We start from the raw sequence: 288,358 nt of genomic DNA, 5'->3' as shown, positions 1-288,358 counted from the left end.
AAAAACCATGCCACGAAAATGATTTGCTAGAGTCTATAAATTTAAAAACAAACGACAAAACTCTAAGTCACCAGAGACCAAATAGGGAACAAGTCAACATTGAGAGAAACCAGAAAATAAAAAGACTTTTAGTTACATTGTAAGTCAAGAAATCAGTTGGGTGCCTGGGTGGTTCAGTCGGTTAAGAGTCTCACTTCAGCTCAGGTCTCCATGTCACGATTTGAGGGTTTGAGCCCCGTTGTCAGGCCCTACGCTGACAGCTCAGAACCTGGAGCCTGCTTCAGATTCTGTGTCTCCCTCTCTCTCTGCTTTTCCCCGCTCACGTTCTGTCTCTCTCTCTCTCTCTCTCTATCAAGAATAAACACTTTAAAAAAATATTAGTCACAAGCAATCATCAAGAAAACGAAAACTATAGCTAAGAACACAAGACCCATAAAAAGAAATGGTATCAATAGACTTTGTGAAAATCAAATACGCTTATCTGCCCACGTGAATACCAAGTTAGATAAGTTACAGAGTAAGAGACAACATTCACAATATGCATAACCACCAAGAGACCTGCATCTTGAATATGCTAAGAACCCTCAACAGTCAATAGGAAGAAAGGAAACAAACCTCCATAAAACAAGCACAGCCTTGTGTAGTAGACATCCTATCCTTGAGGTTATAGACACATTAGGTACGGACTGGAGAAGACTCTTCACACCATCGACTGTCAGGGAAATTCAAATCAAGCATGCAAAAGATGCCCTATACACACACCCCAATGGCTCCGGAATGAAAACAACACTGACAACAACATCCAGGTGAGCATCCAGCATACGTGGGGCCTCAAACAATGCAGGAAGGATTGACAAACAAACACCAGCTCTGGAAAACCGTTGGCGGTTGCTTATGAAATTTTACATGGATGGCATAAAAAAGAACCTGGAAATACCACTCCCGAGTATTTATCCCTGAAAAATGAAATCCCATGCTCAGAAAATAAATGGTATATAAATATTTAGAGCATCTTTCTTAGTGTTAGAAGCTCAGAATAAGGCAAAAGTCTTTCTAAATATAAAGGAATAAACCAACTACGAAACTTCCATCAATGGGATGCTTTGCCAGAAAAATGTGGCACTACTGATGTACACCTGAAACCAGGTGAAACTCAAAGACATGATGTGGAGGGAAGGGCGGTAGTCCCATAATTACAGAGGTGGTGTGACCTGGGACATTCACACAGCCAGACCATGGTGACAGTGGTTTGGTTGGGCATTCCTTATCTCTTTCTTTCCCAAACCATATGATGAGATACTCTGCTTCATTTGAGAGCACTCCTATGTTCAACCACCCTCTGATGTATGGAGTCTCCACAGACTGAACCCTACAACCTCGGACTCCTCTGAATGGAGAGTTGTTGAGACTATAGTCTGATATGTGTTCTGACAGGAGCTGTTCCCTCCACTGTCCCTGGCTCCGGCTCTCTCCTTCAGGTGAGCAGGAGTAGGTTAGGAATCCTCCACTGAAACTATTGGTCTCCTGCACCTGACTCTCCCACAACATGAGGGCCAGACCTTCCTCACACTCAGCTGGAAATGCAGTCAGTTCTATAGGAACAGATTTGCTCCTTGATTTAGAGGATTGCTCCATCTCCCCCTTAGCCTGGGCAATACTCTGGGCAAAGGTCTGCAGCTGCAGGGGGTGTCGGGGACAAACAGGATTCCAAACAGTTTGGAAACTGAGGGCTCTGTTTAGGGGTGGCTGTCAGCTGCACTGCCTTGTGGCTTGCTTGTCCTGGTGGCATGAGACTCCTGACATACAAGTCAGGTCTGGGGTGATCAGGTTCCCAGCACCCCTAGTGGACTGTCCCCAGGGCAGAGATTCCTTCCTGGGAGTGGGGCTGCCAACAATGAGTGAGTCGCACATCTCAGTGGCACCTGCTGGGGCTTGGCCTCAACAGCAAACAGCTTAGGGTCACTGACATCCTGTCCCTCTGGGAAAGAGTCCTCTGAACAGGAGCTGGTCACCGGGAATCCTGTGTATTGGCTGCAACAGTCTGGAAGGGAGGTTGCAGCAAGGCTCAGTGGCACATGCCTATAGTCCCAGTTACTTGCACTGGAGTTTCTACTTGATGATATGGGGTGGGAAAGGAAAAGAACATACCTTGTTCAAATATTCTAGGTAGTCTTTCTGGTAGTATATTTTCTGCAATAAATGCTTCTTCATGGGCTGTATGCCAACATGGCCATTTGCAGGCACTATAAATACATTATTTGAGTTTTTCTTCAAATTCCAGTTAGTTAACATGCAATGTAATATTACTTTCAGGTGTAAAGTATAGTGATTCAACATTGCAATACAGCACCCAGTGTTCATTATGAGCACTGCCTTTAATCCCCATCAACGACCTCCCCATCCCTCCACCCACCCTCCCCAGGGTAACCATCAAGTTTTCCCCTATAGTCAAGTATCTGTTTCGTGGTGCTTACGTGGTTCCATGGGTTAGGCCCATGACTCTTGATCTGGGCTCTTGTCTTGATCTCATCATTCCTGATATCAAGCCCCACTTTGGTTTCTGAACTGACAATACGACGTTTCCCTGGGATTCCCTTCCCATCTGCCTCTGCCCCACCTCCCATTCTCTCTCTAAATAAATAAGTGAACATTGAAAAAATCACCTATTTCTTGGTTTGCCTCTTCTCTCTTATTTGTCCCTTTGCCCATTTGTTGTTTCTTAAATTCTACATATGGATGAAATCGTATATTTGTCTTTCTCTGACTTATTTCAGTAAATATAATACTCTCTAGGCCCATCCCTGTCCTTGCAAATGGCTAATGTCATTCCTTTCACGGCTGAGAAATATTCCAGTGTGCGTGGACGGGGTTATGTAGATATACCATGTATTCTATCCCATTCATCAATCAATGCATACTTGGGCTAGGTTGGTTCCATACTTGGGCTGCTTGTGACATAGCTGCTATAAACATAGAGGTACAATTCCCTTAAATTAGTATTTTTGTATCCTTTGGGTAAATACCTAGTAGTGCATTTGTTCTATCGTAACGTAGTTATATTTTTAGCTTTCTAAGGAACCTCCATGTTGTTTTCCATAGTGGCTGTGCCAGTGTGCATTCCAACCAGCACCTCGAAAAGGATCCTCTTTCTCTGCATCCTCACCAACACCTGTTGTTTCTTGTGCTGTTGAGTTCAGCCTTTCTGACCAGTGTGAGTTGATATTTCATTGTAGTTTGGATTTATATTTCCCTGATGAGGAGTGATGTTGACCATCTTTTCATGTGTTTATTGACAATCTGGTGGTCGCATTTGGAAAAATGCTTATTCATGTCTCCTGGCCATTTTTTAATAGGATTATTCAGTTCTGGAGTTGAATTTTATACCATATATAGAACACCTGAAAGACTCCACCAAAAAAAAAAAAAACCCCGCTAGAACTGGTACAATAAACCTTTATTTGCAGCATACAAAATCAACATATAGAAATCTGTTACATTTCTATACACCAATAATGAAGCAGGAGAAAGAGAAATCAAGGAATCAATCCCATTTAAAATTACACCAAAAACCATAATATACTAGAAATAAACCTAAGTAAAGAGGTAAAAGATCTGTACTCTGAAAGGTCTGGGACATTTATGGAAGAAATTAAAGAAAACACAAAGAAATGGAAAAATACTCCATGCACATGGATTAAAAGAAAAATCATTATTAAATGACAACACTATCCAAAGCAATCTAGACATTCAATGCACATAATTCAAATAACTCTAAACAAATAACTCTAAAATTATCATGGAGCCACAAAAGACCCCAAATAACCAAAGATCTTGAAAAAGAAAAATACGTGGAGGCATCACAATTATGGATATCAAGCTATATTACAATGCTGTAGTCATCAAGACAGGATGATACTGGCAAAAAAAGACACATAGATTAACGGAAAAGATTAGAAAACCCTGAAATGGACACATCACTATATGATAAACTCATCTTTGACAGAGCAGGAAAGACTATCAAATGGAAAAAGTCCCTTCAACAACTGGTGTTGGGAAAACTGGACAGCATCGTGAACTTGTAATTAACCTGGACCACTTTCTTACAGTACACACAAAAATAAATAGAAAACGAATGAAAGACCTAAATGTGAGACAGGAAACCATCAAAATCCTAGAGGAGAACACAGGCACCAACCTCTTTGACCTTGGCCAGACAAGTTCTTACAAGTTCTTACAAGTTCAAACAAGTTCTTACTAGACGTGTCCCCAGAGGCAAGGGAAACAATAGCAAAAATAAACTATTGGGATCTCATCAAGATAAAAAGCTTCTGCACAGCAAAGAACAAATCAACAAAACTAAAAGGCAACTGACAGAAAGGAGGGGAGATATTTGTATGACATCTCAGACAAAGGGTTAGTATCCAAAATCTATAAAGAACTTACCAAACTCAACACTCAAAAAACAAATAATCCAGTGAAGAAATGGGCAGAAGTCATGAATACATATTTTTCCAAAGAAGACATCCAGATGGCAAAAAGACACGAATAAAGATGCTCAACAACACTCTTTATCAGTGAAATATAAATCAAAACCACAATGAGATACCAACTCACACCTGTCACAATGACTAAAATTAACAATTCAGAAAACACAAAATGTCAGAAGAATACAGAGAAAGCGAAACCCTTTCACACTGTTGATGGTAATGCAAACTGGTGCAGCCACTCTGGAAAACAGTGTGGAGATTCCTCAAAAAATGAAAAACGGAACTATCCTGTGATCAAGCAATTGCATTTATCTAAGGATACCAAAGGTATCCAAAGGATACCAAAATGCTGATTCGAAGGGTCACATGCATCCCAATCTTTATGGCAGCCTTATCAACAAAAAACAAATTGTGGAACAGCCCAAATATTCATCAACACATGAATGCATAAAGAAGAGTTGGTAAATATATACAATGGAATATTACTTAGCCATCAAAAAGAATGACATCTTCCCAATTACAATAATATGGATGGAACTACAGTGTATTATGCTAAGTGGAACAAGTCAGTCAGAAAAAGTCAAAATCCTATGATTTCACACATTAGAGGAGTATAAGAAACACAAGATACGGAAAGGAAAAATAAATCAAAACAGAGAGGGAGGAAACCAGAAGAAACTCTTAAATACAGAGAACAAACTGAGGGGAAGTCGGGGAGGTGGGTTAAATGGCATGTGGCCATTAAGGAGGGCACTGGTTGAAATGAGAACTGGGTGTTATATGTATGTGATGGTTCCCTAAATTCTACCCCTAAAAGCAGTACTACACTGTATGTTAACAGAATTGAATTTACATTAATATAATACAAGAAAATTATATATAGAGAGAGACTACCTCAAAATAGCAAGCTTCTGCACAGTGAAGGGAACAATCAACAAAACAAAAAAGCAACCTATGGAATGGAAGAAGATATATGTAAATGGCATATGCTCAGGGTTAGTTTTCAAAACATGTTTTTTTAAATTTTTTTTCAACGTTTATTTATTTTTGGGACAGAGAGAGACAGAGCATGAACAGGGGAGGGGCAGAGAGAGAGGGAGACACAGAATCGGAAACAGGCTCCCGGCTCTGAGCCATCAGCCCAGAGCCTGACGCGGGGCTCGAACTCACGGACCGCGAGATCGTGGCCTGGCTGAAGTTGGACACTTAACCGACTGCGCCACCCAGGCCCACCAAAACATATGTTTTTTTAAATTGTTTTCAAATTATCAGTAGAGAGTGTGTCCATGCAGTTCAGCACACTGTTGTGTGAGAAGCAAAACTCATGTCATCCACTTTTATATTGTGGTAAGATCTCACTGAACATGAGGCCCACACTCTTCACAAAATTTTAACCATACCTTACAGTATTGTTAACTACAGGGGTAATGATGTGGAGTCCCCTCTGGAACTTAATCATCTTGCATAACACAAAATCATAGCCCTTGAGATCTACTCCTCATTGACCCTCCCTGCCAGGCCCTGGAAACTGCCATTTCACTCTCCATTTCATTGTTATCAAAACCCAAATTCAGCTGCCTGTTGCTGGAAAGGTCAATGTTCAAAGTTTTAGTTTTGGTGGGAAAGGAATTTGAGCTATATTCAGAAGGCCAGCAACTGGGGAAAAGGCAAACTCTTGTCCAAATGCCAACTCTGAGGTTTCTCCCTGACCCAGGGCGTTTTAAAGCAGTAGAGGGTAGTTAATCAAGCAAGGGAGTGCCACAGTCAATACCATCTTTTGATCATAGGCAGACTCCATGGTACAAGCTGCCAAAGTAACCTCTACTCCCCTCCATCTCCAGCTGAAGAGGGAACCAAACTACATGGGAGGAGACTGCCAGAGGCCAGGAAACAACCACCATAAGGGATTAGAGAAAACCCCTGGGGCTCACACATGGTCAGCAGTACTTTCTGTTCTCCCCAGCTGGCATAAGAAAATATGAAAATACAACCTTGTAGTTCACCAATCATCATTCAGAATACTGAGAAATATTTTCCTCAGTGAACTCAGAGGAACCTTCAAAGCAAAAACCAAAAGGATCAAATGGCTTGCAAACTAATAGCCAAGGAGAATAAGACACATAAAACTACAAAGTGATTTTCTGCATCACCCATAAAGGTAAAATTGACAATGTTTACCTCCACATCACAAGGAAGCAAAAGAAGTGGTCTCTGTAATGAGGAAAAGGAGTCATCCAAAGAAAGTGACCCAGCAGTACCACAGGACATGGAATTGGTAGAGAAGTTCAGGGTGTTATAACTGCATAGCCCATATGCAAGTAGCTGGAGGAAAGGTTGAGGTGTTGACTAGAGCCAGGTGCCTGGGTCCAAATTCCTACCCATGTCCAAGTGACCACTCTTGACCATGGCCCACCTGCCCCTCCCACATCCACCCCAGCTTAACTCATGTGCAGGTCACCCAATGCCACACCCTGGGACTGTTGCCGAACCCCACAAGTGGCTCCCAGGTGCAGCGTGCTGGCCACCTGGCACAGCCCTCTGCTCTGTCTGATGGTCTAGACCTAGCTTTGCTGAGGATCCTCCATTTATCCATTCTCACTGGCAGATGTCCCTGAGCAGGGGCATGAGGCTGGCAGAGGGCCAGGTCACCCTGAGGGCACCCCTCTTGATGTTTGCACTCTGGGCAGTGCTGGCTCCTGTGCAGGGTTCTCAAGGGCATTCCTCATGGCGCTACATCTCCTCTGAGGTGGTAATTCCCAAGAAGGAGCCGCACCACAGCAAGGGCATTCAGATGCCTGGCTGTCTGTCCTATAGCCTGCATTTTGGGGGCAAGAGACATGTTATGCACATGCGGCAAAAGAAACTCTTTTGGTCCAGACTCTGCTGATGATGACTCAGGATGCTCAGGGAGCCTTGCAGATGGACTACCCCTTCATGCCTCCAGGCTGTTACTACCTCGGCTACCTGGAGGAGATTCCTTTTTCCATGGTCACAATTGACACAGGCTATGGCAGCCTTGAAGATATCATGAAGTTGGATTAACCTGCCTATGAAATGAGACCCCTCGGTGATTTCCAGTGGTTTGAACACTTTGTTTCTCAGAGAGTCGCAGACATCTGTGCAATGGGACCTACTTATAACCTGGGATATAAGGAGGACAGGGGACCCCCTGTTCCTCAAGGAAATGCCAGTGCAACCCCAAGGATCTCTAGTAAGTTCTGTTCATCCCATCACAGAATTTTCAAAGGACTTGCTCTCAGTTCAAAACAATGTATAGTGTGTTAACCACGTGGAAAAAAGTGCCCAATTCCTAATAAGGCTAGTTAGCTTAATTGAGTCAATATTTCATGGTATTGATGTAAGTTATTGGGTTCATGGTCATTTATAGTGAGAGACATCAAGCTCACACGGGCAATTATGTGTTGCATCAGAGTCCTTTTTTCTCTTCAATAGTATGAGTCAAAGTATTTTCGATTTCTTAAAACACATTCACCCTTAATTCTAATTTGAGATGGGCCCCATGAAGTTCATTGCACTCCAGTTGTTTATTCTATATGCCATCCACCAATGGGTTATATGCCATCATTCTGGGTTATTTACACTGACATTATTTACTCTTGTCTGTCATAGCAACACATCAGATGGCAAGAAATTGTGGCTTGTGCATTGACACTGATGAATGCGCTTGCCAAAAACGGTCCAGCTGCCATAGAACCCAATTAACTGGTATAATGGAAGCTTTCAGTAACTGTTCCTTCATTATAATGAATTGTGGAACAGGCAAGTGCAGGTTCAAAACTGAAATGGTGCATGTAAATAAAAGCCTGACCCACTGTCATTATGGAAACTACATAGTGGATCCAGGCAAGCAGTGTGACTGCGGCTCATTCAACCAGTGCTACAGCAATCTAGGCTGTATGCGTGATTGTATCTGAACCCATGGGGGCAAATGTAATACAGGCAGATGCTATAAAGACTGCACCAACTCCGCTGCTAGGACACTCTGCAGACCAATCCAAAATATACGTGATCTTCCAGCGTCCTGCCATAGGGTGACCTTGGCGTACCCTGATGACTTCCATATGCAAGATGGAACCGCGTGCACTGAAGAGGGATACTGCTATCATGGAAACTGCACTGACCACACTATTCACTGCCAAGAAAGCTTTGGCAGAAATTCTGGGAAAGATGAAGATGTCTGCTATACCATCAATCACAAAGGCAGCCAATATAGACACTGCAGAAGACCCCGGGGAATTCAACGCTGAACCCTATTCCCAGACAGACGTGCCATGTGGAAGGCTGCAGTGTAGGAATGTCACACATCTCCCTCAGCTGCAAGAGCATGTTGGATTCCATCTGTCTGAGATCCAGGGTTCTGGTGTTTTGGGCTGGATTCGCATCGTAGCACAGGAACAACCGAGATTGGTTGAGAACTGGTACTTCCTGTGCTCCTGGAAAGTTCTGTCAGGATACCTACTCCAATAGCAGTGTGGCTCAGCTGAATTATGACTGTATCCCAGAGAAATGCAGTCAGTGAGGGATGTGCAACCATAACAGGAACTGCCATTGCCACATAAGCTGGGATCCTCCATGGTGCACGGACAAGGCACTGGTGGGAGCACAGACAGTGGACCCCTCCAAGAAGAATTCAGTCAGTCAGGCAAAGTCATGAATGCATGGTATATCTCAAAGTGGTTTTTGGTCACATTATGCCATAATAGCTGCATTCCTCTTTCTTGTTTACAGAAATGTCAGAACTATAAACACAGAGAAAATTAAGGAAGGGATTTTTGGAGAAGACAATCCATAATTCACCCTCCAGACCCCTGAACAACTATACACAATGCACCTGGTGCATCTGTAAAAATACAGTAATGAGGCGGCACAGCTGACATGCACGTTTGCAAGGGTCCGTGGGAGACACAGGGGTCCTCAGGCACATCATGGCTCTGACACCAGTCTCTCATGGTCACCGACCAGCACTCTGAAATAAAACTTGAAAACTGCATGCTTGTGGCCTTTATGTAGTTTTTAAGCCTGTAAGAGCCCAAACTGAGCCTTAGTTTCTGGGAAGAGGACCTGAGTCACAGCTGTGTCTTGAGCGGAAGTGTCTGGTTCCAGAAATAAGAGAAGTTGACACAAGCTCCTTTATTGGCACTTCATGAGTTTTCTCCAAAACTACGCTGTTGTGGACTGAAAAGTTTCTCATTCTCCAGGTAATCTGTCTTCCCCCAGTCCCAACATGGGTTCAGGATAATAGAGGGCTACCACCCACCCATACTGCCTGTCCCACACGGGGGTGTCTGTGGGCTGTGAAGGAAGGGGACTGGCATTAGCTTCCACCTACTGCACGCCGTGCCTCTCTGCAGAGCAAATTTCCAAATGTGGGAGACTGAGACCATGAGGCTGAAAGGAGCACCCCATAAATCAATCAGAAAGGTAGGCACAAGTGCCTATGGATGACTCTGGCATCCAGAGGGAGACCGGTAAATGTGAATCCCTGCTCTCTTTCTCTTGCCTACTTTTCAGTGAGTTTACCTTAGATAAGAATCTGCCTAGGGTTCCCACTTTGCTTTTCCAAGCACCTTCTAGAATAACACAGAGGTGAGCCTGTGAAAGTTAGCGAATTCAGCCCCATCCACTCCCAAGAAATCCTGTACTTGCCCTCCTGGTTTCTATGTCCTGATCATTGTGGGATGGAGGGATGCCCTTCCCTGGGTCCTTGTGCCCTCTTATTCTGGGCTCTGTAAGTATTAAATCCTGTGCTTCCATTTCCTTTGTTGGGGGTGTACTGAAACCCCACCTTCAGTCACAAGGGGCCTGCACATCTCATGTACCCCAAGCGAGAGCTCAGATGCCTACGGAGCTGCCTGTCACCCACTGTGACTTGCTGTTGCCACTTCCTTCAGCAGGTCACAGTCTACATGTTCTTAATTCAGTCCAGAAGCTGAGGTCCCACAATACATTTATCCCCAAGGATGGGATTGGGAGCCTAGCTGATGCCCCCCTACAATGCCTTAGACCTAAGAATGGCTCACTCATTCCTCACCCTCACGTCTCAGCTGCTGTGGGAAGGAGCTGGTGCTTGCTGGTGGTCTGTAGCTTTGATTTGGGCTTCTGCCACGTGTTTCCAGAAACCCTCACCCTAAATTATCAGTGCCATAAAAGGTCAGACTCCGTGCAGAGACCAATAAGCAGGCACCAGTCGGGGGGTGCAGGGGTGTGTATTTCCTATTCACCTCAAAAGGAGGTGGGTACCGAGGACAGTGTTCCTAGATTAGTGTCGAAGAAGATGCCAGCTGCTTGGTCCACTGTGTTGTGGCCAGCACCATGGTGTTGTGCTTGATTAGCCAGCCCTAGCTAGTGATGGAGGCAAATCTACAAGAAGTATCATGGCACCCAGGGTGGAGGACTTGGCCAAGGCAAGCTCCCCCTAGTGGCTGCAATCCTCGCTGCTGTCACCAATGGCTCCCCACCTGTCAGGTATTGGGTGGGACACCTCAGTGTGGGAGGCCAAGAACACGACTCTGGGAAGAAATAACTTCTATCCCAGATTTTCCCTGTCATGATCCACTACACCTACATGTCCAAGGACCAGCGTGAGAGACAGAAATGGTGACAGGCACCATACCATCATGGAAATTCAAGGCTTCCTGGAATCATTTGTCCAAAGGGAGGGAGACAAGGACATTGATTGGCTTTCGTGGGTCTTCGTCATTGGCTCCGAGCTGTTGCTTACAGCACTTGACATGCTGCAGCTGACTGGATTGGTCCAAGACCGCCAAAGTCACCATTCACTGAAAAACTCAAAGTATCCACAGCCTGTTTACAGAGACACCCTAGAGGAGCCTCCAGACTTTTCACTCTATGAAAAGAACATGACAAGCACACCAAGGCACAGGGCAGGAGACAGACAAAAAAAAGGGGGGAAGGCTCTGAGGAAGACGCTCCCCAAGCCCCCAGAGCCCACAGAGGTAGGAAGAAAGAAGCTCTGATTCCTGGGACTTGGATTTTTATGGCATAGCGGCACAGGCCCACTGGGAGAGACCCAATCCACCTCTAAGAAAGAATGGGGACAATTCAAAGAGTGTGGGGTTTTTGTTTTTTGTTTTTGCCTTGTGTCATGCGCCCAAGATCCCTTGACCATTTCCAACCTGGAGGACAGGCCCTTGACAACACAATCTAAGGAGCTCTTCATGAAGGACCACTCTGACCTTAAGTCTGTGCCATTACATTCATAGTGGGGGAACAGGACGACATGGGTTCCTGTCCACGTGGCAAGAACCTGATCTCAGGACCCACTGTGGAGACTTCCGGCGGAGGAGGGCCCGCGTCCACACCGACCAGAACTGGTTTTGTCAGGACCCGCTGTGAAGGACTCAAGAGGACTAGGGCCCATGTCCAAACCCAGAAGAACCTGGTCTCCACAGGACCCCCTGCGGAGGATTCGGGAGGACTAGGGCCTGTGTACATGCTGACAAGAACCGGCTTCATCAGGACCCGCTGTGGGGGATTCGGGAGGAGGAAGTCCCAGGTCCAAACCGACAAGAACCCAGTCTCTACAGGACCCGCTGTGGAGTCTTGGGGTGGACTAGGGCCACGTCCGAACCAACAAGAACCCGGTCTCCTCAGGATCCGTTGTGGAGACTTCAGGCGGACAAGGTCCCGTATCCACACCAACAAGAATCAGGCTTTTTAGGACCCACTGTGGAGGATTCGGGAGGACCTGGGCCTGCGTCAACACAGACAAGAAACCAGTCTCCTCAGGACCCGCTGTGGAGGATTCAGGGGGACGTGGCCCCGCGTCCACACTGACAAGAACCCGGTCTCCTCAGGACCCTCTGTGGAGGAATCAGGGGGTCGTGGCCCCGCGCCCACACGGACAAGAACCCGGTCTCCTCAGGACCCGCTGTGGAGGATTCAGGGGCACGTGGCCCCGCGTCCACACGGACAAGAACCCGGTGTCCTCACGACCCGCTGTGGAGGATTCAGGGGTACGTGGCCCCGTGTCCACACAGACAAGAACCCGGTCTCCTCAGGACCCGCTGTGGAGGATTCAGGGGGACGTGGCCCCGCGTCCACATGGACAAGAACCCGGTTTTGTCAGGACCCGCTGTGGAGGATTCAGGGGGACGTGGCCCTGCGTCCACACTGACAAGAACCTGGTCTCCTCAGGACCCACTGTGGAGAATTCAGAGGGACATAGCCCCGCGTCCACACGGACAAAAACCCGGTCTCCTCAGGACCCGCTATGGAGGATTCAGGGGCACGTGGCCCCGCGTCCACACGGACAAGAACCCGGTCTCCTCAGGACCCGCTGTGGAGGATTCAGGGGCACGTGGCCCCGCGTCCACACGGACAAGAACCCGGTCTCCTCAGGACCCGCTGTGGAGGATTCAGGGGCACGTGGCCCCGCGTCCACACGGACAAGAACCCGGTCTCCTCAGGACCTGCTGTAGAGGATTCAGGGGGACGTGGCCCTGCGTCCACACGGTCAAGAACCCGGTCCTCTCAGGACCCGCTCTGGAGGATTCAGGGGCACGTGGCCCCGCGTCCACACGGACAAGAACCCGGTCTCCTCACGACCCGCTGTGGAGGATTCGGGGGACGTGGCACCGCGTCCACACGGACAAGAACCCGGTCTCCTCACGTCCCGCCAAGGGAGGAGCAAGTGAGGAGAAAGCCAGGCCCCGGGAGGAGGAGCTTCCGGAACCTGGAGGCTGAGGGCGGCGGTGTTCCCCAGACCCTGGGGGGAAAGGACCCTGCGCGGCGTCGTGCGCGGTGACACTGTGTCCCCCGCGGGGCTTACCTCACCGGCGCCGGGCGGCGGGGCCGCGCGGCCGTGTTCCTGCTCCGCGCCCACTCGGTTCCCGCCGCTTCCTCATGCGGTTCGCGGTCCAGGAGCGGGGTCCCCTGGCGGAGCTTGCACTCCCGCCGCTCTGGCCTCGCGGGTCCCTTCAGCCTCCGCGCGGGGCGGGGTGTCCCTCCCGAGTCTGCGACGGCGCCGTGGGGAGTTCGGTGCGACACCCCGGAGCTGCAGGTCGCTCCGGGCAGGACAGACGTGCTCACGGGGTCGGTTCCTCCGCGGCCAGGAGCACAGAGCCGCTCTCCGCCCCCGTGCGTCTTCCTCCGTTTCTGTCCCCAGCGCCCTGTCCTGGGACAGCAGGCCTGCCACCTCCTTGCTCAGATTTCCTCTGGGGCACGTCGTTCCTTCTGCTGCGGTTGCAAATGGCACCGTCTCTTCCTTGCTCTTTCCGACGGATCCTCAGGAGCGTGCAGACGTGCACGTGGTGTGTGCGTGCTGATCTCCTATCCTGCGAGTGTCCTCCTTTATCCTTCCGTTGCCCTTGGAAACAACGCCGCCAGTTACGTTACCAGCAAAAGGGGGTTTATTCAGGAGTAGCGGCGAATTGCCATCGGGGCCCAGCAAGTTGTGGCAGAACCGCGGCCGGGTGGGGAGCACACGGAGAGGAACGCTGTTTCCGGAGAAGAGGAAGTTGGGAGGGTGGTTTTGAAGCGAGGTCCGCAGGAGGAAAGCAGGGCTGTAGGGCGAGCAGGCGCCTCCCGGCCCGGCTGCAGGCGCGGTGGGTTTCCTGTAGGGGCCGCAGGGCACAGCTCCCCCTGGCGGGGCCTGAGCCTGGGGCTTCTCTCCGCGGAGGGTTCTAATCTTGGGTCTGTAGCGGTGCGTTGTTCCCTAGCCTGACCCTGGGTGCTGGACTCCGCCTTCCAGCCTCCCCTCCCCGCCTCCCGGGTCCACTTCGGTGAGATGTCCCTTCACTGTTTTTCGCAGTTCTAACAGCTTATTCGTGGCGTCTTGTGGACAACCGGAATTCCAAATCCCACTGCTTCCGCTGCACCCAAGACACGTGGCCACCAATTGAACCCTCCCACGTGCCTCTGGCTCACGTGCCGCCTCCTGCAGGGCCCGTGGCCTCTCCGCCTGGGTGAGCTGGGTCTGGGCATGGGCCTACGTCACAGCGTTTGACCCCTCTCTTGCTTCTGTCATGCGGGGCTGACACTGTTGTTTGGAGGAGTACCTTACTCTGTGATTTCAGACGTGCAGTGAACGTGTCACAGCAGCGCAAATACACTTTACCTGGACGCTCATTTCTTTGCCGCGTTTGCCACTTCACATGGGATACTTTGGTGCGTTAACCATTTTCTACAATTTCTTTAGGCTCCGGATGTTTAGATTCCAATGATGTCCAGGTCAGCCAATCCATTTTCATTAATGTGGTTGTTTTAGTGCCATTACCTTCTTACCTCAGATACTGATGGTCTCTGTGCCATATCAGTGAACAGTCCCCCACTTTTCTGTGACATCTGTGCCTCCTCCCTCAGTTAACAGCCCCTTGTGTTGGATGGGGATTTCTCAGGAGATGGAGACACCAGCCATGCATGGGAATCATATCTGCAGGTGACAGAAAGGTGTCCATGTCTTGGTGTCTGTGCACTTAAAGATGTCGGCACTGCTTCCAAGCTTTGCAGATGACTGAGGAAGCAAACCCCATCAGCAGAGAACCATCAAGATCAGAAGTCTCCAGGTGTGCCCATGCTTTGCAGGTAGTTGTCAGGTGAGGTTAATACATCAGTGTGGAAACTAAAAGAAATGTGATCCTGGGAACAAGTGTCCTTTGCTTGTTATATTTACACCAGACTGGACATCAATATAGATTTTTCCTATGCAGTTATGTGAGAAATGACTGTTCAAATTGAATGTATTTAAAGACTTGATTTGGAAAGTTTTCTGGAGAAAATATGGATCCCTTCAAATATCTTTTGGACAGATAGAGGATAGTGAATTGAGATCCACTCATTTGTTCACTATCTGATCAGAAAGGTGAGGCCATCACTTGACCTGCCTCCAACACAATTCATAGACCAAGTGCTGCCTTGACCAAGGACCAACAAGCCTGTGGATCCACAAAGAGATGCCCACAGGTGGACCTGGAAGGACCAGCGGAGCCTGACTCAATTTTTGTCCACTTATAAGGACATGCTCCCTCCCACACAGGCAAACTTCTCAAGATCTAGAGATAACTCCAATCTCAGGGTGTGGGAGCCCACAGCTCTCTCCTTAGAGAGAGCTGAAGTCCCTAAGGAAGGCAGAACTGTATTCAAGACACAGAAGAGACTGTAGGGCCTTCCTTGTGCCTAGTGAGAGGTGCCAAAGGTGAGGGTTTCAGATGTCAGATGTGGGATGATGGGAATGGTTGTGACTGCTGGTGACTGGCCCAGGCTGAGTCTCCTTGTCCCCAGGGGTCCTGTCACAGGTGCAGCTGCAGGGGTTGTGCCCAACTGGTGAATGCCTTGCGCACTCTGCACCTCACTGGCAGCATCTTGGGTTTCTCCATCTCAACCAGTAATTTCTGGTGGAATTGGATCCACCGACACCAGCATAGTGGATGCAATGGATGGTTCACATACTATCATATATTCTATATCGCATACTAGGGTCCAGACCACAAGAGCCACATGTCCATCAATTAGGCAGTTTGTTAGGCAAGAGGGAAGAGGGATAAAGCAGGTGCTGGCCACACCCTTGGAGGTTCCCCCAGGATTAACAGCCACACAATCAGAACCACCTCTAAGGGTGAACAGGACAGGATAGGCCTAGCCACAGAGCCGGCTCAAACACCACAAAGGACTTCTGAGAGCTGAGCATGGGCCCAAAAATTGCAATTTGCCCTTAGGTTACCTAAAAGTCACGAGGGGGCATTCAGGACAGCAGGGGTAACTGAGATCTCCTGGCGTGCTCAGGATACCAGGGGGAGCTGAGGACACCAGGGTCGCTCAGTTCTGCATGGAGCACGCAGACCTCCAGGGGGATGCTCAGGTCTCCATGGGGCATTGAGGTCACTAGTTGCCACTCAGTTCACCTGGGGGCACTCAGGTCATCAGGAACACACAGGACACCAGGAGCCACGTAGGGAACCTGGGGGTTCACAGGTCTCCAGGGGGCACCCAAGGTCTCAGAATTCATATCCAGAACCAGTCTTTCAGAGACAGGTTTCCTGCGAAGCATCTTTCTCATCATGCCCTGCAAGCTTCCTCCTGACCAGTAAACAGTACACACTGTTTCCTAAACCATTTACAAACACAGATGTCTTCTAACATTTAGAGTGAACAGTCATATAGTAGTGCCGACCTTGACAGAGACCAAGCTTGGGGATAAATCAACTCATATACAGACCTGTGCCTCACAAGTACACGGGCCACCATTTAGGATATATATAAGTGATTTTCAAACAGAGGAGACTGACTCATTCAAGTGATCTAAATTTAATATATTTGAGCAGCTCCTCTCTCCTTTTATTTTCCTTAAGGTTTTCCTTTGATGCCATGAAGAGAGACCATGAGTAAAGACCCTTGTGGTTGTTGAAACCGCACAGCGTCTTCATCAACTCTATGACTTTCTCTCAAGGATTCTCAGTATATACACGTTCCTGTGAGAGAAAAGAGTAGTTTCTACCCTTCACTCCCTTTGTTCTCCATCCGGTTCAGGAAGCCAGAGACAACCAGTGGGGAGGCACACTGAGTCAAGTCTTACAAAACGGTCAGCCAGGGGTCCATCCTACTTAAGTAGTTAAGGAATCATCCACTGGATCCACCTGTCTCTGCACCTTGTCTCCACAGAACATGAGGCCCAGACCTTCCTCACACTCAGCTGGACATGAAGTCAACTGTATGGGAGCAGATTAGGAACTCAGTTTAGTGGGTCATTTCACCGCAGTTTTCCATAGTAGCTACACGATGTTGTACACCCATCAAGTGAATTCTACGATTGCCTGTTCTCCACATCCTCAGCAACACTTGAGATGTTGTCGTTGTGTTTGCCTTATTTTATAATAGTCTTGCTATCAGTTGTGAGGTGATATCTCAGTGGATCGGGGGCGGAATTCTCTGATGATTAGTGATGATGAACATCAAGTCATATGCTGGATGGACATTTTTTCAACCTTAATATCAAAATGGATATTTACATGTTTTACCCAAATTTTAATCAGGTGATGTGTTTATTGTTATGATTATAATTGTGATTTTTGCTATTGATGTTAAGGAGTCCCTCCTGTATTTTGCATATTAACACCTTTTCAATATTTTTAGTGTAATGTCTCCCATTTCATAGACTGCCTTCTCACCCTGCTACTGTTTGATTTGCCCCCTTTCTAGTTTGATGCAGTCCCCCTTGTCTGCCATGGTTCTCTGTGATTTTGCTTTTGGATCAAATAAATCATTCTCAAGAGAATGTCATGATGTTTATCCTGTGTGTTTTCTTCGAAGGCATTTTGGGTCAGCTGTTCTGCTTAATCTTTAATCCATTTTGAGATTTGTTTGTGTTGACGTATATGTATGATGCAAGATTACGGCCAAATGTCATTATTTTGCATGTGTATATCAACACCATTTTTTAATGTTTCTTTTATTTTTGACGGAGAGAGACAGATCATGATCAGGGGAGGCACAGGGATAGAGGCAGACACAGAATCCAGGCTCTGAGCTGTCAGCACAGAGCCTGATGTGGGACTCAAACCCACAAATCATGACAACAATACGTGACTGGAAGTTGGATGCTTAGCTGACTGAGCCACCCAGGCACCCCTAGTCAACACCATGTTTAAGAGACACAATCCTTTCCCCACTGTGCATTGTTGGAAATCTCATGGAGGATTTGCTGACTGCATCTGCACAATTCTACATCTTGGCTCCGTAATGAGCTCCACTGGTCTATATGTCTCATTTCATGCCAGCAGTACACTGTGGGAGTTAATGTACCTCTGCAATATATTTAGAAGGAAGAAGTGTTCTCCTTCTCCGGGTTCTCTCCTCTTCATGATTTTGTTTTTTACTTCCATGTGTTTTGTGGTTACATATGAATTAGTATATTTTTCAGATTCCATTAAAAAAAAAGGCATTGGTATTTTCATTGAGATAAAAAGATAAATATAAAATTAACATAAAAAGATACAACAGAGAAAAAAAGACTATCACAAATACAGAAAACAAATCAACTTCATTAAAATTTGAATTTGGAAAGATAAGTGAAATTAAAAAAACATAGGTAGCCTAGGGAAATAGGTAAGATTCAAACAAATGCAGTCGGAACTGAAAAAGGAGACCTAACTGAACTAAACACATGAAAAGGATCATAAAGGAAAAACTTAGATATTTATAAGTCAACAATTAGATCACCAAGAACGAATTACACATTTTCTAGCATTATGTAATCTGCCAAGACTCTTCCATGCAAAATACAAAAGGAACAAAACAAAACTTAGTAAGAAGATATCCTTAATATAAAACCTTCACCCTCCAAAAAGAAACAAGGCGTTATTAAAATTCTACAATATTTAAAGAATAATTAAGCCAATACTTCTCAAACTATTACAAATTGCAGATGAAAAAGACCACTCCCAGATGCACTTTATGAGGACACCTTTACTCTCACAACAAAGCCAGAGAAACACACCACAAGAAGGGAAACTACAGGCCAGTGACTCACATACACATACATGCAAAATTCCTTGATTAAGTCTGAGCCTACTGAATTCAACAGCACACTGAAAGGATCATACATGATACTCCAGTGTGATTCATCCCTGAAATGCAAGTATCCTTCAACATACACAAATGCAAAAATCTGATGTCCTCCATTAACAGAGGGAATGATTGAATCAAAGCCATCGTTAATTTATTCATAAAATCATTAGACACAGTTTTTTCATGAACAAAAAACACATCTTCATCACTTTAAAATAACTCAATTAAAAAGGAGAAGGAAATTACCTCCACATGATCATGACCACTATGAAAGCCCACACCTGACAGCATATTGAACATAAAACACTAAAACCATTACTGCCTCATCAGGAGCCAGGCAATGATGATCACCCCCAACATAAGTATTCCACATGATAACGTGAAGAATAACTATGCCGCCTCCAACCATATCATCGTGTCACAGTCCTTATTTGGATGAAAGTCACGGGAGAAACAGCCAGTCCAAGGACACTCAGACCCTCCTTTGTCCTTTGACAGCAGGATATAAATCTCCCTTGAGAAACTCCCCTTCCCTGTACCAGGAGGGGAGAACCATCCTTAGCACCAGAATAAGGAACTCAGGGACAAGAAGGTTGTGCAAACAAACCTAGTTACTTGACTAATTAATATCCGAAAACCACACCTTTGCCTTTACTCTTGCCGAATGCAATGTTTTTTTTGTCTGAAAGGCACAAGTGCCACCTGCTTTGTTCATTCTCTGGGTGCCATATTATTAGGAAGCCCAGGCACTTGCAAAATGAAATTTATTCTCCCCTTTAGATCAGTCTTATGTCAATTGAATCCTTACACCGGGTGGAAACCCAGAAGAAAAGAAGGGAAAGGCATTCTTCTCCTACAACTGGAAGAAGTACCCACAAACGTTGGCAATAAAAAGAAATAAAAGACATTTAAATCAGTAAGGAGGAAGGAAAATTACTTGTTTGCACATGACATGATCTTAAACATAACAAAACCCTAGAGATACCACAAAAAATATTAGAACCAGTTTTTGAAAATGAGGAAAAGTGCAGGATGCACAATGAGCACAATGAACAAAGAAAATAAATAAAAATAAACCACCTATGATTCTACACACCAGCATGGAAATATATGCAAAACAAATAACAAAATTATACAACTGAAAATGGCACAGAATAAAGTACTTGGGATTAAACTTCATAAAGTATGTAAAATAATTGTAGATTGAAAATGACCTTTGTTGATGAAAGACATGTAAAAATGCACAAGTTCCGCAAATATACCTGTGCTCACTGATAAGAATTATTCATATTGTCACAGCACCATCCACACAAACTAATGTAGAAGTGCATCCCTAAACCTGCCATTCACTTTTAAAGAATCAAATCTAAGTCTGCAGTGTGATATATATGTAAGAGGACATGCAAATAGGGCCCTCTCTGTGCTGATTAAACCAGCCCAGGCCGACCGTGCAGCTGGGAAAGGAGCCCCAGCTCTAGGGGTCCCAGGTGTTCCCATTCTGTGATCAGGACAGAACACAGACACCTCACCATGGAGTATGTGCTTGGCTTGGTTTTCCTTGTTGCTTTTTTAAAAGGTAATTCACGGTGAATGAGAGACACTGAGTATGTGAGTGGATATGAGTGAGAACCAGTGGATGTGTGACAGTTTGCTGACCAAGATGTCTTGCGTCTGCAGGTGTCCAGTGTGACGTGCAGCTGGTGGAGTCTGGGGGAGATCTGGTGAAGCCTGGGGGGTCCCTGAGACTCACCGGTGTAGCCTCTGGATTCACCTTCAGTAGTTCCAGCATGAACTGGGTCCGCCAGGCTCCAGGAAAGGGGCTGCAGTGGGTCGCATATATTAGATATGATGGAAGTAGCACAAGCTACGCAGACTCCGTGAAGGGCCGATTCACCATCTCCAGGGACAACGCCAAGAACACGCTGTATCTGCAGATGAACAACCTGAAGTCTGAGGACACGGCCACATATTACTCTGCAAGAGACAGGGTGAGGGGACCTCGCTGGGAGCCCACACGCAAACCTCCCTGCAGGAGGGGATCAGCACCACCAGGGGGCGCACACTATGCACAATTCTGCTTTGTGTTGCCAGGAGCAGGTGCAGATGGAGGTTACAGGCAGGTTTCCTGTCAGGGTCTGGGGCTTCCTGTCCACACAGCAGTTTCCCCAGGTAGCCTCTCTGGACACAGGATTCTGTGCTTACCTATTAACTCTCTGAATTAGATACCTGTTGTCATAGGAAAACTGCACTAACATGCACAAAAGACACAGTTGTTTGCATTGCTTACTCCTGTCCCTCAACATGAGTGAAGTACAGATTTTCTGAGGCACAACATCTGAGCCATTAGAGTAGTCCCAGATGCATTCCCTGTGCAGCCAGGACCACAGGACCCCAAGCTCGCCATTAACTTCACCCAGCACTTGTCCCATTCAAACAACGTGACACTCCCTCCTGGCACTTGCTACTCAGGATGTTAAATGAGCTACAGATTTATTCAATTCCTCTAAAGAAGAGATAAATCATCTCCATGTATTAGTCTGGATTCTCCTGAGGAACAGAACCCAAAGCACATTGGTTTCCATAACTAAAGAGGTTGGGAAGTCCCATGATCTACTGTCACAAGCTGGAGACCCAGGAAAACCAGTGGTGTAATATGTCTGATTCTGAACGAGGGTCTAGTCTCAGAACGTAGAGATCTGATGTTATAACTCTCATAACAAGGGCCAGAGGGGACCACTGTTCCAGTTCAAACAAGCACATGGGAAGTAAAAATGAGGGAATTCTTCCTCCCTCTGCATCAGATTCTATTCAGAACCTTAATGGAATGGGTGATGCCCAGACAGGAACCATGGAAGGAAATGCCAGTCTCTTCTGGAAACACATCACAGACATCCACAGAAACAGTGGTGAATCTGGGCACCCATGACTCAGTCAAGATAACCCATAAAGTTAATCATGACAAGTCAACTTCCTGTAAACGTGGAGCTCAAAGACTGAAGACTTGAATTTAAATTAAAAATAAAAGAAGAAAATTAAATACATACATATATGAACTCTTGGGACTACCTCAAAATAGCACGCTTCTGCACAGTGAGGGAAACAATCAACAAAACTAAAAGGCAACCTATGGAATGGAAGAATATATTTGTAAATGACATATCCTCAGGGTTACTATTCAAACTATGCAAATGTTTTTAAATTATTTTCACATTATCAGTAGAGAGTGTGTCCATGCCATTCAGCATACTGTCATGTGAGAAGCAAAATTCGTGTCTTCCACTTTTGTTTTGTGTTAGGATCTCACTGAACATGACATCAACACTTTTCACAAAACTTGAACCATACAGTACAGTACTGTTAATTACAGGGGTAATGTTGTGGAGACCCCTCTAGAACTTAATCATCTTGCATAACAGAAAATCATAGCCCTTGAGATCTACTCCTCATTGCCCCACCCTGCCAGCCCCTGACAACTGCCATTCCACTCTCCATTGTATTGTTATCAAATCCCAAATTCAGCTGAGTATTTCTGGAAAGGTCAATGTTCAAAGTTTTAGTTTTGGTGGGAAAAGATGTTGATCTTTATTTAGGAGGCCAGCCACCCAGAGAAAAGGCAGACTCTTCTCCAAAAGCCAACTCTGAGGGTTTATGCCCAACCCAGGGGATTTTAAAGGACTAGACGGTACTTAAACAAGGGAGATCCATGGTTGATACCATTTTCGATCATGTGCAGCCTCCATCGTGCAAGCTGCCAACGTAACCTCAACTCCCCTGCATCTATCTCCCCCTGAGGAGAGAAACTCACAGGCATGGGAGACTGCCAGAGGCCAGGAAAGAACCACAATAAGGGATTAGAGAGGAAATCCCCTGGGGCTCACACATGTTCAGCAGTACTTTCTGTTCTCACCAGATGGCATAAGAAAAAACTAAAATACAACCTTGTACTTCACCAATCATGACACAGAATACTGGGAAATGTTTCCTCAGTAAACTCAGAGGAAGCTTCAAAGCAACAACCAAAAGGATCAAATGGCTTGCAAATAAAAGCCAACCAGAATAAGACATGTAAAATTACAAAGCGATGTTTTTCAATACGTACAAAGGTAAAATTGACAGTCTACCTCCATATCCCATGGAAGTAGGAAGCATTGGTTTCCATAATGAGGAAAGCAGTCATCCAGAGAAAGTGACCCAGCAGTACCACAGGACATGGAATTGGTAGAGAAGTTCAGTGTGTTATAATTGCATATCCCGTATCCAAGTAGAAGGAGAAAAGATGGAATGTGTTGAATAGAGCCGTGTTTCTGGGTCCAAGTCCCTACCCATGTCCATGTGAGCACTGTTGACCATGGCCCATCTGACTCTCCCACATCCACCCCAGCTGAACTAATGAGCAGGGGCACCCAATGCCACACCCTGTGACTGTTACCTAACCCCACAGGTGGCCCCGAGGTGTAGGGTGCTGGCCACCCGGTATAGCCCTCTGTTCTGTCTGTTGGTCTAGACCTGGCTTTGCTGAGGATCCCCCATTTATCCATTCTCACTGGCAGATGTCTCTGAGCAGGGGCATGAGGCTGGCAGAGGGCCAGGTCACCCTGACGGTGTACCTCTTGCTGTTTGCACTCTGGGCATTGCTGGTTCCTGTCCAAGGTTCTCAAGGTCGTCCCTCATGGCGCTACATCTCTTCTGAGGTGGTAATTCCCAAGAAGGAGTTGCACCATGGCAAGGGCGTTCAGATTCCTGGCTGGCTGTCCTACAGCCTGCATTTTGGGGGCAAGAGCCATGTTATCCACATGAGGCACAAGAAACTCTTTTGGTCCAGACATTTGCTGAAGATGACTCAGGATGATCAGGGAGCCTTGCAGATGGACTACCCCTTCATCCCTCCAGACTGTTACTACCTCGGCTACCTGGAGGAGATTCCTCTTTCCACGGTCACCATGGACACGTGCTATGGGGGCCTTGAAGGTATCATGAAGTTGGATGACCTTGCCTATGAAATCAGACCCCTCAGCGATTCCCAACGTTTTGAACACCTTGTTTCTCAGATAGTGGCAGACACCAATGCAACGGGACCTACTTATAACCTGGGATATAAGGGGGATAGGAACCCCCTGTTCTCTCAAGCAAATATCAGTGCAGCCCCCAGGATCTCTAGTAAGTTGTATTCATCCCATCATGGAGTTTTGAAAGGACTTGTTCTCGGTTCCAAAACAATGTATAGTGTGTTCAACAACGTGTCATATGTGCCCGATTCCTCATAAGGCTTGTTAGTTTGACTGACTCAATGCTTCAAGGTATTGATGTAAGGCACTATATTTCCTCCATGGTCATTTATAATCTGGAAGATCCAGTTGTCTTGAACAATTTTCAGGTGCCAGGGAGTCCGATTCATATCTACTTTCAAAGACACTTGTTTGTTGCTTTTAAACCACATACAGCTTTACTTATGAACAAAGATGCACCACATGAACTTCAGTTTCAGCCAGCCACATATGCGGTATGCGGATCAAAATCCATCATCTCGCTTGCTTCTCTAGGCAGACATTTTTTATTGTTGTCTGTGTTAGTAGCCCAAAAAATTGCAAAATCTATTGGTATTTTTTATGACAATAAGTTTTGTGCATGCCAGAGGAGGTCTACCTGCATTAGGAATCAATACCCTATTATGACAGATTCTTTCAGTAACTGTTCCTTCGTTCATATGCAGCATGTAGTGGTGAATAATTTTTGTGAGTGCATATTTGACTCAGGACTTTCCTATTTCAATAAAAGCCTGACTCACGATCGTTGTGGAAACTATGTAGTGGAGCCAGGTGAGCAGTGTGACTGTGGCTCCTTCAAGCAGTGCTACAACAATCCCTGCTGTACGAGTGATTGTATTCTAACCCCTGGCAGCAAATGTAATACAGGCAGATGCTGTACAAACTGCACCTATTCCGATGCTGGGACACTCTGCATGCCAATCCAAAATATATGTGATCTTCCAGAATACTGCCGTGGGGTGTCCGTGGAGTGCCCTGATGACTTCTATATGCAAGATGGAACCCCGTGCACTGAAGAGGGCTACTGCTATCATGGAAACTGCACTGACCGCACTATGCACTGCCAAGAAATCTTTGGCAGAAATGCTGTGAAGGCTGAAAATGTCTGCTATACCATAAATCAAAAAGGCAGCCGATATGGACACTGCAGAAGAGACCCAGGGGTATTCAAATCTAAACCCTGTTCCCCCACAAACATGCAGTGTGGAAGGCTGCAGTGTAGTAACGTCACCCATCTCCCTCAGCTGCAAGAGCATGTTGGATTTCATCAGTCTGAGATCTCAGGGTTCTGGTGTTTTGGGCTGGATTTGCATCGTAGCACAGGAACAACCGATATTGGTCATGTGAGAACCGGTACCCCCTGGGCTCCTGGAAAGTTCTGTCAGGATACCTACTGCAATGGCAGTGTGGCTCAGCTGAACTATGACTGTATCCCGGAGAAATGCAGTCACAGAGGGATATGCAACAATAACAGGAACTGCCATTGTCACGTAGGCTGGGATCCTCCATGGTGCACTGAACGAGGCACTGGTGGGAGCACAGACAGTGGACCCCCTCCAAGAAGAATGCGGTCAGTCAGGCAAAGTCGTGAATCCGTGGTATATCTCAGAGTGATCTTCGCTAGAATCGATGTCTTAATTGTTGCATTCTTCTTTGGTGTTGCCGGAAATGTCAGAACTATCAACAGACAGAAAGTTACAGAAGACACTGTTGATCAAGACAATGCATAATTCAGCCTCCATACCCCTAAACAACTATAGACAAGCCACGTGGCTCATCTGTAAAAATACAGTAATGAGGCGGCACAGCTAACATCCACGTTTCCAGGGGTCTGCGGGAGACACAGGGGTCCACAGGCACATCATGGACCTGACACCAGGTCTCTGATGCGTCACTGAGCAGAACTCTGAAATAAAACTTGAAAACTGCATGCTTGTGGCCTCTATGTATTTGTGTAAGCCTGTAAGAGCCCAAACGGTGCCTAAGACTCTGTGCAGAAGACCTGAGTCAGCAGCTGTGTCTTAGGCTGAGGTTTCTGGTTCCAGAAATAAGAGAAGTTGCCACAAGCTCCTTTAGGGACAAATTCATGAATTTTCCCCAAAACTGTGCTCTTGCACACTGAGCTTTGTCTCATTCTTCAGGTGACCTCTCATTTCCTGGTCCCAATATGGGTTCAGGGTGATGGAGGGCTACCACCCACCCATACTGCCTGTCCCACACTGGGGTGTCTGTGGGCTGTGAGGGAAAGGGACATGGACTCGATCCCAGCCAGTGCAAGCTGTGCCTTCCTGGAGAGCAAATTTCCGAATGTGGGAGACTGAGACTATGAGGCTGAAAGTAGCCCCCAGTGAAATCAATCAGAAAGGTAGGCACAAGTGCCTATGGATGTCTCTGGCATTCCGAGGGAGCCCGATGAATATGAACCCCTTTTCTCCTTCTTTTCTCTATTTTTCAGTGAGTTCATTCTTACATGAGGGTCTGCCTAGGATTTCCACTTTGGTTCTCCCAAGAACCTTCTAGAAATCCTGCAGATTTGAGCCTGTGGAAAGTTAGGGACCCTTTTTCTAAATATTTTTTACTATTTTTACAGTTGTCTAGAATATATTTTAAATAATAGTGATATTAAAGTCTGTTTATTTTCTTCTGAATTGAAAATATACAACTTTTTAATAGTAATTGATCAGGAAATTTTCAGAACTAAATAGTAACTGTTTCAGAAATTACTTTGGAATAAGAATTTATCCCATAATTCACCAATAGATGTAAAACACATGAAGCACATAACAGGATTTTCACTTCAGTTCATACCTAGAATCCTTTTGTTGGTGCAGATAGTCTTCTAAGTTGTACCAATGTGTCCCCATGCATGCACTTTGTCTCAAAGATACATGGTTACACAAAGTATTAGACTGCCATGTGTACACATATTCTCCACGTTCCAGGGCAAACAGGTAATCATATTTTCCCAGCACCTCCTGAAATTCCCGTGCAGCCACACTGCATGTTCCCAGCAAGAATGCGTCCAGGAATGTTTGGGAAGGAGAGCCAAACAGGTGCCCCGGCCACCTGCTCAGTAAACTACAGAAGGATGCTAAGTGAACTGTGGAGTAACATCAGCCCTTCTGTCTGTTTGGACACACGTGTTACAGATGCAGACCTATTCAGTTAACACCATACATGTGCTGGAAACGTGAGTTTACCTTCAGGATGAAGTAAGAATGGGTCCTGTGGAGGATCTAGCACCCACAGGCCACACCCACTAATTGATGGGAGTCTACACACCAGCACACAGCGATGTGGGCTTCAAGTATAGTGCTGGGTCTGAGCTGACAAGCAGAATGTGGCTGAACCTAGAGCCTAGAAAGGTGAAGAGGAGGAAGAAATTCTCCACCAAATGTTCTTGTGGACCAAGAACTAAGTTCACATGACCTGGATGAACAGGGGAAAGAAACCAAAGTTCATTGTGTGTGCACAGAGGTTCCCCTAGATACACAATAACTAGATCAGAGAAGTGACGGCCCCCTAAACTGACATTAATGAGCTAAGCAAAGTGAGTGCTCCCTAGAGTAATATTAACTAGACAAGTGAACTGTAGTGTGCCCCCTATATTTACTAACTAGAAAAAGTGAGTGCCCCCTCAGATATACACAAATCAGAGAAGCTAAGCAGGTGCCCATTAGATTTATATTGACTAAATCAGTAAAGTGTAGCGTGCCCCCTAGATTTACATTAACTAGATAAGCTAAGTGAGTGTCCCCTAAATTTACATTAACTAGATAATCACAGTGAGTTCCCCTAAATGTATTTCGACTAAATCAGCACAGTGCCCCCTAGATTTATATTAACTAGTTGCACGAGATCAATATTAACTAAATAAGTGAACTTTAGTGTTCCCACTAGACTTAGGTTAACTACATAAGGGAACTGAGTGTCCCCTAGATTTACATTAAATTGATAAGCAAAGCGAGTGCCCCCTAGGTCTATATTAACTAGATAAGGGTGATGAGTGCTCCCTAGATATATGTTAACGAGATAAGAGAAGTTAGTGACTCCTAGATACACATTAACCACACAAGCAATGCATTGCCTGCTCTTTTCAGCAAAGCCAGAAAGCAGTGTTCTGCTTTGCAATGTGTTCCCTGTAATGTCCTACACCAGGACATACCTATTTGATTTCCCACATGTCTGACTTACTTCACTTATCCTGATGCCCTCAGCATACACCCATGTTGTCACAAAGGGCAAGTTTTCATTCTTTCTTATGGACGAATCATAGAATTCCACTGTACATACAGGCCACACTTCTTTTTACCCATTCTTCTGTCTGCGGACACATAGGGTGTTTTGGTTCTTGTAAATAATGCTACAATGCACAAGGATGGGGGGAATGAAGATATCATTTAAAGTTAGAGTTTTCACTTTCTTTGGAAAGTTGGACTTCCACAAAGACTCCAGTCCATGTGTGATCAATTAAGACTGTTTCCCAGAACCTCGGAGACCACAGACAAGAAAGGTGGAGCAGGTTCAGGGGTCACTGTAGAGTCCATAGCCACACTCAGGTATGTTCACCTATGCATGTGTAGGGAAGACTCTTCAGGGGTCCATTGGCATATGGAGCTGGATCCCACAGGGCCCAAAAATGCACATTTGTTTGTGGATGGATGCCAAGTTTTGGATGGGTGTGAGAGACAACACAGGGACATCTTAGGCTGCTAGGAGGCTGACATTACCCCTCGACTACACTTCCAATTCTTTTGTGAGATTCAAAAGACAAAAGCATCAAGTGTGACTATAAATCAATGTTCATGGGTACACAATACATACAGATGTGACCTGTGACATCAGTAGAGTGGGGAGTGGTGTGGAGCCATTAAAGTGTACTTGTCAATGGGATTGAATTTAAGTAGTTATCAGTTGACAATAGACTGTTACGGCTTTAGAGTCTTTTGTGTAAGGGCATGGTAAACCCAAAGGATCTATCTAAAGAATGTGCACAAAAGGAACAAAGAAGAAAATGAAAATGTGTCACTGCAAAATATCAACTAAGCACAAAGGAAGCCATTCATATGGGAAATGGGAGTACAAAAGCTGTGAGATGTAGAAAGAAAACACAGATCTTATGTTATGTTCCAATCACAATAAGGAAAAGTGTTCACCGCTTTTGTTTTGTTTTGTTTTGTTTTGTTCTACATCCCAAATTGCTCATGATCTATCCCCTGGCCATAATGCCTTTAATTTTCTTCAAAAATGCCACTATCTCTACTTAGCACCAGTGCCCTAACACCTGATGTTATGGCTGTTGTTTCTATGAGTGTACAGAATCACATGAAATTATTCCCACCAACACAGACACATACACACTTGTATGACATCTTCTCTGTGCATAAACATCTTTAGGGTTAATATCAGATATTGTATGATTTGCAGTCATGTCCATGCATAGTTAAATTATTACTAGCCAAATGTGTATAGGAATGCCTTCTAGGAATACCTTTTTTTTTTTTGGCCCCAGATTTATTGAGATATAATCGACATATAACATTATGTAAGTTTAAGGTGTACAATGTGATGACTTGATACATGTATATAATGTGAAATGTTTACCAAGTTAAAGTTAGTCAGTACATTCTTCAGCTAATTATGGTAAGAACATAAAACAACTTTCTATATACAATATGTATATTAATTATTGTCATCTTACTATACATTAGACCCATGGAAGCTTTTTGTCTATCTTCTAACTGGAAGTTTGGACACACTGAGCAATGCCCCCCCCCCACATTTTCTCTGCCCCTCAGTCCCTGGAAACCACCATTGCACTCTCTGTTTCTGTGAATTTGATGTTTCTAGACTCCACATGTAAGTGTGATCATACAGAATGTGTCTTTGTCTGTCTGACTAATTTAACTTAGCATAATGTCTTCAAGCCTCATCCATGTAGTCACAAATGGCACGATTAACTTTTATATGGATGAAATCTATCATCTATCTATCTATCTATCTATCTATCTATCTATCTCTGTATCCATCCATCTATCTATCTAATCTCACATCTTCTTTATCTATTAATCCCTTCATAAGCAGTTAGGTCTCTTCAGTGTCTCAGCTATGGAGAATAAGACTGCAATGAACATGGGGTGCACATATCTCTGATGTAGTGACTTCATCCTCTGTATATATCACTCAGAAATGGGATCGCTGGGCACAACCATACTTTTGTTTTTAATTTTTTGAGAACTCTCCATACTCTTTTCAGTAGTAACCTCACCAGTTTACATTCCTAGGGACAGTGTACCATGTTTGCTTATTTCCACATGCTCACAAGCATTTGTTATCTCTTGTCTGATGGTAACAGCCATAATAACAGGTGTGAAGTGTTATGGGATTGTGGCTTTGATTTGCATGTCTCTGGTGATGAGTGATGTTGAGCACCTTTTAATGCATTGCTGGGCGTTTGTACATGGACTTTGGAAACATGCCCTTTCAAGTCCTCTACTCCCCCATTTTTTTTAAATTGGGTTGCTTGTTATAATATTCAGCAAAATGAGTTTTTAAATTTTGGATATGAACCTCATATCACACGTTTTACAATGTTTTTTCATCCCTGTAAAATGTCTTTTCCTTTGGTGAATGTTTCTTTTCCTAAGCAGAAGATTTTTAGTTTGATGTGTTCTCACTCACTGATTTTTGTCTTCGTTGACTGTGTATTTGGAGTCATATCAGAAACATCATTTCCAAGACCAAGGTCAAGGAGATTTTTGCCCATGTAGTTTTTAGGTGTGTTATGGTATCCCTATCTGGGTTTTGTGTAAAAGGAAGGTGGGCATTTTAAAACTAGTGGGGACATTCACTCTTCCACTCAACTTGGGCACTAGCAGACAGCCCGTTTGTGTCTCCAGCTGAGGAGGGAAACCCACATGCATAGGAGGAGACTGCGAGAAGACAGGAAAGAATCACAATAAAGGATTAGAGGGAAAAAATCCTGGAGCTCACACATGGTCAGCAGTACTTTCTGTTCTCACCGGCTGGCATAAGAAAATACTAAAATACAACCTTGTACTTCACCAATCATGACACAGAATACTGGGAAATGTTTCCTCAGTAAACTCAGAGGAAGCTTCAAAGTAACAACCAAAAGGATCAAATGACTTGCAAACTAATAGCCAACCAGAATAAGACATGTAAAATTACAAAGCGATGTTTTTCAATACCTACAAAGGTAAAATTGATGTCTACCTCCACATCCCAAGGAAGTAGGAAGAAGTGGTCTCCATAATGAGGAAAAGTAGTCATCCATAGAAAGTGAACCAGCAGTACCACAGGACATGGAAGTGGTAGAGAAGTTCAGGGTGTTAAAACTGTATATTCTGTATTCAAGTAGCTACAGGAAAGATGGAATGTGTTGAATAGAGGCATGTCTCTGGGTCCAAGTCCCTACTATGTCTATGTGAGCATACTTGGACAGGGCCCGCCTGCCTCTGCCACATGTGCCCCAGCTAAACTGATGTGCAGGGTCACCCAATACCGCACCTTGGGACTGTTACCTAGCCCCAAAGGTGGCCCCCAGGTGTGGGTTACCGACTGCCCAGCACAGCCCTTTGTTCTGTCAGATGGTCTAGATCTGGCTTTGCTGAGGATCCTCCATTTATCCATTCTCACTGGCAGATGTCCCTGAGCAGAGGCATGAGGCTGACAGAGGGCCAGGTCACCCTAAGTGCGTCCCTCTTGCTGTTTGCATTCTGGGTAGTGCTGGCTCCTGTCCAAGGTTCTCAAGGTCGTCCCTCATGGTGCTACATCTCCTCTGAGGTGGTATTTCCCAAGAAGGAGCTGAACCACAGCAAGGGCATTCAGATGCCTCGCTGGCTGCCCGATAGCTTGCGTTTGGGGGGCAAGAGACAAAACTTCATTTTTACTTTCAATTTCTATTAAAAATATTCCTATTTGGGGAGAGAGGGGAAGATGGCAGTTTAGGAGAACACCTTATCATGCTGATCGCTTAGATTCCACCCACATCTGCCTAAATAACCCAGAAAACTTCCAGAAGACTAGCAGAACAGACTCTCCAGAGCCAAGCACACACAAGAAGACTATGGAAAATGGTAGGAAGGGCAGAGAGGCGGTGCATGCTATACGGACGGGAGGGAGGGAGCCAGGGCGGTGGAGGGGGAGACAGCCCGGGAAGGCACAGCCTCCAAAGTCTGGCTTGCAAAAGCAGAGGGGCCAGACTCTGTGAGTTCTGACAGCCAGCGGGGCTTAACATCTGGGATGCTAACAGTCAACAGCTCTGCTCTCAGAGAGCGGGGAGAGTAAGAGGACACCTGGTGGCAGAGTTGATGAGTCCCGGAAGACAGAGCTCAGCTCGGCAGGAACAAAGGCAGTGGCCAGCGCCATCTCCCTCTCCCATCCCCCAGCCGAAATCCCAAAGGGAACCAGTTCCTGTCACCAAACTTGCTTGCATCACGCAAACATCCAACACTGTGCTTCTGTGGATCCATCCCTCTGACGGGTCTGCCTCCCTCCTGGTGCTTCAGGGCCCCTACCACAGAGGACCACTGATGGCAAAGCGAGCTAAGCCTACCCCTCCCACCACTGTGCACCTTGCAGATCCACCCTGCTTAATATGCCAGATCCTATCGAAGCAGCACCCCAAGCCTGGAAGTGTGCAAGCAGCACAGACAGGGGCCACACCACTCCACAGTGAATCTTGCCCCTGGCAGAGGGTAAGATAAGGTACACACCAGTGTGACTGTGGCCCCAGCAGTGGGCTGGGGGCAGACATTGGGTCTGACTGCAGCCCCGCCCACCAACACAAGTTACACCAGACAGCACAGGGGAAGTGCCCTGCAGTTTGGAGCCACCACAGGGACTACCAAAAATGGTGAAACAGAAGAACTCGCCTCAAAAGAAACTCCAGGAAGTAGCGACACCCAACGAATTGATCAAAAACGATTTCAGCAATATAACACAACAAGAATTTAGGATAATAGTCATAAAAGTAATCACTGGGATTGAAAAAAGCACAGAAGAAAGCAGAGAATATATTACTATAGAGATGAAGGGACTAAGAAATAGTCATGAGGAGCTAAAAATACTATAAATGAGGTGCAAAATAAAATGGAGGTGACGTAGCATGGACTGAAGAGGCAGGCGAGAGAATAGGTGAAATAGAGGATAAATTATGGAAAAAGAGGAAGCTGCAAAAAAGAGAGGTAAAAAAACCCAGGGGTATGAAGGGGGAATTAGAGAACTAAGTGATGCAATCAAATGGAACAATATCTGTATCATAGGAATTCCAGAAGAGGAACAGAGAGAGAGAGGGGCTGAAGGTGTACTTGAACAAATCATAGCTGAGAACTTCCCTGATCTGGGGAAGGAAAAAGGCATTCAAATCCAAGAGGCACAGAGAACTCCTTTCAGATGTAACTTGAATCGATCTTCCACATGATATATCATAATGAAACTGGCAAAATACAAGGATAAAGAGAAAATTCTGAGCAGCTAGAGATAAACATGCTCTAACTTACAAAGTGAGATCCATAAGAGTAGTGGCAGACCTATCTACTGAAACTTGGCAGGCCAGAGAGAAATGGCAGGAAATCTTCAATGTGATGAACAGAAAAATGCATCCAAGAATCCTTTATCCAGCAAGTCCATCATTCAGAATAAGAAAGATAAAGGTCTTCCCAAACAAACAAAAATGGAAGGAATTCATCACCACTAAACCAGCCCTACAAGAAAACCTAACGGGGATTCTGTAAGTGAAATGTTGCAAGGACCACAAAGTACCAGAGACATCACTACAGGCATGAAACCTACAGATATCACAATGACTCTAAACCCGTAACTTTCCATAATAAGACTGAATGTAAGTGGACTATATGCTCCAACCAAAAGACATAGGGTATCAGAATGGATAAAAAAACAAGACCCATCTATTTTCTGTCTACAAGAGACTCATTTTAGACCTGAGGACACCTTCAGATTGAAAGTGAGGGGATGGATAGCTATCATGCTACTGGAAGTCAAAAGAAAGCTGGAGTAGCCATACATATATCAGACAAACTAGACATTAAATTAAAGGCTGTAACAAGAGGTGAAGAAGGGCATTATATAATAATTACAGGGTCTATCCATCAGGAAAGCTAACAATTATAAACATCTACGCACCGAATATGGTAGCACCCAAATATATAAAATAATTACAAACATAAGCAACCTTATTGATAAGAATGTGATCACTGCAGGGGACTTTAACACCCCACATACAACAATGGATAGATCATCTAGACACAGGATCAATAAAGAAACAAGGGCCCTGAATGATACATTGGATCAGATGGACTTAACAGATATATTTAGAACTCTGCATCCCAAAGCAACAGAATATACTTTCTTCTCGAGTGAACATGGAACATTCTCCAAGATAGATCACATACTGGGTCAGAAAACATCCCTTCCTAAGTACAAAAGAACTCAGATCATACCATGCACAGTTTCAGACCAAAATGCAATGAAAGTTGAAATCAACCACAGGAAAAAGCCTGGAACAATTCCAAAAGCATGGAGGTTAAAGAACACCCTACTAAAGAATGAATGGATCACCCAGGAAACTAGAGAAGAAATTTGAAAATATGTGGAAACAAATGAAAATGAAAACACAACACTCCAAGGGGGCCTAGGTGGCTCAGTCGGTTGAGATTCCAACTTCAGCTCAGGTGACAATTTCCCAGCTTGTGATTCCGAGCCCCACGTGTGGGTCTGTGCTGACAGCTCAGAGTCTGAAGCCTGCTTTAGATTCTGTGCCTCCCTCTCTCTCTGCCCCTAACCCACTCGCATTCTGTCTCTGTCTCTTTCAAAAATAAATAAACATTAACAAAAAAGAAAATACAACAATCCAAATGCTTTGGGATGCAGCAAAGGCAGTCCTGAGAGGAAAATACATTGTAATCCAAGCCTATCCTAAGGAACAAGAAAAAAATCCCAAATACAAAATCTAACAGCACACCTAAAGGAAATAGAAGCAGAACAGCAAAGACACCCTAAACCCAGCAGAAGAAGAGAAATAATAAAGATCAGAGTGGAAATAAACAATATAGAATCTAAAAAACTGAAGAGCAGATCAATTAAACCAAATTTCGTTATTCTGAAAAAATAAATAAAATTGATACACCTCTAGCCAGCCTTCTCAAAAAGAAAAGGGAGATGACCCAAATGATAAAATCATGACTGAAAATGGAATTGTTACAACCAAACCCTTAGAAATACAAGCAATTATCAGGGAATACTATGAAAAATTATATGCCAACAAACTGGACAACTTGGAAGAAATGGACAAATTCCTAAGCACCCACACACGTCCAAAACTCAAACAGGAAGAAATAGAAAATTTGAACAGACCCATAACCAGTGAAGAAATTGAATCAGTCATTAAAAATCTCCCAACAAAGAGTCCAGGACCAGATGGTTTCCCTGGGGAATTCTACCAGACATTTAAAGCAGAGATAATACCTCTAGTTCTCAAGCTGTTCCAAAAAATAGAAAGGGAAGGAAAACTTCCAGACTCATTCTATGAAGCCAGTATTACTTTGATTCCTAAACCCGACAAAGACCCTACAACAAAGACAACTACAGCCCAATATCCCTGATTAATATGGATGCAAATATTCTCAATAAGATACTAGCAAATCGAATTCAACAGCATATAAAAAGAATTATTCACCATGATCAACGGGTTCATTCCTGGGCTGCAGGCCTGGTTCAACATTCGCAAATCAATCAGTGTGATACATCACATTGATAAAAGAAAAGACAAGAACCATATGATCTTGTCAATTGATGCAGAGAAAGCATTTGACAAAATTCAGCATCCTTTCTTAATAAAAACCCTCAAGACACTCGGGATAGAAGGAACACACTTGAACATCATAAAAGCCATTTATGGAAACCCCACAGCTAATATCATCCTCAATGGGGAAAAGTTGAGATATTTCCACCTGAGATCAGGAACACAACAGGAATGTTCACTCTGACTGCTGTTGTTTAACATAGTGTTGGAAGTTCTAGCATCAGCAATCAGACAACAAAAGGAAATCAAAGGTATGAAAATTTGCAAAGATGAAGTCAGCTTTCACTTATTGCAGATGACATGATACTACACATGGAAAACCCAATAGACTCCACCAAAAGTCGGCTAGAACTCATACATGAAATCAGAAAAGTCGCAAGATACAAAAGCAATGTACAGAAATCAGTTACATTCTTATACACTAAAAATGAAGCAACAGAAAGACCAATGAAGAAACTGATCCCATTCACAATGGCACCAAGATTCATAAAATACCTAAGAATAAACCTAACCAAAGATGTAAAAGATCTGTATGCTGAAAACCATAGAAAGCTTATGAAGGAAACTGAAGAAGATGCAAAGAAATGAAAAAACATTCCATGCCCATGGATTGGAAGAAAAATATTGTTAAAATGTCAATACTACCCAAATCAATCTACACAATCGAAATTGCAATCCCAATCAAAATTGCACCAGCATTCTTCTCGAAGCTAGAGCAAGCAATCCTAAAACTTGTATGGAACCACAAAAGACCCAGAATATCCAACTATTGAAGAAGAAGACCAACGTGGGAGGCATCCCAATCCCAGACTTTAGCCTCTACTACAAAGCTGTCATCATCAAGACAGCATAGTATTGTCATAAAAACAGACACATAGACCAATGGAATAGAATAGAGACTCCGGAATTGGACCCACAAATGTATGGCCAACTCATCTTTGACAAAGCAGGAAAGAATATCCAATGGAAAAAAGGCAGTCTGTTTAACAAATGGTGCTGGGAGAACTGGACAGCAACATGCAGAAGAATTAATCTAGACCACTTTATTACACCATTCACAAAAATAAACTCAAAACGGATAAAGGACCTGAATGTAACACAGGAAACCACCAAAACCCTAGAGGAGAGAGCAGGAAATAACCTCTCTGACTTCAGCCACAGCAAATTCTTACTTGACACATCTCCAGAGGCAAGGGAATTAAGAACAAAAATGAACTATTGGGACTTCATGAAGATAAAAAGCTGCACTGCAAAGGAAACAATCAGCGAAACTAAAAGGCAGCCAACGGAATGGGAAAAGATATTTGCAAATGACATATCAGACAAAGGGCTAGTATCCAAAATCTATAAAGAACTCATCAAACTCCACACCCGATAAACAAATAATCCAGTGACAAAATGGGCAGAAGACATGAATAGACACTTCTCTAAAGAAGACATCCAATTGACCAACAGGCACATGAGAAGATGCTCAACGTCGCGCCTCATCAGGGAAATACAAATGAAAACCACACTGAGATACCACCTCACGCCAGTCAGAGTGGCTAAAATGAACAAACCAGGAGACTATACATGCTGGAGAGGATGTGAAGAAACGGGAGCCCTCTTGCACTGTTGGTGGGAATGCAAACTGGTGCAGCCATTCTGGAAAATAGTGTGGATGTTCCTAAAAAATTAAAAATAAGTCTACCCTATGACCCAGCAATAGCACTGCTAGGAATTTACCCAAAAGATACAGGAGTGCTGATGCATAGGGGCACTTGTACCCCAATGTTTATAGCAGCACTTTGAACAATAGCCAAATTATGGAAAGGGTCTAAATGTCCATCAACTAATGAATGGATAAAGAAATTGTAGTATCTATTCAAAATGGAATACTACCTGACATTGATAAAGAATGAAATGTGGCCTTTTGTAGCAATGTGGATGGATCTGCAGAGTGTTGTGCTGAGTGAAATTAGTCATATGGAGAAAGACAGATACCGTATGTTTTCACTCTTATTTGGATCCTGAGAAACTTGACAGAAGACCATGGGGAAGGGGAAGGAAAAAAACGTTAGAGAGGGAGGGAGTCAAACCATCACAGACTCTTAACTGAATAAACTGAGGGTTGATGGGGGTGGGAGGCAGAGGAGGGTGGGTGATGGGCATTGAGGAGGGCACCTGTTGGGATGAGCTTTGGGTGTTGTATAGAAACCTATTTGACAATAAAATTCATATTTACAAAATAGTCTAATTTAATTGTCATTACTATGTTTTTTTAGTTTTATGTAAATTTTTTCAAATTCCATTTTATTTCCATCATTTTACTTTAGTCTACTACAGTATATTCACTTTTTCAAATTATCAAATGATTTCTTTTTTTTCTTTTATCTTTATTCTCTTTTTCATTTCTTTACTTTTTTATGAAATACAGAACAAAAAATTCATATTTATTTTTAATTTTTATTAAAAATATTTTTCTTTAATCTTTTCTACTATATTCTTTACTTTTGTGTATATTATTTTCAAATTCTGTTTTATTCCCATCTACCCATTTTAGTCTACTTCAGTGTATTCATTTTTTCAAATTCTCAAATGATTTAATTTGCCCTCTGTTTCTCCCCTAATCTGTCAAACCACTTTCAACACCCTAAAAAAAGACACCTAGGATGTAGCATTAACTATTAGATTTGTGTGTGTGTATGTTTAATTTTTAATTTTAATATTTTTGTAATTTTATTGTTTTATTTCAATATTTCTACTTCATTAATTCCTTTTCTCTCTTCAAAATGACAAAATGGAGGAATTCACCCCAAAAGAAAGACCAGGAAGAAATGACAGCCAGGGATTTAACCAACACAGGTACAAGCAAGATGTCTGAACCAGAATTTAGAATCACAATAATAAGAATACTAGCTGGAGTCAAAAATAGATTAGAATCCCTTTCTGAAGAGATAAAAGAAGTAAAAAAAATAGCCAGAATGAAATTAAAAATGCTAAACCTGAACTGCAATCACGGATGGAAGCACTGTGGTAAGATTGGATGAGGCAGAACAGAGAATCAGTGATATAAACTTATAGGAAATAATGAAGCAGAAAAAAAGACGGAGATTAAGGCAAAAGGGCATGAATTAAGAATTAGAGAAATCAGTGACTCATTAAAAAGGAACATCAGAATCATAGGGGTCCCAGAGGAGGAAGAAAGAGAAATAGGGGTAGAAGGGTTATGTGACCCGATCATAGCAGAAAACTTTCCTAACCTGGGGAAAGAACAGACATCAAAACCCAGGAAGCACATAGGACCCCCATTAGATTCAACAAAAACTGGCCAGCAACAAGGCATACCATAGTCAAATTCACAAAATACTCAGGCAAGGAGAGAATCATGAAAGCAGCAAGGAAAAAAGTCCCTAACATACAAGGGAAGAGAGATCAGGTTTGCAGCAGACCTATCCACAGAATCTTGGCAGGCCAGAAAGGAGTGGCAGAGTCTATTCAGTGTGCTGAATCAGAAAAGTATGCAGACAAGAATTCTTTGTCCAAGAAGGCTGTCATTCAAAATAGAAGGAGAGATAAAAGTTTCCCAGACAAACAAAAATTAAAAGAGTTTCTGACCACTAAATCAGCCCTGCAAAAAATTTTAAGGGGGACTCTCTGAAGGGACAAAAGATGATATATATATATATATATATATATATATATATATATATATATATATATATATATTTGTGTGTGTGTGTGTCTGTGTGTGTGTATCAAAAGCAAGAAAGATTAGAAAGGACCAGAGAACACCATCAGAAACTCCAGCTCTACAAGCATCATCATGACAATAAACTCATGTCTTTCTGTACTCACTCTAAACGTCTGTGGACTCAATGCCCCAATCAAAAGACATAGGGTAACGGAATGGATAAGAAAACAAGATCCATCTATATGCTGTTCACAAGAGACCCACTTTAGACCTAAAGACACCTTCAGATTGAACATAAGGGGATGGAGAACCATCTATCATGCTAATGGTCAACAAAAGAAAGCCCGAGTACCCATACTTATATCAGACAATGTAGACTTAAAAATACTGTATCAAGAGATGCAGAAGGGCATTATATCATGATCAAGTGGTCTACAGATGAAGAAGACCTAATAATCGTAAACATTTATGCACCAAATGGGACAGCACACAAATATATAAATCAATTAATCACAAACATAAAGAAACTCACCGATGGTAATACCATAATATTAGGAGACTTCAACACCCCACTCACAGCAATGGACAGATCATGTCAACAAAAAATCGACAAGGAAAGAATGGCTTTGAATGACACACTGGACCAGATGGACTTAACAGATATATTCAGAACATTTCATCCTAAAGCAGCAGAATATGCATTCTTCTCCAGTGAACATGGAACGTTCTCCAGAATAGACCATATACTGGGACACAAATCAGCCCTAAGTAAGTACAAAAAGATTGAGATCATACTGTGCATATTTTCAGACCACAATGCTGTGAAACTCAAAATCAACCACAAGAAAAAATTTCGAAAGGTAAAAAAAACTTGGAGACTAAAGAACATCCTACTAAAGAATGAATGGGCTAACCAAGCAGTTAAGAGGAAGTTAAAAAGTATATGGAAGTCAATTAAAATGATAACACTACAACCCAAAACCTCTGGGACACAGCAAAGGTGGTCAGAAGATGAAAGTATATAGCATTCCAGGCCTTCGTAAAGAAGGAAGAAAGATCTGATACACAACCTAACCTTACACCTTAAGGAGCTGGAAAAAGAACAGCAAATAGAACCCCAAACCAGCAGAAGACAGGAAATAATTAAGATTACAAAAGAAATTAATGCTATCGAAACCAAAACAACAGTAGACCAAATCAATGAAACCGGAAGCAGGTTCTTTGAAAGAAGGAACAAAATTGGTAAACCACTAGCCAGTTTGATCAAAAAGAAAAAGGAAAGGATGCAAATAAGTAAAATCAAGAATGACAGAGGAAAGACACAACCAACACAACAGAAATAAAAACAACAGTAAGAGAATATTATGAGCAATTATATGCCAATAAAATGGGCAATGTGGAAGAAATGGGAAAATTCCTAGAAACATACACACTACCAAACTGAAACAGGAAGAACTATAAAAATTTGAACAGACCCATAACTAGTAAGGAAATAGTATTAGTAGTCAAAAAACTGTCACAAACAAGAGTCCAGGGCCAGATGGCTTTCCAGGGGATTCTACCAAACATTTAAGGAAGAGTTAACACCTATTGTCTCGAAGCTGTTCCAAAATATAGAAATGGAAGGAAAACTTCCAGACTCTTTCTGAAGCCAGAATTACCTTGACTCCAAAAGCAGACAGAGACCACACTACAAAGGAGACTATAGACCAATTTCCCTCATGAACATGGATGGGAAAATCCTCAACAAGAATTTAGCCTACCAGATCCTACAATACATTAAAAATTTTTTTCACCACGACCAAGTGGGATTTATACCTGGGATGCAGGGCTGGTTCAATATGTGCAAAACAACGTGATTCATCACATCAATAAAAGAAAGGACAAGAACCGTATGATTCTCTCCATAGATGCAGAGAAAGCATTCGACAAAATACGGCATCCTTTCTTGATAAAAACCCTCAAGAAAGTAGGGATAGAAGGAGCACACCTCGAGATCATAAAAGCCATATATGAATGACCCAACACTAATATCATCCTCAATGGGGAAGAACTGAGAGCTTTAATGTGCTTAGTGTTACTACAATAGTGAAGAACTAAGGTTTCTCTGCACAGCATTCTGGGGCCTAAATTCCTTTTTGTGGTGCTAAGGACAGTTCTCCCCTCCTGGCAAAAAAAGGGTGTATTTCACAGAGGAGATTTATATTCTGTTTAGGGAACAAAGGATGGTCAGTGCGTCTCTGCACTGGCTGTTTCTCAAGCATGTTTCATTCCAGTGGCATATTTGGGGTGGCATATTCTGCTCCCCTCCACCATGTAATGCTGGAGTAGAGACACTGGCATAAATGTCCCGTGAGTCTTGACAGGAACCTCCCCACAGGGCCGGGCCTAGACTGCAGGGAGCTTTCAGTACTACCCAGCACCAGGCTGATACCCCAGGTGAGTAGGTGCACAAGGGGTGAGGAAGGCTTTACTGTCAGAAGCCAGTGTTTCCTTTTCCAGAAAGCAATCTAAAATATCAGTAGGTGAGGGATGCTAAAGGGTATTTAAATATCCTGTTCCATCAGAGCATTTAATGAACTCATGCAGTGAGAAGACACTTGAAGATGCTGCTACTCCAGGGCTTTTAGATATCTTCATCTAAGAGATGGAAACCAGGATGCATTTATTACCCCATTTTGTGCAGCAGTTTGGAGTCACGCTTATCCAGGAATAAGACGTTCAGATATCAGAGCCAACAACAGGTTCAGGTGGTCTCTGCCTCATTCAATACTGGTCCACAATGGGGAGTTTTTCCTGTAAGGTCTTACCACTCAGTGGCAGGAGCTCAGTCTGCACACAGTTCAGGAACCTGGCCAAGGACCCATGCCCTCAAACAAGGATTAGACTGGTGCTCTCTGAGTCCCAATGTACACGGTCTCTGGGACCATCTCCAGATGGTTCTGGTCCTGTGTATGAAATACTCTGTCTCATGACTATGCAAATAGTCCTAAGAGCACTAGGTTAAGTACGGGTGTGTCTGTGCCCTGAGAGCATCACTGTACAACGCCATCCTCTGCCGGAGACCCTGAGACACACCCCCTCACAATGGACTGGAGCTGGAGAATCCTCTACCTGGTGGCAGTGGCTACAGGTAAGGGTCAGCCAAGTCCCTGGACAGAGGAGAGGACCAGGACCAGTCAACATTGATTTCATCCACTCTTGTCCCCTCTCTACAGGTGTGCACTCACAGGTTTTGCTGGTGCAGTCTGGGGCTGAAGTGAGGAAGCCTGGGGCATCAGTGAAGATCTTCTGCAAAGCATCTGGATACAGCTTCACTGATTACTATATGCACTGGGTGCGACAGGCTCCTGCACAAGGGCTTGAGTGGATGGGAAGAATTGACCCTGAAGATGGTTCTACAAGCTATGCACAGAAGTTCCAGGGCAGACTCACCTTGACAGCAGACACATCCACAAACACAGCCTACATGGAGCTGAGCAGCCTGAGGTCTGCAGACACAGCCATGTATTACTGTGCAAGGACACAGTGAGGGGTTGTCAGTGTGAGCCCAGACACAAACCGCCCCGTAGAAGAAGATCAGGACCACTAGGGGGTGCACACTATGCACCATTCTGTTTGTGTTCCCAGGAGCAGGTGCAGGTAGGGGTTGCTGGAAGGTTTTGTGCCATGGCCTGGGGCTTCCTCTCCATACAGCAGTTTTCCCCAGGAAGCCTCTCTGGACACATGATTCTGTGCTTGCCCACTTGGGTCTGGTTTACAAAGTTTGTTTTACCAGGAAAACTATAATTACATGAACAAGAGATAGAGTCTCTTACAATTGCTTACCCTTGTACTAAATATCAATGGTTTACACGTATCCTGATGCACATCAACGGAACATTTACAGGAGTCCCAGGTGCACTCACTTTGCATCTAGGACCACAGGATCCCAAAGCTCCTCATTATCCTCACCCTGCTCTTGTCCCAGTCAAACACCATGACACTTCATTCATGTCACTTTGCTTCTCAGAACTTTATATGTGTTACAGTTTTCTTCAAATACTTGAAACTACAAGAGAAAAAGCATCTACGTGTATTAGTCAGGATAATCCTGAGGAACAGAACACATAGCACATTGGCTTACATGACTAAATAAGCTGAGAAGTCCCATGATATACTATCACATGCTGGATACCCAGTAAAGTCAGTGGTGTAATTCTCATCTGATTCCAAACTAGTGTCAAGTCTGAGAACATGGGGACCTGATGGTTTAACTTTCACTCCAAGGGCAAGAGAAGTCAATGTTACAGCTCAAGCAGGCACACAAGAAGTAAAAATGAGAGAAATTGCTTCACTTTTATTTTTATTCTATTCATAACCTTAATGGATTGGGTGATGCCCACTTCCCAAGACACCAAACGCAAGAACACAATGCACACAGCACTCACCACAAACCCTTCCTGAAGTGCCAGTCTCTGTACAGCATATGAACTCTTCTTAATGTAGCCATTACTCTCAGAAGTTGAAAACATAACAGGTTTTCTAAACACAGAAGAAGACAGAGACCTAGACAATATGAGAATATGGAGGAATCCATCCCCAAAGAAAGAACAAGAAAGGATCATATCCAGGGATCTAATCGAAACAGATATAAGGAATAGGCCTAAAACAGAACTTAAAACAACAATAGTAAGGATAATGGATGGGCTTGAGAACGGCATAGAAGACATCAAGGATATGCATACCACAGAGATAAAAGACATAAAAGCTGGTCAACGGTGAAATTTAAAAATGCTATGAAAGAGACATGATGCTTACTGCACATAATAATGGGTGGAAGCAGCAGAGGAATGACTAAGCAATATAGAAGATAAAATTATGGAACATAAAGAATCAGAAAAGAGAGGGTAAACTAACTTCTTGGGTTATGGATGTAGACTTAGAGAACTCAGCCACTCTGTACAGTGTAGTAAAATTCCTTTCATAGGAGTCCCAAAAGAAGAGAGGGAAAAAGGGACGGAAGGTTTAGTTGTGCAAATTGTAGCTGAAAGTTGCCCTAACCCAAGGAAGGAAATGAACATCCAAATCCAGAAGGCACAGAGAACTCCTATCAAAATCAACAAAAGCAGGCCATTACCAAGATAAATCATAGAAAATTGACATAATATAGAGATAAGGGAAAAATCCTAAAAGCAGCAAGAGAAAAGAAGCCCCTAAGAAGGGAAGGCAAATAAGGTTAGTTCCCTTCACAGAAACTTACCAAGAGAGAAGGGAGTGTCATCACACATTCAATGTGCTGAATGGGAAAAAAAATAGGCAGGCAAGAATACTTTATCCAGGAAGTTTGTCATTGAGAAGAAGGAGAGATAAAGAGCTTCCCAGACAAACAAAATCTAAAAGAGCCTGTGACCCGTAATCCAACCCTGCAAGAAATACTAAAGGGGACTCTTTGAGTGCAAAAGAAAGACCAAAAGCAACAAACACTAGAAAGGAACAGAGAAAATCTCCAGAAAAAAATTACTTTACAGAAACATTGTGATAACAATTACACTAATATCATATCTTTCAGTAATCACTGTGAATGGAAATGAACTAAAAATTCCAGTCAAAAGACACAGGGTATCAGAATGGATTAAAAAAACAAGATCCATGTATATTCTGCCTGTAAAAGACTCCTTTGAGACCTAGAGATACCAAGTGATTGAAAGTGAGGGGTTGCAGAACAATTTATCATGCTACTGGACATAAAAAGAAAGATGTAGTACCATATTCGTATCAGGCAACCCAGATTTAAAATACAAAGACTACAAAAAGAGATGAAGAAGGACATTATATCATAAAGTGATCTATCCAACAAGAAGCACTAACAACTGTAAATATTTATGACCACAAATTGGGGCACGGAAATATGTAAAGCAATTAATGACATAAAAAATCTCATTGATAATAATACACTAGTAGTAGGGGACTTTCACCCCCCACTTACAACAATGAACAGATCATGTGAGAAGAAAATCAAGAAGGAAACAATGGCTTTGAATGACACAGGTGCAGATGGACTTAACAGATATATTCAAAACATTCCATCTTAAAGCAGCAGGATACATTCTTGTTGAGTGCACATGGAACACTCTCCAGAATAGATCACACACTGGGTCATAAATCAGCCCCTACAAGTACAAAGATTGAGACTATGGCATGCATATTTTCAGATCAGAACACTATGAAACTTGGACTCAACCACAGGGAAAAATTTGGAAACACCAGTAATAGTTGGAGTAAAAGACCATCGTACTGAAGAATAAAGCGGTTAACCAGGAAACTAAAGAAGAAATAAAAATACATGGAAGCAAATGAAAATGTTAGCGTTGACGGTCCAAATCCTGTGGGATGCAGCAAAAGCAGATTTAAGATGGACGTATATAGCAGTACAGGCCTAACACAATAAAAATAAAATTTTAAACACACAACCACTTTACACCTAAAGAAGCTAGACAAGGAAGAGCAAAGGAAGCCTAAAGTCAGACGAGGAGGGTAAACAATCATAGAGTACCTATAAATGGCACAGAAAGAAACAAAAACAGTAGAACAGATCAACAAAACTTTTAGGCTGCTTTCTGAAAGAATGAATAAAATTGAACTTCCTGGACCAGATTATTCAAACAGAAAAGAAAAAGGACCCAAAGAGACAAAATCATGAATTTCATGGGACAGATCACAACCAACACCAGAAATACAATCAATTATAAGGGAATATTATGAAAAACTATATACCAACCAATTAGGCCATCTGGAAGAAATGAATAAATTCCCAGAAACATGTAAACTACCAAAATTTCAAGAGGAGGAATTAGAAAAGGAGAATTACAGACCAATTGCCCAGGTGAACACGGATGCAAAAATTATCAACAACATACTTAGAAATTGAATCCAACAGTACATTAAAAGAATCATTTACCAGGATGAAGTCGGATTTATTGCTGGGGTGCAAGGATGGATCAATATTAACAATCAATCAAAGTTATACACCATATCAATAATAGGATAAGACCCAAATGACCCTTTCAATAAATGCAGAGAAGCATTTGATAAACTACACTATCTTTTCTTGATAAAAACCATCAAGCAAGTAAAGATAGATGGAAAATTCTTCAACAACATAAAGGCCATATACAAAACACGCACTGTTAACATCATCCCCAATGGGGAAACACTGAGTGCTCTCCACATATGGTCAGGAACATGACAGGGATATCCACTGTCACTAATTTTGTTCAACGTAGTACTAGAAGGCTTAGCCTCTGCAATCAAACAATGAAAAGAAATAAAACGCATAGACATTTGAAAGGAATAAGTCAAACTTTCACTCTTTGCAGATTACATGATACTCTATGTGGAAAATCCAAAAGGTTCCACCAAAAGACTTCTAGGATGGAGACAAAACTCAGAAAAGTTGTAGGAATCAAAGACAACATCAAGTTATTGGCACTATATACATACACCAAAAATGAAGCAGAAAAGAGAGGCTTTAAGGAATCAGTCCCATTTACAATTGCACCAAAAATCATAACATACCTAGGAATAAACCTAACCAAAGATGTTAGAGATCTGTATGCTAAAAACTATAGAAAGCATATGAAGAAAATTACACAAGACACAAAGGAAGAGCATTCCATGGTCATGGATTGGGAAACAAATATTGTTAAAATATCAATACTACACAAAGCAATCTACACATTCAATGTGATCCTTACCAAAATAACACCAACATTCTTCACAGAAAAAGAACAAAGAATTTTAAAATTTGTATAAAACCAAAAAACACCGAATAGGCAGAGCAATGTTGAAAAAGAAATCCAAAGCTGGAGGCATCACAATTCTAGACTTCAAGCTGTATTACGAAGCTGTAATCATCAAGAAAGCATGGTACTGGCACAAAAATAGACACACACATGAATGGGACAGAATAGAGAACCAGATTTGCTGAACAGTCTGTTCAGCAAATGGTTCTGGGAAAACTGGATAGTAACATGAGGAAGGTTAAACCTGGAACACTTTCCTACAGCAAACACAAAAATATATTGAAAATGGATGAAAAACCTAAATGTAAGACCAAAAAGCATCAACATCTATAAAAGAAAACAGGCAGAAATCTCTTTGACCTCGACCTCAGCAACTTCTTAATAGACATGCCTCTAGAGGCAAGGAAAACAAAAGCAAAAAATGAACTATTGGGACCTCATCCAGATAAAAAGCTTCTGCACAGTGAAGGAAACAATCAACAACATTAAGTGGCAACTGACAGAAGAGTGAAGATATTTGAAAATGACATACGTGGTAAAAGTTAGTCTCCAAAATCTATAAGAACTTAACAAACACAGAAGAACAAATATCCAGTGAATGGTCAAAAACATGAGCAGACACTTTTCCAAAGAAAACATCTGGATGGCTAAGAGACACATGAAAATATGCTCAACATCACTCATCATTGGGGAGAAACAATTCAAACTCATGATAAGATACCACCTCACACCTGTCAGAATGGCTAAAATGAACAATTCAGGAAACAACAGATATTGGCAAGGATGTGGAGACAGAGGAACCTTCCTATACTCTTGGTGGGAATGCAAAGTGGTGTGACCACACTGGAGAAGAGTTTAAAAAGTTAACATAGAATTACCTTATGTCCCACCAATTTCTCTACAAGGTATTTACACAAAGGACACAAAAATTCCGATTCAAATAGCTAAACAGGCGATGGAGATTATGTAGGTCACTTGTTGTGATGAGCACTGGGTGTTAATGTATGTGATGAATCACTAAATTTTATTCCCAAAACTAAAACTACACTACATGTTAACTAACCAAGATCTAAATAAATAAAATCTTCAGACATTAAAAAACAGGGGAAAAAAAGGAAGGGGACAAATTATGTTACAAATGTTCATAACCAATGGGATCTAGGGCAGTGAGTCTAACTACTTGCATTTACCCATTTTATCCCTAACTGGTAGTGGACATTAATTAACAAACATACCCATGATTCCCAATGTTGCTGCCACGTGAGTTGGAGTTCAAACCCCAGCTGCCCTTCCCAGCTCCTCTGTGACCACATCTCATGGGCAGTCTGTCTAGACAGCTGGCATCTATGTATTGCCTGTGTGTAGATGTCCTTGCTCCTGGACCAGGCTCATTCATCCAGGTCTGCTGGGTACTCAGAAAGCACAGACTAGTGTCAGCTGGCATTCCTTGTACTTCCCATTCCTCACTAGGGAACAAGTTCATCCTTGAGGATGCATGTTTACCATGTGCTGTTCCACTGGTCTACACCACCTGACACCATCCATGTATTCCAGTACTTGGTTCTGAAGGGAATTTCCAAACAGATGACAATTTCACTAGTGATTTACACCAAAAAATAATTGGATCCAAGTGAGGGCACAATATTGGATTTTAGCTGCATGTTAAGGGGAACTTTGCTTTCATTCTTAGAAGACAGAGAAGTGGTTTATACCAGAGATAGGGTCACAAGGACGAATCCTCCCAGAACCAGCAGTGGACCATCGCCTTACTGAGAGAGGGTACATTTCACATACAATAGAGGCTGTGAATGTATAACAACTGGAGGGAGTGACCTCAGAGGGTGGAGGGGCCACAGGGATGGCCGGAACTTCTCTTTACCCTCAGGTGAGGGATCTCCCGAGTTATGTCACTTGTCTACAACACACTCAGATTTGAGGGTGGCTGTGGTTCTGGTCTTATATCCCAGAGCCCAGTTTGTAGGGCTGCCCCTGACCTCCACTGGCTAGTTTCCAACATCGTACGATCAAGGCTGCAGAAAACAGGATGCATGTCAGGCCCAGAAGTCCTCTCTCAATGGCAATGACTCCTTTATGTGTCTTTCCTTGCTGTTATCTGTCTTCCTGTTTCTTTCCTTACTGTTTCTCTTCACCTCAGAGCATTTTGGGGACATCCATGTATATCCACCTGGGTTCCGTTAGACACTCAGACCCAGAGGGAGACATGGACTTCATGCAAGAAAGTGTCTGTGCCTGGTGATGAGGGGTTTCATCCCACAATTCTCAAGGTATTCCCTCCCACAGATGTGCTGTCTTCAGGACCCACTCATCTTCAGTTCCGAGATGGACATCTGGTGACTGCCCATCTGTGTCCTGCACTCCATCCCCAGACTCATACACATGGCAGTAATATCAATGTCGCAAAATTAATCTCATGTGACAAGTCCCTTTGGCCACATAAGTTATTCTACACAGGTTCAAGAATGACATAGACGACTACAGTCCACACTGATGTCAGGGAAAGTTCACCTCCGTCCCACATGACACTCACATTACCACACCCCCAAACCCTCCAACATGTCAAATCATTAAATATTAAGTCAAGTCCAAAACGTACCTAAATTTCACTACCTCTAAAACCCCAAATCTAACCATGTAGCTTGGGTAGGGTGAGACTGTGGTACCTTCCATCCGGGGGTGAAAATCTCTCCATCAGCCAACCTGCATTTCTAGAAAACCATTGTTGTTCTTCTGAATGCCTCTGCATGGTAACCATAACATAACAGGTACTGACATTCCTATGCCAGAAGAAATACAGTGTAATTGAGAAGTGCATCACCGACAAGAAACAATTTGATTATCAATCTGGGGAAACCCGTTACGTTCAAAGACAGAATGCTCTGAATCTCAGACTCCAACTTGTCTCTGGGATTGACACTTCCTTTTTTCTTAAAGGTGGTACATGTCTGAAGCTGAGCACATTTATCCCAGTTTCATGAAAGTAGAATGTCTGAGCCCAAAAATCTTTCTTTAGTTCTCTCGATATCAAATGAAAAGTTCTTCTGACTCTTGCCAGCTGATAAGGATAACTATTCAAGATTGTTGCTCACCAATGATTAAAGGAAATATAACTGTATATTTATAGCCAAGAAGCAGAGTGAAGGGTTCAAAGATGGAAAATATGTAGGAGGAGACATCCTGTGAACAGAAGGGTCTGCAGTGCTCATGATGAAAGGGTCTCACCCTTGCATGTTGCATAAATGGGGAGGGGACTAAAGGAGTCACTGTATCTCTGCAGGGGTCTGTGAAACAACTGGAGCACGGGGACCACCGGGGGCAATCACAACCACCAGGGGGAACTCAGAGACCAAGGAGTTCATGATCCAGGACAAGAGATTGGTTGAGGACTGGTCTCCTCTCAAGGGCTTTCAGATCCAGGCTCTGCACACTTATTCTGACACGAACACAGCAAAGAGTTTGTAAAATCTGTGGAAACACACAAGTGTCCTCCCTGTTTAAATAAACCATGATAACGGGAATACACAAATTTTCGCAGGGTCAGACACTGGGATAAATACATCTTTGATCATTCTCACATTAACAAGAGTTTAGAAGAATAATGATCTCCATTTCATAGATGAAGAAATATTTTTAATTAACATCATCCTTCCTGATCTCAAGTGTTTTGCCTTCAACATATTTTAATAAAATCCAACCATTTGAACGTTATTGAGGCTTTCTTTTTTAATATTTATTTTTTTTTATGAGAGAGAGAGGCAGACTACGATCGGGCAAGGGGAAGAGAGAGAGAGGAGACACATATCAGAATATGAAGCAGTCTCCAGGCTCTGAGCTGTCAGCACAGAGCACGACACAAGGCTCAGACTCATAAACTGTGAGACCATGACCTGAGTCAAAATCGGACACTTAACCAACTGAGCCACCCAGAGGCTCCATATTGAGGGTTTCCATTGATGTCCACATAGAGTTCATGTGTAAATGACCCCTTGTGTTTGTAGAAAACCCCTGGCATCTCCATCAGCTCTGAGTCTCTGTCGAGGCTTCTCACTCTCTCCAATTTGTGACACAATAGACCTGGCTTCCACCCATCACTCTCCTGGGACTTCTAGAAGGTCAGGAACTTGCAAACCTCACTGAGATGTCCAGCCTTGTCCTGCATGTGGTTCAGGAGGCCGGTGGGTCCCCTGATGGGGAGCACATGTTCAGATACTGGGACTACTCTCACCTCATACGTGATCTTGGACATTCACACACTCTGTCTCTGCTGCAGTGTATCTGTTAACCTGTACATTGGTGGTATACTGATTCTTACCTCAAGTGTTTGGGTGCCTATATGAAAATAAGGATTATCATGGGTACTTATAATCACTGCAGCAAAATCACAAATTAATAAATCACAATGTCCTGAAAGATATTGTGACACCAAACACTGCCCCATCCCTTACACCTGCCAAGGGCCACTGGCTTCTTGAGGATTCTATTGCAAAATTTGCTATATTGTCAAAGGACATCTGTATGCTGATTAAACCCTCCCATCCCTGAAACTCTAGCTGGGTGAAGAGCCCCAGCTCCTAAGTGTTCACATTCAGTGATCAGAACAGAACACAGACATCTCACCATGGAGTTTGGGTTCACTTTGGTTTTCCTTGGTTCTATTTTAAACAGTAATTCATGATGAACAAGAAACACTGACTATGTTAGTGGATATGAGTGAGAGAAACAGTGGATGTGTGCCAGTTTCCTGACTTGTATCTGTAGATGTCTTGTGTGACATACAGCTGGTAGAGTCTGGGGGAGACCTGAGAAGCCCAGGCAGGGGAGGGGGTACTGAGACTCTCCTGTGCAGTCTCTAGATTCACCTTCAGTAGCTAATTGATGAGGTGGGTATGCCAGACTCCAGGGAAGGGACTGAATGGGGGTCTACATATCTGTATGGTATAAGATAAGCACCAAATGTCATTATTTTACTCACTGGAATTCAAAACCATTTTGAAAGAGGCCATTTTTTCCCTAATTTTAATTCTATGAAATCTCATGGAGGATTTGCTGACTGCATCTAGACACATTTCACTCTGGTCTCTGTAATCTGCTCCACTGGTCTGTGTGTCTGACTCTGTGCCAGCAGCACAGTGTTATAGACAATGTACCTCTGCAATATACTTAGAAAGAAGGATGTGTGCTGTCTCCAGGTCTGTTCTTCTTTCTCAGGATTGTTTTCTCACTTCTGTGTGCTTTGTGGTACCACATAAATAAGAATTTCCCAGATACATTCATTGGCATTTTTATTAACTCAACTAATATTAGAAATTATTAGAATAGATAAAAGGAATAAAAAGTGTAATAATACAAAATATTAACAAATTGAAATGGATATCTGGAAAGCTAAATGCAATTGAAAAAGCATCTCTACTAGGAAAATAGGTAAAACTCAAACAGATACAATCAGAATTAAGGAGGGGACATAACTGATACCAAAGAAGTGAAAAACAATAACAGAAAATGCCTAGATAATTATAGACCCATTATTAGATAACAAAGGGCAACTACGCAATTTCCAGAGACAAACAATCCACAAGCCTGTACATGAAGAAATAGAAAAAAACAGAATGAAAATAAATAAAATTCAATCTATAATCTAATCATACACCACCCCAAAAGAAAAAAGTCAGCTTAGAAATACAGGGTTTTAGGGTATTGAGGAGGGCACCTTTTGGGATGAGCACTGGGTGTTGTATGGAAACCAATTTGTCAATAAATTTCATTAAAAAAATAAAAAAAAAGAAATACAGGGTTTTATCTATGAATTATATCCAAATATAAAAGAGACTTAATGACAATACCTCTCAGACTCTTACCAAAAACTGAAAAGAAAGGAATATTCCCCAATTCATCTACAAGACCAACCTTACTATGCTGCAAAATCGAAAGACACTGTAAGAAGAGAAACTAAAGGCCAATATCTCAGATGGACATACACGCAAAACTCCTAGCATAGTGAATGCAACAGCACAATGAAAGGGTCATATGTGACAATGCAGTCACATCTGTTGATCATCTATATCACCATCTATTGATGCATATAAAACTAGACAAAATTCAACAAATTGTCATTATTAAAAAATCTCAGCAACTGAGGGAAAGAAATAACCTCCACAAAATCGTGGCCATAGATGAAAAGCCCACACCTGACAGCATATTTAACAGTGAAACACTGAAGCTTCTCCTGTCACGTTAGGAGCCGGGCAAGGATGCTCATTCCCTACATAGGTATTCCACATGGTAACATGAAGACCAGTAAAATATGACACCCAATGTATGTCATCTTGTCACATTGCTTATTTGGAGGAAAGTCACTTGAGTAACAGCTAGTCTAAGGAAACTGTGACCCTTCTTTGTCCCCCTGAGAGCAGGAAATCAATCTCTCCTGGGAAACTTCCTTCCCTCTACCAGAATGGAAGAACCATCCTTAGCACCAGAAATGGGAACGTAGCACCAAGAAGGCTGTGCAAACAAGCCTGGTTAGTTCCTCACTAATTGACTTGCCCAAACCCAAATCTCTGTCTTGTTAACTCTTCACAAATCCATTGTTTTTTATTCTAAAAGGCACAAGTGCCACCTCCTTTCTTCATTCTCTGGGTGTCATATTATTAGGCAGCTTGTGCACATGCAAAATGAAATTTATTCTCTTCTGTAGATCTGTCTTATGTCAATTGAATCCTTAGACCAAACAAAGAACACAGAAGCAAAGAAGGAAAAAGCTTGCTGCTCCTACAAGTTGCAGATGTACCCATAAAAATTAGGTAAGAAAATGAAATAAACACATGTAAATCAGTAAGAAGAAAATTATTTGTTTGAGAATCACATTAACTTACACATAGTGAAACCTTAGAAACTCCACAAAAAAAAGTATTAGAACTAATAAACTCAGGAAAAGTTCATGATACAAATCAACATACAAAAGTATGTTTATTTCCACACACCAAAAACATAGTATATGAAAAAAAATAACAAAATCACAGATTGAAAATAGCACAAAATGGAGCACCTGTGTGGCTCAATCCGTTAAGTGCCTACTGTTGATTGTGGCTCAGGTCATGATCTCATGGTTCCTGAGTTTAATTCTGAGGCAGGGTCTGCAATGATTGTGCAGAGCCTGGTTGGGATTCTCTGTCCCCTTCTCTCTCTCTGATCTCTCTCTCCTTCTCTATATCTGTAACAAAAAACTAAACACACATTAAAATTATATGGCACAAAATAAAGTATTTATGATTAAATTTCACTAAAAAGTAAAATAGCACACCAAACATGACCTGCTGGGAGAAAGACATGTAAAATGGCAAACACAGATGAAAACATCACTGTGTTCACAGATTAGAATTATTTATACTGTCACAGCACCTTCTGCAAGAAGTGATCTAGAAGTGCCTCTCAAAAACTGGTTTTAAATTTGAAACAAATCTAAGTCTGGAGCCTGATATGTAGTCAGAGGATATGCAAATAGGGCCCTCCCTGTGCTGATTAAACCAGTCCAGCTACAACCCTGCAGCTGGGAGAGGAGCCCCAGCCCCAGGAGTCCCAGGTGTTCCCATTCTGTGATCAGCACAGAACACACACACCTCACCATGGAGTCTGTGCTGGGCTGGGCTTTCCTTGTTGCTCTCTTAAAAGGTAATTCATGGGGGCGCCTGGGTGGCGCAGTCGGTTAAGCATCCGGCTTCAGCCAGGTCACGATCTTGCGGTCCGTGAGTTCGAGCCCCGCGTCAGGCTCTGGGCTGATGGCTCGGAGCCTGGAGCCTGTTTCCGATTCTGTGTCTCCCTCTCTCTCTGCCCCTCCCCTGTTCATGCTCTGTCTCTCTCTGTCCCAAAAATAAATAAACGTTAAAAAAAAATTTTAAAAAAATAAAAAAAAATAAATAAATAAAAGGTAATTCATGGTGAACGAGAGACACTGAGTATGTGAGTGGACATGACTGAGAAAGAGTGGATGTGTGACAGATTCCTGACCAAGATGTCTTGTGTCTACAGGTGTCCAGTGTGACGTGCAGCTGGTGGAGTCTGGGGGAGACCTGGTGAAGCCTGGCGGGTCCCTGAGACTCACCTGTGTGGCCTCTGTATTCACCTTCAGTAGCTACGACATGAGCTGGGTCCGCCAGGCTCCAGGGAAGGGGCTGCAGTGGGTCGCGTATATTAGTGGTAGTGGATGTAGCACATACTACGCAGACTCCGTGAAGGGCCGATTCACCATCTCCAGAGACAACGCCAAGAACACGCTGTATCTGCAGATGAACAGCCTGAAGACCGAGGACACGGCCACATATTACTGTGCAAGAGACATGGTGAGGGGACCTCACTGGGAGCCCATACACAAAACTCCCTGCAGGAGGGGATCAGCACCACCAGGGGGCGCACACTATGCACAATTCTGGTTTGTGTTCCCAGGAGCAGGTGCAGATGGAGGTTACAAGCAGGTTTCCTGTCAGGGTCTGGGGCTTCCTCTCCACACAGCAGTTTCTCTAGGGAGCCTCTCTGGTCACAGGATTCTGTGTTTATCTATTAACTCTCTGAATTAGCAACTGTATTGTCATAGGAAAACTACCCTAACATGCACAAAGACACAGTTGTTTGCATTCCTTACTCCTGTCCCTCAGTATGAGTGAATTTCAGATTTCCTGACGCACAACAGCTGAACCTTTTTTTTATAAAGTATTTTTTTTAACGTTTATTTATTTTTGAGACAGAGAGAAACAGAGCATGAACGGGGGAGGGTCAGATAGAGGGAGACACAGAATCTGAAACAGGCTCCAGGCTCTGAGCTGTCAGCACAGAGCCCGATGCGGGGCTCGAACTCACGGACCGCGAGATCATGACCTGAGCCAAAGTCGGCTGATTAACAGACTGAGCCACCCAGGCGTCCCAACAGAAGTCCCAGATGCACTCACTGTGCAGCCAGGCCTACAGGAGCCCCCAGACCCCCATTATCTTCACCCAGCACTTGTCCCAAACAACGTGACACTTGCCTCCTGGCACTTGCTACTCAGGAATTTAAATGAGCTACAGCTTTATTCAATTCCTCTAAATAAGAGATAATTCATCTCCATGTATTAGTCAGGATTCTCCCGAGGAACAGAACCCAAAGCACATTGGTTTCCATGACTAAATACATTGATACGCACCACATTCCACTCTCACATGCTGGAGACCCTGGAAAACCAGTGGTGTAATTTTCATCTGATTCTGAACTACTTTCTAGTCTCAGAACGTGAAGAGCTGATGATTTAACTCTCAGAACAAGGGGCAGAGGAGACCAATGTTCCAATTCAAACAGGCACATGGGAAATAAAACTGAGGGAATTCCTCCTCCTTCTGCATCAGTTTCTATACAGAACCTTAATGGAATGGGTGATGCCCAGGCAGACAGAAAACATGGATAGAAATGCCAGTCTCTTCTGGAATACTTCACAGATATCCACAGAAACAGTGGGGAGTCTGGGCACCCATGATGCAGTCAAGATGACACATAAAGGTAATCACGAGAAGTCAACCTCCTGTAAATGTGCAGTTCAAAGACTGAAGATTTAGAAGTCCATGCCATGACTGGCATGGAGCCTGGTGGGCATAGCTGTGCTTCTGTGGAGAAGGAAGGCAGAGTCGCATAGGGGGCATTGTGGTCTGAGAATCCCCTGGGCGACTTGGGGAGAGACAGTTCCCTTCTCGGGGTGCATTTCATAAAGGGTGTATTGCCTCTCGTGGTGCAGGAGAGCTGACAGGCACCATTGCACTGCCATGGTCATTAGCATAGGAGCCTCTGCTGAGAGCAGCTAACTGAATGCTGCCTTCATGTTCTTCCTCACCATGAACTCCAAGCCCCTAGTGTTCATGCAACTGCCCTCCTGGGATAAACAGCTCCAGCCACAGCACAGTGAGACTCTCTCCTAGAGGATCAGTGGGGTCCAAATTATATTGCGTTCATATAATTTGGAGTTTTCAAACCCAGCTAGAGCTCCTGAGATAAAACTTAAGAGCCCTGTGCCACCAGGTGGGCCAATGGTTTGGACACAGACAGGGTGAAAGCAGGGTTCTGATGGAAGCCTGGGACCCAAAGGTACAGATTGTTCTCTCTGTGGGAGGGCTTCATGAACAGGGGAGGCTGGGAACTCCAACTCAAGGGACTAGACAGGGAGCTGATGCCAATAATTCCTCCCACCAATCAGCATGGACAGAATTCAGTGAGCAGCACAGAACCTCCCAGTAGAAGCTGAGCCACTGACACCAAGCTATACTCCCCCCCTCTTGCCTTCCTCAGGTGCTTCCTTACTAGAGAAAGAGGGCCTGGAAACCAGATCAGCACCACGCCCCTCCCTCAAAAGATGACATATACCCCCAAAGGCACCAAGTCTACTGACCATATAGTAAGGCATAGCTTCAGCTCTAGGGGAAATAGGAATTAGCCTCTTTTAACAGGCAGAACAAACTCACCTGGTTAAAACTCACAACATTGTGGACAATGTCTACACTCATCACTGTAGACAAGGAGAAACTGCAGAGGACTTAGCTGAGGGACAGAGCAGTCAATACACGACAGCACAGTGCACACAGAATATGCAACAAATGCTTCCTAAAGTGTCAAGCCCTCAACAGCAATTGAACACTCCTCAATAAAGACACTACTCTAGAAGCAGAAAACAAAACAGGATTTTCTAAAACACTTAAGACAGCAGAGACATAGACATACACCATGATGGAGGAATTCATCCCAAAAGAAAAAACAATAAAAGGTCATTGCCGGGGATATTATTAAAGCACATATAACTAATGAGCCTCAAATAGAATTTCTAAATCTCTCACAAGGAAATAGAATTTTTCAAAACTATCATGAGGATACTTGCTGTGCTTGAGGAAAGCATAGCAGACATGAAGGAAACCCTTACTGCAGATGAAATGACCTAAAACCCAGTCATGTTGAAATTTTAAATGTTGTAACCAAGATGTTTCAACTCTCCACAGACTAAACCCTACAAACTCAGACCCCTCTGAATGGAGAGTTGTTGAGGCCATAATCTCACATGTGTTCTGACAGGAGGTGTTCCCTCAACTGTCCCTGGCTCTGGCTCTCTCCTGCAGGTGAGGGGGAGTATGTTAGGAATACTTCACTGAAACCATCTGTCTCCTGCTCCTGACCCTCCCACAACATGAGGCCCAGAACTTCCTCACACCCATCTGTAAATGAAGTCAGTTGTACCAGAACCGATTTGCACCTTGGTTTACTGGATTGCTCCAGCTCCCCCCTGCCCTGGGCAAAACTCTGCAGCTGCAGATGGGGACAAAATAAGGGCTCCGTTGAGGGGTGAGTGGCAACTGCACTTCTTTGAGGCTTGCTTGTCCTGGTGGCATGAGACCCCTGCCGTACAAGTCAGGTCTGGGGCGACCAGGCTCCCAGCATCCCTAGTGGACTGTGTCCAGGGCAGAGTTTCCATCCTGGGAGTGGGGCTGCAAACAATGAGTGAGTCCCACATCTCAGTGGCACCTGCTGGGGCTTGGCCTCAACAGCAAACAGCTTAGGGTCACTGATATCCCGTCCCTCTGGGAAAGAGTCCTCTGAACAGGAGCTGGTCACCAGGAACCCTGGTATTGGTTGCAACAGTCTGGAGGGGAGGTTGCAGCCAGGCTCAGTGGCACATGCCTATAGTCCCAACTCCTTGCAGTGGAGTTTCCATTTGCTGAGCTGGGGTGGGGAAGGAAAGGCACATACCTTAGCTCAAAATTCTAGCTTTTCCGTCTGTTGGTATATTTTCTGGAATAAATGCTTCTTCATGGGCTGTATGCCAACAAGGCCATTTGCAGACACTGTAAATACATCATTTGAGATTTTATTCATATTCCACATAGTAAACATTCAATGTAGTATTACTTTCAGGTGTAAAATATAGTGATTCAACATTTCCATACAACACCCAGTGCTCATTATGACTGCGGCCCTGCAACCCCATCACCTACTTCCCCACACCTCCTCCCACCTTCCCTCTGGTAACCACAAGTTTGTTTTCTATAGGTAAGAATCTATTTTGTTGGGTTTATATGTTCCATGGGTTAAGCCTAAGACTCTTGATTTGGGTTCATGTCTTGATTTCATGGATCCTGAGATCAAGCCCCATTTTGGTTTCTGCACTGACAGAAAAGAGACAGCTTGAGATTCTCCTTCCCGCTTCCTCTGCTCCCCCCGTATTCTATCTCAACATAAATTAAAAACATTGAAAAAAGTTTATTTCTTGGTGTATCTCTTCTCTCTTCTTTGTCCCCTTTCCCATTTGAAGTTTCTTAAATTCTACATATGAATGAAATCATATATTTGTCTTTCGCTCTCTTGTTTCAGTTAGCATAATACTCTCTAACTCCATCCATATCATTACAAATAACAACTATCATTCCTTTCAGGGCTGAGAAACATTCCAGTGTATGATTATGAGTGTGTGTGTGTGTGTGTGTGTGTGTAGATATACCACATATACTTTATCCATTTATGAGTCAATGCTTACTTGGACTGTTTCCAGAGCTGGGCTGTTTTTGATAGGGCTGCTATAAACATACAGTTGAAATCCCCTTTAAATGAGTATTTTTGTATCCTTTGGGTAAATACCTAGTAGTTCAATTGATCAGTCATAAGGTAGTTATATTTTTAGCATTTTGAGAAACGCCCATGCTGTTTTCCAGACAAGCCGCACCAGTTTCCATTCCCACAAGCAGTGCAAAAGTGTTCCTCTTTCTCTGTATCCTCACAAACACCTGTTGTTCCTTGTGTAGTTGAGTTTAGTCATTCTGACAGGAGTGAGTTGATATTTCGTTGTAGTTTTGATTTATATTTCCCTGATGATGAGTGATGTTGAGGATCTTTTCATGTGTTTATTGGTCATCTGTATGTTGCATTTTGGAAAGTCTATTCATGCCTTCTGCTCATTTTTTAATAGGATTATTCAGTTTTGGAGTTGAATTTTATACTACATACAGAAAACCTGAAAAACCCCACCAAAAAAAAAACCCACTAGAACTGATACAATAAACCAGTAAAGCTGCAGCATACAAAATCAACATACAGAAATTTGTGCATTTCGATACAAAAATAATGAAGCAGGAGAAAGAGAAATCAAGGAATTTATCCCATTTACAATTACACCAAAAACCATAAGATACCTAGAAATAACCCTCACTAAAGAGTTACAAGAGCTTTACTCTGAAAAACCTGGGACATTTATGGTACAAATTGAAGAAGACACAAAGAAATGGAAAAATATTCCATGCACATGGATTTAAAAAAAATTGTTAAAATGTTGATACTACCCAAAGCAATCTAGACATTCAATGCAAATAATTCAATGCAAATATCCCTGTCAAATAATACAAGCATTCCTCACAGAGCTAAAACAAATAATTCTAAAATTATCATGGAACCACAAAAGACCTTGAACACCCAAAGCGATCCTAAAAAAGAAAAGAAATGGAGGCATCACAATTCTGGATTTCAAGCTATATTACAATGCTGTAGTCATCAAGACAGTATGCTCCTGGCACAAAAAGAGACACATAGATTAATGGAACAGAGTAGAAAACCCATAAATGGTCAACTAATCTTCGACAAAACAGGAAACAGTATCAAATGGAAAAATGACAGTTCCTTCAACAAATGGTGTTGGGAAAACTGGACAGCAACAGGAAACTCTAATGGAACTGGACCACTTTCTTACAATATACACAAAATCAAATTCAAAATTGGATGAAAGACCTAAATGTGAGACAGGAAACCATCAAAATCCTAGAGGAAAACACAGGCACCAAACTCTTTGAGCACAGTCAGAACAACTTCTTACTGGACATGTCCCAGATGCAAGGGAAACAAAAGCAAAAATGAACTATTGGGACCTCAAGATAAACAGCTTCTGTACAGCAAAGACACAATCAACAAAACTAAAAGGCAACTGACAAAATAGGAGAAGATATTTGCAAATGGCATATCAGATAAAGGCTTAGTATCCAAAATCTATAAAGAACTGCTCAAACTCGACACTGAAAAAAACAAATAATCTGGTGAAGCAATGGTCGGAAGACATGAATAGACATTTTTCAAAGAAGACTTCCAGATGGCGAAAAGACACGTGTAATGAGGCTCATTGTCACTCCACTTCAGGGAACATAAATCAAAACCACAATGAGGTAACAACACACACCTGTCAGGATGGCTAAATTTAACATGGTAGGAATGCAAACTGGTGCAGTCATTCTGGAAAATAGTGTGGAGATTCCTGAAAAAAATTAAAAATAGAACTATCTTGTGATCGAGCAATTGTTTTACTAGGTATTTATCCAAAGGATACCAAAATGCTGATTCGGAGGGCCACATGGACACCAATGTTTATAGCAGCCTTATCAACAATAAGCAAATTGTGGGAGAGCCCAAATATCCATCAGGAGATGAACACATAAAGAAGAGGTGGTAAATATATATAATGGAGTACTACGCAGCCATCAAAAAGAATGAAATCTTGCCATTTACAACAATGTGTGTGGAACAACAATGTATTAACCTAAGTGAAATAAGTCAGTAAGAAAAAGCCAAATATCATATGATTTCATTCATATGTGGAATATAAGAAACACAACATAGGGGAAGGAAAAATAAAATAAGAGAAAAACAGAGAGAGAAGAAACAGGAAGAGACTCTTAAATACAGAGAACAAACTGAGGGGATGTGGGGAAGTTGGGCTAAAAGGGAGATAGGCATTAAGGAGGGCACTTGTTGAGATGAGAACTGGGTGTTATATGTACGTGATGAATTACTAAATTCTACACCTGAAATCAATACTACACTGTAGGTTAACACACTTGTATTTAAATTTAAAACATTACAAGAAAATTAAATACATACATATATGAACTCTTGGGAGTACTTCAAAATAGCAAGCTTCTGTACAGTGAAGGAAACAATAAACAAAACTTAAAGGCAACCTATGGAATGGAAGAAGGTATTTGTAAATGGCATATCCCCAGGGTTAGGATCCAAAGTATGTACATTTTTTTACATTATTTTCACTTATCAGTACAGAGTGTGTTTCCATGCATACTTTGTGTGAGAAGCAAAACTCGTGTATTGTGGTAAGATCTCACTGAAACTGAGATCCACCCTCGTCACTAAATTTAACCATACAATACAGTATTGTTAACTACACGTGTAATGTTGTGGAGAAGACCTCTTGCATAACAGAAAATCACACCCCTTGATATCTAACCCTCATTGCGCCTCGCTGCCAGCCATTGGCAATTGCTACTCCATTCTCTGTTTTATTGTTATCAAAACCCAAATTCAGCTGCCTGTTGCTGGAAAGGTCAACGTTCAAAGTTTTCGTTTTGGTAGGAAAGGAATTTGAGCTTTATGCACAAGGCCAGCCATTGGTAAGAATGCAGACTCCTGTTCAAAAGCCAACTCTGAGGTTTCTCCCTGACGCAGGGGGTTTTAAAGGAGTAGAGCATATTTAATCAAACAAGGGAGTTCCATGGTTGATAACATCTTTTGATCATGTGCAGACTCCATGGTGCAAGCTGCCAAAGTTACCTCAACTCCCTGGCATCTCCAGCTGAGGAGGGAACCACGCATGCCTGGGAGGAGACTGCCAGAGGCCAGGAAAGAACCCCAAAAAGGGATTAGAGTGGAAAACCCCTGGGGCCCACACATGGTCAGCAGTACTTTCTGTTCTCCCCAGCTGGAATTTAAAAAATACTAAATTACAACCTTGTACTTCACCAATCATGACAGAATACTGGGAAATGTTTCCTCAGTAAACTCAGAGGAAGCCTCAAACCAAAAACCAAAAGGATTAAATGGCTTGAAAACTAATGTCTAACCAGAATGAGACATGAAAAACGACAAAGCTATTCTTTTAGTCACCTATAAAGGTAAAATTGACAATGTCCACCTCCACATCCCAAGGAAGTAGGAAGCATTGGTCTCCATAATGAGGAAAAGCAGTCGTCCATAGAAAGTGACCCAGCAGTACCACAGGACATGGAATTGGTAGAGAAGTTCAGGATGTTAGAATTTCATATCCCATATTCACTAGCTGGAGGAAAGATGGAATGTGTTGAATAGAGCCATGTCTCTGGGTCCAAGTCCTTACTATGTCCATGTGAGCACGCTTGAACTGGCTCACCTGCTTCTCCCACATCCACCCCAGCTGAACTGTTGTGCAGGGTCACACAATGCCACACCCTGGGACTGTTACCTAACCCCACAAGTGGATCCCAGGTGCAGGGTGCTGGCCACCCGGTACAGCCCTCTGTTCTGTCAGATGGCCTAGACCTCACTTTGCTGAGGATCCTCCATTTATCCACTCTCACTGGCAGATGTCCCGGAGCAGGGGCATGAGGCTGGCAGAGGGCCAGGTCACCTTGAGAGCGTCCCTCTTGCAGTTTGCACTCTGGGCAGTGCTGGCTCCTGTGCAGGGTTCTCAAGGTCGTCCCTCATGGCACTGCAGCTCCTTGAGGTGGTAATTACAAAGACAGAGCTGCACAATGCCAGGGCATTCAGATGACTGGTTGGCTGTCCTATATCCTGTGTTTTGGGACAAGAGACCCGTTATCCACATGTGGCCAAAGAAACCCTTTAGGTCCAGACATCTGCTAATGATGACTCAGGATGATCAGGGAGACTTGCAGATGGACTACCCCTCCATGCCTCCAGACTGTTACTACCTCGGCTACCTGGAGGAGATTCCTCTTTCCATTGTCACCATGGACACGTGCTATCAGGGCCATGAAGGTATCTTGAAGATGGATGACCTTGCCTATGAAATCAGACACATCAGCGATTCCCAACATTTGAACACATTGTTTCTCAGAGAGTGGCAGACACCAATGCAATGGGACCTACTTATAACCTGGGATATATGGAGCATATGGAACACCCTGTTCCTCAAGGAAATGCCAGGGTAGTGCTCAGGATCTCTAGTAAGTTGTAGTCATTCCATCACGGAATTTTGCTCTCAGACCGTAAACAATATACAGTGTGTTCAACCACGTGTCAAAATGCTCCCAATTCCTAACAAGGCTAGTTAGCTTAATTGACTCATTGTTTCATGGGATTCATGTAAGTTACTATATTGGTTTCATGATAATTTATAATGAGAGAGATCCAGCTAACATCGGCAAATATGTGTTGCATCAGAGTCCTTTTTTTTTTGATACTATAAGTCCAAAGGTTTTCGAATTCTTAAACCACATTCATCCTTAGTTGCGGTTCGCAATGGATCCCATGAAGTTAATTTCAATCCAGCTGTATGTAGTATATGCCATCCACAAAGCCCCATCATGATGGGTTATTTAGGCAGATATTATTTACTCATGTCTGTCATTGCAACACATCAGATTGCAAAAAATATTGGTTTGTGGGTTGACACTGATGAATATGCTTGCCAGAAAAAGTCCAACTGCATTAGGACCCAATTCTCTTGTATACCTGAAGCTTTCAGGAAGTGTTCCTCCTTTCATACGCACTACATAATCAGTGGCAGATTAGGCAAGTGCCTCTTCAACATCTAAATGGTGCATTGAAATAAAAGCCTGACCCACAATCAATTTGGAAACTACTTAGCTGACCCAGGCAAGCATTGTGACTGCAGCTCCTTAGAGCAGTGCTATAGCAATCTATGCTGTATGAGTGATCATATTTTAACCCCTGGGGACAAATGTAATACAGGCAGATGCTATACAAACTGCACCTATTTCGATGCTGGGACACTTGGCAGGCCAATCCAAAATATATGTGATCTTCCAGAGTCCTGCCATGGGGTGTCCTTGTCGGCCCTGATGACTTCCGTATGCAAGATGGAACCGCGTGCACTGAAGAGCGATGCTGCTATCATGGGAACTGCACTGACCGCACTATGCACTGTCAAGAAATCTTTGCAAAAATTCTGGAAAGGTGAAGATGTCTGCTAGACCATAAATCAAAAAAGCAGCCGATATGGACACTACAGAAGACCCTGGGGATTTCAACACTGAACCCTGTTCCCACACAGACATGCCATGTGGAAGGCTGCAGTGTATGATTGTCACACATCTCCCTCAGCTGCAAGAGCATGTTGGATTCCATCTGTCTGAGATCTCAGGGTTCTGGTGTTTGCGGCTGGGTTCATGTCATAGCACAACCGATATTGGTCATGTGAGAACTGGTACCCCCTAGCTTCTGGAAAGCTCTATCAGGACACCTACAGCACTGGCAGTGTGGCTCAGCTGAACTATGACTGTATCCCAGAGAAATGCAGTCACAGAGGGCCGTGGGACAATAACAGGAACTGCCATTGCCACATAAGCTGGGATCCTCCATGGTGCACTGGATGAGGCACTGGTGGGAGCACAGACAGTGGACCCCTCCAAGAAGAATGGGGCCAGTCAGGCAAACTCATGAATCCCTGTTATATCTCAGAGCAGTTTTTGGTCCCATTTAAGCCATAATAGCTGCATTCCTTGTGGTGTCGCCACAAATGTCAAATTATCAACCCCGAGAAAGTTAAGGGACTGATTGTTGCTGACGACAATCCATAATTAGCCTCCTAACTGCTGAACAACTATAGACAATCCAACTGGCACATGTGTGAAAATACACTAATGAGGCTGAAGAGCTGACATCACGTTTTGGGATCTGCAGGAGACACAGGGGTCCATCATGGGGGATCTGCAGGAGACACAGGGGCACATCATGGCTCTGACACACATCTCTCATGGCTCACTGACCAGAACGCTGAAATAAAACTTAAAAACTGTATGCTTGTGGCTTCTACGTATATATCTAAGCTTCCAAGAGCCCAAACTGAGCTTCAGATTATGTGAAGAGGACCTGAGTCAGCATCTGGGTCTTGAACTGAGGTATATGCTTCCAGAATTAAGAGACGTTCACACAAGCTCTTTCAGGGACAAATTCATGAGTTGTCTCCAAAACTGTGTGGTTACACACTGAACATTTTCTCATTCTCCAGGTAATCGGTTTTCCCCCAGTCCCAATGTGGGTTCAGGATAATAGAGGGCTACCACCCACCCACACTGCCTGTTCCACACTGCGGTGTCTGTGGGCTGTGAGGGAAGGGGACTGGCATTAGGTTCCACCTAGCACAAGCTGTGCCTCCCTGGAGACAAAATTTCCAAATGTGGGAGACTGAGACCATGAGACTGAATGGAGCACCCAATGAAATGAATCAGAAAGGTAGGCACAAGTGCCTATGGATGACTCTGGCATCCAGTTGGAGCCCAATGAATGTGAATCCCTGCTCTCTTTCTATTGCCTACCTTTCAGTGAGTTTAGCCTTAGATAAGGATCTGCCTAGGATTCCCACTTTGGTTTTCTGAGAGCCTTCTCGAATAACCACACAGAGGTGAGCCTGTGAAAAGTAAGGGACTTCAGCCCCATCCATTCTCAAGTAATCAGGTACTTGCTACCCTGTTTTCTAAGTCCTGATCACTGGGACTGTGGGAAGGAGGCCTGCCCTTCCCAAGGTCCTTGTGTACCCTTGCTTCTGGGCCCTGTGAGTCATAAATCCTGTAACTCCATTTCCTTTGCTGGGGGTGCACTGAAACTGCACCTTGAGTCAGGAGGGCCCCATGCACCTCACGTATCCAAATCCAGAGCTCAGATCCCTAGGGAGGCAACTGTCCACCCCCTGAGCAATGGCTCTTGCCTATTCCTTCAGCAGGATACAGTCTACATGTTCTTAATTTTGCACAACAGCTGGGGTCCCCAACACAGTTGTTCCCAGGGATGGGATTGGGGGTCTAGGTGGTGCCCTCCAACGTGTTAGCACTGAGAATGGCTCACTCATTCCTCACCCCCACATCTCAGCTGCTCTGGGAAGGAGCAGGAGCTTGCTGGTGGTCTGTAGCTTTGCTTTGGGCTGACGCCAGGTGTTGCCAGAAACCCCCATCCTAAGTTATCAGTGCAGTAAAAGGTCAGATTCCCTGCAGAGACCAACAACCAGGCACCATCCTGGGGTTCCAGAGGTGTGTATTTCCTACTCATCTCCAAGTGAGATATTGCTGGACACCGAAGACCATATCCCTAGATTAGTGTTGAAGAAGACGCCAGCTGCTGGGTCCATTGTGTTTCAGCCAGTATCCTGGTGTTGTGTTTGCTTAGCCATGCCTACCTAGTGACAGAGGCAACTCTACCAGGAGCATCATGTCTCCCTGGGCAGAGGACAGGAACAAGGCAACCTCCCCCTACTGGCTGTATTCCTCACTGCTGCTGACAATGGCTCCCTATTGTACAGGTGTTGTGGGGGACACCTCAGTGTCGGAGGCCTCAGCACACATGTCTGGGAAGAGGTAACTTCTATCCCAGGTCCTCCCTGTCAAGACCACTACACCAACATATCCACGGACCAGTGTGAAAGAGAGAAATGGTGACAGGCACTACACCATCATGAAAATGCAAGGTTTCCTGGAATCATTTGTCCAAAGGGAGGGAGACAAGGACACTGATTGGCTCTAGTGGGTCTTCACAATTGGCTCCAAGCTGTTGCTTTAAGCACTTGACATACTACAGCTGTCTGGATTGGTCCAAGTGCCCCAGATTCATAAATCACTGAAAAGCTCAAGGTATCAACGGCCTGTTTACTTAGAGACAACCTACGGAGCCTCCAGTCTTTTCACTGTATCAAAAGGCTATGACAATCACCCCAAGGCACATGGCAAGAGACACACACCAAGGAAAAAGGGGAAGGCTCTGAGGAAGAGGCTCCCTAGAGCCCCAGAGCCCAAATAGGTAGGAAGAATGAAGCTCTGATTCTCCACACTTGGATTTTTTTTTTTTAATTTTTTTTCAATGTTTATTTATTTTGGGACAGAGAGAGACAGAGCATGAACGGGGGAGGGGCAGAGAGAGAGGGAGACACAGAATCGGAAGCAGGCTCCAGGCTCTGAGCCATCAGCCCAGAGCCCGACGCGGGGCTCGAACTCACGGACCGCGAGATCGTGACCTGGCTGAAGTCGGACGCTTAACCGACTGCGCCACCCAGGCGCCCCAACACACTTGGATTTTTATGGCACGACAGCACAGGCCCACTGGGAGAGGTCAAGCCCAGGTGATGCAATCCAACTCTAAGATAGAATGGGGACAATTCAATGGGTCTGGGTTTTGGGTTTTGTTCTGTTTTCTTTTTGCCTTATGACATATACCCATGAGCCCTTGTCCATTTCCACCTGGAGGAGAGGCACTTGACAACAGAATCTAAGGAGTTCTTCTTGAAGGACCACTCTGATCTTAAGCCTTGTGCCAATACAATTCATGGAAATACCAGCTTTAGTATAGCAGGCATTAGCATGCATGCCATAGTCAGATGTGAAAAGGAGAATTTTCAAGAAGCCCAAGACTTCTTTGCTGCAAATGCTGATGGGATCACCACCTCCATAGATAGGAGCCCACAGGAGGGTCCCAGCAGTGCCCCATTCAAGGGGTGGAACTTCAACCCAGATCTCTTGCTCTAGAGATGAGGCCCACACTTCTCTTTATGCACAGCTCTGAGAAGAGGGGTCCCTAGTGACTTAATCTCAGATCAGCCTGAACACAAGTTAGAAACTTTGATTAGACTCTTTGGGATCGTCGAGAGAATGCTGTTCCTACCCTTCGGGTGGGTGCCATCACTTCTCTGGATATGACAGCCCTGGTAGTGGGGAGCTGGGATCCCAGTGGGTGGGGAGATGCCAAGGCCCCTGCCTAGGTACCTGGAGGTTTGTGGAGTATGTCCTTCCTCCTGGGACAACTGCCTCTACACTTCTGTAATTACCGTGTAGGACACAGACACAGACAACACTTTATTTCTCTCAATGACCCTGAAACCAAGGTACAGTGCTTCCCAGGAACCCCTCCAAATATTAGTGTGGTGTCCTTTAGTTTACTAGGTATAAAGGGAGGGATAGTAGAAGGGCCTCAACATCCCTTTGATGTCACTATTGGAAGAATCTTTACTGAATCTCTTTTAGCAAAGATGGCCCCTTTGACACTGCATTGTCTTGTTAATGATGTGGATGCCCTCACATGCCATCAAGGCCAGTGGGAACAAACCCAGTGCCTGGCTTTCCTAGGGGAGCTACATATCAGGAGTCTGTAGGACTGCAAATTGCACCCCCCCACACACATCCAATTAAGACAGTATATGTACATCAATATTGTGTGCAATAGAGGACTGAGTAATTGCACCCCATAACTCAAGATTTAGTGAAGGAGCGGGGGCATCAAACACACCATTTCTCCTTTCAGTCTGGCCACTTGACGGGCATTAAAGCCCCCTCCTAACAGGTGGCACTTTACAGTTGACTACTGAAATGTAAATGCCCAGCTGTCCATAAGATGGCTCAGATTCCCAAGACTGTCTATGCAGTTGAGGGTATCTAAAGAGCCACAGGGGAGACTCTGTCATGACTGAGCTAGCCAGTATGTCCCATTCAGCATCGATGACCAAGGAGTCCCAGCCACAATCTGCTCTCAACCTGTACATCTCTACCCTGCTGCCTTGGGAATTCTTAACAGTCCAAACAGTGCCAAGATGTTAGCCTGACCAGCTCATGTAGAGCCTGTCATGAGTTCCCACTGGTCTGGGCAATTGAGGGTCACTGTCACTGGTCAATTATCATGCATTCTTGAAAGTTTGTGAGACATGGGAGGCCTGCATCCCTTCAGCAGCTATAAGGTGGTTTTGTCACCTGACTGAGCTACTCCAGATTTTCGGTCTACTTTCATATGACTTGTGCATTTAGGCAGCCTTAACAGGAAGTGGCTGAGCTATGGCAGTTAATGCACAGGTAGTCTGAGTGCCAATGAAATATTTTGGGAACTGGAAAGTGTTTGTGCCATGGGGGTTACCCTGGAGCACCTAGTGACCATCTGGCACCAGATTGCCTTGCTATGTCACCGAGAGAGAGAACCCAGAACCATGACTGTCTTCATACAAAGGGAAATATTCTCTCCCAATACTTCACCTGAGAAAAGGACCATCCTGAAGCTTCCATCAAAGTTGTGGTCCCAATCAATGCAGTGGAAGGAAAGGCAGAGTGACATTGTCGTGCTGGTTGTGGATACCACACCCTTCCATTTGTCCATCCACATGGTGCATTCACCTGCTTGCATTGGCAGGAAATAACACTACTTTGGGGGCTTACTTGCTATCCTGATGTCAAAACAATTGACAATCAGACTGATTATTTACTGTAGACGGGACTTGGAAAACTGGTGTAAGCGTCTGTGTCTGACCTGCTGAGATAACTACAGAGGTGAATGGGGCAGATGCAGTCTGAAGACAGACAGTTGTAGAGGTTCAGAGGGAGAGCAGGAAATGTAGTCAGTCTTTTAATAGTGGGGGAAAGGGTAGGCTCTATTTTAAAAAGTTTTTTTTTGTTTTCCTGACAGGAAAGAGCCGGAAAATGAAACTAGGTGTAAATGCAGTTTTTTGATCCGTGACCTACTATGTGATGCTATGTGCATCCGGAGCCTGGGAATTGGCTCTAGGAATCCTTACCAATGGTCATCATGGGGATGGTCATCCACGGTCTTGACAATGGCGATCTGGAACTATTTTGTGCAGCTTGCATGAATCCAGAGGAATCTTTCCCTAATTCTGATGGCAGTGTAGTCGGTTAGGAGTTCTTCATAAGGTCCTTCCCAGTGAGGTGGCACTGGGTGCACTCTGAAGACCTGATGAGCGTCCCATATTCTGTAGAAAGGGTGGCAAGGCTAGTCAGTGGCAGAGGCCATGTTCTGATTGTCTGTGGATGATATGACCCAAGTGTACCAGTTACTTCTTGGACATGGCTATGCATGGCATCAACTTGTTCATATAAGTTATCATGAAGTTCACTCAATCAGTAAATAAAGGCTTAAGGATTCCTTTCTAAAATACTGTTGCAAAGGGGATCAGTTCCTGCCTGCTATTTGGAGCATTCCAAATCTCATTAAGGGCCAAGGACAATGATTCTGGATGTTCCAGGCCAGTTTCCAGGCGGATTTTTCCTGAGGACTTTTGTGTCTAGTTTTTCATGTTCCATATCTGTTCCCCTATCCACATATCCTCATCGTCCTCTTCTGTGATGATTGAGGATGATGTGGGGTATGAAATTCTAATTATCACCCCCAAGTCTTCGCAAGTACGTAGTTTGTCTATGTGCTGAAGTGAGTTCCTTGGTCTGGCTAAATCCATAATAGAATGGCAAATCCAGGAACCACCTCAGGCATTACATTCTTTACCACAGTCGTGGCATTTGCATGTCCAGTCAGACAGCATCAGTCCATCCACCAAATATGTAGCCATTAACCAAAGAAGAAGCCAATTTGTCAAATCCATCTAGAGAGCCCCAGTGGGCAAGGAGGGGCTAGAGGGACTCCCTGGGGCCTGCTGATAGATATTATACAAAACTTGGAGAGATTTACAAGTAGTGCCCTGGGAAATAATTTAGTCAGAGGTTTAGTGGGTGCCTGTGAAGAACCCGCTGTCTCTCAGTTTCTTAATTATCCCATCTGATGGGGTTGGTGCAAGACCAAAGGAGAGAAGAAAGGGGCCTCAGCAGGCCCACTCAACCCCAATGTATACCCCATCTGATCATTATCTGTCCACCTGTCTTTTCCCATTGTGAGGAAGTTACATGATAAACAATAGTCCAAGTCAGGGAAAAAGGCAGGCTTCTAAAGTGAAGGAAAGGACAGGGGCCTCTGATCTTGGCTGTGTATTTGACAGTCTTGTGAGCTCTGTCAATCGCTGGAGAGACAGTGGCAGTCTCTTCATGGTTTGGGCGGGAGAGTGACTGTTAGCAATTTTAGCAGAAAGATCAGTTGCGTATAATAGGGCAGCAATTATAGGCAGGCTGGAAAAATGTCCTCTGTCCTCTGGTACTCATGGCGGTTAAGACCTGTGGGATTTCCAGAGGGTGCCAACAGCCCTGAAGACTCCAGCGTATGTCTGGAATGCCTGTGAACAGTGGCGGTCTTTCCCTTTGCAGATGTGCAAGCTTGGGAAAACCTGGGAGCCCGGTGGCTTAGACTGATTTTACAGCAGGCAGAGAGGACGCCTGGAGTACTTCTAGTAGGGACACTGGCCTGAGTGGTTCCTATGTTTCCCCACATACAGAAGCCATCACAAAATAGAAGTCAGGGTGGGGCACCTGGGTGGCTCAGTTGGTTAAGCTATGGACCTCAGCTCAGGTCATGATCTCATAGTTTGTGAGTTCAAGCCCCACATCGGGCTCTGGACTGACAGCTCAGAGCCTGGAGCCTACTTCAGATTCTAGGTCTCCCCCTCTCTCTAACCCCCCCCCCCTGCTCATGCCCTGTGTCTTTCAATAAGAAATAAATGTTAAAAAAAATTTTTTTTTAAATAGAACTCAGGGTTGACTACCAGATGTCCCAGAAACCATTCCTGTAGCTGAGGGCAATCGTGTGGAATGAAGCAGGGTCTCCCCTTTCAAATTTTTTAAATGTTTATTTATTTTTGAGAGAAAGAGTGTAGGTGGGGGAGGAGCGGAGAGAGGGGGACACAGAATCTGAAGCAGGCTCCAGGCTCTGAGCTGACAGCACACAGCCCGATGCAGGGCTCAAACTCACAACCAGCGAAATCATGACCTGAGCTGAAGTAGGACGCCCACCAACTGAGCTACCCAGGTGCCCTGGGTCTCTCTTTTTAGGGAGGGGAGTGGAATAACCCAATTTAAACTGTTAACATGACACAAGATGATGGGCGGGTTGGTCAGTGTCCTGTTGGTAGGTGGTAGGCCTGGAAATTACAAACTTGTCAGAGAGGAATACAGAGGTGAGTGGGGATCCTAATGTATCCAGACAGCAGTTGTGGGGGTGCAAGCATGCAGTGGGGCCTGATGGCCCAAGGTCTAATTTTCATGGGAAGAAAGTTATAGGACATATCCGAGAGGCACAGGTTGTCGCAGGATACCTGTAGCCACTCCATTTCCATGGAATGAGAGGTGAAACATGTTATTGATATTCAGACAGCTGAGAGTTCGGGGTGTGCACAGAGCTAATATTAACACTTTAGGTTAATGACTCTGAAAGCCACGAAAAGAAATCTGTGGCAGCATCAGGTAGGGGTGAGGGGCTCACAGAGACAGAGCAAAGCATTGAAGTTAGGGGTCCATGGGAAGCAGTAGCCAGGTTTCCTTAGAAGTTTATGCAACTGCATTTTTGTACCAGTGAGAGGGATGTGAAAAACTGACAAGACACTTTGTGGGGAATTTTGAAGGACTGTGACATAGTCCTCGTTGGCAGTAGCTGTTTGCAACCGTGGACATTAAGAAGACAGGAGGGTGTATGGCCCTGTCTGGCTGGTGCTTTAGGAGGATGGCGAGTCTGCAAGGGCACCCTGATTCCTTTGGTATTGAGTGACAAGTCACGGACATACGAAACAAGAGTGCAGCCTTGGGTGAAGGCACAGAATGTAAGTTGGCTTCAAGAACTTGGAGTACTATTGAGCCCAACTTAGTTCCTCCCCCAAGCATACATGAAAAGAGAACTTATGAATCACAGTGCAATGGCATTGACAAGAAAGTCGAGATGTTCATTCCAGTAATGCATCTTCATCACCAGGAATTTAGGCATGAGCAGCAGCCCAGTTAGGGACAAAAGATGGGCGGGGGGGGGGGGTAATAGATGACTAAAGACTTTATGGTTCCTACGTTGTACAAATCAGTAGCTTTGCCTTCTGAATCAAATTATGTTCTTTCTTTACTCACAAGATCGGGGTGTTACACGGTGAGGAGGTAAAGCAAGAACATCCTGCGGTAACAGAGTCTATCACAGGGTCAGGTCCTCCCTCTGCAGCAAGACAGGGCATCTGGCTACTGATGGGTGGGGGCAGTTCCTTTCTCAGGCCCCCTGAGCACAGGCTCTGCACTGGGAGCAATCCATCCTATTGTGCATGTGAGGCCCAGACACTAGTGGGCACGTCTTTAAGACTCATCCTCTGAGGAGCAGTTTGAATTGAGGTGGGTCTCCATTAGGGAAAGGGGGAAGCTTGAGGTGTGGTCTGATGGCAGGGAAATGAACACCTTATTCTCCCTCCTGCATTCTGGATATTAACTCCTTTTCAATATTTTTTATTGTAATGTCTACCCTCCCATAGACTGCCTTCCAGCTCTGCAAATATTTGCTTGCCCCTTTTCTAGTATGGTGTAGTCCCCCTTGCCTGCTTTGTTCTCTGTGACTTTGCTTTTATATCAAATCAATCATTCTCAAGTGAATGTCATCACGTTTATCTTTCATGTTTTCTTTGAAGGCATTTAGGTTCAAGTGTTCTTCTTAATCCTTCATCCATTTTGAGATTTTTTTTGTGTCGATGTATATGTATGAAGCAAGATTATGGCCAAATGTTATTATTTTGCATGTATATATCAGTACTATTTTTTAATTTTTATTTTGTTTTTGAGGGAGAGAGACAGATCATGAGTAGGGAGGCACAAAGATAGAGGCAGAAACAGAATCCAGGCCCTGAGCTGTCAGCAGGAGACTGATGTGAGGCTCGAACCCACCAACCATGAGATCATTACCTGAGTGGAAGTGGGATGCTTAACTTAACGAGCCACACAGGTGCCCCTAGTCAACACCATATTTAAGAGACACTATCCTACCCCCACTGTGCACTGTTGGACATCTCGTGGAGGATTAGCTGACTGCATCTGCAAACTTCTACTTCTGGGCTCCGTAATGCGCTCCACTGCCCTAAATGCCTCATTTGATGCCAGCAGCACACTGTTGTGATTAAAGTACCTCTGCAATATCTTTAGAAATAGAGAAGTGTGATGTCTCCAGGTTCTCTCGATGTCATGATTGTTTTGTTGCTTCCATGTGTTGTGTGCTTTCATATGAATTGTATATTTTTCAGATTCCTTAAAAAACTCATTGGCATTTTTAATCACATAACAAGATAAACATAAAAATAACATAAAAAGATGAAGCAGACAGAAAATAGAGACTATCACAAATACAGAAAACAAATCAATTACATAAAATTTGTTTTTGGAAAATTAAATTTGAAACAAATAGGTAGCCTAGGGAAATAGGGAAGACTCAAACAAATACAATCAGAATTGAAAGATGAGACATAACTGAACTAAAGACATGAAAAGGATCATTAAAGAAAAACTTAGGTATTTATAGGCCAACAATTAGATCACCAAGAACAAATGACACATTTTATGCCATAATGTAGTCCACCAAGACTGTTTCATGGAAAAATACAAAATGAACAAAAGAAACATTAATAAGATTTCTCTATCTAAAACCTCACCCTCCAAGAAATCTGCATAGGATTCCATGGCTTTATTAAAACTTCTACTAAGTATTTAAAGAGGAATTAATGCCTATATTTCTCAAACTATTAAAAAACACTGATAAAAAACAGCACTCCCAAATAAAATTTGTGAGGACAGCAGAGCTCTCACACCAAACCAAAGAGGGACACCAGAAGAAGGGAAAATACAGGTCACTATCTCAAATGAACATACATGCAAAATTCCTTCACAAAATCTGAGCATACTGAATTCAACAGAACACTGAGAGGATCATACAACATAATCCCGGGTGATTCACTCCAGGGATGATGCAAGGATCCTTCAACATACACAGATGCATAAATCTGATGTCCTCCATTACTAGAGGGAATGACTGAATCAAAGACAACATTGATTGATTTAAAAAAAACATTAGACAAAATTCAACACATGTTCATCATTTAAAAAGAACCCAATTAAAAAGGAACTGAAGGAAATTACCTCCACATGATCATGGCCACTATGAAAAGCCCACACCTGACAGCATATTGAACGGTAATATGCTGAAGGCTTTCCTGTCAAATCAGGAGCCAGGCAATGATGGTCACCCCTAACATAAGAATTCCCCATGGTTATGTGAAGAATACATATGCCACCTCAAACTATGTCATCTTGTCACACTGCTTATTTGGGTGAAAGTCACTTGAGAAATAGTCCAAGTACACTCAGACTCGCCATCGTCCCTTGACAAAATGATATAAATCTCCCTCCCGTGTGCCAAGAGGGAAGAACCATCATTACCACCAGAATACGGAACACAGGGACAAGAAGGCTATGCAAACAAACCTACTTACTTGGTGACTAACATAATACCCCAAACTTAACTCTTGCCAAATCCAATGTTTTGTTGTCTGAAAATCACAAGTGCCACCTGCTTTGTCCTTTCTCTGGCTGTCATATCATTAGGAAGGCCATGCACTTACAAAATGAAATTTATTCTCTCCTGTAGATATGTCTTATGTCAATTGAATCCTTACACTGGCTAAATCCCAGAAGAAAAGAAGGGAAAAGCTTTCTTCAACAACTGGAAGACGTAACCAGAAAAAAATGGGGAATAAACAAAATAAAAGACATTCAAATCAGTAAGGAGGAAGGAAAATTAGTTGTTTGCAGGTGACATTGATCTCAAACATAACAAAACCCTAGATATCCCACAAAAAATATTAGAACCGGTTTTTTTTTATGAGGAAAAGAGCAGAATGCACAATGAACAAAGAAAATAATTAAAATTAACCACCTGTGATTCTACACACCAGCATGAAAATACATGCAAAAGAAATAACAAAATTGTAGAAGGGAAAATGGCACAGAATAAAGTATTTTGGGTTAAACTTCAAAAAGTATGCAAAATACTTGTAGAGTGAAAATGATCGATGTGGATGAAAGACTTGTAAAAATGCACACAGGACGGCAAATACACTTGTACTTACTGAATACAATCATTCAAATTGTCACAGCACCATCTACACAAACTAAACTACAAGTGCGTCCCTAACCCTGTTGTTCACTTTTAACGAATCAAATCTAAGACTGGAGCTTCATATATATGTCAGAGCACATGAAAATGGGTCCTCTCTATGGTGATAAAACCAGCCCATCCCAGACCCTGCAGCAGGGAGAGGAGCCCCAGCCCCGGGAGTCCCAGGTGTTCCCATTCTCTGATCAGGACAGAACAGACACCTCACCATGGAGTTTGTGCTTGGCTGGGTGTTCCTGGTTGCTCTTTTAAAAGGTAATTCATGGTGAACGAGAGACGCTGAGTATGTGAGTGGATATGAGTGAGACCAGTAGATGTGTGACAGTTTCCTGACCAAGATGTCTTATGTCTGCAGGTGTCCAGTGGGACGTGCAGCTGGTGGAGTCTGGGGGAGACCTGGTGCAGCCTGGGGTGTCCCTGAGACTCACCTGTGTAGCCTCTGGATTCACCTTCAGTAGCTATGGAATGAGCTGGGTTCACCAGGCTCCAGGAAAGGGGCTGCAGTGGGTCTCAGAAATTAGTAGTGGAGTTAGCACATACTACGCAGACTCCATGAAAGGCCGATTCCCCATCTCCAGAGACAACTCCAAGAACATGCTGTATCTGCAGATGAACAACCTGCGGGCCGAGGACAAGGCCACATATTACTGTGCAAGAGACAGGGTGAGGGACCTCGCTGGGAGCCCAGACACAAACCTCCCTGCAGGAGGGGATCAGCACCACCAGGGGGCGCACACTATGCACAATTCTGCTTTGTGTTGCCAGGAGCAGCTGCAGATGGAGGTTACAGGCAGGTTTCCTCTCAGGGTCCGGGGCTTCCTGTCCACACAGCAGTTTCTCCAGGGAGCCTCTCTGGTCACAGGATTCTGAGTTTATCTATTAACTCTCTGAATTAACAACTGTGTTGTCATAGGAAAACTACCCTACCATGCACAAAGAAACAGTTGTTCGCATTGCTTACTCCTATCACTCAGTATGAGTGAATTGCAGATTTCCTGAGGCACAATAGCTGAACATTTACATGAGTCCCAGATGCACTCCCTGTGCAGCCAGGACCACAAGCTCCCACAGCTCCCCATTATCTTCACCCAGCCCTTGTCCCAATCAAACAACGTGACACTTCTTTCATGGCACTTTGCTATTCAGGACTTTAAATGAGCTACAGCTTTATTCAATTCCTCTAAACAAGAGATAAATCATCTGTATGTATTAGTCAGGATTCCCTCGAGCAACAGAACCCAAAGCACATTGGTTTCCATGACAAAATATGTTGAGAAGTCCCATGATCTACTGTCACAAGTTGGGGAGCCAGGAAAACCAGTGGTATAATTCTCGCCTGATTCTGAACTAGTGTCTAGTCTCAGAACCTGCAGAGCCTATGATGTAACTCTAAGAACAAGGGAAGGAGGAGACCAATGTTCCAGTTCAAACAAGCACATGGGAAGTAAAAATGAGGGAATTCTTCCTCCCTCTGCATCGGATTCTACTCAGAACTATGATGGAATGGGTGATGCCCAGGCAGAAAGAAACCATGGATGGAAATGCCAATCTCTTCTGGAAACTCATCACAGACATACACAGAAACAGTCATGAATCTGGACACCCATGATGCAGTCAAGATGACACATAAAGGTAATCATGACAAGTCAACCTGCTGTAAATGTCGAGTTCAAAAACTGAAGATTTAGAAGTCCATGCCATCACTGGGGTGGAGCCTGGTGGACATAGCAGTGCTTCTGTGGAGAAGGAGCCCCGAGGCCCATAGGGACTGCTGCGGTTTGAGGATCCCCTGGGTCATTCCGGTGAAACAGTTACCTTCTTGGAGTGCCTTTGGGTGACAGGGCATTGCCTCTCATGCGGCAGGAGAGCTGACAGGCACCATTGCACTTCCCTGGTCATTAGCATAGGAGCCTCTGCTGAGAGCAGCTAACTGAACGCTCCCTTCTTGTTCTTCCTCACCATGAACTCCAAGCCCCTAGTGTTCATGCAACTGCCCTTCTGGGATAACCAGCTCCAACCACATCACAGCAAGACACTGTCCCAGAGGATCAGTGGGGTCTCTTTCACATTGAGTTCAACTATTTGGTGTATTCAAACCCAGCTATAGCTCCTGAGATAAAACATAAGAGCCCTGAGCTGCCAGGTGTGCCAATGGATTGGACAAAGGCAGGGTGAAGGCTGGGTTCTGAAGGAAGCCTGGGACCCATGAGTACAGATTGTTCTCTCTATATGAGGGCTTCTTGAACAGGGGTGGCTGGAAACTCCAACTACAGGGACTAGAGAAGGAGCTGATGCCAATATTCCTCCCACCAATTATCATGGACAGAATTCAGTGAGCAGCACAACGCCCCCCAGTAGATACTGAGCCACTGACACCAAGACATGCCCACCTTTCCTTCCTCAGGTGCTTCCTTACTAGGGAACAAGTGCCTAGAACCCAGACCACCATTGCACCCTTCCTTCCAAAGACCACCTTATACCCCCACAGGCACCAAGTCTACTGACCATATAGTGAGGCATAGCTTCACCTCTAGGGGAAATAGGAATTAGCCTCTTTTAATAAGGAGACCAAACTCACCTAGTTAAAAATCACAACACTATGGACAAAGTTGAAAAACTGTCCCCTGGAGGCAAGGAGAACTCTGCAGAGGACTGACCTGAGGACAGAGCAGCCAATACATGACAGCACAGTGCACACAGAACATTCAAGAAATGCTTCCATAATGTCAGGTCGTCAACAGTATGTAATCATTTCTGAAAAAAAGACACTACTCTAGAAGCAGAAAACATAACAGGATTTTCCTAAAACACTTAAGAAAGTGGAGACATGGACATAGAGTGATGGAGGAATTCATTCCAAAAGAAAAAAACATAAAAGGACATTGCCAGGGATATAATTAAAACACATATAAATAATAAGCCTCAAACAGAATTTAATACCTATCATAAGGAAACAGAACTTTTAAAAACTATCATAAGAATACTAGCTGTGCTTGAGAAAGTCTAGAAGACATGAGGATACCCTGACTACAAGTGGAAAAGACCTAAAACCAGGTCAGGCTGAAACTTTTAAAATGCTGTAACTGAGATGTGAACCTGATTGGATATAATGAACTCAAGGCAGAAAGAAGCAGATGAATGAGTAAGTGACATGGAAGTTAAAATTTTGTGAGAAATGAAGCAGGAAAGAAGAGGAAATTTAAAATAGTGGATCACAAACGTATACTTAGGGAATCAGCAACTCCATAAAGTGTAATAAAATTCTTTTCTAAGGAGTCCCAGAAGAAGAAGAAGAGGGAGAAAAAAGGGGAGAAGTTTTATCTGAATGCATTACAGTGGAAAATTTCCACTAAATGGTAAAGGAAACAGACGTCCACATCTATGAGTCACAGAGAACTCCCACTAAAATTAAAAAAAAAAAAGCAGGCCGACTCTGAGACATAACAGTAAAATTCACAAAATACACAGATTAAAAAAAACCCTATAAGCATGAAGACAGAAGAGTTTGCTAACGAATATGGGAAGATAAAAAAAGATTATGGCAGAGGTGTCCACAGAAACCTGCAGGAAAGAAGGGAGTGGCATGATATCCTCAAATGTTCAATTGAAAATAAGGCAGTCAATGGGGGAGGACACAAGATGGCAGAACAACGTGGAAGATTTTCGTGTGTCTCGTGTCCATGAAATACAGCCAGACCAACACTAAACCATACTACACACCTAGAAAACTGATTGAGGATTAACACGACAATCTTTAAAACCTGAACCACAGAATTCAACAAGTACGTGGTGTGGAGAGGGGACCTTGGGGAGCAAGAAGCTGCAGGAAGGGAGGTGCTTTTGCAGCCGGAGAGAGGTCGGAGACTGGGGAGTGGGGGAGAATAAAGGAAAAGCACCCCTCCCCAAAAGCAGCTGGAGAGAACGTGGAAAACTGGAAACAGCCACAGGGACTAAACTAAAAAGGGAGAAAGGAGAAAGGAGAGTAGGTAAATTCCACTAAGACTATAAACAAGGGGAGAGCAAAGGCTGCAACTCCACAGCTCGATACCTGGAGGTGCTCTGGTGGGAAGGGAGAATCCCAGGAACAGAGTGGGGTCCGGGATGTTCTCAGGCCACACGGGGAGAGGCAGTTGCACTGCTGGAAGGACATTTGGAGGAGACTGCCAAAGCCATCTGGTCCCAGCAGACCCCGGAAAACGGCCACATTTGCTGGAGCTGGAACAAGGTCGTTTAGGGTGAAGCCTGGTGCCAGACGTGTGTTGTGATTTTCCATAATCCATGAAACGCTACTGCTACACTCTCTTGCGAACTTTTTCTGGGACGGGCTGGTACCTGGCCACAGTCTTGGGCCAACGACAACAACAGGGTCCAGCAAGCGTTCCTAGGTGCAGCTGATATTCGGCCATTGCTCATTCGGCCATTGCTTGGTGAGACTCTCCCACAGAGGGGCAGAACAGGTCACAGCCATGGTCCTTTGGACGTAAGGGACCGGGGAAAACAGCCGCGTCTGTGACAAAACTTGGGAGAGAGGTGTGGCCTGGGGCTGGGTCATAGAGAGTGAAGGAGCGAGGAGTGGAGAAGGGCTGAAGACAGAGGATGTGTGCACAATTGCTGATCCAGGAGAACAGACTGGGTACCTGGGTGGCGCCATTTTCACCTCTCCTGCGCATGTGCATTGGCACCTACAAGCACCGCAACAATCCACCCCAGGAGCCTAAAAGCGCCATCTCGTGGAGAGCAGAGCCATTACACTGAGCCCCGCCCAACTGGGCCAACTTGGCTCTTCATGAACACAAGTCTCACTGCCGCTTACTTTATGGACTATAAAGAGCTACATAGACTGACATCTAGGGGACAACGAAGTAATTTCAGTCCTACTTCAATCTGTTAGCAGGTTCATCTAGTCAATTTTCTTTCTTTTTTTTCTTTTTCTCTTTTACACTTTTCTGTTTCTTGAATGCAGAAAGAGAAAAAAATTATTTTTATTATCAATTATTATTAAAAATATTTTTCTTTAATTTTTACTACTATTTTTTTACATTTCTGTAATTTTTTTTCAAATTCTATTTTACTTCCATTATTTTATTTTACTCTACTTCAGTGTATTCCCATTTTGAAATTTCCAAACAGTTTCCTTTTTATTTTTTCTTTCTTTTTCTTTTTTATCTTCTTTCTTCGTTACTGTAGTTTTTCTGGAATGCAGAATGAGAAAAACTTCATTTTACTTTCAATTTCTATTAAAAATATTTTTCCTTAATTTTTTACTATATTGATTGCTTTTATGTAAATTTTTTCAAATTCTATTTTACTTCCATCATTTTATTTTAGTCTTCTACGGTGTATTCACTTTTTGAATTTACAAATGATTTCCTTTTTTTCCTTTTTGTATCTTTTTTCTCTTTTTTGTTTCCTCTCTTATTTCTAGAATACAGAAAAAGAAAAACATCACATTTATTTTTAATTTTTATTAAAAATATTTTTCTTTATTTTTTCTACTGTATTCTTTACTTTTCTGTATATTTTTTCAAACTCTATTTTACTCCCATCATCTCATTTTGGTCTACTTCAGTGTATTCATTTTTTCAAATTCTCAAATTATTTCCTTTTTTTTCTCTCCCTCCCATTTTTTTCTCTAATCTGTCAAACCACTTTCAACACCCAGAACAAAACACACCTAGGATCTAGCATATCCCATTCAATTTGTGTGTGTGTGTGTGTTTAATTTTTAATTTTAATAGTTTTGCAAATTTATCTTTTTATTTCAATTTTGCGACCTCATTAATACCTTTTCTCCCTTCAAAATGACAAAACGAATGAATTCACCCGAAAATAAAGATCACGAAGAAACGACAGCCAGGGATTTAACCAACACAGATACAAGCAAGATGTCTGAACCAGAATTTAAAATCACAATAATAAGAATACTAGCTGCAGCCAAAAATAGATTAGAATCCCTTTCTGCAGAGATAAAAGAAGTAAAATATAGCCAGGATGAAATTTAAAATGCTATAACTGAGGTGCAATCATGGATACATGCAGAGGTGGCATGGATGGATGAGGCAGAACAGAGAATCAGTGTTAGAGAGGATAACCTTATAGAGCATAATGAAGCAGAAAAAAAGAGGGAGATTAAGGCAAAAGAGCAAGATTTAAGAATCAGAGAAATCAGTGACTCATTAAAAAGGAACAACATGAGAATCATAGGGGTCCCAGAAGTGGAAGAGAGAAATAGGGGTGGAAGGGTTATGTGAGCAAATCATAGCGGAAAACTTTCCTAACCTGGGCAAAGACACAGACATCAAAATCCAGGAAGCACGGAGGACTCCCATTAGATTCAACCAAAACAGACCATCAACAAGGCACATCATAGTCAAATTGACAAAGTACTCAGGCAGGAGAGAATCATAAAACCAACAGGGAAACTAACTCCATAACTTACATGGGAAGACAGATCAGGTTTAGCAGACCTATCCACAGAAACTTGGCAGGCCAGAAAGGAGTGGTGGGATGTATTCAGTGTGTTAAATCAGAAAAATATGCAGCCAAGAATTCTGTATCCAGCAAGGCTGTCATTCAAAATAGAGGGTGAGATAAAAAGATTCCCATACAAACAAAAATTAAATGAGTTTGTGACCACTAAACAGCCCTGCAAGAAATTTTAAGGGAGACTCTCTGAGGGGAGGAAAGATGAAAATATATCTGTATAAATAAATACATAAATACCAAAATCAACAAAGATTAGAAAGACCAAAGAACACCACCATAAACTCCAACTCTACAAGAATCATAATAGCAATAAACTCCTATCTTTCAGGACTCACTCTAAACGTCAATGGACTCAATGCCCCAATTGAAAGACATAGGGTAACAGAATGGAGAAGAAAACAAGATCCATCTATATGCTTTTTACAAGAGACCCACTTTAGACCTAAAGACGCCTCCAGATTGAAAATGAGGAGATGGAGAACCATCTATCATGCTAGTGTTCAACAAAAGAAAGCCGGAGTAGCCATACTGATATCAGACAATCTAGACTTTAAAATAAAGACTGCATCAAGAGATGCAGAATGGCATTATATCCTTCATAATCAAAGGGTCTACCCACCAAGAAGACCTAACGATTGTAAACATTTATGCGCCAATTGTGAGAGCACCCAAATATAGAAATCAATTAATCACAAACATAAAGAAACTCATTGGGGCGCCTGGGTGGCGCAGTCGGTTAAGCGTCCGACTTCAGCCGGGTCACAATCTCACGGTCGGGGAGTTCGAGCCCCGCGTCAGGCTCTGGGCTGATGGCTCGGAGCCTGGAGCCTGTTTCCGATTCTGTGTCTCCCTCTCTCTCTGCCCCTCTCCCGTTCATGCTCTGTCTCTCTCTGTCCCAAAAATAAATAAAAATGTTGAAAAAAAAATTAAAAAAAAAAAGAAACTCATTGATAAGAATACCATAATAATAGGATAGTTCAACACCCCACTCACAACAATGAACAGATCACCTGATCAAAAAATCAACAAGAAAACAATGGCTTTCAATGACACACTGGACCAGAAGGACTTAACAAATATATTCACAACATTTCATCCTAAAGCAACAGAATATGCACTCTTCTCCAGTGCGCATGGAACTTTCTCCAGAATAGACCATATACTGGGACACAAATCAGCCCTAAGTAACTACAAAAATATCGAGATCATACCATGCATATTTTCAGACCACAATGCCATGAACTCAAAATCAACCACAAGAAAAAATTTGGAAAGGTAACAAATAATTAGAGACTGAAGAACCTACTAAAGAATGTATGGGCTAACCAAGCAGTTAAAGAAGAAATTAAAAGTATATGGAAGTCAACGAAAATGATAACACCACAACGCAAACCTCTAGGATGCAGCAAAGGCGGTCATAAGAGGAAAGTATATAGCAATCCAGGCCTTCGTAAAGAAGGAAGAAAGATCTCAGATACACAACCTAACCTTATGACTAAAGAGCTGGAAAAGGAACAGCAAATAAAACCCAAAACCAGCAGAAGGCAGGAAATAATAAAGATCAGAGCAGAAATTAGTGCTATCGAAACCAAAACACAGTAGAACAGGTCAATGAAACTAAAAGCTGTTCTTTGAAAGAATTAACAAAATTGATAAACCACTTTTCAGTTTGATCAAAAAGAAAAAGGAAAGGACCCAAATAAATAAAATCAAGAATTACAGAGGAGAGATCACAACCAACACAACAGAAATAAAAACAGTAATAAGAGAATGTTATGAGCAATTATATGCCAATAAAATGGGCAATCTGGAAGAAATGGACAAATTTCTAGAAACATATACACTACCAAAACTGAAACAGGAAGAAATAGAAAATTTGAACAGACCCCTAACCAGTAAGGAAATCGAATTAGTAATCAAAAATCTGCTAAAAGACAACAGTCCAGGACCAGATGGCTTTCCAGGGGAATTCTACCAAACATTTAAGGAAGAGTTAACACCTATTTTCTTGAAAGTGTTCCAAAAAATAGAAACGGGAGGAAAACTTCCAAACTCTTTCTATGAAGCCAGCATTACCTTGATTCCAAAACCAGACAGAGACAACACTGAAAAAGAGAACTATACACCAATTTCCCTGATGAACATGGATGCAAAAATCCTCAACAAGATATTATCCAACCAGAAACAATAATACATTAAAAAATTATTCACCATGGGGCGCCTGGGTGGCTTGGTCGGTTAAGCGTCCGACTTCGGCTCAGGTCATGATCTCATGGTCTGTGAGTTCGAGCCCCGCATCGGGCTCTGTGCTGACTGCTCAGAGCCCGGAGCCTGTTTCAGATTCTGTGTCTCCCTCTCTCTCTGCCCCTCCCCTGTTCATGCTCTGTCTCTCTCTGTCTCAAAAATAAATAAACGTTTTTTAAAAAAATTATTCACCACGACCAAGTGGGATTTATACCTGGGATGCAGGGCTGGCTCAATATCTATACGTGATTCATCACATCACTAAAAGAAAGGACAGGAACCAGATGATCCTCTCCATAGATGCAGAGAAAGCATTTGACAAAATACAACATCCTTTCTTGATAAAAACCCTCAAGAAAGTAGGGATAGAAGGACCATACCTCGAGATCATAAAAGCCATCTATGAACGACCCAATGCTAATATCATCCTCAATGGGGAAAAACTGAGAGCTCTCTCCCTAAGGTCAGGAACAAGACAGGGATGTCCACTCTCGCCACTGTTATTCAACATAGTATTGGAAGTCTTAGCCACTGCAATCAGACAACACAAAGAAAAAAAAGGCATCCAAATCGGCCAGGAGGCGGTCAAACTTTCACTCTTCACAGATGACATGATACTCTATATGGAAAACCCAGAAGACCCCACCAAAAAACTGCTAGAATTGATTCGTGAATTCAGCCAAGTGGAAGGATATAAAATCAACGCAGAGAAATCAGTTGCATTCCTACACCAACAATGAAGCAACAGAAAGAGAAATCAAGGAATCTATCCCATTTACAGTAGCACCAAAACCCATAAAACACCCAGGAATAAATCTAACCGAAGAGGTGAAAAATCTTTACACTGAAATCTATACAAATCTTATAAAAGAAATTGAAGAAGACAAAATATGGAAAAAGATTCCATGCTCCTGAATAGGAAGAACAAATATTGTTAAAATGCCAATAGTACCAAAAGCAATCTACATATTCAATGCAATCCCGATCAAAGTGACACCAGCATTCGTCACAGAGCTAGAAAAAATAATCCCAAAATTTGTATGGAACCAGAAAAGCCACTGAATAGCCAAAGAAATCTTGAAAAAGAAATCCAAAGCAGGAGGCATCACAATCCCAGACTTCAAGGCATACTTCAAAGCTGTAATCATCAAGACAGTATGGTACTGGCACAAGAACAGACACTCAGGGGCATCTGAGTGGATCAGGCTGTTAAGCATCTGACTTTGACTCAGGTCACGATCTGGCAGTTCGTGAGTTAGAGTCCCACATCAGGCTGTGTGCTGACAGCTCAGAGCCTGAAGCCTGCTTGGAATTCTGTGTCTTCCTCTCTCTCTGACTCTCCCCCACTCATGCTCTGTCTCTGTCTCTGTCTCTGAAAACTAATAAATAAATGCCAAAAAAAAAAAAACAAGAACAGACACTCAGATCAATGGAATAGAATACACAATTCAGAAATGGACCCACAAATGTATGGCCAACTAATCTTTGACAAAGCAGGGAAGACTATCCAATGGAATAAAGACAGTGTCTTCAGCAAGTGGTGCTGGGAAAACTGGACAGCGACATGCAGAAGAATGAACCTGGACCACTTTCTTACACCATACACAAAAATAAACTCAAAATGGATGAAAGACCTCAATGTAAGTCAGGAAGCCATCAAAATCCTCGAGCAGAAAGCAGGCAAAAAATTCTTTGATCTTGGCCACACCAACTTCCTACTCAACACGTCCCAACAGGCAAGGGAAAGAAAAGCAAAAATGAACTACTGGGACCTCATCAAAATCAAAAGTTTCTGCATAGTTAAGGCAACAATCAGCAAAACTAAAATTCAACTGACAGAATGGGAGAAGATATTTGCAAATGACATCTCACATAAAGAGTTAGTATCCAAAATCTATAAAGAATTTATCAAACTAAACACCCAAAACACAATCCAGTGATGAAATGGGCAAAAGACATGAATAGACACTTCTCCAAAGAAGACATCCAGATGGCCAATCGACACATGAAAAAATGCTCCACATCACTCATCATCAGGGAAATGGCAATCAAAACCCTAATGAGATACCACCTGACACCTGACAGAATGGCTACCTTAACAACTCAGGCAACAACAGATTTTGGCGAGGATGCAGAGAGAGGATCTCTTTTGCATTTTGGGGGGCAATGCAAGTTGGTTCAGCCACTCTGGAAAACTGTATGGAGATTCCTCAAAAAACTAAAAATAGAACTCCTCTATGACCCAGCAATTGCACTACTAGGCATTTATCCACGGGACACAGGTGTTCTGTTTCAAAGGGACACATGCACCCCCATGTTTATAGCAGCACTATCAACAATAGGCAAAGTATGGAAAGAGCCAAATGTCCATCGATGGATGAATGGATAAAGAAGTGGTAAATATATACAATGGAGTATTACTCGGCAATCAAAAAGAGTGAAATCTTGCCATTTGCAACTATGTGGATGGAACTACAGGGTATTATGCTAAGTGAAATGAGTCAGTCAGAGAAAGACAAAACTCATATGACTTCACTCAAATGAGGACTTTAAGAGACAAAACAGATGAACATAAGGGAAGGCAAACAAAAATAACATGAAAACATGGAGGGGACAGAGCATAAGAGACTCATAGATATGGAGAACAAACAGAGGGCTACTGGAGGGGTTGTGGAAGGGGGATGGGCTAAACTGGTAAGGGGCACTAAGGAATCTACTCCTGAAATCATTGTTGCACTATATGCTAACGAATTTGGATGTTAATTTTTAAAACTAAAAATAAATACTAATTAAAAATTTAAAAATTAAAATACTGTAAGAGAAAACAATGCGCGATCATGATGTTGGGGTAAATATTTCTTAAAGATTATGCCAAAGCCTCCATTAATAAAGGTAAAAAACCAAAACTGAAAAAAAAAAAAAGAATTCTTCATATTGTCACACACCATTCCACACAAACTAACATTGAAGTGCGTCCCTACCCTGTCATTCACTTTTACAGAATCAAATCTAAGTCTGGAGATTGATATATATGTCAGAGGACATGCAAATGAAGCCCTCTCTGTGCTGATAAAACCAACCCAGCCCGACCGTGCAGCTGGGAGACAAGCCCCAGCCCCAGGAGTCCCAGGTGTTCCCATTCTGTGATCAGCACAGAACACACACACCTCACCATGGAGTTTGTGCTTGGCTGGGTGTTCCTGGTTGCTCTTTTAAAAGGTAATTCATGATGAACGAGGGACACTGAGTCTGTGAATGGATATGAGTGAAACAGTGGATGTGTGATACTTTCCTGACCAACATGTCTTGTGTCTGCAGGTGTCCAGTGTGACGAGCAGCTGGTGGAGTCTGGGGGAGGCCTGGTGAAGCCTGGGGGGTCCCTGAGACTCACCTGTGTGGCCTCTGGAGTCACCTTCAGTAGCTATGGAATGAGCTGGGTCCGACAGGCTCCAGGGAAGGGGCTGCAGTGGGTCGCATATATTAATTATGATGGAAGTGGCACATACTACCCAGACTCCGTGAAAGGCCGATTCACCATCTCCAGAGACAACGCCAAGAACACGCTGTATCTGCAGATGAACAGCCTCAAGACCGAGGACACGGCCACATATTACTGTGCTAGAGGCACAGTGAGGGGACATCACTGCGAACCCAGACACAAACCTCCCTGCTGGAGGGGATCAGCACCACCAGGGGGCGCATACTATGCACAATTCTGGTTTGTGTTCCCAGGAGCAGGTGCAGATGGAGGTTACAGGCAGGTTTCCTGTCAGGGTCTGGGGCTTCTTCTCCACACAGCAGTTTCCCCAGGGAGCCTCCCTGGTTATATGACTCTGTGTTTACCTATTAACTCTCTGAATTAGCAACTGGATTGTCATAGGGAAACTAGACTAACATGCACACGACACAGTTGTTTGCACTTGCTTACACCGGTCCCTCAACATGAGTGAATTACAGATTTCCTGAGGCACAACAGCTGCACCTTTACAGGATTCCCAGATGCGCTCCCTGTGCAGCCAGGACCACAGGATCCCACACCTCCTCCTCATCCTCATCCAGACCTTGTCCCAGTCAAACAACGTGACACTTTCTTCATAGCCCTTTGCTACTCAGGACTTTAAATGAGCTACAGATTTATTCAATTACTCTAAAAGAGAGACAAACAATCTCCATGTATTAGTCAAGACTCCCCTGAGGAACAGAACCCAAATGTCATTGGTTTCCATAACTAAATATGTTGAGAATTCCCATGATCTACTGTCACAAGCTGAAGACCCAGGAAAACCAGTGATGTAATTCTTGTCTGATTCTGACTAGTGTCTAGTCTCAGAACGTGGAAAGCTGATGATGTAACTCTCAGAAAAAGGGCCGGAGGAGACCAATATTCCAATTCAAACAAGCACATGGGAAGTAAAAATGAGGGAATTCGTCCTCCATCTGCATCAGATTCTATTCACAAACTTAATGGAATGGGTGGTGCCCAAGCAGAAAGAAACCATGGATGGAAATGCCAATCTCTTCTGGAACACATCACAGACATCCACAGAAACCGTGGTGAATCTGGGCACCCAGGATGCAGTCAAGATAACCCATGAAGTTAATCATGACAAGTCAATCTCCTATAAACGTGGAGCTCAAAGACTGAAGATTTAAAAGTCGATCCCATCATTGGGGTGGAGCCTGGTGGGCACAGCAGTGCTCCTGTGGAGGAGGGCAGAGGCCCATAAGGGGAACTGTGGTCTGAGTATCCCCTGGGTCGCATGGGGAGAGACAATTCCCTTCGTGGAGTGCATGTGGGAGACGGAGCATTGCCTCTCATAGGACAGGAGAGCTAACAGGAACCATTAAAATTCCCTGATCATTAGCACAGGAGCCTCTTCTGAGAGCAGCTAGCTGGACACTGCCTTCTGGTTGTTCTTCACCATGTACTCCAAGCCCCTAGTGTTCATGCAACTGCCCATCCGGGGTAAACCAGCTCCAGGCACAGCACATCAAGACCCTCTCCCAGAGGATCAGTGGGGTCCCTGTAATATTGAGTTCACACAATTTGGAGTTTTCAAACCCAGCTAGAGCTCCTGAGATAAAACATAAGAGCCCTGTGCCACCAGATGGGCCAATGGCTTGGACGCAGACAGGGTGAAAGCAATTCTGACGGAAGCCTGGGACCCACAAGTGTTCTCTCTGTGTGAGGGCTTCCGGAAAAGGGGAGGCTGGGAACTCCAACTCCTGGGACTAGAGAGGGAGCTGATGCCAATATTTCCTCCCACCAATCAGCATGGACAGATTTCACTCAGCAGCACAGGATCCCCAGTGGAAGCTGAGCCACTAACACCAAGCTCCACCTACTCCAGCCCCCATCAAGTGCTTGCTTACTAGGAAAGACTGCCTGGCAACCAGACCACCACTGCACCCCTTCCTCCAAAGACCACCGTAAACCCCCACACGAACCAAGTCAGCTGATCATACAGTGAGGCATATCCTCACCTCGAGGGGAGATAGGAATTAGCCTCTTTTAACAAGCAGACCAAACTCACCTAGTTAAAACTCACAACACTGGGCACAAGGTCCAACACTCCCCACTGGAGGCAAGGAGAAAATCTGCAGAGGACTGTCCTGAGGGACAGAGCAGCGAAAACACGACAGCACAGTGCCACGGAACATAAAACAAATGCTTCATGAAGTGTCAGGCCCTGGACAGTATGTGAACACTTCTCTAGAAAGTATGTAAACACTTTCTAGAAGCAGAAAAGATAACAGGATTTTCTAAAATATTTAAGAAGGCAGAGACATAGACAACAACATGATGGAGGAATTCATCCTAAAAGAAAAAATGATAAAAGCTCATTGTGAGGGATATAATTAAAACACATAAAGTGCCTCAAACAGAATTTCTAAAAACTCTCATAATGAAACAGGATTTTCAAAAATGTATCATAAGGATACTAGCTGTGCTTGAGGAAAATATATGAGACATGAGGGATACCCTTATTGCAAACAGAAAAGACCTAAAAACTAGTCAGGATGAAATTTTAAATGTTGTAACCGACATGTGAAACTGATTGGATATAATGACCTCAAGGCTGAAAGAAGCAGATGAATGAGGAAGGGACATAGAAGATAAAATTATGGGGGAAATGAAGTTGGAAGGAAAGGATATTTCAAATATTGCATCACAAACGTACACTTAGGAAAATCAGCAACTTCATAAACTGTAAACACATTCTTTTCAAAGGAGCCACAAAAGAATAAGAGGGAGAAAAGGGGAGATACATTTTAGCTGAGTGAATTATAGTGAAAATTTCCACAAGCTGGGGAAGGAAACAGACATCCACATCTAGGAGGCAAAGAGAACACCCATTAAAATAAAAAATAAAATAAAAAGCAGGCCAACACTGAGACATATCATAGGAAAATGGCAAAATATCCAGATAAAGAAAAACCATAAAAGCATCAACACAAAAGAAGTTGCTAACTAACAAGGGAAGATTAAAAAAAAACTATGGTAGATGTCTCTACAGAAACCTTCATGCAAGGAGGGAGTGGCATCATATCCTCAACATGCGCATTTGAAAATTATGCAGCTAAGAATACTTTCTCCAGTAAGGCAGTCATTCAGATACAAGGAGTGATAGAATTTCCCAGACAAATAAAACCAAAGGAGTTCATGGCTCTAAATCAGCCCTGCGAGAAAGTAAGGGGACCCTTTGACTGGGAAAGGAAGACTAAAAGTAACAAAGACTGGAAATACACAGAGAAAATCTCCAGAAACAATGACTTTGGAGGTAACACTATGGCACTAAGTTTATATCTATCAATAATTACTGTGAATGTAAATGGACAAAATGCTCCAATCAAAAGACATAGGATACCAGAATGGATAAAAACAAATACAAGATCCTTCTATACACTGAATACGATTGACTCATTTTCAACCTAAAACACCTGTAGATTGAAAGTGAGGGGAGGGTGAACAATTTATCATGCTAATGAACGTCAAAAGAAAGTTGTAGTACCACACTCATATCACACTAACTAGTTTTCAAACCAAAGTTTGTTACAAGAGATCAGGAAGGCAGTATATCATCATAAAGGGGTCTATCCAACAAGAAGATCTGAAGCTTTAAATATTTATACCCCAAAAATGTAAGCACTGAAATATATAACTCAATTACTAAGAAACATAAAGAAACTCATTGATAATAGACAATAGTAGTAATAGAGAACGTTAACACTCCACTTACAACAATGGAAAGACTATCTAAGCTGAAAATCAATAAGGAAACAATGGCTTTGAAAGACACATGAACTGAGTGGATTTAACAGATATATTCACAACATTCCATGCTAAAGCACCAGAATACACATTCTTTTTGAGTGCGCATGGAACATTCTCCAGAACAGACCACATACTATGTCACAAATCAACTCTCTACAAGTACAAAAAGACTGAGATCATCCCATGCATATTTTCAAACCACAACACTATGAAACTTGAAGTCGACCTCAAGAAAAGTTTGGGCAACACCACCAATACATTAGGTTAAAGAACATCGTAGTAAAAGCTGAATGAGACTTTCAGGAAATTATAGAAGCAATAAAAAATACATGGAAGCAAATGAAAATGAAAACATGCCAGTTCCAAACCATCTGGATGCAGCAAAGTTGATGGAAGAGTGAAATATATAGCAGTACAGGCCAAACTCAAGAAAGAAGAAAGGTCTCAAACACACAACCACTTTACAACTAAAGGAGCTAGAAAAAGAACAACAAATGAACGCTAAAGCCAGCAGGAACAGGTAAACAAAAAAGATTAGAGCAGAAATAAATGATACAGAAAGAAAGAACAACAGTAGAACAGATGAATGAAACTATAAGTTGGTTTTTGTAAGAATAAATAAAAATGATAAACCCATGGGCAGACTTGGCAAAAACAAAAGAGAAAGGACGAAAGGAAATAGAATTTGAGGAGACATCGTGACTGACACCACAGAAATACAACTATGAGAAAATAATTTGGAGATTTATATGCCAACAAATTGGGCAATCTGGAAGAAATGGATAAATTCCCAGAATAATTTAAATTACCTAAACTGAAAAAGGAAGAAATAGAAAACAGGAACAGACTGATAATGAGCAAAGAAATTGAATCATTAATCAAAAATCTACTGACACACAAAAATCCAGGGCCAGATAGGTTCACAGGTGAATTCTACCAGATATTTAAGAAGAGTGTCAAATATTGGATTTAAGTAGAATAGAATATTCCTGTCTTCACAAACTGTTCCAAATAATAGAAATGGAAAGAAAACTTCCAAATTCATTCTATAAGATCAGTATGATCATGGTTCCAAACCAGATTAAACCCCACTAAAAATGAGACTTACAGGCCACTAGCCCTAATGAGCAAGAATGCAACAATTGTCAAGAAAATACTTGCAGGGGCGCCTGGGTGGCTCAGTCGTTTAAGCGTCCGACTTTGGCTCAGGTCGTAATCTCACAGTCTGTGAGTTCAAGTCCCGTGTTGGGCTCTGTCCTGAGAGCTCAGAGCCTGGAGCCTGTTTCAGATTCTGTGTCTCCCTCTCTCTGAACCTCACCCATTCATGCTCTGTCTCTCTCTGTCTCAAAAATAAATAAACGTTAAAAAAAAAGATAGAGAATACTTGCAAATTGAATCCACCAATACATTAAAAGGATCCTTTAACGTGACCAGGTGGGATTTATTCCTTGGCTGTAAGGGTGGTTCAATAGTCACAAATAAATCAATGTAATACATACCATCAATCAGAGAAAGGATACGAATTATATGACCCTCTCAATAGATACAAAAAAAAATTTGACATAGTACACCATCCTTTCTTGATAAAACCCTCAACAAGGGGTAGAGGAAACACAGCTCAACATCATAAAGTCCGTACATGAAAACCCCACAGCTAATATCCTCGGCAGGGAAAAAAAAAAAAAAAAACCTTTTCCTTTACTGTCAGGAACACAAGAGGGATGTCCACTCCCATCATTCTACTTAACACAGGACTGGAAGTCTTATCCTCAAAAACAGACAACTAAATAAATAAATAAATAAATAAATAAAGGCATTCAAGTTAGGAAAGAAGTCAAACATTCCCTCTTCACAGATAACATAACACTCTATATAAAAAACTCAAGACTCCACCAAAATATTGCAAGAACTGATTCACAAATTCAGCAAAGTCACAAGATACAGTATCAACATACTGAAATCTGCATTTCTACACAGCAATAATGAAGAAACAGAAAGAAAAAGAAAAAAACTATCCATCCCGTTTACAACTACACCAAATATAATAGGATACCTAAAGAGTTAAAATATCTATACTCTGAAGACGCTAAAAAGGGTGAAAGAAACTGAGGCTGACACAAAGAAATGGAAACACCTTCAATGTTCATGGATTTAAGGAGCAAGGAGTGTTGAAATGTCTATGCTACACAAAGAAACGGGAGACTTCATGATTATGGATTTCATGCTATATTACAAAGCTGTACTTATCAAGACAGTAAGCTACAAGCACAAAAGAGACACATAGATCAAGAGAACAGAACAGTAAACCCAGATATGGACTCACAAATGTATGGCCACCTCATCTTGGATGAAGTAGGAAAGACTATGTAATGGGAAAAAAGACAGCCTCGTCAACAAAGGGTGTTGGGAAAACTGGACCAGAACATGCAGAAGAATGCAACTGAACCACTTTCTTACTCCATACACAAAAATAAATCCAAATGGGTGAAAGACCTAAATGTGAGACAGGAGACCATCAAATCCTAGAGGAGAACACAGGCAGCAACCTCCTGGACATCGGACATAGCAACTTCTTACTAGACGTGTCTTGAGAGGCAAGGGAAACAACAGCAAATTTGAACTACTGGGACCTCATCAAAATAAAAACCTTCTGCACAGCTAAAGAAACAATCAAGTAATCTAAAAGGCATTCTACAGAAATTCAAAAGGTATTTGCAAACCACATATTTGATAAAGGCCTACTATCCAAAATCTATTAAAAAAACTTCTCAAACTCAACACCCAAAATACAAAGAATCCAGTGAAGAAATGGGCAGAAGACATGAGGAGATACTTTTCCAAACAAAGTATTCAGATGGCTAACTGACACACGTACATATGCTCAACATCACTCATCATCAGGGAATTACAAATCAAAACTACAATGAGAGATGCCCACAAACATGTCAGAATGGCTACAATTAACAACTCAGGAAACAACAGATATTGATGAGGATGAAGAGAGAAGAGAACACTTTTATACTCTTGGTGGGAATGCAAAGTGCCTGGACCATTCCAGAAAACAGTTTAAAAACTAAAAATTAAACAACCTTACACTCCAGCAATTGCTCTAGAAGGAATTCATCCAAAGCATACAAAACTTCTGATTTGAGGAAGTACATGCACCCCAATGTTTACAGCAGCATTAACTATGACAGCCAAACTGAGGAAAGAGACCAAAATTCCACCATGTGATTAATCTGCTATATGTACAGAATGGCATATTACTCAGTCATAAAAAAAAATGAAATCTTGCCATTTGCAAAGATGTTGATGCAGCTAGAGGGTATCATGCTAAGAAAGTAAGTCAGTCAAAGATGACAAACACCATATGATTTCCTCATATGGGGAATTTAAGAAACGCAACAGATGATCTAGGGAAAGGGGAAAAAGAGCAAGAAATCATAAAAAAACTCTAAGGTTAGAGACCAAACTGAGGGTTGCTGGAGGGCAGGTGTGTGGGGGATGCAATAATGGGTGTTGTGATGAGTACTGGTTATTAATGGAAGTGATGAACCAATAAATTCTACTACTGAAATTAATATTACACAATATGTTAACTAAAAATATTTAAACACAAACTTAAAAAATTTAAAAAGTGGAAAAAAGGAAGGGAGAATTGTTGTCACAAATTGTCATGAAGATGGAATCTAAGGTAGTGAGTCTAACGTCTTGCATTTACTCATTATATCCCTAACTGATGGTGGACATATATTAACATACTCATGAATTTTCACAGCAGTGCCACGTGGGCTGGAATTCAAACCACAGCTGCCCTTCCCAACTCCACTGTGCCAACACATCATGGGCAGCTTGTCCAGACACCTGAACAAGAACCCAGGTTGGGCCTCAGCAGGGACCCACATCTGCAGAACTGGAAAGTGTGGACAGTTGACTCTTCCTGAGAAGCTCTGGGTTTCCTTCCCCGATTTGCTGTCTCAGCTCCCTTGTCTTCCTTTCCTGTGTCTTGAAGAGAACCATATCCCCTGTTAGTGGTTCATGAAAGTGAGGGGCTAGATGTTCTATAAACATTCAATATGACAGATAACATACAAGGGGACAAAAAAAAAAAAACCCATATGATGCAGCCTGTCTCGCGGCTCCTATCACCCAATGTGGTAGAGTACAAATAAACCTAAGTATTCATTTGGTCAAAAACTGCACAGCACGTTGGAAAAGTATTAAGAGATGAGAATCCTGGAAGAATTCCACAAATGTAGATATGAGCTCCCCTTGGAAGGAAGAAGAAAAATTACAGTCCCAAACACGCAAGAGTAAAATAATTTTAGGAAATGATACAAGAGCTTCAATGCGTTCTATTCATGAAGTGTCTAAATTTGGCAATGCAAAAAAATGGATTTGGAGGGTTTCACATAGAATTGCGAAGGAAAAATTGTGTCAAGAACTCGGTTGTGTGCACAGAGCTCAACGGCTCCTGAGACTTATAGAAGCCCACCACCTGAAAAGGTAAACGTGTTTTTTGACCCCAGGAGCATATCTATCAAATCTGATGAGCAGTCTGGCCAAAGAGACACAGAATGGCAACTCTTGGGAAATTTGAACTTCAATTTCATATATTTCCACAACATTTCCATATATTAGGAAAAACCATGCCACGAAAATGATTTGCTAGAGTCTATAAATTTAAAAACAAACGACAAAACTCTAAGTCACCAGAGACCAAATAGGGAACAAGTCAACATTGAGAGAAACCAGAAAAAAACAAGACTTTTAGTTACATTGTAAGTCAAGAAATCAGTTGGGTGCCTGGGTGGTTCAGTCGGTTAAGTGTCTCACTTCAGGTCAGGTCTCGATGTCACGATTTGAGGGTTTGAGCCCCGTTGTCAGGCCCTATGCTGACAGCTCAGAACCTGGAGCCTGATTCAGATTCTGTGTCTCCCTCTCTCTCTCTGCTTTTCCCCGCTCACGTTCTGTCTCTGTCCCTCTCTATCAAGAATAAACACTTTAAAAAAATATTATTCACAAGCAATCAATCATCAAGAAAATGAAAACTATAGCTAAGAACACAACACCCATAAAAAGAAATGGTATCAATAGACTGTGAAAACAAATACACTTATCTGACCATGTGAATACCAATAGTTAGATAAGTTACAGAGTAAGAGACAACATTCACAAACTGCATAACCACAAAGGGACCTGCATCTTGAATATGCTAAGAACCCTCAACAGTCAATAGGAAGAAAGGAAACAAACCTCCATAAAACAAGCACAGCCTTGTGTAGTAGACATCCTATCCTTGAGGTTATAGACACATTAGGTACGGACTGGAGAAGACTCTTCACACCATCGACTGTCAGGGAAATTCAAATCAAGCACGCAAAAGATGCCCTATACACACACCCCAATGGCTCCAGAATGAAAACAACACTGACAACAACATCCAGGTGAGCATCCAGCATACGTGGGGCCTCAAACAATGCAGGAAGGATTGACAAACAAACCCAGCTCTGGAAAACCGTTGGCTGTTGCTTATGAAATTATACATGGATGGCATAAAAAGGAACCTGGAAATAACACTCCTGAGTATTTGTCCCTGAAACATGAAATCCCATGCTCAAAAAATAGATGGTATATAAATATTTATAGCATCTTTCTTAGTGTTAGAAGCTCAGAATAAGGCAAAAGTCTTTCTAAATATAAAGGAATAAACCAACTACGAAACTTCCATCAATGGGATGCTTTGCCAGAGAAATGTGACACTACTGATGCACACCTGAAACCAGGTGAAACTCAAAGACATGATGTGGAGGGAAGGTCGGTAGTCCCATAATTACAGCGGTGGTGTGACCTGGGACATTCACACAGCCAGACCATGGTGACAGTGGTTTGGTTGGGCATTCCTTATCTCTTTCTTTCCCAAACCACATGATGAGATACTCTGCTTCATTTGAGAGCACTCCTATGTTCAACCACCCTCTGATGTATGGAGTCTCCACAGACTGAACCCTAAAACCTCGGACTCCTCTGAATGGAGAGTTGTTGAGACCATAATCTCACATGTGTTCTGACAGGTGCTATTCCCTCCACTCTCGCTGGCTCTGGCTCTCTCCTGCAGGTGAGGTGGAGTAGGTTAGGAACCCTCCACTGAAACTATTGGTCTCCTGCACCTGACTCTCCCACAACATGAGGCCCAGACCTTCCTCACACTCAGCTGGAAATGCAGTCAGTTCTATAGGAACAGATTTGCTCCTTGATTTAGAGGATTGATCCATCTCCCCCTTACCCTGGGCAATACTCTGGGCAAAGGTCTGCAGCTGCAGGGTGTGTCGGGGACAAACAGGATTCCAAACAGTTTGGAAACTGAGGGCTCTGTTTAGGGGTGGCTGGCAGCTTCACTGCCTTGTGGCTTGCTTGTCCTGGTGGCATGAGACTCCTGCCATACAAGTCAGGTCTGGGGTGATCAGGTTCCCAGCATCCCTAGTGGACTGTGCCCAGGGCAGAGCTTCCTTCCTGGGAGTGGGGCTGCCAACAATGAGTGAGTCGCACATCTCAGTGGCACCTGCTGGGGCTTGGCCTCAACAGCAAACAGCTTAGGGTCACTGTCATCCTGTCCCTCTGGGAAAGAGTCCTCTGAACAGGAGCTGGTCACCAGGAACCATGTGTATTGGCTACAACAGTCTGGAGGGGAGGTTGCAGCAAGGCTCAGTGGCACATGCCTATAGTCCCAGTTACTTGTACTGGAGTTTCTACTTGCTGATCTGGGGTGGGAAAGGAAAAGAACACACTTGTTCAAATATTCTAGGTAGTCTTTCTGGTAGTATATTTTCTGCAATAAATGCTTCTTCATGGGCTGTATGCCAACATGGCCATTTGCAGGCACTATAAATACATTATTTGAGTTTTTCTTCAAATTCCAGTTAGTTAACATGCAATGTAATATTATTTTCAGGTGTAAAGTATAGTGATTCAACATTGCAATACAGCACCCAGTGTTCATTATGAGCACTCCCTTTAATCCCCATCAACGACCTCCCCATCCCTCCACCCACCCTCCCCAGGGTAACCATCAGGTTTTCCCCTATAGTTAAGTATCTGTTTCGTGGTGCTTACGTGGTTCCAAGGGTTAGGCCCATGACTCTTGATCTGGGCTCTTGTCTTGATCTAATCGTTCCTGAGATCAAGCCCCAGTTTGGTTTCTGAACTGACAACACGACGTTTCCCTGGGATTCCCTTCCCATCTGCCTCTGCCCCACCTCCCATTCTCTCTCTAAATAAATAAGTGAACATTGAAAAAATCACCTATTTCTTGGTTTGCCTCTTCTCTCTTATTTGTCCCTTTGCCCATTTGTTGTTTCTTAAATTCTACATATGGATGAAATCGTATATTTGTCTTTCTGTGACTTATTTCAGTAAATATAATACTCTCTAGGCCCATCCGTGTCCTTACAAATGGCTAATGTCATTCCTTTTACAGCTGAGAAATATTCCAGTGTGCGTGGACGGGGTTATGTAGATATACCATGTATTCTATCCCATTCATCAATCAATGCATACTTGGGCTAGGTTGGTTCCATACTTGGGCTGCTTGTGACATAGCTGCTATAAACATAGAGGTACAATACCCTTAAATTAGTATTTTTGTATCCTTTGGGTAAATACCTAGTAGTGCATTTGTTCTATCGTAACGTAGTTATATTTTTAGCCTTCTAAGGAACCTCCATGTTGTTTTCCATAGTGGCTGTGCCAGTGTGCATTCCCACCAGCACCTCGAAAAGGATCCTCTTTCTCTGCATCCTCACCAACACCTGTTGTTTCTTGTGCTGTTGACTTCAGCCTTTCTGACTAGTGTGAGTTGATATTTCATTGTAGTTTGGATTTATATTTCCCTGATGAAGAGTGATGTTGACCATCTTTTCATGTGTTTATTGACAATCTGGTGGTCGCATTTGGAAAAAATGCTTATTTATGTCTCCTGGCCCTTTTTTAATAGGATTATTCAGTTCTGGAGTTGAATTTTATACCGTATATAGAAAACCTGAAAGACTCCACCAAAAAAAAAAAAAACCCGCTAGAACTGGTACAATAAACCTGTATTTGCAGCATACAAAATCAACATATAGAAATTTGTTACATTTCTATACACCAATAATGAAGCAGGAGAAAGAGAAATCAAGGAATCAGTCCCATTAAAAATTACACCAAAACCATAATATACTAGAAATAAACCTAAGTAAAGAGGTAAAAGATCTGTACTCTGAAATGTCTGGGACATTTATGGAAGAAATTGAAGAAAACACAAAGAAATGGAAAAATATTCCATGCACATGGATAAAAGAAAAATCATTGGTAAATGACAATACTATCCAAAGCAATCTAGACATTCAATGCAAATAATTCAATTTCCTGTCAAATAATACCAGCATTTTTCACAGAGCTAGAACAAATAACTCTAAAATTATCATGGAACCACCAAAGACCCCAAATAACCAAAGATCTTGAAAAAGAAAAATACCTGGAGGCATCACAATTATGGATATCAAGCTATATTACAATGCTGTAGTCATCAAGACAGGATGATACTGGCAAAAAAAAAAAAACATAGATTAATGGAAAGATTAGAAAACCCTGAAATGGACACATCCCTATATGATCAACTAATCTTTGACAGAGCAGGAAAGACTATCAAATGGAAAAAGCACCTTCAACAACTGGTGTTGGGAAAACTGGACAGTATCGTGAACTTGTAATGAACCTGGACCACTTTCTTACAGTACACACAAAAATAAATACAAAATGAATGAAAGACCTAAATGTGAGACAGGAAACCATCAAAATCCTAGAGGAGAACACAGGCACCAACCTCTTTGACCTTGGCCAGAACAAGTTCTTACTAGACGTGTCCCCATAGGCAAGGGAAACAATAGCAAAAATAAACTATTGGGATCTCATCAAGATAAAAAGCTTCTGCACAGCAAAGAACAAATCAGCAAAACTAAAAGGCAACTGACAAAATGGGGGGAGATATTTGGAAATGACATCTCAGATAAAGGGTTAGTATCCAAAATCTATAAAGAACTTACCAAACTCAACACTCAAAAAACAAATAATCCAGTGAAGAAATGGGCAGAAGACATGAATACATATTTTTCCAAAGAAGACATCCAGATGGCAAAAAGACAAGAAAAAAGATGCTCAACAACACTCTTAATCAGTGAAATATAAATCAAAACCACAATGAGATACCAACTCACACCTGTCACAATGACGAAAATTAACAATTCAGAAAACACAAAATGTCACCAAGAATGCAGAGAAAGCAAAACCCGTTCACACTGTTGATGGTAATGCAAACTGGTGCAGCCACTCTGGAAAACAGTGTGGAGATTCCTCAGAAAATTAGAAACGGAACTATCCTGTGATCAAGCAATTGCATTTATCTAAGGATACCAAAGGTATCCAAAGGATACCAAAATGCTGATTCGAAGGGGCACATGCATCCCAATCTTTATGGCACCCTTATCAACAAAAAACAAATTGTGGAACAGCCCAAATATTCATCAACACATGAATGCATGAAGAATAGGTGGTAAATATATACAATGGAATATTACTTAGCCATCAAAAAGAATGACATCTTGCCAATTACAATAATGTGGATGGAACTACAGTGTATTATGCTAAGTGGAACAAGTCAGTCAGAAAAAGTCAAAATCCTATGATTTCACACATTAGTGGAATAGAAGAAACACAACATACGGAAAGGAAAAATAAAATAAATCAAAACAGAGAGGGAGGAAACCAGAAGACACTCTTAAATACAGAGAACAAACTGAGGGGAAGTGGGGGAGGTGGGCTAAATGGCACGTGGCCATTAAGGAGGGCACTGGTTGAAATGAGAACTGGGTGTTATATGTATGCGATGGTTCCCTAAATTCTACCCCTAAAATCAGTACGACACTGTATGTTAACAGACTTGAGTTTACATTAATATAATACAAGAAAATTATATATAGAGAGAGACTACCTCAAAATAGCAAGCTTCTGCACAGTGAAGGAAACAATCAACAAAACAAAAAAGCAACCTATGGAATGGAAGAAGATATCTGTAAATGACATATCCTCAGGGTTAGTTTTCAAAACATATGTTTCTGGGTTTTTTTTGTTTTTTTTTTTAATTTTTTTTTCAACGTTTATTTATTTTTGGGACAGAGAGAGACAGAGCATGAACGGGGGAGGGGCAGAGAGAGAGGGAGACACAGAATCGGAAACAGGCTCCAGGCTCTGAGCCATCAGCCCAGAGCCTGACGCGGGGCTCGAACTCACGGACAGCGAGATCATGACCTGGCTGAAGTCGGACGCTTAACCGACTGTGCCACCCAGGCGCCCCAAAACATATGTTTTTTTAAATTGTTTTCAAATTATCAGTAGAGAGTGTGTCCATGCAGTTCAGCACACTGTTGTGTGAGAAGAAAAACTCGTGTCTTTTACTTTTATATTGTGGTAAGATCTCACTGAACATGAGGCCCACACTCTGCACAAAATTTTAACCATACCTTACAGTATTGTTAACTACAGGGGTAATGATGTGGACACCCCTCTAGAACTTAATCATCTTGCATAACACAAAATCATAGCCCTTGAGATCTACTCCTCATTGACCCTCCCTGCCAGGCTCTGGAAACTGCCATTTCACTCTCCATTTCATTGTTATCAAAACCCAAATTCAGCTGCCTGTTGCTGGAAAGGTCAATGTTCAAAGTTTTAGTTTTGGTGGGAAAGGAATTTGAGCTATATTCAGAAGGCCAGACACTGGGGAAAAGGCAAACTCTTGTCCAAATGCCAACTCTGAGGTTTCTCCCTGACCCAGGGCATTTTAAAACAGTAGAGGGTACTTAAGCAAGGGAGTGCCACGGTCAATACCATCTTTTGATCGTGGGCAGACTCCATGGTACAAGCTGCCAAAGTAACCTCAACTCCCTGCATCTCCAGCTGAAGAGGGAACCAAACTACATGGGAGGAGACTGCCAGAGGCCAGGAAAGAACCCCCATAAGGGATTAGAGGAGAAAACCCCCGGGGCTCACACATGGTCAGCAGTACTTTCTGTTCTCCCCAGCTGGCATAAGAAAATACTAAAATACAACCTTGTAGTTCACCAATCATCACTCAGAATACTGAGAAATGTTTTCCTCAGTGAACTCAGAGGAACCTTCAAAGCAAAAACCAAAAGGACCAAATGGCTTCCAAACTAACAGCCAAGGAGAATAAGACACACAAAACTACAAAGCGATTTTTTGCATCACCCATAAAGGTAAAATTGACAATGTTTACATCCACATCACAAGGAAGCAAAAGCAGTGGTCTCTGAAATGAAGAAAAGTAGTCATCCAAAGAAAGTGACCCAGCAGTACCACAGGACATGGAATCGGTAGAGAAGTTGAGGGTGTTATAACTGCATACCCCATACGCAAGTAGCTGGAGGAAAGATTGAGGTGTTGACTAGAGCCAGGTGCCTGGATCCAAATCCCTACCCATGTCCGAGGGACCACTGTTGACCATGGCCCACCTGCCCCTCTCACATCCACCCCAGCTTAACTCATGTGCAGGTCACCAAATGCCACACCCTGGGACTGTTGCCTAAACCCACAGGTGGCCCCAAGGTGTAGGGTGCTGGCCACCTGGCACAGCCCTCTGCTCTGTCTGATGGTCTAGACCTGGCTTTTCTGAGGATCCTCCATTTATCCATTCTCACTGGCAGATGTCCCTGAGCAGGGGCATGAGGCTGGCAGAGGGCCAGGTCACCCTGAGGGCACCCCTCTTGCTGTTTGCACTGTGGGCAGTGCTGGCTCCTGTGCAGGGTTCTCAAGGGCATCCCTTATGGCGCTACATCTCCTCTCAGGTGGTAATTCCCAAGAAGGAGCCGCACCACAGCAAGGGCATTCAGATGCCTGGCTGTCTGTCCTATAGCCTGCATTTTGGGGGCAAGAGACATGTTATGCACATGCAGCACAAGAAACTCTTTTGGTCCAGACTCTGCTGATGATGACTCAGGATGCTCAGGAAGCCTTGCAGATGGACTACTGCTTCATGCCTCCAGACTGTTACCACTCGGCTACCTGGAGGACATTCCTTTTTCCATGGTCACAATTGACACAGGCTATGGCAGCCTTGAAGATATCATGAAGTTGGATTAACTTGCCTATGCAATGAGACCCCTCGGTGATTTCCAATGGTTTGAACACTTTGTTTCTCAGATAGTCGCAGACATCTGTGCAATGGGACCTAATTATAACCTGGCTATGAGGAGGACAGGGGACCCCCTGTTCCTCAAGGAAATGCCAGTGCAGCCCCAAGGATCTCTAGTAAGTTCTGTTCATCCCATCACAGAATTTTCAAAGGACTTGCTCTCAGTTTCAAAACAATGTATAGTGTGTTAACCACGTGGAAAAAAGTGCCCAATTCCTAATAAGGCTAGTTAGCTTAACTGAGTCAATATTTCATGGTATTGATGTAAGTTATTGGGTTCATGGTCATTTATAGTGAGAGACATCAAGCTCACACGGGCAATTATGTGTTGCATCAGAGTCCTTTTTTCTCTTCAATAGTATGAGTCAAAGTATTTTCGATTTCTTAAAACACATTCACCCTTAATTGTGATTTGAGATGGGCCCCATGAGGTTCATTGCACTCCAGTTGTGTATTCTATATGCCATCCACCAATGGGTTATATGCCATCATTCTGGGTTATTTACGCAGACATTATTTACTCTTGTCTGTCATAGCAACACATCAGATGGCAAGAAATTGTGGCTTGTGCATTGACACTGATGAATGTGCTTGCCAAAAATGGTCCAGCTGCCTTAGGACCCAAAAACTGGTATAATGGAAGCTTTCAGTAACTGTTCCTTCATTATAATGAGTTGTGGAACAGGCAAGTGCAGGTTCAACACTGAAATGGTGCATGTAAATAAAAGCCTGACCCACTATCATTATGGAAACTACATAGTGGATCCAGGCAAGCAGTGTGACTGCGGCTCATTCAACCAGTGCTACAGCAATCTAGGCTGTATGCGTGATTGTATCTGAACCCCTGGGGACAAATGTAATACAGGTAGATGCTATACAGACTGCACCAACTCCGCTGCTTGGACACTCTGCAGAACAATCGAAGATATACTTGATCTTCCAGAGTACTGCCAAGGGGTGACCTTGGTGTACCCTGATGACTTCCATATGCAAGATGGAACTGCGTGCACTGAAGAGGGCTGCTGCTATCATGGAAACTGCACTGACCACACTATTCACTGCCAAGAAAGCTTTGGCAAAAATTCTGGGAAAGATGAAGATGTCTGCTATACCATAAATCACAAAGGCAGTCGACATGGACTGCAGACGACCCCGGGGAATTCAACGCTGAACCCCATTCCCACACAGACGTACCGTGTGGAAGGCTGCAGTGTAGGAATGGCACACATCTCCCTCAGCTGCAAGAGCATCTTGGATTCCATCCATCTGAGATCCAGGGTTCTGATGTTTGGGGCTGGATTCACATCATAGCACAGGAACAACCGAGATTGGTTGAGAACTGGTAATTCCTGTGTTCCTGGAAAGTTCTGTCAGGATACCTACTCCAATAGCAGTGTGGCTCAGCTGAATTATGACTGTATCCCAGAGAAATGCAGTCACAGAGGGATGTGCAACCATAACAGGAACTGTCACTGCCACATAAGCTGGGATCCTCCATGGTGCACGGACAAGGCACTGGTGGGAGCACAGACTGTGGACCCCTCCAAGAAGAATTCAGTCAGTCAGGCAAATTCATGAATGCATGGTATATCTCAAAGTGGTTTTTGGTCACATTATGCCATAATAGCTGCATTCCTCTTTGTTGTTTCCAGAAATGTCAGAACTATAAATACAGAGAAAGTTAAGGAAGGGATTTTTGGAGAAGACAATCCATAATTCACCCTCCAGACCCCTGAACAACGTTAGAGAATGCACCTGGTGCATCTGTAAAAATACAGTAATGAGCCGGCACAGTTGACATCCACGTTTCCAAGGATCCGTGGGAGACACAGGGGTCCTCAGGCACATCATGGCTCTGAACCAGGTCTCTCATGGTCACTGACCAGCACTCTGAAATAAAACTTGAAAACTGCATGCTTGTGGCCTTTATGTAGTTTTTAAGCCTGTAAGAGCCCAAACTGAGCCTTAGTTTCTGGGAAGAGGACCTGAGTCACAGCTGTGTTGAGCGGAAGTGTCTGGTTCCAGAATTAAGAGAAGTTGACACAAGCTCCTTTATTGGCAACTTCATGAGTTTTCTCCAAAACTACGCTGTTGTGGACTGAAAAGTTTCTCATTCTCCAGGTAATCTGTCTTCCCCCAGTCCCAACGTGGGTTCAGGATAATAGAGGGCTACCACCCACCCATACTGCCTGTCCCACACGGGGGTGTCTGTGGGCTGTGAAGGAAGGGGACTGGCATTAGCTTCCACCTACTGCACGCCGTGCCTCTCTGGAGAGCAAATTTCCAAATGTGGGAGACTGAGACCATGAGGCTGAAAGGAGCACCCCATAAATCAATCAGAAAGGTAGACACAAGTGCCTATGGATGACTCTGGCATCCAGAGGGAGACCGGTAAATGTGAACCCCTGCTCTCTTTCTCTTGCCTACTTTTCAGTGAGTTTAACTGTAGATAAGAATCCGCCTAGGATACCCGCTTTGGTTTTCCAAGCACCTTCTAGAATAACACAGAGGTGAGCCTGTGAAAGTTAGCGAATTCAGCCCCATCCGCTCCCAAGAAATCCTGTACTTGCTACCCTGTTTTCTATGTCCTAATCATTGCGAATGTGGGATGGAGGCCTGCCCTTCCCTGGGTCCTTGTGCCCTCTTATTCTGGGCTCTGTAAGTCATAAATCCTGTGCTTCCATTTGCTTGTTGCGGTGTACTGAAACCCCACCTTCAGTCACAAGGGGCCCGCACAACTCATGTACCCCAAGCGAGAGCTCAGATGCCTAGGGAGCTGCCTGTCAACCTGCTGTGACTGGCTTTTGCCACTTCCTTCAGCAGGTCACAGTTTACATGTTCTAAATTCAGTCCAGAAGCTGAGGTCCCACAATACATTTATCCCCAAAGATGGGATTGGGAGCCTATCTGATGCCCCCCCTACAATGCCTTAGACCTAAGAATGACTCACTCATTCCTCACCCTCACGTCTCAGCTGCTGTGGGAAGGAGCTGGTGCTTGCTGGTGGTCTGTAGCTTTGATTTGGGCTTATGCCAGGTGTTGCCAGAAACCCTCACCCTAAATTATCAGTGCCATAAAAGGTCAGACTCCCTGCAGAGGCCAACAAGCAGGCACCAGTTGGGGGGTGCAGTGGTGTGCATTTCCTATTTATCTCCAAAGGAGGTGGGCACTGAGGACAGTGTTCCTAGATTAGTGTCGAAGAAGACGCCAGCTGCTTGGTCCACTGTGTTGCGGCCAGCACGTGGTGTTGTCCTTGATTAGCCAGCCCTAGCTAGTGATGGAGGCAAATCTAAAAGGAGCATCATGGCACCCAGGGTGGAGGACTTGGCCAAGGCAAGCTCCCCCTAGTGGCTGCAATCCTCGCTGCTGTCGCCAATGGCTCCCCACTTGTCAGGTGTTGAGTTGGGACACCCCAGTGTGGGAGGCCACAGAACACGACTCTGGGAAGTAATAACTTCTATCCCAGATTTTCCCTGTCACGATCCACTACACCTACATGTCCAAGGACCAGCGTGAGAGACAGAAATGGTGCCAGGCACCATACCATAATGGAAATGCAAGGCTTCCTAGAATCATTTGTCCAAAGGGAGGGAGACAAGGACATTGATTGGCTTTTGTGGTCTTCGTCATTGGCTCCGAGCTGTTGCTTCCAGCACTTGACATACTGCAGCTGACTGAATTGGTCCAAGACCGCCAAAGTCATGACTCACTGAAAAACTCAAAGTATCCACAGCCTGTTTACAGAGACACCCTAGAGGAGCCTCCAGACTTTTCACTCTATCAAAAGACCTTGACAAGCACGCCAAGACACAGGGCAGGAGACACAAACAAAAAAAAGTGGGGAAGGCTCTGAGGAAGACGCTCCCTAAGCACCCAGAGCCCACAGAGGTAGGAAGAAAGAAGCTCTGATTCCTGGGACTTGGATTTTTATGGCATGGCAGCACAGGCCCACTGGGAGAGGTCAAGCCCAGGTGACGCCATCCAACTCTAAGATAGACTGGGGACAATTCAAAGAGTGTGGGGTTTTTGTTTTTTGTTTTTGCCTTGTGTCATGTGCCCAAGATCCTTGACCATTTCCAACCTGGAGGACAGGCCCTTGACAACACAATCTAAAGAGCTCTTCATGAAGGACCACTCTGATCTTAAGTCTGTGCCATTACATTCACAGTGGGGGAACAGAGTGACATAGGTTACTGGCCACGTGACAAGAACCTGGTCTCGTCAGGACCCACTGTGGAGACTTCCAGCGGAGGAGGGCCCACGTCCACGCTGACCAGAGCTGGTTTCATCAGGGCCCGCTGTGGAGGATTCAAGAGGACTAGGGCCCATGTCCAAACCCAGAAGAACCTGGTCTCCACAGGACCCCCTGCGGAGGATTCGGGAGGACTAGAGCCTGCATCCATGCTGACAAGAACTGGCTTCATCAGGACCGCTGTGGGGGATTCAGGAGGAGGAAGTCCCAGGTCCATACCGACAAGAACCCAGTCTCTACAGGACCCGCTGTGGAGTCTTGGGGTGGACTAGGGCCCACGTCCGAACCGACAAGAACCTGGTCTCCTCAGGATCCGTTGTGGAGCCTTCGGGTGGACAAGGTCCCGTGTCCACACCGACAAGAATCCGGCTTTTCAGGACCCGCTGTGGAGGGTCAGGGGGACCTGGCCCCGCGTCCAAACCGAGAAGAACACGGTCTCCACAGGACCCGCTGAGGAGGATTCAGGAAGACGAGGGCCCGCGTCCAAACCAACAAGAACCCGGTCTCCACAGGACCTTCTGTGGAGACTTCGGGGGGATGAGGGCCCGTGTCCACACCGACAAGAACCCGGTTTCGTCAGGACCCGCTGTGGAGGATTCGGGAGGACCTGGGCCTGCATCCACACTGACAATAACCCGGTTTCGTCAGGACACGCTGTGGAAGATTCAGGAGGACCGGGCCTGTGTCCACACAGACAAGAACCCGGTCTCCTCAGGACCCGCTGTGGAGGATTCGGGAGGACCTGGGCCTGCGTCCACACCGACAAGAACCCGGTTTCATCAGGACCCACTGTGGAGGATTTGGGAGGACCGGGCCTGTGTCCACACGGACAAGATCCCGGTCTCCTCAGGACCCGCTGTGGAGGATTCAGGGGGACGTGGCCCCGCGTCCACACGGACAAGAACCCGGTCTCCTCAGGACCCGCTGTGGAGGATTCAGGGGGACGTGGCCCCACGTCCACACGGACAAGAACCCGGTCTCCTCAGGACCCGCTGTGGAGGATTCAGGGGGACGTGGCCCCGCGTCCACACGGAAAAGAACCTGGTCTCCTCAGGACCCGCTGTGGAGGATTCAGGGGGACGTGGCCCCGCGTCCACATGGACAAGAACCCGGTCTCCTCAGGTCCCGCTGTGGAGGATTCAGGGGCACGTGGCCCCGCGTCCACACGGACAAGAATCGGTCTCCTCAGGTCCCGCTGTGGAGACGTTGGGTGGACGAGTGCCCACGTCCACACTGAGAAGAACCCGGTCTCCTCAGGACCCACTGTGGAGGATTCAGGGGCACGTGGCCCCGCGTCCACACGGACAAGAACCCGGTTTGGTCAGGACCCGCTGTGGAGACTTCGGGTGGACGAGCGCCCACGTGCACACGGACAAGAACCCGGTCTCCTCAGGACCCGCTGGGGAGGATTCAGGGGGACGTGGTCCCGCGTCCACACGGACAAGAACCCGGTCTCCTCAGGACCCGCTGTGGAGGATTCAGGGGCACGTGGCCCCGCGTCCACACGGACAAGAACCCGGTCTCCTCAGGTCCCGCCAAGGGAGGAGCAAGTGAGGGGAAAGCCAGGCCCCGGGAGGAGGAGCTTCCGGAACCTGGAGGCTGAGGGCGGCGGTGTTCCCCAGACCCTGGGGGGAAAGGACCCTGCGCGGCGTCGTGCGCGGTGACACCGTGTCCCCCGCGGGGCTTACCTCACCGGCGCCGGGCGGCGGGGCCGCGCGGCCGTGTTCCTGCTCCGCGCCCACTCGGTTCCCGCCGCTTCCTCATGCGGTTCGCGGTCCAGGACCGGGGTCCCCTGGCGGAGCTTGCACTCCCGCCGCTCTGGCCTCGCGGGTCCCTTCAGCCTCCGCGCGCGGCGGGGTGTCCCTCCCGAGTCTGCGACGGCGCCGTGGGGAGTTCGGGGCGACACCCCGGAGCTGCAGGTCGCTCCGGGCAGGACAGACGTGCTCACGGGGTCGGTTCCTCCGCGGCCAGGAGCACAGAGCCGCTCTCCGCCCCCGTGCGTCTTCCTCCGTTTCTGTCCCCAGCGCCCTGTCCTGGGACAGCAGGCCTGCCACCTCCTTGCTCAGATTTCCTCTGGGGCACGTCGTTCCTTCTGCGGCGGTTGTAAATGGCACCGTCTCTTCCTTGCTCTTTCCGACGGGTCGTCAGGAGCGTGCAGACGTGCACGTGGTGTGTGCGTGCTGATCTCCTATCCCGCGAGTGTCCTCGTTTATCCTTCCGTTGCCCTTGGAAACAACGCCGCCAGTTACGCTACCAGCAAAAGTGGGTTTATTCAGGAGTAGCGGAGAATTGCCATCGGGGCCCAGCAAGCTGTGGCAGAACCGCGGCCGGGTGGGGAGCACACGGAGAGGAACGATGTTTCCGGAGAAGAGGAAGTTGGGAGGGTGGTTTTGAAGCGAGGTCCGCAGGAGGAAAGCAGGGCTGCAGGGCGAGCAGGCGCCTCCCGGGCCCGTCTGCAGGCGCGGTGGGTTTCCTGTAGGGGCCGCAGGGCACAGCTCCCCCTGGCGGGGCCTGAGCCTGGGGCTTTTCTCCGCGGAGGGTTCTAATCTTGGGTCTGTAGCCGTGGGTTGTTCCCGAGCCTGACCCTGGGTGCTGGGCTCCGCCTTCCAGCCTCCCCTCCCCGCCTCCCGAGTCCACTTCGGTGAGATGTTCCTTCATTGCATTTCGCAGTTCTAACAGCTTATTCGTGGCGTCTTGTGGACAACCGGAATTCCAAATCCCACTGCTTCCGCTGCACCCAAGACACGTGGCCACCAATTGAACCCTCCCACCTGCCTCTGGCTCACGTGCTGCCTCCTGCAGGGCCCGTGGCCTCTCCGCCTGGGTGAGCTGGGTCTGGGCGTGGGCCTACGTCACAGCGTTTGACCCCTCTCTTGCTTCTGTCATGTGGGGCTGACACTGTTGTTTCGAGGAGTACCTTACTCTGTGACTTCAGACGTGCAGTGAACGTGTCACAGCAGCGCAAATACGCTTTACCTGGACGCTCGTTTCTTGGCGGCGTTTTCCACTTCACATGAGATACTTTGGTGCGTTTTAACCCAAACCGGGACGCCCTCCCGAGAAACCACCACAGAACCCCAAATGAGGAAATCCCTGTGTTTCCACTTTAGAACCCAGACCACAGGCCCACTTCAAGTGTCCCACCTGCCCCACGGTGAAATGTCTTTTCCCATTCTGATCTGGTTTCTTTTGGGGAAGTGCTCCTGAGACTTTCCCCTATCTGTGTAACCTGGGGGGATTTAAAGAGCAAGGTGGTTCCTGGGGCGCCTGGGGTCTCAGTCTGCTAAAGGCCGAGTTCACTTCAGGTCATGATCTCCAAGTTGATGGGTTCCAGCGCCTGCCTCTGGCTGTGTGCTATCAGCTGAGAGCCTACAGATTGCTTGAGATTCTGTGTCTCCCTCTTGCTAACCCCTCCCCCTATCATGACCTGTCTCTGTCTCTCTTTTTCAACAATAAATAACAAATGTTAAGAACAAAAAAGAGCAAGGGGCGCCTGGGTGGCTCAGTCGGTTGGGCGACCGACTTTGGCTCAGGTCATGATCTCGTGGTCCGTGAGTTCAAGCCCCGCGTGGGGCTCTGTGCTTACAGCTCAGAGCCTGGAGCCTGTTTCGGATTCTGTGTCTCCCTCTCTCTGACCTTCCTCTGTTCATGCTCTGTCTCTCTCTGTCTCAAAAATAAATAAAAGTTAAAAAAAATTTAAAAAAAAGAAAAAGAAAGAGCAAGATGGTTCCTGAGTGGCCTTTTCTGGATGGCTTCTCTCACTGAGGATGTTTTCTGCATTGACCCATGTGTGACGTGTATCAGTCCATTTTTAAATTCTGATTAAATGTACATAACATAACATTTACCACGTAAGTCACTTTAGGCATACAGTTGTCTGGCATTAACTGCATTCACACTGTTGTACATCCATCTCCAGAACGTTGTCATGTTCCTTGAGGGAAACTCTCTATCTGTTAAACCCTAAATCCAAATTCCCCTTTCCCCTCGGCCCCTACAGCCACATTCTACTTGGTGTCTCTGAGTATGACTTTTCTGGACACCTCACTTAAGCGGAACCATAGTGTATTTTCCTTCTGTCACTGGCTCATTTCACTCAGCATAATGACTGCCAAGTTCAGTCGGTGTGCTAGTGTGTGTCATAACTCTCTTCCTTTTTAAAGCTGAATCATATTCCATTGTGTATATACTACATTTTGTTTATTTACTCACCTGTGAATAGTTACTTGGGTTGCTTCCATCTTTTGGCTGTTGTGAAGAAGTGGCTATGAATACGGGAACATGAATACCTGCTCAAGGCTTTGCTTTAAATTTCCAGATGTAAGTGCAGATGTGGAGTTCTGTGATAGCTTTCTGAGAAACAAGTATTCTCTACAGCCACAACATTTTACTTTATTTCTTTGTATGACAGAATAATATTCCTGTTTAAGGGTCTGCCCCAGGTTGTTTATCCATTCACACACCGATAAGCATTTGCATAGTTTCTACTATTTGGCTATTGTGAACAGTGCTGCTATGTATGTGCACATGCACTTTGTTTAAACAACTGTTTTCAATTCTTCGAGATATGTATCTAGGAGTAGTATTGTTGGGCCATATGGTAATTCTATGTTTTTATCTTTTTTTTGGGGGGGGATTGCCAACTATTTTACACATAGTCTCCACCATTTTACATTTCCACAAGCAAGGTTGAAGGGTTCCAATTTCTCAACATCTTGACCAACATTTGTTATTTTGTAGTTGTATTCATTAGAGCATTTTTAGTGCGTGTAAAAGGGTATCTCACTGTGGTTTAAATCTTCATTTCCATAAGGACTATGGATGTTTAATATCTTTTCAAGTGGTATTCACCATTTGTATGATTGCACTGGGGAAAGATATATCCAAACCCTTTGTCCATATTAAAAATTGGGTTGTCTTTTTGTTGATAAGTTGTAAAAACTCTTTATACATTCTGCATAACAGGCTCTTACTAGACAAATACAGTGCAAACATTGTCTTCCATTAGGCTTTGTCTTTTCACTTTGGGGATAGCATCTTCTGGTGTACAAAGGTTTCTAATGTTGAGAAACCTAAATTTATCTACTTTTTCTTTCCTTGCTTGTGCTTTGGTGTCATCTCTAACAGCATTGCTAAACCCAATGGTCATGAAGATTTATCTTGATATATTGCATCCAGAGGTCATAATTTTACATTTAAACTGTTGATCCATTTTGATTTGATGTGTGTATATGGTGTGAGGTCTGGACGCAATTTCATTCCTCTTCACATGGATAGCCAGCTGTCTAGCACCCTTTATTAAAAAGACCATTTGTTCCCCAATGTCATGTTGTCTGCTCTTGTCAAAATTCAGTTGACCAAAGATGAAGGGGCTTATTTCTGGGTTCTCCATTAAATATCACTGACCTGTACATATCTTTATTTTTGTAATGTTTATTTATTTTTAAGACAGAGAACACGCGAGGCCAAAAGAGAAAGGGAGAGATAGGAAACTGATTGGTGTGCAAAGGAAAGGGTTTGGATAGACCTGAGAATGATACATTTCTTTGACCTGTGTTTATTTGGTTGTCCTGTAACTTGATTATGTTCATCTAAACTCATAGAATTTTATAATAAACATGGTCATTTGCCATATTTAAGTTTCTTCTGTAAATATCTCATTACTTTGATTATTAGATAAAATTTTATAAAATTATTTCTAAAAATACTTATGTCTTCACACTCTGTATTGTGTTCCTTCTTAGCTTGGTGGTTGTCTGATGACCATATAGAGTAGATAGATAGGATGGACCAGTTTTGTAGGGGGGACAGATTTAGTTCCGTTCATGAAAGTGACAGTTTCTAATGCAAGACTGTGGGGTCAAGGGGCTGAGATGGGATGCAAAATAATAACATCATGGGAATGAACTCAAGGCTATTGTGGAGAGAGTCTGTCATGTTTTACCTATACAGTTCTTTCCTCAATGCGAATTATTATTAGGAGACCTGCCAACCTAACAAACTGTTGTTAAATCCACAGGAAATGAAGGAGGCTGGCAAGTGGTGGATGCAGGGATGGAGCCTGGTGGGCATAACCCTGGTGGTTGAGCAAGGGCCTGGAAGGAGCTGTAAATGTTAGGCCAGAGGGACGATGGTCCAGATCCAGGACAGAGCTCTTGTCCCTGCACATCCCAGAGCTCAGGACATCCTGGGAAGGGAGACCCTGGGAACAAATGGGAGTGGAAGACAAAGCCCCAGAGGGAGGAGGAATCTACAAGGAGGCATGTGCTACCCCATGTGGAAGCTGTATTCAGAAAATATTGAAGTCATAATTATTTCTTTTGTATTTCTAAAGTTGGTGTCAAATATTCTTTTCCGTATGAAATTATGGTCTTTTAAAAAATATTGCCAATAGTGGGTAATTTATTATAATACATTCATAATGATGTGAATCCTCTATAAAGTCTATAATGACTTTAATATAACGTAAAATTATCTATTATCTATCTATCATCTATCTACCCTCTATCATCCATCACCTATCCATTTATCATCTATCTACTATCTAGCATTCTGATCTCTATTTGAAGTCTATTCAGCTAACTCAGCATTTATCCTCTTGGCACATGCCTTCAGGACTATGAACACATTTTCTACAATTTCTTTAGGCTCCGGATGTTTAGATTCCAATGATGTCCAGGTCAGCCAATCCATTTTCATTAATGTGGTTGTTTTAGTGCCATTACCTTCTCACCTCAGATACTGATGGTCTCTGTGCCATATCAGTGAAGAGTCCCCCACTTTTCTGTGACATCTGTGCCTCCTCCCTGAGTTAACAGCCCCTTGTGTTGGATGGGGATTTCTCAGGAGATGGAGACACCAGCCATACATGGGAATTATATCTGCAGGTGACAGAAAGGTGTCCATGTCTTGGTGTCTGTGCACTTAAAGATGTCGGCACTGCTTCCAAGCTTTGCAGATGACTGAGGAAGCAAACCCCATCAGCAGAGAACCATCAAGATCAGAAGTCCTCAGGTGTGCCCATGCTTTGCAGGTAGTTGTCAGGTGAGGTTAATACATCAGTGTGGAAACTAAAAGAAATGTGATCCTGGGAACAAGTGTCCTTTGCTTGTTATATTTACACCAGACTGGACATCAATATAGATTTTTCCTATGCAGTTATGTGAGGAATGACTGTTAAAATTGAATGTATTTAAAGACTTGATTTGGAAAGTTTTCTTGTTGCGGCCGGCGCGACAAACACCGAGGTCAGGGTCCTGAGGGTAGGGGAATGCAAGAAAAAAAGAGAGAAGAGAAAGTTTGGGAACAGGAGGGTCCCCTGGCTGATGGCCCAAGTGACGGCTTTATTGTTGCTGTACACAATATTTTATAACCAGACTCTTATGGGTTAGGTCATTCTAAGAATAAACAGGTTTCACATAATTGCTGCCCACCAAAACATTTAGTTCTGTGTTTCTTGTGCATTTTCTAGACGGGTCACAAGACCTTGTTGATAAGATTGCTAGCAAAACACAATTCCCATGTTTGTTTCTATCTGACTTGGGGTAGAAAAAGGGAGCTAGCATTACTGCCAACACCTGCAGACCACAGTCTTCAGGAATTAACTTTCTCAGCCTTGACAAGGCTTTCGTATGCCCTTGAAAATGGGGGAATGGGAGGGGGAACCACTGGGTAGGCTTGAGTCAACAGGGAACGTTGCTCGACCCGGTCTCAGCCTGGCGCCGGGGCCCGGCCTCCCACATGAATGGGAGGGGGAACCACCGGGTTGGCTTGAGTCAACGGGGAACATTGCTGGACCCGGTCTCAGCCTGGCACTGGGGCCCGGCCCCCCACAGTTTCTGGAGAAAATATGGATCCCTTCAAATATCTTTTGGACAGATATAGTATAGTGAATTGTGATCCACTCATTTGTTCACTATCTGATCAGAAAGGTGAGGCCATCACTTGACCTGCCTCCAACACAATTCATAGACCAAGTGCTGCCTTGACCGAGGACCAACAAGCCTGTGGATCCACAAAAAGATGCCCACAGGTGGACCTGGAATGACAAGGGGAGCCTGACTCAATTTTTGTCCACTTAGAAGGACATGCTTCCTCCCATACAGGCAAACTTCTCTAGATCTAGAGTAAACTCCAATATCAGGGTGTGGGAGCCCACAGCTCTCTCCTCAGAGAGAGCTGAAGTCCCTAAAGAAGGCAGAACTGTATTCGAGAAACAGAAGAGACTGTAGGGCCTTCCTTGTGCCTGGTGACAGGTCCCAAAGGTGAGGGTTTCAGATGTCAGATGTGGAACGATGGGAATGGTTGTGACTGCTGGTGACTGGCCCTGGCTGAGTCTCCTTGTCCCCAGGGGTCCTGTCCCAGGTGCAGCTGCAGGGGTTGTGCCCAACTGGTGAATGCCTTGCACACTCTGCACCTCACTGGCAGCATCTTGGGATTCTCCATCTCAACCAGTAATTTCTGGTGGAATTGGATCCACCGACCCCAGCAGAGTGGATGCAGTGGATGGTTCACATACTATCATATATTCTATATCACATACTAGGGTCCAGACCACAAGAGCCACATGTCCATCAGTTAGGCAGTTTGTTAGGCAAGAGGGAAGAGGGATAAAGCAGGTGCTGGCCACACCCTTGGAGGTTCCCCAGGATTAAAAGCCACACAATCAGAACTGCCTCTAAGGGTGAAGAGGACAGGATAGGCCTAGCCACAGAGCTGTCTCAAACACCACAAAGGACTTCTGAGAGCTGAGCATCGGCCGAAAAACTGCAATTTGCCCTTAGGGTACCTAAAAGTCACGAGGGGACATTCAGGACAGCAGGGGTAACTGAGATCTCCTGGGGTGCTCAGGTTACCAGGGGGAGCTGAGGACACCAGGGTCGCTTAGTTCTGCATGGAGCACTCAGACCTCCAGGGGGATGCTCAGGTCTCCATGGGGCATTGAGGTCACTAGTTGCCACTCAATTCACCTGGGGGCACTCAGGTCATCAGGAACGCACAGGACACCAGGAGCCACATAGGTAACCTGGAGGTTCACAGGTCTCCAGGGGGCACCCAAGGTCTCAGAATTCATATCCAGAACCAGTGTTTCAGGGTCAGGGTTCCTGTGAAGCATCTTTCTCATCACGCCCTGGAAACTTCATGCTGACCAGTAAACAGCACACACTGTTCCCTAAACCATTTACAAACACAGATGTCTTCTAACATTTACAGCGAACAGTCATATAGTAGTGCTGACCTTGACAGAGACCAAGCTTGGGGATAAATCAACTCATATACAGACCTGTGCCTCACAAGTACACGGGCCACCATTTAAAATAGATGTAAGTGATTTTCAAACAGAGGAGACTGACTCATTCAAGTGATCTAAATTTAATATATTTGAGCAGCTCCTCTCTCCTTTTACTTTCTTTAAGGTTGTCCTTTGATGCCCATGAAGAGAGACCATGAGGAAAGACCCTTGTGGTTGTCGAACCCCACAGCATCTTCATCAACTCCGTGACTTTCTCTCAAGGAATCTCAGTATATACACGTTCCTGTGAGAGAAAAGAGTAGTTTCTACCCTTCACTCCTTTTGTTCTCCATCCAGTTCAGGAAGCCAGAGACAACCAGTGGGGAGGCACACTGACTCAAGTCTTACAAAACGGTCAGCCAGGGGTCCATTCTACTGAAGGAGTTAATAAATCATCCATTGGATCCACCTGTCTCTGTACCTCCTCTCCACAGAACATGAGGCCCAGACCTTCCTCACACTCAGCTGGACATGAAGTCAACTGTATGGGAGCAGATTAGGAACTCAGTTTAGTGGGTTATTTCACCGCAGTTTTCCATAGTAGCTACATTATGTTGCACTCCCATCAAGTGAATTCTAGGATTGCCTGTTCTCCACATCCTCAGCAACACTTGAGATGTTCTCCTTGTGTTTGCCTTATTTTATAATAGCCTTGCTATCAGTTGTGAGGTGATATCTCAGTGGATTGGGGGTGGAATTCTCTGATGATTAGTGATGATGAACACCATTCATATGCTGGATGGACATTTTTTCAACCTTTATAGTGAAATGGATATTTACATGTTTTACCCAAATTTTAATCAGGTGATGTGCTTACTGTTATGATTATAATTGTGATTTTTGCTATTGATGTTAAGGAGTCCCTCCTGTATTTTGGAAATTAACTCCTTTTCAGTATTTTTAGTGTAATGTCTCCCATTTCATAGACTGCCTTCTCACCCTGCTACTGTTTGATTTGCCCCCTTTCTAGTTTGATGCAGTCCCCCTTGTCTGCCATGGTTCTCTGTGATTTTGCTTTTGTATCAAATAAATCATTGTCAAGAGAATGTCATGATATTTATCCTGTGTGTTTTCTTCGAAGGCATTTTGGGTCAGCTGTTCTGCTTAATCTTTAATCCATTTTGAGATTTGTTTGTGTTGACGTATATGTATGATGCAAGATTACGGCCAAATGTCATTATTTTGCATGTGTATATCAACACCATTTTTTAATGTTTCTTTTATTTTTGAGGGAGAGAGACAGATCATGATCAGGGGAGGCACAGGGATAGAGGCAGACACAGAATCCAGGCTCTGAGCTGTCAGCACAGGGCCTGATGTGGGGCTCAAACCCACAAATCATGACAACAATACGTGACTGGGAAGTTGGATGCTTAGCTGACTGAGCCACCCAGGCGCCCGTAGTCAACACCATGTTTAAGAGACACAATCCTTTCCCCACTGTGCATTGTTGGAAATCTCATGGAGTATTTGCTGACTGCATCTGCACAATTCTACTTCTGGGCTCTGTAATGAGCTCCACTGGTCTATATGTCTCATTTCATGCCAGCAGTACACTGTGGGAGTTAATGTATCGCTGCAATATATTTAGAAGGAAGAAGTGTTCTCCTTCTTCCAGGTTGTCTCCTCTTCATGATTTTGTTTTTTACTTCCATGTGTTTTGTGGTTACATATGAATTAGTATATTTTTCATATTCCTTTAAAAAATGGCATTGGTATTTTCATTGAAATGAAAAGATAAATATAAAATTAACATAAAAAATACAACAGAGAAAAAAAGACTATCACAAATACAGAAAACAAATCAACTTCATTAAAATTTGAATTTGGAAAGATAAGTGAAATTTAAAAAACATAGGTAGCCTAGGGAAATAGGTAAGATTCAAACAAATGCAATCGGAACTGAAAAAGGAGACATAACTGAACTAAACACATGAAAAGGATCATAAAGGAAAATTTTAGATATTTATAAGTCAACAATTAGATCACCAAGAACGAATTACACATTTTCTAGCATTATGTAATCCACCAAGACTCTTCCATGCAAAATACGAAAGGAACAAAACAAAACTTAGTAAGAAGATATCCTTAATATAAAACCTTCACCCTCCAAAAAGAAACAAGGCGTTACTAAAATTCTACAATATTTAAAGAATAATTAATGCCAATACTTCTCAAACTATTACAAATTGCTGATGAAAAAGACCACTCCCACATGCACTTTATGAGGACACCTTTACTCTCACAACAATGCCAGAGAAACGCACCACAAGAAGGGAAACTACAGGCCAGTGTCTCAGATACACATACATGCAAAATTCCTTGATTAAGTCCGAGCCTACTGAATTCAACAGCACACTGAAAGGATCATACATGATAATCCAGTGTGATGCATCCCTGAGATGCAAGTTTCCTTCAACATACACAAATACAAAAATGTGATGTCCTCCATTAGCAGAGGGAATGATTGAATCAAAGGCATCCTTAATTTGTTCATAAAATCATTAGACACAGTTTTTTCATGAACAAAAAACACATCTTTATCATTTAAAAATAACTCAATTAAAAAGGAGAAGGAAATTACCTCCACATGATCATGGCCACTATGAGAGCCCACTACTAAAACCATTCCTGCCACATCAGGAGCCAGGCAATGATGGTCATCCCCAATAGAAGTATTCCACATGATAACGTGAAGAATAACTATGCCGCCTCAAACCATGTCATCGTGTCACAGTCCTTATTTGGATGAAAGTCACAGGAGAAACAGCCAGTCCAAGGACACTCAGACCCTCCTGTGTCCATTGACAGCAGGATATAAATCTCCCTTGGGAAACTCCCCTTCCCTGTACCAGGAGGGGAGAACCATCCTTAGCATCAGAATAAGGAACACAGGGACAAGAAGGATGTGCAAACAAACCTAGTTACTTGACTAATTAAATACCCGAAAACCACATCTTTGCCTTGACTCTTGCCAAATCCAATGTTTTGTTGTCTGAAAGTCACAAGTGCCACCTGCTTTGTTCATTCTCTGGGTGCCATATTATTAGGAAGCCCAGGCACTTGCAAAATGAAATTTATTCTCCCCTTTAGATCAGTCTTATGTCAATTGAATCCTTACACCGGGTGAAAACCCAGAAGAAAAGAAGGGAAAGGCATTCTTGTCCTACAACTGGAAGAAGTACCCACAAACGTTGGCAATAAAAAGAAATAAAAGACATTTAAATCAGTAAGGAGGAAGGAAAATTATTTGTGTGCAGACGACATGATCTTAAACATAACAAAACCCTAGAGATACCACAAAAAATATTAGAACCAGTTTTTTAAAATGAGGAAAAGTGCAGGATGCACAATGAGCACAATGAACAAAGAAAATAAATAAAAATAAACCACCTATGATTCTACACACCAGCATGGAAATATATGCAAAACAAATAACAAAATTATACAACTGAAAATGGGACAGAATAAAGTACTTGGGATTAAAATTCATAAAGTATGTAAAATAATTGTAGAGCGAAAATGACCTTTGTTGATGAAAGACATGTAAAAATGCACAAGTTCCGCAAATATCCTGTGCTCACTGATTAGAATTATTCATAATGTCACAGCACCATCCACACAAACTAATGTAGAAGTGTATCCCTAAACCTGCCATTCACTTTTAAAGAATCAAATCTAAGTCTGCAGTGTGATATATATGTAAGAGGACATACAAATAGGGCCCTCTCTGTGCTGATAACACCAGCCCAGGCCGACCGTGCAGCTGGGAGAGGAGCCCCAGCTCCAGGGGTCCCAGGTGTTCCCATTCTGTGATCAGGACAGAACACAGACACCTCACCATGGAGTATGTGCTTGGCTTGGTTTTCCTTGTTGCTTTTTTAAAAGGTAATTCGTGGTGAACGAGAGACACTGAGTATGTGAGTGGATATGAGTGAGAACCAGTGGATGTGTTACAGTTTCCTGACCAAGATGTCTTGCGTCTGCAGGTGTCCAGTGTGACGTGCGGCTGGTGGAGTCTGGGGGAGACATGGTGAAGCCTGGGGTGTCCCTGAGACTCACTGGTGTAGCCTCTGGATTCACCTTCAGTAGTTCCAGCATGAACTGGGTCCGCCAGGCTCCAGGGAAGGGGCTGCAGTGGGTCGCATACATTTATGATGATGCAAGTAGCACAAGCTACGCAGACTCCGTGAAGGGCCGATTCACCATCTCCAGAGACAACTCCAAGAACATGCTCTATCTGCAGATGAACAACCTGAAGTCTGAGGACACGGCCACATATTACTGTGCAAGAAACAGGGTGAGGGGACCTCTCTGGGAGCTCACACTCAAACCTCCCTGCAGGAGGGGATCAGCACCATCAGGGGGCGCACACTATGCACAATTCTGCTTTGTGTTGCCAGGAGCAGGTGCAGATGGAGGTTACAGGCAGGTTTCCTGTCAGGGTCTGGGGCTTCCTGTCCACACAGCAGTTTCCCCAGGGAGCCTCTCTGGACACAGGATTCTGTGCTTACTTATTAACTCTCTGAATTAGATACCTGTTGTCATAGGAAAACTGCACTAACATGCACAAAAGACACAGTTGTTTGCATTGCTTACTCCTGTCCCTCAACATGAGTGAATTACAGATTTTCTGAGGCACAACATCTGAGCCATTAGAGGAGTCCCAGATGCACTCCCTGTGCAGCCAGGACCACAGGATCCCACAGCTCCCCATTAACTTCACCCAGCGCTTGTCCCAATCAAACAACATGACACTCCCTCCTGGCACTTGCTACTCAGGACGTTAAATGAGCTACAGCTTTATTCAATTCCTCTAAAGAAGAGATAAATCATCTCCATGTATTAGTCTGGATTCTCCTGAGGAACAGAACCCAAAGCACATTGGTTTCCATAACTAAAGAGGTTGGGAAGTCCCCTGATCTACTGTCACAAGCTGGAGACCCAGGAAAACCAGTGGTGTAATATGTCTGATTCTGAACGAGGGTCTAGTCTCAGAACGTAGAGATCTGATGATATAACTCTCATAACAAGGGCCAGAGGGGACCACTGTTCCAGTTCAAACAAGCACATGGGAAGTAAAAATGAGGGAATTCTTCCTGGCTCTGCATCAGATTCTATTCAGAACCTTAATGGAATGGGTGATGCCCAGACAGGAACCATGGAAGGAAATGCCAGTCTCTTCTGGAAACACATCACAGACATCCACAGAAACAGTGGTGAATCTGGGCACCCATGACTCAGTCAAGATAACCCATAAAGTTAATCATGACAAGTCAACTTTCTGTAAACGTGGAGCTCAAAGACTGAAGACTTGAATTTAAATTAAAAATAAAACAAGAAAATTAAATACATACATATAGGAACTATTGGGACTACCTCAAAATAGCACGCTTCTACACAGTGAGGGAAACAATCAACAAAACTAAAAGGCAACCTATGGAATGGAAGAATATATTTGTAAATGACATATCCTCAGGGTTACTATTCAAACTATGCAAATGTTTTTAAATTATTTTCACATTATCAGTAGAGAGTGTGTCCATGCCGTTCAGCATACTGTCATGTGAGAAGCAAAATTCGTGTCTTCCACTTTTGTTTTGTGTTAGGATCGCACTGAACATGACACCAACACTCTTCACAAAACTTGAACCATACAGCACAGTACTGTTAATTACAGGGGTAATGTTGTGGACACCCCTCTAGAACTTAATCATCTTGCATAACAGAAAATCATAGCCCTTGAGATCTAATCCTCATTGCCCCACCCTGCCAGCCCCTGACAACTGCCATTCCACTCTCCATTGTATTGTTATCAAATCCCAAATTCAGCTGAGTATTTCTGGAAAGGTATGTTCAAATTATTAGTTTTGGTGGGAAAGAAGTTGAGCTTTATTTAGGAGGCCAGCCACCCGGAGAAAAGGCAGACTCTTCTCCAAAAGCCAACTCTGAGGGCTTCTGCCCAACCCAGGGGATTTTAAAGGACTAGACGGTACTTAAACAAGGGAGTTCCATGGTGGATACCATTTTCGATCATGTGCAGCCTCCATGGTGCAAGCCGCCAACGTAACCTCAACTCCCCTGCATCTATCTCCACCTGAGGAGAGAACCTCACAGGCATGGGAGAAGACTCCCAGAGGCCAGGAAAGAACCACAATAAGGGAATAGAGGGGAAATCCCCTGGGGCTCACACATGTTCAGCAGTACTTTCTGTTCTCACCAGATGGCATAAGAAAAAACTAAAATACAACCTTGTACTTCACCAATCATGACACAGAATACTGGGAAATGTTTCCTCAGTAAACTCAGAGGAAGCTTCAAAGCAACAACCAAAAGGATCAAATGGCTTGCAAATAAAAGCCAACCAGAATAAGACATGTAAAATTACAAAGCGATGTTTTTCAATACGTACAAAGGTAAAATTGACAGTCTACCTCCATATCCCATGGAAGTAGGAAGCATTGGTCTCCATAATGAGGAAAAGCAGTCATCCAGAGAAAGTGACCCAGCAGCACCACAGGACGTGGAATTGGTAGAGAAGGTTAGTGTGTTATAATTGCATATCCCGTATCCAAATAGAAGGAGAAAAGATTGAATGTGTTGAATAGAGCCGTGTTTCTGGGTCCAAGTCCCTACCCATGTCCATGTGAGCACTGTTGACCATGGCCCACCTGACTCTCCCACATCCACCCCAGCTGAACTGATGAGCAGGGTCACCCAATGCCACACCCTGTGACTGTTACCTAACCCCACAGGTGGCCCCGAGGTGTAGGGTGCTGGCCACCCGGTCCAGCCCTCTGTTCTGTCTGATGGTCTAGGCCTGGCTTTGCTGAGGATCCTCCATTTATCCATTCTCACTGGCAGATGTCCCTGAGCAGGGGCATGAGGCTGGCAGAGGACCAGGTCACCCTGAGGGCACCACTCTTGCTGCTTGCACTCTGGGCATTGCTGGCTCCTGTCCAAGGTTCTCAAGGTCGTCCCTCATGGCGCTACATCTCTTCTGAGGTGGTAATTCCCAAGAAGGAGTTGCACCATGGCAAGGGCTTTCAGATGCCTGGCTGGCTGTCCTACAGCCTGCATTTTGGGGGCAAGAGCCATGTTATCCACATGAGGCACAAGAAACTCTTTTGGTCCAGACATTTGCTGATGATGACTCAGGATGATCAGGGAGCCTTGCAGATGGACTACCCCTTCATCCCTCCAGGCTGTTACTACCTCGGCTACCTGGAGGAGATTCCTCTTTCCATGGTCACCATGGACACGTGCTATGGGGGCCTTGAAGGTATCATGAAGTTGGATAACCTTGCCTATGAAATCAGACCCCTCAGCGATTCCCAACGGTTTGAACACGTTGTTTCTCAGATAGTGGCAGACACCAATGCAACGGGACCTACTTATAACCTGGGATATAAGGGGGATAGGAACCCCCTGTTCTCTCAAGAAAATATCAGTGCAGCCCCCAGGATCTCTAGTAAGTTGTATTCATCCCATCATGGAATTTTGAAAGGACTTGTTCTCGGTTCCAAAACAATGTATATTGTGTTCAACTACGTGTCAAAATGTGCCCGATTCCTCATAAGGCTTGTTAGTTTGACTGACTCAATGCTTCAAGGTATTGATGTAAGGCACTATATTTCCTCCATGGTCATTTATAATCTGGAAGATCCAGTTGTCTTGAACAATTTTCAGGTGCCAGGGAGTCCGATTCATATCTACTTTCAAAGACACTTGTTTGTTGCTTTTAAACCACATACAGCTTTACTTATGAACAAAGATGCACCACATGAACTTCAGTTTCAGCCAGCCACATATGCGGTATGCGGATCAAAATCCATCATCTCGCTTGCTTCTCTAGGCAGACATTTTTTATTGTTGTCTGTGTTAGTAGCCCAAACAATTGCAAAATCTATTGGTATTTTTTATGACAATAAGTTTTGTGCATGCCAGAGGAGATCTACCTGCATTAGGAATCAATACCCTATTATGACAGATTCTTTCAGTAACTGTTCCTTCGTTCATATGCAGCATGTAGTGGTGAATAATTTTTGTGAGTGCATATTTGACTCAGGACTTTCCTATTTCAATAAAAGCCTGACTCACGTTCGTTGTGGAAACTATGTAGTGGAGCCAGGTGAGCAGTGTGACTGTGGCTCCTTCAAGCAGTGCTACAACAATCCCTGCTGTACGAGTGATTGTATTCTAACCCCTGGCAGCAAATGTAATACTAGGCAGATGCTGTACAAACTGCACCTATTCCGATGCTGGGACACTCTGCATGCCAATCCAAAATATATGTGATCTTCCAGAATACTGCCGTGGGGTGTCCGTGGAGTGCCCTGATGACTTCTATATGCAAGATGGAACCCCGTGCACTGAAGAGGGCTACTGCTATCATGGAAACTGCACTGACCGCACTATGCACTGCCAAGAAATCTTTGGCAGAAATGCTGTGAAGGCTGAAAATGTCTGCTATACCATAAATCAAAAAGGCAGCCGATATGGACACTGCAGAAGAGACCCAGGGGTATTCAAATCTAAACCCTGTTCCCCCACAGACATGCAGTGTGGAAGGCTGCAGTGTAGTAACGTCACCCATCTCCCTCAGCTGCAAGAGCATGTTGGATTTCATCAGTCTGAGATCTCAGGGTTCTGGTGTTTTGGGCTGAATTTGCATCGTAGCACAGGAACAACCGATATTGGTCATGTGAGAACCGGTACCCCCTGTGCTCCTGGAAAGTTCTGTCAGGATACCTACTGCAATGGCAGTGTGGCTCAGCTGAACTATGACTGTATCCCGGAGAAATGCAGTCACAGAGGGATATGCAACAATAACAGGAACTGCCATTGCCACGTAGGCTGGGATCCTCCGCGGTGCACTGAACGAGGCACTGGTGGGAGCACAGACAGTGGACCCCCTCCAAGAAGAATGCGGTCAGTCAGGCAAAGTCGTGAATCCGTGGTATATCTCAGAGTGATCTTTGCTAGAATCTATGTCTTAATTGCTGCATTCCTCTTTGGTGTTGCCGGAAATGTCAGAACTATCAACAGACAGAAAGTTACAGAAGACACTGTTGATCAAGACAATGCATAATTCAGCCTCCAGACCCCTAAACAACTATAGACAAGCCACATGGCTCATCTGTGAAAATACAGTAATGAGGCAGCACAGCTAACATCCACGTTTCCAGGGGTCTGCGGGAGACACAGGAGTCCACAGGCACATCTTGGACCTGACACCAGGTCTCTGATGCGTCACTGAGCAGAACTGTGAAATAAAACTTGAAAACTGCATGGTTGTGGTCTCTATGTATTTTTGTAAGCCTGTAAGAGCCCAAACGGTGCCTAAGACTCTGCAGAAGAACTGAGTCAGCAGTTGTGTCTTGGGCTGAGGTTTCTGGTTCCAGAAATAAGAGAAGTTGCCACAAGCTCCTTTAGGGACAAATTCATGAATTTTCCCCAAAACTGTGCTCTTGCACACTGAGCTTTGTCTCATTCTTCAGGTGACCTCTCATTTCCTGGTCCCAATATGGGTTCAGGGTGATGGAGGACTACCACCCACCAATACTGCCTGTCCCACACTGGGGTGTCTGTGGGCTGTGAGGGAAAGGGACATGGATTCGATCCCAGCCAGTGCAAGCTGTGCCTCCCTGGAGAGCAAATTTCCAAATGTGGGAGAATGAGACTGTGAGGCTGAAAGTAGCCCCAGTGAAATCAATCAGAAAGGTAGGCACAAGTGCCTATGGATGTCTCTGGCATTCTGAGGGAGCCCGATGAATATGAACCCCTTTTCTCCTTCTTTTCTCTATTTTTCAGTGAGTTCATCCTTAGATGAGGGTCTGCCTAGGATTTTCACTTTGGTTCTCCCAAGAACCTTCTAGAAATCCTGCAGAGTTGAGCCTGTGGAAAGTTAGGGACCGTTTTTCTAAATATTTTTTACTATTTTTACAGTTGTCTAGAATATAGTTTAAATCATAATAGTGATATTAAAGTCTGTTTATTTTCTTATGAATTGAAAATATACAACTTTTTAATAGTAATTGATTAGGAAATTTTCAGAACTAAATAGTAACTGTTTCAGAAATTACTTTGGAATAAGAATTTATCCCATAATTCACCAATAGATGTAAAACACATGAAGCACATAACAGGAGTTTTACTTCAGTTAATACCTAGAATCCTTTTGTTGGTGCAGATAGTATGGTAAGTCGTACCAATGTGTCCCCATGCATGCACTTTGTCTCAAAGACACATGGTTACACAAAGTATTAGACTGCCATGTGTACACATATTCTCCATGTTCCAGGGCAAACAGGTAATCATACTTTCCCAGCACCTCCTGAAATTCCCATGCAGCCACACTCCATGTTCCCAGCAAGAATGAGTCCAGGAATGTTTGGGAAGGAGGGCCAAACAGGTGCCCCGGCCACCTGCTCAGTAAACTACAGAAGGATGCTAAGTGAACTGTGCAGTAACATCAGGCCTTCTGTCTGTTTGGACACACGTGTTACAGATGCAGACCTATTCAGTTAACACCATACATGTGCTGGAAACGTGAGTTTACCTTCAGGATGAAGTAAGAATGGGTCCTGTGGAGGATCTAGGACCCACAGGCCACACCCACTAATTGATGGGAGTCTACACACCAGCACACAGTGATGTGGGCTTCAAGTAGAGTGCTGGGTCTGAGCTGACAAGCAGAATGTGGCTGAACCTAGAGCCTAGAAAGGTGAAGGGGAGGAAGAAATTCTCCACCAAATGTTCTTGTGGACCAAGGACTAAGTTCACATGACCTGGATGAACAGGGGAAAGAAACCAAAGTTCATTGTGTGTGCACAGAGGTCCCCCTAGATACACATTAACTAGATCAGAGAAGTGAGGGCCCCCTAAACTGACATTAATGAGCTAAGCAAAGTGAGTGCCCCCTAGAGTAATATTAACTAGATAAGTGAACTGCAGTATTCCCCCTAGATTTACTAACTAGATAAAGTGAGTGCCCCCTCAGATATACACAAATCAGATAAGCTAAGCAGGTGCCCATTAGATTTATATTGACTAAATAAGTAAAGTATAGCATGCCCCCTAGATTTACATTAACTAGATAAGCTAAGTGAGTGTCCCCTAAATTTACATTAACTGGATAAGCAATGTGAGTGCCCCTTAGATTTATATTACTTAGGTAAGTGAAGTGTAGCTTGCCCCCTACATATACATTAACTCCATAAACTGAGTGCCCCCTAGATATACATTAACCAAATAAGCAAAGTGGAGTACCCCCTAGATACCCATTAACTAGACTGGCAAAGTGACTGCCCTCTAGATTTATGTTAACAAGAGAAGCAAAGTGAGTGCCCCCTAGATGAATAACTAGATAAGTGAAGTTAGTGACCCCTAGATTTACATAACTAGATAAGCAAAGTTTAACCTGCCCCCTAGATTTATATTGACTACAAAAGTGAAGTGAGTGCCACCTACATATACATTAACTCCATAAGGGAAGTGAGTGCCCCCTATGTATACATGAAGGAGGTAAGTGAGGTGAGTACCCTTAGAATTATATTAACTAGATAAGGGAGAGAGTGCCCATAGATATACATATACTGGATAAGCAAAGTGAGGTTTCCCTAGATTTACATTAACTATCTAGGCGAAGTGTAGCTTGCCCCCGACATTTGCATTTACTAGATAAGCAAAGTGAGTTCCCCCTAAACATACATTAACCAGATAATTAAAGTGAGTTCCCCCTATGCTGACATTAACTAGATAAGCAAATTGAATGCGCCCTAGATGTACATTAATTAGATAAGCAAAGTGTGCTTCCCTAATGTGTCCCATAGATTTTCATTAACAAGACAAGGAAATGAGTGCCCCCTAGATTTACATTAACGAGATAAGTGAAATGAGTGCCCCATAAATTCACATTAACTAGGTGAGTTCAATGAGTGCCCACTACATAAAAATTTACTGGATACGTGAATGATCCCTAGATTTACATTAACTACATAAGGGAACTCAGTGCCCCCTAGATTTACATTAACTAGATAATCACATTGAGTTCCCCTAAGTTTATTTCAACTAAATCAGCACAGTGCCCCCTAGATTTATATTAACTAGTTGCACTAGATCAATATTAACTAAATAAGTGAACTTTAGTGTTCCCACTAGACTTACGTTAACTACATAAAGGAACTGAGTGTCCCCTAGATTTACATTAAATCGATAAGGAAAGCGAGTGCCCCAGGTCTATATTAACTAGATAAGGGTGATGAGTGCTCCCTAGATATACGTTAACGAGATAAGGGAAGTTAGTACCTCCTAGATACACATTAACCACACAAGCAAAGCACTGCCTGCTGTTTTCAGCAAAGCCAGAAAGCAGCGTTCTGGTTTGCAATGTGTTCCCTGTAATGTCCTACACCAGGACATACCTATTTGATTTCCCACATGTCTGACTTACTTCACTTATCCTGATGCCCTCAGGATCCACCCATGTTGTCTCAAAGGGCAAGTTTTCATTCTTTCTTATGGATGAATCATAGAATTCCACTGTACATACAGGCCACACTTCTTTTTACCCATTCTTTTACCCGCCACTGTGCACCTTGCGGATCCACCCTGGTTAATATGCCAGATCCTATCGAAGCAGCACCCCAAGCCTGGAAGTGTGCAAGCAGCACAGACAGGGGCCACACCACTCCACAGTGAATCTTGCCCCTGGCAGAGGGTAAGATAAGGTACACACCAGTGTGACTGTGGCCCCAGCAGTGGGCTGGGGGCAGACATTGGGTCTGACTGCAGCCCCGCCCACCAACACAAATTACACCAGACAGCACAGGGGAAGTGCCCTGCAGTTTGGAGCCACCACAGGGACTACCAAAAATGGTGAAACAGAAGAACTCGCCTCAAAAGAAACTCCAGGAAGTAGCAACACCCAACGAATTGATCAAAAACGATTTAAGCAATATAACACAACAAGAATTTAGAATAATAGTCATAAAAGTAATCACTGGGCTTGAAAAAAGCACAGAAGAAAGCAGAGAATCTACTACTACAGAGATCAAGGGACTAAGAAATAGTCATGAGGAGCTAAAAATACTGTAAATGAGGTGCAAAATAAAATGGAGGTGGCCGTAGCATGGACTGAAGAGGCAGGGGAGAGAATAGGTGAATTAGAGGATAAATTATGGAAAAAGAGGAAGCTGCAAAAAGAGATAAAAAAAATCCAGGAGTATGAGGGGAGAAATAGAGAACTAAGTGATGCAATCAAATGGAACAATATCTGTATCATAGGAATTCCAGAAGAGGAAGAGAGAGAGAGAGGGGCTGAAGGTGTATTTGAACAAATAATAGCTGAGAACTTCCCTGATCTGGGGAAGGAAAAAGGCATTGAAATCCAAGAGGCACAGAGAACTCCTTTCAGATGTAACTTGAATCGATCTTCCACATGATATATCATAATGAAACTGGCAAAATACAAGGATAAAGAGAAAATTCTGAGCAGCTAGAGATAAACATGCTCTAACTTACAAAGTGAGATCCATAAGAGTAGTGGCAGACCTATCTACTGAAACTTGGCAGGCCAGAGAGAAATGGCAGGAAATCTTCCATCTGAGGAACAGAAAAATGCATCCAAGAATCCTTTATCCAGCAAGTCCGTCATTCAGAATAAGAAAGATAAAGGTCTTCCCAAACAAACAAAAATGGAAGGAATTCATCACCACTAAACCAGCCCTACAAGAGATCCTAAGGGGGATTCTGTAAGTGAAATGTTGCAAGGACCACAAAGTACCAGAGACATCACTACAAGCATGAAACCTACAGATATCACAATGACTCTAAACCCGTAACTTTCCATAGAAATACTGAATGTAAATGGACTATATGCTCCAACCAAAAGACATAGGGTATCAGAATGGATAAAAAAACAAGACCCATCTATTTTCTGTCTACAAGAGACTCATTTTAGACCTGAGGACACCTTCAGATTGAAAGTGAGGGGATGGATAGCTATCATGCTACTGAAAGTCAAAAGAAAGCTGGAGTAGCCATACATATATCAGACAAACTAGACGTCAAATTAAAGGCTGTACCAAGAGGTGAAGAAGGGCATTATATAATAATTACAGGGTCTATCCATCAGGAAAACCTAACAATTATAAATGTCTACGCACCGAATATGGTAGCACCCAAATATATAAAATAATTACAAACATAAGCAACCTTATTGATAAGAATGTGATCATTGCAGGGGACTTTAACACCCCACATACAACAATGGATAGATCACCTAGACACAGGATCAATAAAGAAACAAGGGCCCTGAATGATACATTGGATCAGATGGACTTAACAGATATATTTAGAACTCTGCATCCCAAAGCAACAGAATATACTTTCTTCTAGAGTGCACATGGAACATTCTCCAAGATAGACCACATACTGGGTCAGAAAACAGCCCTTCCTAAGTACAAAAGAACTCAGATCATACCATGCACAGTTTCAGACCAAAATGCAATGAAAGTTGAAATCAACCACAGGAAAAAGCCTGGAACAATTCCAAAAGCATGGAGGTTAAAGAACACCCTACTAAAGAATGAATGGGTCACCCAGGAAACTAGAGAAGAAATTTGAAAATATGTGGAAACAAATGAAAATGAAAATACAACACTCCAAGGGGGCCTAGGTGGCTCAGTCAGTTGAGATTCCAATTTCGGCTCAGGTGACAATTTCCCAGCTTGTGAGTCCGAGCCCCACGTCTGGGTCTGTGCTGACAGCTCAGAGTCTGAAGCCTGCTTTAGATTCTGTGCCTCCCTCTCTCTCTGCCCCTAACCCACTCGCATTCTGTCTCTGTCTCTTTCAAAAATAAATAAACATTAACAAAAAAGAAAATACAACAATCCAAATGCTTTAGGATGCAGCAAAGGCAGTCCTGAGAGGAAAATACATTATAATCCAAGCCTATCCTAAGGAACATAAAAAAATCCCAAATACAAAATCTAACAGCACACCTAAAGGAAATAGAAGCAGAACAGCAAAGACACCCTAAACCCAGCAGAAGAAGAGAAATAATAAAGATCAGAGTGGAAATAAACAATATAGAATCTAAAAAACTGAAGAGCAGATCAATGAAACCAAGTTTCGTTTTTCTGAAAAAAATAAACAAAATTGATAAACCTCTAGCCAGCCTTCTCAAAAAGAAAAGGGAGATGACCCAAATAGATAAAATCATGACTGAAAATGGAATTGTTACAACCAAACCCTTAGAAATACAAGCAATTATCAGGGAATACTATGAAAAATTATATGCCAAACTGGACAACTTGGAAGAAATGGACAAATTCCTAAGCACCCACACACGTCCAAAACTCAAACAGGAAGAAATATAAAATTTTAACAGACCCATAACCAGTGAAGAAATTGAATCAGTCATTAAAAATCTCCCAACAAACAAGAGTCCAGGACCAGATGGCTTCCCTGGGGAATTCTACCAGACATTTAAAGCAGAGATAATACCTCTAGTTCTCAAGCTGTTCCAAAAAATAGAAAGGGAAGGAAAACTTCCAGACTCATTCTATGAAGCCAGTATTACTTTGATTCCTAAACCCGACAAAGACCCTAAAACAAAGACAACTACAGCCCAATATCCCTGATTAATATGGATGCAAATATTCTCAATAAGATACTAGCAAATCGAATTCAACAGCATATAAAAAGAATTATTCACCATGATCAACGGGTTCATTCCTGGGCTGCAGGCCTGGTTCAACATTCGCAAATCAATCAGTGTGATACATCACATTGATAAAAGAAAAGACAAGAACCATATGATCTTGTCAATTGATGCAGAGAAAGCATTTGACAAAATTCAGCATCCTTTCTTAATAAAAACCCTCAAGACACTCGGGATAGAAGGAACACACTTGAACATCATAAAAGCCATTTATGGAAACCCCACAGCTAATATCATCTTCAATGGGGAAAAATTGAGATATTTCCACCTGAGATCAGGAACACGACAGGAATGTTCACTCTGACTGCTGTTGTTTAACATAGTGTTGGAAGTTCTAGCATCAGCAATCAGACAACAAAAGGAAATCAAAGGTATGAAAATTTGCAAAGATGAAGTCAGCTTTCACTTATTGCAGATGGCATGATACTACACATGGAAAACCCAATAGACTCCACCAAAAGTCGGCTAGAACTCATACATGAAATCAGAAAAGTCGCAAGATACAAAAGCAATGTACAGAAATCAGTTACATTCTTATACACTAAAAATGAAGCAACAGAAAGACCAATGAAGAATCTGATCCCATTCACAATTGCACCAAGATTCAAAAAATACCTAAGAATAAACCTAACCAAAGATGTAAAAGATCTGTATGCTGAAAACCATAGAAAGCTTATGAAGGAAACTGAAGAAGATGCAAAGAAATGAAGAAACATTCCATGCTCATGGATTGGAAGAAAAATATTGTTAAAATGTCAATACTACCCAAATCAATCTACACAATTGAAATTGCAATCCCAATCAAAATTGCACCAGCATTCTTCTCGAAGCTAGAGCAAGCAATCCTAAAACTTGTATGGAACCACAAAAGACCCAGAATAGCCAAATGTTGAAGAAGAAGACCAAAGCGGGAGGCATCACAATCCCAGACTTTAGCCTCTACTACAAAGCTGTCATCATCAAGACAGCATGATATTGGCACAAAAACAGACACATAGACCAATGGAATAGAATAGAGAGTCCAGAATTGGACCCACAAATGTATGGCCAACTAATCTTTGACAAAGCAGGAAAGAATATCCAATGGAAAAAAGACAGTCTGTTTAACAAATGGTGCTGGGAGAACTGGACAGCAACATGCAGAAGAATTAATCTAGACCACTTTCTTACACCAGTCACAAAAATAAACTCAAAACGTATAAAGGACCTGAATGTGAGACAGGAAACCACCAAAACCCTAGAGGAGAGAGCAGGAAATAACCTCTCTGACTTCGGCCACAGCAAATTCTTACTTGACACATCTCCAGAGGCAAGGGAATTAAGAACAAAAATGAACTATTGGGACTTCATGAAGATAAAAAGCTGCACTGCAAAGGAAACAATCAGCCAAATTAAAAGGCAGCCAACGGAATGGGAAAAGATATTTGCAAATGACATTTCAGACAAAGGGCTAGTATCCAAAATCTATAAAGAACTCATCAAACTCCACACCCGATAAACAAATAATCCAGTAACAAAATGGGCAGAAGACATGAATAGACACTTCTCTAAAGAAGACATCCAATTGGCCAACAGGCACATGAGAAGATGCTCAACGTCGTGCCTCATCAGGGAAATACAAATGAAAACCACACTGAGATACCACCTCACGCCAGTCAGAGTGGCTAAAATGAACAAACCAGGAGACTATACATGCTGGAGAGGATGTGAAGAAACGGGAGCCCTCTTGCACTGTTGGTGGGAATGCAAACTGGTGCAGCCATTCTGGAAAATAGTGTGGATGTTCCTAAAAAATTAAAAATAAGTCTACCCTATGACCCAGCAATAGCACTGCTAGGAATTTACCCAAAGGATACAGGAGTGCTGATGCATAGGGGCACTTGTACCCCAATGTTTATAGCAGCAATTTGAACAATAGCCAAATTATGGAAAGGGTCTAAATGTCCATCAACTAATGAATGGATAAAGAAATTGTGGTATCTATTCAAAATGGAATACTACCTGACATTGATAAAGAATGAAATGTGGCCTTTTGTAGCAACATGGATGGATCTGGAGAGTGTTGTACTGAGTGAAATTAGTCATATGGAGAAAGACAGACACCATATGTTTTCACTCTTATTTGGATCCTGAGAAACTTGACAGAAAACCATGGAGAAGGGGAAGAAAAAAAACGTTCGAGAGGGAGGGAGTCAAACCATCACAGACTCTTAAAAACTGAATAAACTGAGGGTTGATGGGGGGTGGGAGGGAGGGTAGGGTGGGTGATGGGCATTGAGGAGGGCACCTGTTGGGATGAGCTTTGGGTGTTGTATAGAAACCTATTTTACAATAAATTTCATATTTACAAAATAATCTAATTTAATTGTCATTACTATGTTTTTTTAGTTTTACGTAAATTTTTTCAAATTCTATTTTATTTCCATCATTTTACTTTAGTCTACTACAGTATATTCACTTTTACAAATTATCAAATAATTTCTTTTTTTTCTTTTCTTTATCTTTATTCTCTTTTTCATTTCTTTACTTTTTTCTTAAATACAGAACAAAAAATTCATATTTATTTTTAATTTTTATTAAAAATATTTTTCTTTAATCTTTTCTACTATATTCTTTACTTTTGTGTATATTATTTTCAAATTCTATTTTACTCCTATCTACCCATTTTACTCTACTTCAGTGTATTCATTTTTTCAAATTCTCAAATGATTTAATTTGCCCCCTTTTCTCCCCCTAATCTGTCAAACCACTTTCAACACACTAAAAAAAAGACACCTAGGATGTAGCATTAACTATTAGATTTGTGTGTGTGTATGTTTAATTTTTAATTTTAATATTTTTGTAATTTTATTGTTTTATTTAAATATATCTACTTCATTAATTCCTTTTCTCTCTTCAAAATGACAAAATGGAGGAATTCACCCCAAAAGAAAGACCAGGAAGAAACAACAGCCAGGGATTTAACCAACACAGGTACAAGCAAGATGTGTGAACCAGAATTTAGAATCACGATAATAAGAATACTAGCTGGAGTCAAAAATAGATTAGAATCCCTTTCTGAAGAGATAAAAGAAGTAAAAAAAATAGCCAGAATGAAATTAAAAATGCTAAACCTGAACTGCAATCACGGATGGATGCAGCTGTGGTAAGGATGGATGAAGCAGAACAGAGAATCAGTGATATAAACTTATAGGAAATAATGAAGCAGAAAAAAAGAGGGAGATTAAGGCAAAAGAGCATGATTTAAGAATTAGAGAAATCAGTGACTCATTAAAAAGGAACATCAGAATCATAGGGGTCCCAGAGGAGGAAGAAAGAGAAATAGGGGTAGAAGGGTTATGTGAGCCAATCATAGCAGAAAACTTTCCTAACCTGGGGAAAGACAAAGACATCAAAATCCAGGAAGCACAGAGGACCCCCATTAGATTCAACAAAAACTGGCCAGCAACAAGGCATACCATAGTCAAATTCACAAAATATTCAGGCAAGGAGAGAATCATGAAAGCAGCAAGGAAAAAAAAAGTCCCTAACATACAAGGGAAGACAGATCAGGTTTGCAGCAGACCTATCCACAGAATCTTGGCAGGCCAGAAAGGAGTGGCAGAGTCTATTCAGTGTGCTGAATCAGAAAAGTATGCAGACAAGAATTCTTTATCCAAGAAGGCTGTCATTCAAAATAGAAGGAGAGATAAAAGTTTCCCAGACAAACAAAAATTAAAAGAGTTTTTGACCACTAAAACAGCCCTGCAAAAAATTTTAAGGGGGACTCTCTGAGGGGACAAAAGATGAAATATGTATATATATATATATATATATATATATATGTGTGTGTGTGTGTGTGTGTGTGTGTGTGTGTGTGTATCAAAAGCAAGAAAGATTAGAAAGGACCAGAGAACACCATCAGAAACTCCAGATCTACAAGCATAATCATGACAATAAACTCATATCTTTTAGCACTCACTCTAAACCTCAATGGACTCAATGCCCCAATCAAAAGACATAGGGTAACGGAATGGATAAGAAAACAAGATCCATCTATATGCTGTTCACAAGAGACCCACTTTAGACCTAAAGACACCTTCAGATTGAACATAAAGGGAAGGAGAACCATCTATCATGCTAATGGTCAACAAAAGAAAGCCCGAGTACCCATACTTATATCAGACAATGTAGACTTAAAAATACTGTATCAAGAGATGCAGAAGGGCATTATATCATGATCAAGGGGTCTATAGACTAAGAAGACCTAAAAATTGTAAACATTTATGCGCCAAATGGGAGAGCACACAAATATAAATCAATTAATCACAAACATAAAGAAACTCACCGATAGTAATACCATAATATTAGGAGACTTCAACACCCCACTCACAGCAATGGACAGATCATCTCAACAAAAAATCGACAAGGAAAGAATGGCTTTGAATGACACACTGGACCAGATGGACTTAACAGATATATTCAGATCATTTCCTCCTAAAGCAGCAGAATATGCATTCTTCTCCAGTGAACATGGAACGTTCTCCAGAATAGACCATATACTGGGACACAAATCAGCCCTAAGTAAGTACAAAAAGATTGAGATCATACTGTGCATATTTTCAGACCACAATGCTGTGAAACTCAAAATCAACCACAAGAAAAAATTTCAAAAGGTAAAAAGTACTTGGAGACTAAAGAACATCCTACTAAAGAATGAATGGGCTAACCAAGCAGTTAAGAGGAAGTTAAAAAGTATATGGAAGTCAATTAAAATGATAACACCACAACCCAAAACCTCTGGGACACAGCAAAGGTGGTCAGAAGATGAAAGTATATAGCATTCCAGGCCTTCGTAAAGAAGGAAGAAAGATCTGATACACAACCTAACCTTACACCTTAAGGAGCTGGAAAAAGAACAGCAAATAGAACCCAAAACCAGCAGACGACAGGAAATACTAAAGATTACAAAAGAAAGTAATGCTATCGGAAACCAAATAAACAGTAGACCAAATCAATGAAACCGGAAGCAGGTTCTTTGAAAGAATGAACAAAATTGATAAACCACTAGCCAGTTTGATGAAAAAGAAAAAGGAAAGGATGCAAATAAGTAAAATCAAGAATGACAGAGGAAAGACACAACCAACCCAACAGAAATAAAAACAATAGTAAGAGAATATTATGAGCAATTATATGCCAATAAAATGGGCAATCTGGAAGAAATGGGAAAATTCCTAGAAACATACACACTACCAAACTGAACAGGAAGAAATATAAAAATTTGAACAGACCCATAACCAGTAAGGAAATAGTATTAGTAGTCAAAAATCTGTCGAAAACAAGAGTCTAGGGCCAGATGTCTTTCCAGGGGATTCTACCAAACATTGAAGGAAGAGTTAACACCTCTTCTCTTGAAGCTGTTCCAAAATATAGAAATGGAAGAAAAACTTCCAGACTCTTTCTGAAGCCAGAATTAGCTTGATTCCAAAAGCAGACAGAGACCACACTACAAAGGAGAACTATAGACCAACTTCCCTGATGAACATGGATGGGAAAATCCTCAACAAGAATTTAGCCTACCAGATCCTACAATACATTAAAAATTATTCACCACGACCAAGTGGGATTTATACCTGGGATGCAGGGCTGGTTCACTATGTGCAAAACAACGTGATTCATCACATCAATAAAAAAAAGTACAAGAACCACATGATCCTCTCCATAGATGCAGAGAAAGCATTCGACAAAATACGGCATCCTTTCTTGATCAAAAACCCTCAAGAAACTAGGGATAGAAGGAGCACACCTCGAGATCATAAAAGCCATATATGAAAGACCCAATTCTAATATCATCCTCAATGGGGAAAAACTGAGAGCTTCAATGTGCTTAGTGTTACTACAATAGTGAAGAACTAAGGTTTCTCTGCACAGCATTCTTGGGTCTAAATTCCTTTTTCTGGTGCTAAAGACATTTCTCCCCTCCTGGCACAAAAAGGGTGTATTTCACATGGAGATTTATATTCTGTTTAGGGAACAAAGGATGGTCAGTGCGCCTCTGCACTGGCTGTTTCTCAAGCATGTTTCATTCCAGTGGCATTTTTGGGGTGGCATATTCTGCTCCCCTCCACCATGTAATGCTGGAGTAGAGACACTGGAATAAATGTCCTGTGAGTCTTGACAGGTACCTCCCGGCAGGGCCGGGCCTAGACGGCAGGGGCCTTTCAGTACTACCCAGCACCAGGCTGCTACCCCAGGTGAGTAGGTGCACAAGGGGTGGGGAAGGCTTTCCTGTCAGAAGCCAGTGTTTCCTTTTCCTGAAAGCAATCTAAAATATGAGTAGGATGAGGGATGCTAAAGGGTGTTTAAATATCCTGTTCCATCAGAGCATTTAATGAACTCAGGCAGTGAGAAGACACTTGAAGACGCTGCTAGTCCAGGGCTTTTAGATATCTTCATCTAAGAGATGGAAACCAGGATGCATTTATTACCCCACGTTGTGCAGCAGTTTGGAGTCACGCTTATCCAGGAATAAGACGTTCAGATATCAGAGCCAACAACAGGTTCAGGTGGTCTCTGCCTCATTCAACACTGGTCCACAATGGGGAGAATTTTCTGTAAGGTCTTATCACTCAGTGGCAGGAGCTCAGTCTGCACACAGTTCAGGAACCTTGTCAAGGACACATATCCTCAAACAAGGATTAGACTGGTGCTCTCTGAGTCCCAATGTACACGGTCTCTGGGACCGTCTCCAGATGGTTCTGTTCCTGTGTATGAAATACTCTGTCTCATGACTATGCAAATAATCCTAAGAACACTAGGTTAAGTACGGGTGTGTCTGTGCCCTGAGAGCATCACTGTACAACGCCATCCTCTGCCGGAGACCCTGAGACACACCCCCTCACAATGGACTGGAGCTGGAGAATACTCTACCTGGTGGCAATGGCTACAGGTAAGGGTCAGCCAAGTCCCTGGACACAGGAGAGGACCAGGACCAGTCAACATTGGTTTCATCCACTCTTGTCCCCTCTCTACAGGTGTTCATTCCCAGGTTTTGCTGGTGCAGTCTGGGGCTGAAGTGAGGAAGCCTGCGGCATCAGTGAAGATCTTCTGCAAAGCATCTGGATACAGCTTCACTGATTACTATATGCACTGGGTGCGACAGGCTCCTGCACAAGGGCTTGAGTGGATGGGAAGAATTGACCCTGAAGATGGTTCTACAAGCTATGCACAGAAGTTCCAGGGCAGACTCACCCTGACAGCAGATACATCCACAAACACAGCCTACATGGAGCTGAGCAATCTGAGGTCTGCAGACACAGCCATGTATTACTGTGCAAGGACACAGTGAGGGGTTGTCCTTGTGAGCCCAGACACAAACCGCCCTGTAGAAGAAGATCAGGACCACCAGGGGGTGCACACTATGCACCATACTGTTTGTGTTCCCAGGAGCAGGTGCAGGTAGGCGTTGCTGGAAGGTTTTGTGCCATGGCCTGGGGCTTCCTCTCCATACAGCAGTATCCCCCAGGAAGCCTCTCTGGACACATGATTCTGTGCTTACCTACTTCGGTCTGGTTTACAGAGTTTTTTTTTTTTTTTTTTTACCAGGAAAACTATAATTACATGAACAAGAGATAGAGTCTCTTACAATTGCTTACCCTTGTACTAAATATCAATGGTTTACACGTATCCTGATGCACATCAACGGAACATTTACAGGAGTCCCAGGTGCGCTCACTTTGCATCTAGGACCACAGGATCCCAAAGCTCCTCATTATCCTCACCCTGCTCTTGTCCCAGTCAAACACCATGACACTTCATTGATGTCACTTTGCTTCTCAGAACTTTATATGTGTTACAGTTTTCTTCAAATACTTGAAACTACAAGAGAAAAAGCGTCTACGTGTATTAGGATAATCCTGAGGAACAGAACACATAGCACATTGGCTTACATGACTAAATAAGCTGAGAAGTCCCATGATATACTATCACATGCTGGATACCCAGTAAAGTCAGTGGTGTAATTCTCATCTGATTCCAAACTAGTGTCAAGTCTGAGAACATGGGGACCTGATGGTTTAACTTTCACTCCAAGGGCAAGAGAAGTCAATGTTACAGCTCAAGCAGGCACACAAGAAGTAAAAATGAGAGAAATTGCTTCACTTTTATTTTTATTCTATTCATAACCTTAATGGATTGGGTGATGCCCACTTCCCAAGACACCAAACGCAAGAACACAGTGCACACAGCACTCACCACAAACCCTTCCTGAAGTGCCAGTCTCCGTACAGCATATGAACTCTTCTTAATGTAGCCATTACTCTCAGAAGCTGAAAACATAACAGGTTTTCTAAAACACAGAAGAAGACAGAGACCTAGACAATATGAGAATATGGAGGAATCCATCCCCAAAGAGAGAACAAGAAAGGATCATATCCAGGGATCTAATCGAAACAGATATAAGGAATAGGCCTAAAACAGAACTTAAAACAACAATAGTAAGGATAATGGATGGGCTTGAGAACGGCATAGAAGACATCAAGGATATGCATACCACAGAGATAAAAGACATAAAAGCTGGTCAACGGTGAAATTTAAAAATGCTATGAAAGAGACATGATGCTTACTGCACATAATAATGGGTGGAAGCAGCAGAGGAATGACTAAGCAATATAGAAGATAAAATTATGGAACATAAAGAATCAGAAAAGAGAGGGTAAACTAACTTCTTGGGTTATGGATGTAGACTTAGAGAACTCAGCCACTCTGTACAGTGTAGTAAAATTCCTTTCATAGGAGTCCCAAAAGAAGAGAGGGAAAAAGGGACGGAAGGTTTAGTTGTGCAAATTGTAGCTGAAAGTTGCCCTAACCCAAGGAAGGAAATGAACATCCAAATCCAGAAGGCACAGAGAACTCCTATCAAAATCAACAAAAGCAGGCCATTACCAAGATAAATCATAGAAAACTGACATAATATAGAGATAAAGGAAAACTCCTAAAAGCAGCAAGAGAAAAGAAGTCCCTAAGAAGGGAAGGCAAATAAGGTTAGTTCCCTTCACAGAAACTTACCAAGAGAGAAGGGAGTGTCATCATACATTCAATGTGCTGAATGGGAAAAAAATAGACAGGCAAGAATACTTTATCCAGGAAGTTTGTCATTGAGAAGAAGGAGAGATAAAGAGCTTCCCAGACAAACAAAATCTAAAGGAGCCTTGACCCGTAATCCAACGCTGCAAGAAATACTAAAGGGGACTCTTTGAGTGGGAAAGAAAGACCAAAAGCAACAAATACTAGAAAGGAACAGAGAAAATCTCCAGAAAAAAAAATTACTTTACACAAGCATTGTGATAACACAATTACACTAATATCATATCTTTAAGTAATCACTGTGAATGTAAATGAACTAAAAAGTCCAGTCAAAAGACACAGGGTATCAGAATGGATTAAAAAAACAAGATCCATGTATATTCTGCCTGTAAAAGGCTCCTTTGAGACCTAGAGATACCTGTTGATTGAAAGTGAGGGGTTGCAGAACAATTTATCATGCTACTGGACATAAAAAGAAAGCTGTAGTACCATATTCATATCAGCCAACCTAGATTTAAAATACAAAGACTACAAAAAGAGATGAAGAAGGGCACTATATCATAAAGTGGTCTATCCAACAAGAAGCACTAACAACTGTAAATATTTATGACCACAAATTGGGGCACGGAAATATGTAAAGCAATTAATGACATTTAAAAAACTCATTGATAATAATACACTAGTAGTAGGGGACTTTCACTTGTAAGTAGGGGACACCCCACTTACAACACTGAACAGATCGTGTAAGAAGAAATTCAAGAAGGAAACAATGGCTTTGAATGACACAGGTGCAGATGGACTTAACAGATATATTCAAAACATTCCATCTTAAAGCAGCAGAATACATTCTTGTTGAGTGCACATGGAACATTCTCCAGAATAGATCACACACTGCGTCATAAATCAGCCCCTACAAGTAAAAAAAGATTGAGATTATGGCATGCATATTTTCAGATCAGAACACTATGAAACTTGGACTCAACCACAGGGAAAAATTTGGAAACACCACTAATAGTTGGAGTAAAAGACCATCGTACTGAAGAATAAAGCGGTTAACCAGGAACCTAAAGGAGAAATAAAAATACATGGAAGCAAATGAAACGTAGTACTAGAAGGCTTAGCCTCTGCAATCAAACAATGAAAAGAAATAAAACGCATAGACATTTGAAAGGAATAAGTCAAACTTTCACTCTTTGCAGATTACATGATACTCTATGGGGAAAATCCAAAAGATTCCACCAAAAGACTTCTAGGACGGAGACAAAACTCAGAAAAGTTGTAGGATACAAAGACAACATCAAGTTATTGGCACTATATACATACACCAAAAATGAAGCAGAAAAGAGAGGCACTAAGGAATCAGTCCCATTTACAATTGCACCAGTAATCATAACGTACCTAGGAATAAACCTAACCAAAGATGTTAGAAATCTGTATGCTAAAAACTATAGAAAGCATATGAAGCAAATTACACAAGACACAAAGGAAGAGCATTCTATGGTCATGGGTTGGGAAACAAATATTGCTAAAATATCAATACTACCCAAAGCAATCTACACATTCAATGTGATCCTTACCAAAATAACACCAACATTCTTCACAGAAAAAGAACAAAGAATTTTAAAATTTGTATAAAACCAGAAAACACCGAATAGGCAGAGCAATGGTGAGAAAGAAATCCAAAGCTGGAGGCATCACAATTCTAGACTTCAAGCTGTATTACGAAGCTGTAATCATCAAGAAAGCATGGTACTGGCAGAAAAATAGACACACACATGAATGGGACAGAATAGAGAACCAGATTTGCTGAACAGTCTGGTCAGCAAATGGTGCTGGGAAAACTGGATAGTAACATGATGAAGGTTGAACCTGGAACACTTTCCTACAGCAAACACAAAAATATATTCAAAATGGATGAAAAACCTAAATGTAAGACCAAAAAGCATCAACATCTATAAGAGAAAACAGGCAGAAACCTCTTTGACCCCGACCTCGGCAACTTCTTAATAGACATGCCTCTAGAGGCAAGGAAACCAAAAGCAAAAAATGAACTATTGGGACCTCATCCAGATAAAAAGCTTCTGCACAGTGAAGGAAACAATCAACAACACTAAGTGGCAACTGACAGAGGAGTGAAGATATTTGAAAATGACATACGTGGTAAGAGTTAGTATCCAAAATCTATAAGAACTTAACAAACACAGAGGAACAAATATCCAGTGAATGGTCAAAAGACATGAGCAGACACTTTTCCAAAGAAAACATCTGTATGGCTAAGAGACACATGAAAAGATGCTCAACATCACTCATCATTGGGGAAAAACAATTCAAAATCATGATAAGATACCACCTCACACCTGTCAGAATGGCTAAAATGAACAATTCAGGAAACAACAGATATTGGCAAGGATGTGGAGACAGAGGAACCTTCCTATACTCTTGGTGGGAATGCAAAGTGGTGTGACCACACTGGAGAAAGAGTTTAAAAAGTTATAACAGAATTACCTTATGTCCCACCAATTTCTCTACAAGGTATTTACACAAAGGACACAAAAATTCTGATTCAAATAGCTAAATGGGTGATGGCGATTATGTAGGTCACTTGTTGTGATGCACACTGGGTGTTAATGTATGTGATGAATCACTAAATTTCATTCCCAAAACTAAAACTACACTATTGTTAACAAAGATGTAAATAAATAAAATCTTCAGACATTAAAAAACAGGGGGAAAAAAGGAAGGGGACAAATTTTGTTACAAATAGTCATAACCAATGAGATCCAGGGCAGTGAGTCTAACTACTTGCATTTACCCATTTTATCCCTAACTGGTAGTGGACATTAATTAACAAACATACTCATGATTCCCAATGTTGGTGCCACTTGAGTTGGAGTTCAAACCCCAGCTGCCCTTCCCAGCTCCTCTGTGACCACATCTCATGGGCAGTCTGTCTAGACAGCTGGCATCTATGTATTGCCTGTGTGTAGATGTCCTTGCTCCTGGAGCAGGTCCGTTCACCCAGGTCTGTTGGGTCCTTAAGAAGCACAGACTAGTGTCAGCTGGCATTCCTTGTACTTCCCATTCCTCACTAGGGAACAAGTTCAGCCTTGAGGATGCATGTTTACCATGTGCTGTTCCACTGGTCTACACCACCTGACACAACCCATGTATTCCAGTACTTGCTTCTGAAGGGAATTTCCAAACAGATGACAATTTCACTAGTGATTTACACCAAAAAATAATTGGATCCAAGTGAGGGCACAATATTGGATTTTAGCTGCATGTTAAGGGGAACTTTGCTTTCATTCTTAGAAGACAGAGAAGAGGTTTATACCAGAGGCAAGGTCACAAGGATGGATCCTCCCAGAACCAGCAGTGGACCATTGCCTTACTGAGAGAGGGTACATTTCACATACAATATAAGCTGTGAATGTATAACATCTGGATGGAGTTACCTCAGAGGGTGGAGGGGCCACAGGGTGGCCAGAACATCTCTTTACCCTCAGGTGAGGGACCTCCAGAGTCATGTTACTTGTCCACAATACAGTCAGCTTAGGGTGGCTATGGTTCTGGTCTCATATCCCAGAGCCCAGTTTGTAGGGCTGCCCCCGACCGCCACTGGCTAGTGTCCAACATCCTCCAATCAGGGCCGCAGAAAACAGGATGCATGTCAGCCCCAGAAGTCCTCTCTCAATGGCAATGATTCCTTTATGTGTCTTTCCTTGTTGTTATCTGTCTTTCTTCATGTTTCTTTCCTTACTGTTTCTCTTCACCTCAGAGCATTTTGGGGACATCCATGCATATCCACCTGGGTACGGTTAGACACTCAGACCCAGAGGGAGACATGGACTTCATGCAAGAAAGTGTCTGTGCCTGGTGATGAGGGGTTTCATCCCACAATTCTCAAGGTATTCCCTCCCACAGATGTGCTGTCTTCAGGACCCACTCATCTTCGGTTCCGAGACGGACATTTGGTGAAGCCCATCTGTGTCCTGAACTCCATCCCCAGACTCATACACATGGCAGTAATATCAATGTCGCAAAATTAATCTCATGTGACAAGTCCCTTTGGCCACATAAGTTATTCTACACAGGTTCAAGAATGACATAGATGACCACAGTCCACACTGATGTCAGGGAAAGTTCACCTCCATCCCACATGACACTCACATTACCACACCCCCAAATCCTCCAACATGTCAAATCATTAAATATTAAGTCAAGTCCAAAACTTACCTAAATTTCACTACCTCTAAACCCCCAAATCTAACCATGTAGCTTGGGTAGGGTGAGACTGTGGTACCTTCCATCCGGGGGTGAAACTCTCCATCAGCAGACCTGAATTTATAGAAAACCATTCATGTTCTTCTGAATGCTTCTGCATGGTAACCATAACATAACAGGTACTGACATTCCTATGCCAGAAGAAATACAGTGTAATTGAGAAGTGCATCACCGACAAGAAACAATTTGATTATCAATCTGGGGAAACCCGTTACGTTCAAAGACAGAATGCTCTGAATCCAGACTCCAACTTGTCTCTGGGATTGACACTTCCTTTTTTCTTAAAGGTGGTACATGTCTGAAGCTGAGCACATTTATCCCAGTTTCATGAAAGTAGAATTTCTGAGCCCAAAAATCTTTCTTTTGTTCTCTCGATATCAAATGAAAAGTTCTTCTGACTCTTGCCAGCTGATAAGGATAACTATTCAAGATTGTTGCTCACCAATGATTAAAGGAAATATAACTATATTTATAGGCAAGAAGCAGAGTGAAGGGTTCAAAGATGGAAAATATGTAGGAGGAGACATCCTGTGAACAGAAGGGTCTGCAGTGCTCATGATGGAAGGGTCTCACCCTTGCATGTTGCATAAATGGGGAGGGGAATAAAGGAGTCACTGTATCTCTGCAGGGGTCTGTGAAACAACTGGAGCACAGGGACCACCGGGGGCAATCACAACCACCAGGGGGAACTCAGAGACCAGGGAGTTCATGATCCAGGACAAGAGATTCGTTGAGGACTGGTCTCCTCTCAAGGGTTTTCAGATCCAGGCTCTGCACACTTATTCTGACACGAACACAGCAAAGAGTTTGTAAAAGCTGTGGAAACACACAAGTGACCTCCCTGTTTGGAATAAACCATGATAATGGGAATACACAAATTTTCCCAGGGTCAGACACTGGGATAAATACATCTTTGATCATTCTCACATGAACAAGAGTTTAGAAGAATAATGATCTCCATTTCATAGATGAAGAAATATTTTTAATTAATATCATCCTTCCTGATCTCAGGTGTTTTGCCTTCAACATATTTCAATAAAATTCAACCATTTTAACGTTATTGAGGCTTTCTTTTTTTAATGTTTATTTATTTTTAAGAGAGAGAGAGACAGACTACGAGCGGGTAAGGGGAAGAGAGAGAGAGGAGACACAGTATCAGAATATGAAGCAGTCTCCAGGCTCTGAGCTGTCAGCACAGAGCACGACACAAGGCTCAGACTCATAAACTGTAGGACCATGACCTGAGTCAAAATCTGACACTTAACCAACTGAGCCAACCAGGGGCTCCATATGGAGGGTTTCCATTGATGTCCACATAGAGTTCATGTGTAAATGACCCCTTGTGTTTGTAGAAAACCCCTGGCATCTCCATCAGCTCTGTGAGTCTCTGTCGAGGCTTCTCACTCTCACCAATTTGTGACACAATAGACCTGGCTTCTATCCATCACTATTCTGGGACTTCTAGAAGGTCAGGAACCTGCAAACCTCACTGGGATGTCCAGCCTTGTCCTGCATGTGGTTCAGGAGGCCGGTGGGTCCCCTGATGGGGAGCACACGTTCAGATACTGGGACTACTCTCACCTCGTACGTGATCTTGGACATTCACACACTCTGTCTCTGCTGCAGTGTATCTGTTAACCTGTACAATGGTGGTATACTGATTTTTCCCTCAAGTGTTTGGGTGCATATGTGAAAATAAGGATTATCATGGGTACTTATAATCACTGCAGCAAAATCACAAATTAATAAATCACAATGTCCTGAAAGATATAGTGACACCAAACACTGCCCCATCCCTTACACCTGCCAAGGGCCACTGGCTTCTTGAGGATTCTATTGCAAAATTTGCTATATTCTCAAAGGACATCTGTATGCTGATTAAACCCTCCATCCCTGAAACTGTAGCTGGGAGAAGAGCCCTAGCCCCTAAGTGTTCACATTCAGTGATCAGAACAGAACACAGACATCTCACCATGGATTTTGGGCTCACTTTGGTTTTCCTTGGTTCTATTTTAAACAGTAATTCATGGTGAACAAGAAACACTGACTATGTTAGTGGATATGAGTGAGAGAAACAGTGGATGTGTGACATTTTCCGGACTTGTATCTGTAGATGTTTTGTGTGACGTACAGATGGTGGAGACTGGGGGAGACCTGAGAAGCCTGGCAGGGGAGAGAGTCCCTGAGACTCTCCTGTGCAGTCTCTAGATTCACCTTCAGTAGCTAATTGAGGAGGTGCGTCTGCCAGACTCCAGGGAAGGGGCTGAATGGGGGTCTACATATCTGTATGGTATAAGATAAGGACCAAATGTCCTTATTTTACTCACTGGAATTCAGAACCATTTGTGAAAGAGGCCATCTTTTCCCTAATTTTAATTCTATGAAATCTCATGGAGGATTTGCTGACTGCATCCAGACACATTTCACTCTGGTCTCTGTAATCTGCTCCACTGGTCTGTGTGTCTGACTCTGTGCCAGCAGCACAGTGTTATAGACAATGTACCTCTGCAATATACTTAGAAAGAAGGATGTGTGCTGTCTCCAGGTTTGTTTTTCTTTCTCAGGATTGTTTTCTCACTTCTGTGTGCTCTGTGGTACCATATAAATAAGAATTTCTCAGATACATTCATTGGCATTTCTATTAACTCAACTATTATTAGAAATTATTAGAACAGATAAAAGGAATAAAGAGTGTAATAATACAAAAAATTAACAAATTGAAATGGATATCTGGAAAGCTAAATGCAATTGAAAAAGCATCTCTACTAGGAAAATAGGTAAAACTCAAACAGATACAATCAGAATTAAGGAGGCGACATAACTGATACAAAAGAAGTGAAAAACAATAACAGAAAATGCCTAGATAATTACAGACCCATTATTAGATAACAAAGGGCAACTATGCAATTTCCAGAGACAAACAATCCACAAGCCTGTACATTAAGAAATAGAAAATTAACAGAATGAAAACAAATAAAATTCAATCTATAATCTAATCATACACCGCCCCAAAAGAAAAAAGCCAGCTTAGTAATACAGGGCTTTATCTATGAATTATATCAAAATATAAAAGAGACTTAATGGCAATACCTCTCAGACTCTTACCAAAAACTGAAAAGAAAGGAATATGCCTCAATTCATCTACAAGACCAACCTTACTATGCTGCAAAATCGAAAGACACCATAAGAAGAGAAACTAAAGGCCAGTATCTCAGATGGACATACACGCAAAACTCCTAGCATAGTGAATGCAACAGCACAATGAAAGGGTCATATGTGACAATGCAGTCACATCTGTTGATCATCTATATCACCATCTATTGATGCATATAAAACTAGACAAAATTCAACAAATTGTCATTATTAAAAAATCTCAGCAACTGAGGGAAAGAAATAACCTCCACAAAATCGTGGCCATAAATGAAAAGCCCACACCTGACAGCATATTTAACAGTGAAACACTGAAGCTTTTCCTGTCACATTAGCAGCCAGGCAAGGATGCTTATTCCCTACATAGGTATTCCACATGGTAACACGAAGACCAGTAAAATATGGCACCCAAGGTATGCCATCTTGTCACATTGCTTATTTGGAGGAAAGTCACTTGAGTAACAGCTAGTCTAAGGAAACTGTGACCCTTCTTTGTCCCCCTGAGAGCAGGAAATCAATCTCTCCTGGGAAACTTCCTTCCCTCTACCAGAATGGAAGAACCATCCTTAGCACCAGAAATGGGAACGTAGCACCAAGAAGGCTGTGCAAACAAGCCTGGTTAGTTCCTCACTAATTGACTTACCCAAACCCAAATCTCTGTCTTGTTAACTCTTCGCAAATCCATTTTTTTTTTTCTAAAAGGCACAAGGGCTGCCTACTTTCTTCATTCTCTGGGTGTCATATTATTAGGAAGCTTGGGCACATGCAAAATGAAATTTATTCTCTTCTGTAGATCTGTCTTATGTCAATTGAATCCTTAGACCAGACAAAGAACACAGAAGCAAAGAAGGAAAAAGCTTTCTGCTCCTACAAGTTGCAGATGTACCCATAAAAATTAGGTAAGAAAATGAAATAAAGACATGTAAATCAGTAAGAAGAAAATTATTTGTTTGAGAATCACATGAACTTACATATAGTGAAACCTTAGAAACTCCACAAAAAAAAGTATTAGAACTAATAAACTCAGGAAAAGTTCAGGATACAAATCAACATACTAAAGTATGTTGTATTTCCATACACCAAAAACATAGTATATGAAAAAAAATAACAAAATCACAGATAGAAAATGGCACAAAATGGAGCACCTGTGTGGCTCAATCCATTAAGTGCCTACTGTTGATTTTGGCTAGGGCATGATCTCATGGTTCCTGAGTTTAATTCTGAGGCAGGGTCTGCAATGATTGTGCAGAGCCTGCTTGGGATTCTCTGTCCCCTTCTCTCTCTCTGATCTCTCTCTCCTATCTGTCACACAAAACTAAACACACATTAAAATTATATGGCACAAAATAAAGTATTTATGATTAAATTTCACTAAAAAGTAAAATAGCATACCAAACATGACCTGCTGGGAGAAAGACATGTAAAATAACACACAGATGAAAAGATAAATATGTTCACAGATTAGAATTATTTCTACTGTCACAGTCCCTTCTGCAAGAAGTGATCTAGAAGTGCCTCTCAAAAACTGGTTTTAAATTTGAAACAAATCTAAGTCTGGAGCTTGATATATAGTCAGAGGATATGCAAATAGGGCCCTCCCTGTGCGGATTAAACCAGTCCAGCTCCAACCCTGCAGCTGGGAGAGGAGCCCCAGCCCCGGGAGTCCCAGGTGTTCCCATTCTATGATCAGCACAGATCATAGACACCTCACCATGGAGTTTGTGCTTGGCTGGGTTTTCCTTGTTGCTCTTTTAAAAGGTAATTCATGGTGAACGAGAGACACTGAGTATGTGAGTGGACATGACTGAGAAAGAGTGGATGTGTGACAGATTCCTGACCAAGATGTCTTGTGTCTACAGGTGTCAAGTGTGACGTGCAGCTGGTGGAGTCTGGGGGAAACCTGGTGAAGCCTGGGGGGTCCCTGAGACTCACCTGTGTGGCCTCTGGATTCACCTTCAGTATCTATAGCATGCACTGGGTCCGCCAGGCTCCAGGGAAGGGGCTGCAGTGGGTCGCATATATTAGATATGATGGAAGTAGCACAAGCTACGCAGACTCAGTGAAGGTCCGATTCACCATCTCCAGAGACAACTCCGAGAACACGCTGTATCTGCAGATGAACAGCCTGAAGACCGAGGACACGGCCACATATTACTGTGCAAGAGACATGGTGAGGGGACCTCACTGGGAGCCCACACACAAACCTCCGTGCAGGAGGGGATCAGCACCACCAGGGGGCGCACACTATACACACTTCTGCTTTGTGTTCCCAGGCGCAGGTGCAGATGGAGGTTACAGGCAGGTTTCCTCTCAGGGTCTGGGGCTTCCTGTCCACACAGCAGTTTCCCCAGGGAGCCTCTCTGGTCACAGGATTCTGTGTTTATCTATTAACTCTGAATTAGCACCTGTGTTGTCATAGGAAAAGTACCCTAACATGCACAAAGACACAGTTGTTTGCATTCCTTACTCCTGTCCCTCAGTATGAGTGAATTGCAGATTTCCTGGCGCACAACAGCTGAACTTTACAGGAGTCCCAGATGCACTCACTGTGCAGCCAGTCCTACAGGAACCCCCAGACCCCCATTATCTTCACCCAGCACTTGTCCCAAACAACGTGACACTTCCCTCCTGGCACTTGCTACTCAGGAATTTAAGTGAGCTACAGCTTTATTCAATTCCTCTAAAGAAGAGATAATACATCTCCATGTATTAGTCAGGATTCTCCCGAGGAACAGAAACCAAAGCACATTGGTTTCCATGACTAAATACATTGATAAGCCCCACATTCCACTCTCACATGCTGGAGACCCTGGAAAACCAGTGGTGTAATTCTCATCTGATTCCGAACTACTTTCTAGTCTCAGAACGTGAAGAGCTGATGATGTAACTCTCAGAACAAGGGTCAGAGGAGACCAATGTTCCAATTCAAACAGGCACATGGGAAATAAAACTGAGGGAATTCCTCCTCCTTCTGCATCAGTTTCTATTCAGAACCTTAATGGAATGGGTGATGCCCAGGCAGACAGAAAACATGGATAGAAATGCCAGTCTCTTCTGGAATACTTCACAGATATCCACAGAAACAGTGGGGAGTCTGGGCATCCATGATGCTGTCAAGATGACACATAAAGGGAATCACGAGAAGTCAACCTCCTGTAAATGTGCAGTTCTAAGACTGAAGATTTAGAAGTCCATGCCATGACTGGCATGGAGCCTGGTCGGCATAGCTGTGCTTCTGTGGAGAAGGAAGGCAGAGTCGCATAGGGGGCATTGTGGTCTGAGAATCCCCTGGGCGACTTGGGGAGAGACAGTTCCCTTCTCGGGGTGCATTTCATAAAGGGTGTATTGCCTCTCGTGGTGCAGGAGAGCTGACAGGCACCATTGCACTGCCATGGTCATTAGCATAGGAGCCTCTGCTGAGAGCAGCTAACTGAATGCTGCCTTCATGTTCTTCCTCACCATGAACTCCAAGCCCCTAGTGTTCATGCAACTGCCCTCCTGGGATAAACAGCTCCAGCCACAGCACAGTGAGACTCTCTCCTAGAGGATCAGTGGGGTCCAAATTATATTGCGTTCATATAATTTGGAGATTTCAAACCCAGCTAGAGCTCCTGAGATAAAACTTAAGAGCCCTGTGCCACCAGGTGGGCCAATGGTTTGGACACAGACAGGGTGAAAGCAGGGTTCTGATGGAAGCCTGGGACCCACAGGTACAGATTGTTCTCTCTGTGGGAGGGCTTCCTGAACAGGGGAGGCTGGGAACTCCAACTCAAGGAACTAGACAGGGAGCTGATGCCAATATTTCCTCCCACCAATCAGCATGGACAGAATTCAGTGAGCAGCACAGAACCTCCCAGTAGAAGCTGAGCCACTGACACCAAGCAGTACACCCCCTTGCCCTCCTCAGGTGCTTCCTTACTAGAGAAAGAGGGCCTGGAAACCAGATCAGCACCGCACCCCAACCTCAAAAGACGACATATACCCACAAAGGCACCAAGTTTACTGACCATATAGTAAGGCATAGCTTCACCTCTAGGGGATATAGGAATTAGCCTCATTTAACAGGCAGAACAAACTCACCTGGCTAAAACTCACAACATTGTGGACAATGTCTAAACACTCATCACTGTAGACAAGGAGAAACTCTGCAGAGGACTTAGCTGAGGGACAGAGCAGCCAATACACGACAGCACAGTGCACAAAGAATGTGCAACAAATGCTTCCTAAAGTGTCAAGCCCTCAACAGCAATTGAACACTTCTCAATAAAGACACTACTCTAGAAGCAGAAAACAAAACAGGATTATCTAAAACACTTAAGAAAGCGGAGACATAGACATACACCATGATGGAGGAATTCATCCCAAAAGACAAAACGATAAAAGGTCATTGCCAGGGATATTATTAAAGCACATATAACTAATATGCCTCAAACAGAATTTCTAAAAACTCTCACAAGGAAATAGAATTTTTCAAAACTATCATAAGGATACTTGCTGTGCTTGAGGAAAGCATAGGAGACATGAAGGAAACTCTTACTGCAGATAGAAATGACCTAAAACCTAGTAATGTTGAAATTTTAAATGTTGTAACCAAGATGTTTCAACTCTCCACAGACTAAGCCCTCCAAACTCGGACCACTCTTAATGGAGAGTTGTTGAGGCCATAATCTCACATGTGTTCTGACAGGAGCTGTTCCCTCAACTGTCCCTGGCTCTGGCTCTCTCCTGCAGGTGAGGAGGAGTAGATTAGGAATCCTCCACTGAAACCATCTGTCTCCTGCACTTGACTCTCCCACAACATGAGGCCCAGAACTTCCTCACCCCCATCTGTAAATGAAGTCAGTTGTGCCAGAACAGATCTGCACCTTGGTTTAGTAGATTGCTCCAGCTCCCCGCTGCCCTGGGCAAAACTCTGCAGCTGCAGGTGGGGACAAAATAAGGGCTCAGTTTAGGGGTGAGTGGCAGCTGCACTTCTTTGAGGCTTGCTTGTCCTGGTGGCATGAGACCCCTGCCGTACAAGTCAGGTCTGGGGCTACCAGGCTCCCAGCATCCTAGTGGACTGTGCCCAGGGCAGAGTTTCCATCCTGGGAGTGGGGCTGCAAACAATGAGTGAGTCCCACATCTCAGTGGCACCTGCTGGGGCTTGGACTCAACAGCAAACAGCTTAGGGTCACTGACATCCCGTCCCTCTGGGAAAGAGTCCTCTGAACAGGAGCTGGTCACCAGGAACCCTGGTATGGTTGCAACAGTCTGGAAGGGAGGTTGCAGCCAGGCTCAGTGGCACATGCCTATAGTCCCAGCTACTTGCACTGGAGTTTCCATTTGCTGAGCTGGTGTAGGGAAGGAAAGGCACACACCTTAGCTCAAAATTCTAGCTTTTCCGTCTGTCGGTATATTTTCTGGAATAAATGTTTCTTCATGGGCTGTATGCCAACAAGGCCATTTGCAGACACTGAAAATACATCTTTTGAGATTTTATTCATATTCCACATAGTAAACATTCAATGTAGTATTACTTTCAGGTGTAAAATATAGTGATTCAACATTTCCATACAACACCCAGTGCTCATTATGACTGCGGCCCTGCAACCCCATCACCTACTTCCCCACACCTCCTCCCACCTTCCCTCTGGTAACCATAAGTTTGTTTTGTATAGGTAAGAATCTGTTTTGTTGGGTTTATATGTTCCATGGGTTAAGCCTAAGACTCTTGATTTGGGTTCATGTCTTGATTTCATGGATCCTGAGATCAAGCCCCATTTTGGTTTCTGCACTGACAGCAAAGAGACTGCTTGAGATTCTCCTTCCCACTTCCTCTGCTCCTCCCCCCATTCTATCTCAACATAAATTTAAAAACATTGAAAAAAGTTTATTTCTTGGTGTAGCTCTTCTCTCTTCTTTGTCCCCTTTCCCATTTGAAGTTTCTTACATTCTACATATGAATGAAATCATATATTTGTCTTTCGCTCACTTGTTTCAGTTAGCATAATACTCTCTAGCTCCATCCATATCATTACAAATAGCAAATGTCATTCCTTTCAGGGCTGAGAAACATTACAGTGTATGAGTATGAGTGTGTGTGTGTGTGTGTGTGTGTGTGTGTAGATATACCACATATACTTTATCCATTTATGAGTCAATGCTTACTTGGACTGTTTCCAGAGCTGGGCTGTTTTTGATAGGGCTGCTATAAACATAGAGTTGCAATTCCCTTTAAATTAGTATTTTTGTATCCTTTGGGTAAATACCTAGTAGTTAAATCGATCAATCATAAGGTAGTTATATTTTTAGCATTTTGAGAAATGCCCATGCTGTTTTCCAGACAAGCTGCACCAGTTTCCATTCCCACAAGCAGTGCAAAAGTGTTCCTCTTTCTCTGTATCCTCACAAACACCTGTTGTTCCTTGTGTAGTTGAGTTTAGTCATTCTGACAGGAGTGAGTTGATATTTCGTTGTAGTTTTGATTTATATTTCCCTGATGATGAGTGATGTTGAGCATCTTTTCATGTGTTTATTGGTCATCTGTATGTTGCATTTTGGAAAGTCTATTCATGCCTTCTGCTCATTTTTTAATAGGATTATTCAGTTTTGGAGTTGAATTTTATACTACATAGAGAAAACCTGAAAAACTCCACCAAAAAAAAAAAAACACTAGAACTGATACAATAAACCAGTAAAGCTGCAGCATACAAAATCAACATACAGAAACTTGTGCATTTCAATACAACAATAATGAAGCAGGAGAAAGAGAAATCAAGGTATTTATCCCATTTACAATTACACCAAAAACCATAAGATACCTAGAAGTAACCCTAACTAGTTACAAGAGCTTTACTCTGAAAAACCTGGGACATTCATGGTACAAATTGAAGAAGACACAAAGAAATGGAAAAATATTCCATGCACATGGATTTAAAAAAAAACATTGTTAAAATGTTGATACTACCCAAAGCAATCTAGACATTCAATGCAAATAATTCAATGCAAATATCCCTGTCAAATAATACAAGCATTCCTCACAGGGCTAAAACAAATAATTCTAAAATTATCATGGAAGCACAAAAGACCTTGAACACCCAAAGCGATCCTAAAAAAGAAAAAAAATGGAGGCATCACAATTCTGGATTTCAAGCTATATTACAATGCTGTAGGCATCAAGACAGTATGCTCCTGGCACAAAAAGAGACACATAGATTAATGGAACAGAGTAGAAAACCCATAAATGGTCATCTAATCTTCAACAAAACAGGAAACAGTATCAAATGGAAAAATGACAGTCCTGTCAACAAATGGTGTTGGGAAAACTGGACAGCAACAGGAAACTCTGATGGAACCAGACCACTTTCTTACAATATACACAAAAACAAATTCAAAATGCATGAAAGTCCTAAATGTGAGACAGGAAACCATCAAAATCCTAGAGGAAAACACAGGCACCAAACTCTTTGAGCACGGTCAGGACAACTTCTTACTGGACATGTCCCAGATGCAAGGGAAACAAAAGCAAAAAGGAACTATTGGGACCTCAAGATAAACAGCTTCTGTACACCAAAGACACAATCAACAAAACTAAAAGGCAACTGACAAAATAGGAGAAGATATTTGCAAATGGCATATCAGATAAAGGCTTAGTATCCAAAATCTATAAAGAACTTATCAAACTCGACACTGAAAAAAACAAATAATCTGGTGAAGAAATGGCCAGAAGACATGAATAGACATTTTTCAAAGAAGACTTCCAGATGGCGAAAAGACACGTGTAATGAGGCTCATTGTCACTCCTCATCAGGGAACATAAATCAAAACCACAATGAGATAACACCTCACACCTGTCAGGAGGGCTAAAATTAACATGGTGGGAATGCAAACTGGTGCAGCCATTCTGGAAAATAGTGTGGAGATTCCTGAAAAAAATTAAAAATAGAACCATCCTGTGATTGAGCAATTGTTTTACTAGGTATTTATCCAAAGGATACCAAAATGCTGATTCGGAGGGGCACATGGACCCCAATGTTTACAGCAGCCCTATCAACAATAAGCAAATTGTGGGAGAGCCCAAATATCCATCAGGAGATGAACGCATAAAGAAGAGGTGGTAAATATATACAATGGAATATTACTCGGCCATCAAAAAGAATGAAATCTTGTCATTTACAACAATGTGGGTGGAACAACAACGTATTAACCTAAATGAAAAAAGTCAGTAAGAAAAAGACAAATATCATATGATTTCATTCATATGTGGAATATAAGAAACACAACATAGGGGAAGGAAAAATAAAATAAGAGAAAAACAGAGAATAGGAAACGGGAAGAGACTCTTAAATACAGAGAACAAACCAAGGGGAGGGGGGTAAGGTGGGCTAAAAGGGAGGTGGGCATTAAGAAGGGCACTTGTTGAAATGAGAACTGTGTGTTATATGTATGTGATGAATCACAAAATTCTACACCTGAAATCAATACTGCACTGTAGGTTAACACACTTGTATTGAAATTTAAAATATTATAAGAAAAATAAGTACATACATATTTGAACTCTTGGGAGTACCTCAAAATAGCAAGCTTCTGCACAGTGAAGGAAACAATAAACAAAACTAAAAGGCAAACTATGGAATGGAAGAAGATATTTGTAAATGGCATATCCCAAGGGTTAGGATCCAAAGTATGTACATTTTTTTAAATTAATTTCACTTATCAGTACAGAGTGTGTGTCCATGCATACTTTGTGTGAGAAGCAAAACTCGTGTATTGTGGTAAGATCTCACTGAAACTGAGATCCACTATCTTCACTAAATTTTACCCGTACAGTACAATATTGTTAACTACACATGTAATGTTGTGGGGAAGACCTCTAGAAATTAGTCGTCTTGCATAACTGAAAATCACACCCCTTGATATCTAACCCTCATTGCGCCTCTCTGCCAGCCCCTGGCAACTGCCACTCCACTCTGTTTTATTGTTATCAAAACCCGCATTCAGCTGCCTGTTGCTGGAAAGGTCAACGTTCAAAGTTTTCGTTTTGGTAGGAAAGGAATTTGAGCTTTATGCACAAGGCCAGCCACTGGTGAGAATGCAGACTCCTGTCCAAAAGCCAACTCTGAGGTTTCTGCCTGTGGCAGGGGGTTTTAAAGGAGTAGAGCATATTTAATCAAACAAGGGAGTTCCATGGTTGATAACGTCTTTTGATCATGTGCAGACTCCATGGTGCAAGCTGCCAAAGTTACCTCAACTCCCTGGCATCTCCAGCTGACGACGGAATCACACATGCATGGCAGGAGACTGCCAGAGGCCAGGAAAGAACCCCAATAAGGGATTAGAGTGGAAAACCCCTGGTGCTCACACATGGTCAGCAGTACTTTCTGTTCTCCCCAGCTGGCATACAAAAAATACTAAAATACAACCTTGTACTTCACCAATCATGACATAGAATACTGGGAAATGTTTCCTCAGTAAACTCAGAGGAAGCTTCACACCAAAAACCAAAAGGATCAAATGGCTTGAAAACTAATGTCTAACCACAATGAGACATGAAAAACGACAAAGCTATTTTTTTTTGTCACCTATAAAGGTAAAATTGACAATGTCCACCTCCACATCCCAAGGAAGTGGGAAGCATTGGTCTCCATAATGAGGAAAAGCAGTCATCCATAGAAAGTGACCCAGCAGTACCACAGGACATGGAATTGGTAGAGAAGTTCAGGGTGTTAAAATTTCATATCCCATATTCACTATCTGGAGGAAAGATGGAATGTGTTGAATAGAGCCATGTCTCTGGGTCCAAGTCCTTACTATGTCCATGTGAAGACGCTTGAATTGGCTCACCTCCTTCTCCCACATCCACCCCAGCTGAACTGTTGTGCAGGGTCACACAATGCCACACCCTGGGACTGTTACCTAACCCCACAAGTGGATCCCAGGTGCAGGGGCTGGCCACCCGGTACAGTCCTCTGTTCTGTCATATGGCCTAGACCTCACTTTGCTAAGGATCCTCCATTTATCCACTCTCACTGGCAGATGTCTCTGAGCAGGGGCATGAGGGTGGCAGAGGGCGAGGTCACCTTGAGGGCGTCCCTCTTGCAGTTTGCACTCTGGGCAGTGCTGCTCCTGTCCAGGGTTCTCAAGGTCGTCCCTCATGGCTCTACATCTCCTTGAGGTGGTAATTACAAAGAAGGAGCTGCACAATGGCAAGGGCATTCAGATGACTGGTTGGCTGTCCCGTAGCCTGTGTTTTGGGACAAGAGACCCGTTTTCCACATGTGGCCAAAGAAACACTTTAGGTCCAGACATCTGCTGATGATCACTCAGGATGATCAGGGAGAATTGCAGATGGACTACCCCTCCATGCCTCCAGACTGTTACTACCTCGGCTACCTGGAGGAGATTCCTCTTTCCATGGTCACCATGGACACGTGCTATCAAGGCCTTGAAGGTATCATGAAGTTGGATGACCTTGCCTATGAAATCAGACACATCAGCGATTCCCAACATTTGAACACATTGTTTCTCAGAGAGTGGCAGACACCAATGCAATGGGACCTACTTATCACCTGGGATATAAAGAGTATAGGGACCCCTGTTCCTCAAGCAAATACCAGTGCAGTACCCAGGATCTCTAGTAAGTTGTAGTCATCACATCACAGAATTTTGCTCTCAGACCCTAAACAATATACAGTGTGTTCAACCACGTGTCAACCACGTGTCAAAATGTGCCCAATTCTTAATAAGGCTAGTTAGCTTGACTCATTGTTTCATGGGATTCATGTAAGTTACTATATTGGTTTCATGATAATTTATGAGAGAGATCTAGCTAACATGGGCAAATATGTGTTGCATCAGAGTCCTTTTTTTTTTTTTTTTTGATACTGTGAGTCCAAGGGTTTTCGAATTCTAAACCACATTCATCCTTAGTTGCGATTTGAAATGGATCCCATGAAGTTAATTTCAGTCCAGTTGTATCTAGTATATGCCATCCACAAACCCCATCATTATGGGTTATTTAGGTAGATATTATTTACTCTTGTCTGTCATAGCAACACATCAGATTGCAAAATATATTGGTTTGTGGGTTGACACTGATGAATATGGTTGCCAGAACGGGCCCAACTGCATTAGGACCCAATTCCCTTGTATACTTGAAGCTTTCAGTAAGTGTTCCTTCATTCATACACAATACATAATCAGTGGCAGATTAGGCAAGTGCCTCTTCAACATCTAAATGGTGCATTGAAATAAAAGCCTGACCCACAATCATTTCGGAAACTACTTAGCTGACCCAGGCAAGCATTGTGACTGCAGCTCCTTACAGCAGTGCTATAGCAATCTATGCTGTATGAGTGATTGTATTTTAACCCCTGGGGACAAATGTAATTCAGGCAGATGCTATACAAACGGCACCTATTTCGAAGCTGGGACACTTGGCAGGCCAATCCAAAATATATGTGATCTTCCAGAGTCCAGCCGAGGGGTGTCCTTGTCGGGCCTGATGACTTCCATATGCAAGATGGAACCACGTGCACTGAAGAGGGCTGCTGCTATCATGGGAACTGCACTGAACGCACTATGCACTGCTAAGAAATCTTTGGCAGAAATTCTGGGAAAGATCAAGATGTCTGCTACACCATAAATCAAAAAAGCAGCCCACATGGACACTGCAGAATATCCTGGGGAATTCAATGCTGAACCCTGCTCCCACACAGACTTGCCTTGTGGAAGGCTGCAGTGTAGGAATGTCACACATCTCCCTCAGCTGCAAGAGCATGTTGGATTCCATCCATCCGAGATCTCATGGTTCTAGTGTTTGCGGCTGAATTTACATAGTAGCACAGGAACAACCGAGATTGGTCATGTGAGAACTGGTACCCCCTACGCTTCTGGAAAGCTCTGTCAAGACACCTACTGCACTGGCAGTGTGGCTCAGCTGAATTATGACTGTATCCCAGAGAAATGCAGTCACAGAGGGTCGTGCGACAATAACAGGAACTGCCATTGCCACATAAGCTGGGATCCTCCATGGTGCACTGGATGAGGCACTGGTGGGAGCACAGACAGTGGACCCCTCCAAGAAGAATGGGGCCAGTCAGGCAAACTCATGAATCCCTGTTATATATCAGATCAGTTTTTGGTCCCATTTAAGCCATAATAGCTGCATTCCTTGTGGTGTCGCCACAAATGTCAAATTATCAACCCTGAGAAAGTTAAGGGACTGATTGTTGCTGACGACAATCCATAATTAGCCTCCTAACTGCTGAACAACTATAGACAATCCAACTGTCACATGTGTGGAAATACAGTAATGAGGCTGAAGAGCTGACATCCACGTTTCCGGAGGTCTGCAGGAGACACAGGGGTCCACAGGCACATCACGGCTATGACACACATCTCTCATGGCTCACTGACCAGAACGCTGAAATAAAACTTAAAAACTGCATGCTTGTGGCCTCTACGTATATATCTAAGCTTCCAAGAGCCCAAACTGAGCCCGAGATTATGTGCAGAGGACCTGAGTCAGCATCTGGGCCTTGAACTGAAGTATATGCTTCCAGAATTAAGAGACATTCACACAAGCTCTTTCAGGGACAAATTCATGAGTTGTCTCCAAAACTATGTGGTTGCACACTAACATTTTCTCATTCTCCAAGTAATCTGTTTTCCCCCAGTCCCAATGTGGGTTCAGGATAATGGAGGGCTACCACCCACCCACACTGCCTGTTCCACACTGGGGTGTCTGTGGGCTGTGAGGGAAGGGGACTGGCATTAGGTTCCACCTAGCACAAGCTGTGCCTCCCTGGAGAGCAAATTTCCAAATGTGGGAGACTGAGACCATAAGACTGAATGGAGCACCCAATGAAATGAATCAGAAAGGTAGGCACAAGTGCCTATGGACGACTCTGGCATCCAGTTGGAGCCCAATGAATGTGAATCCCTGCTCTCTTTCTCTTGCCTACCTTTCAGTGAGTTTAACCTTAGGTAAGGATCTGCCTAGGATTCCCACTTTGGTTTTCTGAGAGCCTTCTCAAATAACCACACAGAGGTGAGCCTGTGAAAAGTTAGGGACTTCAGCCCCATCCATTCTCAAGTAATCAGGTACTTGCTACCCTGTTTTCTATGTCCTGATCACTGGGACTTTGGAAAGGAGGCCTTCCCTTCCCAAGGTCCTTGTGTACCCTTGCTTCTGGGCCCTGTGAGTCATAAATCCTGTGCCTCCATTTCCTTTGTTGGGGGTGCACTGAAACGCCACCTTGAGTCAGGAGGGCCCCATGCATCTCATGTATCCAAAGCCAGAACTCAGATGCCTAGGGAGCCGCCTGTCCACGCCCTGAGCAATGGCTCTTGCCTATTCCTTCAGCAGGATACAGTCTACATGTTCTTAATTTTGTACAACAGCTGGGGTCCCCAACACATTTGTCCCCAGGGATGGGATTGGGGGTCTAGGTGGTGCCCTCCAACAATGTGTTAGCACTGAGAATGGCTCACTCATTCCTCACCCCCACATCTCAGCTGCTCTGGGAAGGAGATGGAGCTTGCCGGTGGTCTGTAGCTTTGCTTTGGGCTGATGCCAGGTGTTGCCAGAAACCCCCACCCTAAGTTACCAATGCCATAAAAGGTCAGACTCCCTGCAGAGACCAACAACCAGGCACCATCCTGGAGTTCCAGAGGTGTGTATTTCCTACTCATCTCCAAGTGAGATATTGCTGGACACCGAAGACCATATCCCTAGATTAGTGTCAAAGAAGACGCCAGCTGCTGGGTCCACTGTGTTGCAACCAGTATCCTGGTGTTGTGTTTGCTTAGCCATGCCTACCTAGTGACAGAGGCAACACTACCAGGAGCATCATGTCTCCCTGGGCAGAGGACAGGACCAAGGCATCCTCCCCATACTGGCTGCATTCCTCACTGCTGCTGACAATGGTTCCCTATTTAACAGGTGTTGTCGGGGACACCTCAGTGTGGGAGGCCTCAGCACACTTGTCTGGGAAGAGCTAACTTCTATCCCAGGTCCTCCCTGTCAAGACCACTACACCAACATATCCATGGACCAGTGTGAAAGAGAGAAATGGTGACAGGCACTACACCATCATGAAAATGCAAGGTTTCCTGGAATCATTTGTCCAAAGGGAGGGAGACAAGGACACTGATTGGCTCTAGTGGGTCTTCACAATTGGCTCCAAGCTGTTGCTTTAAGCGCTTGACATACTACAGCTGTCTGGATTGGTCCAAGTCCTCCAGATTCATAAATCCCTGAAAAGCTCAAGGTATCAATGGCCTGGTTACTTAGAGACAACCTATGGAGCTTCAAGTCTTTTCACTGTATCAAAAGCTATGACAATCACCCCAAGGCACATGGCAAGAGACACACACCATGGAAAAAGGGGAAGACTCTGAGGAAGAGGCTCCCTAGGGCCCCAGAGCCCACAGATGTAGGAAGAAAGAAGCTCTGATTCTCCGGACTTAGATTTATATGGCACGACAGCACAGGCCAACTGCGAGAGGTCAAGCCCAGGTGATGCAATCCAACTCTAAGATAGAATGGGGACAATTCAATGGGTGTGGGTTTTGGGTTTTGAGTTTTTTTTTTTTTTTGCCTTATGTCATGTGCCCATGAGCCCTTGTCCATTTCCACCTGGAGGAGAGGCACTTGACAACAGAATCTAAGGAGTTCTTCTTGAAGGACCACTCTGATTTTAAGCCTTGTGCCAATACAATTCATGGAAATACCAGCTTTAGTATAGCAGGCATTAGCATGCATGCCATAGTCAGATGTGAAAAGGAGAATTTTCAAGAAGCCCAAGACTTCTTTGCTGCAAATGCTGATGGGATCACCAACTCCATAGATAGGAGCCCACAGGAGGGTCCCAGCAGTGCCCCATTCAAGGGGTGGAACTTCAACCCAGATCTCTTGCTCTAGAGATGAGGCCCACACTTCTCTTTACGCACAGCTCTGAGAAGAGGGGTCCCTAGTGACTTAATCTCAGGACAGCCTGAACACAAGTCAGAAACTTTGATCAGACTCTTTGGGATCTTCGAGAGAATGCTATTCCTACCCTTCTGGTGGGTGCCATCGCTTCTCTGAACATGACAGCCCTGGTAGTGGGGAGCTGGGATCCCAGTGGGTGGGGAGATGCCAAGGCCCCTGCCTAGGGACCCGGAGGTTTGTGGAGTATGTCCTTCCTCCTGGGACAACTGCCTGTACACTTCTGTATTTACGCTGTAGGACACAGACACAGACAACACTTTATTTCTCTCATTGACCCTGAAGCCAAGGTACAGTGCTTCCCAGGAACCCCTCCAAATATAAGTGTGGTGCTCTTTAGCTTACTAGGTATAAAGGGAGGGATAGTAGAAGGGTCTCAACATACCTTTGATGTCACTATTGGAAGAATCTTTACTGAATCTCTTTTAGCAACGGTGGCCCCTTTGACCCTGCATGTCTGGTTAATGATGTGGATGCCCTCACATGCCATCAAGGCCAGTGGGAACAAACCCTGTGCCTGGCTTTCCTGGGGTGAGCTACATATCAAGAGTCTGTAAGACTGCAAATTGCACCCCCCTACATCCAATTAAGACAGTATATGCACATCAATATTGTGTGCAATAGAGGACTGAGTAATTGCACCCAATACTTCAAGATTTCCTGAAGGAGGGGGGACATTAAACACATCATTTATCCTTTCAGTCCGCCCACTTGATGGGCATTAAAGCCCCGTCCTAACAGTGGCGCTTTACAGTTGACTACTGAAATGTAAATTCCCAGCTGTGCATAAGATGGCTCACATTCCCAAGACTGTCTAGGCAGTTGAAAGTATCTAAAGGGCCACAGGGGAGACTCTGCATGACTGAGCTAGGCAGTATGTCCCATTCAGCATCGATGACCAAGGAGTCCCAGCCACAGTCTGCTCTCAACCTGTACATCTCTACCCTGCTGCCTTGGGAATTCCTAACAGTCCAAACAGTGCCAAGATGTTAGGCTGACCAGCTCATGTAGAGCCTGTCATGAGTTCCCACTGGTCTGGGCAATTGAGGGTCACTGTCACTGGTCAATTATCATGCATTCCTGAAAGTTTGTGAGACATGGGAGGCCTGCAGCCCTTCAGCAGCTATAAGGTGGGTTTTGTCACCTGACTGAGCTACTCCAGATTTTTGGTCTACTTTCATATGATTTGTGCATTTAGGCAGCTTTACCTGGAAGTGGCTGAGCTATGCCACTTGATGCACAGGTTGTCTGAGTGCCAGTGATACATTTTGGGATCCGGAAAGTGTGCCATGGGGGTTATGCTGGAGCACCTAGTGACCATCTGGCACCAGATTGCCTTGCTATGTCACCAAGAGAGAGAAGCCAGCACCATGACTGTCTTCATACAAAGGGAAATATTCTCTCCCAATACTTCACCTGAGTAAAGGACCATCCTGAAGCTTCCATCAAAGTTGTGGTCCCAATCAATGCAGTGGAAGGAAAGGCAGAGTGACATTGTCGTGCTGGTGGTGGATACCACACCCTTCCATTTGTCCATCCACATGGTGCATTCACCTGCTTGCATTGGCAGGAAATAACACTACTTTGGGGACTTACTTGCTATCCTGATGTCAAAAATTGACAATAAGACTGATTATTTACTGTAGACAGGACTTGGAAAACCTGTGTAGGGGTCTGTGTCTGACCTGCTGAGATAACTACAGAGGTGAATGGGGCAGATGCAGTCTGAAGATAGACAGTCATAGAGGTTCAGAGGGAGAGCAGGAAATGTAGTCAGTCTTTTAATAGTGGGGGAAATAGTAGGCTCCATTGTAAAAAGTTTTTTTTTTCCTGACAGGAAAGAGCTGGAAAATGAAACTAGGTGGAAATGCAGTTTTTTGATCCGTGACCTACTATGTGATGCCATGTGCTTCCAGAGCCTGGGAATTGGCTCTGGGAATCCTTACCAATGGTAATCAAGGGGATGGTCATCCACGGTCTTGACAATGGCGATCTGGAACTATTTTGTGCAGCTTGCGTGAATCCAGAAGAATCTTTCCCTAATTCTGATGGCAGTGTAGTCGGTTAGGAGTTCGTCATAAGGTCCTTCTCAGCGAGGTGGCACTGGGTGCTCTCTGAAGACCAGATGAGCGTCCCATATTCTGTAGAAAGGGTGGCAAGGCTAGTCAGTGGCAGAGGCCATGTTCTTATTGTCTGTGGATGATATGACCCAAGTGTACCTGTTAGTTCTTGGACATGGCTATGCATGGCATCAACTTGGTCATATAAGTTATCATAAAGTTCACTCAATCAGTAATGAAAGGGTTAAGCATTCCTTTCTAAAATACTAATGCAAAGGGGGTCAGTCCCTGCCTGCTATTTGGAGCATTCCAAATCTCAATAAGGGCCAAGGACAATGATTCTGGATGTTTCAGGCCAGTTTCCAGGCGGATTTTTCCTGAAGGAATTTTGTGTCTAGTTTTTCATGTTCCATATCTGTTCCCCTAATCCACATATCCTCTTCGTCCTCTTCTGTGATGATTAAGGCTGATGTGCGGTATGAAATTCTAATTATCACCCCCAGTCTTTTCAAGTACGTTGTTTTTCTATGTGCTAAAGTGAGTCCCTTGGTCTGGGTAAATCCATAATGGAATGGCAAATCCAGGAACCATTTCAGGCATTACATTCTTTACCACAGTCGTGGCATTGGCATGTCCAGTCAGACAGCATCAGTCCATCCACCAAACATGTAGCCATTAATCAAAGAGGAAGCCAATTTGTCAAATCCATCTGGAGAGACCCAGTGGGCAGGGAGGGGCTAGAGGAACTTCCTGGGGCCTGGTGATAGATATTACACAAAACTTGGAGAGATTTACAAGTAGTGCCCTGGGAAATAATTTAGTCAGAGGTTTAGTGGATGCCTGGGAAGAACCCACTCTCTCTCAGTTTCTTAATTATCCCATCTGATGGGGTTGGTGGAAGACCAAAGGAGAAAAGAAAGGGGCCTCAGGAGGCCCACTCAACCCCAATGTACACCCCATCTGATCATTATCTGTCCACCTGTCTTTTCCCATTGTGAGGAACTTACATGATAAACAATAGTCCAAGTCAGGGAAAAAGGCAGGCTTCTAAAGTGAAGTAAAGGACAGGGGTCTCTGATCTTGGCTGTGTATTTGACAGCCTTGTGAGCTCTGTCAGTCGCTGGAGAGACAGTGGCAGTCTCCTCACGGTTTGGCTTGGAGAGTGACCGTTAGCAATTTTAGCAGAAAGATCAGTTGTGTTTAATAGGGCAGCAATTATAGGCAGGCTGGAAAAATGTCCTCTGTCCTCTGGTACTCATGAGGTTAGGACCTGTGGGATTACCAGAGGGTGCCAATAGCCCTGAAGACTCCAGGGCATGTCTGGAATGCCGGTGAATAGTGGCAGTCTTTCCCTTTGCAGATGTACAAGCTTGGGAAAACCTGGGAGCGCAGTGGCTTAGACTGATTTTACAGCAGGCAGAGAGGACGCCTGGAGTACTTCTAGTAGGGACACTGGCCTGAGTGGTTCCTATGTTTCCCCACATACAGAAGCTGTCACAAAATAGAAGGCAGGGTGGGGAACCTGGGTGGCTCAGTTGGTTAAGCTATGGACCTCAGCTCAGGTCATGATCTCATAGTTTGTGAGTTCAAGCCCCACATCAGGCTCTGGACTGACAGCTCAGAGCATGGAGCCTATTTCAGATTCTAGGTCTCCCCCTCTCTCTACCCCTCCCCTGCTCACGCCCTGTGTCTTTCAATAAGAACTAAATGTTAAAAAAATTTTTTTTTTAAATAGAACTCAGGGTTGACCACCAGATATCCCAGAAACCATTCCTGTAGCTGAGGGCAATCGTGTGGAATGAAGTAGGGACTCCCCTTTTAAAATTTTTTAATGTTTATTTATTTTTGAGAGAAAGAGTGTGAGTGGGGGAGGAGAGAGAGAGAGGGGGACACAGAATCTGAAGCAGGCTCCAGGCTCTGAGCTGGCAGCACAGAGCCCGATGCAAGGCTCAAACTCAAAAACCGCAAAATCATGACCTGAGCTGAAGTAGGACGCCCACAAACTGAGACACCCAGGTACCCCAGGTCTCCCTTTTTAGGGAGGGGAGTGGGATAACCCAATTTAAACTGTTAACATGACACAAGATGATGGGCGGGTTGGTCAGTGTCCTGCTGGTAGGTGGTGGGCCTGGAAATTACAAACTTGTCAGAGAGGAATACAGAGGTGAGTGGGGATCCTAATGTATCCAGACAGCAGTTGTGGCGGTGCAAGCATGCAGTGGGGCCTGATGGCCCAAGGTCTAATTTTCATGGGAAGAAAGTTATAGGACATATCCGAGAGGCACAGGTTGTTGCAGGATACCTGCAGCCACTCTATTTCCATGGAATGAGAGGTGAAACATGTTATTGATATTCAGACAGCTGAGAGTTTGCGGTGTGCACAGAGCTAATATTAACACTTTAAAGTAGGTTAATGACTCTAAAAGCCACGAAAAGAAATCTGTGGCAGCATCAGGTAGGAGTGAGGGGCTCACAGCATTGAAGTTAGGGGTCCTTGGGAAGCAGTAGCCAGGTTTCCTTAGAAGCTTATGCAACTGCATTTTTGTACCAGTGAGAGGGATGTGAAAAACTGACAAGACACTTTGTGGGGAGTTTTGAAGCAAGACACTTTGTGGGGAGTTTTGACATAGTCCTCGTTGGCAGTAGCTGTTTGCAACCGTGGACATTAAGAAGACAGGAGGGTGTATGGCCCTGTCTGGCTGGTGCTTTAGGAGGGTGGCGAGTCTGCAAGGGCTCCCTGATTCCTTTGGTAATAGAGTGACAAGTCACGGACATACTAAACAAGAGTGCAGCCTTGGGTGAAGGCACAGAATGTAAGTTGGCTTCAAAAACTTGGAGTAATATTGAGCCCAACTTAGTTGTCTCCCCCAAGCATACCTGAAAAGAGAACTGTAAATCAGAGTGTAATGGCATTGACAAGAAAGTAGAGATATTCATTCCAGTAATGGATCTTCATCACCAGGAATTGAGGCATGAGCGGCAGCCCGGTTAGGGACAAAAGATGGGGGGGGGGGGTAATAGATGATAAAATACTTTATGGTTCCTACATTGTACAAATCAGTAGCTTTGCCTTCTGAATCAAATTCTGTTCTTTCTTTACTCACAAGATCGGGGTGTTACACGGTGAGGAGGTAAAGCAAGAACATCCTGAAGTAACAGAGTCTATCACAGGGTCAGGTCCTCCCTCTGCAGCAAGACAGGGCATCTGGATACTGATGGGTGGGGGCAGATCCTTTTTCAGGCCCCCGAGCACAGGCTCTGCACTGGGGGCAATCCATCCTCTTGTGATGTGAGGCCTAGACACTAGTGGGCACGTCTTTAAGACTCATCCTCTGAGGAGCACTTTGAATGGAGGTGGGTCTCCATTAGGGAAAGGGGGAAGCTTGAGGTGTGGTCTGATGGCAGGGAAATGAGAACACCTTATTGTCCCTCCTGCATTTTGGATATTAACTCCTTTTCAATATTTTTTATTGTAATGTCTACCCTCCCATAGACTGCCTTCCAGCTCTGCAAATATTTGCTTGCCCCTTTTCTAGTGTGGTGTAGTCCCCCTTGCCTGCTTTGTTCTCTGTGACTTTGCTTTTACATCAAATCAATCATTCTCAAGTGAATGTCATCACGTTTATCTTTCATGTTTTCTTTGAAGGCATTTAGGTTCAAGTGTTCTTCTTAATCTTTCATCCATTTTGAGATTTTTTTGTGTCGACATATATGTATGCAGCAAGATTATGGCCAAATGTTATTATTTTGCATGTATATATCAATACTATTTTTTAATTTTTACTTTGTTTTTGAGGGAGAGACACAGATCATGAGTAGAGAGGCACAGAGATAGAGGCAGAAACAGAATCCAGGCCCTGAGATGTCAGCAGGAGCCTGATGTGAGGCTCAAACCCACAAACCGTGAGATCATGACCTGAGTGGAAGTGGGATGCTTAACTGACCGAGCCACACAGGTGCCCCTAGTCAACACCATGTTTAAGAGACACTATCCTACCCCCAGTCTGCACTGTTGGAAATCTTGTGGAGGATTTGCTCACTGCATCTGCAAACTTCTACTTCTGGGCTCCGTAATGAGCTCCACTGGTCTAAATGTCTCATTTGATGCCAGCAGCACACTGTTGTTAATGCACCTCTGCAATATCTTTAGAAAGAGAGAAGTGTGATGTCTCCAGGTTCTTTCGACGTCATGATTGTTTTGTTGCTTCCATGTGTTGTGTGCTTTCACATGAATTGTATATTTTTCAGATTCCTTAAAAAACTCATCGGCATTTTTAATCACATAACAAGATAAACATAAAAATAACATAAAAAGATGAAGCAGACAGAAAATAGAGATTATCACAAATACAGAAAACAAATCAATTACATAAAATTTGTTTTTGGAAAATTAAATTTGAAACAAATAGGTAGCCTAGGGAAATAGGGAAGACTCAAACAAATACAATCAGAATTGAAAGATGAGACATAACTGAACTAAAGACATGAAAAGGATCATTAAAGAAAAACTTAGGTATTTATAGGCCAACAATTAGATCACCAAGAACAAATTACACATTTTATGCCATAATGTAGTCCACCAAGACTGTTTCATGGAAAAATACAAAATGAACAAAAGAAAAATTAACAAGATTTCTCTATCTAAAACCTCACCCTCCAAAAAATCTGCATAGGAGTCCATGGCTTTATTAAAACTTCTACTAAGTATTTAAAGAGGAATTAATGTCTGTATTTCTCAAACTGTTACAAAACACTGATAAAAAACAGCACTCCCAAATAAAATTTGTGAGGACAGCATTGCTCTCACACCAAACCAAAGAAGGACAACAAGAAGGGAAACTACAGGTCACTATCTCAAATGAACATACATGCAAAATTCCTTCACAAAATCTGAGCATACTGAATTCAACAGAACATTGAGATGATCATACAACATAATCCAGGGTGATTCACTCCAGGGATGATGCAAAGATCCTTCAACAGACACAGATGCATAAATGTGATGTCCTCCATTACCAGAGGGAATGATTGAATCAAAGCCATCATTAATTGATTCAAAAAAACATTAGACAAAATTCAACACATGTTCATCATTTAAAAAGAACCCAAGTAAAATGGAACTGAAGGAAATTACCTCCACATGATCATGGCCACTATGAAAAGCCCACACCTGACAGCATATTGAACGGTAAAATGCTGAAGGCTTTCCTGTCAAATCAGGCGCCAGGCAATGATGGTCACCCCTAACATAAGAATTCCCCATGGTAATGTGAAGAATACATATGCCACCTCAAACTATGTCATCTTGTCACACTGCTTTTTGGGTGAAAGTCACTTGAGAAATAGTCCAAGTACACTCAGACTCTCCATCATCCCTTGACAGCAGGACATAAATCTCCCTCCCATGTACCAAGAGGGAAGAACCATCATTAGCACCAGAAAAAGGAACACAGGGATTAGAAGGCTGTGCAAACAAACCTACTTAATTGGTGACTAACATAATAACCCAAACTTAACTCTTGCCAAATCCAAAGTTTTGTTGTCTGAAAGACACAAGTGCCACCTGCTTTGTCCTTTCTCTCGGTGTCATATCATTAGGAAGGCCATGCACTTACAAAATGAAATTTATTCTCTCCTGTACATATGTCTTATGTCAATTGAATCCTTACACTGGCTAAATCCCAGAAGAAAAGAAGGGAAAAGCTTTCTTCTCCTACAACTGGAAGACGTAACCAGAAAAAAATAGGGAATAAAAAAAATAAAAGACATTTAAATCAGTCAGGAGGAAGGAAAATTACTTGTTTGCAGGTGACATTGATCTCAAACATAACAAAACCCTAGAGATACCACAAAAATATTAGAACCACTTTTGTAAATGAGGAAAGAGCAGGATGCAAAATGAACAAAGAAAATAAATAAAAATAAACCACCTGTGATTCTACACACCAGCATGAAAATACATGCAAAACAAATAACAAAATTATACAAGTGAAAATGGCACAGAATAAAGTATTTTGGGTTAAACTTCAAAAAGTATGTAAAATAGTTGTAGAGTGAAAATGATCTATGTTGATTAAAGACCTGAAAAATGCACACAGGACTGCAAATACACCTGTACTCACTGAATACAATAATTCATATTGTCACAGCACCATCTACACAAACTAAACTACAAGTGCGTCCCTAACCCTGTTGTTCACATTTAAAGAATCAAATTTAAGACTGGAGCTTCAGAGCACATGCAAATGGGGTCCTCTGTATGGTGATAAAAACAGCCCATCCCAGACTCTGCAGCTGGGAGAGGATACCCAGCACCAGGAGTCTCAGGTGTTCCCATTCTCTGATCAGGACAGAACAGACACCTCACCATGGAGTTTGTGCTTGGCTGGGTGTTCCTGGTTGCTCTTTTAAAAGGTAATTCATGGTAAACGAGAGACACTGAGTATGTGAGTGTATATGAGTGAGACCAGTAGATGTGTGACAGTTTCCTGACCAAGATGTCTTGTGTCTGCAGGTGTCCAGTGTGACGTGCAGCTGGTGGAGTCTGGAGGAGACCTGTTGCAGCCTGGGGGGTCCCTGAGACTCACCTGTGTAGCGTCTGGATTCACCTTCAGTAGCTATGGAATGAGCTGGGCTCGCCAGGCTCCAGGAAAGGGGATGCAGTGGCTCGCATATATTTATGATGATGGAAGTAGCACAAGCTACGCAGACTCCGTGAAGGGCCGATTCACCATCTCCAGAGACAACTCCAAGAACACGCTGTATCTGCAGATGAACAACCTGCGGGCCGAGGACAAGGCCACATATTACTGTGCAAGAGACAGGGTGAGGGGACCTCGCTGGGAGCCCAGACACAAACCTCCCTGCAGGAGGGGATCAGCACCACCAGGGGGCGCACACTATGCACAATTCTGCTTTGTGTTTCCAGGAGCAGGTGCAGATGGAGGTTACAGGCAGGTTTCCTGTCAGGGTCTGGGGCTTCCTGTTCACACAGCAGTTTCTCCAGGGAGCCTCTCTGGACACAGGATTCTGTATTTACCTATTACCATGTGACTTAGATCATTGTTTTCATAGGAAAACTACCCTAACATGCACAAAGACACAGTTGTTTGCATTGCTTACTCCTGTCCCTCAACAGGAGTGAATTACAGATTTCCTGAGGCACAATAGCTGAACATTTACATGAGTCCCAGATGCACTCCCTGTGTAGCCAGGACCACAAGCTCCCACAGCTCCCCATTATCTTCACCCAGCCCTTGTCCCAATCAAACAACGTGACACTTCCTTCATGGCACTTTGCCTCTCAGGACTTTCAATGAGCTACAGCTTTATTCAATTCCTCTAAACAAGAGATAAATCATCTCCATGTATTAGTCAGGATTCCCTCGAGCAACAGAACCCAAAGCATACTGGTTTCCATGACAAAATATGTTGAGAAGTCCCATGATCTACTGTCACAAGTTGGGGAGCCAGGAAAACCAGTGGTATAATTCTCGCCTGATTCTGAACTAGTGTCTAGTCTCAGAACCTGCAGAGCCTATGATGTAACTCTAAGAACAAGGGCAGGAGGAGACCAATGTTCCAGTTCAAACAAGCACATGGGAAGTAAAAATGAGGGAATTCTTCCTCCCTCTGCAACGGATTCTACTCAGAACTATGATGGAATGGGTGATGCCCAGGCAGAAAGAAACCATGGATGGAAATGCCAATCTCTTCTGGAAACTCATCACAGACATACACAGAAACTGTCGTGAATCTGGACACCCATGACGCAGTCAAGATGACACATAAAGGTAATCATGACAAGTCAACGTGCTGTAAATATTGAGTTCAAAAACTGAAGATTTAGAAGTCCATGCCATCACTAGGGTGGACCCTGGTGGGCATAACAGTGCTCCTGTGGAGAAGGAGCCCCAAGGCCCATAGGGACTGCTGGGATTTCAGGATCCCCTGGGTCATATCGGGTGAGACAGTTACCTTCTTGGAGTGCCTTTGGGTGACAGGGCATTGCCTCTCATGGGGCAGGAGAGCTGACAGACACCATTGCACTTCCCTGGTCATTAGCATAGGAACCTCTGCTGAGAGCAGCTAACTGAACGCTCCCTTCTTGTTCTTCCTCACCATGAACTCCAAGCTCCTAGTGTTCATGCAACTGCCCTTCTGGGATAACCAGCTCCAACCACATTACAGCAAGACACTGTCCCAGAGGATCAGTGGGGTCCCTGTCACATTGAATTCAACAATTTGGTGTATTCAAACCCAGCTAGAGCTGCTGAGATAAAACATAAGAGTCCTGAGCTCCCAGGTTGCCAATGGATTGGACAAAGGCAGGGTGAAGGCTGGGTTCTGAAGGAAGCCTGGGACCCATGAGTACAGATTGTTCTCTCTTTGTGAGGGCTTCTTGAACAGGGGTGGCTGGAAACTCCAACTGCAGGGACTAGAGAAGGTGCTGATGCCAATATTTCCTCCCACCAATTATCATGGACAGATTTCAGTGAGCAGCACAACACCCCCCAGTAGATACTGAGCCACTGACACCAAGATATACCCACTTGTCCTTCCTCAGGTGCTTCCTTACTAGGGAACGAGTGCCTAGAACCCAGACCACCATTGCACCCTTCCCTCCAAAAACCACAATATACCCCCACAGGCACTAAGTCTACTGACCAAATAGTGAGGCATAGCTTCACCTCTAGGGGAAATAGGAATTGGCCTCTTTTATAAGGAGATCAAACTCACCTAGTTAAAACTCACAACACTATGGACAAAGTTGAAAAACTCTTCCCTAGAGGCAAGGAGAATTCTGCAGAGGACTGACCTGAGGGACAGAGCAGCACATACATGACAGCACAATGCACACAGAACATGCAAGAAATGCTTCCAGAATGTCAGGTCGTCAACAGTATGTAATCATTTCTCAAAAAAGACACTACTCTAGAAGCAGAAAACATAACAGGATTTTCCTAAAACACTTAAGAAAGCAGAGACATGGACATACAGAGTGATGGAGGAATTCATTCCAAAAGAAAAAACCATAAAAGGACATTGCCAGGGACATAATTAAAACACATATAAATAATAAGCCTCAAACAGAATTTAATACATATCATAAGGAAACAGAACTTTTAAAAACTATCATAAGAATACTAGCTGCGCTTGAGAAAGTCTAGAAGGCATGAGGATACCCTGACTACAGATGGAAAAGACCTAAAACCCAGTCAGGCTGAAATTTTTAAAATGCTGTAACCAAGATGTGAACCTGATTGGATATAATGAACTCAAGGCAGAAAGAAGCAGATGAATGAGTAAGTGACATGGAAGATAAAACTTTGTGAGAAATGAAGCAGGAAAGAAGAGGAAAATTAAAATATTGCATCACAAACGTATACTTAGGGAATCAGCAACTCCATAAAGTGTAATAATATTCTTTTCAAAGGAGTCCCAGAAGAAGAAGACAGGGAGAAAAAAATGGGAGAAGTTTGTCTGAGTGCATTAGAGTGGAAAATTTCCACTAAATGGTGAAGGAAACGGACGTCCACATCTATGAGTCACAAAGAACTGCCATTAAAATTAAAAAAAAATAAAACAGCAGGCCAACTCTGAGACATAACATAGTAAAATTCACAAACTACACAGATTAAAAAATCCCTATAAGCATGAAGACAGAAGAGTTTGCTAACGAATACGGGAAGATAAAAAAAGATCATGGCAGAAGTGTCCACAGAAACCTGCAGGAAAGAAGGGAGTGGCATAATAGTCTCAAATGTTCAATTGAAAATTAGGCAGTCAATGGGGGAGGAGACAAGATGGCAGAACAATGTGGAAGATTGTTGTGTGTCTCACGTCCATGAAATACAGCCATACCAAGACTAAACCATCCTACACACCTAGAAAACTGATTGAGGATTAACACAACAATCTGCACAACCTGAACCACAGAATTCAACAAGAACGTGGCATGGAGAGGTGACCTTTGGGAGTGAGAAGTTGCGGGAAGGGATGTGCTTTTGCGGGTGGAGAGAGGACAGAGCCTGGGGAGTGGGGGAGAAAACAGGAAAAGCACCCCTCCCCAAAAGCAGCTGGACAGAACGTGGAAAATTGGAAACAGCCACAGAGACTAAACTAAAAAGGGAGAAAGGAGAAAGGAAAGTATGTAAATTCCACTAAGACTATAAACAAGGGGAGAGCAAAGGCTGCAACTCCACAGCTCGATACCTGGAGGTGCTCTGGTGGGAAGGGAGAATCCCAGACACAGAGTGGGGTCCGGGATGTTCTCAGGCCACACGGGGAGAGGCAGTTGCACTGCTGGAAGGACATTTGGAGGAGACTGCCAAAGCCATCTGGTCCCAGCAGACCACGGAAAATGGCCACATTCGCTGGTGCTGCAACAAGGTCATTTAGGGTGAAGCCTGGTGCCAGACGTGTGTTGTGATTTTCCATAATCCATGAAATGCTGCTGCTACACTCTCTCACGAACTTTTTCTGGGGCGGGCTGGCACCTTGACACAGTCTTCGGGCACCGACAACAACAGGGTCCAGCAAGCGTTCCTAGGTGCAGCCGATATTCGGCTCATTCGGACATTGCTCATTCGGACATTGCTTGGTGAGACCCTCCCACAGACGGGCAGAAGGGGTCAAAGCCACGGTCCTTTGGACGTAAGGGACCGGGGAAAACAGCCGTGTCTGTAACAAAACTTGGGAGAGAGGGGAGGCCTGGGACCTGGCCACAGAGAGTGAAGGAGCGGGGAGTGGACAAGGGTTGAAGACAGAGGATGGGTGCGCAATTGCTGATCCAGGAGAACAGACTGGGTCCCTGGGTGGCACCATTTTCACCTCTCCCGCGCATTTGCATTGGCACCTACAAGCAAGGCAACAAACCACCCCAGGAGCCTAAAAGCGCCATCTAATGGAGAGCAGAGCCATTACACTGAGCCCCTCCCAACTGGGCCAACAGGGCTCTTCAGGAACACAAGTCTCACTGCCGCTTACTTTATGGACTATAAAGAGCTACATAGACTGACATCTAGGGGATAAGTACGTAATTTCAATCCTATTTCAATCTGTTAGCCAGTTCATCTAGTCAATTTTCTTTCTTTTTTTTCTTTTTCTCTTTTACACTTCTTTTCTTTTTCTTGAATGCAGAAACAAAAAAAATATTTTTATTATCAATTATTATTAAAAATATTTTTCTTAATTTTTATTACTGTTTTTTTTACATTTCTGTAATTTTATTTCAAATTCTATTTTACTTCCATCATTTTATTTTACTCTACCTCAGTGTATTCCCGTTTTCAAATTTCCAGTTTCCTTTTTACTTTTTCTTTCTTTTTCTTTTTTTCTCTTCTTCGCTTCTGTAGTTTTTCTGGAATGCAGAATGAGAAAAACTTCATTTTACTTTCAATTTCTATTAAAAATATTTTTCCTTAATTTTTTCCTATATTGATTGCTTTATGTAAATTTTTTCAAATTCTATTTTACTTCCATCATTTTATTTTAGTCTACTATGGTGTATTCACTTTTTGAATTTTCAAATGATTTCCTTTTTTTCCTTTATGTATCTTTTTTCTCTTTTTTGTTTCCTCTCTTTTTTCTAGAATACAGAAAAGAAAAAAATCACATTTATTTTTAATTTTTATTAAAAATATTTTTCTTTATTTTTTCCACTATATTCTTTACTTTCCTGTATATTTTTTCAAAATCTATTTTACTCCCATCACCTCATTTTAGTCTACTTCAGTGTATTCATTTTTTCAAATTCTCAAATTATTTCCTTTTTTTCTCCCCCTCCCATTTTTTTCTCTAATCTGTCAAACCACTTTCAACACCCAGAACAAAACACACCTAGGATCTAGCATATCCCATTCAATTTGTGTGTGTGTAATTTTTTATTTTAATATTTATGTAATTTTATCCTTTAATTTCAATTTTGTGACCTCATTAATTCCTTTTCTCCCTTCAAAATGATAAAATGAAGGAATTCACCCCAAAAGAAAGATCACGAAGAAATGACAGCCAGGGATTTAACCAACACAGATACAAGCAAGATTTCTGAACCCGAATTTAGAATCACAATAATAATAATACTAGCTGCAGTCAAAAATAGATTAGAATCTCTTTCTGCAGAGATAAAAGAAGTAAAAAATAGCCAGAATGTAATTTAAAATGCGATAACTGAGCTGCAATCACAGATGGATACAGCGGTGGCATGGATGGATGAGGCAGAACAGAGAATCAGCGTTATAGAGGACAAGCTTATAGAGAATAATGAAGCAGAAAAAAAGACAGAGATTAAGGCAAAAGAGCAAGATTTAAGAATTACAGAAATCAGTGACTCATTAAAAAGGAAAAACATGAGAATCATAGGGTCCCAGAGTGGAAGAGAGAAATAGGGGTGGAAGGGTTATGTGAGCAAATCATAGCAGAAATCTTTCCTAACCTGGGCAAAGACACAGACATCAAAATCCAGGAAGCACGGAGGACTCCCATTAGATTCAACCAAAACCGACCATCAACAAGGCACATCATAGTCAAATTGACAAAGTACTCGGGCAAGGAGAGAATCATAAAACCAACAGGGAAACAAAGTCCATGACTTACAAGGGAAGACAGATCAGGTTTAGCAGACCTATCCACAGAAAGTTGGCAGGCCACAAAGGAGTGGCGGGATGTATTCAGTGTGCTAAATCAGAAAAATATGCATCCAAGAATTCTGTATCCAGCAAGGATGTCATTCAAAATAGAAGGCGAGATAAAAAGATTCCCATACAAACAAAAATTAAATGAGTTTGTGACCACTAAACCATCCCTGCAAGAAATTTTAAGCGGGAATCTCTGAGGGGAGAAAAGATGAAAATATATCTGTATAAATAAATAAATACCAAAATCAACAAAGATTAGAAAGACCAAAGAACACCACCATAAACTCCAACTCTACAAGCATCATAATAGCAATAAACTCATATCTTTCAGTACTCACTCTAAATGTCAATTGAATCAATGCCCCAATCAAAAGACATAGGGTAACAGAATGGAGAAGGAAACAATACCCGTCTATATGCTTTTTACAAGAGACCCATTTTAGACCTAAAGACGCCTAAGATTGAAAATAAGGGGATGGAGAACAATCTATCATGCTAATGTTCAACAAAAAAAAGCCGGAGTAGCCATATTGATATCAGACAATCTAGACTTTAAAATGAAGACTGCATCAAGAGATGCAGAATGGCATTACATCATTCATAATCAAAGGGTCTATCCACCAAGAAGACCGCACAATTGTAAACATTTATGCACCAATTGCGAGAGCACCCAAATATAGAAATCAATTAATCACAAACATAAAGAAACTCATCGATAAGAATACCATAATAGTAGGAGACTTCAACACCCCATTCACAACAATGAACAGATCACCTGATCAAAAAATCAACAAGAAAACAATAGCTTTGAATGACACACTGGACCAGAAGGACTTAACAAATATATTCAGAACATTTCATCCTAAAGCAACAGAATATGCACTCTTCTCCAGTGCGCATGGAACATTCTCCAGAATAGACCATATCCTGGGACACAATTCAGCCCTAAGTAAGTACAAAAAGATCGAGATCATACCAAGCATATTTTCAGACCACAATGCCATGAACTCAAAATCAACCACAAGAAAAAATTTTGAAAGGTAACAAATAATTAGACACGGAAGAACCTACGAAAGAACGAATGGGCTAACCAAGCAGTTAAAGAAGAAATTAAAAAGTACATGGAAGTCAATGAAAATGATAACACCGCAACGCAAACCTCTAGGATGCAGCAAAGGCGGTCATAAGAGGAAAATATATAGCAATCCAGGCCTTCCTAAAGAAGGACGAAAGATCCCAGATACACAACCTAACCTTATGACTGAAGAGCTGGAAAAGGAACAGCAAATAAAATCCAAAAACAGCAGAAGACAGGAAATACTAAAGATTAGAGCAGAAATTAGTGCTATCGAAACTAAAACACGGAACAGATCAATGAAACTAAAAGCTGGTGCTTTGAAAGAATTAACAAAATTGATAAACCACTATCCAGTTTGATCAAAAAGAAAAAGGAAAGGACCCAAGTAAATAAAATCAAGAATGACAGAGGAGAGATCACAACCAACACAACAAAAATAAAAACAGTAAGAAGAGAATGTTATGAGCACTTGTATGCCAATAAAATGGGCAATCTGGAAGAAATGTACAAATTCCTAGAAACATATACACTACCAAAACTGAAACAGGAAGAAATAGAAAATTTGAACAGATCCATAACCAGTAAGGAAATAGAATTAGTAAACAAAAATCTGCCAAAAGACAACAGTCCAGGACCAGATGGCTTTCTAGGGGAATTCTACCAAACATTTAAGGAAGAGTTAACACCTATTCTCTTGAAACTGTTCCAAAAAATAGAAATGGAAGGAAAACTTCCAAACCCTTTCTATCAAGCCAGCATTACCTCGATTCCAAAAACAGACACAGACAACACTTAAAAAGAGAACTATACACCAATTTCCCTGATGAACATGGATGCAAAAATCCTCAGAAGATATTATCCAACCAGAAACAAAACATATTAAAAAATTATTCACCACGACCAAGTGGGATTTATACCTGGGATGCAGGGCTGGCTCAATATCTGTGAAACAATTAACATGATTCATCACATCGATAAAAGAAAGGACAGGAACCATATGATCCTCTCCATAGATGCAGAGAAAGCATTTGACAAAATACAACATCCTTTCTTGATAAAAACCCTCAAGAAAGTAGGGATAGAAGGACCACACCTCGAGATCATAAAAGCCATCTATGAAAGACCCAATGCTAATATCATCCTCAATGGGGAAAAACTGAGAGCTTTCTCCCTAAGGTCAGGAACAAGACAGGGATGTCCACTCTCGCCACTTTTATTCAACATAGTATTGGAAGTCTTAGCCTCTGCACTCAGACAACACAAAGAAATAAAAGGCATCCAAATCGGCCAGGAGGCGGTCAAACTTTCACTCTTCACAGATGACATGACACTCTCTATGGAAAAGCCAAAAGACCCCAGCAAAAAACTGCTAGAATTGATTCATGAATTCAGCCAAGTGGCAGGATATAAAATCAACGCAGAGAAATCGGTTGCATCCTATACACCAACAATGAAGCAACAGAAAGAGAAATCAAGGAATCTATCCCATTTACAGTAGCACCAAAAACCATTAAATACCCAGGAATAAATCTAACCAAAGAGGTGAAAAATCTTTACACTGAAAACTAGAGAAAGCTTATGAAAGAAGTTGAAGAAGACAAATATGGAAAAACATTCCATGCTCCTGAATAGGAAGAACAAATATTGTTAAAATGCTGATAGTACCGAAAGCAATCTACATATTCAATGCAATCCCGATCAAAGTGACACCAGCATTCTTCACAAAGCTAGAAAAAATAATCCTAAAATTTGTATGGAACCAGAAAAGCCGCCGAATAGCCAAAGAAATCGAAAAAAGAAAACCAATGCAGGAGGCATCACAATCCCAGACTTCAAGCTATACTTCAAAGCGGTAATCATGGAGACACTATGGTACTGGCACAAGAACAGACACTCAGGGGCATCTGAGTGGATCAGTCTGTTAAGCATCCGACTTTGACTCAGGTCACGATCTGGCAGTTTGTGAGTTAGAGTCCCACATCAGGCTGTGTGCTGACAGCTCAGAGCCTGAAGCCTGCTTGGAATTCTGTGTCTTCCTCTCTCTCTGACACTCCCCCGCTCATGCTCTGTCTCTGTCTCTGAAAAGTAATAAATAAATGCCAAAAAAATTAAAAAAAAAACAAGAACAGACACTCAGATCAATGGAACAGAATACAAAAAACAGAAATAGACCCACAAATGTATGGCCAACTAATCTTTGACAAAGCAGGAAAGACTATCCAATGGAATAAAGACAGTGTCTTCAGCAAGTGGTGCTGGGAAAACTGGACAGCGACATGCAGAAGAATGAACCAGGACCACTTTCTTACACCATACACAAAAATAAACTCAAAATGGATGAAAGACCTCAATGTAAGTCAGGAAGCCATCAAAATCCTCGAGCAGAAAGCAGGCAAAAACATCTTTGGTCTTGGCCGCACCAACTTCCTACTCAACTTCCTACGTCACCAGAGGCAAGGAAAACAAAAGCAAAATGAACTACTGGGTCCTCATCAAAATAAAAATCTTCTGCATAGTGAAGGCAACAATCAGCAAAGGTAAAATTCAACTGACAGAATGGGAGAAGATATTTGCAAATGACATCTCAGATAAAGAGTTAGTATCCAAAATCTATAAAGAATTTATCGAACTCAACACCCAAAACACAATCCAGTGATGAAATGGACAAAAGACATGAATAGACACTTATCCAAAGAAGACATCCAGATGGCCAACCGACACATGAAAAAATGCTCCACATCACTCATTATCACGGAAGCCAATCAAAACCCTAATGAGATACCACCTGACACCTGTCAGAATGGCTAACATTAACAACTCAGGCAACAACAGATGTTGGCGAGGATGCAGAGAGAGGATCTCTTTTGCATTTTGGGGGGCAATGCAAGCTGGTGCAGCCACTCTGGAAAACTGTATGGAGATTCCTCAAAAAACTGAAAATAGAACTCCCCTACGAACCAGTAATTGCACTATTAGGCATTTATCCACGGGACACAGGTGTTCTGTTTCAAAGGGACACATGCACCCCCATGTTTATAGCAGCACTATCAACAATAGGCAAAGTATGGAAAGAGCCAAATGTCCATCGATGGATGAATGGATAAAGAAGAAGTGGTAAATATATACAATGGAGTATTACTCGGCAATCAAAAAGAGTGAAATCTTGCCATTTGCAACTATGTGGATGGAACTGGAGGGTATTATGCTAAGTGAAATGAGTCAGTCAGAGAAAGACAAAAATCATATGTGTTCACTCATATGAGGACTTTAAGAGACAAAATAGATGAACATAAGGGAAAGGAAACAAAAATAATATGAAAACATGGAGGGGACAGAGCATAAGAGACTCATAAATATGGAGAACAAACAGAGGGCTACTGAGGGGTTATGGGAGGGGGGATGGGCTAAACTGGTAAGGCGCACTAAGGAATCTACTCCTGAAATCATTGTTGCACTATATGCTAACGAATTTGGATGTTAATTTTTAAAACTAAAAATAAATACTAATTAAAAATTTAAAAATTAAAATATTGTAAGTGAAAACAATGCGCGATCATGATGTTGGGGTAAATATTTCTTAAACATTATGCCAAAGCCTCCATTAATAAAGGTAAAAATCCAAAACTGAAAAAAAAAATTCTTCATATTGTCACACCGCCATCCACACAAACTAATATTGAAGTGCGTCCCTACCCTGTCATTCACTTTTACACAATCAATTCTAAGTCTGGAGCTTGATATATATGTCAGAGGACATGCAAATGAAGCCCTCTCTGTGCTGATAAAACAAGCCCAGCCCTGACCCTGCAGCTGGGAGACAAGCCCCAGCCCCAGAAGTCCCAGGTGTTTCCATTCTGTGATCAGCACAGAACATAGACACCTCACCATGGAGTTTGTGCTTGGCTGGGTTTTCCTGGTTGCTCTTTTAAAAGGTAATTCATGATGAACGAGGGACACTGAGTCTGTAAATGGATATGAGTGAAACAGTGGATGTGTGAGTTTCCTGACCAATATGTCTTGTGTCTGCAGGTGTCCAGTGTGACGAGCAGCTGGTGGAGTCTGGGGGAGACCTGGTGAAGCCTGGGGGGTCCCTGAGACTCACATGTGTAGCCTCTGGATTCAACGTCCGTAGCTATGCAATGAGTTGGGTTCGCCAGGCTCCAGGAAAGGGGCTGCAGTGGGTCGCAGCAATTAGTGGTAGTGGAGGTAGCACAGGCTACGCAGACTCCGTGAAGGGCCGATTCACCATCTCCAGAGACAACGCCAAGAACACGCTGTATCTGCAGATGAACAACCTGAAGACTGAGGACACGGCCACATATTACTGTGCGAGAGACACAGTGAGGGGACATCACTGCGAACCCAGACACAAACCTCCCTGCTGGAGGGGATCAGCACCACCAGGGGGCGCACACTATGCACAATTCTGGTTTGTGTTCCCAGGCGCAGGTGCACATGGAGGTTACAGGCAGGTTTCCTGTCAGGGTCTGGGGCTTCCTGTCCACACAGCAGTTTCCCCAGGGTGCCTCCCTGGTTATATGCTTCTGTGTTTACCTATTAACTCTATGGATTAGCAACTGGGTTGTCATAGGGAAACTAGACTAATGTGCACAAAGACACAGTTGTTTGCACTTGCTTACTCTGGTCCCTCAACATGAGTGAATTACAGATTTCCTGAGGCACAACAGCTGCACCTTTACAGGATTCCCAGATGTGTTCCCTGTGCAGCCAGGACCACAGGATCCCACAGCTCCTCCTTATCCTCACCCAGCCCTTGTCCCAAACAATGTGACCCTTTCTTCATAGCCCTTTGATACTCAGGACTTTAAATGAGCTACAGCTTTATTCAATTACTCTAAAGGAGAGACAAACAATCTCCATGTATTAGTCAAGATTCCCCTGAGGAACAGAAACCAAAGGTCATTGGTTTCCATAAATAAATATGTTGAGAAGTCCATGACATACTGTCACAAGCTGAAGACCCAGGAAAACCAGTGATGTAATTCTTCTCTGATTCTGAACTAGTGTCTAGTGTCAGAACGTGGAGAGCTGATGATGTAACTCTCAGAAAAAGGGCCAGAGGAGGCCAATATTCCAGTTTAAACACGCACATGGGAAGTAAAAATGAGAGAATTCGTCCCCCATCTGCATCAGATTCTATTCACAACCTTAATGGAATGGGTGGTGTCCAGGCAGAAAGAAACCATGGATGGAAATGCCAATCTCTTCTGGAACACATCACAGACATCCACAGAAACCGTGGTGAATCTGGGCACCCAGGATGCAGTCAAGATAACCCATGAAGTTAATCATGACAAGTCAATCTCCTGTAAACGTGGAGCTCAAAGACTGAAGATTTAAAAGTCGATCCCATCATTGGGGTGGAGCCTGAGGGCATAGCAGTGCTCCTGTGGAGGAGGGCAGAGGCCCATAAGGGGAACTGTGGTCTGAGTATCCCCAGGGTCACATGGGGAGAGACAATTCCCTTCCTGGAGTGCATATGGGAGACGGGGCATTGCCTCTCATAGGATAGGAGACCTGACAGGCACCATTAAAATTCCCTGATCATTAGCACAGGAGCCTCTTCTGAGAGCAGCTAGCTGGATGCTGCCTTCTGGTTGTTCTTCACCATGTACTCCAAGCCCCTAGTGTTCATGCAACTGCCCATCCGGGGTAAACCAGCTCCAGGCACAGCACATCAAGACCCTCTCCCAGAGGATCAGTGCGGTCCCTGTATATTGAGTTCACACAATTTGGAGTTTTCAAACCCAGCTAGAGCTCCTGAGATAAAACATAAGAGCCCTGTGCCACCAGATGGGCCAATGGCTTGGACGCAGACAGGGTGAAAGCAATTCTGACAGAGCCTGGGACCCACAAGTGTTCTCTCTGTGTGAGGGCTTCTTGAACAGGGGAGGCTGGGAACTCCAACTCCAGGGACTAGAGAGGGAGCTGATGCCAGTATTTCCTCCCACCAATCAGGATGGACAGATTTCACTCAGCAGCACAGCATCCCCAGTGGAAGCTGAGCCACTAACACCAAGCTCCACCTACTCCAGCCCCCATCAAGTGCTTGCTTACTAGGAAAGAGTGCCTGGCAACCAGACCACCATTGCACCCCTTCCTCCAAAGACCACCGTAAACCCCCACATGCTCCAAGTCAGCTGATCATACAGTGAGACATATCCTCACCTCTAGGGAAGATAGGAATTAGCCTCTTTTAACAAGCAGACCAAACTCACCGAGTTAAAACTCACAACAATGGGGTCAAGGTCCAACTCTCCCCACTGGAGGCAAGGAGAAACTCTGCAGAGGACTCTCCTGAGGGACAGAGCAGCCAAAACACGACAGCACAGTGCCACGGAACATAAAACAAATGCTTCATGAAGTGTCAGGCCCTGGACAGTATGCGAACACTTATCAATAAAGATACTACTCTAGAAGCAGAAAAGATAACAGGATTTTCTAAAACATTTAAGAAGGCAGAGACATAGACAACAACATGATGGAGGAATTCATCCTAAAAGAAAAAATGATAAAAGGTTATTGTGAGGGATGTAATTAAAACACATAAACTAATGTGCCTCAAACAGAATTTCTAAAACTCTCATATTGAAACAGGATTTTCAAAAAGTATCTTAAGGATACGATCTGTGCTTGAGGAAAATATATGAGACATGAGGGATACCCTTATTGCAAACAGAAGAGACCTAAAAACTAGTAAGGATGAAATTTTAAATGTTGTAACCTAGATGTGAAACTGATTGGATATAATGACCTCAAGGCTGAAAGAAGCAGATGAATGAGGATGGGACATAGAAGATAAAATTATGGGGGAAATGAAGCTGGAAAGAAGAGGAAAATTAAAATATTGCATCACAAACATACACTTAGGGAAATCAGCAACTCCATAAACTGTAATAACATTCTTTTGAAAGGAGTCCCAAAAGAATAAGAGGGAGGAAAAGTGGGATACATTTTAGCTGAGTGAATTATAGTGAAAATTTCCACCAGCTGCGGAAGGAAATAGACATCGACATCTAGGAGGCAGAGAGAACACCCATTAAAAAAAAATTTTAAAAAGGCAGGCCAACACTGAGACATATCATAGGAAAATGGCAACATATCCAGATAAAGAAAAACCATAAAAGCATCAACTCAAAAGAAGTTGCTAACTAACAAGGGAAGATTAAAAAAAAAAAACTATGGCAGATGTCTCTACAGAAACCTTCATGCAAGGAGGGAGTGGCATCATATCCTCAACATGTGCATTTGAAAATTATGCAGCTAAGAATACTTTCTCCATAAGGCAGTCATTCAGATACAAGGAGTGATAGAATTTCCCAGACAAATAAAACCAAAGGAGTTCAGGCCTCTAAATCAGCCCTGCGAGAAATTAAAGGGGACCCTTTGAGTGGGAAAGGAAGACTAAAAGTAACAAAGACTAGAAATAAACAGAGAAAATCTCCAGAAACAATGACTTTGGAGGTAATACTATGGCACTAAGTTTATATCTATCAATAATTACTGTGAATGTAAATGGACAAAATGCTCCAATCAAAAGACATAGGATACCAGAATGGATAAAAACAAATACAAGATCCTTCTATACACTGCACACGATTGACTCATTTCCAACCTAAAACACCTGTAGATTGAAAGTGAGGGGAGGGTGAACAATTTATCATGCTAATGGACGTCAAAAGAAAGTTGTAGTACCACACTCATATCACACTAACTAGTTTTCAAACCAAAGTTTGTTACAAGAGATCAGGAAGGCAGTATATCATCATAAAGGGGTCTATCCAACAAGAAGATCTGAAGCTTTAAATATTTATACCCCAAAAATGTAAGCACTGAAATATATAACTCAATTACTAAGAAACATAAAGAAACTCATTGATAATAGACAATAGAAATAATAGAGAACATTAACACTCCACTTACAACAATGGAAAGACAATCTAAGCTGAAAATCAATAAGGAAACAAAGGCTTTGAAAGACACATGGAATGAATGGACTTAACGGATATATTCACAACATTCCATCCTAAAGCACCAGAAGACACATTCTTTTTGAGTGTGCATGGAACATTCTCCAGAACAGATCACATACTATGTCACAAATCAGCCCTCTACAAGTACAAAAAGACTGAGATCATTCCATGCGTATTTTTAAGCCACAACACTATGAAACTCGAAGTCGACCACAAGAAAAATTTGGGCAACACCACCAATACATTAGGTTAAAGAACATTGTAGTAAAAGCGGAATGAGATTTTCAGGAAATTACAGAGGCAATAAAAAATACATAGAAGCAAATGAAAATGAAAACATGCCAGTTCCAAACCATCTAGATGCAGCAAAGTTGATGGAAGAGTGAAATATACAGCAGTACAGGCCAAACTCAAGAAAGAAGAAAGGTCTCAAACACACAACCACTTTACAACTAAAGGAGCTAGAAAAAGAACAACAAATGAACACTAAAGCCAGCAGGAACAGGTAAACAAAAAAGATTACAGGAGAAATAAATGATATAGAAACAAGAAAAACAGAACAACAGATGAATGAAACTATAAGTTGGTTTTTATAAGAATAAATAAAAATGATAAACCCATGGGCAGACTTGGCAAAAACAAAAGAGAAAGGACGAAAGTAAATAGAATTTGAGAGGAGACATGGCGACTGACACCACAGAAATACAACTATGAGAAATAGTTAGGAGATTTATATGCCAACAAATTGGGCAATCTGGAAGAAATGGATAAATTCCCAGAATAATGTAAACTACCTAAACTGAAAAAGGAAGAAATAGAAAACAGGAACAAACTGATAATGAGCAAAGAAATTGAATCATTAATCAAAAATCTACTGACACACAAAAATCCAGGGCCAGATAGGTTCACAGGTGAATTCTACCAGATATTTAAGAAGAGTGTCAAATATTGGATTTAAGTAGAATAGAATATTCCTGTCTTCACAAACTGTTCCAAATAATAGAAATGGAAAGAAAACTTCCAAATTCATTCTATAAGATCAGTATGATTACGGTTCCAAACCAGATTAAACCCCACTAAAAATGAGACTTAGAGGCCAGTAGCCCTAATGAGCAAGAATGCAACAATTGTCAAGAAAATACTTGCAGGGGCACCTGGGTGGCTCAGTCGGTTAAGCGTCCGACTTCGGCTCAGGTCCTAATCTTGTGGTCCGTGAGTTCAAGCCCCGTGTCGGGCTCTGTGCTGACAGCTCAGAACCTGGACCCTGCTTCAGATTCTGTGTCTCCCTCTCTCCCTGCTTTTCCCCGCTCATGCTCTGTCTCTCTCTCCCTATCAAGAATAAACATTTTAGGGGCGCCTGGGTGGCTCAGTCGGTTAAGCAGCCAACTTCGGCTCAGGTCATGATCTCGTGGTCTGTGAGTTCAAGCCCCGCGTCGGGCTCTGTGCTGACAGCTCAGAGCCTGGAGCCTGTTTCAGATTCTGTGTCTCCCTCTCTCTGACCCTCCCCCATTCATGCTCTGTCTCTCTCTGTCTCAAAAATAAATAAACGTTAAAAAAAAGAAAGCAAATACTTGCAAATTGAATCCACCAATACATTAAAAGGATCCTTTAATGTGACCAGGTGGGATTTATTCCTTGGCTGTAAGGGTGGTTCAATAGTCACAAATAAATCAATGTAATACATACCATCAATCAGAGAAAGGATATGAATGATATGACCCTCTCAATAGATGCAAAAAAAAAAATTGACATAGTACAGCATCCTCTCTTGATAAAACCCTCAACCAGGGGTAGAGGAAACACACTTCAACATCAAAAAGTCCGTACATGAAAACCCCACAGCTAATATCCTCAGTGGGGAAAAAAAACCTTTCCTCTACTGTCAGGAACACAAGAGGGATGTCCACTCCCATCATTCTACTTAACACAGGACTGGAAGTCTTATCCTCAAAAACAGACAACAAAAATAAATTAAGGCATTCAGGTTGGAAAGAAGAAGTCAAACATTTCCTCTTCACAGATGACATGACACTCTATATAAAAAACTCAAGACTCCACCAAAATATTTCAAGAACTGATACACAAATTCAGCAAAGTCACAAGATACAGTATCAACATACTGAAATCTGCTGCATTTCTACATAGCAATAATGAAGAAACAGAAAGAAAAAAAAAACTATCCATCCCATTTACAATTGCACCAAATATAATAGGATACCTAAAGAGTTAAAATATCTATACTTTGAAGACTCTAAAAACGGTGAAAGAAACTGAGGATGACACAAAGAAATGGAAACACCTTTAATGTTCATGGATTTAAGGAGCAAGGAGTGTTGAAATGTCTATGCTACACAAAGAAACGGGAGACTTCATGATTATGGATTTCATGCTATATTACAAAGCTGTACTTATCAAGACAGTAAGCTACAAGCACAAAAGAGACACATAGATCAAGAGAACAGAAGAGTAAACCCAGATATGGACTCACAAATGTATGGCCACCTCATCTTGGATGAAGTAGGAAAGACTATGTAATGGGAAAAAAGACAGCCTTGTCAACAAAGGGTGTTGGGAAAACTGGACCAGAACATGCAGAAGAATGAAACTGAACCACTTTCTTACTCCATACACAAAAATAAATCTAAATGGGTGAAAGACGTAATGTGAGACAGGAGACCATCAAATCCTAGAAGATAACACAGGCAGCAACCTCCTGGACATCGGACATAGCAACTTCTTACTAGACGTGTCTCGAGAGGCAAGGGAAACAACAGCAAACTTGAACTACTGGGACCTCATCAAAATAAAAACCTTCTGCACAGCTAAAGAAACAATCAACGAATCTAAAAGGCATTCTACAGAAATTAAAAAGGTATTTGCAAACCACATATCTGATAAAGGCTTACTATCCAAAATCTACAAAAACTTCTCAAACTCAAAACCCAAAATACAAAGAATCCAGTGAAGAAATGGGCAGAAGACATGAGGAGATACTTTTCCAAACAACGCATTCAGATGGCTCACCGACACGCGAACATATGCTCAACATCACTCATCATCAGGGAATTACAAATCAGAACTACAATGAGAGATGCCCGCACACCTGTGAGAATGGCTACAATCAACAACTCAGGAAACAACAGATATTGATGAGGATGAGGAAAGAAGGGAACCCTTTTATACTCTTGGTGGGAATGCCAAGTGCCCGGACCATTCCAGAAAACAGTTTTAAAACTAAAAATCAAACAACCTTACATACCAGCAATTGCTCTACTAGGAATTCATCAAAAGCATACAAAACTTCTGATTTGAGGAAGTACATGCACCCCAATGTTTACAGCAGCATTAACTATGACTGACAAACTGAGGAATGAGACCAAAAGTCCACCATGTGATTAATCTGCTATATGTATAGAGTGGTATATTACTCAGTCATAAAAAAAGAATGAAATCTTGCCATTTGCAAAGATGTTGATGCAGCTAGAGGGTATCATGCTAAGCAAAGTAAGTCAGTCAAAGATGACAAACACCATATGATTTCCTCATATGGGGAATTTAAGAAACGCAACAGATAATCTAGGGGAAGGGGAAAAAGCAAGAAATCGTAAAAAAACTCTAAGGTTAGAGACCAAACTGAGGGTTGCTGGAGGGCAGGTGTGTGGGGGATGGGATAATGGGTGTTGGGGATTAAGGAGGTCACATGTTGTGATGAGTACTGGGTGTTAATGTAATTGATGAATCAATAAATTCTACTACTGAAATTAATATTACACAATATGTTAACTAACAAATATTTAAACACAAACTTAAAAACTTTACAAGTGGAAAAAAGGGAGAATTGTTGTCACAAATTGTCATGAACATGGAATCTACGGTAGTGAATCTAACGTCTTGCATTTACTCATTATATCCCTACTTGATGGTGGACATAAATTAACATACTCATGAATTTTCACAGCGGTACCAGGTGGGCTGGAATTCAAACCACAGCTGCCCTTCCCAACTCCACTGTGCCCACACATCATGGGCAGCTTGTCCAGACTCCTGCACAAGAACCCAGGTTGCACCTCAGCAGGGACCCACATCTGCAGAACTGGAAAGTGTGAACAGTTGACGCTTCCTGAGAAGCTCTGGGTTTCCTTCCCCGACTTGCTGTCTCAGCTTCCTTGTCTTCCTTTCCTGTGTCTTGAAGACAACCATGTTTCCTGTTAGTGGTTCATGAAAGTGAGGGGCTATATGTTCTATAAACATTCAATATGACAGATAACATACAAGGGGACAAAAAAAAGCCCATATGATGCAGCCTGTCTCACGGCTCCTATCACCCAATGTGGTAGAGTACAAATAAACCTAAATATTCATTTGGTAAAAAAAACTGCACAGCACGTTGGAAAAGTATTAAGAGATGAGAAGCCTGGAAGAATTCCACAAATGCAGATATGAGCTCCCCTTGGAAGGAAGAAGAAAAATTACAGTCCCAACACGCAAGAGTAAAATAATTTTAGGAAATGATACAAGAGCTTCAATGTGTTCTATTCATGAACTGTCTAAATTTGGCTATGCAAAAAATGGATTTTGAGGGTTTCACATAGAATTGCGAAGGGAAAATTGTGTCAAGAACTCGATTGTGTGCACAGAGCTCAACGGCTCCTGAGACATATAGAAAGCCCACCACCTGAAAAGGTAAACGTGTTTTTTGACCCCAGGAGCATATCTACCAAATATGATGAGCAGTCTGGCCAAAGAGACACAGAATGGCAACTCTTGGGAAATTTGAACTTCAATTTCCTATATTTCCACATAATTTCCATATATTGGGAAAAACCATGCCACGAAAATGATTTGCTAGAGTCTATAAATTTAAAAACAAACAACAAAACTCTAAGTCACCAGAGACCAAATAGGGAACAAGTCAATGTTGAGAGAAACCAGAATAAAAACAAGACTTTTAGTTACATTGTAGGTCAAGAAATCAGTGGGGTGCCTGGGTGGTTCAGTCGGTTAAGTGTCTCACTTCAGGTCAGGTCTCGATGTCACGATTTGAGGGTTTGAGCCCCGTTGTCAGGCCCTATGCTGACAGCTCAGAACCTGGAGCCTGCTTCAGATTCTGTGTCTCCCTCTCTCTGCTTTTCCCCGCTCATGTTCTGTCTCTCTCTCTCCCTATCAAGAATAAACATTTTAGGGGCGCTTGGGTGGCTCAGTCGGTTAAGCAGCCAACTTCGGCTCAGGTCATGATCTCGTGGTCTGTGAGTTCAAGCCCCGCGTCGGGCTCTGTGCTGACAGCTCAGAGCCTTGAGCCTGTTTCAGATTCTCTGTCTCCCTCTCTCTGACCCTCCCCCGTTCATGCTCTGTCTCTCTCTGTCTCAAAAATAAATAAACGTTAAAAAAAAGAATAAACATCTTTAAAAAATATTAGTCACAAGCAATCAATCGTCAAGAAAATGAAAACTATAGCTAAGAACACAACACCCATAAAAAGAAATAAAATAAATAGACTTTGTGAAAAAGAAATATGCTTATCTGCCCACATGAATACCAATAGTAAGATAAGTTACAGAGTAAGAGACATATTCACAAATGGCATAACCACCAAGGGACCTGCATCTTGAATATACTAAGAGCCCTCAACAGTCAATAGGAAGAAAGGAAACAAACCTCCATAAAACAAGCACAGCCTTGTGTAGTAGACATCCTATCCTTGAGGTTATAGACACATTAGGTACGGACTGGAGAAGACTCTTCACACCATCGACTGTCAGGGAAATTCAAAACAAGAATGCAATAGATGCCCTATACACACATCCCAATGGCTCAGTAATGAAAACAACACTGACAGCAACATCCAGGTGAGCATCCAGCATACGTGGGACCTCAAACAATGCAGGAAGGATTGACAAATAAACACCAGCTCTGGAAAACAGTTGGCTGTTGCTTATGAAATTATACATGGATGACATAAAATGTAACCTGGAAATACCACTCCTGAGTATTTGTCCCTGAAGAAAGAAATCCCATGCTCAGAAAATAAATGGTGTGTAAATATTTATAGCATCTTTCTTAGTGTTAAAAGGTCAGAATAAGGCAAAATCTTTCTAAATATAAAGAAATAAACCAACTACGAAACTTCCATCAATGGGATGCTTTGCCACAGAAATGTGACAATACTGATGCACACCTGAAACCAGGTGAAAGTCAAAGACATGATGTGGAGGGAAGGGCGGTAGTCCCATAATTACAGAGGTGGTGTGACCTGGGACATTCACACAGCCAGACCATGGTGACAGTGGTTTGGTTGGGCATTCCTTATCTCTTTCTTTCCCAAACCACATGATGAGATACTCTGCTTCATTTGAGAGCACTCTTATGTTCAACCACCCTCTGATGTATGGAGTCTCCACAGACTGAACCCTACAACCTCGGACTCCTCTGAATGGAGAGTTGTTGAAGCCATAATCTGACATTTGTTCTGACAGGAGCTGTTCCCTCCACTGTCCCTGGCTCTGGCTCTCTCCTGCAGGTGAGGGGGAGTAGATTAGGAATCCTCCACTGAAACTATTGGTCTCCTGCACCTGACTCTCCCACAACATGAGGGCCAGACCTTCCTCACACTCAGCTGGAAATGAAGTCAGTTCTATAGGAACAGATTTGCTCCTTGATTTAGAGGATTGCTCCATCTCCCCCTTACCCTGGGCAACACTCTGGGCAAAGGTCTGCAGCTGCAGGGGGTGTCGGGGACAAACAGGATTCCAAACAGTTTGGAAACTGAGGGCTCTGTTTAGGGGTGGCTGGCAGCTTCACTGCCTTGTGGCTTACTTGTCCTGGTCGCATGAGACTCCTGCCATACAAGTCAGGTCTGGGGTGATCAGGTTCCCAGCATCCCTAGTGGACTGTGCCCAGGGCAGAGCTTCCTTCCTGGGAGTGGGGCTGCCAACAATGAGTGAGTCGCACATCTCAGTGGCACCTGCTGGGGCTTGGCCTCAACAGCAAACAGCTTAGGGGCACTGACATCCTGTCCCTCTGGGAAAGAGTCCTCTGAACAGGTGCTGGTCACCAGGATCCTTGTGTATTGGCTACAACAGTCTGGAGGGGAGGTTGCAGCCAGGCTTAGTGGCACATGCCTGTAGGGCCGGTTACTTGCATTGGAGTTTCTACTTGCTGATCTGGGATGGGAAAGGAAAAGAACATACCTTATTTCGAATATTCTAGGTATTCTTTCTGGTAATATATTTTCTGGAATAAATCCTTCTTCATGGGCTGTATGCCAACACGGCCATTTGCCGCACTATAAATACATTATTTGAGTTTTTCTTCAAATTCCAGTTAGTTAACATGCAATGTAATATTACTTTCAGGTGTAAAATACAGTGATTCAACATTGCAATACAGCACCCAGTGTTCGTTAGGAGCGCTCCCCTTAATCCCCATCAACTACCTCCCCATTCCTCCACCCACCCTCCCCAGGGTAACCATCAGTTTTTCCCCTATAGTTAAGTATCTGTTTCGTGGTGCTTACGTGCTTCCATGGGTTAGGCCCACGACTATTGATCTGGGCTCTTGTCTTGATCTCATCATTCCTGAGATCGAGCCCCACTTTGGTTTCTGCACTGACAGCACGACGTTTCCTTGGGATTCTCTTCCTATCTGCCTCTGCCCCACCTCCCATTCTCTCTCTAAATAAATAAGTGAACATTGAAAAAATCACCTATATCTTGGTTTGCCTCTTCTCTCTTATTTGTCCCTTTGCCCATTTGTTGTTTCTTAAATTCTACATATGGATGAAATCATATATTTGTCTTTCTCTGACTTATTTCAGTAAATATAATACTCTCTAGGCCCATCCATGTCCTTACAAATAGCTAATGTCATTCCTTTTATGGCTGAGAAATATTCCAGTGTGCGTGGACGGGGTTGTGTAGATATACCACGTATTCTATACCCATTCATCAATAAATGCATACTTGGGCTGGGTTGTTTCCATAGCTGGGCTGTTTGTGACAGCTGCTATAAACATAGAGGTACAATTCCCTTAAATTAGTATTTTTGTATCCTTTGGGTAAATACCTAGTAGTGCCTTTATTCTATCGTAACGTAGTTATATTTTTAGCTTTCTAAGGAACCTCCATGTTGTTTTCCATAGTGGCTGTGCCAGTGTGCATTCCCACCAGCACCTCGAAAAGGATCCTCTTTCTCTGCATCCTCACCAACACCTGTTGTTTCTTGCGCTGTTGAGTTCAGTCTTTCTGGCCAGTGTGAGTTGATATTTCATTGTAGTTTGGATTTATATTTCCCTGATGAGGAGTGATGTTGACCATCTTTTCATGTGTTTAGTGACAATCTGTAGGTCGCATTTGGAAGAATGCTTATTCATGTCTCCTGGCCATTTTTGATAGGATTATTCAGTTCTGGAGTTGAATTTTATACCATATATAGAAAACCTGAAAGACTCCACCAAAAAAAAAAAAAACCCGCTAGAACTGGTACAATAAACCCATAAATTTGCAGCATACAAAATCAACATATAGAAATTTGTTACATTTCTATACACCAATAATGAAGCAGGAGAAAGAGAAATCAAGGAATCAGTCCCATTTAAAATTACACCCAAACCATAATATACTAGAAATAAACCTAAGTAAAGAGGTAAAATATCTGTACTCTGAAAGGTCTAGGACATTTATGGAAGACATTGAAGAAAACACAAAGAAATGGAAAAATATTCCATGCACATGGATTAAAAGAAAAATCATTGGTAAATGACAATACTATCCAAAGCAATCTAGACATTCAATGCAAATAATTCAATTTCCTGTCAAATAATACCAGCATTTTTCACAGAGCTAGAACAAATAACTCTAAAATTATCATGCAATCACCAAAGACCCCAAATAACCAAAGATCTTGAAAAAGAAAAATACCTGGAGGCATCACAATTATGGATATCAAGCTATATTACAATGCTGTAGTCATCAAGACAGTATCATACTAGCAAAAAATAGACACATAGATTAATGGAAAGATTAGAAAACCCTGAAATGGACACATCCCTATATGATCAACTAATCTTTGACAGAGCAGGAAAGACTATCAAATGGAAAAAGTCCCTTCAACAACTGGTGTTGGGAAAACTGGACAGCATCGTGAACTTGTAATGAACCTGGACCAGTTTCTTACAGTACACACAAAAATAAATACAAAATGAATGAAAGACCTAAATGTGAGACAGGAAACCATCAAAATCCTAGAGGAGAACACAGGCACCAAACTCTTTGACCTTGGCCAGAACAAGTTCTTTTTTTTTTTTCAACGTTTATTTATTTTTGGGACAGAGAGAGACAGAGCATGAACGGGGGATGGGCAGAGAGTGGGAGACACAGAATCGGAAACAGGCTCCAGGCTCTGAGCCATCAGCCCAGAGCCTGACGTGGGGCTCGAACTCACGGACCGTGAGATCGTGACCTGGCTGAAGTCGGACGCTTAACCAACTGCGCCACCCAGGCGCCCCACAGAACAAGTTCTTACTAGACGTGTCCCCAGAGGCAAGGGAAACAATAGCAAAAATAAACTATTGGGATCTCATCAAGATAAAAAGCTTCTGCTCAGCAAAGGAAACAACCAACAAAACTAAAAGGCAACCAATGGAATGGGAAAAGATATTTGCAAATGACATATCGGACAAAGGGCTAGTATCCAAAATCTATAAAGAGCTCACCAAACTCCACACCCAAAAAGCAAATTACCCAGTGAAGAAATGGGCAGAAACCATGAATAGACACTTCTCTAAAGAAGACATCCGGATGGCCAAAAGGCACATGAAAAGATGTTCAGCATCGCTCTTTATCAGGGAAATACAAATCAAAACCACACTCAGGTATCACCTCACGCCAGTCAGAGTGGCCAAAATGAACAAATCAGGAGACTATAGATGCTGGAGAGGATGTGGAGAAACGGAAACCCTCTTGCACTGTTGGTGGGAATGCAAACTGGTGCAGCCGCTCTGGAAAGCAGTGTGGAGGTTCCTCAGAAAATTAAAAATAGACCTACCCTATGACCCAGCAATAGCACTGCTAGGAATTTATCCAAGGGATACAGGAGTACTGATGCATAGGGCCACTTGTACCCCAATGTTCATAGCAGCACTCTCAACAATAGCCAAATGATGGAAAGAGCCTAAATGTCCATCAACTGATGAATGGATAAAGAAATTGTGGTTTATATACACAATGGAATATTACGTGGCAATGAGAAAAAATGAAATATGGCCTTTTGTAGCAACGTGGATGGAACTGGAGAGTGTGATGCTAAGTGAAATAAGCCATACAGAGAAAGACAGATACCATATGGTTTCACTCTTATGTGGATCCTGAGAAACTTAACAGGAACCCATGGGGGAGGGGAAGGAAAAAAAAAAAGAGGTTAGAATGGGAGAGAGCCAAAGCATAAGAGACTGTTAAAAACTGAGAACTGAGGGTTGATGGGAGGTGGGAGGGAGGAGAGGGTGGGTGATGGGTATTGAGGAGGGCACCTTTTGGGATGAGCACTGGGTGTTTTATGGAAACCAATTTGACAATAAATTTCATTAAAAAAAAAGAAATCCAAAGCTGGAGATATCACAATTCTAGACTTCAAGCTGTATTACGAAAAAAAAAGGCAAAAAGCTGTATTACGAAAAAGAAAGGCAAAAAAAAAAAAAGAAAATACTAAAATACAACCTTGTAGTTCACCAATCATCACTCAGGATACTGAGAAATGTTTTCCTCAGTGAACTCAGAGGAACCTTCAAAGCAAAAATCAAAAGGACCAAATGGCTTCCAAACTAATAGCCAAGGAGAATAAGACACATAAAACTACAAAGAGATTTTTTGCATCACCCATAAAGGTAAAATTGACAATGTTTACTTCCACATCACAAGGAAGCAAAAGCAGTGGTCTCAGAAATGAGGAAAAGTAGTCATTCAAAGAAAGTGACCCAGCAGTACCACAGGACATGGAATTGGTAGAGACGTTCAGGGTGTTATAACTACATAGCCCATATGCAAGTAGCTGGAGGAAAGATTGAGGTGTTGACTAGAGCCAGGTGCCTGGGTCCAAATCCCTACCCATGTCCAAGTGACCACTCTTGACCATGGCCCACCTGCCCCTCCCACATCCACCCCAGCTTAACTCATGTCAGTTCACCCAATGCCGCACCCTGGGACTGTTGCTGAACCCCACAAGTGGCCCCCAGGTGTAGGGTGCTGGCCACCTGACACAGCCTTCTGCTCTGTCTGATGGTCTAGACCTGGCTTCGCTGAGGATCCTCCATTTATCCATTCTCACTGGCAGATGTCCCTGAGCAGGGGCATGAGGCTGGCAGAGGACCAGGTCACCCTGAGGGCACCCCTCTTGCTGTTTGCACTCTGGGCAGTGCTGGCTCCTGTGCAGGGTTCTCAAGGGCATCCCTCATGGTGCTACATCTCCTCTCAGGTGGTAATTCCCAAGAAGGAGCCGAACCACCTCAAAGGAATTCAGATGCCTGGCTGTCTGTCCTATAGCCTGCATTTTGGGGGCAAGAGACATGTTATGCACATGTGGCACAAGAAACTCTTTTGGTCCAGACTCTGCTGATGATGACTCAGGATGCTCAGGGAGGCTTGCAGGTGGACTACCCCTTCATGCCTCCAGACTGTTACTACTTCGGCTACCTGGAGGAGATTCCTTTTTCCATGGTCACAATTGACACAGGCTATAGCAGCCTTGAAGATATCATGAAGTTGGATTAACTTGCCTATGAAATGAGACCCCTCGGTGATTTCCAATGGTTTGAACACTTTGTTTCTCAGATAGTCGCAGACATCTGTGCAATGGGACCTACTTATAACCTGGCTATAAGGAGGACAGGGGACCCCCTGTTCCTCAAGGAAATGCCAGTGCAGCCCCAAGGATCTCTAATAAGTTCTGTTCATCCCATCACAGAATTTTCAAAGGACTTGCTCTCAGTTTCAAAACAATGTATAGTGTGTTAACCACGTGGAAAAAAAGTGCCCAATTCCTAATAAGGCTAGTTAGCTTAATTGAGTCAATATTTCATGGTATTGATGTAAGTTACTGGTTTCATGGTCATTTATAGTGAGAGACATCAAGCTCACACAGGCAATTATGTGTTACATCAGAGTCCTTTTTTCTCTTCAATAGTATGAGTCAAAGTATTTTCGATTTCTCAAAACACATTCACCCTTAATTGTGATTTGAGATGGGCCCTATGAGGTTCATTGCACTCCAGTTGTGTATTCTATATGCCATCCACCAATGGGTTATATGCCATCATTCTGGGTTATTTACGCAGACATTATTTACTCTTGTCTGTCATAGCAACACATCAGATTGCAAGAAACTGTGGCTTGTGCATTGACACTGATAATGTGCTTGCCAAAAACGGTCCAGCTGCCTTAGGACCCAATTAACTGGTATAATGGAAGCTTTCAGGAACTGTTCCTTCATTCATATGCAGCACATAATGAATTGTGAAACAGGCAAATGCAGGTTCAACACTGAAATGGTGCGTGCAAATAAAAGCCTGACCCACTATCATTATGGAAACTACATAGTGGATCCAGGCAAGCAGTGTGACTGCGGCTCATTCAACCAGTGCTACAGCAATCTAGGCTGTATGTGTGATTGTATCTGAACCCCTGGGGGCAAATGTAATACAGGCAGATGATATACAGACTGCACCAACTCCGCTGCTAGGACACTCTGCAGACCAATCCAAAATATATGTGATCTTCCAGAGTCCTGCCATGGGGTGACCTTGGCATACCCTGATGATTTCCATATGAAAGGTGGAACCACGTGCACTGAAGAGGGCTGCTGCTATCATGGAAACTGCACTGACCGCACTATTCACTGCCAAGAAAGCTTTGGCAGAAATTCTGGGAAAGATGAAGATGTCTGCTATACCATAAATCAAAACGGCAGCCAATATAGACACTGCAGAAGACCCCGGGGAATTCAACGCTGAACCCCGTTCCCACACAGACATGCCGTGTGGAAGGCTGCAGTGTACGAATGTCACCCATCTCCCTCAGCTGCAAGAGCATCTTGGATTCCATCTGTCTGAGATCAAGGGTTCTGATGTTTGGGGCTGGATTCACATCGTAGCACAGGAACAACCGAGATTTGTTGAGAACTGGTACTTCCTGTGTTCCTGGAAAGTTCTGTCAGGATACCTACTCCAATGGCAGTGTGGCTCAGCTGAATTATGACTGTATCCGAGAGAAATGCAGTCACAGAGGGATGTGCAACCATAACAGGAACTGTCACTGCCACATAAGCTGGGATCCTCCATGGTGCACGGACAAGGCACTGGTGGGAGCACAGTTGACCCCTCCAAGAAGAATTCAGTCAGTCAGGCAAAGTCATGAATGCATGGTATATCTCAGAGTGGTTTTTGGTCACATTATGCCATAATAGCTGCATTCCTCTTTGTTGTTTCTGGAAATGTCAGAACTATAAATACAGAGAAAGTTAAGGAAGGGATTTTTGGAGAAGACAATCCATAATTCACCCTCCAGACCCCTGAACAACTATACACAATGCACCTGGTGCATCTGTAAAAATACAGTAATGAGGCGGCACAGCTGACATCGACATTTCCAAGGGTCCGTGGGAGACACAGGGGTCCTCAGGCACATCATGGCTCTGACACCAGGTCTCTCATGGGTCACCAACCAGCACTCTGAAATAAAACTTGAAAACTGCATGCTTGTGGCCTTTATGTAGTTTTTAAGCCTGTAAGAGCCCAAACTGAGCCTTAGTTTCTGGGAAGAGGACCTGAGTCACAGCTTTGTCTTGAGGGGAAGAGTCTGGTTCCAGAATTAAGAGAAGTTGACACAAGCTCCTTTATTGGCAACTTCATGAGTTTTCTCCAAAACTACGCTGTTGTGGACTGAAAAGTTTCTCATTCTCCAGGTAATCTGACTTCCCCCAGTCCCAACGTGGGTTCAGGATAATAGAGGGCTACCACCCACACATACTGCCTGTCCCACACGGGGGTGTCTGCCAGCTGTGAGGGAAGGGGACTGGCATTAGCTTCCACCTAGTGCAAGCCGTGCCTCTCTGGAGAGCAAATTTCCAAATGTGGGAGACTGAGACCATGAGGCTGAAAGGAGCACCCCATAAATCAATCAGAAAGGTAGGCACAAGTGTCTATGGATGACTCTGGCATCCAGAGGGAGACCGGTAAATGTGAATCCCTGCTCTCTTTCTCTTGCCTACTTTTCAGTGTGTTTACCTTAGGTAAGAATCTGCCTAGGGTTCCCACTTTGGTTTTCCAAGCACCTTCTAGAATAACACAGAGGTGAGCCTCTGAAAGTTAGCGAATTCAGCCCCATCCACTCCCAAGAAATCCTGTACTTGCTCTCCTGGTTTCTATGTCCTGATCATTGCGAATGTGGGATGGAGGCCTGCCCTTCCCTGGGTCCTTGTGCCCTCTTGTTATGGGCTCTGTAAGTCATAAATCCTGTGCTTCCATTTCCTTTGTTGGGGGTGTACTGAAACCCCACCTTCAGTCACAAGGGGCCCGCACATCTCATGTACCCCAAGCGAGAGCTCAGATGCCTAGGGAGCTGCCTGTCACCCCCTGTGACTTGCTGTTGCCACTTCCTTCAGCAGGTCACAGTCTACATGTTCTTAATTCAGTCCAGAAGCTGAGGTCCTACAATACATTTATCCCCAAGGATGGTAATGGGAGCCTAGCTGATGCCCCCCTACAATACCTTAGACCTAAGAATGGCTCACTCATTCCTCACCCTCACGTCTCAGCTGCTGTGGGAAGGAGCTGGTGCTTGCTGGTGGTCTGTAGCTTTGATTTGGGATTATGCCAGGTGTTGCCAGAAACCCTCACCCTAAATTAGTGCCATAAAAGGTCAGACTCCCTGCAGAGACCAACAAGCAGACACCAGTCTGGCGTTGCAGGGGTGTGTATTTCCTATTTACTTCCAAAGGAGGTGGGCACCGAGGACAGTGTTCCTAGATTAGTGTCGAAGAAGACGCCAGCTGCTTGGTCCACTGCGTTGCAGCCAGCACCATGGTATGTGCTTGATTAGCCAGCCCTAGCTAGTGATGGAGGCAAATCTACAAGGAGCATCATGGCACCTAGGTTGGAGGACTTGGGCAAGGCAAGCTCCCCTTAGTGGCTGCAATCCTCGGTGCTGTCGCCAATGGCTCCCCACCTGTCAGGTATTGGGTGGGACACCTCAGTGTGGGAGGCCACAGAACACGACTCTGGGAAGAAATAACTTCTATCCCAGATTTTCCCTGTCACGATCCACTACACCTACATGTCCAAGGACCAGCATGAGAGACAGAAATGGTAACAGGCACTATACCATCATGGAAATGCAAGGCTTCCTGGAATCATTTGTCCAAAGGGAGGGAGACAAGGACATTGATTGGCTTTTGTGGTCTTCGTCATTGGCTCCGAGCTGTTGCTTACAGCACTTGACATACTGCAGCGGACTGAATTGGTCCAAGACCGCCAAAGTCATCATTCACTGAAAAACTCAAAGTATCCACAGCCTGTTTACAGAGACACCCTAGAGGAGCCTCCAGACTTTTCATTCTATCAAGAGACCATGACAAGCACGCCAAGGCACAGGGCAGGAGACACAGACAAAAAAAAGGGGGGGAAGGCTCTGAGGAAGACGCTCCCCAAGCCCCCAGAGCCCACAGAGGTAGGAAGAAAGAAGCTCTGATTCCTGGGACTTGGATTTTTATGGCATGGCAGCACAGGCCCACTGGGAGAGGTCAAGCCCAGGTGATGCCATCCAACTCTAAGATAGACTGGGGACAATTCAAAGAGTGTGGGGTTTTTGTTTTTTGTTTTTGCCTTGTGTCATGAGCCCAAGATCCTTGACCATTTCCAACCTAGAGTAGAGACCCTTGACAACACAATCTAAGGAGCTCTTCATGAAGGACCAGTCTGACCTTAAGGCTGTGCCATTACATTCACAGTGGGGGAACAGGACGACATAGGTTCCTGGCCACGTGACAAGAACCTGATCTCAGGACCCACTGTGGAGACTTCCGGTGGAGGAGGGCCCGCGTCCACGCCGACCAGAACTGGTTTCGTCAGGACCCGCTGTGGAGGATTCGGGAGGACTAGGGCCTGTGTCCAAACCCAGAAGAACCCAGTCTCTACAGGACCCGCTGTGGAGTCTTGGGTTGGACTAGGGCCCACGTCCGAACCGACAAGAACCCGGTCTCCTCAGGATCCGTTGTGGAGCCTTCAGGCGGACAAGGTCCCGTGTCCACACCTACAAGAATCCGGCTTTTCAGGACCGGCTGTGGAGGATTCGGGAGGACCTGGACCTGCGTCCAGACGGACAAGAACCCGGTCTCCTCAGGACCCACCGTGGAGGATTCAGGGGGACCTGGCCCCGCGTCCAAACCGAGAAGAACGCGGTCTCCACAGGACCTTCTGTGGAGACTTCGGGGGGATGAGGGCCCGTGTCCACACCGACAAGAACCCGGTTTCGTCAGGACTCGCTGTGGAGGATTCGGGAAGAGGAGGGCCCGCGTCCAAACCGACAAGAACCCGGTTTCATCAGAACCCGCTGTGGAGACTTCGGGGAAACGAGGGCCCGTGTCCACACAGACAAGAACCCAGTCTCCTCAGGACCCACTGTGGAGGATTCAGGGGCACGTGGCCCTGCGTCCACAACGGGGGACGTGGCCCTGCGTCCACACTGAGAAGAACCCGGTCTCCTCAGGACCCACTGTAGAGAATTCAGGGGGACATAGCCCCGCGTCCACACTGACAAGAACCCGGTCTCCACAGGACCCGCTGAGGAGGATTCGGGAGGACCAGGCCTGTGTCCACACGGACAAGAACCCGGTCTCCTCAGGACCCGCTGTGGAGGATTCAGGGGGACGTGGCCCCGCGTCCACATAGACAAGAACCCGGTGTCCTCAGGACCCGCTGTGGAGGATTCAGGGGGACGTGGCCCCGCGTCCACATAGACAAGAACCCGGTGTCCTCAGGACCCGCTGTGGAGGATTCAGGGGGACGTGGCCCCGCGTCCACACGGACAAGAACCCGGTCTCCTCAGGACCCTCTGTGGAGGATTCAGGGGGACGTGGGCCTGCGTCCACACGGACAAGAACCCGGTCCTCTCAGGACCCGCTGTGGAGGATTCAGGGGGACGTGGCCCCGCGTCCACACAGACAAGAACCCTGTCTCCTCAGGACCCGCTGTGGAGGATTCAGGGGGACGTGGCCCTGCGTCCACACGGACAAGAATCCGGTCCTCTCAGGACCCGCTGTGGAGGATTCAGGGGGACGTGGCCCCGCGTCCACACAGAAAAGAACCCGGTCTCCTCAGTACCCGCTGTGGAGAATTCTGGGGGACGTGGCCCCGCGTCCACACGGACAAGAACCCGGTCTCCTCAGGACCCACTGTGGAGGATTCAGGGGCACGTGGCCCCACGTCCACCTGGACAAGAACCCGGTCTCCTCAGGACCCGCTGTGGAGGATTAAGGGGCACGTGGCCCACATAAGTCACTTTAGGCATACAGTTGTCTGGCATTAACTGCATTCACACTGTTGTACATCTATCTCCAGAACGTTGTCATGTTCCCTGAGGGAAACTCTCTATCTGTTAAACCCTAAATCCCAATTCCCCTTTCCCCTCGGCCCCTACAGCCACATTCTACTTGGTGTCTCTGAGTATGACTTTTCTGGACACCTCACTTAAGTGGAACCATAGTGTATTTTCCTTCTGTCACTGGCTCATTTCACTCAGCATAATGACTGCCAAGTTCAGTCGGTGTGCTAGTGTGTGTCAGAAGTCTCTTCCTTTTTAAAGCTGAATCATATTCCATTGTGTATATACTACATTTTGTTTATTTACTCATCTGTGAATAGTTACTTGGTTTGCTTCCATCTTTTGGCTGTTGTGAAGAAGTGGCTATGAATACGGGAACATGAATACCTGCTCAAGGCTTTGCTTTAAATTTCCAGATGTAAGTGCAGATGTGGAGTTCTGTGATAGCTTTCTGAGAAGCCAGTATTCTCTACAGCCACAACATTTTACTTTATTTCTTTGTATGACAGAATAATATTCCTGTTTAAGGGTCTGCCCCAGGTTGTTTATCCATTCACACACCGATAGGCATTTGCATAGTTTCTACAATTTGGCTATTGTGAACAGTGCTATGTTGAGCACATGCACTTTGTTTAAACAACTGTTTTCAATTCTTCGAGATATACATCTAGGAGGAGTATTGTTGGGCCATATGGTAATTCTATGTTTTTATCTTTTTTCTGGGGGGGGGGGGAATTGCCAAACTACTTTACACATAGTCTCCACCATTTTACATTTCCACAAGCAAGGTTGAAGGGTTCCAATTTCTCAACATCTTTACCAACATTTGTTATTTTGTAGTTGTATTGATTAGAGCATTTTTAGTGAGTGTAAAATGGTATCTCACTGTGGTTTAAATCTTCATTTCCATAAGGACTATTGATGTTTAATATCTTTTCAAGTGGTATTCACCATTTGTATGGTTGCACTGGGGAAAGATAAAGCAAAATCCTTTGTCCATATTAAAAATTGGGTTGTCAGGGGCGCCTGGGTGGCGCAGTCAGTTAAGTGTCCGACTTCAGCCAGGTCACGATCTTGCGGTCCGTGAGTTCGAGCCCCGCGTCAGGCTCTGGGCTGATGGCTCAGAGCCTGGAACCTGTTTCCGATTCTGTGTCTCCCTCTCTCTCTGCCCCTCCCCCGTTCATGCTCTGTCTCTCTCTGTCTCAAAAATAAATAAACGTTGAAAAAAAAAATTAAAAAAAAAATTGGGTTGTCTTTTTGTTGATGAGTTGTAAAAACTCTTTATACATTCTGCATAACAGGCTCTTACCAAATACTGTGCAAATATTGTCTTCCATTAGGCTTTGTCTTTTCACTTTGGGGATAGCATCTTCTGGTGTACAAAGGTTTCTAACGCTGAGAAACTAAATTTATCTATTTTTCTTTCCTTGCTTATGCTTTGGTGTCATCTCTAACAGCATTGCTAAACCCAAAGTCATGAAGATTTATCTCGATATATTGCTTCCAGAGGTCTTAATTTTACATGTAAACTGTTGATCCATTTTGATTTGATGTTTTTATATGGTGCGAGGTATGGACTCAATTTCATTCCTCTGCACATGGATAGCCAGCTGTCTAGCACCCTTTATTAAAAAGACCATTGCGGGGCGCCTGGGTGGCACAGTTGGTTAAGCGACTGACTTCAGCCAGGCCACGATCTCGCGGTCCGTGAGTTTGAGCCCGGCGTCAGGCTCTGGGCTGATGGCTGGGAGCCTGGAGCCTGTTTCCGATTCTGTGTCTCCCTCTCTCTCTGCCCCTCCCCCGTTCATGCTCTGTCTCTCTCTGTCCCCAAAAAAATAAACGTTGAAAAAAAAATTAAAAATAAAGTAACATAAAATAAAAAGACCATTGTTTCCCCAATGTCATGTCGTCTGCTCTTGTCAAAATTCAGTTGACCAAAGATGAAGGGGGATTATTTCTGGGTTCTCCATTAAATATCACTGACCTGTACATATCTTTATTTTTGTAATGTTTATTTATTTTTGAGACAGAGAACACGCGAGGCCCAGAGAGAAAGGGAGAGATAGGAAACTGATTGGTGTGCAAAGGAAAGGGTTTGGATAGACCTGAGAATGATACATTTCTTTGACCTGTGTTTATTTGGTTGTCCTGTAACTTGATTATGTTCATCTAAACTCATAGAATCTTATAATAAACATGGTCATTTACCATATTTAAGTTACTTCTGTAAATATATTACTTTCATTATTAGATAAAATTTTATAAAATTATTTCTATAAATACTTATGTCTTCACACTCTGTATTGTGTTCCTTCTTAGCTTGGTGGTTGTCTGATGACCATATACAGTAGATAGATAGGAAGGACCAGTTGTGTAGGGGGGACAGATTTAGTTCAGTTCATGAAAGTGACCGTTTCTAATGCAAGACTGTGGGGTCAAGGGGCTGAGATGGGATGCAAAATAATAACATCATGGGAATGAACTCAAGGCTATTGTGGAGAGAGTCTGTCATGTTTTACCTATACTGTTCTTTCTTCAATGTGAATTATTATTAGGAGACCTGCCAACCTAACAAACTGTTGTTAAATCCACAGGAAATGAATGGAAGAGTGCAGAAGGAGGCTGGTAGGTGGCAGATGCAGGAATGGAGCCTGGTGGGCAAAAGCCTGGTGGTTGAGCAAGGGCATGGAAGGAGCTGTAAATGTTAGGCCAGAGGGACTATGGTCCAGATCCAGGACAGAGCTCTTGTCCCTGCACATCCCAGAGCTCAGGACATCCTGGGAAGGGAGACCCTGGGAACAAATGGGAATGGAAGCCAAAGCCCCAGAGGGAGGAGGAATCTACAAGCAGGCATGTGCTACCCCATGTGGAAGCTGTATTCAGAAAATATTGAAGTCATAATTATTTCTTTTGTATTTCTAAATTTGGTGTCAAATATTCTTTTCTGTATGAAATTATGATCTTTTAAAAAATATTGCCAATAGTGGGTAATTTCATTCAAATACATTCATAATGATGTGACTCCTCTATAATGACTTTAATATAACATAAAAGTATCTATTATCTATCATCTATCTACCCTCTATCATCCATCACCTATCCACTTATCATCTATCTAGTATCTAGCATTCTGATCTCTATTTGCAGTCTATTCAGCTAACTCAGCATTTATCCTCTTGGCACATGCCTTCAGGACTATGAACACATTTTCTACAATTTCTTTAGGCTCCGGATTTTTAGATTCCAATGATGTCCAGGTCAGCCAATCCATTTTCATTAATGTGGTTGTTTTAGTGCCTTTAACTTCTTACCTCAGATACTGATGGTCTCTGTGCCATATCAGTGAAGAGTTCCCCACTTTTCTGTGACATCTGTGCCTCCTCCCTGAGTTAACAGCCCCTTGTGTTGGATGGGGATTTCTCAGGAGATGGAGACCCCAGCCATGCATGGGAATCATATCTGCAGGGGACAGAAAGGTGTCCATGTCTTGGTGTCTGTGCACTTAAAGATGTCGGCACTGCTTCCAAGCTTTGCAGATGACTGAGGAAGCAAACCCCATCAGCACAGAACCATCAAGATCAGAAGTCTCCAGGTGTGCTCAAGCTCTGCAGGTAGTTGTCAGGTGAGGTTAATACATCAGTGTGGAAACTAAAAGAAATATGATCCTGGGAACAAGTGTCCTTTGCTTGTTATATTTACACCAGACTGGACATCAATATAGATTTTTCCTATGCAGTTATGTGTGGAATGACTGTTAAAATTGAATGTATTTAAATACTTGATTTGGAAAGTTTTCTGGAGAAAATATGGATCCCTTCAAATATCTTTTGGACAGATAGTGTATAGTGAATTGTGATCCACTCATTTGTTCACTATCTGATCAGAAAGGTGAGGCCATCACTTGACCTGCCTCCAACACAATTCATAGACCAAGTGCTGCCTTGACCGAGGACCAACAAGCCTGTGGATCCACAAAGAGATGCCCACAGGTGGACCTGGAAGGACAAGGGGAGCCTGACTCAATTTTTGTTCACTTGTAAGGACATGCTCCCTCCCACACAGGCAAACTTCTCAAGATCTAGAGTTAACTCCAATCTCAGGGTGTGGGAGCCCACAGCTCTCTCCTCAGAGAGAGCTGAAGTCCCTAAGGAAGGCAGAACTGTATTCAAGACACAGAAGAGGCTGTAGGGCCTTCCTTGTGCCTGGTGAGAGGTCCCAAAGGTGAGGGTTTCAGATGTCAGATGTGGGATGATGGGAATGGTTGTGACTGCTGGTGACTGACCCAGGCTGAGTCTCCTTGTCCCCAGGGGTCCTGTCCCAGGTGCAGCTGCAGGGGTTGTGCCCAACTGGTGAATGCCTAGCACACTCTGCACCTCACTAGCAGCATCTTGGGGTTCTCCATCTCAACCAGTAATTTCTGGTGGAATTGGATCCACCGACCCCAGCAGAGTGGATGCAGTGGATGGTTCACATACTATCATATATTCTATATCACATACTAGGGTCCAGACCACAAGAGCCACATGTCTATCAGTTAGGCAGTTTGTTAGGCAAGAGGGAAGAGGGATAAAGCAGGTTCTGGCCACACCCTTGGAGGTTCCCCCAGGATTAACAGCCACACAATCAGAACTGCCTCTATGGGTGAACAGGACAGGATAGGCCTAGTCACAGAGCTGTCTCAAACACCACAAAGGACTTCTGAGAGCTGAGGATGGGCCCAAAAATTGCAATTTGCCCTTAGGTTACCTAAAAGTCATGAAGGGGCATTGAGGACAACACGGGTAACTGAGATCTCCTGGGGTGCTCAGGTTACCAGGGGGAGCTGAGGACACCAGGGTCGCTTAGTTCTGCATGGAGAACTCAGACCTCCAGGGGGATGCTCAGGTCTCCATGGGGCATTGAGGTCACTAGTTGCCACTCAGTTCACCTGGGGGCACTAAGGTCATCAGGAACACACAGGACACCAGGAGCCACGTAGGTAACCTGAAGGTTCACAGGTCTCCAGGGGGCACCCAAGATCTCAGAATTCATATCCGGAACCAGTGTTTCAGGGTCAGGTTTCCTGTGAAGCATCTTTCTCATCATGCCCTGCAAGCTTCATCCTGACCAGTAAACAGTACACACTGTTTCCTAAACCATTTACAAACACAGATGTCTTCTAACATTTAGAGTGAACAGTCATATAGTAGTGCCGACCTTGACAGAGACCAAGCTTGGGGATAAATCAACTCATATACAGACCTGTGCCTCACAAGTACACGGGCCACCATTTAAGATACATGTAAATGATTTTCAAACAGAGGACACTGACTCATTCAAGTGATCTAAATTTAATATATTTGAGCAGCTCCTCTCTCCTTTTATTTTCCTTAAGGTTTTCCTTTGATGCCCATGAAGAGAGACCATGAGTAAAGACCCTTGTGGTTGTTGAAACCCCACAGCGTCTTCATCAACTCCACTACTTTCTCTCAAGATTTACAGTATATACACGTTCCTGTGAGAGAAAAGAGTAGTTTCTACCCCTCACTCCTTTTATTCTCCATCCAGTTCAGGAAGCCAGAGACAACCAGTGGGGAGGCACACTGAGTCAAGTCTTACAAAACGGTCAGCCAGGGGTCCATTCTACTGAAGTAGTTAAGGAATCATCCACTGGATCCACCTGTCTCTGGACCTGCCTCTCCACAGAACATGAGGCCCAGACCTTCTTCACACTCAGCTGGACATGAAGTCAACTGTATGGGAGCAGATTAGGAACTCAGTTTAGTGGGTCATTTCACCGCAGTTTTCCATAGTGGCTACACGATGTTGCACTCCCATCAAGTGAATTCTAGGATTGCCTGTTTTCCACATCCTCAGCAACACTTGAGATGTTCTCATTGTGTTTGCCTTATTTTATAATAGCCTTACTATCAGTTGTGAGGTGATATCTCAGTGGATCGGGGGTGGAATTCTCTGATGATTAGTGATGATGAACACCATTCATATGCTGGATGGACATTTTTTCAACCTTAATAGCAAAATGGATATTTACATGTTTTACCCAAATTTTAATCAGGTGATGTGCTTACTGTTATGATTATAATTGTGGTTTTTGCTATTGATATTAAGGAGTCCCTCCTGTATTTTGGATATTAACTCCTTTTCAATATTTTTAATGTAATGTCTCCCATTTCATAGACTGCCTTCTCACCCTGCTACTGTTTGATTTGCCCCCTTTCTAGTTTGATGCAGTCCCCCTTGTCTGCCATGGTTCTCTGTGATTTTGCTTTTGGATCAAATAAATCATTGTCAAGAGAATGGCATGATGTTTATCCTGTGTGTTTTCTTCGAAGGCATTTTGGGTCGGGGTTCTGCTTAATCTTTAATCCATTTTGAGATTTGTTTGTGTTGACATATATGTATGATGCAAGATTACGGCCAAATGTCATTATTTTGCATGTGTATATCAACACCATTTCTTAATGTTTCTTTTATTTTTGAGGGAGAGAGATCATGATCAGGGGAGGCACAGGGATAGAGACAGACACAGAATCCAGGCTCTGAGCTGTCAGCACAGAGCCTGATGTGGGGCTCAAACCCACAAATCATGACAACAATACGTGACTGGAAGTTGGATGCTTAGCTGACTGAGCCACCCAGGCGCCCCTAGTCAACACCATGTTTAAGAGACACAATCCTTTCCCCACTGTGCATTGTTGGAAATCTCATGGAGGATTTGCTGACTGCATCTGCACAATTCTACTTCTGGGCTCCGTAATGAGCTCCACTGGTCTATATGACTCATTTCATGCCAGCAGTACACTGTTGGAGTTAATGTACCTCTGCAATATATTTGGAAGGAAGAAGTGTTCTCCTTCTTCCAGGTTCTCTCCTCTTCATGATTTTGTTTTTTACTTCCATGTGTTTTGTGGTTACATATGAATTAGTATATTTTTCAGATTCCTTCAAAAAAAAGGCATTGGTATTTTCATTGAGATAAAAAGATAAATACAAAATTAACATAAAAAAGATACAGCAGAGAAAAAAGACTGTCACAAATACAGAAAACAAATCAACTTCATTAAAATTTGAATTTGGAAAGATAAGTAAAATTTAAAAAACTTAGGTAGCCTAGGGAAATAGGTCAGATTCAAACAAATGCGATCGGAACTGAAAAAGGAGACCTAACTGAACTAAACACATGAAAAGGATCATAAAGGAAAAACTTAGATATTTATAGGTCAACAATTAGATCACCAAGTACAAATTACACATTTTCTAGCATTATATAATCCACCAATACTCTTTCATGCAAAATACAAGAGGAACAAAACACAAATTAGTAAGAAGATATCCTTAATGTAAAACCTTCACCCTCCAAAAAAAAAAAAAAACCAAGGCTTTATTAAAATTCTACAATATTTAAAGAATAATTAATGCCAATACTTCTCAAACTATTACAAATCACTGATGAAAAAGACCACTCCCAGATGCACTTTATGAGGACACCTTTACTCTCACAAAAAAGCCAGAGAAACACACCACAAGAAGGGAAACTACAGGCCAGTGTCTCAGATACACATACATGCAAATTTCCTTGGTTAAGTCCGAGCCTACTGAATTCAACAGCACACTGAAAGGATCATACATGATAATCCAGTGTGATGCATCCCTGAAATGCAAGTTTCCTTCCACATACACAATTGCAAAAATGTGATGTCCTCCATTAGCACAGGGAATGATTGAATCAAAGCCATCCTTAATTTATTCATAAAATCATTAGACACAGTTTTTTCATGAACAAAAAACACATGTTCATCATTTTTAAATAACTCAATTAAAAAGGAGAAGGAAATTACCTCCACATGATCATGGCCACTATGAGAGCCCACACCTGACAGCATATTGAACATAAAATAAAAAAACCATTCCTGCCACATCAGGAGCCAGGCAATGATGGTCATCCCCAATAGAAGTATTCCACATGATAACGTGAAGAATAACTATGCCGCCTCAAACCATGTCATCGTGTCACAGTCCTTATTTGGATGAAAGTCACGGGAGAAACAGCCAGTCCAAGGACACTCAGACCCTCCTGTGTCCCTTGACAGCAGGTTATAAATCTCCCTTGGGAAACTCCCCTCCCCTGTACCAGGAGGGGAGAACCATCCTTACCACCAGAATAAGGAACACAGGGACAAGAAGGATGTGCAAACAAACCTAGTTACTTGACTAATTAAATACCCGAAAACCACACCTTTGCCTTGACTCTTGCCAAATCCAATGTTTTGTTGTCTGAAAGTCACAAGTGCCACCTGCTTTGTTCATTTTCTTGGTGTCATATTATTAGGAGGCCCAGGCACTTGCAAAATTAAATTTATTCTCCCCTTTAGATCAGTCTTATGTCAATTGAATCCTTAGACAGGATGAAAGCCCAGAACAAAAGAAGGTAAAAGCATTCTTATCCTACAACTGGAAGAAGTACCTACAAACTTTGGCAATAAAAATAAATAAAGTACATTTAAATCAGTAAGGAGGAAGGGAAATTACTTCTTTGCAGATGACATGATCTTAAACATAACAAAACCCTAGAGATACCACAAAAAATATTAGAACCAGTTTTTGAAAATGAGGAAAAGTGCAGGATGCACAATGAGCACAATGAACTAAGAAAATAAATAAAAATAAACCACCTATGATTCTACACACCAGCATGGAAATATATGCAAAACAAATAACAAAATTATACAACTGAAAATGGCACTGAATAAAGTACTTGGGATTAAACTTCACAAAGTATGTAAAATAATTGTAGAGCGAAAATGACCTTTGTTGATTAAAGACATGTAAAAATGCAGAAGTTCTGCAAATATACTTGTGCTCACTGATTAGAATTATTCATGTTGTCACAGCACCATCCACACAAACTAATGTAGAAGTGCATCCCTAAACCTGTCATTCACTTTTAAAGAATAAAATCTAAGTCTGCAGTGTGATATATATGTAAGAGGACATACAAATAGGGCCCTCTCTGTGCTGATAAAACCAGCCCAGCCCGACCGTGCAGCTGGGAGAGGAGCCCCAGCTCCAGGGGTCCCAGGTGTTCCCATTCTGTGATCAGGACAGAACACAGACACCTCACCATGGAGTATGTGCTGGGCTTGGTTTTCCTTGTTGCTTTTTTTAAAGGTAATTCATGGTGAACGAGAGACACTGAGTATGTGAGTGGATATGAGTGAGAACCAGTGGATGTGTGACAGTTTCCTGACCAAGATGTCTTGCATCTACAGGTGTCCAGTGTGACGTGCAGCTGGTGCAGTCTGGGGGAAATCTGGTGAAGCCTGGGGGGTCCCTGAGACTCATCAGTGTAGCCTCTGGATTCACCTTCAGTAGTTCCAGCATGAACTGGGTCCGTCAGGCTCCAGGAAAGGGTCTGCAGTGGGTCTCACGGATTGATACTGATGGAAGTGGCACATACTACGCAGATTCCGTGAAGGGCCGATTCACCATCTCCAGAGACAACGCCAAGAACACGCTTTATCTGCAGATGCACCTGAGGACAGAAGACACTGCCACAAATTACTGTGCAATAGACAGGGTGAGGGGACCTCGCTGGGAACCCACACGCAAACCTCCCTGCAGGAGGGGATCAGCACCACCAGGGGGCACACACTATGCACAATTCTGGTTTGTGTTCCCAGGAGCAGGTGCAGATGGAGGTTACAGGCAGGTTTCCTGTCAGGGTCTGGGGCTTCCTCTCAACACAGCAGTTTCCTCAGGGAGCCTCTCTGGACACAGGATTCTGTGCTTACCTATTAACTCTCTGAATTAAATACCTGTTGTCATAGGAAAACTGCACTAACATGCACAAAAGACATAGTTGTTTGCATTGCTTACTCCTGTCCCTCAACATGAGTGAATTACAGATTTTCTGAGGCACAACATCTGAGCCAATAGAGGAGTCCCAGATGCACTCCCTGTGCAGCCAGGACCACAGCATTCCACAGCTCCCCATTAACTTCACCCAGCGCTTGTCCCAATCAAACAACGTGACACTCCCTCCTGGCACTTGCTACTCAGGATGTTAAATGAGCTACAGCTTTATTCAATTCCTCTAAAGAAGAGATAAATCATCTCCATGTATTAGTCTGGATTCTCCTGAGGAATAGAACCCAAAGCACATTGGTTTCCATGACTAAAGAGGTTGGGAAGTCCCATGATCTACTGTCACAAGCTGGAGACCCAGGAAAACCAGTGGTGTAATATGTCTGATTCTGAACTAGGGTCTAGTCTCAGAACGTAGAGATCTGATGTTATAACTCTAATAACAAGGGCCAGAGGGAACCACTGTTCCAGTTCAAACAAGCACATGGGAAGTAAAAATGAGGGAATTCTTCCTCGCTCTGCATCAGATTCTATTCACAACCTTAATGGAATGGGTGATGCCCAGACAGAAACCATGGAAGGAAATGCCAGTCTCTTCTGGAAACACATCACAGACATCCTCGGAAACAGTGGTGAATCTGGGCACCCATGACTCAGTCAAGATAACCCATAAAGTTAATCATGATAAGTCAACTTCCTGTAAACGTGGAGCTCAAAGACTGAAGACTTGAATTTAAATTAAAAATAAAAGAAGAAAATTAAATACATATATATATGAACTATTGGGACTACCTCAAAATAGCACGCTTCTGCACAGTGAGGGAAACAATCAACAAAACTAAAAGGCAACCTATGGAATGGAAGAAGATGTTTGTAAATGACATATCCTCAGGGTTAGTATTCAAACTATGTAAATGTTTTTAAATTATTTTCACATTATCAGTAGAGAGTGTGTCCATGCAGTTCAGCATACTGTCACGTGAGAAGCAAAATTCGTGTCTTCCACTTTTGTTTTATGTTAGGATCTCACTGAACATGACACCAACACTCTTCACAAAATTTGAACCATAAAGTACAGTACTGTTAATTACAGGGGTAATGTTGTGGAGACCCCTCTAGAACTTAATCATCTTGCATAACAGAAAATCATAGCCCTTGAGATCTACTCCTCATTGCCCCACCCTGCCAGCCCCTGACAACTGCCATTCCACTCTCCATTGTATTGTTATCAAATCCCAAATTCAGCTGAGTATTTCTGGAAAGGTCAATGTTCAAAGTATTAGTTTTGGTGGGAAAAGAAGTCGAGCTTTATTTAGGAGGCCAGCCACCCAGAGAAAAGGCAGACACTTCTCCAAAAGCCAACTCTGAGGGTTTCTGCCCAACCCAGGGGATTTTAAAGGACTAGACGGTACTTAAACAAGGGAGTTCCATGGTGGATACCATTTTCGATCATGTGCAGCCTCCATGGTGCAAGCTGCCAACGTAACCTCAACTCCTGTGCATCTATCTCCACCTGAGGAGAGAAACTCACAGGCATGGCAGAGGAATGCCAGAGGCCAGGAAAGAACCACAATAAGGGATTAGAGGGGAAATCCCCTGGGGCTCACACATGTTCAGCAGTACTTTCTGTTCTCACCAGATGGCATAAGAAAAAACTAAAAAACAACCTTGTACTTCACCAATCATGACACAGAATACTGGGAAATGTTTCCTCAGTAAACACAGAGGAAGCTTCAAAGCAACAACCAAAAGGATCAAATGGCTTGCAAACTAATAGCCAACCAGAATAAGACATGTAAAATTACAAAGCGATGTTTTTCAATACGTACAAAGGTAAAATTGACAGTCTACCTCCATATCCCATGGAAGTAGGAAGCATTGGTCTCCATAATGAGGAAAAGCAGTCATCCAGAGAAAGTGACCCAGCAACACCACAGGACGTGGAATTGGTAGAGAAGTTCAGTGTGTTATAATTGCATATCCCATATCCAAGTAGAAGGAGAAAAGATGGAATGTGTTGAATAGAGCCGTGTTTCTGGGTCCAAGTCCCTACCCATGTCCATGTGAGCATTATTGACCATGGCCCACCTGACTCTCCCACATCCACCCCAGCTGAACTGATGAGCAGGGTCACCCAATGCCACACCCTGTGGCTGTTACCTAACCCCACAGGTGGCCCCGAGGTGTAGGGTGCTGGCCACCCGGTCCAGCCCTCTGTTCTGTCTGATGGTCTAGACCTGGCTTTGCTGAGGATCCTCCATTTATCCATTCTCACTGGCAGAGGTCCCTGAGCAGGGGCATGAGGCTGGCAAAGAACCAGGTCACCCTGAGGGCACCCCCATTGCTGTTTGCACTCTGGGCAGTGCTGGCTCCTGTCCAAGGTTCTCAAGGTTGTCCCTCATGGCGCTACATCTCTTCTGAGGTGGTAATTCCCAAGAAGGAGTGGCACCACGGCAAGGACGTTCAGATGCCTGGCTGGCTGTCCTATAGCCTGCATTTTGGGGGCAAGAGGCATGTTATCCATATGAGGCACAAGAAACTCTTTTGGTCCAGACATTTGCTGATGATGACTCAGGATGATCAGGGAGCCTTGCAGATGGACTACCCCTTCATCCCTCCAGACTGTTACTACCTCGGCTACCTGGAGGAGATTCCTCTTTCCACGGTCACCATGGACACGTGCTATGGGGGCCTTGAAGGTATCATGAAGTTGGATGACCTTGCCTATGAAATCAGACCCCTCAGCGATTCCCAACGGTTTGAACACGTTGTTTCTCAGATAGTGGCAGACACCAATGCAACGGGACCTACTTATAACCTGGGATATAAGGGGGATAGGAAACCTCTGTTCTCTCAAGCAAATATCAGTGCAGCCCCCAGGATCTCTAGTAAGTTGTATTCATCCCATCATGGAATTTTGAAAGGACTTGTTCTCGGTTCCAAAACAATGTATAGTGTGTTCAACAACGTGTCAAAATGTGCCCGATTCCTCATAAGGCTTGTTAGTTTGACTGACTCAATGCTTCAAGGTATTGATGTAAGGCACTATATTTCCTCCATGGTCATTTATAATCTGGAAGATCCAGTTGTCTTGAACAATTTTCAGGTGCCAGGGAGTCCGATTCATATCTACTTTCAAAGACACTTGTTTGTTGCTTTTAAACCACATACAGCTTTACTTATGAACAAAGATGCTCCACATGAACTACAGTTTCAGCCAGCCACATATGCGGTATGCGGATCAAAATCCATCATCTCTCTTGCTTCTCTAGGCAGACATTTTTTATTGTTGTCTGTGTTAGTAGCCCAAGAAATTGCAAAATCTATTGGTATTTTTTATGAAAATAAATTTTGTGCATGCCAGAGGAGGTCTACCTGCATTATGAATCAATATCCTATTATGACAGATTCTTTCAGTAACTGTTCCTTCATTGATATGCAGCATGTAGCGGTGAATAATTTTTGTGAGTGCATATTTGACTCAGGACTTTCCTATTTCAATAAAAGCCTGACTCACGATCGTTGTGGAAACTATGTAGTGGAGCCAGGTGAGCAGTGTGACTGTGGCTCCTTCAAGCAGTGCTACAACAATCCCTGCTGTACGAGTGATTGTATTCTAACCCCTGGCAGCAAATGTATTACAGGCAGATGCTGTACAAACTGTGATACATCACATTGATAAAAGAAAAGATAAGAACCATATGATTTTTTCAACTGATGCAGAGAAATCATTTGACAAAAATTCAGCATCCTTTCTTAATAAAAACCCTCAAGACACTCGGGATAGAAGGAACACACTTGAACATCATAAAAGCCATTTATGGAAACCCCACAGCTAATATCATCCTCAATGGGGAAAAATTGAGATATTTCCACCTGAGATCAGGAACACGACAGGAATGTTCACTCTGACTGCTGTTGTTTAACATAGTGTTGGAAGTTCTAGCATCAGCAATCAGACAACAAAAGGAAATCAAAGGTATCAAAATTGGCAAAGATAAAGTCAGCTTTCCTTATTGCAGATGACATGATACTACACATGGAAAACCCAATAGACTCCACCAAAAGTCGGCTAGAACTCATACATGAAATCAGAAAAGTCGCAAGATACAAAAGCAATGTACAGAAATCAGTTGCATTCTTATACACTAACAGTGAAGCAACAGAAAGACCAATGAAGAAACTGATCCCATTCACAATGGCACCAAGATTCATAAAATACCTAAGAATAAACCTAACCAAAGATGTAAAAGATCTGTATGCTGAAAACCATAGAAAGCTTATGAAGGAAACTGAAGAAGATGCAAAGAAATGAAGAAACATTCCATGCTCATGGATTGGAAGAATAAATATTGTTAAAATGTCAATACTACCCAAATCAATCTACACAATCGAAATTGCAATCCCAATCAAAATTGCACCAGCATTCTTCTCGAAGCTAGAGCAAGCAATCCTAAAACTTGTATGGAACCACAAAAGACCCAGAATAGCCAAATGTTGAAGAAGAAGACCAAAGCGGGAGGCATCACAATCCCAGACTTCAGCCTCTACTACAAAGCTGTTATCATCAAGACAGCATAGTATTGGCACAAAAACAGACACATAGACCAATGGAATAGAATAGAGACTCCAGAATTGGACCCACAAATGTATGGCCAACTAATCCTTGACAAAGCAGGAAAGAATATCCAATGGAAAAAAGACAGTCTCTTTAACAAATGGTGCTGGGAGAACTGGACAGTAACATGCAGAAGAATTAATCTAGACCACTTTTTTACACCATTCACAAAAATGAACTCAAAACGGATAAAGGACCTGAATGTGAGACAGGAAACCACCAATACCCTAGAGGAGAGAGCAGGAAATACCCTCTCTGACTTCAGCCACAGCAAATTCTTACTTGACACATCTCCAGAGGCAAGGGAATTAAGAACAAAAATGAACTATTGGGACTTCATGAAGATAAAAAGCTGCACTGCAAAGGAAACAATCAGCCAAATTAAAAGGCAGCCAACGGAATGGGAAAAGATATTTGCAAATGACATTTCAGACAAAGGGCTAGTATCCAAAATCTATAAAGAACTCATCAAACTCCACACCCGATAAACAAATAATCCAGTAACAAAATGGGCAGAAGACATGAATAGACACTTCTCTAAAGAAGACATCCAATTGGCCAACAGGCACATGAGAAGATGCTCAACGTCGCGCCTCATCAGGGAAATACAAATGAAAACCACACTGAGATACCACCTCACGCCAGTCAGAGTGGCTAAAATGAACAAACCAGGAGACTATACATGCTGGAGAGGATGTGAAGAAACGGGAGCCCTCTTGCACTGTTGGTGGGAATGCAAACTGGTGCAGCCATTCTGGAAAATAGTGTGGATGTTCCTAAAAAATTAAAAATAGGTCTACCCTATGACCCAGAAATAGCACTGCTAGGAATTTACCCAAAGGATACAGGAGTGCTTATGCATAGGGGCACTTGTACCCCAATGTTTATAGCAGCACTTTGAACAATAGCCAAATTATGGAAAGGGTCTAAATGTCCATCATCTAATGAATGGATAAAGAAATTGTGGTATCTATTCAAAATGGAATACTACCTGACATTGATAAAGAATGAAATGTGGCCTTTTGTAGCAACGTGGATGGATCTGTAGAGTGTTGTGCTGAGTGAAATTAGTCATATGGAGAAAGACAGATACTGTATGTTTTCACTCTTATTTGGATCGTGAGAAACTTGACAGAAGACCATGGGGAAGGGGAAGGAAAATAAAGTTAGAGAGGGAGGGAGTCAAACCATCACAGACTCTTAAAAACTGAATAAACTGAGGGTTGATGGGGGGTGGGAGGGAGGGTAGGGTGGGTGATGGGTATTGAGGAGAGCACCTGTTGGGATGAGCATTGGGTGTTGTATAGAAACCTATTTGACAATAAATTTCATATTTACAAAATAATCTTACTTAATTGTCATTACTATGTTTTTTTAGTTTTATGTAAATTTTTTCAAATTCTATTTTATTTCCATCATTTTACTTTAGTCTACTACAGTATATTCACTTTTTCAAATTTTCAAATGATTTCTTTTTTTTCTTTTCTTTATCTTTATTCTTTTTCATTTCTTTACTTTTTTCTTAAATACAGAACAAAAAATTCAAATTTATTTTTAATTTTTATTAAAAATATTTTTCTTTAATCTTTTCTACTATATTCTTTACTTTTGTGTATATTATTTTCAAATTCTGTTTTATTCCCATCTACCCATTTTAGTCTACTTCAGTGTATTCATTTTTTCAAATTCTCAAATGATTTAATTTGCCCTCTGTTTCTCCCCTAATCTGTCAAACCACTTTCAACACCCTAAAAAAAGACACCTAGGATGTAGCATTAACTATTAGATTTGTGTGTGTGTATGTTTAATTTTTAATTTTAATATTTTTGTAATTTTATTGTTTTATTTCAATATTTCTACTTCATTAATTCCTTTTCTCTCTTCAAAATGACAAAATGGAGGAATTCACCCCAAAAGAAAGACCAGGAAGAAACAACAGCCAGGGATTTAACCAACACAGGTACAAGCAAGATGTCTGAACCAGAATTTAGAATCACGATAATAAGAATACTAGCTGGAGTCAAAAAAAGATTAGAATCCCTTTCTGAAGAGATAAAAGAAGTTAAAAAAAAATAGCCAGAATGAAATTTAAAATACTATACCTGAACTGCAATCACGGATGGATGCAGCTGTGGTAAGGATTGATGAGGCAGAACAGAGAATCAGTGATATAAACTTATAGGCAATAATGAAGCAGAAAAAAAGAGGGAGATTAAGGCAAAAGCGCATGATTTAAGAATTAGAGAAATCAGTGACTCATTAAAAAGGAACATCAGAATCATAGGGGTCCCAGAGGAGGAAGAAAGAGAAATAGGGGTAGAAGGGTTATGTGAGCCAATCATAGCAGAAAACTTTCCTATCCTGGGGAAAGACACAGACATCAAAATCCAGGAAGCACAGAGGACCCCCATTAGATTCAACAAAAACTGGCCAGCAACAAGGCATACCAGAGTCAAATTCACAAAATACTCAGGCAAGGAGAGAATCATGAAAGCAGCAAGGAAAAAAAAATCCCTAACATACAAGGGAAGACAGATCAGGTTTGCAGCAGACCTATCCACAGAATCTTGGCAGGCCAGAAAGGAGTCGCAGAGTCTATTCAGGGTGCTGAAACAGAAAAGTATGCAGACAAGAATTCTTTATCCAAGAAGGCTGTCATTCAAAATAGAAGGAGAGATAAAAGTTTCCCAGACAAACAAAAATTAAAAGAGTTTTTGACCACTAAAACAGCCCTGCAAAAAATTTTAAGGGGGACTCTCTGAGGGGACAAAAGATGAAATATGTATATATATATATATATATATATATATATATATATATACACATATATGTGTGTGTGTGTGTGTGTGTGTGTGTGTGTGTGTGTATCAAAAGCAAGAAAGATTAGAAAGGACCAGAGAACACCATCAGAAACTCCAGATCTACAAGCATAATCATGACAATAAACTCATGTCTTTCTGTACTCACTCTAAACCTCAGTGGACTCAATGCCCCAATCAAAAGACATAGGGTAACGGAATGGATAAGAAAACAAGATCCATCTATATGCTGTTCACAAGAGACCCACATTAGACCTAAAGACACCTTCAGATTGAACATAAAGGGAAGGAGAACCATCTATCATGCTAATGGTCAACAAAAGAAAGCCCGAGTACCCATACTTATATCAGACAATGTAGACTTAAAAATACTGTATCAAGAGATGCAGAAGGGCATTATATCATGATCAAGGGGTCTATAGACTAAGAAGACCTAAAAATTGTAAACATTTATGCGCCAAATGGGAGAGCACACAAATATAAATCAATTAATCACAAACATAAAGAAACTCACCGATAGTAATACCATAATATTAGGAGACTTCAACACCCCACTCACAGCAATGGACAGATCATCTCAACAAAAAATCGACAAGGAAAGAATGGCTTTGAATGACACACTGGACCAGATGGACCTAACAGATATATTCAGAACATTTCATCCTAAAGTAACAGAATATGCATTCTTCTACAGTGCACATGGAACGTTCTCCAGAATAGACCATATATTGGTACACAAATCAGCCCTAAGTAAGTAAAAAGTACAAAAAGTACAAAAAGATCGAGATCATACTGTGCATATTTTCAGATCACAATGCTATGAAACTCGAAATCAACCAAAAGAAAAAATTAGGAAAGTTAAAAAATACCTGGAGGGGCGCCTGGGTGGCGCAGTCAGTTAAGCGTCCGACTTCAGCCAGGTCATGATCTCGCGGTCCGTGAGTTCGAGCATCAGGCTCTGGGCTGATGGCTCGGAGCCTGGAGCCTGTTTCCGATTCTGTGTCTCCCTCTCTCTCTGACCCTCCCCTGTTCATGCTCTGTCTCTCTCTGTCCCAAAATAAATTTAAAAAAAATACCTGGAGACTAAAGAACATCCTACTAAAGAATGAATGGGCTAAGCAAGGAGTTAAAAGGAAATTAAAAAGTATATGGAAGTTGATTAAAATGATAACACCACAACCCAAAACCTCTGGGACGCAGCAAAGGTGGTCATAAGATGAAAATATATAGCATTCCAGGCATTTCTAAAGAAGGAAGAAAGATCTCAGATACACAACCTAACCTACACCTTAAGGAGCTGGAAAAAGAACAGCAAATAGAACCCAAAACCAGCAGAAGACAGGAAATAATAAAGATTACAAAAGAAATTAATGCTATCGAAACCAAAAAAACAGTAGACCAAATCAATGAAACCGGAAGCAGGTTCTTTGAAAGAATGAACAAAATTGATAAACCACTAGCCAGTTTGATCAAAAAGAAAAAGGAAAGGATGCAAAAAAGTAAAATCAAGAATTACAGATCACAACCAACACAACAGAAATAAAAACAATAGTAAGAGAATATTATGAGCAATTATATGCCAATAAAATGGGTAATCTGGAAGAAATGGCCAAATTCCTAGAAACACACACACTACCAAACTGAAACAGGAAGAACTATAAAAATTTGAACAGACCCATAACCAGTAAGGAAATGGTATTAGTAGTCAAAAATCTGTCAAAAACAAGAGTCCAGGGCCAGATGGATTTCCAGGGGATTCTACCAAACATTTAAGGAAGAGTTAACACCTCTGCTCTTGAAGTTGTTCCAAAATATAGAAATGGAAGGAAAACTTCCAGACTTTTTCTGAAGCCAGAATTACCTTGATTCCAAAAGCAGACAGAGACCACACTACAAAGGAGAACTATAGACCAACTGCCCTGATGAACATGGATGCAAAAATCCTCAACAAGATATTAGCCTACCGGATCCTACAATACATTAAAAAAATTATATGCCAAGACCAAGTGGGATTTATACCTGGGATGCAGGGCTGGTTCAATATCTGCAAAACAATTAACGTGATTCATCACATCAATAAAAGAAAGGACAAGAACCATATGATCCTCTCCATAGATGCAGAGAAAGCATTCGACAAAATACGGCATCCTTTCTTGATTAAAACCCTCACAAAAGTAGGGATAGAAGGAGCATACCTCAAGATCATAAAAGCCATATATGAATGACCCAACACTAATATCATCCTCAATGGGGAAAAACTGAGAGCTTTAATGTGCTTAGTGTTACTACAATAGTGAAGAACTAAGGTTTCTCTGCACAGCATTCTGGGGCCTAAATTCCTTTTTCTGGTGCTAAGGACAGTTCTCCCCTCCTGGTACAAAAAGGGTGTATTTCACATAGGAGATTTATATTCTGTTTAGGGAACAAAGGATGGTCAGTGCGTCTCTGCACTGGCTGTTTCTCAAGCATGTTTCATTCCAGTGGCATATTTGGGGTGGCATATTCTGCTCCCCTCCACCATGTAATGCTGGAGTAGAGACACTGGAATACATGTCCTGTGAGTCTTGGCAGGAAACTCTCTACAGGGCCGGGCCTAGACGGCAGGGGCCTTTCAGTACTACCCAGCACCAGGCTGATACCCCAGGTGAGTAGGTGCACAAGGGGTGGCGAAGGCTTTCCTGTCAGAAGCCAGTGTTTCCTTTTCCTGAAAGCAATCTAAAATATCAGTAGATGAGGGATGCTAAAGGGTGTTTAAATATCCTGTTCCATCAGAGCATTTAATGAACTCAGGCAGTGAGAAGACACTTGAAGTCGCTGCTAGTCCAGGGCTTTTAGATATCTTCATCTAAGAGATGGAAACCAGGATGCATTTATTACCCCATTTTGTGCAGCAGTTTGGAGTCACGCTTATCCAGGAATAAGACGTTCAGATATCAGAGCCAACAACAGGTTCAGGTGGTCTCTGCCTCATTCAATACTGGTCCACAATGGGGAGAATTTTCTGTAAGGTCTTGTCACTCAGTGGCAGGAGCTCAGTCTGCACACAGTTCAGGAACCTGGCCAACGACCCATGTCCTCAAACAAGGATTAGACTGGTGCTCTCTGAGTCCCAATGTACACGGTCTCTGGGACCGTCTCCAGATGGTTCTGGTCCTGTGTATGAAATACTCTGTCTCATGACTATGCAAACAATCCTAAAAGCACTAGGCTAAATATGGGTGTGTCTGTGCCCTGAGAGCATCACCGGAAAACGCCATCGTCTACCGGAGACCCTGAGACACACCCCCTCACAATGGACTGGAGCTGGAGAATCCTCTACCTGGGGGCAGTGGCTACAGGTAAGGGTCACCCAAGTCCCTGGACACAGGAGAGGAACAGGACCAGTCAACATTGGTTTCATCCACTCTTTTACCCTCTCTACAGGTGTGCACTCCCAGGTTTTGCTCGTGCAATCTGGGGCTGAAGTGAGGAAGCATGGGGCATCATTGAAGATCTTCTGCAAAGCATCTGGATACAGCTTCACTGATTACTATATGCACTGGGTGCGACAGGCTCCTGCACAAGGGCTTCAATGGATGGGAAGCATTGACCCTGAAGATGGTGCTACAAGCTATGCAAAGAAGTTCCAGGGCAGACTCACCCTGACAGCAGACACATCCACAAACACAGCCTACATGGAGCAAAGCAGTCTGAGGTCTGCAGACACGGCCGTGTATTACTGTGCAAGGACACAGTGAGGGGTTGTCCTTGTGAGCCCAGACACAAATCGCCCTGTAGAAGAGGATCAGGACCGCCAGGGGGTGCACATTATGCATCATTCTGTTTGTGTTCCCAGGAGCAGGTGCAGGTAGGGGTTGCTGGAAGGTTTTGTGCCATGGCCTGGGGCTTCCTCTCCATACAGCAGTTTCCCCCAGGAAGCCTCTCTGGACACATGATTCTGTGCTTACCTACTTGGGTCTGGTTTACAAAGTTTGTTTTACCAGGAAAACTATAATTACATTAACAAGAGATAGAGACTCTTACAATTGCTTACCCTTGTACTAAATATCAATGGTTTACACGTATCCTGATGCACATCAATAGAACATTTACAGGAGTCCCAGGTGCGCTCACTTTGCATCTAGGACCACAGGATCCCATAGCTCCTCGTTATCCTCACCCTGCTCTTGCCCCAGTCAAACACCATGACACTTCATTGATGTCACTTTGCTTCTCAGAACTTTATATGTGTTACAGTTTTCTTCAAATACTTGAAACTACAAGAGAAAAAGCATTTACATACATTAGGATAATCCTGAGGAACAGAACACATAGCACATTGGCTTACATGACTATATAGGTTGAGAAGTCCCATGATATACTATCACATGCTGGACACCAAGTAAAGTCTGGTGTAATTCTCATCTGATTCCAAACTAGTGTCAAGTCTGAGAACATGAGGACCTGATGGTTTAACTTTCACTCCAAGGGCAAGAGAAGTCAATTTTACAGCTCAAGGAGGCACACAAGAAGTAAAAATGAGAAATTGCTTCAATTTTATTTTTGTTCAATTCATAACCTTAATGGATTGGGTGATGCCCACTTCCCAAGACACCAAACGCAAGAACACAGTGCACACAGCACTCACCACAAACCCTTCCTGAAGTGCCAGTCTCCGTACAGCATATGAACTCTTCTTAATGTAGCCATTACTCTCAGAAGCTGAAAACATGACAGGTTTTCTAAAACACAGAAGAAGACAGAGACCTAGACAATATGAGAACATGGAGGAATCTATCCCCAAAGAGAGAACAAGAAAGGATCATATCCAGGGATCTAATCAAAACAGATATTAGGAATAGGCCTAAAACAGAACTTAAAACAACCATAGTAAGGATAATGGATGGGCTTGAGAACAGCATAGAAGACATCAAGGATATGCATACCACAGAGATAAAAGACATAAAAACTGGTCAATGGTGAAATGTAAAAATGCTATGAAAGAGACATGATGCTTACTGCACATAATAATGGGTGGAAGCATCAGAGGAATGACTAAGTGATGTAGAAGATAAAATTATGGAAAATAAGGAATCAGAAAAGAGAGGGTAAACTAACTTCTTGGGTTATGGATGTAGACTTAGAGAACTCAGCCACTCTTACAGTGTAGTAAAATTCCTTTCATAGGAATCCCAAAAGAAGAGAGGGAAAAAGGGACAGAAGGTTTATTTGTGCAAATTGTAGCTGAAAGTTGCCCTAACCCAAGGAAGGAAATGAGCATCCAAATACAGAAGGCATAGATAACTCCTATCAAAATCAACAAAAGCAGGCCATTACCAAGATAAATCATAGAAAATTGACATAATATAGAGATAAAGGAAAAATCCTAAAAGCAGCAAGAGAATGGGAAAATAATAGGCAGGCAAGAATACTTTATCCAGGAAGTTTGTCATTGAGAAGAAGGAGAGATAAAGAGCTTCCCAGACAAACAAAATCTAAAGGAGTCTGTGACCCCTAATCCAACCCTGCAAGAAATACTAAAGGGACTCTTTGAGTGCAAAAGAATGACCAAAAGCAACAAACACTAGAAAGGAACAGAGAAAATCTCCAGAAAAAAATTACTTTACAGAAACATTGTGATAACAATTACACTAATATCATATCTTTCAGTAATCACTGTGAATGGAAATGAACTAAAAAGTCCAGTCAAAAGACACAGGGTATCAGAATGGGTAAAAAAGAAAAAACAAGATCCATGTATATTCTGCCTGTAAAAGACTCCTTTGAGACCTAGAGATACCAATTGATTGAAAGTGAGGGGTTGCAGAACAATTTATCATGCTACTGGACATAAAAAGAAAGCTGTAGTACCATATTCATATCAGGCAACCTAGATTTAAAATACAAAGACTGCAAAAAGAGATGAAGACGGGCATTATATCATAAAATGATCTATCCAACAAGAAGCACTAACAACTGTAAATATTTATGACCACAAATTGGGGCACTGAAATATGTAAAGCAATTAATTACATAAAAAAACTCATTGATAATAATACACTAGTAGTAGGGGACTTTCACTTGTAAGTAGGGGACACCCCACTTACAACAATGAATAGATCGTATAAGAAGAAAATCAAGAAGGAAATAATGGCTTTGAATGACATACATCCAGATGGACTTAACAGATATATTCAAAACATTCCATCTTAAAGCAGCAGAATACATTCTTGTCGAGTGCACATGGAACGTTCTCCAGAATAGATCAGACACGGGGTCATAAATCAGCCCCTACAAGTGCAAAAAGATTGAGACTATGGCATGCATATTTTCAGATCAAAACACTATGAAACTTGGAGTCAACCACAAGGAAAAATTTGGAAACACCAGTAATAGTTGGAGTAAAAGACCATCGTACTGAAGAATAAAGCGGTTAACCAGGAAACTAAAGAAGAAATAAAAATACATGGAAGCAAATGAAAATGTTAGCGTTGACAGTCCAAATCCTGTGGGATGCAGAAAAAGCACATTTAAGATGGAAGTATATAGCAGTACAGGCCTAACACAATAAAAATACAATTTTAAACACACAACCACTTTACACCTAAAGAAGCTAGAAAAGGAAGAGCAAATGAAGCCTAAAGACAGAGGAGGAGGGTAAACAATCATAGAGTACCTATAAATGGCACAGAAATAAACAAAAACAGTGGAACAGATCAACAAAACTTTTAGGTTGCTTTCTGAAAGAATGAATAAAATTGAAGTTCCTGGACCAGATTTCAAACAGAAAAGAAAAAGGACCCAAAGAGACAAAATCATGAATTTCATGGGACAGATCACAACCAACACCAGAAATACAATCAATTATAAAGAATATGATGAAAACCTATATACCAACCAATTAGGCCATCTGGAAGAAATGAATAAATTCCTAGAAACATGTAAACTACCAAAATTTCAACAGGAATAATTAGAAAAGGAGAATTACAGACCAATTGCCCAGGTGAACATGAATGCAAAAATTATCAACAACATATTTAGAAATTGAATCCAACAGTATATTAAAAGAGTCATTTACCAGGATGAAGTCGGATTTATTCCTGGGGTGCAAGGATGGATCAATATTAACAATCAATCAAAGTTATACACCATATCAATAATAGTATAAGACCCAAATGATCCTTTCAATAAATGCAGAGAATCATTTGATAAACTACACTTTCTTTTCTTGATAAAAACCATCAAGCAAGTAAAGATAGATGGAAAATTCTTCAACAACATAAAGGCCATATACAGAACACGCACTGTTAACATCATCCTCAATGGGGAAACACTGAGTGCTCTCCACATATGGTCAGGGACATGACAGGGATATCCACTGTCACTACTTTTGTTCAACGTAGTACTAGAAGGCTTAGCCTCTGCAATCAAACAATGAAAAGAAATAAAACGCATAGACATTTGAAAGGAGTAGGTCAAACTTTCACTCTTTGCAGATTACATGATACTCTATGTGGAAAATCCAAAAGGTTCCACCAAAAGACTTCTAGGGCTGATACAAAATTCAGAAAATTTGTAGGATACAAAAGACATCAAGTAACTGGCACTATATACATACACCAAAAATGAAGCAGAAAAGAGAGGCATTAAGGAATCAGTCCCATTTACAATTGCACCAAAAATCATAACATACCTAGGAATAAACCTAACCAAAGATGTTAGAGATCTGTATGCTAAAAACTACAGAATGCATATGAAGCAAATTACACAAGACACAAAGGAAGAGCATTCCATGGTCATGGATTGGGAAACAAATATTATTAAAATATCAATACTACCCAAAGCAATCTACACATTCAATGTGATCCTTACCAGAATAATACCAACATTCTTCACAAAAAAAGAACAAAGAATTTAAAAATTTTTATAAAACCAGAAAACTCCAAATAGGGAGAGCAATGTTGAAAAAGAAATCCAGTTAGGAGGACGCTGGGCTCACCGCACATCCTGCTGATCACTTAGATTCCATCTACACCTGCCTAAATAACCCAGAAAACCGCCAGAGGATTAGCAGAACGGAGTCGCCGGAGTCAAACGCAGATGAGAGGCCCACGGAAGAGGGTAGGAAGGGCGGCGAGGGGGTGCGAGCTCCACGGACTGGCAGGAGGGAGCCGGGGCGGAGGGGCGGCTCGCAGGCCAAGCAGAGCCCCCGAGTCTGGCTTGCAAAAGCGGAGGGGCCTGAAGGACTGTGTTCCCACAACAAGCGTGACTTAGCGTCTGGGAGGTCATAAGTTAACAGCTCTGCTTGGAAAGCAGGAAGGCTGGAGGACAAAGGGAGGGAGAGCTGCTGAGCCCCCTGACAACAGAGCTCAGTTTGGTGGGGAACAAAGGCGCTCGCCAGCGCCATCTCCCCCGCCCATCCCCCAGCCAAAATCCCAAAGAGAACCAGTTCCTGCCAGGGAACTTGCTCGCTCCACGCAAACACCTAACTCTGCGCTTCTGCGGAGCCAAACCTCCAGCAGCGGATCTGACTCCCTCCCGCTGCCACAGGGCCCCTCCTGAAGTGGATCACCTAAGGAGAAGCGATCTAAGCCTGCCCCTCCTGCCCCCTTGCACCTTGCCTACCCACCCCAGCTAATACGCCAGATCCCCAGCATCACAAGCCTGGCAGGGTGCAAGTAGCCCAGACGAGCCACACCACCCCACAGTGAATCTCGCCCCTAGGAGAGGGGAAGAGAAGGCACACACCAGTCTGACTGTGGCCCCAGCGGTGGGCTGGGGGCAGACATCAGGTCGGACTGTGGCCCCGCCCACCAACTCCAGTTATACACCACAGCACAGGGGAAGTGCCCTGCAGGTCCTCACCACGCCAGGGACTATCCAAAATGACCAAGCGGAAGAATTCCCCTCAGAAGAATCTCCAGGAAATAACAACAGCTAATGAGCTGATCAAAAAGGATTTAAATAATATAACAGAAAGTGAATTTAGAATAATAGTCATAAAATTAATCGCTGGGCTTGAAAACAGTATACAGGACAGCAGAGAATCTCTTGCTACAGAGATCAAGGGACTAAGGAACAGTCACGAGGAGCTGAAAAACGCTGTAAACGAAATGGAAACCACCACAGCTCGGCTTGAAGAGGCAGAGGAGAGAATAGGTGAACTAGAAGATAAAGTTATGGAAAAAGAGGAAGCTGAGGAAAAGAGAGATAAAAAAATCCAGGAATATGAGGGGAAAATTAGAGAACTAAGTGATACACTAAAAAGAAATAATATACGCATAATTGGTATCCCAGAAGAGGAAGAGCGAGGGAAAGGTGCTGAAGGGGTACTTGAAGAAATAATAGCTGAGAACTTCCCTGAACTGGGGAAGGAAAAAGGCATTGAAATCCAAGAGGCACAGAGAACTCCCTTCAGACGTAACTTGAATCAATCTTCTGCACGACATATCATAGTAAAACTGGCAAAATACAAGGATAAAGAGAAAATTCTGAAAGCAGCAAGGGGTAAATGTGCCCTCACATATAAAGGGAGACCTATAAGACTCGTGACTGATCTCTCTTTTGAAACTTGGCAGGCCAGAAAGAATTGGCACAAGATTTTCAGGGTGCTAGACAGAAAAAATATGCAGCCAAGAATCCTTTATCCAGCAAGTCTGTCATTTAGAATAGAAGGAGAGATAAAGGTCTTCCCAAACAAACAAAAACTGAAGGAATTCGTCACCACTAAACCAGCCCTACAAGAGATCCTAAGGGGGACCCTGTGAGACAAAGTCCCAGAGACGTCACTACAAGCATAAAACATACAGACATCACAATGACTCTAAACCCGTATCTTTCTATAATAACACTGAATGTAAATGGACAACCAAAAGACATAGGGTATCAGAATGGATAAAAAAACAAGACCCATCTATTTGCTGTCTACAAGAGACTCATTTTAGACCTGAGGACACCTTTAGATTGAGACTGAGGGGATGGAGAACTATTTATCATGCGACTGGAAGCCAAAAGAAAGCTGGAGTAGCCATACTTATATCAGACAAACTAGACTTTAAATTAAAGGCTGTAACAAGAGATGAAGAAGGACATTATATAATAGTTACAGGGTCTATCCATCAGGAAGAGCTAACAATTATAAATGTCTATGCGCCGAATACCGGAGCCTCCAAATATATAAAACAATTACTCATAAACATAAGCAACCTTATTGATAAGAATGTGGTAATTGCAGGGGACTTTAACACCCCACTTACAGAAATGGATAGATCATCTAGACACATGGTCAATAAAGAAACAAGGGCCCTGAATGAGACATTGGATCAGATGGACTTGAAAGATATATTTAGAACTCTGCATCCCAAAGCAACAGAATATACTTTCTTCTCGAGTGCACATGGAACATTCTCCAAGATAGATCATATACTGGGTCACAAAACAGCCCTTCATAAGTTTACAAGAATTGAAATTATACCATGCTTACTTTCAGACCACAATGCTATGAAGCTTGAAATCAACCACAGAAAAAAGTCTCGAAAACCTCCAAAAGCATGGAGGTTAAAGAACACCCTACTAACGAATGAGTGGGTCAACCAGGCAATTAGAGAAGAAATTAAAAAATATATGGAAACAAACGAAAATGAAAATACAACAATCCAAACGCTTTGGGATGCAGCGAAGGCAGTCCTGAGAGGAAAATACATTGCAATCCAGGCCTATCTCAAGAAACAAGAAAAATCCCAAATACAAAATCGAACAGCACACCTAAAGGAAATAGAAGCAGAACAGCAAAGGCAGCCTAAACCCAGCAGAAGAAGAGAAATAATAAAAATCAGAGCAGACATAAACAATATAGAATCTAAAAAAAACTGTAGAGCAGATCAACGAAACCAAGAGTTGGTTTTTTGAAAAAATAAACAAAATTGACAAACCTCTAGCCAGGCTTCTCAAAAAGAAAAGGGAGATGACCCAAATAGATAAAATCATGAATGAAAATGGAATTATTACAACCAATCCCTCAGAGATACAAACAATTATCAGGGAATACTATGAAAAATTATATGCCAACAAATTGGACAACCTGGAAGAAATGGACAAATTCCTGAACACCCACACTCTTCCAAACTCAATCAGGAGGAAATAGAAAGCTTGAACAGACCCATAACCAGCGAAGAAATTGAATCGGTTATCAAAAATCTCCCAACAAATAAGAGTCCAGGACCAGATGGCTTCCCAGGGGAGTTCTACCAGACGTTTAAAGCAGAGATAATACCTATCCTTCTCAAGCTATTCCAAGAAATAGAAAGGGAAGGAAAACTTCCAGACTCATTCTATGAAGCCAGTATTACTTTGATTCCCAAACCAGACAGAGACCCAGTCAAAAAAGAGAACTACAGGCCAATATCCCTGATGAATATGGATGCAAAAATTCTCAATAAGATACTAGCAAATCGAATTCAACGGCATATAAAAAGAATTATTCACCATGAGCAAGTGGGATTCATTCCTGGGATGCAGGGCTGGTTCAACATTCGCAAATCAATCAACGTGATACATCACATTAACAAAAAAAAAGAGAAGAACCATATGACCCTGTCAATCGATGCAGAAAAGGCCTTCGACAAAATCCAGCACCCTTTTTTAATAAAAACCCTTGAGAAAGTCGGGATAGAAGGAACATACTTAAAGATCATAAAAGCCATTTATGAAAAGCCCACAGCTAACATCATCCTCAACGGGGAAAAACTGAGAGCTTTTTCCCTGAGATCAGGAACACGACAAGGATGCCCACTCTCACCGCTGCTGTTTAACATAGTGCTGGAAGTTCTAGCATCAGCAATCAGACAACAAAAGGAAATCAAAGGCATCAAAATTGGCAAAGATGAAGTCAAGCTTTCGCTTTTTGCAGATGACATGATATTATACATGGAAAATCCGATAGACTCCACCAAAAGTCTGCTAGAACTGATACAGGAATTCAGCAAAGTTGCAGGATACAAAATCAATGTACAGAAATCAGTTGCATTCTTATACACTAACAATAAAGCAACAGAAAGACAAATGAAGAAACTGATACCATTCACAATTGCACCAAGAAGCATAAAATACCTAGGAATAAATCTAACCAAAGATGTAAAGGATCTGTATGCTGAAAACTATAGAAAGCTTATGAAGGAAATTGAAGAAGATTTAAAGAAATGGAAAGACATTCCCTGCTCATGGATTGGAAGAATAAATATTGTCAAAATGTCAATACTACCCAAAGCTATCTACACATTCAATGCAATCCCAATCAAAATTGCACCAGCATTCTTCTCGAAACTAGAACAAACAATCCTAAAATTCATATGGAACCACAAAAGGCCCCGAATAGCCAAAGGAATTTTGAAGAAGAAGACCAAAGCAGGAGGCATCACAATCCCAGACTTTAGCCTCTACTACAAAGCTGTCATCATCAAGACAGCATGGTATTGGCACAAAAACAGACACATAGACCAATGGAATAGAATAGAAACCCCAGAACTAGACCCACAAACGTATGGCCAACTCATCTTTGACAAAGCAGGAAAGAACATCCAATGGAAAAAAGACAGCCTCTTTAACAAATGGTGCTGGGAGAACTGGACAGCAACATGCAGAAGGTTGAAACTAGACCACTTTCTCACACCATTCACAAAAATAAACTCAAAATGGATAAAGGACCTAAATGTGAGACAGGAAACCATCAAAACCTTAGAGGAGAAAGCAGGAAAAGACCTCTCTGACCTCAGCCGTAGCAATCTCTTACTCGACACATCCCCAAAGGCAAGGGAATTAAAAGCAAAAGTGAATTACTGGGACCTTATGAAGATAAAAAGCTTCTGCACAACAAAGGAAACAACCAAAAAAACTAAAAGGCAACCAACGGAATGGGAAAAGATATTTGCAAATGACATATCAGACAAAGGGCTAGTATTCAAAATCTATAAAGAGCTCACCAAACTCCACACCCGAAAAACAAATAACCCAGTGAAGAAATGGGCAGAAAACATGAACAGACACTTCTCTAAAGAAGACATCCGGATGGCCAACAGGCACATGAAAAGATGTTCAGCGTCGCTCCTTATCAGGGAAATACAAATCAAAACCACACTCAGGTATCACCTCACGCCAGTCAGAGTGGCCAAAATGAACAAATCATGAGACTATAGATGCTGGAGAGGATTTGGAGAAACGGGAACCCTCTTGCACTGTTGGTGGCAATGCAAATTGGTGCAGCCGCTCTGGAAAGCAGTATGGAGGTTCCTCAGAAAATTAAAAATAGACCTACCCTATGACCCAGCAATGGCACTGCTAGGAATTTATCCAAGGGATACAGGAGTACTGATGCATAGGGCCACTTGTACCCCAATGTTCATAGCAGCACTCTCAACAACAGCCAAATTATGGAAAGAGCCTAAATGTCCATCAACTGATGAATGGATAAAGAAATTGTGGTTTATATACACAATGGAATATTACGTGGCAATGAGAAAAAATGAAATATGGCCTTTTGTAGCAACGTGGATGGAACTGGAGAGTGTGATGCTAAGTGAAATAAGCCATACAGAGAAAGACAGATACCATATGGTTTCACTCTTATGTGGATCCTGAGAAACTTAACAGGAACCCATGGGGGAGGGGAAGGAAAAAAAAAAGAGGTTAGAATGGGAGAGAGCCAAAGCATAAGAGACTGTTAAAAACTGAGAACAAACTGAGGGTTGATGGGGTGTGGGAGGGAGGAGAGGGTGGGTGATGGTTATTGAGGAGGGCACCTTTTGGGATGAGCACTGGGTGTTGTATGGAAACCAATTTGTCAATAAATTTCATTAAAAAAAAAAAAGAAATCCAAAGCTGGAGATATCACAATTCTAGACTTCAAGCTGTATTACGAAGCTGTAATCATCAAGAAATTATGGTACTGGCACAAAAATAGACACATACATGAATGGGACAGAATAGAGAACCAGATTTGCTGAACAGTCTGTTCACCAAATGGTTCTGGGAAAACTGGATAGAAACATGAGCAAGGTTGAATCTGGAACACTTTCCTACAGCAAACACAAAAATATATTCCAAATGGATGAAAAACCTAAATGTAAGACCAAAAAGCATCAACATCTATAAGAGAAAACAGGCACAAACCTCTTTGACCCCGACCTCGGCAACTTCTTAATAGACATGCCTCTAGAGGCAAGGAAAACAAAAGCAAAAAATGAACTATTGGGACCTCATAAAGATAAAAAGCTTCTGCACAGCGAAGGAAACAATCAACAACACTAAGTGGAAACTGACAGAGGAGTGAAGATATTTGAAAATGACATACGTGGTAAAAGTTAGTATCCAAAATCTATAAGAACTTGACAAACACAAAAGAACAAATATCCAGTGAATGGTCAAAAGACATGAGTAGACAATTTTTCCAAAGAAAACATCTGGATGGCTAAGACACACATGAAAAGATGCTCAACATCACTCATCACTGGGGAAATACAATTCAAAACCATTATAAGATACCACCTGCACCTGTCAGAATGACTAAAATTAACAATTCAGGAAACAACAGATATTGGCAAGGATGTGGAGAAAGAGGAACCCGCCTATACTCTTGGTGGGAATGCAAAGTGGTGTGACCACACTGGAGAAGAGTTTAAAAAATTAAAATAGAATTACCTTATGTCCAACCAATTTCTCTACAAGGTATATACACAACGGATACAAAAATTCGGATTCAAATGGTGAAACGGGTGATGGCGATTATGTAGGTCACTTGTGATGCGCACTGGGTGTTTTTTTCTTTTCAACATATGAAGTTTATTGTCAAATTCATTTCCATACAACACCCAGTGCTCATCCCAAAAGGTGCCCTCCTCAATACCCATCACCCACCCTCCCCTCCCTCCCACACCCCATCAACCCTCAGTTTGTTCTCAGTTTTTAAAAGTCTCTTATGCTTTGGCTCTCTCCCACTCTAACCTCTTTTTTTTCCTTCCCCTCCCCCATGGGTTTCTGTTAAGTTTCTCAGGATCCACATAAGAGTGAAAACATATGGTATCTGTCTTTCTCTGTATGGCTTATTTCACTTAGCATAACACTCTCCAGTACCATCCACGTTGCTACAAAGGGCCATATTTCATTCTTCTCATTGCCATGTAGTACTCCATTGTGTATATAAACCACAATTTCTTTATCCATTCATCAGATGATGGATATTTGGGCTCTTTCCATAATTTGGCTATTATTGAGAGTGCTGCTATAAACATTGGGGTACAAGTGCTCCTATGCATCAGTACTCCTGTATCCCTGGGTAAATTCCTAGCAGTGATATTGATGGGTCATAGAGTAGGTCTATTTTTAATTTTTTGAGGAACCTCCACACTGTTTTCCAGAGTGGCTGCACCAATTTGCATTCCCACCAACAGTGCAAGAGGGTTCCCGTTTCTTCACATACTCTCCAGCATCTATAGTCTCCTGATTTGTTCATTTTGGGCACTCTGACTCGCGTGAGGTGACATCTGAGTGTGGTTTTGATTTGTATTTCCCTGATGAAGAGCCATGTTGAGCATCTTTTCATGTGCCTGTTGGCCATCGAAATGTCTTCTTTAGAGAAGTGCCTATTCATGTTTTCTGCCCATTTCTTCACTGGGTTATTTGTTTTTCAGGTGTGGAGTTTGGTGAGCTCTTTATAGATTTTGGATACTAGCCCCTTGTCCAATATGTCATTTGCAAATATCTTTTCCCATTACGTTGGTTGCCTTTTAGTTTTGTTGGTTGTTTCCTTTGCTGTGCAGAAGTTTTTATTTTCATAAGGTCCCAGTAGGTCATTTTTTCCTTTAATTCCCTTGCCTTTGGGGATGTGTCGAGTAAGAAATTTCTACGGCTGAGGTCAGAGAGGTCTTTTCCTGTTTTCTCCTCTAGGGTTTTGATGGTTTCCTGTCTCACATTTGGGTCCTTTATCCATTTTGAGGTTATTTTTGTGAATGGTGTGAGAAAGTGGTCTAGTTTCAATCTTATGCATGTTGCTGTCCAGTTCTCCCAGCACCATTTGTTAAAGAGACTGTCTTTTTTCCATTGGATATTCTTTCCTGCTTTGTCAAAGATTAGTTGGCCATATGTTTGTGGGTCTACTTCTGGGGTTTCTCTCCTATTCAATTGGTCTATGTGTCTGTTTTTGTGCCAATACCATGCTGTCTTGATGATTATAGCTTTGTCGTAGAGGCTAAAGTCTGGGATTGTGATGCCTCCTGCTTTGGTCTTCTTCTTCAAAATTACTTTGGCTATTCGTGGCCTTTTGTGGTTCCATATGAATTTTAGGATTGCTTGTTCTAGTTTCAAGAAGAATGATGGTGCAATTTTCATTGGGATTGCATTGAATGTGTAGATAGCTTTGGGTAGTATTGACATTTTGACAATATTTATTCTTCCAATCCATGATCACAGAATGCTTTTCCATTTCCTTATATATTCTTCAATTACCTTCATAAGCTTTCTATATTTTTCAGCATACAGATCCTTTACATCTTTGGTTAGATTTATACCTAGGTATTTTATGTTTCTTGGTGCAATTGTGAACGGGATCAGTTTCTTTATTTGTTTTTCTATTGCTTTATTATTAGTGTATAAGAATGCAACTTACTTCTGTACATTGATTTTCTATCCTGCAACTTTGCAAAATTCAACTATCAGTTCTAGCAGACTTCTGGTGGAGTCTATCAGAATTTCAATGTATAATATCATGTCTTCTGCAAAAAGTGAAAGCTTAGCTTCATCTTTGCCAATGTTGATGCCTTTGATTTCCTTTTCTTGTCTGATTGCTGATGCTAAAACTTCCAACACTATTTTAAACAACAGCGGTGAGAGTGGACATCCCTGTCGTGTTCCTGATCTCAGGAAAAGAGGTCTCAGTTTTTCCCCATTGGGGATGATGTTGGCCATGGGCTTTTCATAAATGGCTTTCATGATCTTTAAGTATGTTCCTTCTATCTCGACTTTCTCAAGGGTTTTTATTAAGAAACATTGCTGAATTTTGTCAAAGGCCTTTTCTGCATCGATTGACAGGATCATATGGTTCTTATCTTTTCTTTTATTAATGTGATGTGTCACATTGATTGATTTGCGAATGTTGACCCAGCCCTGCATCCCAGGAATGAATCCCACTTGATCATGGTGAATAATTCTTTTTATATGCTGTTGAATTTGATTTGCTAGTATCTTATTGAGAATTTTTGCATCCATATTCATCAGGGATATTGGCCTGTAGTTATCTTGTTTTACTGAGTCTCTGGTTTAGGAATCATAGTAATACTGGTTTCATCAAATGAGTCTGGAAGTTTTCCTTCCCTTTCTATTTTTTGGAATAGCTTGAGAAGGATAGGTATTATCTCTGCTTTAAACGTCTGGTAGAACTCCCCTGGGAAGCCATCGGGTCCTGGACTTTTATTTGTTGGGAGATTTTTGATGACTGATTCAATTTCTTTGCTGGTTATGGGTCTTCTCATGCTATGTCCTCCTGATTGAGTTTTGGAAGTGTGTGTGGCTGTTTAGGAATTTGTCCATTTCTTCCAGGTTGTCCAGTTTGTTGGCATATAATTTTTCATAGTATTCCCTGATAATTGCTTGTATCTGTGAAGGATTGGTTGTAATAATTCCATTTTCATTCATGATTTTATCTATTTGGGTCATCTCCCTTTTCTTTTTGAGAAGCCTGGCTAGAGGTTTATCGATTTTGTTTATTTTTTCAAAAAACCAACTCTTGGTTTCGTTGATCTGCTCTACAGTTTTTTTTAGATTCTATACTGTTTATTTCTGCTCTGATCTTTATTATTTCTCTTCTGCTGGGCCTAGGCTGCCTTTGCTGTTCTGCTTCTATTTCCTTTAGGTGTGCTGTTCGATTTTGTATTTGGGATTTTTCTTGTTTCTTGAGATAGGCCTGGATTGCAATGTATTTTCCTCTCAGGGCTGCCTTTGCTGCATCCCAAAGCGTTTGGATTGTTGTATTTTCATTTTCGTTTGTTTCCATATATTTTTTAATTTCTTCTCTAATTGCCTGGTTGACCCATTCATTCTCTAGTAGGGTGTTCTTTAACCTCCATGCTTTTGGAGGTTTTCCAGACCTTTTCCTGTGGTTGATTTCAAGCTTCATAGCATTGTGGTCTGAAAGTATGCATGGTATGATTTCAATTCTTGTATACTTATGAAGAGCTGTTTTGTGACCCAGTATGTGATCTATGTTGGAGAAGGTTCCATGTGCACTCGAGAAGAAAGTATATTCTGTTGCTTTGGGATGCAGAGTTCTAAATATATCTGTGAAGTCCATCTGATCCAATGTATCATTCAGGGCCCTTGTTTCCTTATTGACCATGTGTCTACGTGATCTATCCATTTCTGTAAGTGGAGTGTTAAAGTCCCCTGCATTCACCACATTCTTATCAATAAGGTTGCTTATGTTTGTTATTGTTTTATATATTTGGGGGCCCCCGTATTCGGCACATAGACATTTATAAATGTTAGCTCTTCCTGATGGATAGACTCTGTGATTATTATATAATGCCCTTCTTCATCTCTTGTTACAGCCTTTAATCAAAAGTCTAGTTTGTCTGATATAAGTATGGCTACTCCAGCTTTCTTTTGACTTCCAGTGGCATGATAAATATTTCTCCATCCCCTCACTCTCAATCTGAAGGTATCCTCAGGTCTAAAATGAGTCTCTTGTAGACAACAAATAGATGGGTTTGTTTTTTTATCCATTCTGATACCCTATGTCTTTTGGTTGGCACATTTAATCCATTTACATTCAGTGTAATTATAGAAAGATATGGGTTTAGAGTCATTGTGATGTCCATAGGTTTCATGCTTGTAGCGATGTGTCTGGTACTTTGTCTCACAGGATCCCCCTTAGGCTCTCTTGTAGGGCTGGTTTAGTGGTGATGAATTCCTTCAGTTTTTGTTTGTTTGGGAAGACCTTTCTCTCTCCTTCTATTCTAAATGACAGACTTGCTGGATAAAGGATCTCGGCTGCATATTTTTTCTGTTGATCACATAGAAGATCTCCTGCCATTTCTTTCTGGCCTGCCTGGTTTCAGTAGAGAGATTGGTCACGAGTCTTATAGGTCTCCCTTTATATGTTAGAGCACGTTTATCTCTAGCTGCTTTCAGAATTTTCTCTTTATCTTTGTATTTTGCCAGTTTCACTATGATATGTCGTTCAGAAGATTGATTCAAGTTACGTCTGAAGGATTTCTCTGTGCCTCTTGGATTTCAATGCCTTTTTTCTTCCCCAGATCAGGGAAGTTCTCAGCTATTATTTCTTCAAGTACACCTTCAGCACCTTTCCCTCTCTTTTCCTCCTTTGGAATACCAATTATGCTTATATTATTTCTCTTTAGTGCATCACTTTGTACTGTAATTTTCCCCTCATACTTCTGGATTTTTTTTATCTCTCTTTTTCTCAGCTTCCTCTTTTTCCATAATTTTGTCTTCTAGTTCACCTATTCTCTTCTCTGCTTCTTCAATCTGAGCCATAGTTGACTCCATTTTATTTTGCATCTCGATAGCATTTTTGAGCTACCCCTGGCTGTTCCTTTGTCCCTTGATCTCTGTAGCAAGAGATTCTCTGCTGTCCTTTATACTGTTTCCAAGCCCAGTGATTAATTTTATGACTACTATTCTAAATTCACTTTCTGTTATATTGTTTAAATCATTTTTGATCAGTTCGTTAGCTGTTGTTATTTCCTGGACATTTTTTCTGAGGGGAATTCTTCCATTTTGTCATTTTGGATAGTCCCTGGAGTGGTGCAGAGCTGCTGGGCACTTCCCCTGTGCTGTCTTAAATAACTCGCGTTGAAGGGCCAGCTGCAGTCAGACCTGATGTCTGCCCCCAGCCCACCGCTGGGGCCATAGTCAGACTGGTGTGCCTTCTCTTCCCCTCTCCTAGGGGCGGGATTCATTGTGGGGTGGCATGGCCAATCTGGGCTACTTGCACACTGCCAGGCTTGTGGTGCTGGAGATCTGGTATATTAGCTGGGGTAGATCGGCAAGGTATATTGGGGTGGGAGGGGCAGGCTCACCTCGCTTTTCCTTCAGAGATCCACTTCGGTAGGGGACCTGCGGCACCGGGAGGGAGTCAGACCCTCTGGAGGGATGGATGCACAGAAGCACAGCATTGGGTGTTTGCGAGGTACAAGCAAGTTCCCTGTCAGGAACTGGTTCTCTTTGGGATTTTGGCTGGGGGATGGGCGAGTGAGATGGCGCCAGCGGAGCCTTTGTTCCCCAGCAAGCTGAGCTCTGTTGTCTGGGCTCAATAACTCTCCCTCCCGTTGTCCTCCAGCCCTCCCATTCTCCGAGCAGAGCTGTTAGCTTATAACCTTCCAGATGTCAAGTCCTGCTTGCGGTCCAACACACTTCTTCCGGCCCCTCCACTTTTGCAAGCCAAACTCGGGGGCTCTGCTTGGCTGGCGGGCCACCTGTCCGAACGGCTCCTTCCCGCCAGTTCGTGGAGTGCGCACAACCTCTCCGCCCTTCCTACCCTCTTCCGTGGAACTCTCGTCTGCACTTGGCTCCAGAGACTCCATTCTGCTAGTCTTCTGGAAGTTTCCTGGGTTATTTAGGCAGGTGTAGGTGGAATCTAAGTGATCAGCAGGATGTGTGGTGAGCCCAGCATCCTCCTATGCAGCCATCTTCCCAGGAGCCCGCACTGGGTGTTAATGTATGTGATCAATCACTAAAATTTATTCCTGAAACTAAAACTACACTACATGTTAACTAACAAAGATGTAAATAAATACAATCTTCAGACATTAAAACACAGGGGGAAAAAGGAAATGGACAAATTTTGTTACACATGGTCATAAATAATGGGATCTAGGGCAGTGAGTCTAACTACTTGCATTTACCCATTTTATCCCTAACTGGTAGTGGACATTAATTAACAAACATACCCATGATTCCCAATGTTGGTGCCACTTGAGTTGGAATTCAAACCCCAGCTGCCCTTCCCAGCTCCTCTGTGACCACATCTCATGGGCAGTCTGTCTAGACAGCTGGCATCTATGTATTGCCTGTGGGTAGATGTCCTTGCTCCTGGACCAGACCCGTTCACCCAGGTCTGTTGGGTATTTAAGAAGCACAGACTAGTGTCAGCTGGCATTCCTTGTAATTCCCATTCCTCACTAGGGAACAAGCTCAGCCTTGAGGATGCATGTTTACCATGTGCTGTTCCACTGGTCTACACCACCTGACACCACCCATGTATTCAAGTACTTGCTTCTGAAGGGAATTTTCAAACAGATGACAATTTCACGAGTGTTTTACACCAAAAAATAATTGGAACCAAGTGAGGGCACAATACCGGATTTTAGCTGCATCATAAGGGGAACTTCGCTTTCGTTTTTAGAAGACAGAGAAGAGGTTTATACCAGAGACAAGATCACAAGGACGGATCCTCCCAGAACCAGCAGTGGACCATCATCTTACTGAGAGAGGGTACATTTCACATACAATAGAAGCTGTGAATGTATAACATCTGGAGGAAGTGACCTCAGAGGGTGGAGGGGCCACAGGGGTGGCCGGAACTTCTCTTTACCCTCAGGTGAGGGACCTCCCGAGTCATGTCACTTGTCCACAATACAGTCAGCTTAGGGTGGCTATGGTTCTGGTCTTACATCCCAGAGCCCAGTTTGTAGGGCTGCCCCCGACCTCCACTGGCTAGTGTCCAACATCATCCAATCAAGGCTGCAGTAAACAGGATGCATGTAAGCCCCAGAAGTCTTCTCTCAATGGCAATGACTCCTTTATGTGTCTTTCCTTGCTGTTATCTGTCTTTCTTCATGTTTCATCCCTTACTGTTTCTCTTCACCTCAGAGCATTTTGGGGATATCCATGCATATCCACCTGGGTTCAGTCAGATACTCAGATCCAGTGGGAGACATGGACTTCATGCAAGAAAGTGTCTGTGCCTGGTGATGAGGGGTTTCATCCCACAATTCTCAAGATATTCCCTCCCAAAGATGTGCTGTCTTCATGACGCACTCACTCATCTTCAGTTCCGAGATTAACATTTGGTGACTGCCCATCTGTGTCCTGAACTGCATCCCCAGACTCATACACATGGCAGTAATATCAATGTCTCACAATTAATCTAATGTGGGCCACAGTCCACAATGATGTCAGGGAAAGTTCACCTCCATCCCACATGACACTCACATTACCACAAACCCAAATCCTCCAACATGTCAAATCATTAAATATTAAGTCAAGTCCAAAATGTACCTAAATTTCACTACCTCTAAAACCCCAAATCTAACCATGTAGCTTGGGTAGGGTGAGACTGTGGTACCTTCCATCCTGGGGTGAAACCCTCTCCATCCGCCGACCTGCATTTCTAGAAAACCATTCATGTTCTTCTGAATGCTTCTGCATGGTAACCATAACATAACAGGTACTGACATTCCTATGACAGAAGAAATAAAGTGTAATTTAGAAGTGCATCACCAACAAAAAACAATTTGATTATCAATCCGGGGAAATCCATTAGGTTCAAAGACAGAATGCTCTGAATCTCAGACTCCAACTTGTCTCTGGGATTTACACTTCCTTTTTTCTTGAAGGTGGTACGTTTGAAGCTGAGCACATTTATCCCAGTTTCATGAAAGTAGAATTTCTGAGCCCAAAAATCTTTCTTTTGTTCTCTTGATTATCAAATGAAAAGTTCTTCTGACTCTTGCCAGCTGATAAGGATGACTATTCAAGATTGTTGCTCACCAATGATTAAAGGAACTATAACTGTATATTTACAGGCAAGGAGCAGAGTTAGGGGTTCAAAGATGGGAAATATGTGGGAGGAGACATCCTGTGAACAGAAGGGTCTGCAGTGCTCATGATGGAAGGGTCTCACCGTTGCATGTTGCATAAATGGGTAGGGAAATAAATGAGTCACTGTATCTCTGCGGGTATCTGTGAAACAACAGGAGCACGGGGACCATGAGGGGGCAATCACAACCACCAGGGGGAACTCAGAAACCAGGGAGCTCATGATCCAGGACAAGAGATTGGTTGAAGGCTGGTCTCCTCTCGAGGGTTTTCAGATCCAGGCTCTGCACACTTCTTCTGACATTAACACAGCAAAGAGTTTGTAAAAGCTGTGGAAACACACAAGTTTCCTCCCTGTTTGGAATAATCCATGATAATGGGAATACACAAAATTCCCCAGGGTCAGGCACTGGGATAAATATATCCTTGATAATTCTCACATTAACAAGAGTTTAGAAGAATAATGATCTCCATTTCATAGATTAAGAAATATTTTTAATTAACATCACCCTTCCTGATCTCAGATGTTTTGCCTTCAACATATTTGCCTTCAACAATTCAACCATTTTAACTTTATTGAGGCTTTCTTTTTTAATGTTTACTAATTTTTAAGAGGGAGAGAGAGTATGAGTGGTGGAGGGGAAGAGAGAGAGGAGACACAGAATCAGAATATGAAGCAGTCTCCAGGTTCTGAGCTGTCAGCACAGAGCCCGACACAAGGCTCAAACGCATAAACTGTGAGACCATGACCGGAGTCAAAATCGGACACTTAACCAACTGAACCACCCAGAGACCCCATATTGAGGGTTTCCATTGATGTCCACATAGAGTTCATGTGTAAATGACCACTTGTGTTTGTAGAAAACCCCTGGCATCTCCATCAGCTCTGTGAGTCTCTGTCGAGGCTTCTCACTCTAATTTCTGTGACAGAATAGAACTGGCTTCCACCGATCACTCTCCTGGGACTTCTAGAAGGTCATGAACCTGAAAACCTCACTGGAATGTCCAGACTTGTACTGCATGTGGTTCAGGAGGCAGGTGGGTCCCCCAATGCGGAGCACAGGTCCAGATGCTGGGACTACTCTCACCTCATACATGCTCTTTGACACTCACACATTCCATCTCTGCTGCAGTGTACCTGTTAACCTGTACAATGGTGGTATACGGATTCTTACCTCAAGTGTTTGGGTGCATATGTGAAAATAAGGGTTATCATGGGTACTATAATCACTGCAGCAAAATCACAAATTAATAAATCACAATGTCCTGAAAGATATTGTGATACCAAACACTGCCTCATCCCTTACACCTGCCAAGGGTCACTGGCTTATTGAGGATTCTATTGCAAAATTTACTATACAGTCAAAGGACATCTGTATGCTGATTAAACCCTCCATCCCTGAAACTGTAGCTGGGAGAAGAGCCCCAGCCCCTAAGTGTTCACATTCAATGATCAGAACAGAACATAGACATCTCACCATGGAGTTTGGGTTCACTTTGGTTTTCCTTGGTTCTATTTTAAACAGTAATTCATGGTGAACAAGAAACACTGACTATGTTAGTGCATATGAGTGAGAGAAACAGTGTGTGTGTGACATTTTCCGGACTTGTATCTGTAGATGTCTTGTGTGACGTGCAGCTGGTGGAGTCTGGGGGAGACCTGATGAAGCCTGGCAGGGGAGGGGGTCCCTGAGACTCTCCTGTGCAGTCTCTAGATTCACCTTCAGTAGCTAATTGATGAGGTGGGTCTGCCAGACTCCAGGGATGAATGGGGGTCTACTTGTCTGTATGGTATAAGATAAGGACCAAATGTCATTATTTTACTCACTGGAATTCAAAACCACTTGTGAAAGAGGCCAATTTTTCTCTAATTTTAATTCTACGAAATCTCATGGAGGATTTGCTGACTGCATCCAGACACATTTCACTCTGGTCTCTGTAATCTGCTCCACTGGTCTGTGTGTCTGACTCTGTGCCAGCAGCACAGTGTTATAGACAATGTACCTCTGCAATATACTTAGAAAGAAGGATGTGTGCTGTCTCCAGGTTTCTTCTTCTTTCTCAGGATTGTTTTCTCACTTCTGTGTGCTTTGTGGTACCATATAAATAAGAATTTCCCAGATACATTCATTGGCATTTTTATTAACTCAACTAATATTAGAAATTATTAGAACAGATAAAAGGAATAAAGAGTGTAATAATACAAAAAATTAACAAATTGAAGTGTATATCTGGAAAGCTAAATGAAATTTAAAAAGCATCTCTACCAGTAAAATGGTAAAACTCAAACAAATACAATCAGAATTAAGGAGGGGACATAACTGATACCAAAGAAGTGAAAACAATAACAGAAAATGCCTAGAGAATTATAGACCAATTATTAGATAACTAAAGGCAACTAGGTAATTTCTAGAGTTATACAATCCCCATGACTGTATATGAAGAAATAGAAAATTGACAGAATGAAAACAAATAAGAGTGAATCTATAATCTAATCATACACCACCCCAAAAGAAACAAGGCAGCTTACTAACAGAGGGCTTTATCCATGAATTGTATCAAAATATAAAAGAGATTTAATTACAATACCTCCCAGACTCTTACCAAAAACTGAAAAGAAAGGAATATGCCCCAATTCATCTACAAGACCAACCTTACTATGCTGCAAAATCGAAAGACACCTTAAGAAGAGAAACTAAAGGCCAATATCTCTGATGGACATACATGCAAAACTCCTAGCATAGTGAATGCAACAGAACAATGAAAGGGTCATATGTGACAATGCAGTCACATCTGTTGATCATATCATCATTTATTGTTACATATAAAACTAGACAAAATTCAACAAATTGTCATTATTAAAAAATCTCAGCAACTGAGGGAAAGAAAGAAATAACCTCCATAAAAACGTGGCCATAGATGAAAAGCCCACACATGACAGCATATTTAACAGTGAAACACTGAAGCTTTTCCTGTCATATTAGGAGCCTGGCAAGAATGCTCATTCCCAACATAGGTATTCCACATGGTAACATGAAGACCAGTAAAATATGGCACCCAATGTATGTCATCTTGTCACATTGCTTATTTGGAGGAAAGTCACTTGAGTAACAGCTAGTCTAAGGAAACTGTGGCCATTTTTTGTCCCCCTGAGAGCAGGAAATAAATCTTGCCTGGGAAACTTCCTTCCCCTCTACCAGAACGGGAGAACGATCCTTAGCACCAGAAATGGGAACTTAGCACCAAGAAGGCTGTGCAAACAAGCCTTGTTAATTCCTCACTAATTGACTTGCCCAAACCCAAATCTCTGTCTTGTAAACTCTTTGCAAATCCATTGCTTTTTATTCTAAAAGGCACAAGTGCCACCTACTTTCTTCATTCTCTGGGTGTCATATTATTAGGAAGCTTGTGCACATGCAAAATGAAATTTATTCTCTTCTGTAGATCTGTCTTATGTCAGTTGAATCCTTAGACCAAAGAACACAGAAGCAAAGAAGGAAAATGCTTTCTGCTCCTACAAGTTGCAGATGTACCCATAAAAATTAGGTAAGAAAATGAAATAAAGACATGTAAATTAGTAAGAAGAAAATTATTTGTTTGAGAATCACACGAACTTACATACAGTGAAACCTTAGAAACTCCACAAAAAAAGCATTAGGACTAATAAACTCAGGAAAAGTTCAGGATACAAGTCAACATACAAAAATATGCTGTATTTCCACACACCAAAAACATAGTATATGAAAAAATAACAAAATCACACAATTGAAACTGGAGCAAAATGGAGCACCTGTGTGGATCAATCCGTTAAGTGCCTACTGTTGATTTTGGCTCAGTTCATGATCTCATGGTTCCTGAGTTTAATTCTGAGGCAGGGTCTGCAATGATTGTGCAGAGCCTGCTTGGGATTCTCTGTCCCCTTCTCTCTCTCTGATCTCTCTCTCCTCTCTGTCACACAAAAATAAACACACATTAAAATTATATGGCACAAAATAAAGTATTTAGGATTAAATTTCACTAAAAAGTAAAATAGCATACCACACATGACGTGCTGGGTGAAAGACATGTAAAATGGCAAACACAGATGAAAAGATAACTGTGTTCACAGATTAGAATTACTTATACTGTCACAGCACCTTCTGCAAGAAATCATCTAGAAGTGCCTCTCAAACACTGGTTTTAAATTTGAAACAAATATAAGTCTGGAGCTTGATATATAGTCAGAGGATATGCAAATAGGGGGCTCCCTGTGCTGATTAAACCAGTCCAGCTCCAACCCTGCAGCTGGGAGAGGAGCCCCAGCCCTGGGAGTCCCAGGTGTTCCCATTCTGTGACCAGGACAGAACACAGACACCTCACCATGGAGTTTCTGCCTGCCTGGGTTTTCCTGGTTGCCCTTTTAAAAGGTAATTCATGGTGAACAAGAGACAATGAGTATATGAGTGGATATGAGGGAGACCAGTGGATGTATGACAGTTTCCTGATGAATATGTCTTGTGTCTGCAGGTGTCCAGTGTGACGTTCAGCTGGTGGAGTCTGGGGGAGACCTGGTGAAGCCTGGAGGGTCTCTGAGACTCACATGTGTGGCCTCTGGATTCACCTTCAGTAGCAACAGCATGAACTGGGTCCGCCAGGCTTCAGGAAAGGGGCTGCAATGGGTCGCATATATTAATACTGATGGAAGTAGCACAAACTATGCAGACTCCGTGAAGGGCCGATTCACCATCTCCAGAGACAACGCCAAGAACACGCTTTATCTGCAGATGAACAATCTGAAGACTGAGGACACGGCCACTTATTACTGTGCAAGAGACACGGTGAGGGGACCTCACTGGGAGCCCAGACACAAACCTCCCTGCAGGAGGGGATCAGCACCACCAGGGGGAGCACACTATGCACAATTCTGGTTTGTGTTCCCAGGAGCAGGTGCAGATGGAGGTTACAGGCAGGTTTCCTGTCAGGGTCTGGGGCTTCCTGTCCACACAGCAGTTTCCCCAGGGAGCCTCCCTGGACACAGGATTCTGTGTTTACCTATTAACTCTCTGAATTAACAACTGTGTTGTCATAGGAAAACTACCCTAACATACACAAAGACACAGTTGTTTGCATTCCTTACTCCTGTCCCTCAATATGAGTGAATTGCAGATATCCTGAGGCACAAGAGCTGCACCTTTACAGGAGTCCCAGATGCACTCCCTGTGCAGCCAGGACCACAAGATCCCACAGCTCCCCATACCTTCACCGAGCCCTTGTCCCAATCAAACAACCTGATACTTCCCTCCTGGCATTTGCTACTCAGGACTTTAATTAGCTAGAGCTTTATTCCATTCCTCTCAACAAGAGTTAAATCATCCCCATGTATTAGTCAGGATTTTCCTGAGTAACAGGCCCAAAGCACATTGTTTTCATGACTAAATAGGTTGTGAAGTCCCATCATCCAGGATTTTCCTGGAGACCCAGGAAAACAAGTGGTGTAATTCTCATCTGATTCTGAACTAGTGTCTAGTCTCAGAACATGGAGACCTGATGATATAACTCTCAGAACTAGGGCCAGAGGGGACCACTCTTCCAGTTAAAACAAGCACATGGGAAGGAAAAATGAGGGAATTCCTCCTCCCTCTGCATCGTATTCTACTAAGAACTCTAATGGAATGGGTGATGCCCAGGCAGAAAGAAACCATGGATGGAAATGCGAATCTCTTCTGGAAACACATCACAGACATACACAGAAACAGTGGTTAATCTGGGCACCCATGATGCAGTCAAGATGACACATAAGGGTAATTAGACAATTCAACCTCCTGTAAATGTGGAGTTCAAAGACTAGAGATTTAGAAGTCCATGCCATCACTGGGGTGGAGACTGGTGGGCAGGGCAGTGCTCCTGTGAAGAAGGAGGGCAGAGGCCCATGGGGGCACTGCAGTCAAAGGATCCCCTGGATCGCATAGGAGAGACAGTCCCCTTCTGTGAGTGCATTTGGGATAGGGGGCATTGCCTCTCATGGGACACGAGAGCTGACAGGTACCATTGCACTGCCCTGGTCATTAGCATTGGAGCCTCTGCTGAGAGCAGCTAACTGGACGCTGCCTTCTTGTTATTCCTCACCATGAACTCCAAGACCCTAGTGTTCATGCAACTGCCCTTCTGGGATAACCAGCTCCAGCCACAGCACAGTGAAACCCTCTCCTAGAGGATCAGTGGGGTCCCTGTAATATTGAGTTCATACAATTTGGAGTTTTCAAACCCAGCTAGAGCTCCTGAGATAAAACATAAGAGCTCTGTGCCACCAGGTGGGCCAATGGTTTGGACACGGACAGGGTGAAGGCTGTGTTCTGATGGAAGCCTGGGACCCACGAGTACAGATCGTTCTCTCTGTGTGAGGGCTTCCTGAACAGGGGCGGCTGGGAACTCCAACACAGGGACTAGAGTGGAAGCTGATGCCAATATTTCCTCCCACCAATCAGCATGGACAGAGTTCAGTGAACAGCACAGCACCCCCAGCAGAAGCTGAGCCACTGACACCAAGATCCACCCCCCTTGCCTTCCTCAAGTGCTTCCTTACTAGGGAAAGAGTGCCCGGAACCCAGACCAGCACCACGCCCCTCCCTTCAAAGAACACTATATACCCCCACAGTCACCAAGTCTACTGACCATATACTGAGGCGAACCTTCACCTCTAGAGGAGATAGGAATTAGCCTCTTTTAACAGGCAGAACAAACTCACCTAGTTAAAACTCACAACACTATGGACAAAGTTGAAAAACTCCCCACTGGAGGCAAGGAGAAACTCTGGAGAGGTCTGACCTGAGGGACAGAGCAGCCAATACATAACAGCACAGTGCCCACAGCACATGAAGGAAATGCTTCCAGAAAAGTCAGGTCCTCAACAGCATGTAAACATTTCTCAATAAATACACTACTCTAGAAGCAGAAAACATAACAGGATTTTCCAAAAACTTAAGAAAGCAGAGACATAGAAATACAGAGTGATGGAAGAATTCATTCCAAAAGAAAAACGATAAAATGTCATTGCCAGGTATATAATTAAAACACGTATAACCAATATGCCTCAAACACAATTTTTTAAACTATCATAAGTAAACAGAATTTTTTAAAAATCATCATAAGGATACTAGCTGTGTTTGAAGAAAGCATACAAGACAGGAGGATACGCTGTCTGCATGTACAAAAGACTTAAAAACTTGTCAGGCTGAAACTTTACAAATGCTATAACCGAGATGTGAAATTGATTGTATATAATGACCTCAGGTGGAAAGAAGCAGATGAATGAGTAAGTGACATAGAAGATAAAATTATGGGGGAAGTGAAGCAGGAAAGAAGAGGAAAATTAAATATTGCATCACAAACTTATACTGAGGGAACTGAGCAACTTCATAAAGTGTAATAAAATTATTTTCAAAGGAGTCCCAGAGGAAGACAAGAGGGAGAAAAAAGGGGAAAAGTTTTATCTGAGTGCATTATAGTGGAAAACATCCACAAACTGGGGAAGGAAATAGTCATCCACATTTATGAGTCACAGAGAACTCCCATTAAAATAAAAACAAAGCAGCTAACACGGAGACATATCACAATAAAATTAGCAAAATATACATATAAAGAAAAACACTAAAAGCAGCAAGTCAAAAGAAGTCTCTAACTAAAACGGGAAGACATAAAAGATTATGGCAGATGTCTCCACAGAAACCCCCGCAGGCAAGAAAGGAGTGGTATGATATCCTCAACCTGCCCAAGTAAAAAATATGCAGCCAAGAATACTTACCCATCAAGGCTCTCATTCAGATACAAGGAGAGACAGAATTTCCCAAACAAAAACCAAAAGAGTTTGTGGCCTCTAAAACAGCCCTTTGAGAAATATTAAATAGGACTCTTTGAGTGGGATAGGAAGACTAAAAGAAACAAAGACTAGAAATAAGCAGAGAAAATCTCCAGAAACAGTGACTTTAGAGGTAACACAATGGCATTAAGTTTATATCTATCAATAATCACTGTGAATGTAAAAGGGCAACATGTTCCAACCAAAAGACATAGGAAAACAGAATGGATAAAAAAAAAATACAAGACTTTCTATACACTGCATCCAATAGACTCATCTTCAACCCAAATACCTGTAGATTGAAATTGAGGGGAGAGACAGCAATTTATCATGCTAACGGACGTCAAAAGAAACTTGTAGTACCATACACGTATGACACTAACTAGATTTTAACCAAAATCTGTTACAAGAGATGAGCAAGGCAGTATATCATCACACACTGGTCTATCCAACGAGAAGATATAAAGCTTTAAATCTTTATATGCTAAAATTTTAACCACTGATATATATAAATCAGTTAATAAGAAACATAAACTAATTGATAATAATACAATAATAATAATAGAGAACTTTAACACTCCACTTACAACAATGGACACATCATCTAAGCTGAAAATCAATAAGGAAACAAAGGTTTAGGAAGACACACTGGACCAAATGGGCTTAACAGATATATTCAGAACATTCCATTCTAAACAGAAGAATATACATTCCTTTTGAGTGTACATAGAATATTCCCCAGAACAGATAACATTCTATGTCACAAATCAGCCCTCTACAAGTACAAAAAGATTGACATAATACCAAGGATATTTTCATACCAGGACACTATGAAACTTGAAGTCAACCACAAGAAAACCTTCAGCAACACCACTAATACATGAAGTTAAAGACATTGTAGTAAAGAATGTATGAGATTTTCAGGAAATTAAGGAAACAGTAAAAAATACATGGAAGCAAATGAAAACGGAAATATGCCAGTGCCAAACCATCTGGATGCAGCAAAAGTGGTTGGAAGAGGGAAATATATAGCAATACAGGACAAACTCAAGAAAGAAGAAAAATCTCAAACACACAACCATGTTACACCTAAACGAGCTAGGAAATGAGCAGAAAATGAACCCTGAAGCCAGCAGAAGGTAAATAAAGAAGACTAGACCAGAAATAAGTGATAAAGAAGCAAACAAACAAAAACAGTACAACAGATCAATAAAACTATAAGCTGGTTTTTGGAAGAATAAAAATGATAAACCAAGGTCATACTTAGCAAAAGCAAAAGAGAAAGGATTAAGTAAATATTTTTTAATATGAAATTTATTGTCAAATTGGTTTCCATACAACACCCAGTGCTCATCCCAACAGGTGCTCTCCTCAATACCCATCACCAACCCACCCCTCACTCCCACCCCCCATCAACCCTCAGTTTGTTCTCAGTTTTTAGGAGTCTCTTATGTTTTGGCTCCCTCCCTCTCTAACCATTTTTTTTCTTCCCCTCTCCCATGGTCTTCTGTTAACTTTCTCAGGATCCACATAAGAATGAAAACATATGGAATCTGTCCTTCTCTGTATGACTTATTTCACTTAGCATAACACTCTCCGATTCCATCCACGTTGCTACAAAAAGCCATATTTCATTCGTTCTCATTGCCATGTGGTATCCCATTGTGTATATAAACCACAATTTATCCATTTGTCAGTTGATGGACATTTAGGCTCTTTCCATAATTTAACTATTGTTGAGAGTGCTGCTATAAACATTGGGGTACAAGTGTCCCTATGTATCAGTACTCCTGTATCCCTTGGGTAAATTCCTAGCAGTGATATTGCTGGGTCGTAGGGTAGGTCTGTTTATAATTTTTTGAGGAACCTCCACACTGTTTTCCAGAGTGGCTGCACCAGTTTCATTCCCACCAACAGTGAAAGAGGGTTTCCGTTTCTCCACATCCTCGCCAGCATATATAGTCTCCTGTTTTGTTCATTTTAGCCACTTTGACTGGCGTGAGATGATATCTGAGTGTGGTTTTGATTTGTATTTCCCTGATGAGGAGCGACGTTGAGCATCTTTTCATGTTCCTCATGGCCATCTGGATGTCTTTAGAGAAGTGTCTATTCATGTTTTCTGCCCATTTCTTCACTGGGTTATTCGTTTTTCAGGTGTGGAGTTTGGTGAGCTCTTTATACATTTTAGATACTAGTCCTTTGTCCGATATGTCTCTTGCAAATATCTTTTCCCATTCCGTTGGTTGCCTTTTAGTTTTGTTGATTGTTTCCTTCTCTGTTCAGAAGCTTTTTATCTTCATGAAGTCCCAATAGTCCATTTTTGCCTTTAATTCCCTTGCCTTTGGGGATGTGTCAAGTAAGAAATTGCTGCGGCTGAGGTCAGAGAGGTTTTTCCATGCTTTATTCCCTAGGGTTTTGATGATTTCCTGTCTCACACTCAGGTCCTTTATCCATTTTGAGTTTGCTTTTGTGAATGGTGTAAGAAAGTGGTCTAGTTTCATCCTTCTGCATGTTGCTGTCCAGTTCTCCCAGCACCATTTGTTAAAGAGACTTTTTTCCATTGGATATTCTTTCCTGCTTCATCAAAGATTAGTTGGCCATACTTTTGTGGGTCTAGTTCTGGGGTTTCTATTCTATTCCATTGTTCTATGTGTTTTTGTGCCAATACCATGCTGTCTTGATGATTACAGCTTTGTAGTAAAGGCTAAAGTCTGGGATTGTGATGCCTCCTGCTTTGGTCTTCTTCTTCAAAATTACTTTGGCTATTCGGGGCATTTTGTGATTCCATACAAATTTTAGGATTGCTTGTTCTAGTTTTGAGAAGAATGCTGGTGCAATTTTGATTGGGATTGCATTGAATGATATCTTCTTCAATTCCCTTCATAAGTTATCTATTGTTTTCAGCATACAGATCTTATACATCTTTGGTTAGGTTTATTCCTAGGTATTTTATGCTTCTTGGTGCACTTGTGAATGGGATCAGTTTCTTTATTTGTCTTCTGTTGCTTCATTATTAGTGTATTAAGAATGCAACTGTTACCTGTACATTGCTTTTGTATCCTGAGACTTTATTGAATTCATGTATCAGTTGTAGCAGACTTTTCATGGAGTCGATCGGGTTTTCCACATATAATATCAAGTCTCCTGTAAAAAGTGAAAGCTTAACTTCATCTTTGCCAATTTTGATGCCTTTGATTTCCTTTTATTGTCTGATTGTTGATGCTAGGACTTCCAACACTATGTTAAACAACAGCGGTGAGAGTGGACATCCCTGTCGTGTTGCTGATCTCAGGGAAAAAGCTCTCAGTTTTTCCCCGTTGAGGATGATATCAGCTGTGGGTTTTTCATAAATGGATTTTATGATCTTTAAGTATGTTCCTTCTATCCCGACTTCCTAGAGGGTTTTTATTAAGAAAGGATGGTGAATTTTGTCAAATGCTTTTTCTGCATCCATTGACAGGATCATATGGTTCTTATCTTTTCTTTTATTAATGTGATGTATCACACTGATTGATTTGAGAATGTTGAACAAGCCCTGCCCAGCCCAGGAATGAATCCCACTTGATCATGGTGAATAATTCTTTTTATGCTGTTGAATTCGATTTGCTAGTATCTTATTGAGAATTTTTGCATCCATATTCATCAGGGATATTGGGCTATAGTTGTCTTTGTTGCTGGATCTCTTTCTGGTTTAGGAATCAAAGTAATGCTGGCTTCATCGAATGAGTCTGGAAGTTTCCCTTCCGTTTCTATTTTTTGGAAAACTTGAGAAGGATAGGTATTATCTGTGCTTTAAATGTCTGGTAGAATTCCCCAGGGAAGCCATCTGGTCCTGGACTCTTATTTGTTGGGAGATTTTTGATGACTGATTCAATTTCTTTGCTGGTTATGGGCCTGCTCAAGCTTTCTATTTCCTCCTCTTTGAGTTTTGGAAGTGTGTGTGGCTGTTTAGGAATTTGTCCATTTCTTCCAGGTTGTCCAGTTTGTTGGCATATAATTTTTCATAGTATTCCCTGATAATTGCTTGTATCTGTGAAGGATTGGTTGTAATAATTCCATTTTCATTCATGATTTTATCTATTTGGGTCATCTCCCTTTTATTTTTGAGTAGCCTGGCTAGAGGTTTATCCATTTTGTTTATTTTTTTCAAAAAACCAACTCTTGGTTTCGTTGATCTGCTCTACAGTTTTTTTAGATTCTATATTGTTTATTTATTCTCTGATCTTTATTCTTTCTCTGCTTCTGCTGGGTTTACGGAGTCTTGGCTGTTCTTCTTCTGTTTACTTTAGATGTGCTGTTAGATTTTGTATTTGGGATTTTTCTTGTTTCTGGAGATAGGCCTGGTTTGCAATTTCTTTTCCTCTCAGGACTGCCTTTGCTGCATTCCAAAGCGTTTAGATTGTTGTATTTTCATTTTCATTTGTTGCCATGTACTTTTTAATTTCTTCTCTAATTGCCTGGTTGACCCATTCATTCTTTAGTAGGGCGTTCTTTAACCTCCATGCTTTTGGAGGTTTTCCAGACTTTTTCCTGTGGTTGATTTCAAGCTTCATCATGGTCTGAAATTATTCATGGTATGATCTCAATTCTTGTATACTTATGAAGGGCTGTTTTGTGACACAGTATGTGATCTGTCTTGGAGAAGGTTCCATGTGCACTCGAGAAGAAAGTATTTTCTGTTGCTTTGGGATGCAGAGTTCTAAATATATCTGTCAAGTCCATCTGACCCAGTGTATCATTCAGGGCCCTTGTTTCTTTCTTGATCCTGTGTCTAGATGATCTATCCACTGTTGTAAGTGGAGTATTAAAGTTCCCTGCAATTACCACATTCTTATCAATAAGGTTGCTTGTGATCATCATTAATTGTTTTATATATTTGTGGGCTTCCGTATTCAGTCCATAGACATTTATAATTGTTAGCTCTTCCTGATGGATAGAGCCTGTAATTATTATATAATTCCCTTTTTCATCTCTTGTTACAGCCTTTAATTTAAAGTCTAGTTTGATATAAGTATGCCTACACCAGCTTTCTTTTGACTTCCAGAGGCATGATAGATAGTTCTCCATCCCCTCACTTTCAATCTGAAGGTACCCTCAGGTCTAAAATGAGTCTCTTGTAGGCAGCAAATAGATAGGTCTTGTTTTTTTTTAATCCATTCTGATACCCTATGTATTTTGGTTGGAGCATTTAGTCCATTTACATTCAGTGTTATTATAGAAAGATATGGGTTTAGAGTCATTGTGATATCTGTAGGTTTCATGCTTGTAGTGATGTCTCTGGTACTTTGTCTCACAGGATCCCCCCCCACCCCAGGATCTCTTGTAGAGCCGGTTTAGTAGTGATGAATTCCTTCAGTTTTTGTTTGTTTGGGAAGACCTCTTTCTCGCCTTCTATTCTAAATGACAGACTTGCTGGATTAAGGATTCTCAGCTGCATTTTTTTTCTGTTCATCACATGGAAGATTTCCTGCCATTCCTTTCTGGCCTGCCACGTTTCAGTAGACAGATCCATCATGAGTCTTATCAGTCTCCCTTTATGTGTTAGAGCACGTTTATCCCTAGCTGCTTTCAGAATTCTCTCTTTATCCTTGTATTTTGCCAGTTTCACTATGATATATCATGCAGAAGATCGATTCAAGTTACATCTGAAGGGAGTTCTCTGTGCCTCTTGGATTTCAATGCCTGTTTCCTTCCCCAGTTCAGGGAAGTTCTTAGCTATGATCTTTAAGTACACCTTCAACACCTTTCCCTCTCTCTTCCTCCTCTGGAATCCCAATTATGCATATATTATTTCATTTAATTATATCACTTAGTTCTCTAAGTCTCCCCTCATACTCCTGGATTTTTTTTATCTCTCTTTTTCCTAGCTTCTTCTTTTCCATAATTTTACCTTCTAATTCACCTATTCTCTCCTCTGCCTCTTCAACCCGAGCTGTGATCGCCTCCATTTCACTTTTCATCTCATTTATAGCATTTTCTAACTCCTCCTGACTCTTTTTTAGTCACTTGATCTCTGTAGTTAATAGATTCTCTGCTGTCCTCTATTTTTTTAAAACCCAGCGATTAATTTTATGACTATTATATTAAATTCATTTTCTGCTATATTGCTTAAATCGTTTTTGATCAGTTCATAAGCTGTTGCTACTTCCTGGAGTTTCTATTCAGAAGAATTCTTCCGTTTGGTCATTTTGGACAGTCTCTGGAGTGGCGGGGAACTGCAGGGCTCTTCCCCTGTGCTGTCTGGAGTAACTTGCGTTGGTGGGTGAGGCTGCAGTCAGACCTGATGTCTTGTCCCAGCCCTCCACTGGGGCCACAGTCAGATTGGAATGTCCTTTATCTTCCCCTCTCCCAGGGGCAGTACTCACTGTGGAGTGGTGTGGTCTCTGTCTGGGCAAATAGCACACTGCCAGGCTTGTGGTGCTGCTTCGATGGGATCAGGAATATTAACTGGGGTGGATCCGCAAGGTGCAAAGGGGCGGGAGGGGCAGGCTTAGCTCGCTTTGCCTTTGGTGGTCCACTTCAGGAGGGGCCCTGTGGCACCGGGAGGGAGGAAGACCCATTGGAGGGATGGATCTGCAGAAGCACAGCATTGGGTGTTTGCGAGGTGCAAGCACCTCGTGCTGGGAACTGGTTCCCTTTGGGATTTTGTCTGGGGGATGGGCAAGGGAGATGGTGCTTCCCTGCACCTTTGTTCTCTAACAAGCTGAGCTCTGTCCTTCGGGGCTCAATAACTCTCCCTCACATTGTCCTTTAGCCCTCCAGTTCTCTGAACAGAGCTGTTGACTTATACCTTTCCAGATGTTAAGCCCCACTGACTGTCAGAACACACTCCGCCCAGCCCCTCCGCTTTTGCAAGTCAGATTCAGGGGCTCTGCCATGCTGGGTGGGCTGGCTGCCCCTCCAGTGCTCTGGCTCCCTCCAGCCAGTCTGTGTAGTGTGCGCCGCCTCTCTGCCCTCCCTACCCTCTTCCATGGGCCTCTCATCTACTCTTGGCTCTGGAGAGTCAATTCTGCTAATCTTCTGGCGGTTTTCTGGGTAAATTAGGGAGATGTGGGTGGAACCTAAGCGATCAGCAGGACGTGGTGATCCCAGCGTCCTCCTACGCTGCCATCTTCCTCCAAGACTAAGTAAATATAATCACAAATTTGAGAGGAGAGATCACAACTAACACCAGAGAAATACAATTATAAAAAAATATTTTGGAATTTATATGCCAACAAATTGGTCAATCTGAAAGACATGGATAAATTCCTAGAATGATATAATCTAAACTGAAAAAGGGAGAAATAGAAAACCTGAACAGACTGAAAGGAGCAAAGAAATTGAATCAGTAATCAAAAACCTACTGACACACAAAAGTCAAGAGCCAGATGGCTTCACAAGTGAATTCTACCAGATATTTAAAGAAGAGTGTAAATATTCTATTTAAGTAGAATAGAATATTCTAGTCTTCTCAAACTGTTCCAAATAATAGAATGGAAAGAAAACTTCCAAACTCATTCTATAAGGCCAGTATTATCATGGTTCCAAACCAGATTAAACCCCACTAAAAACGAGACTTACAGGCCACTAGCCCTAATGAGAATGGATGCAACAATTCTCAAGAAAATCCTTTCCAACTGAATCCAACAACATCAAAAGTAGCATTTACCATGATAGGGTGGGATTTGCTCCTTGGCTGTAAGGGTGGTTCAATATTCACAAATAAATCACTGTAATACATCACAGTAATAAGAGAAAGGATAACAACTATATGACCCTCTCAATAGATCCAAATAATAATAATAATAACATTTGACAAAGTAAAACATCCTTTCTTGATAAAAACCTTCAACAAGGGATAGAGGAAACATACCTCAACACCATAAAGTCCATATATGAAAACCCCACAGCTAATATCCTCACTGGGAAAACAAATTTCCTCTACTCTCAGGAACACAAGTGGAATGCCCACTCTCATAATACTACTTAACATATTCCTGGAAGCTTTATCCACACAAACAGGCAACAAAAATAAACAAAGGCATTCAAATTGGAAAGGAAGGAGTCAAAATTTCACTCTTCACAGATGACATGACAATCTACACAGAAAACCCAAGACTCCACCAAAACATTGCAAGAACTGATACACCAATTCACCAAAGCCACAAGATACAAAATCAACATACAGAATTCTATTGCATTTCTATACAGCAATAATGAAGAAACAGAAAGACAAATTAAAAAAAATCCATCCCGTTTAATATTGTACGAAAAACAATAGGATACCTAAGTGGCAAAAGATCTATACTCTGTAAACTATAAAACATGATGAAAGAAACTGAGGATGACAGAAAAAAATGGAAACACAGTCAATGTTAAGGATTGAAGGAGCAAGTATTGTTGACATGTCTATGCTACACAAAGAAACAGGAGACTTCGTGATTGCAGATTTCATGCTATATTACAAAGCTGTAGTCATCAAGACAGTATGCTACAAGCACAAAAGAGACACACAGGCAATAGAAAAGAAAGGTAAAACCATATATGGACTCACAAATGTATGGTCACCTCATCTTGGCTGAAACAGGAAAGAATATGTAATGGAAAAAAGACAATTTTGTCAACAAATGGTGTTGGGCACACTGGACCAGAGGATGCAAAAGAATGAAACCGAGTCACTTTCTTACCCCATACACAAAAATAAATTCAAAATGGGTGAAAGACCTAAATGTGAGACAAGAGACCATAAAAATCCTAGAGAACTCAGGCAGCAACTTCTATGACATCAGACATCGCAACTTCTTACTTGACGCATCTCAGAAGGCAAAGGAAACAATAGTAAACATGAACAACTGGGGCCTCATCAAAAGAAAAAGCTTCTGCGCTAAAGAAACAATCAACTACACTAAAAGGCAACCTACAGAATTGAAAAAGGTATTTGGAAATGACAAATCTCATAAAGGCTTACCATCCAAAATCTATAAAGAACGTATCAAACTCAACACCCAAATTACAACTAATCCAGTGAAGAAATGGGCAGAAGACATGAGGAGACACTTTTCCAATGAAAGCATCCAGATGGCTAACCAACACGCAAAAAGATGCTCAATATCACTCATCATCAGGGGAATACAAATCAAAACTGCAATGAGAAACAACCTCAAACTGTCAGAAAGTCTAAAATTAACAACTGGGAAACAAGAGATATTGATGAGCCTGAGGAGAAAAGAAAACACTTTTATACTCTTGGTGGAAATACATAGTGTGGCCATTCCAGAACACAGTTTAAAAACTTAAAACTTAAACTACCTTACACTCCAGCAATTGCTCTATGAGATATTCACCCAAAGGATACGAAAATTCTGATTTGAGGAGGCACATGCACCCCAATGTTTACAGCAGCATTACCAATGAGAGCCAAACTGAGGAAAGAGACCAAAAGTCCACCGAGTGATGAATGTGCTATATGTATAGACTAGAATATTACTCAGAAATAAGAATGAAATCTTGTCATTTGCAAAGATGTTGATGCAGCTAGAGGGTATCATGCTAAGTGAAGTAAGTCAGTCAAAGAAAGACAGACACCATATGATTTCCTCATATGAGGAATTTAATAAACACAACAGATGAACACAGGGGATGGAGAAAAAGATCAAGAAAGACATAAAAGACTCTAAGGTTAGAGAACAAACTAAGGGTTGCTAGAGGCCAGGTGTGTGGGGGATTGGATAATGGGTGAGAAGGCCACGCGTTGTGATGAGTACTGGGTGTGAATGTAGGTGATGAATCAATAAATTCTACTAATGAAATTAATATCACACAATATGTGAACTAACAAAAATTTAAACACAAATTTAAAAATTAAAAAAAGTGAAAAAAAAGGAAGGGAGAAATATTGTCACAAATTGTCATGAACATGGAATCTAAGGTAGTGAGTCTACCTTCTTGAATTTACCCATTTTATACCTGTTAGTGGACATTAATTAACATATGCATGAATTTTCACAGCAGTGCCAGGTGGGCTGGAATTCAAACCACAGCAACCCTTCCTAACTCCTCTGTGTCCATATCCCATGGGCCGCTTGCCCAGACACCTTCACAAGAACCCAGGTTGGGCCTCAGCAGGGACCGACATCTGCAGAACTGGAAAGTCTGGAGAGATGACCCTTCCTGCCAGCCTGTGGGTTTCTTTCACCCCCTTGTGTCTCAGCTCCCTTGTCTTCCTTTCCCTTCTCTTTAAAAAGGACCATTCCCCTGTTAGTGGTGCATGAAAGTGAGGGACTATCTTTTCTGTAAGTATTCAATATGACAGATCATTTACATGGGAACAACAACAACAACAACAAAAAACACCAATATGGTTCAGCCTGTCTTACAGGCTCCTATCACCCAATGTGGCAGAGTACAAATAAACCTAAATATGCATTTAATGAAACACTGTACAGCATGTTGTAAAAGCATTAGGGGATGAGAAAGCTGGAAGAATTCCACAAATGCAGATATGAGCTCCCCTTTGAAGGAGGAAGAAAATTCATACTCCCAAGCATGCAAGAGTAAAATAGTTTTAGGAAATGATAAAACAGTTGCAGTGTATTCTATTCATGAAGTGTCTGACAGTGACAACACACAACATGAATTTTCAGGGTCTCACATAGAATTGTGAATGGAAAATCCTGTGTCAAGAACTCAGTTGTGTGCAGAGCTCAATGGCTCCTGAGACATAGAGAAAGCCCAACACGTGGAAAGGTAAACGCGTTTTTTGACCCCAGGAGCACATCTATCAAATATGACGAACAATCTGGCCAAAAAGACACAGCACAGAATCTCTTATGAAATTTGAAGTTCAATTACAGCATGACAACAGAATTGTCCATATATTTATGAAAAAAACATGCCATGAAAATGAGTTACTGGCGTCCATAAACTTAACAACAAACAACAAAACACTAAGTCACCAGAGACCAATTAGGACACAAGTCAACATTGAGAGGGAACCAGAAAAAAAAAAAAAACACCAAGACTTTCATTTACATTGTAAATCAAGAAATAAGTCGGGTGCCTGGGTGATTCAGTCGCTATAAGCATCTACTTCAGCTCAGGTCGTGATGTCAGGGTTCATGGGTTTGAGCATCATGTCAGGATCTCTGCTGACAGCTCAGAGCCTGGAGCCTGCTTCAGATTCTGTGCCTCCCTCTCTCTGCATCTCACCCTTCTGTGTCTCTCTCTCGAGAATAAATATTTCAAAATAGACATTAGGCACAAGCAATCAATCATCATTAAAACCAAAATTATAGCTCAGAACACAAGACCCATAAAAAGAAATGGTATAATTACACTTTATGAAAATCAGATACGTTTTTCTGCCCACAGGACAATCAGTGGCAGTAAGACAAGTTACAAAGGAAGAGACATTATTCACAAATTGCATAACTACCAAGGGACCTGCATCCTGAATATGCTAAGAACCCTCGACAGTCAATAGGAAGAAAGGAAACAACCCTCTATAAAACAAGCACAGCCTTGCGTAGTAAACATCCCATCTTAGAGGTTGTAGACACATCAGGTATAGACTGGGGAAGACTCTTCACACCATCGACTGTCAAGGAAATTCAAATCAAGAATGCAATAGATGCCCTATGCACTCATCCTGAGGGCTCAGGTATAAAGGGAACCCTGGCAACACCATCCAGGTGAGCATCCAGCACACGTGGGGCCTCAAACACTGCAGGTAGGAATGAAAAACAAACACCAGCTCTGGAAAACCATTGGCTGTTGCTTATGACATTATGCATGGATAACTTAACATGTAACCTGGAAATACCACTCCCAAGTGTTTGCTCCAGAATGAACCCATGCTCAGAAAATAAATGTTTTCTAAATATTTATAGCAACCTTCTTAGTGTTATAAGCTAAGAATAAGTCAAAAGTCTTTCTAAATATAAAGGAATAAAAGTATGAAACTTACATCGATGGCATGCTTTGCCACAGAAATGTGATGCTATTGATGCAGAATTGAAACTAGGAGAACCCTCAAAGACATGATGTGAGGGAAGGCCACAGAGGTGCTGTGGCCTGAGACATTCACACAGCCAGCCTAGGTGTGACAGCATAAGTGACAGTGTTTGGTTAGACCTTATCTCTTTCTGCCCCACCCCCACATGATAAGTTCCTCTGCTTGATGTTGAATGCTGTGCTACGTTCAACAATACTCTGATGTATGGAGTCTCCACAGACTGAACCCCACAACCTCTGACTCCTCTGAATGGAGAGGTGCTGAGACCAGAATCTGATATGTGTTCTGACAGCGGCTGTTCCCTCCATTGTCCCTGGCTCTTGCTGTCTCCTGCTGGTGAGGAGTAGGTTAGGAATCATCCACTGAGTGATGGGTATTGAGGAGGGCACCTTTTGGGATGAGCACTGGGTGTTGTATGGAAACCAATTTGTCAATAAATTTCAGAAAAAAAAATAAAAAAAAAACAAAAAACAAAAAACAAACAAACAAAAAAAAAAAAAGGAATCATCCACTGAAACCATTTGTCTCCTGCACCTGACTCTCCCACAACATGAGGCCCAGACCGTCCTCACACTCAGCTGTAAATGAAGTCAGTCGTACTGGAACAGGTTTGCACCTTGGTTTAGCGGATTTTTCCAGCTCCCCCCTGCCCTGGACAAACTCTGTAGCTACAGGTGGGGACAAACTGAGGGCTCAGTTTAGGGGTGGCTGGCAGCTGCACTTCTTTGAGGCTTGCTTGTCCTGGTGGCATGAGACCCCTGCCATATAAGTCAGGTCTGGGGCGACCAGGCTCCCAGCATCCCTAGTGGACTGTGCCCAGGGCAAAGCTTCCATCCTGGGAGAGGGGCTGCATACAATGAGTGAGTCCCACATCTCAGTGGCACCTGTAGGGGCTTGGCCTCAACAGCACACAGACTGGGGTCACTGACATCCTGTCCCTCTGGGAAAGAGTCCTCTGAACAGGAGCTGGGCACCAGGAACCCTGTGTATTGGCTACAAGAGTCTTGAGGGGAGGTTGCAGCCAGGCTCAGTGGCACACGCCTATAGTCCCAGCTCCTTTCACTGGAGTTTCCATTTGCTGAGCTGGGGTGGGGAAAGAAAATAACATACCTTAGCTCAAAACTCTAGCTGTTCCTTGTGGCAGTATATTTTTGGAATAAATGCTTCCTCGTGGGCTGTATGCCAACAAGGCCATTTGTAGACACTTTAAATACATTGATTGAGTTTTTATTCAAATTCAAGTTAGTTAACATGCAAAGCAATATTAGATTCATGTGTAAAATATAGTGATTCAACATTCCCACACAAAACACAGTGCTCATTATGAGTGCACCCCTTCATCCCCATAACCTACTTCCCCCAACCTTCCATCCACTTTCCCTCTGGTAACCATCAGTTTGTTCTCTACAGTTAAGAGTCTGATTGGTGTGCTTACATGTTCCATGCGTTAAGGCCACGACTCTTGATTTGGGCTCATGTCTTGCTTTCATGGTTCCTGAGATCGAGCCCCACATTGGTTCCTGCACTGACACCACAGAAACTGCTTGGGATTCTCCTTCCCTCTTCTTCTGCCCCTCCTCCCATTCTCTCTCAAAATAAATAAATAAACATTGAAAAAATCATCTATTTCTTGGTTTGACTCTTCTCTCTTATTTTTCCCTTTACTCATTTGTTGTTTCTTAAATTCTACATATGAATGAAATCATATATTTTTCTTTCTCTGGCATATTTAATTTTTTTCCAATCAAAGATTGTGCTGATTTTATCTTATTTAATTCAACAAGCGAGGGACTCAGTAACGTACAATGCGGTCCAGAGGAATGTGGACGAGTAAGAAATAAAATCTAGTGAGCAATGGCACTTAGGAAAAACTCCTTAGAAGAAGTGAATTAAACTAAGCTTTCCCTCCTCCTGTTTTATTGAGATTTACTCAACCCACAACACTGTATAAGTTTCAGGTGTTCAGTATAATGACGTGACTTACATATATTTTGAAATGTTTACCATAGTGAGTTTAGTTAATGTCCATCATCCATAGGTTAAGCAGAAAAGTAAGAGAAAATAATGTTTATTTGCATTGTGATGGAAACTCTTAGGATTTACTCAATTCATTAACTTTCACAATTACCAAACAGCAGTGTTCAGTAGTCACCATGTTGTCCATTACATTCCTAGTATTTACTTATTTTCTAACTTGGAGTTTGTCACTTTGACCACCTTCATCTGATCCCCTCCCCTACCTCTGGTAACCACCTATGTGATCTTTTTTCTTTATTTAAGATGAAATTTATCGCCAAATTGGTTTCCATACAACACCCAGTGCTCATCCCAACAGGTGCCCTCCTCAATGCCCAGCCCCCAATTTCCCTTCCTTCCCTCCCCCACAATCAACCCTCAGTTTATTCTCAGTTTTTACGCATCTCTCGTGGTTTGCCTCCTTCCCTCTCTGTAACTCTTTCTCCCCTTCCCTTCCCCCATACTCTTCTGTTAAGTTTCTCAGGAATCACATAAGAGTGACTACATATTGTATCTGTCTTTCTCTGTTCGACCATGTCACTTAGCATAACACTCTCCAGTTCCATCCACGTTGCTACAAAAGGCCATATTACATTCTTTCTCGTTGCCAAGTGCTATTCCATTGTGTATATAAACCACAACTTCTTTATCCATTCATCAGTTGATGGACACTTAGGCTCTTTCTATGATTTGGCTATTGTTGAAAGTGCTGCTATAAACATTGGGGTGCAAGTGCCCCTATGTCTCAGCTCTCCTGCATCCCTTGGGTAAATTCCTAGAAGTGTTATTGCAGGTTCATAGGGTAGATCTATTTTTAAGTTTTTGAGGAAACTCCACACTGTTTTCCAGAGTGGCTGCACCAGTTTGCATTGCCACCAACAGTGCAAGAGGGTTCCCATTTCTCCACATCCTCTCCAGCATCTAGAGTCTCCTGATTTGTTCATTTTAGACACTCTGACCTGCATGAGATGTTATCGCAGTGTGGTTTAGATTTGTATTTCCCTGATGAGGAGTGACATTGAGCATTTTTTCATGTGCCTGTTAGCCATCTGGATGTCTTCTTTAGAGAAGTTCTCTGATTATTTCAGGTAGCATAAATTTCTCTAGCTCCAACTGTGTCATTACAAATGACAAAATGTCATTATTTGTGGGCCTGAGAAATATTCCTCTGTGTGTGTGTGTGTGTGTGTGTGTGTGTGCGCGCGCGTGTGTGTAGATATACCACATATTTTTTACCCATTCATCAATCAAACAGCACACTTGGGCTGTCTCCATAGCTGGGCTGTTTTTGATAGACCTGCTATAAACATAGAAGTACAAATCCCTTAAATTAGTATTTTTGTATCCCTTGGGTAAATACCTAGTAGTGCAATTCCTCAATCATAAAGTAGTTATACTTTTAGCTTTTTGAGGAACCTCCGTACTGTTTTCCAGAGTGGCTGCACCAGTTTGCATCCCACCATCAGTGCAAAAGGGATCTTCTTTCTCTGTATTCTCACCAACACCTGTTGTTTCTTGTGCTGTTGAGTTTAGCCTTTCTGACCAGTGTGAGTTGATATTTCATTGTAGTTTGGATTTATATTTCCCTGTGGAGGAGTGATGTGGATCATCTTTTCATGTGTTTATTGACAATCTGTAGGTCGCTTTTGGAAAAAATGTTTATTCATGTCTTCTGCCCATTTTTTAATAGGATTATTCAGTTCTGGAGTTGAATTTTATACTATATATAGAAATCCTGAAAAACTCCACCAAAAAAACCACTAGAACTGATACAATAAACCAGTAAATTTGCAGCATACAAAATCAACATACAGAAATTTGTTACATTTTGATACAACAATAAATGAAGCAGGAGAAACAGAAATCAAGGAATTGATCCCATGTACAATTACACCAAAAACCACAAGATACCTTGAAATAAACCTAACTAAAGAGTTAAAAGATCTTCACTCTGAAAAATCTGGGACATTTATGGAAGAAATTGAAGAATACAAAAGAAATGGAAAAATATTCAAAGTACATGGATTAAAAGAAAAGCATTGTTAAAATGTTGATACTACCCAAAGCATTCTAGACATTCAATGCAAGTAATTCAATGCAAATATCCGTGTCTAATAATGCCAGCATTCTTCACAGAGCTAGAACCAATAATTCTAAAATTATCATGGTAGGGACACCTGGGTGGCTCAGTTGGCTAAGTGTCTGACTTCAGCTCAGGTCATGATCTCACAGTCTGTGAGTTCGAGCCCCGCATTGGACTCTGTGCTGACAGCTCAGAGCCTGGAGCCTGCTTCAGATTCTGTGTCTCCCTCTCTCTCTGGCCCTCCCCTGCTCATGCTCTCTCTCTCTGTGTCAGCAATAAATAAAAACATTTAAAAAATAAAATTATCATGGAACCACAAAAGACCCTGAATCCACAAAGCAATCCTGAAAAAGAAAAAAAAATGGAGGCATCACAATTCCGGATTTCAAGCTATATTACAATGCTATAGTCATCAAGACAGTATAGTACCTACATAAAAATAGACACACGGATTAATATAACAGATTGGAAAACCCAGAAATAGACCCATAACTATATGGTCACCTAATCTTCGACAAAGCAGGAAACAGTATGAATTGGAAAAATGACAGTCCCTTCAACAAATAGTGTTGAGAAAACTGGACAGCAACATGACACTGTAATTAAACTGGACCACTTTTTACAATATAAACAAAAATAAACTGAAAATGGATGAAAGACCTGAATGTGAGAAGGGAAACCATCAAAATCCTAGAGGAGAACACAGGAACCAACTTCTTTGACCTTGTCCAGAGCAACTTCTTACTAGACATGTCCCCAGAGGCATGGGAAACAATAGCAAAAATGAACTATTGGGATCTCATCAAGATAAACAGGTTCTATACAGCAATGAAACAATCAACAAAACTAAAAGGCAACTGACAAATGGGGAAAGATATTTGAAAATGACATATCACATAAAGGGTTAGTATTCAATATTATAAAGAACTTATCAAACTCAACACTGAAAAAAACAAATAATCCATCATGGATAAAGAAGATGTTATATATATATATATATATATATATATATATATATATATATATATATACTTGGCAATGAAAAAGAATGAAATCTTACTTACCATTTGCAACTATGTGGATGGAATAAGAGGGTATTATGCTAAGTGAAATGAGTCAGTCTGAGAAAGACAAAAACCATATGATTTTACTCATATGAGGTGTTTAAGAGACAAAACAGATGAACATAACGGAAGGAAAACAAAAATAATATAAAAACAGGGAGGGGGACAAAACAGAAGAGACTCATAAATATGGAGAACAAATTGAGGGTTACTGGAGGGGTTGTGGGAGGAGGAATGGGCTAAATGGGTAAGGGGCACTAAGGAATCTACTCCTGAAATCATTGTTGCACTATATGCTAATTTGGATATAAATTTTAAAAAATAAAAAACAAACATGTTAATGAAAAAAAAAGAGAAGAAAATTACCTCCACATGATCATGGCCACTGTGAAAGCCCAAATCTGACAGCATATTGCACATAAAATATTAAAACCATTTCTGCCACATCAGGAGCCAGGCAATGATGGTCATCCCCAATAGAAGTATTCCACATGATAACGTGAAGAATAAACATGCTGCCTCAAACCATATCATCGTGTCACAGTCCTTATTTGGATAAAAGTCACATGAGAAACAGCCAGTCCAAGGACATCAGACCCTCGTTTGTCCCTTCACATCAGGAAATAAATCTCCCTTGGGAAAACTCCCTTCCCTGTACCAGGAGGGGAGAACCATCCTTAGAACCGGAATAAGAAACACAGGGACAAGAAGGCTGTGAAAACAAACCTAGTTACTTGTTGACAAATTAAATACCACAAACCCACACCTTTGCCTTAACTCTTGCCAAATCCAATGTTTTGTTGTCTGAAAGTCACAAGTGCCAACTGCTTTGTTCATTCTCTGGGTGTCATATCATTAGGAAGGCCATGCACTTGCAAAATGAAATTTATCCTCCCCTTTAGATCACTCTCATGTCAATTGAATCCTTATACCAAGTGAAAACTCAGAAGAAGGGAAAATAATTCTCCTTCTACAACTGGAAGAAGTACCTGCAAACTTTGGCAATAAAAAGAAATAAAAGACATTTAAATCAGTAAGGAGGAAGGAAAATTACTTGTTTGCAGATGACATTGATCTTAAACATAACAAAACCCTAAAGATACCACAAAAAATATTATAACCAGTTTTTTTAAATGAGGAAAAGTGCAGGATGCACAATGAATAAAGAAAATAAATAAAAATAAACCACCTGTGATTCTACACACCAGCATGGAAATACATGAAAAAAAAAATTATACAAGTGAAAATGGCACAGAATAAAGTATTTTGGGTTAAACTTCAAAAAGTATGTAAAATACATGTAGAGTGAAAATGATCTATGTTGATGACAGACCTGTAAAAATGCACACAGGACTGCAAATATACCTGTGCTCACTGATTAGAATTATTCATATTTTCACAGCACCATCTACACAAACTAAACTACAAGTGCGTCCCTAACTCTGTCGTTCACTTTTAAAGAATCAAATCTAAGTCTGGAGTGTGATATATATGTCATAGGACATGCAAATAGGGCCCTCACTGTGCTGATAACACCAGCCCATTGCAGACTCTGCAGCTGGGAGAAGAGCCCCAGGCCCGGGAGTCTCAGGTGTTCCCATTCTCTGATCAGGAAAGAACAGACACCTCACCATGGAGTTTGTGCTTGGCTGGGTTTTCCTGGTTGCTCTTTTAAAAGGTAATTCATGGTGAACGAGGGACACTGAGTATATGAGTGGACATGACTGAGAAAGAGTGGATGTGTGACAGTTTCCTGATGAAGATGTCTTGTGTCTGCAGGTGTCCAGTGTGACGTGCAGCTGGTGGAGTCTGGAGGAGACCTGGTGAAGCCTGGGGGGGTCCCTGAGACTCACCTGTGTGGCCTCTGGATTCACCTTCAGTAGCTCTTGGATGAGCTGGGTCCGCCAGGCTCCAGGAAAGGGGCTGCAGTGGGTCGCATATATTAATACTGATGGAAGTAGCACAAGCTACCCAGACTCCGTGAAGGGCCGATTCACCATCTCCAGAGACAACTCCAAGAACACGCTCTATCTGCAGATGAACAACCTGAAGACTGAGGACATGGCCACATATTACTGTGCAAGAGACACGGTGAGGGGACCTCACTGGGAGCCCAGACACAAACCTCCCTGCAGGAGGGGATCAAGCACCACCAGGGGGCGCACACTATGCAAAATTCTGGTTTGTGTTCCCAGGAGCAGGTGCAGATGGGGATTACAGGCATGTTTCCTCTCAGGGTCTGGGGCTTCCTGTCCACACAGCAGTTTCCCCAGGGAGCCTCCCTGGACACAGGATTCTGTGTTTACCTATTAACTCACTGAATTAGCAACTGTGTTGTCATAGGAAAACTACCCTAACATGCACATAGACACAGTTGTTTGCACTTTTTCCTCCAGTCCCTGAACATGAGTGAATTACAGATTTCTTGAGGCACAACAGCTGAACCTTTATAGGAGTCTCAGATGCACTCCCTGTGCAGCCAGGACCACAAGATCCCACAGTTCCACTTTATCTTCACCCAGCAGTTGTCCCAAACAACCTGAAACTTCCTTCCTGGAACTTGCTACTCAGGACTTTAAATGAGCTACAGCTTTATTCAATTCCTCTAAAGAAGAGATAATTCATCTCCATGTATTAGTCAGGATTCTCCCGAGCAACAGAAACCAAAGAAACTGGTTTACATGACTAAATACATTGATAAGCCCCACATTCCACTCTCACATGCTGGAGACCCAGGAAAACCAGTGGTATAATTCTCATCTGATTCTTAACTAGTGTCTAGTCTCAGAACGTGGAGAGCTGATGATGTAACTCTCAGAACAAGGGCCAGAGGAAACCAAAGTTCCAATTCAAACAGGCACATGGGAAGTAAAACTGAGGGAATCTCTCCTCCCTGTGCATCAGATTTTATTCAGAACCTTAATGGAATGGGTGATGCCCAGGCAGACAGAAACCATGGATAGAAATGCCAGTCTCTTCTGGAACACATCACAGACATCCACAGAAACAGTGGGGAGTCTGGGCACCCATGATGCAGTCAAGATGACACATAAAGGTAATCATGACAAGTCAACCTCCTGTAAATGTGCCTTTAAAAGACTGAAGATTTAGAAGTCCATGCCATCACTGGCATGGAGCCTGGTGGGCATAGCTGTGCTTCTGTGGTGAAGGAGGGCAGAGTTGCATAGGGAGAATTGTGGTCTGAGTATCCCTTGGGAGACTTGGGGAGAGACAGTTCCCTTCTCAGGGTGCATTTCGTAAAGGGTGCATTGCCTCTCGTGGGGCAGGAGAGCTGACAGGCACCATTGCACTGCCCTGGTCATTAATATAGGAGCCTCTGCTGAGAGCAGCTAACTGAACACTGCCTTGTTGTTGTTCCCCACCATGAACTCCAAGCCCCTAGTGTTCATGCAACTGCCCTTCTGGGATAACGAGCTCCAGCCACAGCACAGTGAAACCCTCTTGCAGAGGATCAGTGGGGTCCCTGTCATATTCAGTTCATACAATTGGGAGTTTTCAAACCCAGCTAGAGCTCCTGAGATAAACCTAAGAGCCATGTGCCGCCAGGTGGGCCAATGGTTTGGACACAGACAGGGTGAATGCAGGGTTCTGACGGAAGCCTGGGACCCATGAGTATAGACTGTTCTCTCTGTGTGAGGGCTTCCTGAACAGCGGTGGCTGGAAACTCCAACGCAGAGAGTAGAGGGGGAAATGATGTCAATATTTCCTCCCACCAGTCATCATGGACAGAGTTCAGTGAGCAGCACAGCAGCCCCCAGTAGAAGATGAGCCACTGACACCAAGATCCACCCCCCTTTCCTTCCTCAGGTGCATCCTTTCTAGGGAAAGAGTGCCTGGAAACCAGACCTGCATTGTGTCCCTTCCTCCAAAGACCACACATACCCCCACAGGCACCAAGTCTACTGACCATATAGTGAGGCATAGCTTCACCTCTAGGGGAAATAGGAATTAGCCTCTTTTAACAGTCAGAACAAACTCACCTAGTTAAAACTCACAACATTGTTGGCAATGTCTAAACACTCATCACTGGAGACAAGGAGAAACTGCAGAGGACTTAGCTGAGGGACAGAGCAGCCAATACACGACTGCACAGTGCACACAGAATGTGCAACAGATGCTTCCTAAAGTGGCAAGCCCTCAACAGTAATTGTACACTTCTCAATAAAGACACTACTCTAGAAACAGAAAACATAACAGGATTTTCTAAAACACTTAAGCAAGCGGAGACATAGATATACACCATGATGGAGGAATTCGTCCCAAAAGAAAAAACAATAAAAGGTCATTGCCAGGGATATTATTAAAACACATATAACTAATATGCCTCAAACAGAATTTCTAAAAACTCTCACAAAGAAATAGAATTTTTAAAAACTATCATAAGGATAATAGGTGTGCTTGAGAAAAGCATAGGAGACATGAGGGAAACACTTACTGCAGATAGAAAAGACCTAAAACCTAGTCATGCTGAAATTTTAAAAATACTCTAAGATGTGAAACTGATTGTATATAATGACCTCAAGGCAGAATGAAGCAGATGAATGAGTAAGTGACATAGAAGATAAAATTATGGGGGAAATGAAGCAGAAAATAAGAGGAAAATTAAAATATTTCATCACAAACATATACTGAGGGAACTCAGAAACTACATAATGTGTAATAAAATGCTTTTCAAAGGAGTCGGGGAGAAGAGAGGGAGAAAAGAAGAGGTGTTATATGAGTGCATTTCCATGGGAAATTCCCAAAACTGGGGAAGGAAACAGACATACACATCTAGGAGGCATGGAGAACTCCCATTAAAATAAAAAATGGCAGGCCAACACTGAGACATATCATAGTAAAATTGGCGAAATACACAGAAAAAGACAAACCCTATGAGCACCAAGACGAAAGACGTCCCTAACTAAAGAGGGAAGATAAAATAAATGATTATGGTAGATGTATCCACAGAAACCTTCAGGCAAGAAAGGAATGACATGATATCCACAACATGCTCAATTGAAAATTATGCATCTAAGAATACTCTATCCAGTAAGACTGTCATTCGGATAAAAGAAGAAGAGATAGAAGTTCCCAGAAAGGTAAAAACCAAAGGAGTTCATGGCCTCTAAACAAGCCCTGCAAGAAATATTGAAGGGGACTCTTTGAGTGGTAAAGGAAGACTAAAAGAAACAAAGATTAGAAATAAGCAGAGAAAGTCTCCAGAAACTGTGACTTCAGAGGTAACACAATGGCACTAAGTTTATATCTATCAATAATCACTGTGAATGTAAAAGGGAAAAATGCTCTAATCAAAAGACATAGGATATCAGAATGGATTAAAAAAATACAAGACCTTCTGTACACTGCATACAATAGGCTCATTTTCAACCTAAAGCAACAGTAGATGGAAAGTGAGGGGAGAGAGAACAATTTATCAGGCTAATGGACGTGAAAAGAAAGGTGTAGTACCATACTCATATCACACTGACTAGATTTTAAACCAAAGTCTATTACAAGAAATGAGGAAGTCAGTGTATCATCATGAAGGGTCTATACAGCAAAAAGATATAAAGCTTTAAATATTTATACACCAATATATAAATCAATTGATAAGAAACATTAAAAACTTATTGATAATAATACAAGAATAATAATAGAGAACTTTAACACTCCACCTACCGAAATGGACACATTACCTAAGCCAACATTAATAAGGAAACAATGGCTTAGAAAGGCACACTGGACCAAATGGACTTAACAGATCTATTCAGAACATTCCACCCTAAAGCAACAGAATACTCATTCTTTTTGACTGCATATGCAACATTCTCCACAACAGATCACATACTATGTCATAAATCAGCTCACTACAAGTTCAAAAAGACTGAGATCATACATGCACATTTTCATACCAAACACTATGAAACGTGAAGTCAACCACAAGAAAAACTTTGGCAACACCACTAATACCTAAGGTTAAAGAACATTGTGGTAAAGAATGAATGAGATTTTCAGGAAATTAAAGAAGCAATAAAAAATACATAGATGCAAATTAAAATGAAAACATGACAGTGCCCCATCTGGATGCAGCAAAAGTGGTTGGCAGAGGGAAATATATAGCAATACAGGACAAACTCAAGAAAGAAGAAAAATCTCAAACAAACAACCATTTCACAACTAAAGAAGCTAGAAAAGAACTGCAAATGAACCCTAAAGCCAGCAGAAGGTAAATGAAAAACATTAGAGCACACAAATGATAAATAAACAAACAAAACATTAGACATGTCATTGAAAATATAAGTTGGTTTTTGGAATCATAAATAAAAATGATAAACCCAAGGCCAGAATTACGAAAAACAAAAGAGAAAGGACTAAGTCAATATAACCACAAATTTAAGACGAGAGATCACAACTAATAGCACAGAAATACAATTAGAAGAAAATATTTTGGAAATTTATATCCCAACAAACTGGTCAATATGGAAGAACTGGATAAATTCCTACAGTAATGGAAACTACATTAACTGAAATGGGAAGAAATAGAAAACCTGAACTGACAGAATGAACAAAGCAATTGATCCGTAATCAAAACTCTACTAAAACACAAAAGACCAGGGCCTGAAGGCTTCACAGGTAAATTCTACCTGATATTTAAAGAAGAGTGTAAATAATCTATTTAAGTAGCATAGAATATTCTAGTCTTCTCAAACTGTTCCAAATAATAGAAATGGAAAGAAAACTTCCGAACTCATTCTATAAGAACAGTATGACCATGGTTCCAAATCAAATAAAACCCCACTAAGAAGGAGACTTAAAAGCCACTAGCCCTAATTGGCATGGATGCAACAATTATCAAGAAAATAATTGCAACTTGAATCCAAAAATACGTTAAAATTATCATTTACACGATCAGGTGGGATTCATTCCTTGGTTGTAAGGGTGGTTCAAGATTCACAAATGACTCAATGTCATACAACATATCGATAAGATAAAGGATAAAAACTATATGATCCTCTCAATAGATGTAAAAAAGAGCATTTGACAAAGTACAGCAACCTTTCTTAATAAAAACCCTCAACAAGGCATAGAGGAAACATAACTTAACATCATAAAGACCATATATGAAAACCCCACAGGTACTATCCAGAGTAGGGAAAAAACCTTTTCCTCTACTGTCAGGAACACAAGAGGGATGCCCACTCCCATCATTCTACTTAACATAGCACTGGAAGTCTATCCTCACAAACAGACAACGAAAAGAAATAAAGGCATTCAAATTGGCAAGAAAGAAGTCAAACGTTCACTCTTCACAATGACATGACACTCTATATAGAAAACCCAAGAATCCACCAAAATATTGCAAGCACTGATACACAAATTCAGCAAAGTAACAAGAAACAAAATCAACATGCAAAAATCTATTGCATTTGTATATAGTAATAATGTAGAAACAGAAAGACAAATCCAAAAAAATTCCATCCCTTTACAATTGTACCAAAAATAATACGATAACTAAAGGGTTAAAAGATCTATACTCTGAAAAAAACAAACACGATGAAAGAACTGAGGATGACACAAAGAAATGAAAACACAGTCAATGTTCAGGATTGAAGGAGCAAGTATTGTTGACATGTCTATGCTACACAAAGATACAGGAGACTTTATGATTGCAGGCTTCATGCTATATTACAAAGCAGTAGTCATCAAGACAGTACGCTACAAGCACAAAAGAGACACACAGATCAACAGAACAGACTAGTAAGCCCAGATATGGACTCACACATGTATGGTCACCTCATCTTGAATAAAGTAGGAAAGACTATGTAATGGGAAAAAAAATGACAGTCTTCTCAATGAAGGGTGTTGGGAAAACTGGACCAGAACATGCAGAAGAATGAAACCGAGCCACTTTCTTATACCATACACAAAAATAAATTCAAAATGGGTGAAATACCTAAATGTGAGACAGGAGACCATCAAAATCCTAGAGGAGAACTCAGGCAGCAACTTCTTTGATATCGGACATCGCAACTTCTTATTAGACGTGTCTCAGAAGGCAAAGGAAACAATAGCAAACATTAACAACTGGGGCACATCAAAATAAAAAGCTTCTGCACAACTAAAGAAACAATCAACTACACTAAAAGGCAACCTACAGAATTGAAAAAGGTATTTGCAAATGATATATCTCATAAAGCCTTACTATCTAAAATCTATAGAGAACATATCAAACTCAGCACCCAAAATACAAACAATCCAGTGAAGAAATGGGCAGAAGACATGACTAGACATTTTTCCAAACAAAGCACCCTGATGGCTAATGAAAAATACTCATCATCACTCAACGTCAGGGAAACACAAATCAAAACTATGAGATAGGACCTCACAACTCTCAGAATGGCTAAAATTAACAACTCAGGAAACAACAGATATTGGTGAGGATGAGGAGAAAAGGGAACCCTTTTATACTCTTGGTGGGAATGCAAAGAGGTGTGGCCATTCCAGAAAACAGTTTAAATACTTAAAACTGAAACTACCTTGTACTCCAGTAATTGCTCTACTAGGTATTCACCCAAAGGATACAAAAATTCTGACTTGAGGAGGTCCATGCACCCCAATGTTTATAGCAGCATTAACAATGACAGCCAAAGTGAGGAGAGAGACCAAAAGTCCACTGAGTGATGAATGTGCTATATGTATAGATTAGAATATTATTCAGTCATAAAAAAGAATGAAACCTTGCCATTTGCAAAGATGTTGATGCAGTTAGAGGATATCATGCTCAGTGACATAAGGCAGTCAAAGAAAGACAAGCATGATATTATTTCCTTATATGGGGAATTTAAGAAACACAGCAGATGAACATAGGGGAAAGGGAAAAAAGAGCAAGAAAAAATATAAAAGACTCTAAGGTTAGAGAACGAATTGAGGGTTGCTGGAGGACAGGGGTGTAGGGGATGTGTTAATGGATGATGGGGATTAAGTAGGCCACGTGTTCTGATGCGTACTGGATGTGAATGTAGGTGATGAATCAGTGAATTCTACTACTGAAATTAATATCACACAGTATGTAATCTAATAGAAATTTAAACACAAACTTAAAAAGTTAGAAAAGTGGAAAAAAAGGAAGGGAGAAACATTGTCACAAATTGTCATGAACACGGAATCTAAGGTAGTGAGTCTAACTTCTTTCATTTACTCATTTTATCCCTAACTGCTAGTGGATATTAATTAACATACTCATGACTTTTACAGTGGTTCCAGGTGGGCTGGAATTCAAACCACAGCTGCCCTTCCCAACTCCACTGTGCCGACACCCCATGGGCAGCTTGTCCAGACACCTGCACAAGAACCCAGGTTGGACCACAGCAGTGACCCTCATATGCAGAACTGGAAAGTGTGGAGAGATGACCATTCCTGCCAGGCTACAGGTTTCCTCCTGCGACTTTGCTGGCTCCGCTCCCTTATATTCCTTTCCCTTCTCTTTGAAAAGAAGCATGTCGGGGCGCCTGGGTGGCGCAGTCGGTTAAGCGGCTGACTTCAGCCAGGTCACGATCTCGCGGTCCGTGAGTTCGAGCCCCGCGTCAGGCTCTGGGCGGATGGCTCAGAGCCTGGAGTCTGTTTCCGATTCTGTGTCTCCCTCTCTCTCTCTGCCCCTCCCCCGTTCATGCTCGGTCTCTGTCCCCCCAAAAATAAATATAAACGTTAAAAAAAAATTAAAAGAAAAGAAAAGAAGCATGTCCCCTCTTTCTGGTGCATCAAAGTGAGGGGCTATGTGTTCTATAAATGTTCAATATGACAGATCACTTACATGGGGACAAATAAAAACCATATGGTGCAGCCTGTCTCATGGGCTCCTATCACCCAAACTGGCAGAGTACAAATAAACCTAAATATGCATTTAGTAAAACACTATACAGCACGTTGCAAAAGCATTAGGAGATGAGAAGCCTGGAATAATTCCAAAAATGCTGTATGAGCTCCCCTTGGAAGGAAGAAGAAATCTTATACTCCCAAACATGCAAAACAAAAAACAATTTCAGGAAATGATAAAACGGTTTCAGTGTGTTCTATTCATGAAGTGTCTGACAGTGACAATGCACAGAATGAATTGTCAGTGTTTCACATAGAATTGTGAAGGAAACATCTTGAGTCACGAACTTGCTTGTGGGCACAGAGCTCAATGGCTCCTGACACATAAAGAAACCCCAAAACTTGGAAAGGTTAACGTGTTATTTGGCCCCAGAGCACATCAATCAAATCTGATGAACAATCTGGCCAAAAAGACACACACAGCATCTCTTGTGAAACTTGAGTTAAATTTCAGCATGAGACCAGAATTTCCATATATTATGAAAAAAACATGCCATGAAAATGAGTTACTACACTCTACAGACTTAAAAACAAACAACAGAGACCAGAGACCAGTTAGGGAACAAATCAGCATTGAGAGAAACCAGAAAAAAAAAGATTTTAGTTATATTGTAAATCAAGAAATTAGTCGGGTGCCTGCGTGGCTCAGTCAGTTAAGCATCTGACTTAACCTCAGTTCACAATCTCACGGTTCATGGGTTTGAGCCCTGTGTCAGTTTCTATGCTTACAGCTTGGAGCCTAGAGCCTGCTTCAGATTGTGTCTCCCTCTCTCTGCCTCTCGCCCACTTGCGCGCGCTCTCTCTCTCTCTCTCTCTCTCTGTCTCAAGAATAAAAATTAAAAAAAATTATCAGTCACAAGCAATCAATCATTATGAAAACCAAAATTATACCTAAGAACCAAAGGCCCATAAAAAGAAATAGTATAAATGGGCTTTGTGAAAATCAAATAATTTTTTCTGAACACGTGACAATCAATAGCAGTAAGACAAGTTACAGAGGAAGAGAAAATATTCACAACTTGCATAACCACCAAGGACCTGCATCCTGAATATGCTAAGAACCCCCAACAGTCAATAGGAAGAAAGGAAACAACCCTCTATAAAACAAGCACAGCCTTGCGTAGTAAACATCCCATCTTAGAGGTTGTAGATACATTAGGTAAGGACAGGAAAAGACTCTTCACACCATCGACTGTCAAGGAAATTCAAATCAAGAATGCAATAGATGCCCTATGCACTCATCCTGAGGGCTCAGGTATGAAGGGAACACTGGAAACACCATCCAGGTGAGCATCCAGCACACGTGCGGCCTCAAACACTGCAGGTAGGAATGAAAAACGAACACCAGCTCTGGAAAACCATTGGCTGTTGCTTATGAAATTATACATGGCTGACTTAACATGTAACCTGGAAATACCACTCACGTGTGTCTGCTCCAGAGTGAAATCCCATGCTCACAAAATAAATGGTGTGTAAATATTTATAGCATCTTAGTGTTAGAAGGTAAGAATAAGGCAAAAGTATTTCTAAATAAAAAGTAATAAACCACGTATGAAACTTCCATCAATGGGATGCTTTGCCACAGAAATGTGATGCTATTGATGCAGAATTGAAACTAGGAGAACCTCAAAGACATACTATGAGGGAAGGGAAGTCGTCTCAAAGACTACAGAGGTGGTATGGCCCGGGACATTAACACAGCCAGCCCAGAGTGACAGTGTTTGTCTGGGTTTCTTTATCTCTTTCTGCCCAACACTCACATGATAAGTTCCTCTGCCTCATGTTGAATGCTGTCCTGTGCTCAACAATGCTCTCATGTTTCAACTCTCCACAGACTAAAACCTACAATATCGGACTCCTCTGAATGGAGAGTTGTTGAGGCCATAATCTGACATGTGTTCTGACAGCAGCTGTTCCCTTCACTGTCCCTGGCTCTGGCTCTCTCCTGCAGGTGAGGAGGAGTAGGTTAGGAACACTCCACTGAAACCATCTGTCTCCTTCACCTGACTCTCCCAAAACATGAGGCCCAAAACTTCCTCACCCTCATCTGTAAATGAAGTCAGCTGTACCGGAACAGATCTGCACCTTGGTTTAGTGGATTGCTCCAGCTCCCCCCTGTCCTGGGCATAACTCGGCAGCTGCAGGTGGGGACAAAATAAGGGCCCAGTTTAGGGGTGCGTGGCAGCTGCACTTCTTTGAGGCTTGCTTGTCCTCGTGGCATGAGACCCCTGCCATATAAGTCAGGTCTGGGGCGACCAGGCTCCCAGCATCCCTAGTGGACTGTGCCCAGGGCAGAGTTTCCATCCTGGGAGTGGGGCTGCAAACAATGAGTGAGTCCCACATCTCAGTGGCACCTGCTGATGCTTGGCCTCAACAGAAAACAGCTTAGGGTCACTGACATCCTGTCCCTCTGGGAAAGAGTCCTCTGAACAGGAGCTGGTCACCAGGAACCCTGGTACTGGTTGCAACAGTCTGGAGGGGAGGTTGCAGCCAGGCTCAGTGGCACATGCCTATAGTCCCAGCTACTTGCACTGGAGTTTGCATTTGCTGAGCTGGGGTGGGGAAGGAAAGGCGCATGCCTTACCTCAAATTCTAGCTTTTCCGTCTGTCAGTATATTTTCTGGAATAAATGTTTCTTCATGGGCTATATGCCAACAAGGCCATTTGCAGACACTGAAAATACATCATTTGAGATTTTATTCATATTCCACATAGTAAACATTCAATGTAGTATTACTTTCAGGTGTAAAATATAGTGATTCAACATTTCCATACAACACCCAGTGCTCATTATGAGTGCGGCCCTGCAACCCCATCACCTACTTCCCCAAACCTCCTCCCACCTTCCCTCTGGTAACCCTAAGTTTGTTTTGTATAGGTAAGAATCTGTTTTGTTGGGTTTATATGTTCCATGGGTTAAGCCTAAGACTCTTGATTTGGGTTCATGTCTTGATTTCATGGATCCTGAGATCAAGCCCCATTTTGGTTTCTGCACTGACAGCAATGAGACTGCTTGAGATTCTCCTTCCCGCTTCCTCTGCTCCTCCCCCCATTCTATCTCAACATAAATTTTAAAAAATTGAAAAAAGTTTATTTCTTGGTGGAGCTCTTCTCTCTTATTTGTCCCGTTTCCCTTTTGAAGTTTCTTAAATTCTACACATGAATGAAATCATATATTTGTCTTTCTCTCACTTGTTTCAGTTAGCATAATACTCTCTAGCTCCATCCATATCATTACAAATAGCAAATGTCATTCCTTTCAGGGATGAGAAACATTACAGTGTATGAGTATGAGTGTGTGTGTGTGTGTGTGTGTGTGTGTGTGTGTGTGTGTGAAGATATACCACATATACTTTATCCATTTATGAGTCAATGTTTACTTGGACTGTTTCCATAGCTGGGCTGTTTTTGATAGGGCTTCTATAAACATACAGTTGCAATCCCCTTTAAATTAGTATTTTTGTATCCTTTGGGTAAATACCTAGTAGTTCAATTGATCAATCATAAGGTAGTTATATTTTTAGCATTTTGAGGAATGCCCATGCTGTTTTTCAGACAAGCTGCACCAGTTTCCATTCCCACAAGCAGTGCAAAAGTGTTCCTCTTTCTCTGTATCCTCACAAACACCTGTTGTTCCTTGTGTAGTTGAGTTTAGTCATTCTGACAGGAGTGAGTTGATATTTCGTTGTAGTTTTGATTTATATTCCCCTGATGATGAGTGATGTTGAGCATCTTTTCATGTGTTTATTGGTCATCTGTATGTTGCATTTTGGGAAGTCTACTCATGCCTTCTGCTCATTTTTTTAATAGGATCTTTCAGTTTTGGAGTTGAATTTCATACTATATACAGAAAAACTGAAAAACTCCGCAAAAAAAAAGCCCACTAGAACTGATACAATAAACCAGTAAAGCTGCAGCATACAAAATCAACATACAGAAACTTGTGCATTTCGATACAACAATAATGAAGCAGGAGAAAGAGAAGTCAAGGAATTTATCCCATTTACAATTACACCAAAAAACATAAGATACCTAGAAATAACCCTCACTAAAGAGTTACAAGAGCTTTACTCTGAAAAACCTGGGACATTTATGGTACAAATTGAAAAAGACACAAAGAAATGGAACAATATTCCATGCACATGGATTACAACAAAAAACATTGTTAAAATGTTGATACTACCCAAAGCAATCTAGACATTCAATGCAAATAATTCAATGCAAATATCCCTGTCAAATAATACAAGCATTCCTTACAGAGCTAAAACAAATAATTCTAAAATTATCATGGAACCACAAAAGACCTTGAACACCCAAAGCGATCCTGAAAAAAGAAAAAAAATGGAGGCATCACAATTCTGGATTTCAAGCTATATTACAATGCTGTAGTCATCAAGTCAGTACGGTCCTGGCAGAAAAAGAGACACATAGATTAATGGGACAGAGTAGAAAACCCATAAATGGACACATAACAATATGGTCAACTAATCTTTGACAAAACAGGAAACAGTATCAAATGGAAAAATGACAGTCCCTTCAACAAATGGTGTTGGGAAACTGGACAGCAACAGGAAACTCTAATGTAACTTGACCACTTTCTTACAATATACACAAAAACAAATTCAAAATGGATTAAAGACCTAAATGTGAGCAGGATACCATCAAAATCCTAGAGGAAAACACAGGCACCAAACTCTTTGAGCACGGTCAGAACAACTTCTTCCTGGACATGTCCCAGATGCAAGGGAAACAAAAGCAAAAATGAACTATTGGGACCTCAAGATAAACAGCTTCTGTACAGCAAAGACACAATCAACAAAACTAAAAGGCAACTGACAAAATAGGAGAACATATTTGCAAATGGCATATCAGATAAAGGCTTAGTATCCAAAATCTATAAAGAACTTCTCAAACTTGACACTGAGAAAAACAAATAATCTGGTGAAGAAATGATCGGAAGACATGAATAGACATTTTTCAAAGAAGACTTCCAGATGGCGAAAAGAAACGTGTAATGAGGCTCATTGTCACTCCTCGTCAGGGAACATAAATCAAAACCACAATGAGATAACACCTCACACCTGTCAGGTTGGCTAAAATTAACATGGTCGGAATGCAAACTGGTGCAGCCATTCTGGAAAATAGTGTGGAGATTCCTCAAAAAAATTAAAAATGGAACTATCCTGTGATCAAGCAATTGTTTTACTAGGTATTTATCCAAAGGATACCAAAATGCTGATTCGATGGGGCACATGGACCCCAATGTTTATAGCAGCCCTATCAACAATAAGCAAATTGTGGGAGAGCCCAAATATGCATCAGGAGATGAACGCATAAAGAAGAGGTGGTAAATATATACAATGGAATATTACTCAGCCATCAAAAAGAATAAAATCTCGGGGCGCCCGGGTGGGGCAGTCGGTTAAGCGTCTGATTTCAGCCAGGTCACGATCTCGTGGTCCGTGAGTTCGAGCCCACGTCGGGCTCTGGGCTGATGGCTCAGAGCCTGGAGCCTGTTTCCGATTCTGTGTCTCCCTCTCTCTCTGCCCCTCCCCCGTTCATGCTCTGTCTCTCTCTGTCCCAAAAAATAAATAAATGTTGAAAAAAAAGAGTAAAATCTTGTCATTTACAACAATGTGGGTGGAACAACAACATATTAACCTAAGTGAAATAAGTCAGTAAGAAAAAGTCAAATATCATATGATTTCATTCATACGTGGAATATAAGAAACACAACATAGGGGAAGGAAAAATAAAATAAGAGAAAAACAGAGAGAGAAGAAACAGGAAGAGACTCTTAAATACAGAGAACAAAC

The 288,358-nt window shown here is 42.6% G+C and overlaps 2 protein-coding genes, 5 long non-coding RNA genes, 1 pseudogene and 5 gene segments (V, D, J or C); 10 read left to right on the top strand and 3 right to left on the bottom strand.

The window, feature by feature from the left end:
- LOC125168497 (immunoglobulin heavy variable 3-23-like) overlaps positions 1-4,488 on the top strand; it is a 13,329-nt gene extending 8,841 nt beyond the window's left edge. The window contains 1 exon segment of the V gene segment in view: positions 4,476-4,488. Coding sequence covers positions 4,476-4,478 — 3 coding nt within the window.
- The window catches only part of LOC125168496 (immunoglobulin heavy variable 3-23-like), a 136,829-nt gene extending 48,579 nt beyond the window's left edge, over positions 1-88,250 (top strand). The window contains 4 exon segments of the V gene segment in view: positions 55,422-55,732; positions 77,136-77,139; positions 77,541-77,550; positions 88,239-88,250. Of these exon segments, the coding sequence occupies positions 55,422-55,732; positions 77,136-77,139; positions 77,541-77,548 (323 nt within the window).
- LOC125168538 (uncharacterized) lies at positions 20,618-20,946 on the top strand. The gene is made up of 2 exons (XR_007153196.1): positions 20,618-20,653; positions 20,818-20,946. It is a non-coding gene; the product is annotated as an uncharacterized LOC125168538 (long non-coding RNA).
- LOC125168534 (uncharacterized) lies at positions 20,819-23,394 on the bottom strand. Its single transcript, XR_007153193.1, has 2 exons — positions 23,131-23,394; positions 20,819-21,005 (listed from the first exon to the last, which is right to left on the bottom strand). It is a non-coding gene; the product is annotated as an uncharacterized LOC125168534 (long non-coding RNA).
- On the top strand, positions 23,582-25,988 carry LOC125168477 (disintegrin and metalloproteinase domain-containing protein 21-like). The gene is given in 2 exon segments (XM_047863640.1): positions 23,582-24,272; positions 24,275-25,988. Coding segments are annotated over 2 exon segments (2,223 nt in total). The 3' UTR covers positions 25,807-25,988.
- LOC125168522 (uncharacterized) lies at positions 29,693-81,234 on the bottom strand. 5 transcript variants are annotated; one of them, XR_007153176.1, is made up of 7 exons: positions 81,224-81,234; positions 80,976-80,978; positions 55,610-55,742; positions 51,249-51,254; positions 49,199-49,211; positions 36,101-36,105; positions 29,693-29,704 (listed from the first exon to the last, which is right to left on the bottom strand). It is a non-coding gene; the product is annotated as an uncharacterized LOC125168522 (long non-coding RNA). The 5 variants fall into 5 exon arrangements; XR_007153178.1 differs by lacking the exons at positions 80,976-80,978; positions 81,224-81,234 and adding exons at positions 59,930-59,934; positions 71,800-71,810; XR_007153180.1 differs by lacking the exons at positions 80,976-80,978; positions 81,224-81,234 and adding an exon at positions 71,904-71,914.
- On the top strand, positions 42,594-43,129 carry LOC125168507 (immunoglobulin heavy variable 1-46-like). The segment is given in 2 exon segments: positions 42,594-42,727; positions 42,813-43,129. Coding segments are annotated over 2 exon segments (360 nt in total).
- Positions 88,251-114,293: 26,043 nt separating the features above from the next.
- On the bottom strand, positions 114,294-123,164 carry LOC125168532 (uncharacterized). The gene is made up of 3 exons (XR_007153191.1): positions 123,027-123,164; positions 122,928-122,935; positions 114,294-114,304 (listed from the first exon to the last, which is right to left on the bottom strand). It is a non-coding gene; the product is annotated as an uncharacterized LOC125168532 (long non-coding RNA).
- A 2,062-nt stretch (positions 123,165-125,226) lies between these two features.
- Positions 125,227-128,312, top strand: LOC125168476 (disintegrin and metalloproteinase domain-containing protein 21-like). Its single transcript, XM_047863639.1, is given in 2 exon segments — positions 125,227-127,255; positions 127,257-128,312. Coding segments are annotated over 2 exon segments (2,226 nt in total). The 5' UTR covers positions 125,227-125,887; the 3' UTR covers positions 128,115-128,312.
- A 13,242-nt stretch (positions 128,313-141,554) lies between these two features.
- Positions 141,555-147,076, top strand: LOC125168508 (immunoglobulin heavy variable 1-46-like). The segment is given in 3 exon segments: positions 141,555-141,678; positions 141,764-142,083; positions 147,067-147,076. Coding segments are annotated over 2 exon segments (360 nt in total).
- A 5,859-nt stretch (positions 147,077-152,935) lies between these two features.
- On the top strand, positions 152,936-284,507 carry LOC125168152 (immunoglobulin heavy variable 3-74-like; annotated as a pseudogene).
- On the top strand, positions 174,598-178,696 carry LOC125168526 (uncharacterized). Of its 2 annotated transcripts, none has more exons than XR_007153184.1 (3): positions 174,598-174,692; positions 174,793-174,835; positions 178,680-178,696. It is a non-coding gene; the product is annotated as an uncharacterized LOC125168526 (long non-coding RNA). The 2 variants fall into 2 exon arrangements; XR_007153185.1 differs by lacking the exon at positions 178,680-178,696 and adding an exon at positions 176,610-176,622.
- LOC125168509 (immunoglobulin heavy variable 1-46-like) lies at positions 228,093-228,608 on the top strand. The segment is given in 2 exon segments: positions 228,093-228,209; positions 228,295-228,608. Coding segments are annotated over 2 exon segments (360 nt in total).
- Positions 284,508-288,358: the final 3,851 nt, after the last annotated feature.

This window comes from Prionailurus viverrinus, chromosome B3 (assembly GCF_022837055.1).
Source record: "Prionailurus viverrinus isolate Anna chromosome B3, UM_Priviv_1.0, whole genome shotgun sequence".
Lineage (NCBI taxonomy): Eukaryota > Metazoa > Chordata > Mammalia > Carnivora > Felidae > Prionailurus > Prionailurus viverrinus.
This window is presented reverse-complemented; position numbering and strand designations above follow the sequence as displayed.